Source organism: Equus quagga, chromosome 3, assembly GCF_021613505.1.
Source record: "Equus quagga isolate Etosha38 chromosome 3, UCLA_HA_Equagga_1.0, whole genome shotgun sequence".
In the NCBI taxonomy this organism is placed as follows: Eukaryota; Metazoa; Chordata; class Mammalia; order Perissodactyla; family Equidae; genus Equus; species Equus quagga.
The window spans coordinates 89,607,182-89,895,539 of record NC_060269.1 but is presented as its reverse complement, the minus strand read 5'-3'; the positions used below and the strand labels follow the sequence as shown (position 1 = coordinate 89,895,539).

Genomic DNA, 288,358 nt, shown 5'->3' with positions numbered 1-288,358 from the left:
AATGGCCACTTACAGGTAAAGGTTCAAAGTTGTCATCCACCAAGTGGTAGTTCCCGGCTCCGAAGAACACCTGCCTCATCACCACTTCTATGCCCATTCTGGCCGATAGGCCCAATTTATCCAGCCACCTGGAACAGAGTGAGGCCCAGCTTTCTTCAGGTTTGGAAAACAAAATAACTCAATTCTAATTATACACTATTCTGATTTATTCAACTATGTGGGAGGAATTGACAGGAAACCAGAAAAGCAATGTTAATTATAAATGTCATTCGAATGAGATGGCGACTCCCTTTCCCCTCACATTTCCCATACTGCAGCACCATAACAAATCCTAGAAGACCATTAACATGCTGTAGGAGTCCCTTCCAGGGTAAGACAACCTCTAGAAAGCAGAGCAGACAAATGCCCACTCTTATAAGCAATTCTTCTCCACCCGCTAGGATGCCCCACTGCCCCTCCCCCCCAGCCCCATGTGAGGTCGAAAGAAAAGTGTGCTTGTGGTCAGCAGTAGTAAAATATGAAATAAGCAGAATCACACCTAGACTTTTATGGACACCTCCCCTTCCCACCTTTAGTGAATTGCAAAACAAACATCTCCGTTCTTTTTCTACTCCTCATGCCCCTAGGAGCATACAGGATTTGTGCTTTCTTCTGAACTTATAAGGATGAGGGTAGGAGAGGAAAGAGAATAAGTCTCAACGTGAGGATAAAGAACTATAGATTGAAAGTGTTAATGGAGTTATGGAACATAAGTAAACTAGTAGTTTAAAGCAGTCAGGTTTGTGGTGGTTGAATAATGAGGTAATTTAGTAAATCTTCAAATTCATTGGAAGGCCCTCTGGTGTGACCTCATACTTCAGGCTCTAAACTTCCCGGGAATATAAATAGAGCTGTATATACTAAGCATCCTTCTCAGAGTCAAGGCTCTGGATGCGCTCGTTTACAGCATACTTCTTTAGAGGAAGCCATCGGTGGCATATTTATGGGCCATAATTAAGTAACAAAACTTCTAAAGCAATTCATTCACACAATGATTAATTTGGAACACACGTTAAAGATGTCCAACAAGCTCCAGTAAATCATTTTCTTGCAAAATCTGGCATGAATTTAGAGGGTCAGCCACAGAAACTATCTTTGCTCAAATTTTTGGCTGACGAGCTACTTCAACTGAATGGAAGGATAGGAGAATGCTGTCATCTGGGCCCTGAGGCGAGTGTACTTCACTCACATAAAGCCAGCCGCAAAGGAGTTGGACAGCAAGGGTGCGCCACCCCCGTACGCAGAGCTTGTTTCTCCTAACCAAACCTTCTTGTGGGGTCTGGTCTCCTCAACAACCTACGGAACAGGAAAGTCTCCATGGTAATTGCAAACGAGTTGACCAATTAGGGTGCTGAAGATTAACAACATTCAAAGCCTTGTATTCCCAGACTCATCCATCCAATATAGTTACAAATATGTTCACGGTCATTTAGGTCTTGGCCAATTTACTTTTATTGAAATACTAGGTATGGAAGGAATGTAAATAATCCCATTCTTATGGCCTATCAGAGTTAATGCTACCAAAAGGCTATTGAAAGTATTTTTAATCTTTGATCGATATGCATGATCTGATGCCAAGGGGGGATGACAGTGAATAAGACTTAGCGCCTGTTCTCTAAAAGTAGAAAAACACATCAGTTTATATATATATATATATATAAAATATATGTATATTTAAGATATAATTTATATCTAGATATAAATTTATATCTACAATATATATATTTTGGATACAATTTAGATATATAGATATAAAATTTAGAACTAGCTAGGCTACAAAATAAAGACTCTGGTTTTACATTAAACAGAAGAAAAGACTATTACCTGGAAAACTTTTTGCACAGATGAACTGAAAGTGTCCAACACATCAGGGTTTAGAAAATCTTCTTTGGTAGCAATTCGTCCATTCAAGTAGTAGCTAAATTATTCAGAAAATATTCAGGAAAAAATACCAACCTTTACTTTTAAGTTAATTGGCCAACCTTGCCCTCCTTTCTACCTCTTCCCACTCCCCTGTCATAAAAAAAAGGTGGAAGTTCTACTAAGGAGGGCCCAAGATGGAAGGGGATCAGCTGCTCTGTCTCGAGAGGACATGGTCACAAGTGCAGGCATTGTGGGTCACCCATTCTTTGGCAAGCTGGTCAGTTTTAGCTACTCGTCTCTTCCATGAGTTAAATGATAGCACGGCTTGATTTTGTAGAACCCACCATGTTATTTAAAATAAGCTTAAATCTTTGTTTTATTAATATTAAAACTCTAGCACAGTGCTGCTTGAGACCCTATCTGTTTCTTATTTGAACTACGAAATCAATCAGCAGTTAAATGGAAATAATTTTTCGAAAAGTAAGTATAAGTAAAGCTAGGATTATTCTCTTAATTTAAGAGCAGGCGACATACTCACTGATGCCATGTGACTGAGTCAATCACTCCTCCCCCAGCCTTCAGGAAACTAGAAAAAAAATCCACTATGTTATCATAATCCTCATATGCACGATACATTCCCCAGAAATCAGCTGGTCACTACTTTAGAATCAGGCAAACACAAAACTTCCTAATTCTGGCACAAATTTATCATAGGTGCCCTGTGTCCCCAAATCCTTGGTATTCTGAGCCAGTTAACGCTTCCTCTTTTGGTAAACCATCCGGTCACGCAGTAAATTGTTTTAATAACATGTGGACTATTGAGGATTCTCCCCCAGAGAGAAATTTATTTTTAAGAAAAGTGGTTCTGCTTCTCCCAGCTCTTACCTCTTCAGCATCTTAACAGTCTTTCCTCGAGGCTGGCCAACATCAGGACCATAGAGTTTTGCATTTTTGAAAGTGAATTTTCCTAGAAGTTTACGCAACTCAATAAAATCTTCTCCTAACTGCAATCCATCGATGAAAATACCGGCCTTCTTCCGGAAACTGTTAGGTTCTGGAAAACAGCAATTCTTGAAATAATCATTTGCCTAGAATTTTTTTATTTAAAAGCAAACATACTAGCAGCATATAAAAGCCACAAAACATTTCCAAATTATAAAAACCTAGAATCCAAAATCAATAAAAATAAAACCCCTAATTACAAAGAATATATTCTAGAGAAACAAAAATTTAAATTATATAATTGAGGTGTGAGGGGATATGAAAACAATGTAAAGTTAATAATGGAGATATTAAACCAATAGATATTTTGGAAATAGTCTGTAGTCTGTATCCAGTATTTAATAATCTGATTTACTTTAAAAAAAGAAAAAAATTGGGTGGAGGCAAGACTTTTAAAAATCAGTTTCTACACCAGCATGAAAAGCTTTATTTAGAATGTTTATTCCCAAATTATATGCAAGTGAGCCTGGAAGTAACAAAGCTGAAGAGATGGGAGGGAGGCCCATGAAGTGTCCACTCTGCTTCCCAAACACACCTTGTAAAGCTCTTCCCTGCTTCCTTCTCCTTCACCCTGGAAACCAGAGCTCTTTGCAAATTGGGGCCCAAGGAAGAGGGAAACATGGCGTCATCACTGTTTATCTTACTCTGAAGAGTGGAAGGAGCTGGGGATGGGTAGGGTAGAGAAGTAGGGAGGGAGGGATACATAAAGGTGGGTAAGAATGTGTTCAAATGACCTGTTATTCATATGGTCGCTGTAGGAAAGTTGAATGCGAGTGAGGATGTGCATGGGAATCTGGCTAATCACTAGCAATTTAGTTAGAATGTACAAATTCCTTGCAAAAAAAGAGTAAAGAAGGAGACAATCAGGAGCTTGACCCAAGTAGGATTCTGTACTGGGAACTTCTAGCTTGAGCAGATCACAGAGGTTGGGATGCGGGCTGGGGTGGGGGTGCTGAGATTAATTGACAAGTTGAGAAACAGAGAAAGGAACGGAAGGGTAAAAGCAAACTGCCTGCTTTACAGTTGTGCTGAGCCCAGCCTGCAAAGCATAATAGGTTTAAGTGACTCTAGAAATCTCAAGGGAACCTGCCTGGGAGCTGTGGAAATTGCTGGTTCCAACTAGCTGTTCTCAGCTCAAAGGTAACATAAACTAAGATTAGCAATAGCCTCTGGGACATATAAAGGAATTTTCCGCCATAAGCAATCCCAAAAGTTGCATTGTTGAACACTGGCACAAATGTGCCAAGACAGAAGTATATTTGCTAATATTAAAAAGAATGTCATAAATAGGAACAAACAATGCCAAAGGGGAATCTCCTTATTAATGAAATGTTCCCAGGGGCACTTACCGTTGCCCAGTTCCCAAGAAATGTTATAACTCCTGGAAGAGCAGTAGTCCAGGAGCAGCTGAGCGTTGGAACTGTTCCAGCGCAAATCTGCTGTTCGCAGCAATGCATTTAGACCGAAGATCAAGTCCAGGCCGGAGCAATTCGCAAAAGTATACAGCATATCCACTGAGCTTCCTAAAAGAAAAATGTCACAATTTAATGGTTAGGTTGGCACCACCGTGATGAAGGCCTCCGGATTTGCTCTTCATAATGAGTTACCATTTCTGTTGTTAAATCAAAGAATTCCAGGCCTAATGAGTGACTATAATTACGAATAAGACACAAAAAAGTGTACTGACAAATTAAACAAAAGTCAATGTGACTTCATTTGATTCAGCTGTTGAATCAAGTCCCATGGATGGTACCAGAAGCTTTGGTCCGGCGCTCAGATTTCGTTCAAGTGACCTCAGGTGATTGGGGAAACTATGTTGTATGGCTCAGTGCTCAACGAGCACAGGCCAGACTGTCTTGTCGTTGGTCACCATAAACCCCACGCTTCATAATCTAAATGTCTCTACTCACAAACTCAGGCACAAATATTATGCTAAGTTTAAAACAAACTTTTGAAAAATTCAAGTATATGATTTATCAATTTAAAATAAGTAGAATTTTACATTAAAAAATTGGCCTAAAGGGGCTGGCCCAGTGGTATAATGGTTAAGTTTGCATGTTCTGCTTTGGCTGCCCTGGGTTTATGGGTTCAGATCCCAGGTGCAGACCTAGATACGGCTCATGAAGCCACGAAGTGGCACGTCCCACATACAAAGGAAGATTGGCACGGATGTTAGCTCAGGGACAGTCTTCCTCATCAAAAAAAACAAACAGAATAACAACAACAACAAAAAACTTGGCCTAGGGCTATAGGGCTGTGGTTTTGAAATTATGGGCCAAGACACCCTAGGGAGACACAGTGAATTCACTGACACGGTTGTTAGATTCAGCAAATAAAAATACAGGATATCTAGTTAAATTTGAACTTCAGACAAATAATGAATAATTTCTAGTGTGCATTCTAGGCAATGTTTGAGAAATAATTTCAGTAAACAAAAAATTGTTTATCTGAAATTCAGACTTAACTGGGCAATCCTGCTCACAGCGCCATCGCAGGATCTTTTAAATTTGCAGGGGAAACGGGGAAACACATCAACATCCATCGACATGACCACAACTACTACTATTTGGTTGTTTGGACCTAATAACTAATAAGAACTTAATGATCAAGACTCAGATATTTCTTTTGGGCTAGGTATACTGTGAAAAAAATTACTGTATCACTGAAGTGCCATAAAAATTTGGGAACTTTTGAACTCAGCTTTTTAAACTCTTAGCTAGTCTATAATCACTTTTTGAGAGTGGCAACAATGTAATCTTGAGTGTCATCTTTAAATCAGTTACCATACACATAATAAGTCTTTGCGATTTTTGCATATATTTAGAGTCGTTTGTTAAACAGAAATTCCCCCTTGAACTCTCCTACCGTAAAACAAACTTACACCCTTTCGCCTTAAAAGTGGCTTTATTTTTGTTCTGTTTCTGAGTCTTCAGCCGGAATTACTGGGATCTCCAAAGCAGTGAAGCTCCAGATTCAATATTGCTACCCAAGGCTGGGGGAAGAAACAACTCTAGCAAGCTGTTGTAGGTGCTTCTGACGTTTGCTATGTCACCTGCTTCCACAAAACTCCTGCCTATCATCAAGGAGCCACAGACGTCAGAGTTTGAAAAGCTCGGAGTCCTGCAGCCCAGCACTCCACTGAATCTTGAGCCACAGTTGGGACAACAGAGATCCTTTGAGATTATTGAGTCCTCCCCAGACGTCCACCCTCGTTTTTCTATGAGGAAACTGACACCCAAAGAAATGAACCGTTCTGCCCAGTATCACATAGTAATTTGGTGGCAGTGCCATTACTGGAGCCTGCTATAAAGGGGTGACTTGACTGCCTTAGTTGTGGCTATATTTTAGGCGTATATATTATAAAATCATGTAGAAAGTGTCCTGGATCAGGAATCCTAGGACCTGAGCTCCAGACCCCACTCTCCCACTTACAGACCAGGGGTGACCCTTTTACCCTGCAGGAGCCTCAGCTGCAGATCTACGGTCCTGGAACTAGCACTGTCACATGCCTGTGAAAACCCTTTATAAACCATGACAAACCTTTACAGATATAAAGCCCTGTTACTGCCTGGCCCCTTTACAAAGGTATTTCAAAACACCTGGAATGTCTGCATTTTAGAGTATTTCTTCCACTCTACTTTACTCTTTCTCTATTTCTTCATTTTTCCAAATGTACTTGGAATTTATGTAGCTTTAAATTTTATTATACACCCACCTATAACATAAACAGTAAGAGCCCCCTGAATAAAGGCTATATATTACTGAGTTCAAATCCACTTTAAAAAAAAAACAAAACCCACCCAGCCTACTTGCTCCTCAAAACGAGAACAGGAAGAAAACTCACAGCTAATTATCCAATACCCAATGATTACCCAATCTCTTATATCATACTGTATGAAAGAGTGGGAAGATCCCTGGGATGAAGACAAATTAAATGACATTAAAAGCTGGCACTGACTCTCCCTGGCGTTATACCATGTACGTTTATGTAAGTGTGTCCAGCATCCAGCGTGGGAGTGGGTGTTGGCAGAGTGATGAGGAACAGAGTTGGGGAAGGACAGCAAAGAATTAGGTCATTGAATCTGATTATTTTAATAAAGGAGGCCATTCTGCAGTCACACCCAGAATTACATCTGTAACATTGCTTCCTTTTCCTGCCCAAACAGGTTTACCGTGTCAGCTTATATTCTTATGACAAATGGTTTTGTTATCTTCTACTGAAGTGAAACACACCAACCACTGGGTCCTGTCCTTTGAAAACATACCTCTATCTTCTAGGACATCTGTTTCAAGGGTACAGGCCACTAACTAAGCAATTAACGTGTCCTTGCTGTACAGATTTTTGCTATCTCTTCCATCATAGGATGCCACCCCAAGTTACTCCAGCATTCCCAGCCTCAGCCATGGATATGGAACAACGTGTGGAAACACCTCTCTGCGTCTGAGATGCTGGTCACTCTAATGAGGAGGTGCCCAGATGAAACACAGTAGATTCCGATCTATGTTTCCAAAGCATGGAGATGAAAATAGAAAATTTCAAACCAGAAGTCAAATATTCCCCAATACAAATAAAATATCTGTATTTCTCATACGTTTTAGCATTGCCAACAGGGTGGCTGGAGTTTACGGACCCAGCTAAATAGTTAGCAAAAGAACTTTCCCCAGGTGTAGGAACTTGGAAGATCCAAGCCCCAGAGGCAGGAAAAATGTTGGAAACCTACCATTTTGGGTTGCAGAAAGATCACGTGAGGTAGCAAACCTCTTTTTAGAAAAATTGAAGTTAAACTGGTATAATGTTTAACATGACAAAAAAAGTGGGAATCTATAGGTTACTTAATACCATGTGGTCTTCTCTTAGCAGGCCAGTATCATAAAGATTTATTACAAATGAGACCTTATTGCTGTGGGTGTCTTGTACTTCTGTCATTCCTTTAATGGGATCTGAGATGGCCCTGCATTATGCCAAACTCCATTCAACTATAGTCACATTATTAAAGTGTTGGAGTAGTTCTTCCTGCCCCCTGCTTAAAATGCAAAAAATAATTTAGAGGACCACAATATCTATTAGCATATAAGCTATTTTCCGATTTCTTATATGTCACATTTTTTCCGTATCTTATAAATTAAAAATCCATCAGCTACACTGAAATCCTGATATTGTAGAGTAAAATCTTGTAAAGATAAATAATTTACTTTAAATAATGTCCTTTAAAAATATTGACTAACCGGGGCTGGCCCCATGGCCGAGTGATTAAGTTCACGCACTCCGCTGCGGCGGCCCAGGGTTTCGTCAGTTCGAATCCTGGGTGTAGACATGGCACCACTCATCAGGCCATGCTGAGGTGGCGTCCCACATGCCACGACTAGAAGGACCCACAACTAAGAATATACAACTATGTACTGGGAGGCTTTGAGGAGAAAAAGGAAAAAAATAAAAAAATCTTTAAAAATATTGACTAACCCAAATGAACTTCCAGATAATTTATTTTTCAAAAGTCAAAAGACAGTTGTAGAGTATCTGAGCAGGTTATTTCCTTAACTGAGATCTGGAGCAACATCATCCCTTAATTGGGCATAAAACACTAACTTTCAGATAAAAATATATTTCGTAGTTAAATACAGATTAAATTCCTGGTTAGTTGAGCTAGTCCTCTGTTTGCAAAGCTACAGAGGAAAGAAAAGGAGAAAACTGCTTGATGGCCAAGACTGTATGGTATGACCCAAGATTCTCCTGCCTAATGATCCACCACCTCAGACCAGGGCTTATTTCTGGGAGGGGAGACTGAAGGGACAATGAAGTGAAAGCTTTTCACATTTCACTCTTTATACTTTTTGCATTTTACTTTTACACCAGGAATGTATCCACGTCTTCCTTGACTTCCTAGTTCTTCAGAGCAGTAAAGGTCATTATTAGCTCATGAATGATTTCTATATTTCACTCTGTGGCTAGTAGGCAAAGTCAGGTGAAGAAAAGAAAAAAACGTAAGTTTTGGGTTCAAGATTTCCCATTAACTCTCGATCACGCGCGAATGTTCTGCAGCTTCACACAACTGATGTAAGGTTTGCTAGATTCAAGCCCAAGTTCAAGCTATCCAAATATTTTGGGGCTGGGACACCTGCAAGGCGCCTTGCATTTCTTACTTGAATAGGTGCTGTTCTTGAACTTTTTCTGATATTGACTTCTGAGTAGCAATTGCTCCTGGAAGGGCCATTCCAACTGTAACCTCTTCTCCACATCAGAAGGGATGGATCCAGATTTGCAAATGTCTGCAAATTGAAGAAATAATTTAGAGAATCTGTTTTCACAGTGATAAGGTTGAAATCCCATATATTTATTTAGTTAGCTCTTTATGTGACTAAAGCAAGATAACTAAGTTTCCGGTTATGAGGTATGACATCAGAGAAAGATATATTCTGCTAGACATGTCAAATTTGCTGGCTAACCCTTCACCACAAAAAAACAACCAAAGGGCAGGTTTCCTAAGGAGCACTGAACATATACTGGATACAGATACACTGGACATAACTTCAAGTTATTTGACAATTTAGAAGTCTCCTCAGAAACTTGAAATTACTAGAAAACTCCACTGAAGAAAACAGAGCTCAATTCTCTTAAGGTTCACTTTCAAAATACATAGAAATTTGTTTTACTATATATATATATCTGCTTTGTGGTAATTTCCTCTTGCCATAACGGTAGGACAGGAAATGTTGACTTTTTTCCCTCCAAATTTGGTATCATCAAAGCTTCGGAGACCACAGCATGTGCACTTGGAAAAATCTGCCACTATCCTGTCAGGCAGACTGTGCTTCTTTATCACAAGGCAGCAGGGCCGCCGGGCGCTTGTTGCCAGGGCTGGCTGACCCGCCAGTGACTTCCTTTCTGGGAAGCTGCACATTCTGGCTTTCTGGCAGCCGGAGCCTCATCCATCTCTCTGCTCACAAAGGACGTTTCAGAGGCACTTGGCTAAGCCCAGTGGCCGGCCTCCCCCAACAGGAGGAAACAAATTGATGAGCAAAGGACAGTTTCCTGCCTAAACTTGTGAGAACTTTTGAAGGCATATGGCTGGCGAGAAAGGGCCAAGCCTATGCATAAACTATTCCAGCGTGTTCTTCCAAGGGAACGCTCCTGCTTTTCTTCGTTTTTTCTAATTACCGTTCTATCAGTTTTGGCCCAATTACTGATTAACTGTTCTAAACTTTTCCTAACTGAAGAAAATAAACAGAAGGGAAATAGGCAATGTTATTCATTAATATATACATTATACATACATGTTTATAATTCAATGATGTGTACGATATTTTTAATAATTGCTAAAATAACGATTTAACTTCCATTTGATGTCTGTATAGCACTTTTGAAAGACACAAGGCAAATCCTCGTAGCTCGCTAGGCCGGGTCTCTCAGGTGAAGCCACAGACTTCCAGTCTCAGAATCACCTGAGGAGCTGGCTAAACTCATAATCTAAGGTCGGAGCCCAGGAATCCAAATATTCAAACTCACCCCAGGTCTCTGTGCATGGTCAATGAAGTTTGAGACCCACTGCCCAATAAACCAAGTCTTAAATCCATTCTTAGAAGCAGAGCATATTTCCACATGCCCTTACACCTTTCATCCACAGTCTATTACCAGGATAAACGGGCTTCAGTCCATTGCTGCGTCTTCAGCTGGAAATACCCTCTTCAGTTTGATGCATTTCTACCCACATGCTCCCTCTAAGTTGCTCTGTTTTTCAGCTACAAGCATTGCTCCAGTTACAGCACAATTAACTCTCAGTTATGCCCAGCACACCTTTCGTTGTGAGGTCTCAGTTCATGAAAACATCAGGGGGAGGAAACCTGCCCTCTGGGTCCTCCTTTTGTGAAGGTGCCTCCACGAGTCATCGGGCCGTAAGCTCTCATTGACTGTTAGACCTGAGCAGCACCACTGCCCGGAGAAGGCTCGGGACTGACTTAAGTTAACTAAAATATATGGTTAATCTTTGAAAATTGTCACCCTGGTTGACTTGAGATTGCCAGTAACTTCTCTCTTCAAAGGTTGATTCCTTCTTGGGATCAAAAATTAGAAAGTCCGTCTTGGTGCCACCAAATCTCAGGTACGCAGGAGACAAGCCTCTAGCCAAAGTGCGAAGCTTTGGAGAACTGTTAGGAAGACAAGCAAGGCATTAAAACGATTTTTCCAAGACAATCCGATCAAACATGTTTATTCCCTTCTCTCTCGGCAGCGCCATTTCTTACTGTCTAGCCGTACAGGCCTCCGAAGGAGAAGTCATACTGCTATAATGGGGGAATCTCTGACTCTGAATCTTTCTGTAATTGCACCATTGCTCTTCTAGGCACCTGAAGGCAACTTGGAGCCCTAATTCCAGCAAGAGCTGAGAGTCTAACTTGACAAGTAGGATAGTATTCAAGGACTTCAAGAAACTCAAAACCTTTTATGCTCAATGGAGGAAAAGAGGCACAAGAGTAGAAACTATGGGAAAGATGACTCTGTTTCTTTGAAAAATAGATTGTCTTCAAAAATTTATGTTCCCAGAGAAGTTAAAAATGATTTAGGATTCCTCCTCCCCTCCCAATGAAAGCCATCCTTTTAAATTTAAATGACTTAGAATTACCTAAGATTCTCATTTCTATCACTGACACCTCCAGTTTGAGCAATTCTAAACGCATAGCTCATCAAGCCAGAAGTGCTCCTGATAAGGCTCATTATGTGCTCAGAATGGTAACAAAGGCTATAGGATGGAATTAGAATGATTTATAATCCTTTCCCGGAAAGATGCCATGATTATTTAAGTAAATAAAACTAAGAAAACAGAAGACCTAGGCAAAGGGACACCTGCCACACATTTCTGAAACCTCACACGTGTGATTCTGGCCACACAGCTCTCTGCAATGATCTTAAAACACATAAAACCAATGCTGTGCAGTTCTTGGAATGGCTCAATTAATCGGTTTCCATGTGGGTTTATTTCAAACAAGAAAATCATTCCAGGAGGACTACTTAATTGCCAATACTTCTTAACATCCTAGGAATTCAAGACCTGACCTACAATTTTAAGATGTGCTCCTGCTTAACTCTGTATAGTGCTAGTAAAATTTTTGAAAGATTTCTTTATTTGTGCTTAGGAAAGAGAAATTAAAATGTGGAACTTGGGGCTGGCCCGGTGGCACAGCAGTTCAGTTCACATGTTCTGCTTCTCCGTGGCCCAGGGTTCGCCGGTTCGGATCCCGGGTGTGGACATGGCACTGCTTGGCACGCCATGCTGTGGTGGGCGTCCCACGTATAAAGTAGAGGAAGATGGGCACGGATGTTAGCTCAGGGCCAGTCTTCCTCAGCAAAAAGAGGAGGATTAGCAGCAGTTAGTTCAGGGCTAATCTTCCTCAAAAAAAAAAAAAAAAAAAAGTGGAACTTGACCAAAAGATGTCTCCTGCATTAAAAATTTCAGCAATTCTTCCCCACCATTTTTTTTGTTTGTAACTTGAGAGCTTTTTACAGTAGTTCCTAGCCACTCTTGCCTTCATGAGCCTTTTACTCCATAAAAAAATTTAAAATTATATTCTATGGTAATATTTATATATAAAGACAAATATGTTAATGTCATACATTAAAACATTTTCTTTGACCTGAAAGTTCATCTTCTTTGGAACTTAAAAGAACTGAAAATATTTTTGTAGGGCCCTAAACGTATCGTGGGTCCTGGCATGAGGAAATACTGCACAAAGTGAGACTTCAGAAAAGTACCAACTGGAGCTCTCCCTGACTGAGATACTGGAGCACCAACGGACTCTGGGAAGCATGGCGTCTGCTGTCAATCCCCAAAACCACTGGAAAATGAACGGAAATGCTAACTTTGACTAAGTAAGGATTCAGAACAAAGCCATTTCCACTTTGCAACAAACCCAAACAAAAATAAACTGTAGGGAGCGGGGCTGGAGCATTATTGTTTAACGAGCACAGAGTTTCAGTTTGGGAAGATGAAAAAGTTCTAAGATGGACAGTGGTGATAGCTGAATGACAGTGTGAACGTCCTTAATGCCAGTGAACTACACACTTTAAAATGGTTAAAGGGTCAGCCCCGTGGCCGAGTGGTTAAGTTCATGTGCTCCACTTCGGTGGCCCAGGGTTTTGCCAGTTCGGATCCTGGGCACAGACATGGCACCACTCTTTAGGCCATGCTGAGGCGGCGTCCCACATGGCGCAACCAGAGGCACTCACAACTAAATATACAACTATGTACTGGGGAGCTTTGGGGAGAAGAATAAAAAAAAATGATTGGCAACAGTGGTTAGCTCAGGTGCCAATCTTTAAAATGGTTAAAATGGTAACTCTATGCTTGATATGTTTTGCCAGAATAGAATGAACAAATTGTAGACATAGTGTGATTTCGACAATGAAGAAATAATATATATAGGAGATAACAGCGGTCATTATTATGTGGTAAGATGCATGGTAGACTCTTTTCTATTGCTTTTCCATACTTTACAAGTTTTCCATAAATAAGCACATGATATTTTAATTTATACAAGGCAGTTTTGTATGTGTGTCTTTCTGTTTTTTAAGAATAAGTTAAGAAACCAAGGGGCTGGCCCTGTGGCCGAGTGGTTAAGTTCACGGGCTCCCTTTCAGCAGCCCAGGGTTTTGCTGGTTCAGATCCTGGGCGCCAACATGGCACCGCTCATCAGGCCACACTATGGCGGCATCCCACATGCCACAACTCGAAGGACCCACAACTAAACATACAACTATGTACCACGGGGAGTTGGGGAGAAAAAGCAGAAGAAAAAAAAAGAAACCAAGATTTACTTAAAGGAGACACAACCATCCACTAATTTATTCAATAAATATTCATTGCAGGCCCACTGTGTGCCAGGCAGTATGCTGGTTGCTGGGGATACAATGGCAAACAGACAGAGATAGCTACTGTTCTCATATAATTTATAGTTAGTGATATAAACGAACAAGAAAATAGGTAATTCCAAAACAGTGCTATAAGAACACACAAAGGGGGTCTTAACTCAGACTTTGGGCTGGGGGTAGGGGGTGGTTAGAGGTTTTCCAGGGGAGGTGGCTTCACTGTTAGACACTCAAAAGGAATAAATCTTTTCCAGACCAAAGATAGTGAGGTGGGATTGAAGGAGAAAAGTCCGTGCAAAGATCAGAGGTAGACAAGAACATGGCACCACTGAAGAGCTGACGGGCGTGGCTAGAGCCTAGAGACTGGGGGCAGGCAGTTGCTGGGAGAGAACAGACTGAGAGGCAAGCAGAACAACATCATGGAGGGCCTGTAAGCCGCTGTGTCCAGGAGTTCCAACTTTATGTGAGGGCAATGAGGAGACATGGACAGATTTAAAGCAGTGGAGTGTTCCCACCAGACTTTTATTCTAGAAAAGAATCTCAGGCTGTAGTATAAATAGCTGAATAGAAGGACCAAGACTGTGGTCACATTAATGTAGATAGAAAGTGATGGGCTGAGCTAAGGTAACAGCAGTGTGGACGAAGAGAGGTGGATAAATTCAAGACACATGTGGAGGTAGAAAGTCTAGATTTGGGGTTCAATTGGATGTTGGAGAAGAGTCAAGGATCTCTCCTGGGAGGCATCTTGGAAGATGGTAATATTTGCTGAGATGAAGAATAGGTGATAGATTGGAGATGGGGATGAAGGCAGGGGAGAGGCTCAGTTTTGTAGAATTTAAGATGCCAATGGAACATATTTCCATCAGGCCCTTGGCCATGTGTGTTTGAAGCTCAGGAGACACATCCAGGCGAGGTATGGAATGGAGAGCCCTCAGTCTCAAAGTCAGTGACTGGTAACCCCTGGCCCATGCTGTCGAGACACGGCCCTAACTGATACAAGGAGCTTCCTCCGAGTCACTCCTGTTCGGCTGGCCCTGTTCCACTGCCTTTGGCCAGGCGCTGAGTCTCATCCCTGGCATTTTGATTGTTTGATGATAGAAGAAGCCCATTTAGATTTGTGTAGCTGGTATTTTTGAGCAACTGAGATGGGTGAGAAGCAGCTGCTCTTGTTTCTGGGGAATGGAGGGAAAACTAGTATCAGGGAGACAGAGCTGTGTTATCAGAGATGTACATCTGCGCGAGGCCTGGGGCAGATGCCCCAGAACCAGAGCCTGGTTCCCACAGGTAGTAACTGTCCCACCTTGGGTCCCTCTCGCGCACATTACTCTGTCGGTCTTCTCTTCATAGCATTCACTGCTCTCTGAAATTAGTTTCTTCATTTGTTTCCTTGGTGCCCTGTCTATCTCAGCTTCGCCCCGGATGTAAGCTCTGTGAGAACGGGCACCTCCTCTGTGTGGCTCATCAGAATCTCCTCAGCACCTGGATGAGCATCTAGGTAAGCACCCGCACACAGCGGTGCTTAATAAATATCTGTTAAGTGAATGAACAGTCGAGTCCGGCCTGATGAAAGGGCAAGTGGGGCCAAAGACCGTTTTCTGAACAAAATTAAACCCCAATGTTATGGCTTCAGCTAAGGAAAGGAAATCACATGTTTTAAAGTATTGGTATTAAAGATCTTTTCGTTTGTCTCCTTTGCAATGGAATATTTTCTTGTTTTGAGAATACAATATTGATGCCCTGGGACAAAACCCAGATTTAAAGCAGCTGCAAAACATGTCATCAAAACAAAATTGATCAAAGGTACAGTATTTCTATCATATACACAAAAGAGAAAGGGAAAAACGTCTACCGCCACTACAGTGACATGGAAATAACAAAAGGCACGGAAGAGCAACTGCCGATATGCCATTTCGGAAGCAGTTTGTTAGGAGGAAGCAAAGCCTGCAGGTACTTTCATTCTACCTTACGTGTAAAAGTAAGTTGCTTATCTCTGACACAAAAGCAGAGGTGTGCCCAAGCCAGCATGTCCTCCTGGCTTGTACAAGCTTGTGAGAGTCAGTCGTTAAATTCTGAGAACCAGTCGTTAAACTTTGCCAGTCTGAAATCAGCCATGGGGGGGTGGTATTTATCCTACAGAAGTCAGAAAAAAAGCGTAAATCAGCTCCCCTTCTTCCCAAAGAGCCAGTTGTGAAACACGTCCCAGCACACCACTGCATGAGCCGTAATTCAAGCCGTGGAAGTGGGGGAGACCACTCAGAGTATGTGAAGTGAAAAGCAGGTCTGAGTCAGAAGTCAGAGGAACACCAACGTTTAAGACGAGCTATAGAAAGAGAGGGGGAAGAGGTGTCAGAGGCGGAGGAAACACCCGGAAACAGAGGTGATGCCAAACCGAAGGGACGAACAAGGGTTTCAATATCAACCTTGCCAAATGCTTCTGGAAGACTGTATTAGTTTCCCAGGGCTGCAGTCACAAAGTGCCGCCAACTGGACACTTAAACAACAGAATCTCTTGTCTCATAGTTCTGGAGGCCAGGCATCTGAAGTCAAGGTGTTGGCAAGGCCATGCTCCCTCTGAAGGTGCTGGGGAAGGATCTGTTCCAGGCTTCTCTCCTAGCTTCTGGTAGTTCCTCGTAGCAGCATAACTTTGCTTTTCACAAGGCATCCTCTCTGTGTCATGTCTGTCTCCAAATTTCCCCTTCTCACAAGAACATCAGTCATACACGATCAGGGCCCTCTCCATTCCAGGCTGACCTAATCTTCACTAATTACATCTGCAATGACCCTATTTCCAAACACGTCATATGCTGAGGTACTGGGATTAGGACTTCAACATATGGATTTTATAGGGACACTCAGAGATTCAACCCATAACAGAGACCAAATCAGGATTGAAATGTATTCATTGGATTTTGCAATAAAAGAAGGTCATTGATGATCCTGGAGAGATTGATTTTAGTGACACCATGACAGGGACATCCTGAGGGTGGAACAAGGAAGGAATGGGCAGTAAGGAAGGCTGCAGAGGGGAGGAGAGAAGCAGGGCAGTCGCTGCAGAGACATACGTGCCGGGAGGTGTTTGAGATGGGAAAGACTTGAGGACGTGTATAGGCCGATAGCAAGGAGCCAATAAAAAGGGAGAGTTAAAGATACAGGAAAGAGGGGCTGGCCCAGTGGAGCAGCGGTTAAGCTCACAAGTTCTGCTTCAGCAGGCCGGGGTTCGCTGGTTCAGATCCCAGGTGCAGACATGGCACCGCTTGGCAAGCCATGTGTGGTAGGCGTCCCACATATAAAGTAGAGGAAGATGGACATGGATGTTAGCTCAGGGCCAGTCTTCCTCAGCAAAAAGAGGAGGATTGGTGGCAGATGTTAGCTTAGGGCTAACCTTCCCCCCAAAAAAAGATACAGGAAAGAGAAGAGATGACCGCTAGAGCAAGTCCTTGGGGAGGCAGGAGGGGCAGGACCCAGAGCAGAGCTGGAAGAAATGGCCTGAGAAGAGAGAAAGGAAGAATGCTGGATATGGTCATGGTATGTCCGCAGGTTTGATGTAGGAAGAAAAGTAAGTTCCTGTCTAGTGACTTCATTTTCTTTGGAGAACAGAAGTGTGGTCATAGGCCAACAGTGATGAGGTGGAGGATCCGAGATTTGAAGGAAGTGCAGAAAGAGAGGCAGGGAAGTGAAGAGTTACGTGGTAGCACTAAGGTCCACGTAAGTCTGGAGGGCAAGAATTTATGGTGCGACACCAATCCATGTGGCTGAGAGATTCCTCTCCCCAAGAGCCTAATAGCCCAGTTCTACAGGGTGGCCACTGAGACTGGAAGCAGAGTCAGACACACAAAAGTGGTTTATTAATATGCATTACAATTCAGGATTAGATAATATTTTCAATTTCCAGATTTTATGGCCACTGTACAGATTCCAAGCAGGGAAAATATAGGACTAAGCTAGGTTTGGGTTTTAGCAGGAAGAACAATGGTGACATCACTGAATGTGGAGTTGGGAAGAGATGCACATTTCACAAGCTTGTGCAAGCTGGCTTCAGTACAACACTGAGTAAAGATTATTTAAAAATGTGGGTGTGAAGAAATTGAGAGGCAGTTTATTCAAGTGGACTTGAAGTCATCTGGGATGACGGTGGGACATGGGAGTGGAGAGGAAATGGGGAAATCAGTGCCAGTCTTCAGTCAATAAGGAGGAGTGTGGAAGAGGGGAGCAGAGCGCAGTGACGAGGAGCACAGGATGAGCATCAGGCATGGCGGCAATGGACTTCACACTAGAGTCATGATGATCATCTCTAACATGCATCAGGTTAGTCCAAACGCAGCGTTTTAGGCCCTTTGCATAGATCATTTCACTTAATCCCAAAACAACGCAATGAGGTAGGTGTCATCATTATCCTCATTTTAGAGACAAGGAACCTGAACAACAGGAGGCTAGGTGATCTCCCCAAGGTAACAAGCCAAAAGGGATTTGAACTACGGCAGGCAGTCGGGACTTCAAACTAGTGGGCAGTCGTCCAGAAGCTGCCCTGGGAACGCGAAAAGGCTGCAGTGCGGGAGGATGCGCAGCCTTTCCTCTCCCTGGGTCTTCAGAGAAGAGCCAGGTTTCAGCCGGGGCAAGGAGGGGTCGGGAACATTCTAAGAGGAAGACAGAGCAGGCGTTCCATCAAAGGGCTCCAGGGAGCACGGTGGAAGGTTTGGGAGGGACAAGGTCAGTGAGCTCTCAGGCAGGGGGAGAGCACTTCTCAGGGGTCAGAAAACGTGAGTCTATAGCTTGGGATCATTCTGTTCTCTGCTTGCCCTGGGCCGTGGGTACGGCTGTCTGCAACAGGCACACTGGGGGCCTGTGGCTCTTTCCAACATCGGTTATCAGAGGTGCACTTGACATTGACAATGAACACTTTTCCAAATCTGAAAGCAGCTTTGTCAATGAAGACGCAGGAATCTAACTATTCAAAGTTATTATTAATAAATATCTATTGAATTGGTAAAAAAGAGATGAACTTTGCTGAAGAAAAGCAAGCACAGCTGCATTATTTCTGCCATTGCTGTTTAGCACCACTCTTTTGCCCTGTAGTCCTTAGGATCTCTTCCCCTGACTCCACGCTCCACATGGTGAACCATGCTCGACTGCAGTGTGGACTACACCATCCAAAACAGTAACAAGTAGCCACACGTGGCTGTTGAGCACTTGAAATGTGGCTAATTCCAGTTGAGATGTGCTGTGAGCATAAAATATACACCAGATTTTGAAGACTTGTTTGAAAAGGAATGTAAAATATCTCGTTAATATTTTTCTATTGATTATATGTTGAAATGATAACATTTCGGATATTTTATGTTAAATAAAACATTAAAATTAATTTCACCTGTATCTTTTTGTCTTTTTTACCATGGCTACTAGAAAATTTGAAATTACAAATGTGGCTTGCCTGTGAGGCTCACCTTATGTTCCTGTCGAGCGGCGCTGGTCTCAACCCTTCCATCTCGGAGGGCCAGGGCCTCTTCCGGCTCCGCACAGGCGGGCTTAGGAAGTTTTTGACTGGGTTATTGATTAGTTCCCTCGGGGAAGAGGACAAACTGGAAAGATGCTCCTTTCCAATTCTAGATTGTTCTATCACTGGCATTTAAGTTCTGAGTATTTGGTGTTTTCTAACTGCAAATGTGAAACATACACGTGTTGGCCACCCTGGGAACTCAGCACCATGCCATCTGCCTGAATTCGCTCAGGCCTCTCTGGAAGCACCTGCAGTGGCTGATTCTCCCACCCTCGGGTCAGAGCTTCTTTCCTTAGTCTATCAATCTTCTCAATTTGTTTCTGGACAAGCTACTTCTACCACGTCCTTGCCCGGTTAAAAACATAAACCGCTTTGCTTCCTTTTTGTACACTGTTCTCTCTGCAATTAGCACCCGGGTTCAAGCTCTGCTCCTTCATGTAACAGCAGGCTGATCATGGGCAAGAGAGTGAATCTCCCTGAGCCTCAGTTTCTTCATTTTTTTTTTTTAAAGATTTTATTTTTTCCATTTTCTCCCCAAAGCCCCCTGGTACATAGTTGCATATTCTTCGTTGTGGGTCCTTCTAACTGTGGCATGTGGGACGCTGCCTCAGCGTGGCTTGATGAGCCGTGCCATGTCTGCGCCCAGGATTCGAACCAACAAAACACTGGGCCGCCTGCAGCGGAGCATGCGAACTTAACCACTCAGCCATGGGGCCAGCCCCTTGTTTCTTCATTTTTAAAATGAGGATAATAATAGTGCTCACCTCATTGTTTTGTAGCAAGGACTAAATGAATCAATACCTAGAAGGTGCTTACAACAGGGCCTGGCACATGACCTGGGCTCGATAGTGTCAGCTATTTTTATTGTCCTCCCCTCCTTATTACTTCGGCTCTCATGTGCTCAGCTCTTGCCATCTTGGCCAAGCATCTCCCCCTTTGAGGTGTAATAAAGCAATGCCCATCTCACCCTCCACTCCTGTGGACAGATACTAAGCTTAGTGTTGTCTTCTGAGACCGAAGCTAAATGTCGTGTCTTCTGAGATGGCCAGGCCACTCTGGGCTCTGTGCTAACCATGCTGGAGAGATGGACCCTCAGACCCTAATTCAGAAGCCAGGTCTTAGGTGAGAAGGAGAGGAAGCTCCTGCCTCTTTGAGCCGTAGTCTTTGAGGACATAGGTGGGGATAGGGTGGATGTGTTTGCAGATGCTTCTGGGGAGTGGGCATCAAAGACGGCCTCTGCTAGGGGAAGGGCCCTGGAGTGGTCAGGAGCCAGCCCTGGAGAGAAACCTGTGTGAACAGGAATACACTGTGTTTTGTAAACCAAAAAACCCCCAGTTTTATCTGTTGCATGCTATGCTCTTTTGTTTTCATAATCGTCCAGCCTTTGACACAAGTGTGGGGGCCGGAGGAAAGTAAGCGTGCTATGGGAAATTGAGATGTGTTTAAGAGGAGGCAAGGGATCACCCTCACTGAATTGCAGACTGGAAGTTCTGTGTGTGTTTGGGGAGTGGTGTTAGTCAATTAGTTAACTTGACTGGAGGGTGATCAGGCCTGGACCCCAAAAGTCATAGCGTAGGTTTTGTCCTTTGGACCTGTTTCTCCAGGAGGGGATCCCCAAATGCCGTTCCTGGGACCTATGCCGGCTGCCGCAGCAGCAAACTTGAGTCCTCACATTTCAGCAAGTGGTCATCTCCTTCATCCCTCTATTTTTTCGGTAAGTCACCTCACACCCTCTCATCTCCCCACTCCCCCTCCCAAGCTAGGCCTGGGGTCCTGAGATACGGAGCCCTGTAGTTCAGTGTTTCTCCGGAGTAATCTTTCTGTCTTCCAACCAGCTGCTGCCTGGTATCGACCTCCTATCCCAAAGGGGAAGGAGAAAAGTGGGGCCTCCTCCCCACCAGGAAAGTCTGCCTCTCCTGCCACAGCAGGAAAGAAGGAAGTTAACTATGATCAAAAGAAACACAGAGAACTGGTCAGTGGTTAGCAAATACTCACTATTTTCCGGAGGAAGCAATTAGCTTAAATTTTGAACACTCTGTGTCAAACACTGTGCTAAGAACTTACTTATTATCTCATCAGATCCTCATCACAATCATACAAGAAGGTTGTAGAAGTTCCATTCCACAGGTGAGGAAATTGAGGCTTGGAGTTGTCAAGCCACCTGTAAAAACCAAGCCACCCAACTTTGGCAGAGTTGGGGATCAAGCCAGGGAGGTCTGACTGCCAATCTCTTACCCATTAGGCTACCTGCTCTTATTTGCAACATAAAGGACTGAAATTAGCAATGGCAGCTGACAGCATGGGCAGAGGAAGGACAGCATGGTGCTGTCAGGCAATGGCGAGATTCCCAGCTGTCTGAGGTGGCTGGGGTGTGGCTGTCTCCGCAGGCTCTCATGACCTAGATGAGTGGCCCAGATGACCTGGGACTGTCTCTGCAGCTCCCTGTCTTGGGATCAGCCTGCACTCCTGGAGCAGGGGCGGCTGAGCCTGTGCGAGTTTCAGTCTGTCTCAGGTGAGAAAAAAATTACCACTGATAAAGCGGTGGCACGTTTTGCAGCCTCATCTTACAGAGAGCTCTTTTTAGTAAGGCTCTGTAAGTCACTGCAATAGTATTCCAGGTCTCATTTAGAAAATATTTTTAGATTTTTTTAATGAAAAGAATGTAATATGGGAAATCTCTGTACCTTGTGCTCAATTTTGCTGTGAATCTAAAACTGCTCTTTAAAAGTTTATTAAAATGTATCTATCAGTTTAAGAGACGGAAGCCTGGTTCACAATCTCACTTGTCCTAGACTACGCAGCAAATTCAAGTTTCTTTTCCAAATTTCCCCTTAAAACCCGGCCCTTAGTTGGCGCTCGGGCAACACTCCATGAATGAATGAAGGCGGTAAAGAGTGGTTTGTGGGTGGCTGCCTAGAGAGGCAAAAGGGAGGAGAGTGGTGGCAGCCGGTGGCAGTCAGGAGCACAGGGGAGGGACAGGGACCGGGAGGCCAGCGCTTACCCCAGGAAGGTGAGGAAGCGCGGGTCCGTGGCCAGGTTGGCGTCGATGGTGAAGGACAGGAAGGCGGGGCTCACCAGGTGCACCGGCCGCTCGGTGGAGAAGTCCAGCTCCACGGCGTCCTCAGCTTGCGCGGGGCCCGCCCGGGCGCCCGGGGAGAAGGGACCGAGCGGCCCCAGCAGCAGCAGCAGCGGCGGCGACAGCGGCAGCCCCCGCGTCCAGCGCAGCAGCATCTCGGGCTCACCTGGCTGCCCCACCGGCGGGCGGCGGCGCAGCAACCTCGCGCACTTCCTCCCGCCAGCCCACAGCGCCCTTTTCTCCTCTCCTCCACGCTGTCGCTCCTCCTCACCCCTCCCATTGCGCCCGGCATCCTCCCACTCCTGCCCTGCATCCCTCCCACTGCTCCCTCCCTCCCCGCCCCGCCTCCCCCGCTCACTCCCCCTTCCTTGCACGCTTTCCCTTCGGTGGCAGTCGCGGTTACAAAATCACCCACACCCATTGGAAGGGCGCGGACATGGCCGGGATCCAATCGCCCAGGAAGCCTGGGGAGGGAGCGCCCGGGGAGGAGCGCTGGGCATCTCGGACTTGGCTTCCCGAAGCACAATGTTTTGTGCGCTCTGGTGGGAACACCACCGTTTCCCTCTTCCAGGTCCCATCTGGGTGGCGCCGGGTCTTCTGACCCTCAACTAAAGCTTCTTGTTGCGCATTCATCGCTTCCCTCCGCTCCCCGCTCCTCCCCAATCTGGTTTATAAACACCTGCTTGTCACTTGCGCGTGGCAAAATTTGATCAATGGTGTGTCCTCTGGCCAGAGAACTGTTTCCCGGGAATCTTACTTTCGCCTGAAAAATCTGACCTGGGCATTGGCTAACCTACAGCTAGAAAGAAATCAACCTCCCAAAATTCCCTATTAACGTCGCAGGAGAACAGAGTTTAGCAGGGCCGTCAAGTATTAGGTGCTCCAACACCTGAAACTCAGGACATGAAGCCTCCACACAAGTGTGGGGTAGTGACAATCCCTTGAATTTGGAGCCTGTGCCAAATTTCCCCTCTACACATTGATCTTTAGCTGTTGACCAAACTTTTCTTCAGTTTCCTTTTGATGCCTACATCGATGTATAATTATAACAAGCACCGTGCACTTGGGGCTTCCTATATGCCTGGTACCATAAGAGGTGCTTATCTGTATTCTGTAAATCCCACAGCTCTGCCAAGTGCGTATTATCCTCATTTTGCACACGAGGACCCAAGCTCTTAGATATTAACATGTGCAAGCGTCAGAATCGGGATGTGAAGGCAGTTACACAACCCCAAGCAGATGGCAGCCTGTCTCAGCTGACATGTAACTTCCTCAAAGAAGTTTTGCCTGACCCTCCAGGCAGCTGAGGTCTCCCAAGACATTCTCTTTACAGCATCCCGAACTCGCTGGAGCTTACCACGTTTGTTAGTATAGTGAATGTTGCTCCACGTGGGCCTCTTCCGCTAGATTATAGACTCTGAGAAAGCAGAGATGGGGTTTGTCTTGCTCACCGAAGCTCGAGGCACTGTGCTTGGCGCTTTGTAGGCATCCAATAAATATTTGTTCAGTAAGCAAATAACACAAAAACTCTTAGAACTTTCCGCTTAGATCGCACCACCAATAAGGCAATAAATAAAAATGGATTGTTTTGAAATTTATATCTAATTTGCATAGATCTATCTATTCTTAAGCAACTTAAAAGTTAAATGTATAGTTAACTGAGTTATAGTTGAGAGATTTTGTGTGTATCAGTTACTATTTTGCAACCTGAATCAGGCTTATGTCCTACAATTATGCACCAGAAAAAATATTTATGTATAAACAGCAGGCCACCAGGAGGTCATATGGAGGCAGATGTGCAGGTGGAAAAGCAGAAGCCTCGGCTCTTTTTCTACTTTTGTCGTGACATTGATCCTACATCCCACTCTGTGCCCCAGTTGTCGTGGGGCAAAAGTCACACCAATTTCTTTGGAATATTTGGCTGATTTGAAAAGTGGACCATTGAGAGTTTTCTAAATAGTGTATCCTCATGACATCCCAAGATGTGGGCCAGTGCGGTCCAGATGTGAGTTACTAATATGGAAACTGGGAGAACACAAATGAGGAAGCGAAAAAGAGTGACTTGCACACATGATGATCTCTTGCTTGATCACATGAGTTTCTGGCTCCTGGATCTAAGTTGGTTTGATCCATTATGCCAGATATGGGCACGTAGGAGAGAGAAACAGGCGGTAATGTTAATAGAAATTATCATTTCAGAGACACTTTGTGGGATCTTGGGCCAGTTTTTCAACCTCCGGGAGCCTCAATTTTTTCATCTGTAAAGTGCAGGTAATAATGCCTATTTCATAGTGCTTTTTTTTTAGAAGTAATTGACTTAATATATATAACACATCCAGCTCCATATGCAATATGAAGGGGGTGTTCAACAGATGAGTTTTTATTCTTATTATTGCTTCGTTTAATATTCACGATACCCTTGTAAAGTAGATTTAGACCCAGCTTCTGATTCCAGGTCCAGAGATTTTCCACTCTATCACCCAGATTTGGCAACTCACAAATTATGTGATGAAAATGATTTAGAATTAAAAATCTTCAAATGCACCAGGACAGTTCATGTGAATCGTTTAATAATTATAAAGTGGCATCACTTCCATGTGGCCTTTGGGTTGATTTCAGTAGTGGTACTGGGTTTTTAGGGACTCACACAAGGTTCACCTGGTCAACAGCTACAAACAATTATAAGACAACAGGCTGATTTCAGGGCATCTTTATAAAATAATCATCTTTTCACTTGCCTGTCTAGAAAATTAAGATTTTCCTAATGTAGAGGGCAGTCTCTTAGGCATTTGGGGTTCCCTTGAGGCTGTATAAATAGTTTACATATGCTATGTTGCTTCGAGTTATTGGGTTGAAACTTACTAAAGTTAAGTTTTAGTTTTAATTTTTCAGTGATCAAACTATACTCTGAAACAGGGAGAAAGTAAAAGCGGAAATGTGGTAGGGGCTGGAAAGAAGGAAGTTCACATGTTTCGAGTGCATGCTGTTCTTCAAGGTGCTTTCCCATATTCGTTTATTCATCTAGTCGAGCAGATATTTATCGGGTGCCTACAATGTGCCAAGCAATGAGCCAGGCAGCTGTAAGCAGCAAGCAGGAATGGTCCCTGCACTCTGGAGCTTCCAGTCTTACTGGGGAGGCAGATAGTGTTTAAAAGGGGCAGGAGGGGGCCGGCCCATGGAGTAGTAGTTAAGTTCAGTGCGCTCCACTTCAGCAGCCCAGGTTCACAGGTTTGGATCCCGGGCACAGACCTACACCACTCATCAAGCCATGCTGTGGTGGCAACCCACATGCAAAATAGAGGAAGATAGGCACAGATGTTAGCTCAGGGCCAGTCTTCCTCACCAAAAAAGGGGGGAGTGCAAGGAGGAGTCATTCAAGGCTAAGAAGATGGCAGGTGCAAAGGTCCTGGGATGCAGCTGGATCAGAGAGAGAGAGAGGGGCAGCTGGGGACATAGAGACTGACGTTGAAAGGCCATGAAGTATCTTGGGAGCAATGGGAAGCCACTGAATGGTCTTCGAGCCTGGGGTGGGGGATGTGATATGATCAGATTTATATTTTTAAAAGGCAAACTGTAGATATTCTGTTTCCAGTTTTGTATAGATGTCTGTTTATAGAACATGGATGTGCATTTCTCTATAGATATAGATAGTTTCTAGTTTTCTTCTATTAAGCTTATGTCTACTATTCCCTATAAATATGTGTATCTCTCTGTGTCTGTAGGAAAGTGGGTACTTGAAGCCAGTAAGTGAGCCAGAAAGTGTCAGAGAAAGCAGGAAGTTTCCCAGGATAATGACTTATAAGTCCCAGCGGTCACACACAAGAACCAGGTAGGTTATTATGGTGTAGGCTGAACAATTATTCAGAAGTCCCCAGAGGAGATCTGACTGTCCAATTTTGGCCACCTGTCTCTAGGATGATGAAGGCCTTGGAAGACCTTGTTAATTATACTCATGCCAAAAAAGCACAATAATGTGAATTAAGTGGGATATTGTTTGCTGTTACCCCCAAGCTCTGTAAACAGTGTAAACAGCACAAACGCAGGGCAGATAAGGGAGTGTTTCCAGAAAATGCATTGGAAATAGGGACACGGTTGGGCTTGAGATATAGGAAGGAGGTGTCCTATCCTAATATTACATGTGTAATCTGTATACTATCCTATCTCTACTGTGTTCTTGGCTTTTGGCCAGGCGTCCAGTCTTGGCTCTCCCAAGAAATGAGTGCTATGAAGTGGGTTGAGAGTATTCCCTGCTTTGTTGACTCCAGATGAGGAGTTAATAAGGAAGGTGGCCTGTGTAGGAAACTGCCCTTGTGGTGGAACCCATTCAGCGCCAGTGACTAAGGCCTTGTAATGGCCACTGTTTGAAGTGTATCTTGGAGGGGCAGTTGCTTCTATAAAATTTATTGAATAGTTGGTTCAGTCATGACTGTGTAGTTATTTGAATATTGCATTAGACTTTGGCATTATTTCATAAAATAAGTATAAATGGAAAATACTATTGATGAGAAACATACATCTCACTAACTTACTTCATTTGCAACTAGGTTGGAAATCATTAGGTGTGCTGATGGGGACAAACCTTTATTCTCAATCTGATGCTCTTCAGAGGTAAGCAGGCCAAATGTGCATTCACTTCTGAAGGAAAAACTTGTATTGAAGAACTTATTGAGAAAGACTAGCAATAACCTTATTTTAATCCAAACTCAAACAAATAAACTTTATTAAAAAATGTTTGTGGGGCAGTTAGGGAAACATAGACTGGATATTTCATGATATTAAACAAGTTATTGTTAAGCTTTTAAGGTGGGATAATGGCATTGTGGCTTTTCTTTTCTTTTTTTTTTTTAGGAAGATTAACCCTGAGCTAAAGTCCACTGCCAATCCTCCACTTTTTGCTGAGGAAGATTGGCCCTGAGCTAACATCTGTGTGCAGCTATTTTTCAAGAATCCTCATCTTTTAGAGCCATGTTCTGATGTGTTTATCAGTACACTGATATATTTGGGATTTGCTTCAAAATGAACTCAGCGGGAGGAGCGCAGTGGGTATGGGGATGGGTTAAACAAGATGGACCGTGAGTGAACAATTATTGAAGCCAGGCGATGGGGTGCCATGGCTGCAGCAGATTTTATTTTCTGAATATGACCGTAACAATATTTCCCATCGCACATGTTCTTCTGTAATTTGACCTTTCCATCCTCCCACAGAAAGGTGGGGATCTATGTCCCTTCCCTTTGACTGTTAGGCAGGCTTTTAAGCCCTTTAATCAATATGGTACGACAGAAATGACACAGTGTGACTTCTGAGGCTGGGTCGGAAAAGACTCTGCAGCTCCCACCTCATCCTCTTGGTCTGCTTTCTCTCCCATACTTTCTCTTAGTGTGCTCCCTCTGGGAACCCAGCTGCCACATTAGGAGAAGCCCAAGGAGAGGCCATGAGTAGATGCTCCAGTTGACAGCCCCAGCACAGCTCAGGCTCCAAGCCAGCCCAGCCCAGGAACCATACACATGAGTGAGGAAATCGCCGGATGATTCCAGCGCTGGTGATTCAAGTCACACCAGCCAAAGTTGGTTACACAGCAAAAGGCGAATGAAATAGAGTTGCATTGTGCTATTGTATCTACTTTTGTGTTTATCTGAAAATTGTCCATAGTAAAAAGTTTTTAAAAGGTTTCTATGGCCATTAAAAGAGAATGCTAGAAATACACCATCAGATCATCTAAAAGGCAAGATGCGCTTTGATATTTTATAATGGTTTTAGCTCTCTGAGGACAGAATCCCCCTTACAGTATGGTAAACTTTCGGACTTCTTGCTCATACACATGCAGCATGCGTGAAATTCAGGGGCGGTCTAGATGAGTGTTCTTGGGTTAAATTGGAGAGCAGTAAGTATGGTGAGACAGTTGGTAGGAGAGATTCCAATATTCTGAGTGAAAGGGTCAAATTAGAATACAGATTTTATGTGAAAGGAAGCAGCTCAAACCCTTATTTCTTCTTCATGGGTGCTGGGATTAGGGACAATCTTTTCTTTTTCCATCATAGTTGATTAACTTCTGGACAGGAGGCTGATCAACTAAGTTAAAGATCTTTGTACCTCCCTTTCCCTCTCTTTGATGCCTGTGCTTTGTGAGGGAAATGGAAATAGCTTTATTTTATTTCTGTTTATAAAGTGAATTCATGTTCTTTTTAAAAAATATATCTAGAAGCAACTCAAATGTCCATTGACAGGTGAATATATAAAAATGTGTATATACATACAATGGAATATCATTGAGCCTTAAGACGAAGGAAATTCTATCACATGCTACAGCGTGGGTGAACCATGAGGATATTATGCTAAGAGAAATAAGACAGACACACACACAAAAACAAATACCGTATGATTCCACTTATATGAAGCTCCTAGATTAGTCAAATTTATAGAGACAGGAAGTGGAATGGTGCTTCCCAGGGACTGGGGGAGGGGAGAATGGGGACTTGTTCAACAGGTACAGAGTTTCAGATTTGCAAGATGAAAAAGCTCTGGAGATCTGGTTCACAACAAGGTGAATATGCTTAACATCACTGGACTGTGCAGTTGAAGATGGTTGAGATGATTTTATGTTTTGTGTTTTTTCCCACAATAATGTTTTTAAAAAATCAGTATATATAGAAAAGGAATAAAGAAGAAAATAAGTATCTCTATAATCTTACAGCCTAGAAATAATTAGCATTAATTGGTATGTATCCTTTTGTACATTTTTCCTATGGATAGACAAACATCCACACATTTATTTTAATTAAGTATAGCATCACACCATACCTACTTAACAAGAAAGAAAATATCTTTTCATTCAATAAATATGTTTTCATGCACCATTTCAATGACTGCAGAGTTTTCCTCTAATGAGGTGTGTGGCAGAATAAAACCTTGGTAGTAGTTGTCAAAGCTTTTGGTTTCAAGACTCATTTATGCTATTAAAAATTATTAGGATCCCAGAGAATTTTGGGGTTTTTTTTTTGAGGAAGATTAGCCCTGAGCTAACATCTGCTGCCAATCCTCCTCTTTTTGCTGACGAAGACTGGCCCTGAGCTAACATCCATGCCCATCTTCCTCTACTTTATATGTGGGACACCTGCCACAGCATGGCTGTCAAGTGGTGCCATGTCTGCACCCGGGATCTGAACCGGCGAACCCCGGGACGCCAAAGCAGAACATGTGAACTTAATTGCTGCATCACTGGGCCGGCCCCCCAAAGAATTTTTGATGTGAATGATATCTGTGATATTTGATGTGCCAGATATTAAAACTGAGAAATTTAAAAATATTTATTTATTAATTCATTTAAAAATAACTATAATAAACACATTTCATACTAATATAAATAACATTTTTATGAAAAATAACTATTTTCTAAAACAAGAAAATTAGTGAGAAAGGCATTGTTTTACATTTCTGCAAATCTCTCATGTCTGGCTTAATAGAAGATAAGATTTTTACAACTTCTGTAGTCAATCTGTTACGACTTTACATGTCATGTAGTTTCTGGAAAACTGTATTGTACTCTCATGGGAGAAGGAAAATAGCAAATAACATCTTAGTATTATTATGAAAAGAATTTTGACCTTGCATTTCCCATTATCTTATTGTAAAAGTTGCATAATACAGAAAAGTTGAAAGAATTATACTGTGAACACCCGTATAACCATCACCTAAATTCTACAGTTAACATTTTGCTGTGTTTGTTCTATCCTGTGTCTACCCATCTAACCATCCCACTATCCCATCCATGAATCTATCTTATTTTTTAATTGAGATATAATTCTCGTGTCATAAATTCATTCTTTTAAAGTGTACAATTCAGTGGTTTTTAGTATATTTGCAAGATTATGCAACTATCATCACTATCTAATTCCAGAACATTTTCAACACCCCAAAAAGAAATCCTATACTCATTAAGCAGTCACTCTCCACTGCCATCTACTCTCTGTCTCTATGGATTTGCCTGTTCTGGACATTTCACACAAAAGGAATCATACAGTATGTAGCATTCTGTGTCTGGCTTCCTTCACTTAGCAGAATGTTTTCAAGGACCATCCATGTTGTAGCGTGAATCAGTACTTTATTCCTTTCGATGGCTGAATAATATTCCATTGTATGGATATATCACATGTATTTGTCCACTTATCAGTTGACAGACATTTGTGTTGTTTCCCCATTGTGGCTATTATGTATAATGCGCCTGTGAACATTCATGCACAAGTTTTTGTGTGGACATATGTTTTCAATTCTCTTGGGTATATACCTTAGGAGTGGAATTGCTGAGTCGTATGATAACTCTATGTTGAACATTTTGAAGAACTGCCAAACTGTTTTCCATGGTACTGTACCATATTATGTTCCCACCAGCAATATATGAGGGTTCCACTTTTCCACATCCTTGCTAACACTTGTTATTGTTAGTCTTTTTGATTATAGCCATCCTAGTAGGTGTGAAGTGATATCTTATTGTGGTTTTGATTTGCACATCCCTAATGACAAATGATGCTAAACGTCTTTTCAAGTTCTTTTTGAGGACATATATTTTCACTTCTCTAGGGTAAATAGCCAGGAGTGGAACTGTGGGTCATAGGGTTGTTATGAAACTGCCAGAACTTTTCGCAAGTGATTGTCCCGTTTCACGCTCTCAGGAACAATGTATGAGACGTCTGGTGGTTTCACATCCTCACCAACATTTAGTGTTGTCAGTTTGAAAAACTGTACTCATTATACACCCATATATGGTGTTTAATCCTATCTCTTTGTGGTTTTAATTTTCATTTCTCTGATGACTAATGATGTTTTTTATGTGCATATTTACCATTCGAATAGCTTCCTTTATGAAATGACTGTCAGAATTTTTGCTAATCATATTGCATTCTAACATATGTAAAGGTTGTATGCCGGGCCAGCCACGTGGCGCAGCAGTTAAGTGCGCACGTTCCGCTTCTCTGAGGCCTGGGGCTCGCTGGTTCGGATCCCGGGTGCGGCCATGGCACCGCTTGGCATGCCGTGCTGTGGTAGGCGTCCCACATATAAAGCAGAGGAAGATGGGCACGGATGTTAGCTCAGGGCCAGGCTTCCTCAGCAAAAGAGGAGGACTGGCGGTACGTTAGCTCAGGGCTAATCTTCCTCGGGGAAAAAAAAAAAGGTATGCCCTTCAAGATAGTATAGGGGCCGGCCCCGTGGCCAAGTGGTTAAGTTCGAGCACTCTGCTTCAGTGGCCCAGGGTTTCGCTGGTTCGTATCCTGGGCGTGGACATGGCACCACTCATCAGGCCACGCTGACGCGGCATCCCACATGCCGCAATTAGAAAGACCCACAACTGAAAATACACAACTATGTACTGGGAGGCTTTGGGGAGAAAAAGGAACAATAAAATCTTTTTAAAAAAACAAGTATAAATAAAAAAAGAATGCAGAATTCTGTGAATTCAGATACTTAATATCTGAAGAGCCAAAGAAGTGCAAAATGTATTGGCGTGATGGGCCAGTCTAGGCCAGGTGTCAGAGTTCTGTAAATTGATCTCAGAATTGGGGCCTGATAGAACTGACACCCAGGGATGCAGGCTATGTGACCAGGGTTGCATTAGGACTTTCATAGGCCCTGGGCACTTTTGTCTTTGTGGGAGAAAATATTAAAAATTGTATTTTATTACTGATTATTATAAAGATGAATATAATCCAACCTTGATTTGGCATTATATATTCATTATTATTATATTAAAATTTTTCTTCTGATTTTAAAAGAAATTAAAATATATTTGCAGACACCTTGATACCTGCTCAAAACAAGGTTGACATAAGAGAAGCCATATTATAGAAAGGAAACCATATTGTAACTTTAAATGTCCTCTAACTAGCCCAGACGTGCTCTGCAGATTTTGTGGCCCCTCCCAGCTGCTTTCAGATGGTAACTTTGTTCTTTTGAGTTCTCTAGGACTGTGATGAGCCCTGGGCAGAGAGTCTGAGCTGATGGCCATAGTGACAACTGAAAGATCAGGGTATAGGGCATTAGTCCATTCTCTGATGCATATCCAGTAAGACAGAGGACTATCAGGCACTGGGACCAGATGTCTGCCCCACCCACAGACCAGCCACCTCCCCCACCTGGAGACAGCCCCATATATAAGTGGCCTGTAGTGTTTGTTCTGTGTGATGGTTCTTTTGGGCATGAGTCGGCCGTCTTCCCTCTTGCTAGCAAGCTGTAATAAAGTCCTTTCTCTCCTACCACCTTGCCTCCTGACTATTGGCATGTCTTGCAGCGAGCAGATGACCCACCTTGGGTGATAACAACTGAAAGTATCGGAGGTCCTAGATACTGTGCTGTTCTGTTTAATGGATAAGTCATTCCTGTTACCAACCACTCCCTCCTTAAGTTAAGGCATGAAAAACTATAGTAATTGTAAAAGAGAATGCAACCTAGGTCAGGGTTGTGAGAAAAGCTGGCCTGTATGTCTGCAGTCCAGGCCCAACATCGAGGCTGGCTGTTCTGTGATGTCTAAAGCATCTGAGAAGGTAATTCCTGGAGTGTGTGGAATGACATAATCTTCCTTGATGGGGAAGCATCTCTCAACCCTCGACGGCATTAAGTATAAGGGTGTTTAGGAAAATCACACCCACACATGAATATTTTTGGGTTAAAAAAACACACATATTTGATGCTTAAGTGTTTAAAAAGAATTTGGCCTGTTAGAGTACTATTTTAGCTTTCTAATTCCCAATTAGTTGTATAACTGAGCAATTGATTTAGCTCATGATTTTAAGCTGAGATGTTATAAGTTTAATAGACTTTAACTCATCTAAGAACATAGGAAGGTTTTGCTTGTTTTGGCAATACTTGAAAGGAAAATCAAACATGTTAAACGTACAGATATAGCTGGAAACATTTAAGTGAATCTCCTCATTTTAAAAATCTTTCTTTAAGGCGAGGGTTAAAATTGTCTGGATTTATAAAGGGAATGATATGTTTTTAAGACTGACTTACTTCCTCAAAGCTTAAGAAACAATTAGGTTTTGAATAATTTGAATACTAATTTTTAAGATGAAAATCACTTTCTCTCTCTGCACAAAAAGCACCCATGAGGACATAAAAACAGTTGTGTGGACAGTAGCTACTGCTGCGATGGAGGACACCTGCTTTAGACGGCGGTGAGGAGGATGTGCTGTGCAAAGCGGGGCTACCAGGAATCAGGTGAGGACAGGAACCCGCTTCTCTTCCCCGAAGCTCACATGTACACGCAGCCCCAAACACGCCGCTGTGAAGTCAGACGGCCTATGGCCTAATTACCGACCCCTCAGGGTCAAAGCCCCGTGTCAGTCCGTTTGCTCTGGTCACCTTCCTACAAAACGTTACTTTAGATCTTCCCATCAATGCCTGATCTCTCAAGAATGGCTTCTGTCTTGGCCCAGACTCCCTGCTTTTGCATTATTTATCGGGCTCTTTATCCACCCAAATTCTTCCTTGTACTCCCTGGGAGCAAATTAGAGCTTTTGAAAGCAGCCTCAAATTTTCAATCATTAGGGTCCTATTTACCCTCATTTGCCAGAATAATAATTCCTTAAATGGTACCCTGGTGGTCCAAATAAATGGATGCCCCATTCAAATTGCCTAATTTGCATCTTGAGCATGATTCAGCCACCCAGCAACATCTCGAATTCTATTTTTATTTATCTCATTAGTTAACTTTCTAGTTACTTTGATAACTATTCTCAGAGTAGTCATATCTGACTGCTTGGATAAAGGAAATACTAAAGCCAGTGACCTAATGTGCATTGTTTTAAGTCACTATATGAGAATACACACTCATATGCAAAGAGTATCGTTTTTTAAATGGAGGTAATTAGCTATGAAGGAATATCATGATATTCCTATATGTAGGTAGTTTAAGAATTATATTAATTTCACACTAAAGTTACAAAGCCTTTGTTCCCTGGGATATTGTCATGCACACACGATGGTGTGTTTGCCTACTCTTCATGCCTCCAGGAACTGCTCCTCCCACCCGTCCACAGGGCTGATTCTGTGTGGTTAATTTGTACTATGTGATGACCACTGTTTCCTGCCACAGTTGGTTGACCAAGGGCAGGAATGCCATCTAAACTTGGTCATTCCTTTTTGGGAAATTGAGACTTAGCGATCAGGGAGAGTGTCCGCTTGTATGCAAATGGGAGGCCCTGTGAACAGGGTTCTGAAACTACTGCTGTGGGGCAGCCATCCTGCACCACACTTCTGTAGAGCCCAAGGAGCCTGTTTGCAGAGAGAGAGAGAGAGAAGCAGATGTGCCGAGAAAGGCAAACGCAGACAAGGGCTAGGCCGCCCGGGAGAGACACAGAGCAGCTCATCTCTGAGAGCTTTCTGGTTCCTGGTACCAGCCCTTTGTGAACCTGAGTGCACATCTTGTCCCTGGAATTTGAAGTGACCCTGTGGTCCATGATAAATCCTCCCGTTCGTCCTCGGTTACTTTGCTTGGGTTTCTCTTACTTGTAAGCCGAAGAACTTTGACTAAGAAACAAAGGCCATTTACTAATGTAGTCACAGAATCCAAATCTTAAAAAAAATTTAGCTTAGTTAGGAGAAAAGTAATGCAATCTTAAGTGAAAGAAGGATCGTGGTCTGAACAGTTTCATTAGGTTCTGCTTTGTTAGGATTTCCATTCCCAGCTTCAAGCAGATAAAGTGCACAGTGAGTTCAACCTAAAATACCAACATGAACACGCATAGAAATAAACACATTGTCATTTTCCCTTGATTTCCTGGGAGACTTTTACTTTCCAGGGGAGGTTTGTGAATTCTGTAATATACCGTGTTCAGCATCTCAGTTCAGACCTTTTAACGGACATTTAATAAGCGTATAATAGATTGTGCCAGTATTGGGGATGTGAGATGTTACCTCCAGAGGAGTGGCCAACATGTCAAGAGAGAATGTCAGCAAATGTAAGTTCCCTTTCTCCCCTTTTTCTGCTCTCAGGGATCTATGGGGAGATGGGATGTGATCCAGGATCAGCCAGCTGTTCTAGACAGGCCACCTTCCTTGGGGTCTGATCTAGCAGAAAAGTACTGAATACTGAACATGGGTTCCAGGCTGGGCTTTGCCAATACTAACACAGCTCTGTGAAGCCCTTCACTAAGCCAGTTTTCCTGTTTAATTTCACAACTGTAAACGGGGTAAAGGAGATCTGAGACAGGGGCTCACATGGGGATATCAGTCAGGATTCAGTTGCACGAAACAGATGCCACTCCATGTATTATGCAGAAGGGGATTTTAAAAAAGTTATTAAGCATTTACAAAATTGCTGCAGGGGCTGGAAGAGAAGGCTCTAGGCTGGGCCTCTGGGATGATTCTCAAGAACATATTGCAGAACTGGCCCACCAGGGAATTGGGCTGAAGCAGGACCTGTTGACTTTGAAGACACACTTCTGTGGTCTTGATCCAGGACCGGTTGCCTCTGGACACCCATGAAGCTAATGATGGACACCAGAACCCTGCTGTAGAAAACTCCAGGACAGTATTTATCCAAAGAACATGAAATCAATAATTCAAAAAGATATATGTGCCCTTATGTTCATTGCAGCATTATTCACAATAGCCAAGCAACCCTAGTACCCATCAACAGATAAATGGATAAAGATGTGGTATAGATATACACAATGGAATACTACTCAGCCATGATAAAAGACAGTCATGCCATTTGTGACAACATGGATAGATTTGAGGTATTATGCTAAGTGATATAAGTCAGATGGAGAAAGACAAATATTGCATGATTTCACTCATGTGGAAGCTAAACAGACACTAGATAAAGAGAACAGATTACTGGCTACCAGAAAGGAAGGGGGTGGTGGGAGGATGAAAAGGGTGAGGGGGCACCTGTACATGGTGATGGATAGAAATTAGACTTGGTGGTGAACGTGATGCAGTCTATATAGAAACTGATAAATAATAATATACATTTGAAATTTACACAATGTTATAAAGCCAATAAAATAATATGACCTCAATAAAATAATTTAAGAAAGAAAGAAAGAAAAGAAAATCCCAGGACAATAATTGCCAGAGAAAGACAGCTGTGTAGCAGGAAGATGGCCTCTGCCTTACTGCCACCTTCAAAATAACGATTACAATAAAGCTGACACTGATACCAACTATGCTTATGCAACTATGCTTAGCCAGGCTAAGCAATTGATATGCTTTAACTCACTTAGTTCTTGTAACAACCCTATGAGGTGGGGGCTGTTCTCATCTCCATTTTACAGACAAGGAATCTGAAGTAAAGAGAGAGGAAGCGTACCCAGATCACATGAGCAGTAAGCAGCAGCAGAGATGTGCACGCGTTTATGGATGTAATCTATTTCATGGTCTGGAACCCTAGCCGCAAGGAAGTCTGGGAAGCAGAGCGTGGTTTTTGGTTTTTCCACCTCTGCAGCTTGCAAGGGCACATGAGAAGGGAGTCAGGATGGCAGCACATGGCTGTCCACCAGATGCATCCCCACGAGGCAGCTGCAGACCCAAGCTTACCGCAGAAAAAAGGCCGCAGCAACAATGATTCAACACACCTAATCTACTTGTCGTCCGTTACCCAAGATTAGCTCACCACAAACCCTGTCAAAGCAGAGAGACAGCTCCTAGGTTGTATCTGACACACGTTCCTGTTTGAACAAGGCTTACATTAGTTTGTTGCCTGTTTATTTCCTTGATATGAAATTACAAACTTAAGTTTGGTGTTTCAGATTTACTCATTCTTGGCAAAGCATGAGGTGTTTTTCTTTAAAAACAAGCGAATCAACTCCAAATAATGATTACAGGCTCATTGGATGTCAACAATTTCTCCTCCATTTCCCGGGACCAAACTCAAAAGTCATCTCTTTTGTGAGGATCTCCCTTCTGGCTTTGAGTATTTCTGTATATTAATTGTATTCTCTTCTGTAAAAGATCTGCGTATGTCTGTATTAGTGATCTCCAACCGCCGTAACAAAGTGCCACAGACCTGGTGGCTTAAACAATGGAGATTTATGCTCTGGCTCTTTTGGATGCTAGATGTCTGAAATCAAGATGAGGACAGTGTTGGTTTCTATTGAGGCCTCTCTCCTTGGCTTGTAGAAGCCCGTCTTCTCCCTGTGTCCTCACACGGTCTTCCCTCTCTGTGTGTCTGTGTCCTAATCCCCTCATTTTATAAGGATCCCAGTCGTGTTGGATGAGGGCCCACCCTATGACCCTATTCTAACTTCATCACCTCTTTCAATTCCCCATCTCCAAACACAGTCACATTCTAAGGCACTGGGGGTTAGGGCTTCTACATATGGATTTGGGGGGACACAATTCAGCCCATAACAACGTCCTTTTGCCAACTAAACTATTGTGCTCTCAGCATGTTTTACACCAAATACATTTCTTTTTACAAATCTAATTTTATTTTTACATACAGGAGTAAAATTTTTAATGTAGTGAAATATGCCCATCTTTCCTTCAACTCTTCAATTATAGTTTTTAATTTTTTTGTTCCATTCATTTATGTAACTTAAAGTATTGAGCTTATTTTGGTATTATTCAAGTGAGAACCTAAATAGTTTTTATTTCTCTAAAATTTTAAAAAATTATTCCAACATCCCCATCTGAATATGCCTTCCTTTTTTTGTTCTATATGTAATGGTGTCTCTTTTATTAAGTTGTATTTTTTTTTTTTTTGAGGAAGATTAGCCCTGAGCTAACTGCTCTTTTTGCTGAGGAAGACTGGCCCTGAGCTAAGATCCATGCCCATCTTCCTCTACTTTATAGGTGGGATGCCTACCACAACATGGCTTGCCAAGTGGTACCATGTCCACACTCGGGATCCAAACCAGCGAACTGCAGGCTGCCGAACTGGAACATGCGCACTTAACCACTGTACCACCGGGCCAGCCCCATAAAGTTGTATTGTTATGTAACTCCATTGCTTTGCACCCAAGACCTATATATGGGTTCAGACCATTACTAGAATGAGTGGAAAATATTTATTTATGTTTTCAGCTGTGTCATCCCTCAGTCTGTCTGGAGAGAGCCTAGCATGGTCATTTGCAAATCCACTTCTCTCCTCGCTCTGGTCTTCTCTGCTGTGCCCCGGGTTTCGCATTCCATTTTGCTCCACTCCTAGAAGTTGAGGCTTGTGAAAGTATTTGCCCTTTTGCCCTTTGTACCTGAGACAGACAAGATAGGTTTTTCTCTCTATCCTTATGTCCTTCAGAGATCCGATGGGTACGGGGGTTTGACATAGCCATTCTGTCAGGTGGAAGAGAGAGTTCATCAGAGAAAGGCAGCGTGATTTCCGGGCAGGCTGAGACTTGTTTGAGGTTGGTGATCACGAATTTCTGGTGAAACCCAGTAGCTCTGTTGTGTGAGTCTCTTCGGTAGGGACTGGAGAGATCTGAATTCCTTTGTACGGGGATCGAAAACAGATAGAGTGGAAAAGCTGAAATCAGAAGAGAGATGGAGAAAGTGGGACGATAGCTGCTGCAAAAAGAGATAAAGAGATTAGCCTTGGACAAGAGAGGAAACACTTCATCCTCTGAGGAGGGAGGAAAGCAAAGGGAGTGTGTGTGTGAGTGTGTGTGTGTTGAGAAGGGGGTGTGTGCAGAAACTAAAAACGTCCTGCCTGACATGTCACAGTGCCATCCTTCTTATTGTGGGAGAGGAAGTGGAAAGTCACCTCTTCCACTCCTTCAAAATCAGGTCATATATTCCAGGCTCGCTGAACCTGATGCTCACCTGGGACTTTGAATCTGGAACAAGTACTTGTTCTTGGCAACTGCAGGGATGTTCTGTTGAGATGTCACAGTGTCCCTCCCAACTGTCGTGGCTAAAAGATGACTTTATATACTTCCTTTTTTGTTTATATACTTGGACAAGAAGCTGCCTTGGTTCCAGCTAATTTTCTGAGTCTGGTCCTCAGGCCTCAGGCCAATATTGCAAACCTCCACTACACTTCTGTTAGAATTGTCAGTGTCTTGGGGCCGGCCCCATGGCCAAGTGGTTAAGTTTGCGCGCTCCACTTTGGCAGCCCGGGGTTTTGCCGGTTCAGATCCTGGGCGCAGACGTGTCACTGCTCATCAGGCCACGCTGAGGTGGCATCCCACATGCCACAACTAGAAGGACCCACAACTGAAAATATACACAACTATGTGCGGGGGGGGGGGGGGGGGGTGGGGGGGGAAAAAGGAAAAAAAAAATCTTAAAAAAAAAAAAAAAAGAATTGTCAGTGTCAGTTTTTGTCATCTGCAACCAAGAACCCTGACTGTTGCTTGGGAGCGAGCTTTGGAACTAAGCACAGGCTTTAAGCTTAGCCTTGGTACTAGCTTTGTGGCCTTGAGCAAGATACTTAAGACTTCTAAGTCCCAATTTCTCTCATTTTGTAAAATAAGAATAAGAATACATATATGTCTTATAGAGTCGTCGTTAGAATCAAACGGAACAACAATGTAAAATAGCCTCAATAATACCCGCATTTTTGTAAGATCTTGATAAAGAAGAGTTATTCTTGTACAAAGTGCGTTCATGTGTATAATCTCATATGACCTTCACACAAGGTGAGGCAGAGATTCCCCGGTTTACAGCTTTGGAAACTGAAGTTCACAGAGGCACGGTGACGCCTTCCAGCTCACACAGGGAGTGAGTGAATCTAGGGTTTAAGTCCGGGTTTTCCGATTCGTGGTCCAGCTCTCCTAGAGCCCGGGCTGTGATTTTGTGGATGGCTATGAGAATTTCATTGGCTCTTCATGGAAACCTATAAGGAAAGGTCATTTGGGGGCAGGAATTTGGAACTTATGACCTGCGAGATGCATTTTAATCCTGATTATAGTGAAGAGGAGGAGAGTGAGGACTGGCTGGCACACGCCGGCCCAGAGGGAAAGAGGCGCAAACAGAGGGAATTGAAGTAGTGCAAAGGGACGCGAATCAGTATCTTTACAACTCCCAAGAATAAACAAGAGCATGGGGCCGAGTGACGGAATTGGGCATCTGAAAGGGGCCAAACAGAATGACTGAGAACTGGCCACTGGAGGTGGCTACAGAGAAGTCACTAGGAGTCACAGACTCCACAATGTCCCCAATCTACTCTCCAGACTTATCTATATCAGCAAATTGACAAATATTTTAGAGCATTTGTTTCATTCACAAAAGTAGACATAAATAAATAGAATAATATCAATGACATCTTTCATTAAATATAGTGTATTATGGTTTTCGCTAATTACCGTTAATCCTCTAAATAGTAACGTTCACAGAAATGGAAGAACATAATAATAATAATTTCTAAAATCACCCCATAAAGATGGAGGAAGGTATTTGCTTATTTTTAGTACATTTTTCTATTGATTACTGGAAAAAATGAATAGCTTTTCTGATACATGTAAGGGCACAATTAAAACACTTAAAAAATTCCAGCAATGCAAGTACTGTAAAACTATTTCCTAATATATAGGAATAGGAAACGTGAATAGTGGCGAGCAGTTCAGATTTTTTGCAAGGTTGAGGAGTATAAATGAGATCTGTGCCTGACAGGTTCGCTCAGCTCTAAAGTCATAACAGAAGGATGAGCACAAAATTTGAAATTGACTTTGTAGGTCAATCAACATGGAGAAGAGAATGTGAAAAAAACCTTACATGGTGCTTGGCAGTCTTCTTTGTATCTTCTCGGGATAATAAAGACAATATGTTCTCTTTATGACATGAAAAAGTCATTATTTAGAAAATATAATGTCATTCTATTTTCTTTTATTTTTGAAAATTTGTTTTCAAATATATTTTAATATAAAATATAAATGTAAATATATTTTTAAGAAAATTATTTCTACCATGTTTGCACCATCAAAACTCACGAATTTCAGCCTTTGTTCAGCCTTTGAATTTCAGGCTACTCTGACAACCTGAAAGCAGACTCCAGGAATGTCCTCAACAGAATGACCTTTGAGACCAAGCCTACAACCAGAACTTCATTCTTTTCTACAGCGAATTCTGAGCAGCCATCCCTGAGCAGACGCATGGCAGAATCCGGCTGTTTGGCTTCAGCCCTACTTTTTCCAGCACCTCCAAAGGGCTTGGCGTTTTTCATGTCGCTTCTGGTCCCATTGGTGGCTCAGGGCTTCCTAGCAGGATGAAGACTGCCACACTTGCCCGTCCTGCCAGCCCTATAGGCCCCAGCAAAACAACGAGGTGGCACAGGCTCTTTTGCTAATTTTTTGGTGAATATTATAAACAGTCAAAAAGAATGGAGAGAAAAAAGAAAAGCAAAGGAATGGTTAATGTCTAAAGGTGATCTTAGCAGGTAAGCCACTTATCAATTTATTGCCCCACAGCTCAAAATCTACCCTTTATTCTCTGCTCCGTGAAGACGGGCCAGACCCTTCAAGCACTTCCCATCTGCAGCGAGCGCTTTGTTAGGCTGGGTCGCTAGAAGGAGCCAGAAGGCCGCTGCCAGAGGAAGGGGCTTTTCCTTCTGGTTCCGGTTCTTCCATTTTACTTCTCTGGATTAGACACATTTGCCAAGCTGGACCAGGCCACAGCAGGCTTCCCGTGGTGGAGGTGGTTGGTATGTTGTGGGGGAGGGGGGGCCTAGATCCCCTTTGCCAGCAGGTGCGCCCACCCTCTAGTTGCTGTGAGTGGGGCTGATAACATCCTACAGTTGCTGCCTTCCCTGGAGAATTGCCCTCAGCCACGCAGGTGCTGCCCTGGCCTGCCCGGGGGTCTCCGCCCCTTCTCGCCTGCCCCTCAGTCAGTGTTGTCCCATGACTGATGCAGGAGGGACAGCAGCCTCGGAGGGGACTAACTGCTCTGCAGGGTGCCTCCAGAGCTTCTCCGAGGGATTAGACGGAGCGAGGCTGCCGCTGTATTCCCCATCCTGCCGGCCTTCCCTCGTCGCGCTTCTCCTGAGAGCGCTCCCCCAACGAAGCACTGGACCATGAATTTGCTTCTCAGCTTCTGCTTCTGGGGAACCCAAGCAAAGGCCCACCCGCAAAGGGAGGTCAGCTCTGATAACGGCCATCGCATGGAAGAGCTGAAGGGAACAAGGCTCTCTGAGGGCTGGATCATTCTAAGGGAAGACAGACCTAGGATGCCAGCCCTGTTCCATATTATCCCAAACTCAGCAGTGCCAGTTTACTCTCCGTCTGCTGGGGAAGGCCAGCCCTGGTGGTCTAGAGGTCAAGATTTGGCACAGCTGCCCAGGTTCGTTTCCCATCAGGGAACCACACCACCTGTCTGTCTGTTGTCATACTGCTGTTGGCAGCTGCTGTTACTGAGATGCTGAAAGTTAGGCCACTGGTATTTCAAATGCCAGCAGGGTCATCCATGGTGGACAGGTTTCAGCGGAGCTTCCAGACTGAGACAGACCAGGAAGAAGGACCTGGCGGCCCGCTTCCATGAAAACTCTCTGAACAACATCAGAGCATTGACAGATTATGGCATGGGAAGGCGAGAAGATGGCGCAAAAGACCCGGCAGGCCTGTCCGCAGGGTTGCTAGGAGTTGAACTGACTCCAGGTGCTAACAACAAGAAGAGTGAGTGAAGGAGGATTCAGGAGTATTTGAATTGCTGAGCTCGCTCCGTGCACGTGGAAGAGGAGACCAGAAGCAGGAAAGAAGCATCACCACCACTGTCATCAAATTATTATTATTATTTTTTAAGATTTTATTTTATTTTCCTTCTCCCCAAAGCGTCCTGGTACATAGTTGTATATTCTTAGTTGTGGGTCCTTCTAGTTGTGGCATGTGGGACGCTGCCTCAGCGTGGTTTGATGAGCAGTGCCATGTCCGCGCCCAGGCTTCGAACCAACAAAACGCTGGGCAGCCCGCAGCGGAGCGCGCAAACTTAACCACTCGGCCACAGGGCCAGCCCCCAAATTATTATTTTTTAAATGTTACACTATTGTATTAGTAACAAAGCACCATGGACTCGGTGTCTTAAACCAACAGAAATTTATTCTCTCCCAATGCTGGAGGCTAGAAGTCTGAAATCAATGTGTCAGCAGGGCCATCCTTGGCTTACAGACACATCGCTCCAATCTCCGTGTCCGTCATGGCATTCTCCCCCTGTGTCTTCACATCATCTTATAAAAACATCAGTCACAGGGGCAGGCCCAGTGGCACAGCAGTTAAGTTGGCACGTTCCACTTCAGTGGCGGGGTTCGTCAGTTCGGATCCCAGGTGTGGACATGGCACCGCTTGGCAAGCCATGCTGTGGTGGGCGTCCCACATATAAAGTAGAGGAAGATGGGCACAGATGTTAGCTCAGGGCCAGTCTTCCTCAGCAAAAAGAGGAGGATTGGTGGCAGATGTTAGCTCAGGGCTAATCTTCCTCACAAAAAAACACAGCAAAACACATTAGTTCCATTGGACTTAGAACCACCCCCACTCCACTACGACCTCATCTTAACTAATTACTTCTGCAATGACCTATTTCCAAATAAGGTCCCATTCTGAGGAACTGGGGTTAGGACTTCAACACACCTTTTTGGAGGGCACAGTTCAACACATACCAACAGTAGAGGTCAAATAAGATACACGTGAGGGCCAGATTCGGCCAAAGGGCTGTCAGCTGGCTGCTGCAGGGGCTCCTCCTCTGTGTTTCTGCAGCACCTCTCCCCCCCCCCCCCCCCACCCCGCGTGCAGAGTCCCCGTCTCTATCACAGCACCTGCTATGTTGCGCAGTCATCCTCACTCTGCTTTGATTTCCCCTGGACTGCAAGGCCCCGAGGGCAGGAGCAGGTTATTATTTGGCATTCTCAGTGCCTGGTATAAAACCCGCTACACAAGATTCACTTACCGAATGTTCGTTGAATAAAGTAGAATGGTTCTAGACGCTCAAACGCAATTGGGCTCAGGTTTTTGGGTCCGCTACTTAACTTTTCTGAGCCTCTAGTTTGCTGTTTGTAAAATGGGATTAATCAAAACCAGCCCAGCGGAACTGCTGTGAGCAAAGGAGCCAGCCCCATGCCACGATTCAGAAAATCCATCCTTTTTGTTGCTTTTCCCTCTTTCAAGGTGTGGGGACCCACTCAGAACGCCCAGAGTTGGTATAAAGATTATTTTAAGCTGAAGACATTATCTGACTAAAAGCAGGAACTTCTGAGAAATGAGGCGGCCATAAATTTTCTTTGGGGTGGTTTCTATTCCCAAGAGCGAGACCAAGTGTAAATCTACCATATGTTCCCCCTCCGAGGGTGTTTCATGGCCATAAAGATGGAAAGATCACTTACACCTGCATAAACAAACATTATCACAAACTTTCTTATCTCCCATTTGTTTTCCTAAAAATCCATTTGTTTTTCCTAAGGACATCTATTTATTCTTCCCATAGAAGCTGTTAGATGTATAAGCATTTAACTTTAACCTGTATTGGCTCCTGTGTGTACTAATAAACTTTTTTCTCCTTTTAATCTATCTTTTGTCAGTTTATTTCACAGACCTTAGGTACTAAACCTAAGAGAGTAGAGGAAAAAGTTTTTCCTCCCCTACAAAGACTTTGGAAAAGAGTTATCTTTTCATTTGTAGCTGTGTGGCTTGACTATGTACAAACACAAACATCCTGGGATGTTATCTTAACAAGGATGGATGATTCTGCCAAGAAAAGTGTGATCATTATTGCTCTTATCAGCTTTTAGCAACTTCTGAACTGTCTGAATCACAGATGTCCACAGTGACCCCTCTGTGCCTCACACAGCGCTAACAGGCAGCACATCCAATTACAGTGTTAAAGTGTGTCTGTTTGCAAGGGAAGAAGGAGGGAATACATACCAAAGTGTCAGCATGAGTTATTTCTGGAGGGGGACATTTTCAAATTTCCTTTTTTGGGCTTTTGTTTATTTTCTAGATGTTCAGCAGTGACTATTAGTTTTATAATAACAGGCTCTTTCCTCCACAGTAAATATTGTTTAAAAAGCAAGAGCAAGTAATTAAAAATAAGAGACAGGCAATTCTCTAGATCACTCTTGTTTGCTGGGGGTTTTTTTTACCTTCAATCCAGAATCGACATTGCTTTGTAAGCATTTCCTGCACATTCAGCACTCCTAGCTCTTTGGATGGTTGCGGAGGCAGCAGAAGGTAACGTTATTTCCCCTGGGATCTTGCAGTCTATGCAAGGGTTCAACATTTGCCTCCAAACCTGAAACTGATAACGGCTCAACACAAGGTTGACATATGAGAAGCCATATTGTAGAAAAGAAACCATATTGTAACTTTAAATGTCCTCTAACTAGCCCGGATGTGCTCTGCAGATTTTGTGGCCCCTCCCAGCTGCTTTCAGACGGTAACTTTGTTCTTTTGAGTTCTCTAGGAATGTGATGAGCCCTGGGCAGAGAGTCTGAGCTGATGGCCATAGTGACAACTGAAAGATCAGGTTATAGGGCATTAGTCCATTCTCTGATGCATATCCAGTAAGACAGAGGACTATCAGGCACTGGGACCAGATGACCCATCTGGGGCAGTAACAAAACTAGAGCTCATTTTAGTTTTTTTGCAAAAAATATCCCAGCTAATCACTACTTCTTGCTAGAGCTCAGCCATGGGAATTATTTTTATTAAGCATAGCTTCTATTAATAAGGGAAAGAAGAAATTTTAAAAAGAAATGAATAGAATGATTTCTTGGAAAGGAATAGGAAACAGTGATTTTAAGATCCCCTACAAGTTATTTGATAACAATACTAATATTTATTATAATTTGGGTAAGGACAGGTTATAAGAAAATTTAGTGGCCAGCCCAGTGCTGCAGCGGTTAAGTTCGCACGTTCTGCTTCGGTGGGCTGGAGTTCACCGCTTCGGATCCCAGGTGTGGACATGGCACTACTTGGCAAGCCATGCTGTGGTAGGCATCCCATATATAAAGTAGAGGAAGATCGGCATAGATGTTAGCTCAGGGCCAGTCTTCCTCAGCAAAAAGAGGAGGATTGGCAGCAGTTAGCTCAGGGCTAGCCTTCCTCAAAAAAAAAAAAAGAAAATTTAAACAACGGAGAACTTAATCTTGAATCAAGATGAAAAGAAAATAAGAATAAATTGGTGTCAAACAGCCTTATTAGGAAAACACAGAGACATGTGTGTCCACATCTCTGACAGATTTTTCACTTTAACCACTCTAACAAACTGGCATTTGTTGGGGAAATGCAATTAAAAACAAAATACAATTAAAAACAAAATCTCTTCACAACCCAGAAAACCTCTACAAAGAAGAGAAAGAAAACAGTTTTATTATTGAATAAGCATTAAACTAGAATGCAATACACACCTCCTCAGGCAATCTGCTGAAGAGATGGCAAAGACAGAAGCTCACACACTCAGATGAGTGACATGACATTAGGGAGGATTTGCAGTCTGAAGTCAGGCGCTGGTGAATTTGGGCTCTTCTCCTGGGAAACTGGGAGACAGGGTGCCATCTTCCTTGATAATTACATTTCATAGAGATGGCTCCCAGGTCCTTGGGGAAACATTCCAGAGTCGTGAGATTGGTGTGAGACTTATTTGGCCATTAAAAAGATTGACATACTTTAGGGTCCAGCCCGGCCTTGTAGTGGTTAAGTTCCTGTGCTCCACTTCAGCAGCCCAGGGTTCGCAGGTTCGGAACCCCTGGTGCAGACCTACACACCGCTTATCAAACCATGCTGTGGCAGTGTTCCATATCCAAGATAGAGGAAGATTGGCAACAGATGTTAGCTCAGGGCCAGTCTTCCTCACACACACACACACAAAATTTACATACCTTGAAAAGGACAGAGAAGAACCCTGAAAGAAATGGAAGAGGGAAGGTCTTTCCCTTTTTCCGACAAGAAGAGTTAAGCCTCTTATTTGCCCTGATGCATACTGTGGGGAAACTTACCAACTCAATTTGTGTCAGATAATGACCAAAAAAAAAAAGTAATTCAGCAAAAGTCAAGCATACAGCTTTTCCATTTTGGTAAAACAGCAGAAACATACTCTTTTCTGATTGCCAGGGTTTTTAAACACTGCAATGTAGAGGAGAAAACATTTCCCTTCTTCCCTTCTAGGTTCTTAGGCTGCTCTAATAATTAAACTGATGTAAGACAGATTAACAGGAGAAAAAAACGTAATTTCATACGTACGGGAACCCCAAAGATATGAGGCTCCCGGACAGCTAGGCAATTAAGGCTTCTATACCATCCTGAGCTTGGGGGAAGTGGGTAGGTGTCTGAGTCTGTTAGGCCTTGATTGCCTTCAGCTCAACATAATCCACACGCCAGAGTGGCATCTATTGGGGTTGTGTGTTCTGCTCCCCTTCAGCACTATTAGCATTTTTTGTGCTGGATGGTTCTTTGTGGTGGGGGCTGTCCTGTGCACTGTAGGATATTTAGCAGCATCCCTGGCCTCTACCACTAGACATCAGTAGGACAACTCCCCCACTCCAATCTGTGACAACTAAAAATGTCTCCAGATATTAACAAAAGTCCCCAGTGGGGTGAGGGTGGAAATCGTCTTCCCCTGGAAAGCACTGGCTTGCACAAATTATCAAAACACACAGCACGAACAGATAGTTGAGCCTAGACTAGGCTGGGAGGCCAATAAGCCTTCCACTCTCACTCCCTGAGCCACGCCTGTCTGATGCGTGCTGCAGTGGTGTTTGGTGATGCATGGGCTGAACACTGCTATTCTCAGAGGAACTTACCGCCCTCTTAGAGGAAGACAACTCTGTTTGTACCCACAGCCAGTCTCCGTTTTTTTTTTTTTTTTTTTTGTGGTAACAACATCTTGATTATCTTTCTTTCTTTTTTTTTTTTTTTTGAGGAAGATTAGCCCTGAACTAACTACTGCCAATCCTCCTCTCTTTTTTGCTGAGGAAGACTGGCCCTGAGCTAACATCCATGCCTGTCTTCCTCTACTTTATATGTGGGACGCCTACCACAGCATGGCTTACCAAGCGGTGCCATGTCCACACCTGGGATCCGAACAGGCAAACCCCAGGCCACTGAAGCGGAATGTGTGAACTTAATCTCTGAGCCACTGGGCCAGGCCCTTGATTATCTTTCTAAGTCCTTGTGATGTGGGGAAGGGGATTATGACCCAAACCATTGCGGTTCTAGGGGTTGTCTTGTATCCAAGGGCTTGTCAATCATCATAGTACATCCTTCTAGCCATCACGAAAAGGATGAAAGAGTAATTCCTTTTTCAATGGTTTTGCTTAGCTGTGAGGATATGAGCCTTCTGACAGCCATCTGGCCACCACATGGGGGAGCCTGACTGAGAATGGAAGCAATTCAAGGGGAGGCAGAATTAAGATAAAAGGAGACGGTGCCCTGGGGACAAAATTTGAACCCTGGATCTAGCCATGCCTGAAGCCATTCCTTCTGAATTGTTTGTTAATGTGAGTCATCAAAGCCATGGTTGGGAGTTTAGCATACACAGGCACACAGCACTCGCAGACTCTCCGTGCTTTCTTTCCTCTCCAAATGAATCCAGGAGGTGAAGGCAGAAGCTCAAGCTCTTTCACACCATCTTCTAATCTCCCTCAGCACTGCGCTTCTACCTCTGCTCTGAAGTTCCTCTGCTTATCGTTCTTGTTATAGTTACTTATGAGGATGCCTCCTCTCTGCTGCTAAGCTACATGTTTCTTAAGAACAAGGTTCTATCAGATTTGCCTTTGTATCCTTTGCAGCACACAGCAGGCCCTCAATCGAAAGTGTGAGTTGCATGAAGAAACTTCAACAGGTTCCAAACTCTGTGATCTACATGTGTCTTAAACTGATGCCCTTCTGGTTCCTGCAATAAGAGAAGAGGAAGATTTTCAGCAGTGTTCAGATTCCGGAAGCTGGGCCCATTCATTGCCCCTTCGCTCTCTGGACTCCATCTTTCCTTTCTCTGTGTTAATCCTTGCTCGTAGTTATGGACACATGCCATGGCCAAACCACTCAGTTGTCCCTTCTTTTGCCAGCCAGTCAATGTTTCTTGAATTCCTACCATCCTCAAACACCAATAGATTGTCTTTCTGTAAAGACTTTAAGGAGGGCTGGCAATGGAAAGGCCCTGATGGTGCTGAGGAGGGCCAAGCCGTGGCAATCTATTTTATCAGAGAGGGTACAGTATGGAAAACAGAGGCCATTCCAGTTGAATACAATGTAGGGAACTAATTACAAAAGTGTTGAAACAGTCAAAAAGTCAAACAAAAGACACGGCAACAGCAGAAAGCTGTTATGACCCATAGAGCTAGACAGATCAAGGAAGAAGATGGTATTAGGAGTCCAGGAGCCAGGACTACCACCTTCCATGGGAACTGACCACACTGGAGGCTGCCAGAGGAGCTGAGACTGGTAGAGGGGCTGTCGCACAGAAGCTGGAAGCTTGGAGAAGGCACAGCAGAGATACTGCCCAATCTCCGGCCAGTGTCTCTCACTGGCCCTTTGGAGAAGAAAAACATTTCCTCTACCCTCTTAGGTTCAGTATCTGGGGGCCTGTGAATTTAACTGACAAAAGATAGATTAACAGAAGAAAAGACAGAGTTAGTTGATGTGTGCAACGTGCATACACATGAGAGTGCTCAGTGATGAGTAATGCAATGGGGTGGTTAGCACTTGGAGGCTTATACACTTAGTAAGAGAAAGGGAGAAGGGAGAAAAGGCTTCCAGTGGAAGAATAAATAGGTTTCTTTAAGAAAGACAAATGGGTTTTCAAGAGCACAAACAGGATGTGAGAAAGTTTGTGGTAATGTCTGTTTACAAAAGCAGCAAACAGTTAGCCATTGATGCTTAAGTAGCTAGGAACTAAAGTTTTTTTTCCTTTTTGCAATTACTGATTATAGCTTTTAGCTGTTTACCCACCCATTCTTAACTGTGCTATTTAGGCAATATGCTATCTGACTCCCACTAGGTTCCTATAGATAGCATCTCCCTGCAGCCTGGGTCACCATGATAATGGGTGTTTGAGCTGTTTTTCGGGAATTAGAAGCCCTTGTCCACTTCAGGCCAGTTGAGACCACCATCCATCAACTGGGCCCATGCAGATGTCTCATAAGTGACCTTTTGATATCAAGAGGCTAAAACTGGGGCCGGCCCAGTGGCACAGTGGTTAAGTTTGTACATTCCGCTTTGGTGGCCTGGGGTTTGCTGGTTCAGATCCTGGGTACAGACATGGCACCGCTTGGCATGCCATGATGTGGTAGGCATTCTATGTATAAAGTAGAAGAAGATGGGCATGGATGTTAGCTCAGGGCCAGGCTTCCTCAGCTAAAAGAGGAGGATTGGCAGCAGTTAGCTCAGGGCTAATCTTCCTCAAAAAAAAAAAAAAGGAGGCTAAAACTCTACTCTCAGATTGTGCTAACACCGTCATTTTGTGAACACGCGTCCTGTGAAGAGGCATGGAGTCTGACTACGCTTGTGCACATCATCAGTTACCTCACCTCCCCTCACCTCCAATCACCTACCTCCACATTTCAGACGACCTTGACCCCTATTCCATAAATATCCCTGAGTTCCTATTTTTTGGGGAAGTGGGTTTGAGACTCATTCTCCCCTTTCCTCAGTTGGCTGCCTTGTGAGTAAACCCTCTCCCTGCTGAAATCTTGTCATCTCGGTGTTTAGCTTTCCAGGCAGTGGGCAAAAATGAACCTGGGTTCGGTAACGTTTATACGGGTATGAGTGGTCTTTCCACCATGAAACTCTCCAGAGAGGGAATATGTGGTAGGTTAATTCTTGGTCTCTCTCCTGGGAGCAGACCCACCCCCAGCAGGGAATTTATGGCAGCCTCACTTCTCAGAAGTTTCTGTTTTAAGTCAGCTAAGAGAAGCTCTGACAAGGCTTCTTTCAGCATCTATTGAATCTCTTTTCAGATTAAGATAATCTTTATACCTACTCTGTGGTTCCAAGTGGATCCTGATGGAGTTCAGTACACATTACCCCAAAATATGGCACCTTGGTGTCATGTGAGAGGTCCCCTCTCTGTATCCAGAGGGAAGGAGCATCCTTATCTCAGAAGACAAAGGGACACCAAGAAGAATCCTAACAAACAGGCCTTACTGACCTCCCCCAGTTTGCTAGACTTACCTCATACTCTTTGACCTATCGTATTTCTACACAATCATCCATTCTTCACCAAACCTGGCTAAAAATACTCAGGTTTAACTGTTTCTTCAGATATCATGTAAAACTTATATTACATAAATTTGTAAGCTTTTCTCCTATTAATCTGAATTTGTCAGTTTAATTTTCAGCCTCAGCCAGGAACCCTAAGAGGGTCAAGGAAAACTTTTTCCTCCTCTACAGTCCCCAGAGGCCAAACCTAACTGAGGGCCAGTTGGGAAAGGGAGTCTGGGAAATGGAAGTATCCAGATGCCAGCCCCTGCCGTTCAGAGAAGAAAGGAGCAGGGAATGATTCTAAGAGCAAACAGGCAAAGGACCAGCCCATCTCTTTTCTGTGGTCGCCTGTGATACAGATTTACCATTGGCCTCTTCTAGAGTACTCCATCACGAAGGAACGATGCCCAGCCCAAAAATAGCGAGCCCAAGACAGTCATGTGGTGCTTAACAATGGGGACATGTTCTGAGAAATGTGTCCTGAGGCGATTTTGTCGTTGTGCGAACATCGTAAAGTACACTTACACAAACGTAGATGGTGTAGCCTACTACACACCTAGGCTCTGTGGTACTAATCTTCCAGGACCACCATCTATACGCGGTTGACTGAAACGTCGCATGCAGTGCATGACTATAGTTCACTTCTGGGTCTATTTAAATTGCTAATTAGATGGTACCTTCTAAATGGCAAGAAGAACTTTGTATTGGAGAGACCTCCATGCCCTCAACAGTCACAGATGAGGAAATTACTAATTTACGTTGGTTTATAAGCAATGCCAAACTGAAGTGCTTAAATAAAACACCTGAAGAATACTTGGAAGCTTCTTAATTCACAACATAGATGTGACAAGTGTTCCCAGAGAGATGGAGTGGAGCTCATCCTCTTCCAAGCCGTTTGAGTTACCTACAAAAGAATATCCCTACAATTCTAGTGGAGACCAGTCAGGACACTGTTACCAAGAGTGGGATTCAAGCTTCTCCTTCAACAGAGGTCCCTGAGGTTCACCACGGAAGAGTGGAAACTCCTATTCCAGGAGTCTTTGGTCTAGCCTGCTTAGCGGCCTGTATCAGATGTAGGAACCCAATCCATCACTATGAATGAAACCACTAGCCATTATGAACCAGTAACACACCAATTATGCATTTGGAATAAATAATGGGAAAGACTCTTTGTCTCTGCTGAACTGACAAAAAAGAAGTTTCGGCAACATCTGCTAGAATCTGCTCATTTTGCAGGAGAAGATAACCAAAAAGGTCATCTCCTAGGGCAGCCTCCACCTGAAGTAGGCGCTGCCCCAGTAACAGAAGGGCAGACGCGGCAACTCCGAGGTGCTTCTTCTGTGTGTGGTCCTTTTCAGTGAGGCTCCAGACCATCCTTACCTTTTCCAGTGTGTGGACTCCTGTCCTACTTTTGGGCTTTCAAGGACTGTCAGCTTCTCGTGCAAGAACACGTGTTCCTCCAGCCCAACGTCTTGGCAAAGGCGAGTCTTTTTGGCAGCAGGGCCATTAATGACAGTAGGTGCTGGCATAAATGTAGGAATCAGGACACAGGGGGAGGCAGTGACCCAATTACTGACAGCTGTGAGAGGCTCATTTCTCTATATTTTAGTTTCCCCAGCAGAGGGGCACAGACACCACCGTCATTAACATTTAATTTTGATTTAGCGTGTCTGCACAGGCTGGAACAACTAAAGTGCAGCCTGTCGCCTATAAACGTTCAAGGCCCCTTGAGGTCATTCTGAACTGCATCTGCTCAGGCCCAGGCGATGGGTAGTGGAAGCTTTTCAAGGTCGTGCCAGTTTCTAACGGCTTCTTCCTGCTACAGGAGTCTTGAATGATGAACTTAAGAGCTATGTGAAGAGCTGGAAATGCTGGAAAGTGATAAAGATTCTCTCTTTGACCAAACTTCACATAGGCTCCTCTGAGCCTTCTTGTTTTTGGTGAGGAAGATTGTCCCTGAGCTAACATCTGTTGCCAATCTTCCTCTTTTTGCTTGAGGAAGATTGTCCCTGAGCTAACATCCGTGCCAGTCTTCCTCTATTTTATATGTGGGATGCCACCACAGCATGGCTTGATGAGTGGTGCTCCAGGTTAGCGTCCAGGATCCAAACCTCTGAACTCCAGGCTGCTGAAGTGGAGCATGCCAGCTTAACCACTATGCCACCAGGCCAGCCATTGGGCCCTCTTTTTTGACCAGGCCTTAATTTTGGCCTATAAAAACTGCAGGCTTTCAGCATAAATTATGTCATGTGCCCGGCCTCCTCCCCAAGCCCCTACTAAAAGACTTGAACAAATACTAACATAGTTTCTAGTAGCTCAAGATCACACCCCAAGGATGACCCTAGCCCTCCCTTAAAGTGTCTGCCTGAGAAAATTGCCAGCAGAACTACTGTTTGTTCCAGCCAAAACCTGGCCATGGACAGAAGGGCCCCTGAGCGCCACCCCACCCACCTCCCCCCTGGATCCCCGCTTTGATCAGTTGCTTTAGAAAGCTTGCAATTGTAAATCCTTTCTCCCTCACTTTGAGATGTAGATCTTCCACCCACCAGAACTGTCTTCTCAGGAACCTGATAGCCCGCTCTTCGGGCGGCTTGCCCTAACTTGCACCACTACCTTCTGTCATAAAGATACTAGAAGTTTGCTTTTCCTCCAGATAAGCACTGATTAACAAACCCAGTCTCTGCGGAAGGCGCTGCTTGTTCCTTCCTTCCTCCCTCATTCTCCCTTTAAGACGCCCATCACATCTGCACTAAAGTTGAGCTCTGTTCACGCTGGACTCTCTTCCCCACTGCAATGTTATTACGGAATAAAGTCTGTCCTCACCACTTTAGCTAGTGTCCAGCTTAGCTTTGACAAAGGTCACATCTACATTTCATATTTGCCCTAGGTTGCAAGGGTTATTTTAGACCGAGAGATCACAGTGCTAACAAGGCCAAGGTCGTGAACTTGATTTCCATATGGCTCTGGTCATATTGTGGTCACATGGGTACACCTCTGTCAGCTGTTTCATAAGTGCCTTTCACTGATCACAGGGGACACCAGATGAGAGAGTAGAGATGGTTCAGCACAAACCATTTCCTGCCACTTTTTTGGTCTCTCATTACTGCTTTAAGAGCTCGTGTCTTCAGATGGCATGGCGTACGGCCTTTGCTTTGCAGACCTCAGCTAGAAGACCACCTTCACGTCTCTCCTCCCCCAGACGCCCTTCTCCCTCTTTGTCTCGGACGTTCCCAGTTCTCCTGTCCTTTTAGCGTCTGATTCGTCTCCCTCTTCGGAGTCCTTTCTCAAAGACTCCCCCTCCCACTTCTCTCTCTCGTGCCTATCAGCATTCATCTTTGGCACACGGGGTTTTGTTACCATCAGTGGCTCATGGGTCATGTATTTATGCTTTATTACTCCTAAAAGAAACAAGAACCAACTATTCCACTTCTTGTGTTCTATCTAGCATCAGCTACTCTATCGAGTATCTAGCATCAGGCTAAGTATAATGAAACTATTCAGTAAAATACATTTAAATATTTCCATTGAGCTTTGAAATGGCTTTGAGAAATATCAGCAAAATGATGTTGAATTCCTTCTTCATTTCTAGGAAGGGTAGTAGACTGTGTTATTATAACTCTTTAAGTGTTTACAAATTTATACGGAATCAAACTAGTGTCACCACACTTTGTACAGAGTGAAGAGTCTATTTCTTGTGGATTTTTTTCCAATTCTATGCATGATCATATCGTAATATATATTTTACCACAAAGGAAGATCATTTAGCAGATAGCATTATAATGGCTAGTTCTTTACACTCACATTGCTGTTAGCCTACATTTTCATAGCTTTATGCATATCTCTTCATTATGATAACACACTTTATGCCCATTTAAAGAGAGAAAAAAAGGTTTGGGAAAATGTCATAGACTAGATGGCTCTAGCTAGAATTGAACTTCTCTCTCTGCGGTAATTGGATCCTTTTTTTGTTGTTTTGTTTTAATGAACTAGGGATGGGACTTCCACAGTTTATTTAAACTGTAGTTAACAGAATAAGTAGAAAGAAATCTTTTCACTGGAGGCAAGTGCAATTAATAAAAATGGTAGGCATCCATCGCAGTTGACTACTACGCAGAGCGTTCTCAGGAATGCAAAATAATCCTTTCAGCAGGGACCGTGTGTTTAACTTAGACAGTTCACACGCTAAGATCCGGGGGAACTCTCCAGAACGGCGGTTTTCCAGTCCTGTTCCCCAGGATACCACGCTATTTTCAGATGTATTTGTTCCTATTGCTGCTGGAACACATTACCGCAAGCTTAGTGGCTTAAAACAACACAGATTTATTATCTTACAGTTCTGGAGGACATAAGTCTGAAAAGGGTCTCAGTGGGCTGACCACAGGAGTCAGCAGAGCCGAGCTCCCTTCTGGAGGCCAGAGGAGAAAATCTGCTTCCTTGCCTTCTGCTGCTTCTGGAGGCGGCCTGCATTCCTCGGCTCGAGGCCCCTGCCAACCTCAAAGCCAGCAAGGACGTCATATCATCCGACTCTGACCCTCCTGTCTCCCTCTTTCTCTTGTAAGGACCTTTGTGATGACACTGGGCCCACCCAGATAATTCAGGATAATCTCTCCGTCTCAAGGTCAGCGAATTAGCAAACAATTCCACCCACAACCCTAATTCCCACTTGCCACATAACGTGACATAGTTACAGTTTCTGGGGGTCAGGAGGTGGATCTGTTTGGGAGAGGGGCTAATTATTCTGCCTACCATGCCAGGTATCATGCATATTTGAGTTAAAATTCTTTTTTTCCAGATTTATTAAGATACTATTGACATATAATGTATGTAAGTTTAAGGTGTTCAACGTGATAATTTGGTACATGTACATATCGTGAAATAATTACCACAACAAGGTGAGTCAACGCCTCCATCCCCTCACATAATTACCCTTTTGTGTGTGTGTGTGTGGTAATAACATTTACGATCTGCTCTCCTGTCAACTTTGAAATATACAACACAGTGCTGTTAATTATAGTCACCATGCTGTGCATTAGGTCCCCAGAACTTATTCATCTTGTAACTGCAAGTTTGCACCCTTGGACCAACACCTCCCCACTTCCCCAGCCCCAGCGCCTGGCAAGCACCAGTCTACTCTCTGTTTCTTTGAGTTTGCTCTTCTGGATTCCACATATAAGTGAGAACATACGGTATTCGTCTTTGAGTTAAAATTCCTAAAACAACAAAAACAGGTTAATTATTTAAAATACTCGGAAGAAACAAAACACATACTCAAATGTATATTGTACCAAATTTTAAACACGAGATCCCACCAGCATATTAACTTGCGCTGCCAGGTTCATTTGTTTCAGTGCAGACCTTACACTAAAGCTCCTATCACGATCTCTGTGCATACTTCTCATTTTGGGGAGGTTTAATCATCTAATACATTTGGTTCAGCTAGAGCAAAACCACTCCTTTCCTCTGGAGTGACAGTTATAACTTAAATAGCAGAATTTTGGTATGTTGCACACTTATGTTCTCCGGAAAGACAATTAACACATCTTCAAGAAGTACTCCAAATGGCCACATATCACTGGGGTAACTATTTACTGAAGAAGAGGAGCAAAAGACCATTTTGAATGGGAAAATGAAGGAAATGAAGCATGCTAATTCATCACATCCAGTTTGTTTCAGAACATTCTTTTTTTTTTTTTTGGTGAGGAAGATTGGCTGAGCTAACATCTGTTACCAATCTTCCTCTTTTTGCTTGAAGAAGATTGGCCTTGAGCTAACATCTGTGCCAAGCTTCCTCTATTTTGTATGTGGGATGTTGCTACAGCATGGCTTGACGAGCAGTGTGTAGGTCCATACCTGGGATCCAACCCTGCAAACCCTGGGCTGCCACAGTGCAGCATACAAAGTTAACCACTATGCCACCAGGCCGGCCCCTGTTTCAGAACATTCTAAACACAATCCTAACGGACAAAAGAGAGTTCAGTGAACCCACTCAGTGGGCAAAGATCCCCACAGGTTGTGCCGGGTCCCTTGCTGCTGTGCAATGAATAGCAGAAAACAGTCACTCGATGTTTTGGGATGATTATTCCAGCAGTCTGGAGAAAACTAAGCACTCATTTTATTCAGTCTGGTACAACAGCTTCAACTCCGTCTTTTCGCATGTGTGTTAATGCCTTTCAGGAACTTCTGAGTGAATCTACCATTTAAAATCCTGATAGACCCTACATTTTTACGACAGGAAGGTTGAAAAGCCATTGTCTATTAATATCGGCACTTCCTGTGATCTTTATACCTAGGTACATATTTTAAACATAGAAGAGAAAAGTGATTTGGCTCTTGGCCTTGCTTCAATCTGTACATTTTCTACCCTATTTATATCACTAATAATAGTGGATACAAAGCTGACATCACAGCTGTTCCCAGCAATGGACATATTGCAAGTCCAGGTTAGGTGTGCAAGGTGACGTCATAAATTAGGTGTTTTCCTTTGAATCTAATCTTTCCGTATTGTGCTAAAATAGCTTGTATTGCTGGTGATCTCTGCAGTCAATGTACAACAAGCACGGGGTCCTCCTAGGTTGTATCCTTAGGGAAAAGGATAAACCGCCGTGCCAAAAAGGCCCCAAACACAACGGCTTGGAAGAGTGAGTTTCTTTTCTCTCACTTTCCAGGCTGGAGCCTCAGAGAGGATTTCTCAGTCTGTGCATGGTTCAAAGTGTTTCTTTCATCCCTACACTACTCTGAAGACACAGCTCTATCGTCTTTCAGCATAGCTGGCACATAGGTGTTAATGCAATTCTTACTTGGAATTGTAATCTGTTCTTATGTTTTCCCCTCTGGAAGCTTTGTGCCACGTGTTCTGGTTTTTCATGACTGTGTCTGGAGGTCGGTCAGGGGTCGGTGAGTCCTTTCTGTCAGTTTCCATCAGCTTCAGGGAAGTTGTGTCTAGTGTTTGTCTTCTCCAGGTCAGACCCTCAGGTCTCTCTCTGGGACGCCTTGTTAGACAGACGTTCCAGTGTCTGGACCTCTCCTCTACGCCTTTTGTTTTTTTCTTTCACAGTTTGCAATCTTTTGCTCTTTGGTCGTGCACCTCAGGAGAACGCTTCAGCTCACATTGGAAGTTTCTAGTTGGCTCTCTAGCTTTGACTCTTCCTGCTATTCCACCCATCTATTGAGTTTTTCATTTTGGTCAAAATATTCTCCTGTTTTTATCTTGGATGTAGCATCTGTCCCAAGATGTTAATGAGGCTTTTTCTAAAACCTTGACCTGTTGCTTCTTTCGTTGTTCCTTAGGTGTTGGTTCTTCTGTTCACTGGGTTGCTGTCTTGGTTTTGACTTTACTCCTAATTATGTTTGGTGACTCTTGGTTGTCTGTGTAACTCTCTGTCTGAGGATCCCTCTTCTGCTTTTTCTGTCACCAGATTGTGGTAATCTGCTGCGGCTTTGTGCCTATAGCTTGTCTTGTGGGCATGGAGTGGACATCTCCTGTCTTTCTTGGAGCACTGTTGTTCCTTTCTGGTTCCTGTGGGGCCATCACCATAACCCTATGTTATTGATAGACTGCATTATTTTTCTGCACTATATTTACACTATCTTCAAATCTTTATTTTTAATCATTTCATACGCTTTAGGCAGGAGGAAGAGCAAATTCATATGCTCAGTCTGCCATCTTGATCAGCTCCTTTCCAAACACATGTAGGATAGCTCATGATTCAAATGAACACAGTCAAGAGAAGAATTACGAGCGCGATCCAGGTGTGAGTCTAGGCTCTGTCACTTATTATTGGGTGATCCCGGACAAGCTACACTTTCTCCATTTGTAACATGGGGTAAAAAATAACACATACCTCAGATGGCTCTAAGGAATCATCTCGATAACAAATACAGGACTTTTAGCACATGCTGGCACATGGTAAGCCCTCAATTAATGGTAGTTTATTGTCATCCTTACTATTTATCCTTGAGAATAACAGAGAAAATCCTGATTATCAACATGATTATAAATGACTTGAAATTGTCAAAGAAAACAAAGTATAACCATGCTTATGTGTCCTTGGTGTTACTTTTTGTCATAATGGGATGGAGTTGAAAAGCTCTAGTGATTCTTGTGTGAGGATGTTCTTACAAATGCAAGCATAAGGCCAAGGAGGGCCTTACACCAGTCCTTCCTGAAAAAAAACAGTTTGGATATTTGTTGAGAGGGCAGCTTGGTTTGAAAAGGCTTACACTTGACCAAAACTTTGATGTGCCCAATAGAAAAGGCTTTTTTTTGCTGGTGGTTAAGCTCACAGTACAAATTAAAAGAAGCTGGGACATTAGAAAGGTCTCAGTGAAGTTAAGCATCCTAGAAATGGGCAAGCTGGCTCACAGCTTGAAAAAAATTTAAAAAGGAAAACCTGACACCACATTGGAACTGCTGAAACCTTAATGTCTTGAAGCCTGACACGAAGGAACTGCAGGTCTATTCCTGGATGCCTCCGTGCAGATGGATGACTCCATCGAAAATTCCACATTCAAATCTCTGACGTTCCTAAAATTTAGTTTGGTTTAAGGAGATAGGTAGAAATGCAGCCTTAGTATTTTTCTGAAAGATGAGGCAGCCATTTGTTCCCACTCTGTTCACTGGGTTTCTGTTCACTGGGTTATCTGTCTTTTCCACTGTGACTGAAGTGTCAGGCGTACTAGCTGCCTACCACTCCTTCTCCCCGACTTCTGAAAAAACTAAACAAAACCAAAACTCCACACCCTGGCCACAGGGGTGGGCAACGGACCAATTAGGACCCTTCCCAGGGCTTTCTGCACCCCGAGTTGGCAGCACAGGGCTGTCCTTGCTTTGGTCTTGAAGCTGTAAGGAAGAAAGTCTAGGGTTGCCTGACAAGGACACGGCAGGTCCTGAAGGTGCCGTCTCTGGTTCTAGTTGTCCTGAGGCCAGTTCTGTCGCTGCTGTGGTTTGAGAATGTGGCCACTAAATATTCCTTTCTGTTTAAGCTAGATATACTTGGGTTTCTAGCACTTGAAGCTGATAAACCATGTTTATGATATATTAAATTCTTAAATGTATTTGAGTCTATTTTTATTCTCCAATCTGTTCCCTCTAATCTACTTTTGCAGATCTTCTCTAGAGCTGAGCTGTTTCAATTTCTTTCATTTTAATATCTGTTAGGGCTAATCCCTAGGCATTACACTCGACACAGCCTTTCAGTGAGACTGACGTGGAGAGGCACTGATCGGGGGCGGGGGGACTGTCCTGGACTGCAGATACAGCTATTCTAGTTTCTGTAAATGTACCCCTCCAATACTGCCACCTCTAATCTTAATTAATTTGGGCTTCTAAATCAGTCTCTTATAAATTGGTTAGCAAGAATCAGGGCTCACTTACAGTCTTACTTACTCGGGCAAACTAATAAAACTGGAGTTTCTACGTTAGAAAAACTGAAGACCGGACTATGGACCACTGCGAGCACACCTCAGTGGTGGGCCCAAGCCACCAGTAGGCTAGCCAGCCGCTCTTCCCAATCCTTTTGGCTGCAATAAATGGAATATGTGCAATAAAGCCCGAGGTCCTACTAAGACATTAGGATGTCATACTTTAACTCATATAAAGAGTTGTAGGGATGGGGATTTGGGGGGGGGGGGCGGTGAATGATGGGATGTAATTCTGGGGATAAAGTCAAGACCAGGTGAAAGCAACACTTAGGAAGGGATAAAACGGACAAATTCTAGCAAGACAATATCGTATAATGGTTAAGTGCAGAGACTTTAGATTTGAACTGCCTGGGTCTGAATCCCTGTTCTGCAATAACTAAGACATGACCTTGGGCAAGTTACTTTAATTTATGTCTCAGTTTTCTCATCTGTAATATGGGGATGATAACAGTACCTGCCTTCCAGGGCTGCTGTAAGGATTACATGAGGCACATAAAGCACTTAGAACAGTGCCTGGCACATAGAAATTACTGGGGAAATGACGGCTATAGTATAATGGTCAAAAATGTTAAGGCACAAAGAACTCAGACTGTGGATCTGTTTGCAAAGTTTCCAAGGGCTGTCTTTTAAACAAGTAAGTAGAACTTTAACCAAACCGGTTCAGTAATCCTAAGTATTACTAGTTATTAGCTTTTTTCCTACAGATAACCAGTCATCTACATTTGAGCTACAAATCTGGAAAGGGAGGGGGGGGCGAGGCAATATTTAAGTTGTGTTTAAAGACAATCTTGAAATTGTTGATTTGGGTGGTATGCGTTCCTCAGAGGTCCCTACTTTGTGCAGTGAGCTGTGGTAGGTGCTGTGTGGCATATGAAGACGACAGAAAAGGTCTTGGCCTTCCAAGAGATTACAAAGTAGCAGCATTAAAAAAGATATGGACATAAATGAGGGGTTCACGGTACTCAGAGGAGGGAAAGAGCACCCCACGTACGGGGTGGGCATGAGGATGAACTTGGACCATTTCATAGAGGAGACAGTATTTGAGCATATTTTACTTGACACGTGAAGTACACAATACATTTCAAAGATAATTTTCTGTGCATTGGGAATAGCATAAAACCCAGAGAAAAGTATGGGGATTTCAAATAATGTAGTTTGAAGAAAGAAATGAGGAAGAGAATAATGAAAGATCTGGCCACAAAGGCAGGCTGGAGAGATGTTGAGGAAGTTGGATTTCCTTTTGTGGTGGATGCTACAGATTTCTGAGCAGAGAAACAATGTGCAAGCATCGAAGGAGATGGATTATTAGTGGGAAGGTTACTACAACTATGAGTGAGAGGTATATTCAAACACCATCCATAGTTTAATGCATAGTTAAAATGTATTTTTTTCATTTACAAATTATAGGTAATCTTTAATAAAACACATTTATAATAAATAATTCATATTTGAAAATGCTCATCAGATAGCTTCATGCCTTTTCAGTGGAAGAGGCCACGATACCAGGGAAATCAGAAGGCAATCTCAATAACTCTTCTACTTCTTCTCGCAAAGCCTCTGCTTTTTCATGCAACAGCATCTACAAAAAAAATATTAAGACATCAGGTCAAAATATGCATAGCTAGAGAATTGCTAACATTTTTACCACCGTCTATTAGATACCTGAATCCTCGTATGTCAGCAATCCAGACATTAAAATTAATAACGAAATTGAAAAATGGCCACTTAAGAACAAGTGATTATAGTGAAGGAAGCTGAGGCATTTAGTCAAAGCCATTTTAGCTGATCACTGCACTTAGCGCACCAAAATAAAGGAGCTTTAATACTCTCAAAGATTTGTTTTATTGAAGACTCAGCCACTTAAAAATTAACTTTCAATCTATAAAATCCAAGACAATTTTGCAAAAATTTAATTAGCTCTTGAAAATGTTATCCTTTATATATGCATTTTATTGTTCCTCACAATTTAGTATGCTATCTTTTAAAAACCCATCAGTGTTTCAAAGAAAAGTTTTATTCAAGTCCTAAAATTAACCATAGTTAATTAAGGCAGAAACAAAATGAGCAAAGAAAGTATTTCTAAACATGGCACACGGTAGATGTCAACAAATATTTGCTGAATAATGCCTTTTCCCCCTTCCTTCTAAAAATCAGAAATAAAATGTTGGTATTTGTTGTAGCTGGTTTTTGTGTATATTGGGGTGAAGTATTTGCATTAATTAATTCTGTTACAAAATTTTTATAATAAAAAGTTTAGTAAAATCACAGAGGCAAAAAATCACACAACACAAACAGTGAAAAAAACCCACTTTCTACTAATTTGATATAAAGTATAGCATTACACAACATTATATATAAAAGAGATTAAAATGTTAGTAGGTATGTTTTCCAGTAGCTGAGGTATGGTGACCATGTTAAGTGAATCTCCCAACACATCCTCTAAAAACTATACAGATCAACCAGAACAAGTAAACTACACAATACCTGTGTGTCAGCATTACCAGAACATAGAGAACATCATCAACCACAAATTACTTGTAGTTAAAAAAATCTACCACTTTCAGCAGAGCCATTTCTCAGGCTCCCACTCCAACTGTTTGCAGAGATGAAGGTGGGGTTGAGAAAAAACTACTTGGAAAAAAGAGGAGAACCGAGGGTCTAAGATTAAATAAAGTCACCTCCAGAGAGAGAAAGGCTACCCCAAGTACAAAAATACTGAGAAAGGAATCTAGGTAGATTAAACCATTGTTTACAGGAAGGGACTTAGAGGGTATGGAACTCTTCTAAGAAGGCAGTCTTGGAAAGGCAATGCTTCTGAGGGAGAGAATGGGCAAAAAGGGAGAGGCGCCCTTTGGAAGCTGAGCAGTGAAGGGAAAAAGAAAGAAGAGGGGAAAATTTAAGATGCTGTAGGACAAAAAGGAAATTAAAAAAAATCAAAGAACACAACCCCTCCTTGCTCTCCTCTCCCGCCCCAAGTGTCCATTAAAGAAGCTACGCTTTGCTACACTGACAGAGAGACTTTCAACTAGGACTCTCACACCCCGCTCCCAATGGCCATCCCTGTCCAAGAATCGCAGGGCGGTTCTCATCTGTACAAAACGACCACCTCTATGAAAAAGTGAGGCTCAAAGCACTTCAGTTCATAAAAACTGCCTACCCTGAAAGCAAATCATGAAGCAAAAACTGTAACACGGCACTCCAAACTGATTAAATATTCTCAAATAAACATTTGGAGATACGTGGGCAAAAACACACCCTGAATAAAAGTCCGAAAACTAAGAACAGAAATGGACCAAGACCAGAAAGAAATGAAACAAAAGTTGAGTAAGCTCAGGAAAGAAAGAGAGGAAAAAGGCAAAATCATATCAGAAATAAGAAACTTAATAACGAGGTACCCAAGGAAGAACGAGTTTGACTAAAAATCTAATTAAGGTGATTGGGGAAAAAAAAAAAGCAGGAAGACAATGGAGAGAATGAAAATGAGATAAAGACAGAAGTAAAAAAGGTCAGAGACATTGAAATGGGCAAAGACCACTCAACATACATACAATTGGAATTGCTAAAGAAGAAAAATTAAACAATGGATCAGAGCTAATATTTAAAACTGCAACCCAAGAAAATTCTAGAAATAAAAGAAAATGATATATCCTAGTAAAACTATTTCAATTTAAAGGTGAAGAAAATAGGTAAATGTTTTATACACTTTTGTTGTATGTTACAACATTTTATACAGCATTATATATAAGAGATTAAAATGTAATTAGGTAAGTTTTCCAGTAGCTGAGGTAACAGTGACCACGTTAAATGAATCATTTAACATTTGTTAAATGTTATATATACTTTTATATATATATAAATGTTTGTATATATATTTTTAAAAAATCTATAAGGACGAGGGAAAGGGACTAAAATGGGCTATAAACAGAATCTGTGTTTGAAATGAATAACACGACAATAACTGAAGCAAACAAAGTAACACTATTTGAACACATTATTTCAATTATATATTCTCAGACTAAAGGCAAAAAGAGTTGTAAATAAATTCTGAACTCTAGCTAGTAAGTTTGGTTTTTTGCAGTGGTATGCTTTAACAATTTTGAAATTACTTTCAGTGTATTCTAGGATTGAGCAAAACAGGTAAATATATTGATGAAGATGGGAGCCAGGATTTTTACTGTTGGAGAAAGGAACTAAAAATACGAGAGGAGGAAAGACTCCAATGAGTCTTGGAGTGTGGGATTAATGTGGTGGATTAAAGATGGCTGGAAATTCTTGGACACTTTCATTGAGAGACGGGATCCAATTCTCCTCTTGAACCTGTGCTGTGCTGGCCTTGGTGATTCGCTTGTCACTAACAGGATGCAGTAGAAATGATGCTGCATGATTTCCAGAGCTCAGTCAAAAGAAGCCTTGCATTTATTTTCTACCTGGGTTTCTTGGAATGAGACCACTCCAAGGTCTGTTGAATGCTCCCTCTCAGATCCCAGCGACCATGCTGTAAGAAACCCAAGCTACATGGAGATTATAAATAGATGAATAAGAAACCCACATGTTTTAAAGGAAATTAAACCACATCAAATAAAAAGGGATAGAGAAACAGTACAAAATAGAAAGAACCTCTGAACCCTAGAACTTGTACAGACAGGAAATGGACTGAGAAAGCTACCCGGCTGCAAACATGGGCCAGGAAGAATTATTCCCAGGGAGAAGAATTGGGTCCTAATCAAGGAAATGGCCACATTTGCCTGGCTGGACTTCAGAATTGCTGCTATGCACTACCCAATTTCCCTGTTTGAATGGGAGTGTACTGTGGTATCCTATCCCTGTTTCACCACTGCATGTGGTATCTCTTTACTTCACAGGTCTTCAGATTGAGAGAAATCATATTTGTGAAATTATACTCAAGGAGCATCACCTGCACCTGGATGTGATTTAGAATAAATAGTGGACCTTGAGCCTGAGTCTGATGCCATAAAGGAATAAATCTTTTGGGGATGAGTATATTTTGCATGTGGGAGAAATGTAAATAATTTGTGACCAGAGGGCAGACATTAAAGATGACTGAAAAGTATTTGACACTCCCCATGCAGAGGTGGATATCCAGTTCCCCTTCCTCACAATCTCAGCTGATCTTGCCCTCTAGCAACCAACAGTATGCGGCAGAAGCAACACTGCACAACTTCCGAGGTTAGTTCAGAAGGTTTCTTGCATTTCCCGCCTTGATCTCTTGCAATGTTCACTCTCTGGATGTTTCCTCTCAGAACCTAGTTGCCATGCCATGAGAGACCCAAGGCCCATGGAAAGGCCATATGTAGCTGCTCCAGTTGAAAGCCCCAGATGACAGCCAATTTTTAACTGCCGGCCATGTGAGTGGGATATCTTGGCTATCCAGCCCAGTCAAGCCCTTAGACGACCATAGCCCTAGTCAAAATCTGGCTGTAACTGCATGAGACTCCAAGTAAGAATCACCCAGCTGAACCCTTCCAGAATTCCTAATCCACAAAAACATGAGCAAAATAAAATAGCTGTTTTAAGCCACTAAGTTTTGAGGTAAATCTTTGTTATGCAGCAGTATGAACCTGGAAAAATTAGAAGTGGAGTTATCACTGTGAGCTCACAGCCTTTAATGACTTACAAGTAGAAAAATGTATAGACGTATGTGAGCTCTGTCTCCTGAGAGAACCTAGAAGCAATGACCTACCCCTCTGGTAATGAGCACCCTTAGCCCCTAAAACTTGGGTTTCTAAATACCACTCTTCACTAAAAAGAACTAGGGCTCTTTGGAAAAAATGGGTGATTCCATGGCTAAGGCAAGGGAAATACTGAATCTGGAACACCTTGTTGTGCCAGAGTGCTGGTTATTAATTTTATTGCTTCTCAGCTCCAAATCCATCCTTCACTGTCCTGCTGGAAATACTTGAGCTGGATCCTGTAAATGTTTCTCCTTTGCCAGCTGGTATAATGTTAAGCTTTGTCAATAGAGGGCACTGGAGAGACTATGAGAGGAAGGGGTTTCTCTTCCTGGTTCTGGTGTGTGTCTTTTTCTTATGGCTCCAGCCGTGCTTGTCTGGTATGCTGAACATCCAGAGGCTCATTACAGTGAGTTTCAACAGTATCGCTGCAGGCAGCTTTCCGGTGAGTTCCATGAGCACTCCAGTTAGCTTCCAAGCAGCTCAACAGCACACTCAGGGAGCTTCCTGGCAGTTTTGTTGGCATTTTAGTGGGTAGTTTCCTGCTTGCCAGACTTGGATGTAACAATGCAACAAACTAGTGGGCCACAGCCACACTTCCTCCACTGAAGGCTGAACCATCCATGGTGAGTGGTATTGGGTGGGGATGGCCCCTCTCTCAGTACTTCTTCCTATATTCTTCAAAGTTCTGTTTACTCCTTAGAAGCCAAATAATAACCTCTGTTACTAGTTACTAATTCTTTAAACTTTCTTGTTCACATTACTGCGTGGTTTTTGTTCCTAATGACTAGACCCTGACAGATACAGCCAGAAAGTACAAAAGTACTCCAGTAATGATGGGGACAGGTCAAAAAGACAAAGAAACCAGCTTGCAGGGGCTCCTGCTGGTCGAATCTGAGGCCATTTGAGCACCAAAATAGTTAATGGTAGTAATTGAATAAGTATGAACCCACGGTTCATTCTGATATAAATATATTAATGAATAAATAAAGAAGCAAAAGTTTTTCCTCATAGTAAAGTGCCAATAAATAAACATAGAAGGAATAATGGAGTTAGAAAGTCACCCTTGACAAATATCATAGAAACAACTGAGTCAGGCAAAAATCATGGATAGATGCTGAAACAAGTGTTTGAAAGTTCAATGAAGAATAGGATCTCTACCCAGTCTCAAAGTATCCACTCCCAAAATACTAATTGCAACAGGAAAAATAACTTTACAGTGGAGAAACCTTCCAGATGACGCTTCCTTAACCAAATGACCAAAGTTAGTATCAGTGATGGGACAAACTGACATCTGGTGGCTCCTGATATGATGTACTAAGAAGGACGCATGTCATTTTTGTGGCATTCCTGCAAAAAACTGTATAACCTCAATATAATCCTAACTGGTTTCCTTATTTCCATTCTTGCTCCCCTATTTGCAACCTCTAACCCACTCCTCTACTCAAAATCCTGTAAGAAATATGTATTTTATTCTTTCAAGCTAGCTGGGAAACAGAAGGGATGCTAGGAACCAGAGCATGTATCTTAGTCCATAAGATGGAAGCCATGTACTGAGAATGGCTGAGCAACGAGACAGAAGGAGTTTGGATCCCTGGATACACTACTTAGATCAGTTAAGGTAACGTAAACAATGTGAGCGCTATTCAAAAAAGTAAGATGAAAATTAACTTTTTAGCTCATTCTGATCTATATATGACAACAGTGTAACAATGAAGTTTTAAAAAAACCTAAGCAATTTCAGGTTACAAGAGTAGAACTATAGTTGAGATCAAGAAGGAAATAATCTGGGGCCGGCCCCCTGGAGGAGTGGTTAAGTTTGCATACTCCACTTTGGTGGCCCAGAGTTTCACCAGTTCAGATCCTGGGTGCGGACATGGCACTGCTCATCAGACCACGCTGAGGCATGCCACAACTAGAAGGACCCACAGCTAAAAATATACAACTATGTACCAGGGGGCTTTGGACAGAAGGAAAAAGAAAATCTTAAAAAAAAAAAAAAAAAAAAAAGAAGGAAATAATCTCAAACTGCTGTGTAATGGCTTTACCCACAGGAACGGAAGAGTAATGACAAACTGGACGGCACTGAGCAAAAGGGTAACTGGGATGGTGAACAGCCCACAACTAGACTATTTAATACAGATGAAAGAAACAGAAAAGGGAAACCCTGGGGCCAGCCCTGTGGCTGAGAGGTTGGGTTCACGAGCTCGCTTCGGTGGCCCAGGGTTTCAGCGGTTTGGATCCTGGGCGCGGACATGGCACTGCTCATCAGGCCATGCTGAGGCAGCGTCCCACATGCCACAACCAGAGGGACCCACAACTAGAATATACAACTATATACTGGGGGGCTTTGGGAAGGAAAAAAAAAAAAAAGAAGATTGGCAACAGTTAGTTAGCTCAGGCGCCAATCTTTAGGAAACCCTGGTGGCAATGACAACTGTTTTTAAATGTGTGAAAAACTACCCTATGAACAAAGGAATAGACTTGTTCCAGAGAGCAGTACTACGATGCAATGGTGGACATTTCAAGAAGGCAAAATTGAGTATTGTTATATTAGGATGCTTTTTGTAACACTAAGAGTGTCCAGAAATAGAACTAACTAATTGTTGAGGTTGTAAGCTCCTGGTCAATGAAGGTGTTCAGAGGTGGGAAGATCAGATGTCAGGGATGCTGAGGAAAGGACTTCCTGTGAAAAGGGTGGGGGAGGCAGAATTCAATGCGCTCCAGAGTTCCCTGAACTTCGATGAACTCCTGAAATTGTGTTTATTTTTCAGGAGGTCCTTTTTCTTTTCTTAGCAAGTCTTGTATCATAACAGAGGCACTATTTTTATCCACATATTGTAAATATACACTTCTGTGTCTATAGTTAAAAGTTTTTGTTTTTATGTCTAAAGTATAAGGAGATATTGCAAAATATCATAAAGGTTAAAAAATGGTTTCTTTCTTACCTTTGCTGATGAAACAATTTGTTTGGCCTGGCGTCTTGATAAATGATCAATTGTCCTTATCAGCACTTCAGGATTTGCATTAGCTAAGTGCATCAGACTTTTATAACCTGCACTGTATAATTGTTTTGCTCGAGCCTGAAAAGTATTACAAAAACCATTAGGATTAGAATTTGGGATTAGGAAAAAAAAATTAAGTGTCCTATTGAAGGGAAAAATTCACATGTGAGAGATAGGAATAAACTAAGATAAAGTAAATATGAAGAGATATATCAGAATCCTGAGGAATTTGAAAAGATGCATTCGGGTGGTTCCAATCTGACAGCAAGATAACTTTCCGTGCAGCTTAAGTCAACTGATGTGCGCTGCAATCCGGAATGAGAAACCCACTGAGGCACTTAGGCTATGGCACTATTTCAGATCCCCAAACAAAACGTACTGGTCCAATATTCTAAAAATGTTCTCATTTTCTGTTTGTGTGTGTGTGTGTATGTTTTCCCAAGCGGACAAACTCTTCTGATTCAAGAACTGAATAACACAGAATAGACTAAAATCAAGGGTTGGTCGAAAATAGAAAGCTGAAAAACCAGCTGAGGATACTTTCTTCTCACTCTCTCAGGAAATGGAGATACGCCTTGTCACCACCTGAGCACTCCTACCGTGGAGAAGCACTGAGTCTAAACTGACAGGGGTAGCTCTTCCTTGGAGCGGAGGAAGGAAGAGATGCTAAGGGTGAGCGGTAGCACACCTATTTGGGGAGAGTCACCCCTAAACCTACTGTTATTTTTTTTCACAAAAGTGATTTTTCATCAGGACTACTTCCAGATTAACAAGGCCATGGCAGCAATTTACTAAAAGAATATAATGTTTCTGTGAGTTGAAATCATCTCAATTGGGAAACTGGGAAGTTACTAACCTCTAAAACTCCAGTCACCTCCATGAGAGGGATCAGCTCTGCCTTTACACAGTAAGTCAGCTTCTTGGTAAGTTCTACCAAAAGGACTCTATAAACCCAAAACTCCTCAAGCTCCTGAAGAACACAAAGACAGACACAGAATTTAAATCTGGTAAGTTATTTCAAAGTTTAGTCTGTATGGCTCGGGTCTCAGAGAGGATGCTCCTTTATGTAAGTTTTGGAACTTGGGTTAAGCCAGAACAATGATTCCAAGCAAAATTATTATGAGGAAACATGGCAGAGACTCTGAGGAATTTGATGAACTGGTTTTGAGATGAGGAAAAAGATTGAAAATGGAAAAATAGGTCAGTAAGAGAGCTCTACTCATTTTTATCAAAATATCAGGAAGCGAATGAATAGTTTTTCTTTCCCAAACTACTGAAAACAATTCCCACTTTTGCAAATTTATCTTGAAGACAAAATATTAAATATGGAAGGATTCAGATGCAACATGATGCTCAGTGCAGCAATATTTAAAATAATAATTGGAAGCCGTAAGTCGATAATTATTAAAGCTTGTGGGTAAATGGGTATTCATCATATTACTTTGTCTTATTTTACATGTTTGAAATTTTCTATAATAGCAGCTTTTTTTTTTTTTAAGTTTCCTTTATAATGTTTGGGTATCATTGTGAGAGTATGTGATGCATGGAACAGCACTAGTTAGCCATTTTGTGACCACTAGGAAAATAGTCAATGCACTAAAGATGGGAGAGTAAAAAAAACAAAACAAAACCTTGAATAGAACTATTGAATCAATCAACCCTGGAACTATCTTAGCTCTGGCTTTCCTGTTGCATAAGACAATCATTTTTCTTTATTGTTTAAACTTCTAAGGGGTTTTTCTGTTACTTGTAGTTAAAACTATCTTGACTAATATGATTGGTGTACTAGTTTATACCACTTACATAATTTTTAAAAAGAAAAAAACACTTTAAATTATTGAAAACACATTGATGAGAACACAGGCTGTCATGTAGATTGATCCTAGCATCAACCATCAAATTATAGTTTGTTTTCAAGTTCAACCAATAGATTCTTTTACTTGAACAATTCGATAAGGCTTAAGTCCTTATAGTCCTAAGTAAAACAAAGGGCCAGAATATTAGGAAAAGCATCTATAAATATAAAGACCTACAAACATAGAAAACACATTTTCAAGGCTAGCTTCTCCTTATTATCTACAATTTTTGTCTACTGCTTAGCCAGTGTGTGATTAGGGAGTATAAGCTAATATTTAAAAATCAGCATAAATAAAAGATATTTAGAAAGGTAAATTTGCTAAACTAATTATCATTCACTCTGTAGTGAAATATTTTTGAATTAGTTACTCCATTAGTACGCATGATAATTAACTGCCATATACATATACAGAATATGGAGGTTTAAGATAGTGCAAATGAAGTAGATTTTAAGTTTAAAAGTAGAATTCATAGGGAAAAAAGTTAAAAAAATTTAAGTATAGAAACAAATATGGAAAGAATTATTATGCCACCCAAAAAAGAAGAAATTTAAATGTACCAAAAATGGCTCATATTATAAATTCATCAAAAAAATTATCTGGGTAGAAAAGTCTGGTAAGCTTTGTTGTGTCACTTAAGGAAAATGTGAAAGCTTCTTTTAGTAGTGTTTAACAAATCCATCCCAAAGGCATATGGCTAAAATAACGCTTTCTTCTTGAGTTATTTTATAAACAAAATATTTGATGTAGAAACCTAGCAGCTGCCTGACGTTAGAAGCAAAAATGGTAAAATACCGTTGCAATCGAGAGAACACGGTACTAAGCAGTCATGAGGTAGCTGTTGGATATTGGTCATCAATACTTTACATGGTTATCACTCACGAGAAAGACAATCACACAGAACACACATCAATGGAGAAATGTCATTTTTAACAGTTGATTCCAAATATTTGAAACTATTAACGGTGGTTCTAAAAGTAGGGATAACTAGATGGTTTCTACTTGTTCATTATATATTTTAGTTGATCCTGTCATTTTTTTGTTTTTTTTGAGGAAGATTAGCCCTGAGCTAACATCTGCTGCAAATCCTCTTTTCACTGAGGAAGACTGGCCCTGAGCTAACATCCATGCCCATCTTCCTCTACTTTATATGTGGGATGCCTGCCATAGCATGGCTTGCCAAGAGATGCCATGTCTACACTCGGGATCCAAACTGGTGAACCTCAGGCCACTGAAGCGGAACGTGTGCACTTAACCACTGAGCCACCGGGCCAGCCCCAATCCTGTCATTTTTGTATCTTTACCATAAGTATGTATATAGTATTTTTGTAAGCAGATAATAGCAAAGATATAGTTTAAATAAATTTTGAGTGCTTTGTATAACATAATAAGTCAACAGAAAACAGTAACTGGTTTATGAGTTTATTAACAGTTAAAACAAGAAGATGCAAAAAGTATGGAATTCAATGGAATTACCTCACAGAAATGTAGCACACAAGATGAGAATGAGGCAGCTGCAGTGAGAAGATTTTGTACATATCCTCGAGGCATATTAAATTTTTCAGACACACTCCAAATGTTGGTTTCTTTGAGCAAGGTAAAAAGAACAAAAGACAGGTATAGTCTATTGACAACGCCCTTGTCCACTTTCTAGAAAGACACAATCAAAGAAATTTATGTACTGGACCTGCTAAAAATGTACATTATATTCAAATTGGACAAATGGTAAAGTGAACGAAGTTGTACCACAGGAGAGTAAGGACAGAATGATTCCACAGAAATAAAACCGATTTCTAACATTTGTACTTTAGATTAATTCAAATTGGTTATCATTTTTCCAAGTATAAAAAGAGAGATATGCCAAACTGTTTCCAATTTAAATTAAACTTCTTTCTATAGGGCGTATAGAGGGTTGAACTGTGTGTTGCCCTGATATGTTCAAGTCCTTACCCGTTGTACCTGTGAGTGCAACCTTATTTGGAAATAGGATCTTTGCAGATCTAATTAGTTAAGTATCTCGAGATGAAATCATATTGGATGTACAGTGGGCCATTTGGGGCTCTTTATTGAATGACTGGTGCCCTTCAAAGAGAGGACAGAGTGACACAGAGAAGAAGGCAATGTGAAGATGGAGGCAGACATTGGCTGGAGGAGTCTGCAAGCCAAGGAACACCAAGGACTGCTGGCAACCACCAGAAACTAGGGGAGAGGCAAGACGGCTTCTCCCTCAGAGCCTCCAGAAGGAACTGACCTTGCCAGCCTCTTGATTTCAGACATCTGGCCTCCTGAACGATGAGAGAATAAATTTGTTGTTTTAAGACAGTCAGCTTGTGCTAATCTGTTACTGTTGCCCTAGAAAAAGAATACAGGAAGGGAAGGAGCTGGGGAGACCTTGACATTTACTATGGCATTTATGGACTGTACAGGTGTGTGATCGTGATTCTAAAGTAGACAACTGCATTTATTTATTTATTTAATTTATTTATTAAGATTGGCACCTGAGCTAACATCTGTTGCCAATCTTCTTCTTCTCCTCAAAGCCCCCCAGTACATAGTTGTATATTCTAGTTGTAGGTCCTTATGGTTGTGCTATGTGGTTGTGCTATGTGATGCTGCCTCAGCATGGCCTGATGAGTGGTGATGACTGCGCCCAGGATCGGAAACGGCAAAACCCTGGGACACCAAAGTGGAGTGCGTGAACTTAACCACTTGGCCACGGGGCAGGCCCTGCTGCATTTATTTAAATATATTAACAAGCTGTCTATATTGTGAACTATGAGGAAACATTAGGTTCCAGGATTTTCAAATGGTCATGATAAATAATTAACGTTTCCAAAGTTAAAACAGTGAAGAAGAAAAATGCTTCCTGTAGTTGACAGTTTGTTTTCTGTACCTACCTTTACCTCTGGCGTCTACTGACTATACTTTTGTGTAAAGTATTTCATAGCTAATATCAAGCTAACTTAGAAACTGAGTAACTCATACTTAAAATCAGAGGGAAACAAGGATGAATTTGAAAGAGAAAAGGTAAGTATAAGATATGAAATTACACCATCTACCATAGTAAAAGAATGTTTGCAATGAAAACTTAGGGTGACATATCAAAGGTGTACAAATTACAGATTCTGAATGTTGATACTAGATCACTCTATCTAAAAGCATTAAGCCAAAAAAGTGTAAGTTGAATAACAAGTAGGAAAAGATTGCTTTTAAATTTCCCAATTTTAGTGCACCTGCATTATTAACTATAAATTGAGTTAATGTAGATTTTGCTTGGAATGTATTTTCTAAGCCAAGAAAAATGATATGATTATACTACATGGCAAGATAAGATGCTTTATGCCAATTTCAAGATCTTTTATAAGAAATGTTTTTAAAAAGGGAGAGCCTTTTTCCATGTGGAGAAATCAGATTTTAAGTAAATAAAATTTAAGAAAAAGAAACATTTTTCTAGAATTAAGAAATTTAAGAATTTAAGAAAAAGAAACCTTCAAAACATTAAACTATTAGCTAAACCACTCTTAATTAAGATACTTTCATGCCCACACTATTTTAAATACTTAATTATCAATTGAACAAACATTTATTGATTGTGTTTCATAAAATGTAACAAAAATAAATTCTGATTCAAGTTTAAAAAGATGCAGTATTCTAATAAGATTCTGTAAATGCTTATTTGGTAATTAGTTCCAAATTAGTATGGTTTTGTTTTTATTTTATATTTTAGAGTTTGATATAACAGTTTTGTTTTAAGAAATATTTAATTCAATGTTTTTTTTAAAGATTTTATTTTTCCTTTTTCTCCCCAAAGCCCCCCGGTACATAGTTGTGTATTTTTAGTTGTGGGTCCTTCTAATTGTGGCATGTGGAACGCTGCCTCAGCATGGCTTGATGAGCAGTGCCATGTCTGCGCCCAGAATTTGAATCAGCAAAACCCTGGGCTGCTGAAGCGGAGTGAGACAACTTAACTATTTGGCCACGGGGTCGGCCTCTAATTCAACATTTTGAAGGGCAAACAATAGAGCCATTTCTGAGGTGATAGCCCCAATCTAAATGCTGTGATAACATGAATACTGAAGTACTAAACAGAGATCTATAATTCTATGATACAGCAATACATGGGACAGAAGCACCATTCAATTCAAAGGTAAGTAAACACCATCTTCCATTTTTCAAAATGAAATTACTACTATTTGTGAAAATTTAAAAGATATTGGAGGGAAATGGTAGGTAAAATAATTAGGTTTCAATGAATATTGGATTGCCAAAGAAAATTAAAAATGAAAAAAAGTATATCATGAGGGGAGAAATGATATTAACTTAAGGAATTTGAAGGCATATTTTCCAAAGAACTATTTCCACTTGTCTTAATGTCAGTGTATGCACTAGACACTTGGCTTCATGCTTGTTGACTGAATTTTAAAACACTAAAATATAAGATATCACACAAAAGAATATTAGCTTATCTGCTTGAAGCTTCTAAAATGCTTTATGTACTTCATGTACTAAACTGGGAGTTCTCTGAGGACAACGAAAAAACAGTAACAACAAAAACGACAAACCTGTCCTATCTTAGCATCTCTGATACCAAGCAGAATGCCTAATAAAACATTTTTAGAAAATATATTTTTCTCCTTTGAATTAAATTTTTTTCAGAATTATATAATATTGTAAAAACATTTTATAAATATTTTATAATTTTTATAACGTAAGCCATAAGAAACCTAAGAAAAATAGATTAATAAGGTTTACCTTTTCCTGTGATAAAAGCCTTCTATGTGCATGAAAGAATATTTCAGAAATACAAAGATGCAAAAAAAGGGCTACCACACCAACCCAAAATAAATACTGTTTTAAAAAAATGATTAAATTTCTGGTCCTCAGATGTTTCTTTTTTGAGGAAGATTAGCCCTGAGCTAACATCTGCCACCAATCCTCCTCTTTTTGCTGAAGAAGACTGGCCCTGAGCTAACATCCATGCTCATCTTCCTCCACTTTATATGTGGGACACCTACCACAGCATGGCTTGCCAAACAGTGCCATGTCTGCACCTGGGATCCAAACCGGCAAACCCTGGGCCGCTGAGAAGCAGAACATGTGCACTTAACTGCTGTGCCACTGGGCTGGCCCCAGCCTCAGATGTTTTAAATAGTAAAATGAGAAACAAAACTTAAAAAATGTGAAACAAAAAGATCAAGTCAACAAAGGAGATGATACCACAGCATTAATTTTTGTTAAATAAACTTAGTCATTAGGAAGGAGAAAAAGACTATGGTACCTTCTTGATAGCTTGGCCTGATGCTTTCTTCCCAAGAAAGTTTTCAGAGACTCCAACAAGAGCAGCTACATTTTGTTCTGCTGGACTGAGCTGGCTAAACTACATAGAAAAAGAATACAGATGTAGAAAAATCAAATGGTAACTTTTAAAAGTCTGCCATTTGAACCAAATCCAGAATTTCCTGTGATATTACATTTTCATGATTTAAAGGATATCAAAAAACAACACAAATTTTATTTATAAATATTGCAAGCTTAAAAAATATATTATTAAAATATAACATACTTTGGTAGAATTACTTAAAGACATGGTCGCAAGTACTGTGACTATGGATTATGGTTTCCATGGACTACTGGAGATGTCTAGGGGGAGGGAGAAGAGGGAAAGCTTTTGAAAGTAACTGTAATATATAGTACTGCTCAAAAAAACTTACAGTAACAATTCAAAAATATGATATTAAGAAGAAAGGTGAGCGTGAATGACATCAGCATCATGGTGGAGTGAGCTCTTCCCTTAGACTCTCTCCCTTAAGATACAATGAAAAGGACACTCATAAACGAACAGAGGACATTCACACAACACAAGAAATGTCTGAGAGATCCACACAGTCATACATCTGAGGGTGGAGGTGCTGGATGCTCCCCTGCCCCCTGCCAGGAGGCAGCGGAAGGAGGTAAGGAGATCTCCTTTCCCTTCCTGACATGCAGTGATCTAGGGCAAAGGACTGCATGCAGCTCTGAGAGGAGAGGGGAGAATGGGCAGCCTTCTGTGGGAACGCCTTCACTCTTGGAGCTGCCTCCTAGCCTGTGGGAATGCTCCACACTGAGGAGGCTAAGCAATGGCAAGGGCATCTTTATCAAGCAGAGCAGCCCAGGAGGGCAGACAGCGAGTACAGAGCAGGAGCACCCCTGGGATCATGCACGTGAAAGAAAGCACCCCTTCACCTTCCTGGCACACCAGCTCGGCTGGTTGGCCAGAGCCAGGGACCCCTGCCAGAGTGCCTGCATGCCTACATGTGTACAGCAGCAGAGGCCAGTGGGAAAACGCAGATGGACCCTGTCAGTACAGCTTCCAAAGGATGGGCACAGCTGCCAGGGATTGTGGCAGGCTCAGAATTCATAGCTCCTGTCCTCCCACTCAGTGGTGGCAGGTGACATCTGTGATGAGATGCTACTGCTATGCGATGGCACAAATCTGCCCCATCAAATAGCCTGAAGAGGTATATTATCACTCCAGACCAGAAGGAAAATGACAAGTACCCAGAAATCAATCCTGAAGTCACAGAAATTTACAGTCTAAATGACAGAGAATTCACAATAGCTATCAGAAAAAACTCAACAAGTTATAAGAAAACTCAGAGTTCAATGAAAGCAGGAATAAAATTAAAGAACAGAGGGAATTCTTCACAAAAAGAGATTGAAACTATTAAAAAAAATCAGAAATGTTGGAGATGAAAAGCGCAATGTATGAGATGAAGAAAAATCTGTAGTCCCTATATAGCAGAGCTGATATTGTGGAAGGCAGAATTAGCAATTTAGAGGACAGAAATATAGAAATGCTTCAGGTGGAGGAGGAGAGAGAACTAAGAATAAAAAAGAAATGAAGAAATTCTCTGAGAAATACCTGACTCCATCAGGAAATGCAACATAAGGATTATAGGTTTTCCAGGGGGAAAAGAGGGGGAGAAAGGAGCAGAGAGCTTGTTCAAAGAAATAATAGCTGAGAATTTCCCAAAGCTGGGGAAGGAGCTGGAATTACAAGTAAATGACGCTAAAAGAACTCCCAATTACATCAGTGTAAAAAGACCTTCTCCAAAGCATGTATTAGTAAAACTGGCAAAAGTCAATGATAAAGAAAAAATATTAAGGGCAGCAAGACAGAAGAAAATAATTTACAAAGGAGTCCCTATCAGACTTTCAGCGGATTTCTCAGCAGAAACCTTACAGGCTAGGAGAGGCTGGAATGATACATTCAAAATTCTGAAAGACAAAAACTTTCAGCCAAGAATACTCTATCCAACAAAAACATCCTTCAGATATGATAGAGAAATAAAAACTGTCCCAGATAAACAAAAGCTGAAGGAATTCATCACCACAAAACTCCCACTACAAGAAATGATCCAGTCCTTCATATCTGAAAAAAAAAAAAAGAAAGAAAGGATTTACAAAGCCTTGAGCAAGGAGATAGACTGACAAAAATCAGAAAACTGCAGCTCTCTACCAGAAGAGGCTAGCAAACACTTAATTATAACATTAAAGATAAAGGGAAGGAAAACATCAAAAATAACTACAATCACTTCAGTTTAACCACAAACTCAAACACAAAAAAGAATAATTTGTGAGAACAATAACTTAGAAGGGGAAGAGGAAGGGAAATAAGAGGCTGTCACAAAATGGACTATTGCACCTATGAAATCTATTATACAAACCTCATGGTAACCACTAAACAAGAAATCCGAACAGAGAAACAAAAGATAAATACAGAGAAAACTGAGGATACCATCATAGAGAACCACCACATTGAACTGGCAGTCAGAAATACATGGGATGAGAAACAAGGGAGATACAGAGCAACTGGAAGACAAGTGATAAAACGACAGTATTAAGCCCTGATATATCAATAATCACTCTAAATGTAAATGGACTGAATTCTCCAATCAAAAGACAAGAGTTGCTGGATGTATTCAAAAACAAGACCCAACAATATGTTGCTTCCAGGAAACACATCTCAGTTCTAAAGACAAAAACAGGCTCAGAGTAGGGATGGAAGACAATATTCCAAGCTAATAGCAAACAAAAGAAAGCAGGTGTTGCCATACTTACATCAGACAAAGTAGACTTCAAGATAAAAAATACAATGAAGGGGGCTGGCCCGAGGCATAGTTGTTAAGTTCATGTGCTCTGCTTTGGCAGCTCAGTGTTCACAAGTTTGGATCCCAGGCAGAGACCTATACACTGCTTATCAAGCCATGCTGAGGTGGCATCCCACATACAAAATAGAGGAAGACTGGCACAGATGTTAGCTCATGGCCAATCTTCCTCACCAAAAAAAAAAAAAAAAAAAAAGGACAATGAGAGACAAAGAGGAGAAGTATATAATGATAAAAGGGACATTCCACCAAGAGGACATAACACTTATAAATATACATATGCACCTAACACAGGAGCACCAAAGTATATAAAGCAACTAACTGATCTAAAAGGAGAAATTAAGAGCAACGCAGTAATAGTAGGGGACCTCAATATCCCACTTACATCAATGGATACATCATCCAGAGAGGAAGTAAACAAGGAAATAGTGGATTCAAACAAAAAACTAGATCAGATGGACTTAATATATATATATATATATATATATATACACATATAGAACAATCCATCCAAAAGAGCAGAAAACACATTCTTCTCAAGTGCACATGGAACATTCTTTTTTTTTTTTTTTAAAGATTGGCACCTGAGCTAACATCTGATGCCAATCTTCTTTTTTTTTCTTCTTCTTCTTCTCACCAAAGCACCCCAGTACCTAGTTGTATATTCCAGTTGTAGGCCTTCTGGTTGTGCTATGTGGGATGCCACCTCAACATGGCTCGAGGCGTGGTGCCATGTCTGCGCCCAGGATTTGAATCGGTGAAACCCTGAGCTGCTGAAGCAGAGCACGTGAACTTGACCACTCAGCCATGGGGCCAGCCCCAGAACATTTTCAAAGACAGACCACTGGTTGGGAAACAAGGCAAACCTCAATAAATTTAAGAAGATTGAAATCATATCAAGCATCTTTTCTGACCATAATGCTATGAAACTAGAAATCAACTACAAGAAAAAAGCTGGGAAAGTGACAAATATGTGGAGACTAAACAACATGCTACTGAACAACTAAGGGGTCACTGAAGAAATTAAAGGAGAAATCAAAAAATATCTGGAGACAAATGAAAATACAACATACCAACTCATATGGGATGCAGCAAAAGTAGCCCTAAGAGGGAAATTCACAGCAATACAGGCCCACCTTAACAAACAAGAAAAATCTCAAATAACCAATCTTAAACTACACCTAACAGAACTAGAAAAAGAACAAACACCACCTAAACTCAGCAGAAGGGGGAAATATTAAAAATTAGAGCAGAAATAAGTGAAATTGAAATTAAAAAAAAACAGTAGGAAGGATGAATGATACTAAGAGCTGGCTCTTTGAGAGGATAAACAAAATTGACAAACTCTTAGCCAGACTCACTAAGAAAAAAAGAGACAAGCACCCTTGCCTTGTTCCTGTTCTCAGAGGGATGGCTTTCAGTTTTTCCCCATTGAGTATGATGTTGGCTGTGGGTTTGTCATATATGGCCTTTATTATTTTGAGGTACTTTCTCAATCCATTTTATTGAGTTTTATCATAAATGGGACTACATCAGACTAAGTATCTTCCGCAAGGCAAAGGAAATCAGGAACAAAATGAAAAGACAACCCACCAACTGGAAGAAAATATTTGCAAATCAAATATCTAACAAGGAGTTAATCTCCAAAATATATAAAGAACTCACACAACTCAACAACAAAAAAACAAACAACCCAATCAAAACATGGGCAGAGGATATGAACAGACATTTTTCCAAAGAAAATATACAGATGGCCAACAGGTAACTGAAAAGATATTTGACATCACTAATCATTAGGGAAATGCAAATCAAAACTACAATGAGCCATCACCTTACACCCATTAGAATGGCTATAATTACCAAGACAAAAAACAACACATGTTGGAGAGGAAGTGGAGAGATGGGAACCCTCATATACTGCTTTGGGAATGCAAACTGGTGCAGCCACTATGGAAAAAAGTATGGAGATTTCTTGAAAAATTAAAAATAGAAATACCATATGACCCAGCTATGCTACTACTGGGTCTTTATCCAAAGAACTTGCAATCAACAATTCAAAGAGACTTATCACCCCTATGTTCATTGCAGCATTATTCCAATAGCCAAGACATGGAAGCAACCCAAGTGCCCATTGACTGATGAATGGATAAATAAGATGTGGTGTATATATACAATAGAGTACTATTCAGACATAAAAAAGACAAAATCGTCCTATTTGCAACAACATGGATGGACCTTGAGGGTACTATATTAAGTGAAATGAGCCAGAGAGAGAAAGACAAACTGTATGATTTCACTCCTATGTGGAAGATAAACTAACACATGGACAAAGAGAACAGTTTAGTGGTTACCAGCGGGGAAGGGGTTTGAGGGGTGGGCATAAGGGGTAAAGGGGCACGTATACATGTGACTAACAAATAATAACATACAACTGAAATCTCACAATGTTATAAACTATTATGACCTCAATAAAATAAAAAAAGAAAGTTAATTTCCTGTAACTGAAAGCCGCATACCACTTTTGCCTAGGATGTGCTCATCTGTCTACCCTGTTCACAGTAAAATCGTAATAGACTACTCTACCACTTGGTTTTGTAATAAGCAGGAGCTGTTCCATTTTGCTACTGGCAATAAAATTGATATTCCTTCTCAGGTATTAACATCATTGGGTTTGGTTTATCATCATGCTTGGCTCTGATAGAGATTTCATGGAATTAAACTCTCAATCATCAGAGACAGCATCACAGGTTTCTTTACATCTTACACATTATAAAATAAAGTGGTCACCAAATCATAACAGTAATTATCTTTGGGGGAATGGGACCAGGAATGATCCTTTTTTCTCTTCTGCATCTTTATTTTTTTTTGATAATCAACATGTTTATATTTAATAGAAAAGTAATATTTAAGTTAAACCAAAAATGCTATTGCCATATTACTCTTTTAAAAACTGAAAGACAAAAGGCCCAATTTCAAATACATTTTAATAGAGAAAAAAAGTGAATAATCACTTGATGAAAATCATATCATCTTAAAGAACAAAGCAGCCTATCTCAAAGAATCTTATATTCTCACCTGCCTGAAGTATACCATCCAATCAGGGTCACACTGAGAAGCCATATCATAGGGAGTTGTTAGGTAAATCAGATGCAGAAGGCTTTCAAGCACAAGTCCTTCTAGACCCTTCTTCAAGTCTCTGTAGAGAACGTCGCAATAAGCCAAATCTATAGTTCCTAAAAGGAAGATACAAATATTTAATCTTTTATAATCACCAAAGGGGGAAAGCAGTGATTTTAAAGAAAGTCTTGTTTATAAGTTACCTAAATATAGCAAAAAGTCTTCAAAGACTCTTATTATGTAATTTAGTACAACTATTTTGGAGTCATTTTGATAATATCCACCAACATTCAATAAGTATATACTTTCCAGCCCAACTACTCTATTTTTGGGAATCTAACCCAGGGAAATATTTACACAGATATCCAAAAATACACAAATAGCGATGTCATGCAGCCTTGTTTATAACTGAGAAAAATCAGAAACAGGGCAAATGTCCATCAGTAGCGGAATGGTTAAACAAATTATGGTATCCATAACATGGATTAGTATAGTATTAAAAGAAAAATGAGCTAGCTTTAAAGGGATCGACAAGTTAGGATGCTCATGAAATTTTACAAGTGAGAAAAGCAAGGTACCAAAAAATACTTACACTATGATTCCATTTAAAAAAATAAACTATGTGCATATGCACATATGTATGTGTATATATGTATACACACACACATATACATACAGATATAAATATATACATACACACAAAAATATTTGCAAGGAGATATATCAAATTGTTAACAGTGGTAGTCCCTAGGAGATTGGAAATGGGACAGGAATATGGGATTTTCGTTTACATAGTTTTGAGTGTTAAGGATTTTTTTTTAAGAATAGACAGGTATTATTTTTCATTAAGTAAATGTGAATTTATGACATAATATAATCATTATGATTTATGATATAAGCATTAACAAAGAAACTATGCACTGTCATGAAACAATCTCTAAACTATTAAGCAAAAAAGCAAGTTCTGGAATAATATAAATGATTGTTTATTTAAAAACAAAAGCTTAAAAAATCTTAAACCTGTATATATGTATGTATTAGGCATTGAAGTAAAATGAAATGTACCAAAAATGGAAAGATACACACCAAATTGTTATTCTTGGTAGAATATTAAGATTTGTGTGACTGCTGGGGGACGGAGTGTGAAGAAGGGATAACCATCTTTTTCTCTATATACTTCTGGAGTATTCTAAATTACTTATAATTCAAAACATTTTCCAACTTTTTAAAGTTAAAGTAGTTTGACAATTTATAAGAGTGATGTTATTAATATGAATTACAAATCCAATTTAAATTAACAGAATAATTTAATTTCTGTTTTTCCAATGTATTTCCTCAGATTAACAACGAGATTTAGGTAAACTCTTACCTTTAAAAGAAGCTCGTCCCAACTTTGTAATTTGAAAACTATATTGGAACTCTTCTTCAGACTTACAAATTGTGTCTTTTTGTAGAAGTCCTTTTTCAGTCAAAATAGTGTCTTTTTGTAGGAGTCCTTTTTCTGTCAGGTATCTAAGTGAATCAACAGTTATATCCCAGAGACTTTTTTCTTTCAACAAAATCTTTTGCTGAACACCAAAAAATGTACCACTCATAAAGTGATATATGTCATCAAGATTTGTTGCAATCTGAAACAATTTGGGACATCATTGGAGCATTTTCCTTAATTCAAGACATCATTTTGAATGCACATCAAGATGATAACTCTTTTCCATACTTCAAAGGTATTTAAATAAAAAATTAGCATAAAATCTACATAAGTTGCATAAATAAAAGTAATTTTATAATGGCATTTTTAAATTAACAAGAAGAAACAATTTAAGAGAGAAGATAGTTACCATATTCATACTTTTTATGAAAACACCTACATATTTTTCATCCAAAAACTGCCTAGGTTGCAGCTAGCCAGGTGGCATAGTGGTTAAGTTTGCATGCGCCGCTTTGGTGGCCCAGGGATGGCGGGCTCAGATCCTGGGCACAGACCTACACACTGCTCATCAAGCCATGCTGTGGTGGTGTACTATATACAAAGTAGAGGAAGGCTGGCATAAATGTTAGCTCAGCGACAATCTTCCTCAAGCAAAAACAGGAAGATTGGCAACAGATGTTAGCTCAGGGCCAATCTTCCTCACAAAAAAAAAAAAAAGAAGAAGAAGAAGAAGAAAAAGAAAACCAAACACAACCCTCCCTAGGTTTTTGTATGATTTTTCACAGTATCTCCAGAGCTGTGTTCTCTGTTTATTCACCCACCAATTATCACTAATTCTCACTTAGCCTCCTTCAGAAGCCCTCCCTTCATCCCTTTCCAGACACCTGTGAAAGCATTCTTTAGCTCTAAAAGTTATATTAAAAAAAAAAAAAAAACACATGGAAAATACAACTGAAAGTCTCCACTAAAACGAGATCAGGCAATACCTTCCCTGATATTACCTAAAAATAAATAGCAGTTTTCTACCTCTTTTTGTGTCTCTCATTCGCATCTCCTTTTCCTATTCTGTTGCTGCCTTTTCTCTCCCCCTTATTCACTATGTAAAACTTATAATGGCGATCATAAGTTATACTGAATCCTCCACTTGGTATTCAGATATCGAGTTGACTTTGAATTAGAATAATTTTATATTAGCCAATTTCAATGAAATCAGCATGTTATACTAAAATATAGTCAATCAATAAGCATATTTCTCTTACAATTCTGAAGACATTTTAACTGGAAAACTTAAATAGCTATTTCATATTAAACCAATATAAGGAGCAACAAAAAATATTATGGAGCATAGACATTTTCTATTGCTGCTGCTCCTTTTAATAAAAATAATTTTTAATATAGTATTCAATTAAGCTAAAATTGCACTTTTAAGATATTCAAGAACTGACACTCACTTTATAGATTAACAACGTATTCAGTTTCTGTATTGTTTTCTACTTGGTTGATTACAGTTAACACTGGGGGTAAAAAAAACCCCCAAAACCCTTGACTTGATCTTTCTTGCTACCAACACGTTATCTTTCTACCCCTGTGTGAAAAACTTTTAGACACATGATTTAAATCCGCCGGGCCAGCCTCTGCCTCTCAGTTTCTCAGAGCTGCACTCTCCACTGTGGCTCCAACCTGCACGCTCACCCACTCCCAACTCCAAAGTCAATTCATTCACTAATTTAAGTGTTTACCAGGTGCCAACCACATGCCAGGTCCTGGGATTCAGTGATAAACGAAAATAAACATGGGCCTTTGCTTTCGCAGGGCTTATTCCAGTGGGGTAAAATTATTAGCCACATAATTGTCCTAACAAGAATACAATTACACACTGTCAGGTGCTACTAAAGGAAAGGAACGTGGTTCTAGAAGGCACACAACAGACTGCCTGGACCAAGAGCCATAGGGAGGCTTCCCTGAGGGAGCGACGGTTAAAATCTGAAGGTTGAGTGGGCGTTAAGGGACAAAGGTGGGGGGGGTGGGAACGAAACTGGAGATGGGGAGGTGAGATGGGTGAGGAGGGAGCATAGTGTGTTTGAGAAAGGAAAAGAGAAGGCCAGTATGACTAAAGTGCAGGGTGTGAGAAGGCTGGGGAGAGATGAGGATGGAGAGATGGCCAGAGGCCAAACCCACAGTGGATTTTGGATCCACTTAGACCATGATAAGGAATTTGGGCTTAATCCTAAAAGCATAGGGAAACACCCACTGACAAATCTTAAGCAGAAGGGGGTTACACATTTGGATTTTATGTTTTGAGAAGATCAATCCATGTGAAGAATTATTTGGAGAGATGTGGGAAGGCAGGGCAGAGTGGATGCAGGGAGACCAGTCAGGGGACAATTACAGTGATCCAGGCAAGAGACTGTGGGAGCACGGCCCAGAGCGTGCGAGTGCAGGGATGTGGTTGAAAGCAGCCTACACAACCTGCCTCTCTTTGCCTCGGATTCCTTTTTTGCAAAAGGGGAGTTAAATTACTTAATTCAAAGGCATGTAAGAATCAGAGATAAAACATATAAAGTGTCTAGAGGGTGTCTGAAACATGAGTGTGATAAATAAACACCTGGAGGCTCCCTGAATCCTATGGCCCAAATGGTATGTTCTCTTACCAAGTCCTGGACTTTCTTTCTCTTCCCCCAAAGTACAGACCTAGTCTCTCCATCAGCAGAGGCTCACCTCTACCCTCCTGCCTCCTGACCTCACATTCTTGCCCTTCTTGCCTCTCACCCCATCCCCCCTGGCTGTTCCAGTCCAGAGGACTTGACTTCTGCTTCAACTCTAACTGTAAAGACTTTCCTGGTTCTGCACCCTGTCTGGAATTCCAGTCTCCTTCCACAACTAGAGCTGTGTTGTGAACTCCTACCTGAGGAGCAGGAGGAACCAGATGGCCTGTCCTCAGATCAGGGCCCAGCAGCTCAAGTCCTGCCTCCCGTGCGCAGGCTTAGAACACCAGCTGTTTACCTGCTAATCTGAACCCACTGTTGCCTGGACTTCTTGCTGCTGCACTCCAGCTGTTAAAACAGACTTGAAACGCAACAGCTATGCCCTGCGGATCCTGCATCAGCAGGCGGGTAGAACCACACCCTTGTGGCCAAGACAGTTCCCCCAGTCTCCCTGTTACCGGAGTGCCCTGGTCTCAAGGGAAGCTCCAACTCTCTCCCAATTCTATTGCCTTTTGCTGAGTCTTAACTCGTGACATGTACAAAATTTTCAGATGTATGTATTATGAATACTACCCCCTGCCTTTTCTTGTTTTTAGTAATGTCTTTTGAAGAGAAATTTTAATTCTGATGAAGTCAATTTAATTGATTTTTTTCTTTCATGATTTTTGTTTCCCACGTAAGAAACTTTTGCCTAGCCCAAAGAAAGGACAATTTTTCTCTTACATTTTCTTCTAGAAGTTTTATTTTATCTTTTAAGTTTAGGTCTATGATTCATTTTGAGTTAATTTTTCTGAACAGTGTGATGTAAGAGTAAAGGTTAATTTTTTTGCTGTCCCATGTGGATATCTAATTGTTCCAGCACCATTTATCAAAAAAATTATCCTTTCTCCATTTAAATATCTTGGCACCCTAGTTGATCATGTATGTGTGGGTCTAATTCTGGACTCACTCTTCTACTGGTCTATACATCTATCTTTGCACCAATATCACACTGTCTTGAATACTGAAGCTTTGCAGCAGGTCGTGAAGTCAAGTAGTATGAATCCTGTAACTTTGTTATTCTTTACAACATTATTTTTGGCTATTCTACTCCTCTGGATTTCCAAATAAATTCCGGTATCAGCCTGCGATTTCTCCAAAAAGCCTTCTGAGATTTTGATTGGGATTGCACTGAATTTATAGGTCAATTTAGGAAGAAGCAACATCTGAATAAAATTGAGTATTCCAGTTCATGAGCATGGTATCTCTCTCCATTTATTGAGGTCTTCTTTAATTTCTCCCAGCAGTGCTTTATAGTTTTCAGTGTATAAGTCTGATACATATTAGTTAAATTTATCCCTAAGTATTTCAGGTTTTTTGATCCTATTGTAAATGGAATTGTTTTTCCAACTATTTGTAGCGAGTATATAGAAACACAATTGAGTTTTGTACATTGACCCTGTATCCTGTGATACTGCTAATTACACTCTAGTTTTTTTGTACATTCCTTTGGCTTTTTCTTGAACTCAATGTCACCAAAATAAGACAGTTTTACTTCCTCCTTCCCAAGCTGTATGCCTTTATTTTTCTTCCTGTCTTATTGTACTGGCTACAACTTCTGATACATGTTGAACAGGAGTGTGAGAGCAGACATCTTTTCTTTCCCTGATCTTAGGAAGAAAAACATTTAGTCTTTCACCATTAAGTGTGATGTTACCTATAGTTTTTTTTAATAAACACTCTTTAGGAGGTTGAAGAAGTTCTTTTTCAATCCTAGGTTGTTGAATTTTTATCATGAATGGGTGTTGAATTCCGTCAAATGGATAATCACACTGATTGAATTGTTAAACCAATTTTGCATTACTGGAATAAACTGATTGCTCATGGCATATTGCTCTTAAAATGTGTTGCTGGATTACCAACGCTTTGGTAAGGATTTTTTTAATCTACGTCTACCAGAGATATTGGCCTGTAGTTTTCTCTTGTCTTATCTTTGCCTAGTTTTGGTATTAGAGTAATGCTGATCTCATAAGATGAGATGAGCACTGTTCCCTCTTCCTCTCCTTACTGGAAGGACATGTGAACGAATGGTATTATTTCTTCCTTAAATGTTTGATAGAATTCACCAGTGAAATTGGTTGGGCCTAGCTTTTTCTTTGTGGGAAGGTTTTAAAGTATAAATTTAATTTCTTTAATAGATACAGGTCTGTTTAGATTTTCTACTTCTTCCTCAGTTGATTTTGGGAGTTGCGTCTTTCAAGAATTTTCTCCATTTCATCTAAGTTATTGAATTCATTTTTCAGTGTTCAAGGATACAATTATTCAAGGATAAACCCTTACTATCCTTTTAGTATCTTCAGGATCTTTAGTGATGACCCTCCTTTCATTCCTGATATTGGTAATTTATATGTTCTCTCTTTTCCTCTTCATCAATTCAATCAATAATCTTACTGATCTTTTCAAAGAACTAGTTTGTGGGTTTCATTAATTTTTTCTCTTGTTTGTCTATTTTTTATTTCATTGATTCCTAATTTTAGCTGTATCACATCCTTCCTTCTACTTACTTTGTGGGGGGGTTTTGCATGTGTTTTTTTAGCTTCCTAAAGTGGAACTTAGGTCGCTGACTTTGGATCTTTCTTGTATTCTAATAAGCATTTCAAGCTTCTTCTTAAGCACTTCTTTAGCTGCATGCTACTAATTTTGATATGTTTGCTTTCATTTTCACTCCATTCAAAATATTTTCTCATTTTCCTTGTGATTTCTACTTTGACTACAGGTCAAAGTATGCTATTTATTTTCAAATATTTGGGTATTTCCCTAATATCTTCCTATTATTGATGTATACTATAAGTCTGTTGTCATTAGATACCATACTGTATATGATTTCAATCCTTTGAAATTGACTGAGACTTGTTTTATGGCCCAGAATATGGTCCACCTTGATGAATGCTTCATGTGCATTTGGTGAGTGTTCCACAGACACAATGGCACACTGGAAAGAGTACAAGCCAGCAAGGCAGGAACCTGATTATACTCCCATCTAAACCATAACTCATCGAATGACCTTAAACTAATCACTAATTCTCTGAGTCTGTTACCTAATCTAACATATAAATGTAATAAGACTTGATGATCTTCAAGATCTCTCTCCCTCCTTTATTAATTCCTTGGCAATCCTCCTACTGCAGGTCTTTATTACATTATACATGAATTACTACAACCGCTTCCAAACTAGTCTTGCAATACTTCTGCATACTATCATCCCCATTTCATAGATAAGGAAAGTGAGTGAGGTTCAAGAGAGAGTTAGTAACTTGCCCAGGGTAATAAGAGACAGAGCTGGGACCAGGACACAGGTCTGTGCAATATTTGAGCCCTGGCTCTAAACAACCAAAGAACACTTTTACTAATTCTCCACCGAAGAGTGACCGTGTCACAGCTCTTCAGTCTGGTATTTAAGCATATTCTCCCATTTTCCTCAATCTACAGCACACAGTCTGGCCCAAGCTTTCCCCCCAACTTCTACTCTTCAGGATCTTCAGCCCTCCTCTACAGCTATAACATCAGTCGACTGACTGTCACCTCACATCATTTTAAGCTTTCTCATCTTTGATTCTATTTTAAGTACCTGGAATGGCTTAGCCCTTCCCTCTGCTCATCTAAAACCTCTATCTCCTTCAACACCCAGCACTAACTCTTTTACTTCCTGTAGACTTTCACTCTTCCAAACCGCCAGGGGATATTATAATATTTCACCATGCATCTGAAGGGACTCAAAAGCTTGTCTCATGGTATCTTTTATTCATTAATTGCCTTTTGTGTTTTCACTTAAACTGTTCAGGTTAAGGAAGGTAAACTGCACAGTGGGTTAGGAGCACTGGTTTTGTAGCTAGACAAAGTTGAATTCAAACCTTGGCTTTGCCACTCTGTGGCCAAGTGACCAGGGCACAAAGTTAAAATTCACTTAAGAATAACCCTAAAAAAGAGGTTTAACTCAAGTCAAGAGTAACCCTAAAAAAGAGAGCTAATTTCTAATCTTAGGAAAAAGAGTATTCCTGTTGTACCTTTTTCTTTTTTTTAAATTTTCTGCCTGATAAGGGTTATACTGATGCCACAATGTTTATAATACCCTAGAATGGTCGCAGGACTACAGACGAACATTATTCTACACAAGGGCAGAGATGCTGGATTATCCCGCAGCAGGACACACGTCTTTACAGCTCCTTGTAGCCCTGATAGTATCTCTCACTTGTAATGGGTGCCCAGTTATGATTTGTTGATTGTTCATATTCCTTGCAACTCAAAGGATTAAAAATGCACAAATAAATCCACATTCATAATTATCATGTCAAAGATCGTTCTTTTCCACATTAGAAGTTAACATTTTTTTCATACTTTACAGTTTCCATACTTTTTTTTTTTTGAGGAAGATTAGCCTGAGCTAACATCTGCTGCCAATCCTCCTCTTTTTGCTGAGGAAGACTGGCCCTGAGCTAACAACCATGCCCATCTGCCTCCACTTTATACGTGGGACGCCTACCACAGCATGGCTTGCCATGTGGTGCCATGTCCACACCCAGGATCCGAACCTGGGAACCCTGGGTCGCTGAAGCAGAACGTGTGAACTTAACTGCTGTGCCACCAGGCCGGCCCCTTTTCATAACTTTTTAACTTCTATTAATTCAGGTAATAGTAATAAGATTTGAAAATATTAAAAATTACCTTCAAACCAATCAACGAGAGAAACAAAGTCTGGATTCCCTTGGTGAATTCTTGAACAAGATGGCTATAACAGTTTTCCAATGGTCTGCTTATTAACTCCAATACCTACAGAAGTTAAAGCAATATTATGTTTGGTGTTATTACAAGAAATAAATGGTGTTCCACATAAAATTTTATATTTTGCATAGATCTTGTGGAGGCAGGCAGGGATAAAAAACATAAAGACAAAAAAAATTAGAATTTAGCAGGTGTTCTTATAAAAATGGAAGAAAGATAAACATGGAAAAAACTTTTCATTATTTGCCTGAAATACAAAAGTATTCAAACTACTCTTCCTAAGCCTTAATCATAGAGATTAAGAAAACATTATTTAAAGGAATATTAACAATTAATTTTTAGAAGATGATCTTATAAAAGGGCCAGGACAAAGACGAAAAAAAGAAGACCAAACAACCAATCAACAAGCAGAGTGAGTATTACCTTTTGCTTGTCCTTTTCTTGCAATATAAGGATACTCTCCCCAGTAGAATCTATTCCAGCACGGCCGGCTCTGCCAATCATCTGTTTATACTGATTCCTCTTTAAAAATTCCTTAGCAACATAGGGCGCTCTTAAAATAACTCTGTGGAATTAATAAAATTAATTCAAAGTGATACTCCATCTACAGCATTACCACCTATTTTTAAACTCTTAATAATGTCATTATATCTATGTGATATTAAACATGATGACATAGTAACTCAAAATAATAAATAACTACTATTTACCAAGAATCTATGATGTCCTAGGTTCTTTATGTACCTTATCTATAATTCTTAAAAAATTCTTGGTAATAATATTCTTTTTATTTTTTTACAAATGGGCTAACCGAAGCACAGACAAGTTAAGTGGCTTACCTCAATTCACAAAACTAGTAATTACCGGAACCATGATCTGAACTCAAGGCTGCTTAGCTGCAAATCTTATGATCAATCCACTAGATCAACAGTCTCCAAAGATTTTTGATTTTATACTCCATCAATGAAAAGTCTGACCAGGTACCACCAACATATGCATGTTTATTTATGAATTTATATTGTTGTCAACTATAGAAAATTGCACATTTCAACTGTTTTTGACCTATATAAATGGTTATTTCAATCCTGCTCACATATATAGATGTCAGTAGCCAGCTTTCCTGTTCGAATGTGAGAGAAATCTGTCATTTACCTATACTAACCAACCTACTCTTTATTTATAAATCTCAATGGATAGCCAAGATTACCAAACACTTGAAGAAAAATAACAACATAAAAGAAAAATAATAAGAACATAAAGAATAAATGTCTGACAGAAGCAGATAATACAGGTATTATTGTTAGAAGCAGATAATACAGTGAACAGAAAAAACTTAAATTTTTTTTTTTTTTTTTATTGCTGAGGAAGATTAGCCCTGAGTTAACATCTGTTACCAATCTTCCTCCACTTTCTGTGTAGGTCACTGCCACAGTATGACTGATGAGTGGTGTAGGTTTGTGCCAGAGATTCAAACCTGTGAACCCGGGCCACTGAAGTGGAGTGCACTAAACCTAAGCTAGAGGGTATTGTATTTACAATATGAGAGCAGACTATTATAAAGAAAGAGCAATAAATGAAGATGGTTCTTGGAAATTAAGAAAAAATTTAAATTCATTTAAAAATTCAATAGAAGGACTGAATAATGAAAGAACCTAGTTAATGGTATACACTTAAAAACGGATTTTGGAGCCAGCCCTGGTGGCCTAGCAGTTAAAGTGTGGCGTGCTCTGCTTTGGCGGCTGGGTTCGGTTCCTGGGAAGAGAACCACACCATTCGTCAACAGCCATGCTGTGGCGATGGCAGTTCACATAGAAGAACCAGAAGAACTTACAACTATGCATAACTATGTACTGGAGCTTTGGGAGGGAAAAAGGAAGAAAAAAGGAGGAAGACTAGCAACAGATGTTAGCTTAGAGTGAATCTTCTCCTGCAGAAAAACAAACGAAACAAAAAAACAAAACACATTTTGTTATACAGAAGGCAAAGTTGAAGAAATCACATAGCTCATGTAGATTGAAAAATGTGTAAGAAAAGTTAAGAGATGTGAAAGTTCAACCCAAGAGGCTTCAATCCTATCTAACTGAAGTTACAAAAGGAGAGAACAGAGATAATGGAAGGAAAGAAACAATGAAAGAAATAACCGAAAAAATTACTCTAGATGAAAAGAGGCATCACACTTCAGTTTGTGAGCATGTACACATTGCTAAGCACGATGAATGAAAAGTGGCTAAGCTGGGATACTTGGGATTGTAGAACTAGATTTCTTGGGTTCAAACCTTGTTTTTGTTTTGTTTTTTTTTTTTTTTTTAAAGATTTTATTTTTTCCTTTTTCTCCCCAAAGCCCCCCGGTACATAGTTGTGTATTCTTCGTTGTGGGTTCCTCTAGTTGTGGCATGTGGGACGCTGCCTCAGCGTGGTCTGACGAGCAGTGCCATGTCCGCGCCCAGGATTCGAACCGACGAAACACTGGGCCGCCTGCAGCAGAGCGCGCGAGCTTAACCACTCGGCCACGGGGCCAGCCCCTTCAAACCTTGTTTTTGAAACTCATTCGTTGGGCATGAAGTTGGGTAAGTTATTGAACTGTTCAACGCCTTAGCTTTCCTTTCTACAAAAGATGGATAATAAAATACGACCTTCCCCACAGAGGTGTTGTGAGGAGCTGTTAAGTCAGTGCATGTAAGGCTGATATGACATGGGGGACGGAGCGTAAGAGCTGTAACTATTATTATACACTATGACAAAATTTTAAGGTTAAACAGAAGGGTCTAAAAGCTTCTGGAGAGCAGAAAACAGCAAACCAAAGCAAAAACAAAAATGAGCGATGCTGGCTTCTAAAAGACCTGGAAGAACGCTATCAAGTCCCCAAAGAAAAGAAATTGTACATAGAATTCTTTTCCTAGCAAGGGGTTAAAGTGTGAGGCTAAAATAAAGACACCTTCAGCTATGCAAAGACTCAAAAATTTTTACCTTCAATGCAGCATTTAGAAAATAATTCCTCAAGGACGGCAAAATAAAAAATGAATCACAGAAGGAAGATGTGGGATACAAGAGGCAGTGGCAAGCAAAAAAACAAGCATAATTTAAGGTACGTTTAATATTATTGATTACAAGATGAAAGAAAGTTAAAAATCTGGAACTAAAATTCTAGGTGATTGCAACATATATGAGGCAATGCAGGAGAATATTCAAATGCTAAGATTCTCGTTATGCTTAGGGGAGGATATAGTTATTGATCGATTCTAAAATGACAGAAAAACATGTTTGATTATAATTGTGAAATTGTAACAGTAACAATTGGAATGAGAAAAGTAGGATATATAACTTCCTTTTTTTCCCTTTAATTTTCTGAAAAATGGAAAACTTAATCAGTGACAGAAGTCGAAAATAAAAGAAAGGATGAAGCTATACTTGGCAAAAAGAAATGTAGTCTGAGTATTCAAAGTAAATTTACTAAATGAGAAACACAAGGACCTACCATATTGATAAAATGTATAATTCAGCAATAAGATATTTGGAGTAAACCTTTGTATACCCAAATAATTTTGAAATACAAAGCAAAAACTTCTAGAATTGCAAACAGGAGAAACTGACAACTCCATAATTAAAGTGGGAGACTAACACACCTCTCTGAAATTGACAGGTCAAGGAACTGCAAATAGTAAGAAAACAGAGGAGCTGATAACACAGTAACTGTGATCTCATTGAGATATATAAAACTGCCTACTCAACAGGAAATACATATTTTTTTTTTTAACACTCATGGACAAATGAGAAAAACTGACCACTTATTTAAAAAAAAGTCACAAATTTTAAAGTCACAATTTATAAAGAGCAGAAATCAATTATACAGGCTCATAACTTTGGTAATAACTGAAAAGGTAATCAAGGATCTACTCTAAAAAAAGACACTAGACTCAAAAGTCTTTATGGATGAGTTCTCTATGGTTTCAAGGAAATCCTCAGGTTAAATAAACTCTTTCAGATCATAAAATTGGTGGAGAGCTTGTCAACTGTTTCTATACAACTAGGATAATAAACCCTAACACCAAAACCAGAGATGGAGAGCACGCAAGAAAGAAGGAATTATACTACCAGGAAATCTATTAATGCTGTTTTTCATTAAAATATTAAAGGAAATAAACCAAACAATCAACTCAGCAAATGCTGGAAAAACATCTATAAATTCTCACCTAGTACTGAGAAAGAGTAAAACAACAACAAATCTCCTGGCGAGCTAGGAATTGGAAAGTTTGGGGCCTGGCCAACAGTTACTTACATCTTACCTTCGAGCTGGTAGGTTAACACCTGCTGCGAGGGTGGATGTGCAGGTGAAAAGGCAGAGCACGCCTGTGGAGTAGGCCTCCTCCAGGAGCTTCCTTTCCTCGCTCGTTAAACCACTGTGGTGATAGGCAACTCCAAACGGGATGGTGCGCTTTAACACAGGACACAGGCTGCCACCGCTGAGGTTCTTCAAGTTCTGAATCACCTCCTGCTTCTCTTTCTCCCTGTGTTTCAGATAGTCCCTAGGAAAAACATCTGTTAGAAATATGAACCCTTGATCTTACAGTGACAACGTGCCTATCATTTTAAATTTAGTACATGCCATGTAAACATTCTTTTTTAAAAAAATGTATTAGTTTTATTGCTATAAGTACAAAAAATGTTCTTAGAATTTTGACTCTCATTTCATTAACTATTTAGGCAGTCTCTCTCAACCTTTTTGTGGCTCACAGAGCTCTCTGAAAATCTGATTACAGCAAAGGAAAAAAACAAATGTTCACATAAACACAATACTTTGCATATAATCTCAGAGGGTTCATGGACTTCCTCAAGTTCATTCCTGTATTTTCTATGACTCTCTGAATGCCAGGTCTAGACTTTGCTCCAGATGTTTTCACTAGAATATTTTTTCACTAGAAAACATTATTTTTTCACTAGAACATACATCTTTATTGAAGATGATTTGTCTTATTTTAAGCCATAAATTTTCTTCTCCGAAGATGGAAACATATATATTATTAATTCATATGTACTATATGTAAAACACTGTCTATAAACATTAGCATTTTAGAAGCCTTAACAATATCCTAAAATGTCTCCATATCCAGAAGCACCTATTATTTTAAATTCTTGAAAGAAAGACTAAGAACAACTAACTACTACTTGACTGTAAAGCAACAATTTCTGAATACCAGCAGCAAACAAATATAGTCTAAGATGAAAATATAATACACACAGCCTGAGTTGTTTTAGTCTCCTTCAAGAATAGAGAGCTGTGTCGGGTGTTAACTGCATAGGCCAAGAGAACAAGCTGAGGAGTGCAAGGCAAGGAGACAAAAGAACAATGAAGAATTGGGAAGAAAGTGGTAAGGGTCATCAGCACAAGAATGAGAAGTGACGCTGAGTAGGCAGCAGCAGACTTTCTGTTACTGTTTTCCAGCCAGTGTGCCAGGTCCTGAAAGGGATGTACAGCGTGAACCCTTCTCAAGGAATTAAGTCTTATATAGGGCGAGAATATGGATAATCACCATCTAATTTTAGAGAAAGCAGACATTATTTATAACTGACCAGATAATACATGGTTACGTGGCGAAGGGCTCTGTGGGGAAATTGAGGTCTGAGCTGGGTGTTGAAGAACAGGTGGTAGAGAGCTGGCAATGAAGGCAGAGGAAACAGCATACTCGGCAGAGGGTAAAGCACAATCAGAGGCATGCAAATGGGAAGTGCAAGGCATAAGCGAAGAGGAGAAACAGTGCAGTTTGGACGAATCACAGGGTGAATGAAGAGCAGAAGAAATAAAGATGGAAAAGTAAGTTGACTGAGATCTCAGCCTGAATTCTAGGCTAAGCAGCAGTGAGGTATCACTTTTAGGGAGATTTCTAGGGAAACTTCTATGACTGGAGCTTTGGCAGTCGTCAGCAAATAATGTTTAAAAGACTTACTGACTTAGAAGTCAAAAGCAGTAACAGCTACAAAAAAGACAGTAATTTTCCTCAAGATTGAGACAATCCCTTGAGAAAAACCTGTTTTAGTCTTTGCACTTAAATAGACATATAGCCAGACTCTACTTCTCAGGTGATTTTGCTGCACCTGCTCCCCCCAAGATTTATGTAAGGAGGCAAATAATTACGATAAAAGCTGATAGCCCAGGACTCTCAAGAAATCAGGTTTTAAAGCCACCACTGAGATCACAACCTACTTAGCCCTAGATTTCACTTCATAAACATCTAAATTACAGAATATAAAAAATTTTGCTCCAAATATGACTCAACATTTTAGTCAACAGCCACCAAAAAAGGGGCTAAACTATACTAAGAACATTCTGCTTATGAAGCAGCAATATGGAAAACATATTTTAGAGGAAGTTTTCCTTCAGGAAGAAAGTGTTAACTCCTATCTCTTTAAGAAAGTATCAAGCACCTGTTACAATTCATTAACCAGCGTTCTGGAGAACCATATTTCTTAAGTGTTTCAGTATTGAACATAAATATTTATGACTCAAATCAACTATTATCATCAAAAGGCAAAATCAGTCAAGGATCTAACTAATAAACCTCATGTCTCCCAGTCAATTGTTAGGCTCTAAATTTCCACATCACTTAGCCAGTGCTACACTCCTTAAATTATTCTAAGAAAATGAGTGATTGGTGAGAAAACCTCAATGACAATTTAATTTCCTTGGGTTTTTATAATCAACATCATCATCGTAAAGGCAGACTATCAGTTACCGAAACGGGAAACTCCTTGACATTGTCTCAAACATCTGCACCTTTGTGCTATTCAACAAATTCACCTCTATTTTAGACCAATCCATGACAGCACGATGGGGAGGGAGGTGGAGGATGGCTAGATTAGAACCTGAGTACTGGTCTATGAGTAGTGATATAGCACTGGCTAAGGGCCAAAAAAAGTCTGAAAAAAATTAGATTAAACTAAACATGAGACAAACAGGTGCAGAAAAACCTGAACTGTTCATACTAAAAGTCACTTTATACTTATCTCTATGAGTATAACACAGCCAATATTAAAATACTATAAAATCACAAACCAATAAATTTCTTAATTACTTAGGAAATTCAGCTTAAATATTTACACAACTTAAGTGCAAAGTTTACTAAGAAAACAAAGGCAACAATATTTAATTAAAGAGAACATCAAGCTGAAGATATGATTTGTCCCCACAGGGATTACAGTGATCAGTCCTTTGACTACCTAAGCCAGTGGGTGACCTTGGCTGAATCCTGGACTTGCCTGGGGAGCTTTACAGAACAATGATGCCTGGGTCCCCCTGCCCCGAGACACTGAATCGTCTAGGATGTAGCTGGGCAGTAGGATTTTTAAAAGTCCTGGAGATGATTCACTGTGCAGCCAAGGTTGAGAATCACTGATGACTAAGCCATTATATTAGTTAGCATTCTCTTACATGCAGCCTTAGAATTCTTCTCTGGCTATTTCACATACGTGAATTTCACAGTTAAACTTTCTTCAAGGTCAAGGCCTTTAGAATCTAGTATATCAACTTAATATAATGTTCTGCAAGAAATAATTAGTGCTTATTAAATAAACTGAATACACAGCATGTAAATCATGAAAAAAATAAAACAGAACACAAAGACTAACATACTTGCTTAAAATTTTGCATATCATTTCTGCTACATTTTCACAGTTCTTCTTAGTGGGACAAAAAACTAAGCAGGAATAATTGGGAATAACTTCCGTCACCAATGCGACCAAGTGATCAGGATCTATCTTTTTCAGAGTATCAGAGTACTGCAGGACAAGAGGTAGGAACAAGGTAGTTAGCAACCATGAACATCTGTCATTTTACCAGTGTGCTCTGAAAGGAAACCAAACCATCCATAATTCTGAACTTCTCATTTAATAAATCTGATAATTTAAAAAGAAAGATGAAACCTATATAAAATATCAAAATTTTAAGTCCTACATTTCTGTTAGGTTATTAGGATTTTGTTAAGGTATATTTAGTTTTAAATTAAAGCAGTGAAAATAGTTAATGTTATTAATAACCCCACTGCATGCCCATCTTCACCAAAGCAGAACAAAAAAGTACTCAGTGAGAAACACAGACTGATCCTAATAACAGTCAAAGGACTGTGTAAGTAAGATATATCTTTACTATTACTAAGGGTTTTCAAAAACAGAGATTCAATCGTTCCATAGGACATATTTTCAGAAATAAAAAATATATTTATCAAGCAGATATAAGGAACTCAAAGAACATGAAGAAAGATGTAAAGTTATTTAAAATCTTCTTTTGACTTTACTGAAAACTGATACAGATTTAGAATATACCTTCAGAAAATTCTAAAACAGTTGTGAAATCCCTTTCTCCTCTTTTGAATATCCTTCATGTAAGTCACAGAACATTAACATGGCAGACATTAACATTCTCATACACCAATATCTGAACTGCATAGCCCACACGTTTCTTTTTGTTGTTGCTGCTAAATGAATAAACATTTAAGGGAGAGGTCTCCAAATTTTCTTAGTTCATGGAGCCACAAGGCCAAAAGAAATATCTATCCAACAGTTTTGTTTATTAGGTAGTTAGGTCCAAACAACTTACTAAGTATGTATTTCCTGACAATGTAGTAGCTGTTTGAATAAGTAGTACATATCAATTGAACGATAAAATACTTTTATTTCACTCAAATAACCACAACAGCCCACTAATGGGATGTGTGCACAACTGGGCACTGGACAGTCTTTCAAAATGTGGAATTAGATTGGACATCGCCACCATCAATTCTCGTCCCATACTGATTTTCACGTGGTATTTGCTTACAGTAACTGCAAAATAACCAACTTCACATAGACATGTGACATAGAAAGCAATGTCTTGGGCTCTAATGTTGAAATTGGAAACTAACTACCTTGAACCAGTAGTTTGAGTAGTGTTCAACAGATGTCAAGCATCAGCTGTTCCTCTCAAATACCCAACTATCCCGCAGTACCCATGTGAATCTTCTGTGGTGCCCTGGAGCATCCGGGCACAAAGTCTGGGAAACTTGGGTTCGAAGGTTATTAATGTTACCTTATAACCAAGGACACGTGAAAAAGTCATGCCATTCTCAGCTTTGCTGTCAACTTCATATATTGCATCGTTTATTTTCAGATATTCTTTTAATTCAACCTTGAATTAAAAGGACATTTGCAATTAATACCACATATAAATTCCTCTTTCCAGAGTTTTAAATTTGCAAAATATGTTGTAAAGACTTGTAAAGAAGGACAGCTATATACAGATTTTAGTTTTTCTAAGATATGTAAAACATGCTTTAAGTATTTCCTTTATCATATCTTGTTTTTAAAGTCTCTTTCTCTGCTTTCAAAATAGGTAATAATATCCTTGAAGAAATACTTTTGAAGTGAATTGCCACATCTTAAAAGGAAACCAGACACTTCTGTATTTGTCACAAGAAGTAAAAATGAGTTAAGTGATCACACTCTTTACCTTTTATTAAGGAGTTATTTGTGTCAGTCCTTAAGATTTAAAACTTTCTGTTTTACTAGTCATCACTTTTCATTCTAAATACCACCATTTTATTTTTAAGTATTTGTAGACAAAAAGTTTATAAACATAGCTCAATGCATTTTAAAAGAATAGCATCTAATTTGACAGTTAAGATCAGAAAATCTCTCTTGAAAATTTGCAGATGTGGTGCAAATGTAAAAACACCGAATTTCAAATTAAAATTATTTTCTGAAAACCTACTTAGAACATGCACACTAGTAGTGCAGACAGAGTATATGTACTACTACTTTCAACTAAGTACAAATTACAGTTATTTAATTTCTTCATGCCATTTGGGAATACTATTATTGGGCAGTTTAAATTTAAATCCATATGAAGTCTTTTTTTTTTCTGCTGGGAAAGGTTCACCCTGAGCTAACATCTGTTGCCAATCTTCCCCTCTCTCCCTTTTTCCCCTCCCAAAGCCCCAGTACCTACTTATATATTCCAGTTGTAAGTCCCTCTAGTTCTTCTATGTGAGCTGCCGCCACTGCATGGCTACCAACAGATGAGTGGTGTGGTTCCACACCTGGGAACTGAACTCAGGCTGCTGAAGCGGAGCGTGCCAAACTTTGAGCATTAGGCCAACAGGGCTGGCTCCATATGAAGTCTTAACTTATTAAAAAAGCATTATAACTACCAAAGCATAAATATTTGAAAACGTTTTAACTTTTAAGATAATTTTTTTATGTGCCAATAATTCAAAACATGAATCACTAAATTTTGACCAAATGTAAAAATTTACCTTAGAGAATAAGAAGTGGAAAAATGGAATGGGTCTGGAAAATTACATTCAATAAAGATTCACTGAAGGCCCACGGGCCGGGGCCGGCCCAGTGGCACAGTGGTTAAGTGCGCACGTTCTACTTTTTGGCGGCCCAGGGTTCGCTGGTTCGGATCTGAGGTGTGGACATGGTACTGCTTGGCAAAAGCCATGCTGTGGTAGGCGTCCCACGTATAAAGTTGAGGAAGATGGGCACAGATGTTAGCTCAGGGCCAGTCTTCCTCAGCAAAAAGAGGAGGATTGGTAGCAGATGTTAGCTCAGGGCTAATCTTCCTCAAAAGAAAAAAAAAAAAAGGCCCACGGGCCAGTCACTGTTCCAGGTGCTACAGATAGATTAGTGACTCAAGCCAAGATCCCCAACCCCAGAGTGTTTACATTCTCTAAACACAAACTCTTATTTGTATATAGCCATGGTGATTGGAATTCTGTCCCTTCACTATTCTATAGAATTTTTAGTTGTTGTTGTTGAGGAAGGTCACTGCCACAGCATGGCCGCCGACAACTGGTGTAGGTCCATGCCCAGAAACCAAACCCAGGCTGCCGAAGTGGAGCACGCTGAACTTAACCACTAGGCCACGGGGCCAGCTCTTCAATTTTTTTACATAGTACGTTTGCTACTTCTCTAAGTAAGATGCTACAGAACAAATCAATACAGTGTAAACCTGAGGTACATACTGGTCTAAACTGACTGGTGTAATACTCTGCTTGAAGGAACTCTTGCAGGTCTTCAACATTGCTCAACGTTGCACTCATACCAATAATTTGAGTTGTTTCTAAAAAAAAAAAAAATCCAAAGTATCGAGAAAAATTTGTTTTTTAGTACATCATAGTAATTTTAGCAACTTTTTTGGGTTCTGAATTCTTCCTGCGTGATTTGGGAAAGGTGGGGGTGGAGGGGTAGAGGAGGGAAAAGGTAAGAAAAATACAAATATATTTTGTTGTTAGTGACACAAAGTCGATTCTGATTCTGACCCCTAGTGATTCTGTGTACAGCAGAGCAGAACCCTGCGCAGTCTTTTTGCGCCATCCTCTCACCTTCTGGCACTATATAGGACAATGCTCACTGCTACTCACAGGGTTTTCATGGCCAATTTTTCATAGGTGGGTGGCCAAGTCCTTCTTCCTAACCTGTCTTAGTCTAGAAGCTCTGCTGAAACTTGTCCACCATGGGTGACCCTGCTGGTATGTGAAATACTGGTGGCATAGCTTTCAGCATCATAGGAACATGCAGCTGCCACACAGTATGGCAACCAACAGATGGGTGTGGTTCTCTGACAAGGAAGCAAACCCAGGCCACAGCAGTGAGAGCCCTGGTGGTCTAGTGGTTAAGATTCAGTGTTCTTATCGCTGCAGCCGGGGGTGAGGGAACCACGCCACCCTTCTGTCAGTTCTCATACTGTGGCGGCTGTGTGTTGCAGTGATGCTGAAAGCTATGCCACTGGTACTTGACAGCATTAACAACAATAAATCTATTACCAGAGTATTAATCCAGCAATATGCTTGTTGCTGACTAGCTGGACCATCATTATGAAGAGTTAAACATGTTCCACAGGTACGGCTATAGGCAGATGTACAGCATAGGACGCAGGGCTGAATGGGTCCCGAACTCTTGTCACATTAAAGTCCTTTATGGGATCTTGCTATCAGGCTGTTAACTTTTCTTTTTTTTTTTTTAAAATAAAGGTGGAGTGAAACTCATGAATCTGCATGACTTTCTGGGCAGTACAAAATGGCTGCTTTCCATAGACTTGGCTATTGAATGGAAAATCAAAGAAGCATTCTTAGCAAATACTTCTTCACAGCTGCTATCCTTTGTCTTGAAATTATTGTTCAAGACGTTATCCAAAAGAGGAATATGTGTTGTCTTTTCCCACTCCATGAGGGTGGACTATGAGGCTGATGAGGTGAGCATGCAGCCAAATCAAGAAAGGCTGTGCTAAGAAATTTGGGATTTATGCAGAAACAAAGAGAAGGTATTAAAGGATTGTAAGTAGCAAAATAAACTAATTGGATTTGCATCTGGGGAAGATCATTCTAACTGCACAGAGAAGATGGATTTGGTGGGGGAAAGGGCAGGGATCAAGACTGAAGCCACACAAACGAGCTTGATGATTTCTGTGGGAATTTGGTAAGAGAGGATGAGGTATTGAACTGAAGATTTAGTAGTAAAGAGCAACAGGACGGAGAGGATTTAAAAATATATTTATGAGGTAAATCAGGATTTGGCTGCTGACAGAATGTACAAGAGTAAATATTAAAAGATTCTGGCTTGGTTGGCTGGATGGCTGGCAAGTGGTGGCACGGAATTCAGTCTGAAGAATGGGTCTGAAGGAAATGAGTTAGACTTGCACACGGTGAATCTGAGCTATTCACAGGATATTCAAGTTGGAGTGCCCAGCTGGCAGATGATATTACTCAGAAGAGAGGTGAAAGCTGGAAATACAGATCAGGACCCATCAGCACACAGGAAGCACTTGAAGACATGAGTGTGGATGAGAATTAGTAGAAACCGCATGAAGCAGGAAACAAGAGAAGAGACTAAGATGCATCCACAGTAACACCAATGTACATAATACGCTTAGAAAGTGGTGTCACAGGGAGAACAAGAGGAAGAAACTAAAGAGACTCATTTCATCCAAATATCTATTAAGTGCAACGCACTGATAATAGAAAGACAAATAAGCATACAGCAATAGCAAACACACGTCCATTATGTGCAGGTACTATGCTAGATGCTTTACAAAGATTAACTCATGTCATCTTTACAGCAATTCAGTGATGAAGGTTCTACTACTGTCATCCATTTGTGACGCACGAGGAAACAGAGGTACAGTTACTGTAACTTGACAAGATCACAATGCAGTGAAAGTGAGCCAGGGTTTGAATGCAGCTCCAGAGTCTGTCCTCAGCCATCATGCTGCACTAGCTCTCAGTGCTAACACATGACCCCTCACACAGAGAGAGGAGGGAAACTAAGAGAGAATGAAGTCTCAGCACCCAAAGGAAAAAAATGATAAACAGTCAAACACTGAAGAAAAACCAAGACAAGGACATTCAGTACACGCTGGATTTGACAAGCAGGGGATCACGCTCCTCTTTTCCTCTGCTCTACATCGTTTCATAGAGCTGTCACCATCTGACACACCATGTTTACCTGTTTATCTGCTTATTGTCTGTTCACTTTCATTAAAATATATAGGTTTGATGAAGCCAAAGACTTTGTTTTATTCACTGCTGTATCCCTAACACTTAAAATAGCGCCTGGCATACAGTAGGTACTCAATAAATATTTTTTGAATGAATGATTATAAAGTGCTACAACCTGCCTAAATATCATTACTATCAAAATTTTTAAAATAATTTTAAGATTTGACCTTTATAATTAATAATTTTTCCATATACAAGGTATTGCAATACCTAACAATAAGTTATTGTAATAGCATATCAGTAAATAATAGAGAAGACATTTAGAATAAATGCTTCATATATATTTGAAGACTCTAGTGCTGCAAAATGGCTCCTTAAATTGAGTACTTAAATATGCTGCTTTGTTAGGATGATGATGATATTGACGGTGGTGGCAGCAGCAAACTCTTATTGATTGCTATGTGCTGGGCATTGCTGAATGCTTTACATGTGTTAACTCATATAATCCTCCCCAAATCCCACCAGGTCAGTACCATTATTATCCCCCTTTTACAGATGAAGAAACAGAGAGGTTAAGTCATCTGCCTAAGCACAAACAGCCACTAAGTAGAGGATGATCATGGGGGGGGAATGTCTTCAAATGTTAATTTCATTTATCCTCATCCATTCTTCCAACAAAAATTTATAAGCCTACTTTAGAAATTAAAAAACTAAGGCAGAAAGCTTAAATAACTTACTCCAGGTTACATAATCTAGCTAGTGCTAGAATTACATCTTTTATAGGTCTCCTGATTATAAATCAGTTGGTGACCACATTTGAAAACATACTTACTGCTAGTGTAGAGGATTTTTGCTAGGGTCATCTCCAGTATGGCCCCACGGCTTCCTTCACCAATCATATGCAACTTTGAGATTTTAAGAAAAGAGAGAAGAGAAAAGTAAATCTGCATATAGTGCCTCTATAAAATAGGCATATATTTGTATGAAATGAAGAAGGAACTTTGTTTTATAACTCTTAAGCATTTTTCATATAGCAACTAGAGTACAAATGCATCATTTCATTAGTATTTTAAGTTAATAAGGTCTGGGGCCAATGTCCTGACGCATCTGGAATTCATAAGTACTATTATAAAATTGAATACACACACGCATATATTTGCTCTTCAAGAAACACATGACACAAAACCGAATTTAAGATTACCAGGCATGAAATGTCTTCATCTATATTGTCTATATATTAAAAATAAGTTACTTATTCTCATAGAGGTACTAGGCAGATCCACAGAATAATAGATATGTTAGTAGAATAGAAGTCTTGATAAATTAAAAGTAGTAACCAACCTCATCTACAACAACCAGACCCAGACTGCCGATCCTTCCAGTTTCAATCAAGGAGTTCACCAGACTATGCCCTTTTTCAATAGTGGCAATGTAGAGCGATTTCTTTTCCCTTCTTTTAATTGGAGGAAATCTTCCTTTGCTTCCCGCATATTCTTCAACAAAGAAACCCAGTTCTACACCAAAGCTTGACAAACCTGAAATCTAGGATATTAGTTAAAACAAACAAACAAACCAGATAAATAAGAACTCTATTAATGCTCAAGGGATTTTAAAAAATCTAAAAATGGTGTTTAAAACCAATCAATGGGAACAAGATCTCAGATAAGACATACATATCTAAGAAATGTCATAATTAATGTGTTGTTCTTTGCAAAATGAATACAACTTTTAAACTACATAATGTGAAGATAAATTTGAACTGTCTCCCATTATGTAATAAAAATCACAATAATTCATTTATTTCAATAAAATAATTGGTTAGTTTCTGCTTGAAAAAGCAGGCGAAATATCAATAGAAGATTTAAAATTGAGTTTAATCCAGCAGTTTAGAAAAACAAAACTCTTTCTGCAACAGGTAATTAGTATTAGAAGAGATTTTCAGTCCTCCATACTGCTTTTGCACATCCTAAAAATACAGATAATTCTCTATTAATAGAGGCACCTCTTCTCAGTCAATAAAAAGTTGTTACATTTATGCTAGTTTTTATATTTTAATGTCTAAATAATATTAGTAGATATCACTTGTTAAAAAAAAATGATACCTTTTCTTGGACAATGGCCACATATGGTAGGATCATTAAAACATCTTTCCGCCGGCAAAGCAGTTCTTGTAGCATTAAAATCTCAGCCACGAGGGTTTTTCCACCACTCGTTGGCAAGGAATATATTAAATTTTTTCTTTCTTGCACAGAATTCAATGTTAAGCAAGTATGTTGCCATTCTGTGGAATTAAGAGAAAAAGCATTATTTTCCCTTTCTACAATCTCAATCTCAAGAAAGTTTCCTATGAAGGAAAGATCAAATCCCTCCATGTGTAGCAATCTTTTCATGATAAATGTAAATATACATCAATATTAAGTGTCAAAAACACCCTATGGAGGCCGGCCCGGTCGTGTAGCGGTTAAGTTCATGTGCTCTGCTTGGGTGGCCCAGGGCTCGCCAGTTTGGATCCTGCACGCAGACCTACACACCGCTCATCAAGCCAGGCTGTGGTGGCGTCCCACATGGAAGAACCAGAAGGACTTACAACTAGGATATACAACTATGCACTGGGGCTTTGGGGAGGAAAACAAAAGAGCAAGATTGGCAACAGATGTTAGCTCAGGGCCAAGAGAAAAAACAAAACAAAAACAAAACAACCCAATGTGTGATGTGCACAGCCAGTGAGAGTCTAATACCACTCAGGTCTGGTTAGCGGGGTGGGCAACTAGCCCACCCATTCACCAGCTGCAGACTTAAGTCTAAGATTCCAGCACAGCAGGCAGCAGCCTGCTGGACAAGAAGCACCATCTGGGGCATCAGAGAAACTAAAGGACAGTACAAGGAACTGTGTGAATTCTGAGGCCTCCCTCATACGTTCTGCAAGGAGATTGTGTAAGCTTCCCTTCCTCATTCATCCAAACACCACCTTAGAGGGAAACAGGGCGAGGAGGAAAAAAAGTCTATGAAGTCTTGTACAAACTAAGAAAGAATACTGAACCAGCTCTCATGGGGAGCTGAACTTTGAATGGCTTGAATACCATTTTAAAATGATAAGACTGTTTAAACCATAAAAGATTAGGATTATTAACTGGCCCATCTAGGGTTTTCACAACCTAGCAAGGTGGAACTCACAAACAGGATCACATCAGATCCAAAACATGGTGTGAAAACTAGTGTAACTACTCTGTAGGGCAATTTGACAATCTGGATCATCAAAAGTCTTCAAAATGTGTATCAGTATTTTATCACGAGAAAAATGGGCAAAAGATATGACAAGACATTTCACAGGAGGGAGAAATGCAAATGGCTAATAAATACATGAAAAGATGTTCAACTGTTACCTATTGGGTTGGCAAAATAAACAAACAAAAAACCCACAAATAACTACCAAATAAGAACCACCCCACACACGTAAAATCCAGAGCTGACTAGAGTGGGGACAAACAGGCATTCTTGTGTATGGCTGATGAGAGCAAACTGCTACACTCTTTTTGGACAGCAGTCTAGCAAAAATCACAATATCAAAAACAAAACCACACATAGTCTTCAAGCTAGCAGTATTACCCCCAGGACTCTACACCTATAGAAATAAAAGCAAGGGCATATAAACATTATGTGAATACGTTCATCATAGCATTATTTATAAGTAACAAACAACAAACATCGAGGGGGTAAAGGTTGAATGAATTGTCACACAATCATACAATGTAATTCTTTGCAGCTTGAAAATGCGGGGTAGATTGATTTATATATGCTCAATATACAGTTAGGAGAAAAAAGCAGATCATAAATGTGTGTTGGATACTATGGACCCAATTATGTACAGATATTAGAAAGAATATATGCATAGGGCTGGCCCCGTGGCTGAGTGGTTAAGTTCGCACGCTCCGCTGCAGGCGGCCCAGTATTTCGTTGGTTCAAATCCTGGGCACAGACATGGCACTGCTCATCAGACCACACTGAGGCAGCATCCCACATGCCACAACTAGAAGGACCCACAACAAAGAATATACAACTATGTACCGGGGGGGGGCCTTGGGGAAAAAAAGGAAAAAAATAAAATAAAAAAAAGAATATATGCATAGAAAACTTGGCCTTGAATATATTACATTTGTTTTCCAAAACAATTAAATTTTAAAAAGTACTCAGGGCTGGCCCTGTGGCCTAGTGATTAAGTTCAGTGTGCTCTGCTTTGGCAGTCCAAGTTCAGTTCCTGGGCACGGACCTACACCACTCATTGGCAGTCATGCTGAGGCAGCGACTCATACACAAAATAGAGGAAGACTGGCAAAGATGTTAGCTCAGGGCTGATCTTCCTTAAGCAAAAAGAGGAAGATTGGCAAGAGATGTTAGCTCAGTAATCTTCCTCAGCAAAAAAAGAACAAAAAAATAAAAATGACTCATAGAATATATTACAAAGGTATTAAAAATAGTGACATGTGAATGACACTCAAGTGACTTTAATTTATTGTGCTTATTGGTGACGCCCAAATATGTGCAAATGACTATGTATTTTTTTACTTTAAAAAAATTTAAAAATACTTAAATACTTAAGTTTAATACTTAATACTTAAATATTAAAAAGTACTTCAGACTGGTATTACCCATTAGTTACCAAACTGCAGATGTTTGTGCCAAAATACAAGTTGACCATATCTACATTTTATCCAACTCAGATTAAACTATAAAATGACGAAAATAATGAACATTTAAGAATATCATTTATCTTCACACGTTAAAAAAATTAATTATATTAACCTAGTTCTCAACATTTATATAAAACACGTTAATCATGTGATTTTATGATAAAAAGGCAAAAGTAACAGCATAAGGTTGAGATTCTCTAACTCAGTGACTCAAACTTTTGGCACATCAGAACCCCCGGCAGGGCTTGTTAAAGCGGATGGCCAGTTCCCACCCCTAGACGATCGGATTCGGTAGGTCTGGGGGTGGAGCCTGAGAATGTGCATTTCAACAGGGTTCCAGGTGATGCTGATCTTGTGGTCCACAAACTGCACTTTGAGAACCACTGCTTTAGCTCAATAAAACGTAGTACACATATTTATGCTTTAAATTGGTCATGTGATTAAGCCAGATTTACAAGTAAAAAGAGATTTAAAGAGTTGTTATTTACTTAAGTTCTTACAAGCTACCAATATAATTACTGACAGTCATTACCGAAGTCTAATTTGGCATGTCCTTGACACAGAACATAACTTGCAAAACAACTATTATTATTATTGTCGTTATCTCTTTTTAATAGATCAGGAACTAAGGCTCAGAGTGCAAAACTAGTTTTTAAGTGACAGGGACAGAACTCATAACTAGGCTGACAACACCCAGCAGTTGAGAACCTACCATAGTGAACCAGGCACAGTGCTAGCTACATAAGAAAAAGATGAGTTAGATAGAGCCCTGTCCTCACGGTACTCATTCTGACAGGCGAGGCAGATGGGAGAAAAGAGGGAAGAAAGTTAACATCTACTTCACGGGCAACAGACACCTTTAGCTCTGAATCTACAAATCTCACAATTTAGAATTTACTAGACTCTTGCACAGTCTTATATTAGACTTTGTTTCCTGTAGTCCTGTTACTCCAACCTGATTGTCTTCCAAGATGAGAACCCGTGTTTTCATATGGTTCATAGGATACTAACACAGGAGTTTCAGAAATACTTAGGAAGTGACTAGTTGGTAGGCTGATCTTCCAGGATGGTAGGAACTGTCCCTTCGTGGTTTAAGATGACAGATATTTGAAAGGACCCAGGACTTTTGAAAAACATTACAAGATACACTAATTGTTATTAATACTATCTCTTTGCACTTAAATCTTAACTTCAGCTGTCTTTAAAGATGTTTAGTTTTAATCACTAACTTCTTTCACTCAAGACATCTGAGTAGTCAGAATTTCAACAACTAATGTTGGTAGAGAAGTCAGAGCCAGCCAGGAAAGACCAGCTAAGAAAACTGATGAACAGCTAGACATTCAGAGAGAAAACCAGGAGTGCAACGTCAAGACGTCAAGAAATGACTGTTTCATGAAGGGTCGGGTAAGTTGTGTCATGTACGCTAATAAGAAGTCAGGTAAGGTAAGAACTAAAAGTATCACTGGGTTTAGACAGTGAAGTCATTACATCTTAAGTGAGAGCACAGAACGCAGAGTTGGAGTGGGCTGGGAGTTACTCAGGTGAGGAAAAGGAGACAGCAAGGATAACAGGTCTGAGAAGTATGACCACATAGGGAAGGAAAGAGGTTCAGTAGTAGCAAGACAGAGATGGAAAGCTGAGAGAACTGATAATTTTGATCTGCTTTTAAGATGAGAAATATGACCATGGAAGTATCTGATTTCTATTGATATGCACCAATATTATGGTAATGATGGTAATTTTTTTTTAATTCCAGCAAAAAACATTACCATATAATTTTTCAATTCCCTTGAATTGAACATAAAGGTCTCTCACTTTGCTGGGTAATGAATAAAAAGGACCAAGATCATCTGATAATGACTCAATTGTTTTCTTAGCAACATTAATTTCTTCAGACAGGAGAGTCTCTTTGAGCTGTTTAGTCCTAGAAAATATTGGTGTTTGGGCCTTGGCATTTCCAGTCATGGTACTTTTTAGATGATCTTTAAGACTTTTTTTCCTATTCACATCTGAACTAGTTTTGCCTGTAGAAGACGATTCATCAATTTGCTGGGGTTGCTCTATGCTACTACGGGGCAATTCCTCATTCACAGTCTTGTGAGAGGATGAGTTCCAATCCCTCTCTTTAGTAGACTGATCACCCAAATCATTTGAGGAGTTCCGCAAATTTTCAAAGTATAAAACCTGGGAAGAAGGTACATCACACAAAAGATCAGCTCCAGATTCAGTAGAGACATCTTCGTACTCGCTCTGGTTCTTTGTGTGCTCATCTGTTTTTAATTCTGTAAAGTTGTCTAAGGTAGTAACGCTGAGTTTATGTTTGATGCTGTCTGAACAAAGATCTTCAGTGGCAACGTGTGTAGCATGTTCCCTACGTTCAGGAAGTGGCATATATTTTTGTTCCAGGTCATCAAGTTGAGCTAAAAAAGAGTTTTCAGCAAAGCTATCATAGTCATCAAACATGTCCTCTTCACTGTCATAACTCTGGAAAGAAAACAAAAAGATTTATGGTCAAGCCTAACTTCATTAAAAATAAAAGTTCCAGCCTAGAGCTATACCAGGTATAAATATATGGTCACAAATGAATCATAGACCTAAATGTAAATCACCCTATGAATTAGCTATCATCCCCTTTTTATAGATGAAGAAATGGAGGCCCAGAGAGGGTAAGTGACTTGTCTAAACTGCACTCATAGTGTATAGTGATGCTGGGATCCTAATTCCTAAGCCAGTACTAAATCCTTAAAGCGGTAGCAGGACTGATAGACATCAATTGGGATGTCATCTCACTAGAAGTTTCTGATTACTGCAGTACCCTCACCTCTCCCACACTCCAATCTACAGAAGCTGGCCTGTAACTAAATCATGTTTGTACTACTGGGCACTCCAAGGAGATTCTGTTCCTAGGAATTTGGAATCGAGAGGGAGTCTGCACACTGACTCATGGTGCTGTAGTGAACGGAAGAGATGTAAATCTGGAGACAGCAATATAGTGCAGTGACTAAAAACACAGGATTTGGTGTCAGAAGCGTAGTTTCTTAACTTCTCAGGGCCTGACTCTTGTTGTAAAATCCAGATAACGTAAATAGTTTAACGAATTACCCGGCACATAACGGGCCTGCAATAAATGGTAGATTTTATTAGTACAGCAAGAGCAGCCTAAGTTCAACGTCTAGGTTTGCGTCTCAGTCATGCTTATTTGCTTCGTGCACAACTTCTATGTCTCTCGGTCTTCGTTTAATATCTACATAAAAATCGGGATAACGAGGCAACACCTAGCCAGTGAGGATTACCAGCGATAACAAAGGTGAGCAAATGAAGGCTATTTGGTCAAATGAAGGATAATTGGTCAATTACTGGCACCTGAGAAGGGAACGGCCAAAATTTTGGAGTTTCCTGTTCCAAGCCTGCTATGGCTGGTCTCCCACTCCCCGTTCAGTGGGTATGCGCGGTAGGCAACCTGGGTTTGCATCATCATCCCAAAGGCGGGGCATGGGACGAAGAAGTGGGGGAATCTGAGAGCTGAGGGGGCTGTACCTCGACTGGTTGCACGCCCACGGTTTTCCGCCGCTGCCTCCCAGCCCCCATCTCCTTCTCCTCTTGTTCTTCCTTTTCATCCCCCGGCTTGAGCTCGGCCGCGGTGGGGGCGGCTAAAATGCTGCCTAGGCTGGGACGGGTCCTTTTGCGGACAGACACCCGCCGGCGGATGCGAGAACCACCTTCGTCCATGGCAGGGGCCGAGGGCCCTGCCCAAATGTCGTCCCCCGGGACCCAGCCGCCAAACCCCAGTCGAGCAGCGAGTAGAACACAGGCCGCGGACAGCAACAGGGCGAAACTGCGCTCGCCCCTCCATCCACCTTTGGGAAAGACCACCAATTAATCTTCAGGGCTCTCCGACCGGAAGCGGAGACAAGCGTAGGAGCCCGCCTTCTTCTCGTCCAATCACAAGCCTCCGGGGCTTGTGGCGCGGTGAGGGTGAGAACCGCCAAGATGCTGCGCAGGCGCATTGAAAACCCCACCTACTCTTCCTGCTGTCCCGAGTTCGCCCGCGGAACCTTTGAATGGAGTCCTCGGGTCAACAGGGGAAGAGCACCGGAAGGGACTTGTCAGGATGCTTTAGAAAGAGAAAAGGAAGAGAGGGATGAGGAACCATGGCAGCTCTGGTTGCTGTTTGCAGCGGTCTGGGGAGGAAAAAGACCACCTTCGTCAGGGTTGCTGCCTGCCTCACAGATCCCGGGACTCACGCGGGTAAAGTCTGCATATCCTCCGCTCCTTTGGAGCATTGCAGCCGTTCCCTCCGCCCTAGTTAGGCCGGGGGAGTCGTCACTTAGCTAAACGACGCCGGTTCCAGGCGATTCAGTTTCTCCAGGATAGGCTGGAATCTGTAATGGCCCATGAAAAATACTAGTGTATTTTAAAGCTAGAGGGGACATGACATGTCCAGTACACTCTTTTTTTAAAAACACACGAGGAGAGAGAGATGATTATCCAAAAGAGGCAGACTTGCCTAAAGATCTCCGGGGAAACTTGGTGAGGAAGGGACGTTTCCAGAATCATCCAGCACAGATCCCAGATTGTCAGGTCTTGGATCAGGGCGCAATTGTAAGGTCGGCTCTTGAATCTTGTCATTTCCGCCCCTCTATCTTCTCTGCGCTTCTCTATCAATAACGACTCTTTGTAGGGGATCTGTTACTCTTTTTTTCCCTTTGGGATGACAGCGCCTTGCTGTTGCTTCTCCCGTGTTTGCAGTAAAATGTCTCTAACCATGGAGTGAAGGGAAAATAAATTTCAGTAAGAAAGCGGGTGAGAGGTTGTTATGGGTGGGGAAATATATGCCGTTTCCCCAAAGCCCTGGAAAGCAAGCATATCTATCTTAAGTCTTAATCTCTCTCAAATCTAAGGGTTTCTATCCAGTCATTGTGAGTCTAATGAATATAAAACCTTTCTCTTGTGTCCCTTGATTCATCTTGCTTCCATAAAAACAAAAATCTTCCTTTAGCTACTCAGATTAAAAAAAAAAAAAGAATTGGTTTGTTGTTCTTTCTTTTTAATTGCAGTGCTGTGGAGAAGTTGCTCACAATATAAACAGATAACCAGCAATGAGGACCTGGTAAGAATTTTTTTCTCTTCCTTTTTATAAGGCATTTGCTAATATGACCCAATTCTTATATTTTAGCTATTTGAATAGAGTTCAGCTGGAGGACAAAACAATAATCATTAGCCTAAATTTGAAAATTATAATTCATTGATGAATAGACACTTGAGTTTTGAAGCAAGAGAATTCCTAGAATCCAGCAAGAAGCACGGCTTCTGTAATACCATATTTTTCTTCCTAGATCTTAAATTTAAGGACGTGCTTTGGGAATTAAAAAATAAAGATAGTTTTGGTGGATGGAATAATTGCATATAATCCAACAAAGAGATTGTGCAAACCTTACCTATAGCTTGGCTTTCTTCCCCATTTCAAATTCAATTCTGTCTTTACCCCTTTCATCACTTTGGGGGTGGGGGCTGTCTTAGTAAATGAGGGATCAAAATTAATTTTATACCAGGACATTAAATACAGTTTCTTCCAACCTGTAGATGCATTTTTATGGGTTTCAAGTACTAGCATTGGACTTGGGCAGTATATTTTGTTGCTACATGCAAAGATAATTTAACACTAATCAGACCATACAAAGCACTTAGCAGTGTAGAGAAAGAATATAGTCAGTCATTATATGTGAGTGAGTATAAATTGGATTAAGGAAGTCTGAGGAGTTGGTAAAAACAAAAGAACTCCTCCAGTTCCTCGGAGCATCCATCCTGGTCATCTAATTCACACAATAGTTCAAGAGAGTAAAGGAAATCACTAGAGCTCTTCTTTAGGTTATAAATCCCACTGAGATTCTAATGAAAGCTATGGGCTCTCTCAGAAAGAGGCACACAGTCCCATTCATTTGAAATTTTACCTAGAACTACAGGGAGGGGTTCAAGGACTTCTTAGGCATTTCTAGATGAAGAATCTCTGGACGGGGGACACCTATACTGATTGTAGGAGGGAGGTATTGGTACAGAAGCTTTAGAGGCAGTAGTGAAGAAAGAAACAACAACCAGGCTGACACAAATTTATAAAGCAGTCTGGGGCCATAAAATTGGTCAAAGAACCTTATGTTACAGTAAACCATGTGGCACTGTGTTTTTATAACATAAAAATAGTGATAAAACATCTGATAGGGAAATATGGGGATGGATTAGGGATTGTACTAACTTAAGCCTAGGCAAAACACTTTGAGGAGAGACTCACTCATTGCAGATTTGAATTTTTTCCCCCCCATAAACCCTTTTTTCTCCAAAGATTGTATTTTATCCCAGAATCCTATGAGACTTAATTCCTCCTTAACCAAACTAAAAATAAAATACTTGTACGAATATGGACAAAGCACAGTGAACTCTTTAAAATGGCGAATCATTTTCAGAAGTACTTGATTGTTTTTACAAGCCAAGCTGTTGTATTTATTCTTTTTCACAATAAGAAAGGTACTAATCCTTTGGATAGATTTAAATGTGGTAATGTTAAGATTTAATTTTTTTAATTCAAAATTAACACATTAAACTATATTACCAGATTTTTTTTCCTTTATCCTAGCCCATTCCAATGGAAAATCCTTATAAGGAGCCTCTTAAAAAATGTATCTTGTGTGGAAAACGTGTAGATTATAAGAATGTACAGGTGAGATCTGGTTTTACTTCACTATGATACTTGATTTTAGGATTTTGCTTCTTTACTAGTCTCAACTAAAGAGAATCAAGTGTTTTATAATAGGCTTTGTGTAGAGGCAGCTGTTTTAGAAACTTCATAATTTCAAATCTGGTTATACTTCTATGTATAGGGTATCTATTTTATTCGAATAAGAGCCCCCTGGCTCTCCTTCATTTGCTATTATTTCAGCTCAACGTTTCTTCCTCTTTTCTCTGCCCCAAACATCTTAGCCAGAGCTCACCTTGGCAGTGCTTCTCAGTTGGTGGAGTTGAGTGGTTTGGAAAAAGCTCCTCTCGTGAAGCTGATCTCTACCTCACACCAGTATCACTGCTTCAAATATAGTTTTATCTGTTGTCCATCACTCAGCAAATTAAAAGTGGCAAATTTAGTGGATAGAGTAATGCTGGAGCTAAGTCTGCTGACAATAGTATAAAGTGATAGCTGCCTTGGAGAAAAACCAAGAAAGTTTAAAATGCAACGTATTAGGAGGATTATGCATAGTGCCAAGAAAAGTGCCTGGCACCTGGAAAGTGCTGAAGAATTTAAATTAATAAAACATAAATTACGGCAAATGGCCCGATGTACCTGTACCTTTTGAAGACCTCACTGTAGTCTGCTGTTATGTGATAGCTTATCATGAGAGGTGAAATGTTTAGTACCCTGTTGTAAGCAGCAGTATTTTAGAAAAGTCATCTGTGGAAAAGTCAAGAGAACAGCTTTAGCACTGAAAGAATATGCTCATTAATCTGTTATGTAGACTTTTTTGCACACTAGGTAAGAGTGTTTAGTAAATTAGTTATTTAAAAAGATGACTGATTAATGGGATAGTTCAATATTTTTATTCATATTTTATGACATTTTCTGAAATTTATTAATAAACCTTTACATAACTTGAAGGTAACATAAAATAGGTTTCTTTTTTGAAATTTACACAATCAAGGTTGAATAACAAATATATTAATATAAATTTTTTTTCCTCTCCCAATCAAACTCCAGCTTTTGTCCCAGTTTATTTCTCCATTTACTGGATGCATTTATGGGAGGCACATAACAGGTATTTTGTTTTCTATTATAGCAACTTAAATGTAGATATGAATTATATAGATCTACTTCTTTTATTTAAGAAAAACTGGCAAATTTTCAAAGTGTTATAAATCACTATTAGACTAGATACTACAGGTACTTTAAGAAAGGCTCTTCTTAGGCCAAAAGATTATTTTGCGTGTCTTCTTATGCTCAGAGTTAACTATAGAGGCTGACAAGATGTAGAAAACTTGGGCCTAAAAAAACGGCACTGATGTTCTGAAGTACGCTATCGTCCTTCCAAGACGATTATTTAAACCAGTAAACCAGGGACCTACTGCCCATAGGCCAAATTGGATCTGCCATCATTTGTAAATAGCTTAGTTTACTAGTGTCTCTGACTGCTTTATGAGCTACGACGGTGTGAGCTGAGAAGTTAGGACAGAGATTGTATGGCCTGCAAAGCCTAAGATGTTACTGTCTTACAGATTTTCCAACCCTTCCTTGACTTACACAATTGCTAGGCAGTTTGAGTACTGGCCTTTTTTATGAATAAGAAAGCATTTTCTTTTATAGGTCTTTGTGGGAAGAAACAAAAAGAAATCACAAAAGCGATTAAGAGAGCTCAAATAATGGGTAAGAGTACCTGAAAAAATGATTTGGGCTAATCAAAATTTTCCTCATTATCTTTTCTGAAGAACTTTAATTATCTCATTACAGGGTTTATGCCAGTTACATACAAGGATCCTGCATATCTCAAAGACCCTAAAGTCTGTAACATCAAATATCGGGAGTAAATTATATAAGGTTATCATCAATAAACTTATTTTACAAATGGTTGTGATGCTAATATTGACTCAAACTATAAGATTTAATAACTTGGGTAGAAAATTACTAGACTAAATCTTATCAAACTTACTAAGTTAAAAACTTAATAATATGAAGTCTTATGAGGAAAAAGTGCTTCAGAAGTGAGGCTTCCTCTCCAAATCAGTGAATGTTCATTAAAAAAAAAAAAGATTTGGGGTGCCGGCCCCATGGCTGAGTGGTTAAGTGTGCGTGCCCCACTTCGGTGGCCCAGGGTTTCTCGGGTTCGGATCCTGGGTGTGGACGTGGCACCATTCATCAGGCAGTTTTGAGGCGGCATCCCACATGCCACAACTAGAAGGAACCACAACTAAAAGTATACAACTATCTACTGGGGGGTATTTGGGGAGAAGAAGAAAAAAAAAAAGATTTAAAATGTTAATACTCATTACCTTTTACATACGTATGAATAAAAACGGTGCTGTGGGATTGTCACTTATATCTGGTCCACAAACAGGCTCATACAATAATATACCACTGATACTGGGATATTAAATATGGAAGGGATGACTTGTATTGGAATTTTACTTTAGGCTCAGATTCTGTCTTGTAAATGGGATTTTAGGGATATGGGTGCAGGAAAGTGAAATGCTTAATGTGCAAATCCCATGTGTAGGGTGTGGACTTGAAATTGCTCAGGAAGATTTTCTAACTGGCAAATATAAGTATGACTGGCTAAGACAGTGGGCCTTCTCTTTGTAGAGATGTAACATGGGGATGGCTAGTGGTGCTATCACGGGACCTAACATTTATTCCTGGACTAGTCTATCCTGAAACTGGTAGTATCCTTTAAATAAACTGATCCACAGGCAATCTATTACGTCATCTTAACTCCAATGATAAAAACTGCCAAAAGATGGAGAATAAACGGGAAAAAATATCCCATAAGGACTCTTGCTCCTCAATGATGGAAGATCAGCTGTGTACTAACGACTTCAGCAAGCTTCTCTAATTGAAAATTGAGCATTGCTTTCTTCAAAGGAGATGGATTGCTGTGCAAAAGTAGGAGCTAAATGCTTTTGTACCTCTCTAGAGTTTTAGCAAATTGAACTTTGTATGAAGGCCCATTTCAGACTTCAGTTTGAATAAGTGTGTAAGCAGTCTTTGAAAAATTTCAAGCTATTGTTTTCAGAAGACATTTGCATATGCTGCCTGCTGTTGTTTCTTTGTTCCTAGTCTAGCCTTTATATCCAGTTTTGTTCCTTTGTTGTTTACATTTAGTCATTATCTATGTTCTGTGTGATAAGTTCCATATGCTCTGGTGATGGCTATGGTTATTTTTAAATTAGGGTTCAGATTGACAGTTTGTTTCCCCTCCTTCTGCCCTGCGCAACACCACAATGCTTATGTAACCAGTAAAACAATCCCAGCAGAAACTCATTATCTGCATAAATCATCCCAGGTATTATGTGGGCCTCATAAGCACCCCATGGTAACCAGTGCATTTTAAAACACAGGTAAATGATAGTTTTTGATACTAGCTGTGAATTTGCTCTATCACCTAGGAAGTAACAGATGGAAGAGCAATGGGCAAAGTGTGTTCAGTATTTCATCCAGTGAGTGAAACATGAAGGCTTCATGTGATGTGTATGTTTCATGGAAAATTCTCACAATTGTGGAAAAGACAAATAGAAAAAACACAGGAAAAATTCTCTTTGCCAACCTCCACTTAACCAACTCACTAGATAAAACTAGGGATTTACAATCTTCCTTAAAAATTACTGAAGCCCGTGACTCTCCAAACCTGTTGAGTTGTGCATTACCAAGAGTCAGCTATTTTGTTCTCAGATCTGTGTCACTTGTATTTGTTTTTGCATTGATGAAGTATGAGCATTAAAAAGAAAGTTACTGTTGCAATGAAAACTAAGTAAATGCCCTGGAAAGAGCTGATAACTACATTTAAAAAAAATAGTTGTCAGATAAGGTCTATCACCTCATTAGGTTAGGACAATTGAGTAAGGTTGGGAGTGGGAGGGTGCTGTGAAATGAAAAAACCTATCAGCATTTTGTACTTAGGTTGCTTTGCAAGTTTCTTTAAATCTTTCACTTTAAAGAAACTAAAACTGGGAATTGTAAAGGGTAAGTAATGGGTGTCATTTACATAGGAACTCCAGTCACTGGACTTAACACTTGCAGAAACATTCCTGACCCTACAACTAGTTGACAGATGAATGTATACTTGTGCTTTACGTTAAAATGAAATCTCTGTGATAAACATCCTATGTATGTATATATGTATGTATCATTTCTGAGTCCCACTTAAACTGGCCTTTTCAGCTAACTGACCAATTGCTGATCTCAAACACACTGCATTACCAGGCTTGTTCTGTAGTCAAATTCTGAATTCACTCGATTTTGTGTAAAGGACTCTAGACTAGGGAAAGGTTACTATTTGTATTGTGTTATAGTTGTGCCATAATTAGGAGATTTAGCAAATAAAAGTATAGGACATGCAATTAAATTTGAATTTCAGATAAACAAATAATTTTTTAATGTTAAGTATGTCCCTAATATTGCATGGTGTCAAGCATTTTATCTGGCAACTCTAGCCATAATGTACTATTTATCATAACTTAAGGAGTAAGAATTTTAACGACTTAGATAAAAAGGAAGTAAATTTGCATATTAACTTTAGACTTCTTTATATTGTGAAAGTAAGGCTAGCTAATCTCTCTTTTCCAATTCTAAAGAATACAAGTTTAAAAGAGTATCTATTTAAACTTTTCCCTCAACAGTTTAGTAAAAGGGGCAAAAAGATTTTGGTTTTAAAATAAAAGTATCTGATATTTTTTTAAAGTACTTTATAAAATAAATGCACTAGAACTTATCTATGTATTCCTGCAAATAGTTGAACATAGTAAAAATAACAGAAATGTTTTGCTTTACCCTTCAGCCAACCAAAAATCTCCTTTGGCCTAAAAGGATCAGAATGTAGGAGACTGTGGATATTCGCCAGAACTCTTCATTTTCTCAATCTCTTCATCAGTTTCTGGGCTGGTCGTTGTGGATGCTTTTTCTTGGTTACTACTATCAGTATCTGTTTTAGATGGTTTGTTTTGTATCAGCCGTGACTTCTTGAATTGCCATCCTCCATCATCTGTATCTAAAGCTTTACGCTTAATCATTAGCAGTGTACTACCAGCTGGACTAGCTTCAGGAATGTCACTGTATTCTACCATTAAGGTCAGGTTGTCTACCACATTGAGATGGTGGTTGGTAGTACAGCTACTTTTAGAAATATGCCTATTTTTCAAGGAGATCACACATGAATGAAGAAATTCACGATCTGGAAAAAAAGTCCGTAAAGCTTCACAAAGAAAAATGTTCTCCTGAGGGTCTTTTTGGACATTCTTCTCTTCTAAACAAGAAAAAATACAGTTCAGCATACAGTATTTGTTCTACAAAGGTTTTATAATTATCTGTTAGTAAAGTCTGGTCAAAAAGACTAAACAATTTTATCAAAATATCTCAAGTAAGAAAAATGACAAGCATAATCCCAAACTCCAATTTATATGGCACAATATTCTAAAAGAAAATTAAAGTTATATTCTTTAATATCAACAATATAGTATAGCTACAACAGTACCATTTCTTTCTTCAGTGGGATTTAAGAATGTTAGTAAAACAATTACTTTTAATCCTACGGTGGACAAATTCATCAGTTAGTGCAGCCGGCTCATCCATAATTCAAATCGGTAAGAATTTTTTTTAAAAGCACAGAAAGTAGTAATGCATGAACTTTTTTTTGGGTGAAGATCAGCCCTGAGCTAACATCTGTTTCAGTCTTCCTCTGTTTTACATGGGATGCCACCACAGCGTGGCTTGACAAGTGGTGCTAGGTCAGTGCCCAGGATCTGAACCTGCGAACCCCACCGAAGCAGTGTGTGTGAACCTAACCACTATGCCACTGGGCCAGCCCATGTGAACTTTTTACTTACGTGTTGCTTGAATCTGTGCTTGTTTTCTTTTTTTAATTTCTTGTTTTAATCTGTTTACATCCTTTAGTAGTTTTTCTACTGCTCGCTCACTGTGTTCCACTTTTTTGCATATACTCTGCAAAAGAAAATAAGGGCATGACTAAAATTCCAAGTTGTGTACTACAGTCTAGGTTCACAAATAATATAAAATATCCTTCATGGTACATAATATCTAACATTATCTGCCTTTACAAAAATTTTATTTTATTTTGCTATTTTCTGGAGGAATTCAGCAAGCAGTTAGCTGGTGTTTTATAGTTATAAAATGCTTTCCAGATGTATTAACTTCCCATTTATACATAACTTTACCATACTAGTTATTTCCTTGATAATACACAGAAATAAAACAAAAAAACCGAGAAAATATGAACAATTTTGAAAGATGCAGTTACTGCCAATATTTAACATTAAAGAGACTATGTTTTACTCTTATGAAATAAAACTATCAAAGATTTTAATTCCTGTAAAAGAAATTACTTTTGAAAAGCAGAGTGGATTTATGTGTCATCAGTTTTAAGTACGAATACCCTTTGACTCAGTGGTTTCATTTTTGGAATGTATCTTACATAAATAACAAAAATTTATCTAAGATGATGTTTCCTAGTATAATATCAAATCAAAAGTAACTAATTTCCAATCATAGGGTAATAGGTTGTTACACCAGTTTTAAAGTAGATAGTTTCTAGGATGTCTGCCCAGCTTATTTCTCATCAACTTGTTCACCCTGCTGTAACAATTCACCAGTGACCCCTTTGACCAACTTTAATCCTGACCCAAGCAGAGAGAATATATAACCAACTGGCAAATTCTGATGTCTTGAATAGAACAGATCTAAACGCAGGAGCTGTGGGATGGCCATTCTCTGTTCGGCCAGTGGATGAATAAACAGATTTGTAGATACTATAGAGGAAACCAATGTGCAACCACAAAGGGACAGAAAGTTCTGATGGCATTCCAGCTCCTGGATCCAATTCCTTCCTGAAGCTCAGCTGCTGTCTGCCTACAGTTCCTGTAACTTACCTCTACGTTCCCTATTTAAGCCCCAGTTGGTACTTTTAACATTAAGAATTCTAAAGTACTGCTCTATGAAATACACTGCCATTAAAAAGATCTACAGAATAAGGAGCAACATGAAAAATGTTTAATGATCTATCAAATCAATAAAAATCATGACACAAATTTATAGGAACCCATTACTGTCAACTGTGTAAAAGCATGTATACATTAGGGAAAAACTGGAGAATATGGCAAAGGTAAAACAGTTATGTTACAATGTTGAGATTCTGGATGATTCTCTATTTTCTAAAATTCCTCTATTTATCATTCATATTAAAAAAGTGTGCTGGGCCAGCCGGTGGCGTATTGGTTAAGTTCACATGCTCCGCTTCTGTGGCCTGGGGTTCGTGGGTTCAGTCCTGGGTGTGGACCTACACATGACTCAACAAGCCATACTGTGGCAGTGTCCCACATAGAAAATGGAGGAGAACTGGCACAGATGTTAGCTCAGTGACAATCATCCTCAAGCAAAAAAAGGAAGATTGGCAACAGATGTTAGCTCAGAGCTGGTATTCCTCACCAAAGGAAAAAAAAAGTGTGCAACATTAGTAGTGTGTAAAATTTATTAACCCCACTTCTCTTAGTGTGCTATACTGATGAGTATGGTGGCCACGGAAATAGACTTCTCAGATCTCCATTTGGAGGAAGCATAGTTTACCGACAGCCCCAGCTGCCATCCTTTTGAGTCCACTGCTTTGTCTGCGCTTAGGCCATGCTTCCCCTAGGCTGCTCTTCACCAGTGACTGAGAACAGTGTGGGTATTAGTACAGGTGCATTCCTGTAGGACAGCTTTGTTCAAAGCCTCCCTATCAGCCTGGCTGAAACTTGTCTGCCCTGCAGTCTAAAAGCTCTTCCTACTCCACTCTCCTCACTCTCCCCCATCTCCTTTCTCAGGTGTCCTGCTTGCGTTCCAAGTCTCCCTGCCTGCTCTTGCTCCTTCCCTCTTATACTTTTCAGGCCCAATAAATCTGTTGCATGTAATCCCATCTTGATGTCTCAAAGGACATGAACTGACACGATGAGATACAACTTAGTATTGTGGTAGATTGTTGTTCCCAAATATTTGCTTCCCTTTTTATCCCTGCCTATTGTCTTGTGACACCCTCTGGCCAACAGAACGTGAGTAGAAGTGACATGCTGGCTCTGAGCAGAAGTTTTAAGAGCTGTTGTGAACTTCCACCAACTTTCTTGCTCTTTTCCCTTTGTCGTGAGAAGAGCATGTTCCACATAAGGGCTGCTCCTTCAGTCTGGATCCTAGGATCACGATGACATTTAGAACAGGAACAGAACTGTAGCCAAGATATAATGTGAGTGAGACTAAACTTCTGTTTTTGTAGGCCACTGAGATTGAGGTCTTTGTAACTGAAGCTAAACTAACAGCAAAATAGAAATCTAAAATGTCATGTTATCCCTAAAAAATTTCAGGGATCAATTTGATATGAACTCTAGAAGTGGTCTTTAAGTGTTTGATATTTAATGTTAACTTACCTTTAATTCCTCTTGTAAGGAAGCATACATTTCATTTATCTTATGTACCTCCTTTAAAGATCCATCTTCTTTAAAAAATTCAGAGCTGTAAAAAATCACCGTTTTCTCAGGCAAGTGTACAGAACTTATTTTAATGATACGATGAAAACTTATTTGTCATTAGGAACAATGGAAGATTCTTTTTACTGGCTTTGTAAGGACCATAATTTTGTCAACCTACTTGTATATAACAAAACCAACCAGAAAAGCTAGTTCATCTACCTTCACATTAGCAAACTTTTTAGCCTCCTAAATACTATTGCCAGGACTCAAAAAAGAGGTTCAGTAAAAACAGATAAAGATTGAAGGAGGGAGGGGGGGAAAAGGTTTCTTTCTTGGCAATGGGGACCAGTCAATTCAAAAAATATTTTACTGAGTTTAAGTCATTGATTCAAAGAGGCAACATTATTTTATATACCACAAAGAAAGAAAAACAATACTAAGGCACGGTTTGTAAGACATCCCAATTTGAGATAAATGTAATAAAACTGTGCATCTTATAATCAATGAAATGTGGTATTGCAGTCCCCCCTCATCTGTGGGGGATACATTCCAAGACACCCCGTGGATGCCTGAAACCACGGATAGTACCCGAACCCTATATATACTCTGTTTTTTCATATATATATATAATACACACACACACACATATATGAAATAAATTTTAATTTATAAATTAGGCACAGTGAGAGATTAACAAAATAGAACAATTATAACAATATACTGTAATAAAATCTGTTACTGTAGATCTTAGCAACCTCAGCATGTGATTTTTTTTCTTTCCTATTAAGTGGAGAACTTTCACCTTTTCACTTAAAGGAAGCACTTTATGATTTCTCTTGGGCGTATCCAAAGTGCCATCATCACTACTCTTGCACAGTGGGGCCATTATTAAGTAAAATAAGATCTACTTGAACACAAGCACTGTGATACCTTGACAGTCCATCTGACAACTAAGTTGGCTACTAACTGACTAAGGGGCAGGTAGCGTATCCAGGACGCAGGACAAAGGGATGACTCATGTCCTGGGCAGGATTGAGTGGGTTGGCATTAGATTTCATCACACTACTCAGAACAGCACACAATTCAAAACTTATGAATTGTTTATTTCTGGAATTTTCCATTTAATATTCTCAGACCACGGTTGACCAAGGGTAACTGAAACTGCAGAGAGCAAAAGTACAAGTATGGGGGACTACTATTCAATTTCTGTAAGCAACTGTTAAGCACTGTGGGAACACAAAAATAAATAAAATCTAGTCTCTTCATAAAGTTTACACTCTAGTAAGTATCATATAGAACCAGCGTTGTTATTTCTGACTTATTAATGACCAAAAAAAAGTTATACCTCAGCTACAGTCTGAGTGAGCCTCATTTTTTGTCTTTACTTAATATCTAGTCTAATGTCATGCCTTTAATCTGCACTGCTGCCTTAGGCTACTTAGTCTTAGAATAAATAGGTTAAAATATGCAGGATATGCAACAACCCTCTTTTATTTATTTATTTACTTACTTAGAGGAAGATTAGCCCTGAGCTAACATCTGGGGCCAATCCTCCTCTTTCTCCTGAGGAAGGCTAGCCCTGAGCTAACATCTGTGCCCATCTTCCTCTACTTTATATGTGGGACGCCTACCAAAGCATGGCTTGACAAGCGGTGCCATGTCAGTACCCAGGAGGCGAACTGGTGCACCCTGGGCCACCGGAGTGGAACGTGCCCACCCAACCGCTGTGCCATGGGGCTGGCCCCCAACCCTCCTCTTTTTTATATTTTATAAATGGACAAGTGATAGAAGGCAATATGGAGAAAGTACAAGCAGTTTGGTATACTTGAGTAACATGGTCATTAGTCAGTTTTCCTTTCATTTTCATTCTGCTGTTGTATAATAAAAGTAATTTCAAAAAATGAACAGGACTAAGTTTCGGGGGAAGCAATTGAGGAATCTCACCTGTGTGTTTTTACTGCTCGGCTAAAGCCAGCAGACGTACAGGAACCCGATACAGTTTTATAACCCAGTTGTTCAGACATGCCCAGATTGGCCACCACTAAAGGTATCCTATGAAAAAGTCTGAAGAAATAAAATTTTAAAATATAAACTTAGAATAAAGTGAAAGATTAGCATCTACCTATCAGTATAGACTACTTTTCCCCTACAAGATTAAAAAAACAAACAAAAAATTCCATTCCTTACTACCTATCCAATACAGAATTTACTGACTTGAGGTAAATGGCTTTTAAAAGTTGTGAAATGTGCGTAGCGTAAGATAATTGTGTGAAAAATACTTGAATGGCTATTTTAGCTGATTAGCACATCTAAGAATAGGGCAGTATTATTGAGATTTGTCCTATTTTCCATGAATAATAAAATTAATCTCAGTAATGTTTTAAACTAAATTCTCATATTCCATGAAAGTGTTGCTAGAACCCATGGGGGGTCCCTGTGAACACCTTTTGGTGGATCCCCAAGCACCACCTTGCTCCCTTGCCGAGTAATAAAAAGCTGCTCAAGTACCTGGGCTTCAGTTCTACACTGTATCTTTTAGCAACCAATTTCTAAAGCACACATATTTTTTCCACTTTATGATAAATAACAGCAAATTCTCAGTGCCAAAAACACAAGTTTTGTGTTTTTGAATGTTTCAGCATTCCATACTGGGCTTCTAATTTCCTTATGTGACCTTCATTTTCCCATTGGTAAAGAAAGATGGTAAGACCCACTTCAGAGGGTTATTGAAACAATCTAATGCAACAATATATGAAAATACTTGGTAAGCTACAAAAAGTAAAATAAAAATATTGGGCATATTTTTCTATTAGCTAACGATAGCCAGTGACTGGCCAACATTTACCCTTTCTGAGGTTTATATAAGGCATGCTCCAGCCGATGAGTAGAACAGCTTTCTGTTATTATACTTGGTGTTAACAGCAGAAAAACAAGTTCCTGGCTTGAAAGATGCTGCTGTAAGTTTCTGTGAAGCAGTCTCTCTCTAAACGTCATGATTTGGTCAGAATGACGTCGGAATTTGTACCAACCAACCACAACCTCCTGAAAGAAAATACAGAGAAAATATCAGGTGTATACCTTAATGGTTACAATTATTATGTGTCTTGCTGTCAAATTAAGCAATAAAACTGACAGCCTTTAAGAACGGCTTTCTTAATATTTAGCAAGATTTTGAGCACATATAAACAAAGCTTACACTTAAGTATATACTTTACTTTTGTAAAGTATGCAAACTGACTTGCAGTTAAATTACTTTCCATTCAGTTACAGGGCTACAATTTTATTCAATAAAGATTAGAGAAAAAAAATTCTTAACTTCCTCTAGTTTCTTTTATGGCATTTGCTATCTCAAAATCTTAATCTTTAATCAAAATTCAAATGAAGAAAATGTCAATGAAAACAAGTTAACTTCCTGCATGGATACTTGGTTTACTAAATAAATAAGCTGAACTCTGTAGCTTTTAAGTGAAATTTATAAGGGAATGCTATCACCTGCCCGACAGAGTTGGTTTCAAAATGGAATAAGATCATATGCAAGGGCTTTCTAAACTGTAACATGCCCAACAAATGTGTTGTTGGTATCATTAAACCTTTTTTTTAACTGGAAAAATAAATCTCATTTACTGAAAACTTAGTAATTATAGCAGAGAAAAACAACCACATTGCTTTGAGATCCGTCAGTGACAGTTTCAGCAACGAAGTTTTGTATTTGCACGTTTAAATCGAAGAAATTATTTCTCTTCTTTTTAAAACTCAAACATAACTGGTACATTTTTAAATATCCAATATAATTAGGGGAAAAGCCTAAGCATTTTCAACAAAGGATGTTTTTTTGAAAGAAACTTCTTTTACCGAATCTACTTTTATTCTCAACTCAGATCAAAAAGTTTTAAGAGGAAAAAGTATACAGAAAAAAACTTGTTTGTAAAAAAAAAAAAATCTATTTTGATCATTCAGCAAGTTTTAACTGAACACCAAGTATGCTGTGGAGGATTCACATTAGGTGCTGTATAGAAAATCGTTCCTGCACTACAAGAAACTAACTGCAGCGCCATAAAATAACAGTAATGGATGAAGTCCTTCAAGGAATGGTACTGGGAAGGGGCACGGTGGGAAACGCAGAAGAGGAAGAGATGAGCGTTAGTTAGAATAGTCAAGGGAAGGATGCGAACAAGATTAATACCGTTAATGACTAGCTTTGCTTTGAATTTCTGGAAAGAACAAGGCCTTCCTCACCTTTATACGACGCTGTGCAGACAAATGCTGCTTAAAAGTTCTGTCAAAGTGTTTTTATATGTTTTTAGGAGCCAAAAATAATACAAATAATACCAAAAAATAAAAGCTACATCAGGGAATACCTTTTTGACACCTGATAATATTTTCTTCAGTGCTTGCTCATTTACTTCTCCGGAAGAATTATAAAAGCTGTAAAAGCCAAAATTAAAGGCGTTTCAAATAAGCTAAAAATACGAAGGATTTTATCAGCACTTTTAATTTTAGTTATTCCTAACCCAAATACGCAACCAAAATCTATATACGTACTTGTCCATCAGATGTAGGTCTAAAATAAATAGGGAAAGTTCTCAAATTAACAGACTTAAAGTAGTAGAAATACGAGGTCCATAAACAGTGAAAAAGGAATAGGAGTGGAGAAACTTCAAAAGATAAATTCGGGCATTACATTTTTTTTAACCTAAAACACCAAACCATCCATTAAGTACAGGTATATCTAAGTTCACATAGCCAGTTCACAATTTGCTTATTAAAACTTTTTTTCCAGTATTGATACATACAAAAGAATGTGTAATATGAGTAGAGAAGCACAATCACAAGACAATTTATTAATTGCTAATCTCAAAAGCTATACTTACAGAAAATTAAGAGAAATGCGTTAGAAGTTGATTGGTTGTTTTCTTAGGGGTGGGAGAGAATAGGTGTTGGTTTAGTTTAGTGGTCTTTGTTCTGTAGGTGGAATGTCAAAGATGTAGGGAGAATTGAGACATAATTCTAAAACATTCTAAAGCATTTACTTCCAGCTTTCCTTCCCTTCTAATAATTGCAAATAATATTTTCCTCCTTTTAACATTCATTGAGATCAACAAAATTCTTTCTATGATGGTAAAATATCTGTTATGCAAAATCCTTTACAAATAATATTCACTATAATAGGCTTTTACTGGTAATACTAATCTGTACACTGAAAAAATTTAGCTACAGAAAACTGAAAAAAATATATCCTAATGGGCAATATATTTTTTCTTTTTAATTTACAAAGACTTACATTAAAAGTTTTCCATTAAAAAATTTTAATGGGAAAATAGACAAAATAAAGTGTTCCACCTACCAAAGGGGGATATTTAGCTGACCAAACAGATCCCTCCATTTTACCTATTTATTATTCCAACATGAAAACTCTCAATATGAGTTTATTCCCATATTTCTGTAGATGGTCCACTTCTGAGCTTCTCAAACTGGGGATAAGGCAATACACCCGGGTGTATAAGAAACAAGAGGGAACAGTGTACATCTTTTGCGCAAGCACTGACTTTATGTGAAGTTTCTGGGAAGGGGGTCATTTTTATACAGAAATAGATATATTGTGCAGTAGAATTATGTTAAAACTGCATTTTTGTTTTTTAAGTGACTTTAAGTTTTAGGCTTCAATGGGCTGTTTTCCAGGTACTTCCCCCAGATTCCTGAAGTAAGCTTATCAGTGTATTTCAGTGGAAAATTTTGAGAAGCAATGTATTACAGAGGGTTTGGCAAACTTTTTCTGTAAGGGGCTGGATAGTAAATATTTTAGGTTTTACTCAACACACAGTCTCTGCTGCATATTCCTCTGTTGTTCTTATTTTTTTTATTTTTATTTTTTAAAGATTTTCTTTTTCTCCAAAGCCCCCAGGTACATAGTTGTGTATTTTTAGTTGTGGGTCCTTCTAGTTGTGGCATGTGGGATGCTGCCTCAGCATGGCTTGACACGCAGTGCCATGTCCGCGCCCAGGATGTGAACTGTTGAAACCCTGGGCCGCTGAAGCAGAGTGTGCGAACTTAACCACTCGGCCACAGGGCCAGCCGCAGTTGTTCTTATTTTTTTACAACCCTTAAAAATACATTAACTATTCATAGATAGAGGGGCATATAAAAACAGGCCACGGGGCCATACTTTGCCAGCCTCTGCATTAGAACATAAAACTAGCCATTAAAGTTTATTCCAGTGGCCGGCCCCGTGGGCAAGTGGTTAAGTTCGCGCACTCCGGGCACCCAGGCTTTCACTGGTTTGAATCCTGGGTGTGGACGTGGCACCGCTCGTCAAGCCATGCTGAGGCAGCGTCCCACATGCTACAACTCGAAGGACTCACAACTAAGATATACACAACTATGTACTGGGGGGCTGTGGGAGAAAAAGGAAAAAAATAAAATCTTAAAAAAAAAAAGTTTATTCCATTCGGACTCCAAGAAGTGTGGTATCAGAAGACTTTGTTTTTAATGTGTTCACCTATATTATTTAAAACAGGGAAGAAACAGCCTGGTACGCTGTTGGATTAGAACTCAAGAAATACTGATTCTCCTAGTTTTGCCCTACGATTGACCAGGTCTGTGGCATTGGTTATATCATAAACTTTTTAGGCCTATTGTTAAGGAAACATGAAGAGTGTAATAAACTTCCAAATGAGAGCCATTTCAGGGGGTTCACCTAACCCCCTCCCCCACCTTAATCTTGTAAAGCTAAAAGGCTGAGGCATGGATTTCTCATCCCTCGATCAGATGGTTTCCTTAGCTCTAAGATTCTATTAAGTTGCTCTATTTAAGGCAGTTGCCAGAAGGAATCACTTTTTTTTTTCCCCTCACTCTCCCTTCTTAATCCTTTGCTGGTCGAGAGTCCCTCAGGGAAGAACTTACTATGAGTCTCCGCCAAGAATCCCTCAGTCATTCAACAAATATTTTTATATGTCCATTGTATAAAAGGCACTGTGGGAGGTGGCTTTCTGGTACAGCAGTTTAAGACCACACTAAGCCTTTATTTCTGTCACCCCCCCCACCAACCATATGCTCCACTGTAACTCTTACACAACCGCAGAGATGTGTACATACAGTGCGACTGTAAGATAGCCATGCTGACTTTGCATGTACTGTTTATGTAAATCATAAAGCTATTTCATTAAAACTGCACCATGCTGTGGTTATATGTGTTTGCTTTACGACAATTCATTTATTTGTGTACTTTTCTATATGTATGTTACACCACAATAAAGTTTTTAAAGATATCATAGCCTATTAGGGCCAACAGTACTACTACTATGTATAGGACTGAGTGCAAGTTTTCACCCTAGAAGAGCAACAGGAAGCAGGCTAACTGAAGAACCTTACCAGTTAATAGACAAAAGATAACATTAAAAAATATGATAGTGAGGAAACATGATAAAATAATTAGAAGAAAAGGGTAGAAAAAACGGGCTGCTGCTATGCATGAGAACGTGCCACTGGGATTATAACGTGCAATGAGGTGACTGGTGTGAGAAGGAAAAGCAATCCTCAGGTACACTGGTACCTAGGAGGCCATGGAGCCAGCTCAAGCAAGCACATCAGTACAGAGAAAAGCTATTAGACTGAACTGAAAGGAACAAGTGAATTTTCAGGCATTCAAGAAAACAGTCTTTTCATTTTAATCAGTACCACCATATATAACTGGTAACTAAGATACTTTGTTAGTTTTAAAAATTACTTCACTTGCAGAGAATAATTTTCACAATGGATCATTTACCCGATCTTACTACTCACCTAAAAAGCTGATAGCATGGAATATATTTTTGAATGTCTGGAAAAAAAGAATTTTTAGTTATGATTACATTAATTTTCATTTGAACAACATATATTGAACACCTCATGCCAGGAAGTACTTTACCATTTTCTCATTTAATCCTCACAACAAGCCTATGTTATCATTCCTTCCATGTTAAAGATGAAGTAACAGGCAGAGGTTTTAAGCAGTGAATTTTATTCTCTTGTCAGTAGAAATACATCTGTATAGAAAAAGTGATCATCCTTTTTACATATTTTTTTTTAGACATTTTCATAAATCCCTCTGAAAAAACAGTGAACAGAAACAGTCTTTGTAACTGCTCACTGGCCAAACACACTCTGGTGTAGATAAGGGAAAGTATAAAAGTGATGAAAATCTCATTAACCAAAGCAGAGCAGTAATTTGTAGATCTTGAATTGTACCTGTTAGCCATCTATTTTAAAGTAATCCAACATTTTAAAATAAGTTGAGCAAATACATTAAGCGTCCCTACAGCACTTGCCTGATACCTTAAAGCTTAGTGGTGCTCCAAGCACAATGGAGTTACTCAAAAAATGGTTGTGTAATTAAACTCCTCAAAATATATTACATACTTTGGGGAGCATGCCAATTATAATTAGGGAAAAAAATGCCCTAAGGGCTTCATTTTAAAGCTCCAGCTGACCAGGAAAAAAAAAAAAATTAACAAAGTAAAGTTACAAACTGATGAACATGTGTAACCCGTGACAAAAGGCCAGTTTCCTTACGTCAGTTACAATATGGTATTACAAATCAGTAAGAAAAAGCAAAGTAGCCCAGTAGAAATATAGTCAAAGCACAGAACAGGCCTGTTCTTTTCAAAGAAAAAGGGCCCCCCAAAAAGTCAAATATATAAACACTTAACCTCATTTGTAATTAAGAAATGCAAATTAAAACGATATTTTTTTCACTTATCAAATTGGCAAAGATTAAAAGATCTGATATGGGGCCCGCCCCATGGTCAAGTGGTCAAGTTTGTGCACTCCGCTTCGGCAGCCCAAGGTTTCGCCAGTTCGGATCCTGGGCACAGACATGGCACCATTCATCAGGCCACGCTGAGGCTGTGTCCCACATGCCACAACTAAAATACACAACTATGTACTGGGGGGCTTTGGGGAGAAGAAAGAAAAAATGATAAAATAAAAATAAATAAAATCTTAAAAAAAAAAATCTGATAATCCCTAGTGATGGCAAGAGTGTGGGGACTCAGGCACTTTTGTACATTGTGGAAGAGTCCAAGATGGCATGACTTCCAAAAGGCAATGGTCTACCTCCAGGAATCTGACTTCCAGATATACTCAAGGGCACAAAGATATATGCACTATAAAATGTTCATTGTTATATTGTTTTGTATTAACAAAAAACCAGAAAGTCATTCACAGCTGGTTAAATAAGTTATGGTATGTTCATACAATGGATATTTGAAGCCATTAGAAAGAATGAAAAACTGTAAGAATTGATACTATTCTGCAGTAATGCTATCTTAGAGATATTTACCTATGTATAGCATGATCCCTTTTGTGTAAATAAACATATACACACATTTATATGTGTGTATTCTGTGTATTGTTAATGAGTAAAAAAAATACTCATGAAACCAACAGTGGTTGCCACAGAGAAGATGATAATGAGAGTGAGTTTAAATCTACTTTATATATTTACTTTACACATATATACATTTATATTGTTTGCCACTTTAACAGGTTAAAAATGGAAGTGTATATATATATGTAAATTTATATATATGTATATAAGTTTATATACATATATATAAATGTATATATGTGTAAAGTAAATATATAAAGTAGATTTAAACTCACTCTCATTATCATCTTCTCTGTGGCAACCACTGTTGGTTTCATGAGTATTTTTTTTACTCATTATATGGCAAACAAAAAATGACATACAGTAGGAGTATGAACTGATGTAATCTTTCTAGAAAGCAATTTGCTAGTACAGTTCAAGAACCTTAAAAATGTTCATACCCTCTGACGTAACACCATTCCCAGGAATCTATCTATAAAAGATGTAGAAAAATATTTATACACAAGGATGTTCACTGTAGTATAATTTATGATAATGAAAAATTGGAAACAACTCTGATTATAATTTATTTATGTAAGAACTGTTGAAATCACATATAGCCATAGAGTAAGTCCATAGAAAACACAATGCAGTTATAAAAAATGATATTTAGAGGATTATTTAACATGGCAAAATGGTCATGATACAATATGCTGTTGTGATGCCAAATTTTTTATAAAGCACACCACCAATTTTGTTTAAAAAAAATGTGCTTAGAAAAAATTGTGTACGTTAGATAATCAGAAAACTCTCTCTGTATTTTAAAGCTCCCCTTTCCCCTTTTTCCTCAAAGAACAGCTGCCACCAGCTGCGGCTGCTTCACCACCCACTCCTCGAACCCTGTGCACTCTGGTCTTTTCCCCACTATACTCCAGAAATAACTTAAGGTTTTCAATTACCTCATCACTGAGTTTTCTCAGCTCTCATCTTCTGACTTTTCTGCAGCATTTAACACTTTTGTCTAAATTGTTTTATCTTTTTTCTTGGTCTTGCTTATTGGTTCCTCCTCCTTTTGCTGGTCCATGTTCCTGCCACTTAAATATATGCAGGAGCTATTTCATCCTTGTTTCCCCACAGTAATCTTACCCGCTTCCTATATGCCATACTGTTTCTTGCTCTAGACTTGGCCAGGGCCCTAATTTTAATTGAGAAATGAATGCAATATATTCTTTTAAAATCTGCTTTTAAAAATTAGTATCTATTTTTTAACAATTTAAAAAGCAATGTATGTTTATCTCTTTCAGCGTAAACTATCAAAAATAGGAGACATAGAAATAAGTCACTCACCAATTGTATAAATAACTTCAACATCATCCATTTGGGAATCAGTAATGCTATTCTTGGCTTCACCTTTCACCTCTCCAAGCAGAAGACCTTCCTATGAAGACAAAAATAAGAAATATATTGAATACACTGATAAAATTACCATTCAGTCACTTAACTAACCAATATTTCCCAAGTATTTTACAATGTATGAGTGTGTGCTACTAGCTGGGGGGCACACAAAAGAAAGACCAGGTGCACTTCCAGTTTAGTTGGGAAACATGAACAGTTAAATAAAACTGAGTGAGTAGAAGAGACTGTAAATACCACGGTGCCTGCTAGTACACTCGGAAGCACAAAAGGCTTAAAGCCAGAAAGGAGTACACTATGTTTGAGGAACGAGGAGCAGGGCAGTTGCCCTGGAGCAGAAGGCTCCAATTGTGAGTAAGGAAACCACAGACAGGAGTCACGCCAATAACAGAACATCCCAAATGATGGGCCAAGGACTCTGGATTAATGGCACATGCTTCTGGAAGCCAGTGGAGGCTTCTGAGCTACGAAATGACACAATGATCAGTACTTTTAGGCGAAAAATTGTGCAAAACATTAAAGATTTGGAATTCAGTATCAGAGTCTGCTTTCTCAAAGGGGAGCTGCGACTCTTGATTCTTTTAAAAATACATTTTGCCACCCCAGTAGTGATTTCTTTGAATTTCGGAGAATTCAATTATTTGTCTCGGCACATTTTAAGACCCAATGTGCCTGACAAACAATGAAGATTTTATGTTCTTTATAATTAGTTTTTTTTTTGTGTTTATAATGTGTTTTTTTTTCCCATTTCATTAAAAGAAGAGCACCAAAGGAATGTTTCCACAATGTGGGTCTTCTCTGGAATCAAGGGGGAACAACCCAGAACTCTACACTCAAGTGTTCCAGACAATTCCTGGGAAAGGCAGCAGGGACAAGGCCAAGTACAACTATTCAGAAAACCACCTTTCAAAGACTTTGGGAGAAAGATCCAAGAAACAAGGGCTAATCCTTTAAGCTACAGAGAAGTTACAGACCCATTCTGTTTATATTCACACTAAGACATTCCAAAGTAATTTCCATTTTGGATAAGACAGACCTTACATTATAAAACGAAGAAAACAAAATTTAGCTGAAATTACTAGGCTTTGTTCAGCACGGTATTCTCTAAACCGTATTAGCAAGTCACTAAACACTCTAAGACACTACAGTCCTTTCCGGGCTCGAAGCTTTATAGTGTTTTGTAATTTAACAAAAATAAAAGTTTTAAAAAGTAGGCACTGTATTCTAAAACTTCACTATTTAACTTCATCCAGAGGTTTTGAACCTAAGAAAAAGTATGAAATAAGCATTTAAATATCTAGTATTTGAGGATAAACTTAAATGTTTCAATTGTAACTGAAAGCAGAGAAAACGAACTAGCTGAGGCCTCACACTTTAAGAGATTTGATACCAATGCAAAACAAAAGTCAGACAGCCAACATCCCAAATTAAGCTTTTTTCATCCACCACCATTTCCCAAAAACAGCCTCAGGATGCAACATCTGCCATTTCCGCAAACACGCACAGCTGCTGCTCTGCAAGAACAAATGGAGTCGTCTCTGAAAACGACCGTCGCCGGCCGGGAGAAGGGAAAGTTAACGGGCCGCTTCCGAGAGGCGGCGGGAGCAGCTCTCCGACTACCCTTTCGCGGCCAAGTTCAACCAGGGAGGCGGAGCGCGGCGGGGGCGCGGCGAGGCGGGGGGCACACTCGCTCCGCGCGCCGAAACACACAGGGTTGTAGCGGGCGGGCGCGCGGGCCCGAGGGCAGCGCCCGGCGCGGCGGCGGAGGCAGAGAGGGCGCCCGCGCGCTGGGCCTCCTCCCAGGGGATTCCGCCCCGCCCCGCGGCTCACCGTATCCGAGTCGGTGTTGAGGTGCTGGAAGGCCAGCGCGCCGAGCACAAAGCCCGAGAGCACCGCCGACGTGCTCTCTCCCTCCATGCTGCCGCCACAACGCGCTCCGGGGGGCGGGGCAGAGGGGGGCGGGCGTGCCGGCCGGATCCTGAGGCGGCGAGGCGGGGCGGCGGCGAGGCGGGGCCAGCGAGGGGCGGGGCTGGCGCCGGCGCAGAGGCCGCAGCGCACTCCGCTTACGGGCCGCCGGGGGAGGCGCGGGCGCCCTCTGTTGGACAGGGCGGGGCGAGGCCCCTGCGCGGTGTCGTGCGCCTCTTTGGAGAAGCAGGGAATGCGTCTGGGTGGCCCCCTGCTGCCGACGGACCCTTGGCCAAATACCCAAAACTATCAAAAAGGAACGCTGCTGACAGAATAAAAGCATTGCTGGGTGACATTGTAGTAGCACAGTGGATGTGCAACGGTTAGGGTTTTCAAAGTGCACGACGCTGCCCATTGAAACTTCTAGAACACTAATACGCATTTCAGGGATTGTCTCTTATAGAACTTTCCTGCAGTGTTCCATCCGTGTGAGGGGCGGGGCAGGAGACGGGTTTGGTTTCTTTGCCTGCTTTTAGAAAATTAAGAACTCAGATCAATTTTAAAAATACATAGATTTTTAGCACTGTTCTGATAGTTTACTGATAGGTATAACCATACTGTGTTGGAGCCTTTGATGTAAATGGTAAAGGGGAACCTAAAGATCAGGGCTTGACAATCCCACCCCCCAAAACACATGCAAAATGTAAAGCTATAGTTTTTAAATGATTGAAATTTACGAAAATATCAGGCTACTGAATTGAGTTAGTAGTGTGCAATTCTGAGTTTTGTTGTGTGGCAGCCATGCTTGGCTGAAGACCTGTATAGAATTAATAATTGTGTTTATGCTCTAAAATTAAGTTTCTTGCTTTCATTTCACCACAATCACTGTTGATATGAAAAGATTTTCACATAATTTATTTTTTATGGATAGTAATGATCTAAAGGATTAAAAAATTAAATGTAACACTGTTCCAAGAGACTAGAAATAAATCCTTGCGTATAGGTCAAATGATCTTCAATGAGGTTGCCAAGGCTGTTCTTTGGGGAAAAGACAGTCTTTTCAACAAACTCAGAAAGAATGAAGTTAGACTGTTACATTATACCATGTACAACAGTAAGCTTAAAAGGGATCAAAGACCTAAACATAAGACCTGAAACTATAAAATTCTTCAAAGAAAAGATAGGGGAAAAGCTTCACAACATTGAATTTGGCAATGATTTCTTGGACATGACACCAAAGGCACAGACAACTGTAGGGGAGGAAGAAATTTTCCTCTACCCTTCTAGGCTGTTCTGGCTGGTCTAAAATTTAAATTGACATGAAATAGGATAACAGGAGAAAATCAAACAAAATTTAATAACACGTACATGGGAGAAACCCAGGAAAACTGAGTGACTTGCCAAAGTGGCCAAAGCCACTACCATAAATACCATCTTCAGCTAAAGACAAAGGAGGATGTTGGGGCTAGTGGTTTGGGATTTCAAGGGGATGAAGGCAATTCACACGGACATGGAAAAACAAATGTTTAGTAAACAAATGTTTGCCATACTGTGCAGAGACTGAGGGACATGGAGGGGACTTTGATCAAAGAGGCCTTGCTAGGTTCCCCCCTGTCTAGCACACCTAGTTCATAGTAAACTATAGTCACCAATGGTGACAGCTCCTTCTTGGAACAGACATTCTGTCTTAAATTCTTTTAGGCAGTTAGGAGGAAGATCAAAGTTTCTTCCTGAGTCTTTTGTTCTTAAAATTAATCAAGCCAAAGAGATATATTTTGGGGTGGCAAATTCTGCTCCCCTACACAACAAAGGAAAAAATAGACAAATTGTACTTCATCAAATTAAAAACTTTTGTCCCTCAAAGAACACTATCAAGAGAGTGAAAAGACAATCCACAGAAGAGAGAAATATTTGCAAACCATAAATCTGATAAGAGATTAATATCCAGAATATATATAAAGAACTACAACTCAACAACAAAAACAAACCAATTAAAAAATGTGCAAAGGACTTGAATAGATATTTCTCCGAAGAAGATATACAAATGGCCATTAAGCACATGTAAAGATATTTAACATCACTAATCATTAGGGAAAAGCAAATCAAAACCACAATGAAAAACCACTTCACACCTATTAGGACAGCAATAGTATAATAAAAAATATTTGGTCTTTGTCCCAGCATCTAGGAACAAAGCTCCTAAAATCCTTGGAGTCTCCTGAATGATAAAATGTCTTTTGTATTCTAATGGTGACTTGAGGGGGCACAGGGGTAGGGGTAGGGGGGTGGGAGTAGGCGGGGTGGAAGTAGGGGATGGGGGTGGGGGAGCCACATAATTTAAGGATGGGAGCTGGTTGCCAGAAAGACGAAGCCTTGATTACACTATTGGACCTTTCAGCCCCACTCCTGACGTCTTAGGTGAGAGGGGCTGGAGACTGAGTTCAATCACCAATGGCCAGTGATTTAATCAATCATGCCTAAGTAATGAAACCTCCATTAAAACCCCTAAAGGATGGGGTTCCTTGAGCAAAATCAAGCAACTGTCTGAGAAGCCTTATCAAATTTGCTGTCTCTGCTTCACCTCATGGGTCTTGTAGAGACTAATAAAAACATTAAATTAGTTAACAAGGAAATAGGGAAAGGCAGAGAGGAGAGTCGAGGGACTCTCCCAGTAAGGTGGAAATCTTTAGATGGTTATTTTAAAATGGGATGAATAAAATGGATATTGATGGGGTTGAAAAAATGTCTTAATATAGCACTATCAAAGCTTGGATGGACAAAATGGACACCCCCCCCCCAGCCTTCCAACATTAAAATGGCCCAAATAAATCCTGTTCTATTTATCCCAGTTTGTAGAAATTTTAAAAACTGGAAGGCAAGGCATACAATGAGAAACCTGACCTGGAATGGCCTGGGGCAATAGGCAGATTAATCAAGGCAAAGATTGACAAAAGGGCCAGGTCCCTGGGCTAGGGACCAAAATCCTAACACAGAGAGTGGGTCAAATGGTCAGGGGATGAAGAAGAGAAGTTTCTGAGATTCCTTGATGCAGGAGCCTTAGGCACTGTGGTGCCAACACCTGTTGGTGAAGCCCTAACATGGGCTGCAATTAGAATGAAAGAATATGGAAATGTAAGAGCTGATAACAAGGTTAAGGTGAAAGTTCGAATAAAAAGTGTTATGTTTAAACAGGCTTTATGTGAAGAGATTGTCTCCTTTACCTAAATGTTTTGTGGAAATAGATATTATATCTAGTGGGGAACACTTCCCTTACCTAGAACTATAAAATCAAAACTGGAGCCAGCCCTGTGGCTGAGTGGTTAAGTTTGCATGCTCTGCTTCGGTGGCCTGGGGTTCGCCAGTTTTGATCCTGGGTACAGGCCTACACACCACTCATCAAGCCTTGCTGTGGCGGCATCCCACATAGAAGAACTGGAATGGCCTACACCTAGGATATACAACAATGTACTGGGGCTTTGGGGAGAAAAAAAAAGAGGAAGATTGGCAACAGATGTTAGCTCAGGACCAATCTTCCTCACATAAAAAAAAAAAAGCATACCTAAAAAAAATAATAATAAAAAATAAAACCAAAACCTGCTAAGGCTTTTAATTTATATTATCAAATCATTCTATAGTAAAGCTGTTCTAATTTACAATTCCATAAGAAATGAATGTCTTGAAAAAATGAAATATCATTGAATGGAATCTTTGCCAGTATTATGGGTCAAAATTCTTCTCTTAGATAGTTAAAATTGTATAATTGGTACTTCTTTGCTTGCTGTTACCAAACCAAGCATGTTACCAACATGAAGCTGTTGCCAAACTGAAGTGGGTTTTGCTTCTTGGTGAGTTGAAACCAAAGCCTTCACCAGAAGTAGTTGTCACACAAAGTAAAATTTATTTGCAGCAAATAAAGGAGACCACGGGGAATCATTTCCAAAGCTGTGGCTCCTGGGCAAGGGAAAACAGGTACCTTTTATTTCAGATGGGGAATGAATATTCAAAAGGGAGCTTTCGTCATCACATGCAGAGGTGGGTATTCACTCATGCAGGTGCAGTTTGAAAACATGCCTCCACGTACATTTGCATGTTATGGTAACAAGGCCTAAGCTCCTCCTGGGGCAGGGATCTCAACATTAAAATGAAGCAAAGGTAACTCTTGGGCTCTTCTCAGCCCATCTGCACAGGTGTCACTTTTGCCGCGGGGCTTGGACTGGTTCAGGGTGGTTGGTGATTGATCTCTTAACATAACTAAAAAACACCTTTGAGAAACAATTAAGTGCTTCTGAAATCTCTTTCTCTCTTTTTTTTTAAATCTCTTTTGAGTTACTCAGGGCAGTTAGTCAGTGACAAAACTGAGACATGTGTTTTGGTCATTTGTGTTTGTTCTCTTATGAATTACATGAAGCTATATTTGCCCTTTTTCTATTGCTGTTTCTATCTTATTGATTTAAAAGAGTGTTTATATATTAAAGTATATATATATATACACTTTATATTATTATATTTATAAATATAATAATATAAATATATATTATATATAAATATAATAAATATAATATACAAATATAATATATAAATAAAAATATATAAATATATATATAATATATTTATATTGTCTGTCAAATATTGAAAGTGTTTTTTCTTCCCAGATGGTTTTTAACTTTTAATTGTGTTTCAGGTAGTTATTTTTAAATCAGAAGCTTTATAACTTTGTATTTAAAACTTTCACTCATATCCTTAATCTTTCTAAGGTATCATGTTTAGGAAGACTTCCTTGTCTTATGATTAATAACCATTGTTATTGAATAAGAGGCAATTACTACCTAAGACTAACAGACTATCATCATTAGCTGAATGGAACCATAGCAGAGATCATTTACCAAAGTCTAAATACTGGACCCATATAAACAATAGAATTGCTTTTAAAAGACTTTTAAAAAATGATTATTTGTTCCTCTCTTCACTAAAAGGAACTAGTGCTCCTTGGAGAAAGGCTGATTTCAAGGGCTGGGGCAGAGAAAATACAAGATGAACCTGAAACATTTTTCCTGGTGCCAGAAAGTAAAGATGGGCTCAAAGAAAGATGTAAAAATGTCAATCTGACATAGGAGTCAGGTGGAAAGGGCTGATAGTGGCCAAATCTGAGGCAATTTAAGAAGTAAAATAAATAATGATAGTAGCAGATTATGTCCCATTGAATAAAATAAGAATCTTTGAGTCCACACTGATATTAATGACAGACTGAATGAATGAATGAGGCAGAAGAAAGCTCTTCCTTACTGTAGAGTATCAACTAACAACTGTAGAAGGAACCATGAAATTAGAAAATCCTCTTTGGCAACTATCATTATCATCATCATCATCATAATTGATATAATCAACAGATACTAAAACTAGTGGATAAAGTTTGAGTTACAGGCTCTTTATGTAGTTTCCAAGTACCTCCCCCAAAGATATTTATGAATGACAGAAGGAAAAATAGTTTTACAAACACCATCTTAACCAAATAATGGAAGTTAACATCACCAGTAAAGAGGCAAATCAATGTCAGATCCCTCCTGAGACAATGCTATGAGACGACAACATTGGTTCTGCAATATTCTTGCTAAAAACACATAACTGGAATTTTCTTATGAGGAAACATCAGTCAAAGTCAGACTGAAGGACAGTTTATAAAATAACTGGCCTGTACTCTTCATAAATGTCAATGGCATGAAACACAAAGACTAAGAAACTGCTCTGAATTGGAAAGAAAGAAAATGAAAGAAACAAGACAACTAAACATTGCAAGGAATAACCCACAATGACAGGGACAAATTGGTTCAAACAACATTGAAGTATTAGTGCAAAGAATTTTACCTGATTTTACTTTGCCTTATCTATAATTAACATATGATAACTTAGAAAAACCTGAAAAATAGAGCAACTCTGGAATCTTCACTTCAAGACCTGTTTTAAAAATTTACAAATAGGGCTGGCCTGGTGGTGCAGTGGTTAAGCGCACATGTTCTGCTTCGGCGGCCCGGGGTTCGCTGGTTCGGATCCTGGGTGCAGACATGGCACCGCTTGGCATGTCATGTGATGGTAGGTGTCCCATGTATAAAGTAGAGGAAGACGGGCATGGATGTTAGCTCAGGGCTATTCTTCCTCAGCAAAAAGAGGATTGGCAGCAGTTAGCTCAGGGCTAATATTCCTCAAAAAAAAAAACACTTACAAATAGCTTTCCTCCAAATTGCAAAGCTTTAAGTGTATTTTAATAATAGTTTGTAAACTTTCTGGTCAGATTGAAACTGTCCCTGTCATTCTCTAAATTTTGCTAAGAAAAAAAAGGATGGATTTTATTTTTCCAACCTGGGGAATTCCTTTAAAATAGTCTATTAATAATAATTTAAAAACTCTCATTTCACAGGTGAAATACTTAAGGAACTATGTAAGACACTTTTATGATCAGAAATGTCATTGTCCATATCATTTCCCAAACTCTCAGAAGATAAAATGAGACAATCTAGTATAAAATCAGAACAAGCTAACATTTCTAAAAAGCATAACCTCTCTTCACCTAAAGTTTTACCCCGGCACAATAATACAACCTCTACCTCAAAATCCCCATAAACTCTCACCATGTGAAATTTTTATAGGACCCCTCATGAAACTTGTCTTGACTCCTACTGTGACAGATTCCTCCTTGGTACATTCCAATATTGCCAAGTATTTTCAAAATATCATTTTCCCAGTATATGTCCAACAGGTACAAGATACATTTCCAGAAGGAATATTACCAGACATACTCCTCTGTGATATACCACCAGGAGCTGAAGAAGAGACATCAACAGAAGTCAGCGTTAGAACATACTAGAAAGGAACATTTCAGATCCTAAATACGTTTTCTAAACTGTAACGCATACTCCTGTGGGAATGTGCTTCCCAGCTGTATTAGTTTGCTAGGGCTACCATAACAAAATACCTCAGACTGGGTGGCTTAAACAGTAGAAATTTATTTCTCACAGTTCTGGAGGCTAGATGTCCAAGATTAAGGGGCCAGCAGGACTGTTTTTTCTGAGGCCTCTCTCCTTGGCTTGCAGATGGCTGCCTTCTTGCTGTGTTTTCACGTGGTCTTTCCTCTGTGTGCAAACATTCTTGGTGTCTTTTTGCGTATCCAGATTTCCTCTTCTTATCAGGACATCAGTCATTTGGATTCGGTTCACCCTAAAGACCTCATCTTAACCTAATTACCTCTTAAAAGACCCTACCTGGAAATACAGTCACAGACTGAGGTTCTGTTGGTTAGGGCTTCAATATCAGCATTTTGCGGGGGACGCAATTCAGGCTACACCACCAGCCCCATGTGTTTAGGATCCCAGATGTGTGGTTCCACTAGAGATCTGATCCTGAGGCTTGCTAAATGGTCTCCAGAAGCAGATGGCTTCCAGAAGCAGAAAGCTTTCTCCAAACATTCTATGTGTCAAGAAGATGGCATCAGGTATTGTCAAAGATAAACAAAGTTGGACATTAGTTAAAATGATAAAAACAGATTTTATTTAGTAACTACTGCCATAGGGGAAAGAGCTGCGCTCCATTCCAGTCTGTGCAGAGGTGACTGGTCGTTTTAGAGGGAGAATGAAGGAGTAGGGAGGGAAAGCAAGCGGGGGCTTGAGCAGAGGCAAGGAAGTGAAAAATTTCCAAAAAAGGGTATGAGGGTTGATCAGTGTAAATGGGATTAGACCATCTTTGTCTGCTAACTAGCTTTTATTGAAATTAGACTTCTACCCTCCCAAAGAGACTGGGAGACAGAGACCCTATTCTTTCCAACGATTACATTTCAAAGGAATAGTTTTCAGATCCGTGAAAAAGACACTCTTGGGTTGTAGGAGATACAAATACATCTCAAAGGGACAGAGGAAGAATTTATAATTATAAGCCCTTTTTAATAACTGCTGTAAGAAAGGGAGGTCAGGAGCCTATCCTCAGGTGTTGCTAGAACAAACAGTACATTCCTTTGGCAGTCCTGAGCTTTTCTAGACAGTAACTCAGTTGGGTCTGGATTGCCCCACGGAAAGACCTTAGGCTGCTAGAAGCTATATTAAAGTTTGGTCAAGTTCCCTACTGCAGGGGTTTGAATGCAGTGTTCATGCTGAGAGTTTTTGCAGTTCTCAAAGGTGTTAGTCAGCTAAATCCTTATTTCCTAGAGAAGCCAAGTTGTAAATTGGAGTTCCATTCTGGAAACCCATTTCATACTACAAACATCAAAACTGATGAGTAAATGAAGAAAGAAGAAAACAAACACAAATCTTTGCTTTTATAAACATGAATTAAATGAATACAATATATAATTCATAAGTAGAGAAAATGTTGGAAGCATTTACCGTGTGAGGCATACTGCTAAGAGGTTGACACATCAGTGGTTCCCAAACCGCAATCTTAGGAATCACCTAACATTTATATTTATTCTATTTTATTTAGATTTTGTTTATTATTTTAAAATAATGTATACCATCATATGACACAAATTTTACCAGTTAGGTATGCAGTGGTATGTCTCCCTAGCATTTCTGTCCCCCAGACCCCCAGCACCTCTTGTGCACCTTTTAAAAATTGCTTCCTAGGCCCTAGGTTAGAGCTAATGAAACAGAATCACCGGAGATGAGGCCCACACCATGGCATTTTTTAAAAAAGTGGTTCTGATAGTCTTCAGGTTTGTAAACTACTGCTTTACAGGAGATTATAAGATAAGTGCTTTCACTATTCAAATTTTAGAGATGAGGAAACTGAAGTTACCTCATAGAGTGGGCCCCCACTCCAGTATGACTGATGTTCTTATGGAAAGAATGCCACATAAAGAGACAGATATGCACACAGGGAGAACCACGGGAACACGAAGGCAGAGACGGAGTGATGCAGCTACAAGCCAAACAATGCTGGGTTGCAGCAAGCTGTCAGAAGCTAGGAAAGAAGCTCGAAACAGACCCTCTCTCCTCATCCTCAGAAAGAACCAACCCTGCCCTGCTGAGTTCGAACTGCCAGGCTCCAGAACGGTGATACAATGAATCTCTGCTGTTTAAGCCACCCAATTTATTTATTTTATTTTATTTTTTTGAGGAAGATTAGCCCTGAGCTAACATCCACCACCAGTCCTCCTCTTTTTGCTGAGGAAGATTGGCCCTGAGCTAACGTCTGTACCCATCTTCCTCTACTTTGTATGTGGGATGCTGCCACAGCACAGCTTGATAAGCAGGGCGTAGTTCCACACCGGGGATCCGAACCTGTGAACCCCGGGCTGCTGAAGCGGAGCGTGCAAACCTAACCACTACACCACCAGGCCAGCCTCAAGCCACCCTTTTTATTGTACTTTGTTAAGATAGCCCTAGGAAATTAATACATTTTCCAAAATAGCAAATTACTTTGCTGCGTAAAAGCCTCACTATCTAATCCACCTAACCTACTGCCCTGAACCACAGTTTTTTCTCCACTCCCTGCCAAGATAATGCTCTTTCTCTACTGAACTTCATTTACTCATATCCCTGTGTTAGTCTGTTCAGGCTGCTATAACAGAACACCAGAGGGGGCTGGCCTGGTGGTGCAGCAGTTGAGTTCGCATGTTCTGCTTCGCTGGCCTGGTGGGGTTCACTGGTATGGATCCTGGGTGCGGATCTATGTACTGCTTGGCAAGCCATGCTGTGGCAGGCATCCCACATATAAAGTAGAGGAAGATGGGCATGGATGTTAGCTCAGGGCCAGACTTCCTCAGCAAAAAAGAGGAGGATTGGCAGCAGATGTTAGCTCAGGGCTAATCTTCCTCAAAAAAAAAAACAAAAACAAAAAAAAACACCATAAATGAGTGGGCTTATTAATAAAAAACATTTACTCCTCACAGTTCTGGAGGCTGGGAAGTCCAAGATGATGGCACCAGCAGATATGGTGTCTGATAAGGGCTTCTTTTCACCGTAACCTTATATGGCAGCAGGAGTGGGTTGGTTTTCTGAGGTCTCTTTTATAAGGGCACTGGTCCAGTCTTGAGGGCTCTGCTTTCATGACTCAGTCAGCTCCCAAAGGCCCCCACCTCTTAATACCATCTCCTGGGGGTTAGTATTTCAAAATATGAATTTTGGGGGGATACAAACATTCTACCATAGCAATTCCTTTCATGTCTCCTTTCTTTTCTACAAATCTACATCCCACCTATTGGAGTTCCAGTTTCTCTTGAATCCTTCTCCATTGTAGAAAGTTATTTTTACTCCTACAGAATTTTTTTTTGTCAATATAAACCATTTTGCTAGAATGTGAGCTTCCTATGTATAGAGATTACTTATCTGTCTCTCCAGCCTCACTTTATTTTCAATCCCTGGAATAGTGCCTAGATCAGAGTTGACATTCAATAAGTATCTGTGGAACGAATACATTTTGGTACTTAATTGCTGACTGCTAGGCATTGTTAGGCGTTTCTTGGATTTTTTTTTCTTTTCTCAATAAGATTCTAAGTTCTGGGAGGGCAGGAATCCTGACTTATACTTTCGTTGTATTCATGAATTCACAATTATTGAATATCTGCTTTAAATCAGGTACCATGCTAGCTTCTGAAAGTATGTTGAGTAACAAAATAGTTATAGCGTCTGCCCTAATGGAATTTATTATCTAGTTGGAGACAGAAACACTAAAGACATAATTTTGGCTGGCCCTGGGGCCAAGTGGTTAAGTTTGCGTGCTCCACTTTGGCCACCCAGGGTTTCGCTGGTTCGGATCCTGGGCGCAGACATGGCACTGCTCATCAGGCCATGCTGAGGCGGCATCCCATATGCCACAACTAGAAGGACCCACAACTAAAATATACAACTATGTACAGGGGGAATTTGGGGAGAAAAATCAGAAAGAAAAAAAGGCAATCTCTTATATGATGAAATAATTACAATTCTGATGAGCACTTTGTAGGAAAAATACAGGGAGCTAGACGCAAGGATAACTAAGGTAGCTACCCTCCCTAGTGTTGGGATCAGGAAAGCCTTCTCAAGGACCTGCGCGCTTCAGAGGAAGAGAGGTGAGGAAAGAACAAGTGCCAGGCAAAGGAACATCTTGTATGGAAGCGCTGATCAAAATGTGGGGAAAGGCTACCTGAGCTGAGAGAGAAAATTCAGGTATATTTTGGAATGTTATTTTGAGTCAACTGTGAACTGTTTCTTTGTTATGGGAAATCACCTGATTGGACCCTTTAATTACACAAACGTAGAGCAAGTACTTACCCTTTGTTTTTAGGAGAAAACTGAAAGAAAAACAAGAACATAGATGTTTTAGACATAAGTCTTAATCAGTGTTATGTTTGGACTCTAACTAGCTGTATATAGTTGACCATTACTACACACTGAGACTCATTTGCTTCTATGTTGAGAAATATTTCTTGACTTTATTTATACCCAGAGTTCATGGTGCAGCAAAGGAGGTTTACCTTTGAAGAGGTGAGTGAGGGCTGATTCAAGAATTACTTGCAGGAGAACCAGAGCTCTTGCCCCAGAGCCTCCATGTTCTGCTAGAAGAGACAATAATGAGGAATGGGACTGGGCTTGGCACAACCCAGTCTATACTGGATTGTTGATATCTTACACATGACTGTAAGACAGTAAGCCAAAATATGCTGATGCTTGCTTTCAAAATGACTGCTCCAGTAGCAGAGTGAAAAATGGATTGGAAGGGGCAAAAATGGATTCATTCTAGATTATTCTATATTTATGGACCTCCTTAGTTAATTTCCTTGCATGCACTGGACCATTTTATTTTTTTCTAAACCTTCAAGATTTATCATAAAATCTGGCATGTACATAGTATGCCGTCCATATTTGCTTATTGAATGAATGGACTTCTTCATTAGGAGATTACTAAAAAAGTCATTGTATAGAGTATGGAGTAAGACATCCCAGGGTCACCAGAATTTGGAAATAGAACATCCTTTGAGAATGAAAATAATGTGTATATTTATTTCTTTGCTCACCATTTCTTTTATTGATTACTTATCCTCATCTTTTTCCAAAGACGATTTAAGGGGATGAATGAAACTATGCATAATGAGTCATTTGTAGCAATAAACTAGATGAGAAAAAGCTGGTAAATATGTTGCTGAAGAGATGTGAGGAACACCCATGAAAGCGCCTAGAGTAGATTTCCCAGAAGGAGGACCAGAATATGACTAACATGCAAGGAACTTGTGACCTCATTGACTGTTAAGAAACCTGTTAAAGAAGGAAGACAGGAGTCCAGGTGGAATCAAGAAAAAGAGAGAAACCAGAGAGGCTGACTTGGGCAGTAATGTACCTTGACCAGGAGAGGCCAGGACAGTGGCCACTCATCCTTTAGCCACACAGCAGTGATCCTGCTACGGGTTTCCATGGCCTTGGATGAAAGAGCCCTCCACACTATACAGCTCTCTTGCCCTCTTTTCTTTTGATTGTGAATTTGGCCTTCCATCTGTAGGGGGTTCAGAATATGTCACCCCAAAATATGCCACTTTGGCATATCAATTATTTTGAATTAAAAGTATTTGGGAAACAGCTGGTACAGGAAGGACACTCTGAACTTTCTTTCTTCCCCTGAAAGAAGGAGATAAATCTCCATGGGAAAGGTACGCTCCCTGTACCAGGAAGGTAGAAGACATCCTTATCAACAGACATAGGGAATTTTAGGGCCAAGAAGCCTGTATAAATGAACCTTGTTACTTCACCATTTTACTAACCCAAGCCCAAACCTGTTTGTCTTGTCAGTTTTTCACAAATTTATTGCTTTCTTGTCTAACAGGTATACAAGCTTCCTGCTTTGGTCACCTCTTTGAGTCTCCTATCTTTGTGGGGTTCCCATACACATGTACAAAATTAAATTTGTTTTTCTCCTGTTAATCTGTTTTTTATTATGATGAGGGGGGTCTCAGCCAAGAACCTAAATGGGTATAGGGAAAATCATTTTTCTCCCTTACACATCCCTTTGACACAGTGAAGGAGGAGGCACTATATTTTGAAGATGTTCTGGTTACTAGAAAAATATATATAACACCATATATAGCACTTGGCATTCTGACTCGTAGCTCAGTCTCTTGTGAATTCGATTATTATGAACTGGCTACAAAAGCTTGACTAAATCAAGTTTTTCATCTTAAAACCAAGGGCCATTTTGGCCATCTCAGATGGAGGTAATCCCACTAAGATAGTGGTGCCCCCTGTTTCTGATACTCTGTCTCACCCTCTCTGACCCCATAGGAATTCTATAGAAGGAACCTGCCTCATAAGGGGGGCTCATTCCCAGACAGTCTTGCAGAATCTCTGCTGCAGAGTCATTTGCATGGCTTGTGGCTTTAGGAGTTCTGGGGAGACTGGACATTGTATTTTCCAGTTAGGAGTCGTGAAGAAAATGCTCCCTGGACGCACTTTTAGAAAGGTAGGTCGATAGGAAAATCTAAGAGGCTGAGACTTCAGTCAACAGCAAGCAAGCTGATTTCTCCTTAATTCATCTACAACACTTGTGTAAGTGAACCCTCTGCTTTGTAAGGTCTTTAATGACAGACTCGTAGGCTGGGCTTTCCCTGGTCCCAAAGAACACTTCCTCTGGCTTCAAATTCATCAGAACCATGTCACCATCTTCCTGGGATGCTCACACCAGAGAATTTTCAGATCTTTAAGATGTCTGCATACCCTAATTTAAGAAATATTGAATTACAGAGTGGATGGCCACTACTTACTCAAAGAGTACTTATGGACCCTCGAGAACATGTCTGTGTTCCCTCTGGGTCCCGGGGACTCCACTTTGAGGAGTACTGGGGAGAAAATTGTCTTCACCTGTTTCCTCACAGACAAGGTTGGGTTACCAGTTTTCTCTGCATATGTGTTGAGGTCCTGCCCAAAATGTTAGTCCTCTTGAGAACAATACCTGATGGCCTTAAATGTAAGTGGAACAGAAAAGTTTATGTTTGTTAGAATAACAATAGGAATAATGGAAATAATTGAAGCATAGAAATCAGCTGTAAGTGCTTGGCCCCTCTGTCTCTTTCAAGCTTTGCTCAACTAAACTCCGGTTGATGTGGCGAGTGTTTTTCTTCAGGACCCCAGGGAGAGGATACTAGGAGGAGACAAGTGAAGAGTATTGGCTGAAGCATTATAAATAACAGGAGTGTGTTCTAACAGTTGCCGTGGTAGTCGAAGAGATTTTATTTTTAACAGAGGCCAGAGTACAGTGAAGCTACTAATTAGCCAGCAGATTGTTTTCTTTTTAATTGTTGTTGTCAGCTAGTTGCTCTCGGCTCAAAATGCAGAAGTAAACTTTAGCACTGTATATTACAGGGCAGTGACAACAATCCATTAAATAAAAGCAACTCTCATGATTTGAAAAGGTTTTTCACTTATGAGCTTACAGAATGAAAGACTCCAAGACTAATTCTGGGATAAATTCAGCTGTTCTCTTTAACTATTAATCTACTTATTTTTATTCTGATTTAGTGAAGGGAAGATATGCCCCTAAATAATATTCAAAATACCCGTTTCTATTTGTTACTGCTTCTCTAAATATTTAATTCAGAGCTGCATTTGGTCTTTTAAAATTTTTATTTTTAAAAAGTTTTTTATTTTCCCTGAAATGTGAATACTTTAAGGACAGAAGACAGAAAATCAATCTCTATGACAAGTTTGCCAACCATGAATGAATTTCAGTGTGTGATTGATTACACCATTAGAGAATTACAAATCATGAAGTCATGCCTGGAATCACCAAACCACCAAGACCTGTGTACATGTATACATACGTGTGTGCATGCATGTAGACATGGGGCAATACTTTCAACAGAGAGAGAGGGACTTTACCCAGGCTCAGGTAAGGTCAGAAGGTTAGATGTAGTATCAGCATCTGAGCAAAACATGGCTTTTATCCAGGAAATTTAAATATAAGGTCACTCTTAAAAACCTGTTAAAGGTTTTAGTGGTTATTATAATAATGTAATGATTCTTCCAAAATTGGAGGAATATTTTGGGAAATTGCTAAGTGATGTAAAAGTGGATATTACTGGGGATAAAGTGATCACAACTACCCGAGGAAGAAGACCCTCCCTAAGTGAGTTGTTTCTTAATGGAAATTTTGCCAATGTTTTTATTATTCTCCAACCTTATTCTCCTTTGTCATCATCTCTCCTCCCTTCCCCAGCGGTGCCAAAGTCTATGGTGGGGTCTTCTGTCTTAGTATTGTCCTAGGGACAGAGGGCACTTGGCCATCAAATTCCTTCTCTAATCTTTCTAACAACAACAAAAAAAAGGCAGGAAGAAAGAAAATAAAAAACAGAAGAGAAAAGAAAACTTATTTCTTCATAAGATCCAGCTCCTAGGAACACTGAAATTCTAAAGCTTTGGTAGTGATGGGGTAATAGAATTCCCCGTGGAAGAAATTCAAATACCTACTGAAAGGGGCCGACCCATGGAGTAGTGGTTAAGTCCAGCACACTTTGCTTCAGTGGTCCAGGTTTGGATCCTGGGAGCCCACCTACACCACAAGTCACGCCATGTTGTGGTGGTGACCCACATACAATATAGAAGAAGACTGGCACAAATGTTAGCTCAGGGCTAATTTTCCTCAAGTGAAAAAAGAGGAAGATTGGCAACAGATGTTAGCTCAGGGCAAATCTTCCTCACACACATACAAAATACCCTATTGAAAGAGGCTAAGCAGGTAGTGAAAATGAGAAAGTAGCTGGGGTTAAGAAACACTTTGATAAGTATTTAGGTGCAAAGTACATTTCATTTTCCTCTTAACTATTCTATAGGAAATGCATCAATGCCATGGTGATGATAAAAGACCACAAGACAGATAGAGACAGAGTACCCTGGAAAGGTTATGTCCTGTGGGAATGAGAGCTCAGTGTTGCCTGATTATAACAGAATCCAGAAATTTTAATTTTAATGTAAATATTTTAATGTGTGGGCGATCAATTCAAATTTTCTAAAATGCATTGCATGGGTCCTTGTGAAGGCCCTGCAGTTTCCGACTGCTGATTTACAAATAATAAGTGGATAAATGGAATGGGAAGAGGACAGCCTGGGCTTTCTGGTCAGAGGCTTCCCTTTCCTCTGTGTGCACCTTCCTTGAAGCTGTATTCTTGCCCTTCGGGGACATTCTGTTCAATTCAGCAAGTGTGCAATGAGTCTATCACTGTATTGTAACAGTTTGTTCTGGGATGAAAAATTTTCACCACTAGTTCTCACTACTGCTTTAGAGACTTGATATAGCAGATTTCAATATCAGGTCCTATGACAGTGGCCCAAATCAGACTGTATATTAGAATCTGTGGGACCACATCCTAGATCTAAAAGTACGGTTCTAAGCCCATCCATAAAGAAAAAGTTGGGGGTGTCAAAATCATCCTTGAAAAATTCCCTAGGAATGCTCCATCATGGAGACCAATAGACTACCTCTCACCATGTCAGTTTTCCCTCTGATAATGGAATAGATTCATTGCTTCCTGGACTGAGCACAGATGAAGTGCTTGGCTTTTAGGGCTGAGCAGTTAGAAAATATGCACTCTAGCTTTAAACACTAGAATCACACTCAGTGGGGGAAATGGTCATACTTTGAGAGACCCCAGGAACTGAGACCTCTTGAAGAAAAAGCAGATTTATGTTTCCCATCTCAAAATGCTCCCGGAGTGGAATAGCCACTATTTCATTTTCACTCTTTTCATTTTTTCAATCATATAATTTAATTCACATAAGTTAAATGAGGAATGAAGAATGAGGCATGAGGTATTAGGCAACTCCACTGTAAATAATGTGCCTCCATGCGTCATTATTTTTAGGTTGGAGAAATACTTTCATGTAGATCAGTAGTTCTCAAAGAACAGCCCAGGAACTCCTGGAGGTCCCTAAACCCTTTCAGGGGTTGCACGAAGTCACAACTATTTTTGTAGTAATGCTTAGATGTTATTTTCTCTTTTTGCCCTCGCTCTCTCACATGTGGGATTGAGGGTCTTTTTGATGTGTGCACCTGGAAATTCTACAGTCTTCAGTTACTTAACCAAACACTAATCTAGTTGTTGCTGTGAAATTACTTTGTAGATGTGATGAAAGTGCATAGTCAGTTAACGTGAATAAGGGAGATTATCCTAGATAATCTGGGTGAGTCTGAGTCAGTGAGTCCAAAAGCCTTCCAAGCAGAGCTGAGGCTTCTGTGAAGAGGAAGAAATTCCACCTTTGGACTGGAGCTTCTTGTGCCTGAGGGTTTTCACTTGCCCTTCCTGATGGCCTGTCCTATGGATTTCAGACTTGCCTAGTCAGCCCCTACAATAGCATAAGCAATTCCTTGTGGTAAATCTCTTAGGATATATGTTCCACTGTTCTGCTTCTCTGGTTTAACCCTGTCAGAGATTTTGGTAGCAGAAGTGGTTGTAGAGGAATAAAATCTTAAGGATGAGTTTTCTGGAGTTGTTTTTCTAATCTGATTAGATTTAAAGGCACTAAGGCCTCTTTTTTCAGTGGTTAAGAGGGCCCTGGTAGTCCATGTCGTGATATGGTATGAGATATGCAGAGTATGGCCATTGGATACTCCTAATCAATCTCAATAGAAGGCTATGCTCTGGGTCACCATGTCTTTGCTATTTTACAACATTTGTGTCAAACTAAGGAATATAATGAGATTGTCTGGTTACTCCTAACTGCACTCCAGTAGTAGGGAAAGAAAAGGGTGAGCTCGGGGTTTCAAATTTTCAGATTGAACTCCACATAATTGACCTGAAACCTTCTATTTCAGCCCTGAAAGAAACTCTTATCTCCTATAGTCATGGGTGAAGATTTCTGAAAACCAAACCTAGAGTCTCCTCCTGCGAGTGGCTGAATGACAACACAAAAGTAAGAACATTGATTGGTAAGGAACAGGATCCTGAAAACTGGCATGGGGACGTATGGACAGATATTGATGAAGCTGGGGCCATTGAACCTCTAACTTCTGCTGAGTCATCTTTGCCAGTAGAAGCAGCTCTCCACCTCTGCCTGAAGAAGTTAGCCCTCCTTTGCCTGAAGAACCTGTAATGGCCTCCCCTGAGGTACTTGCCTGGCAAGACACTGCTAATTCTCCTGAGGACCTGCCTCCACCGTCTTTGCTTCTAGACCTGTAACCTAACTCAAGTCCCAGCAGGCTCTGAAAGGGGAGGGACAAAGTGTGACCCATGAGGAGGTGCACTATGCTCCATAAGAACTGGGCATGCTTTTTCCAATTTATACAGGCAGAAATCTGGGGAATATGTGTGGGAGTGGATATTAAGAGTGTGGGATACTTGGTATACTGCAGAGGAAAGTATCCAAAGGCTTAGGAAGATTGGAATGTTAGAGTGGATTTGTCATGTAAGACCTGATCACTCGCCTTGGGAAAGTCCAAAGATACAAGTTTTACCTCAACTGTGAGAAATAAATTGTGAGGGGAGTCCCAGAATCCTTGAAGAGCTCTAGGGTTGTTCTTCTCGGTAGGTCGGAATTTACAGTGAGAACCGCTACCACCGAACTGGGATCTCTAAATGCTGTGGGGATAATGGGACTCCAGGAAGCCAGGGCCAAGTGGCTGCACTTAATTGCCAAAGACAAGGAAAGTATGATGACTGAAGTGGACAGCAGAGTCAAAGTAGTAATCAGAATAGTCTGACTCGAAGAAACCTGTGGTGTTGACTAACTGATCAAAAGAAATAGATGGGCAGTCTACTAAATTCTCAGTTGTAGTCTGTGCAAGGGGAAGAGACGTAGGTTTCGTCAACAGAAGTCCAACTTGAATCACGACATATAGTCAGTCTCTCAGTTAATTCCCAAACTTGAGCCAGTTTACAGACCCAGAACCACTTAAAGATGGGGAGGCTGGGTCCCCTTGAGGACTGCCCAAGTTCTGTACTGTTAAGCTGCTTCCCAGTCTTCCACAAAGGGAACTATAGCCATTTACCGGAGTGTGCATTGAAGAAAGGGAAATAATCAGACTTTTCAGGGACTACTGGACACTGTTTCTGAATTGGCACTAACACCCAGAGACACAAAATGTCACTCTGGTCTGTCAGTGAAAATAGGAACTTATGGATGTTAGGCGAAAAATGGAGTTTTAGCTCAGGTCCATCTAACAGTGGGCCCAATGAGTCCCTGAGTCCATCCTGCAGTTATTTCCTCCATTCTGGAAAGTATAATTGGAATAGACATACTCAGCAACTGGAGGGATCCCCCTGTTGGATCCATAACCTGTGGAGTGAGGCATTTGGATGAGAGATCAGGATAGGTGTGCAGGGGCAAGGCGGGTGGGGTGGGATAGGGGCATTGTGATGTGATCAAAGACCCAGAGAAGAGGAAATCCTGCAGAAACCAGGTGATGGTGAGAAAGATTTTGTTGGAATGTTATGGAAGTTCAAGTTGGAGTGCTTCGAGATCTAGCCTAAGATGTCAGATATTTGGACTTTGTGATCATTAGGGAGTCATTGCTGGCTTTGGACAATAGTGTGGCATGAAGTAAAATTTTGCACAGGTGGACAAGGCGTAGAATAATGGGAAGGCAGTTACAGATGAGTGATGGGGTTCCTGATATTAAGCGGTTTATAGTGGTATGATGATGAAGCAAATACACAAATCAAGGTGGGATATGATGGCCCAAGAAAGGTGCGAAATTTGAGAAAAGAGAGGTCTCACAGAAGGACTGCAGACAGGAAATGCAAAACATATCTGTTTAACAAAATGCTTCAGCAGTCTGCTTCACCCCAAGGTTTCTCAGTTCTACCCTACCTCTTAAATTAAATCAATATTTGTCATTTGGCTCCAACTATGGCATCTTTTTGCCATAGTCATCTATTCATCAGAGTATTGACATTTGCTCAAAGCTTTTTAGCCTGAACTCCTCTCTTCACATTACCCACAATTGCTGTCAAAGCAGGGGTATGAAGAGATGCAAATAGTACAATGAGTCCTTAGGTAGGGCTAGCTCTTCAGAATCAATTCTTTTTGTGTTGGCTCTGAAACTTACCTGGACTCTCACGGCCTTTTCTTATCAGTTAAATGTAAAACTCCCTTCTTTGTCTATACTCTAAGGGCTTGCTATTCAAGGTGTAGTCTGTAGACCAACGACATCAGCATCACCTGGGACCTCCTTGAAATGCAGAATCTCAGGCCCCATCCCACCCTACTGACTAAGAATCTGCATTGTAACAAGAGCCCCAAGGATTCCTATCCACATTAAAGTCTGAGGAGCTTTGGACTAGATGCTGATCCCTTGTCTTCATTCTCCAGTACAACTTCATTTGGCCTCAGATGTTGACAAGGAGTCATGCATGCACTTGACAGTGAATTTTGTCAAAGAATCCAATATTCTAGGACATTATGTAAGCATGAGGAAACCATTTGATTTATCACTCAAACCAGGACATTTTCAAGAGTGAAAGGGTGTGTTAAAATACATGCCAAGTGAACAGCTGAAAAACAAAATTGTCTTGAACAACATCATTCTTGAGCATTCACTATCACCTAAATTTTAAACTGTGAAACTGAATAAAGGAAACCTTGTTTAAAACGGAGTCAGGAGGCCAGAAGGGGGAGCTCTCACCCACTACCACTCCAGGTCAATTACAGGAGAACTCATCAATTACAGACCCCAACAGTAAAGAAGTCCTCAACAGGAAAAATCTCAATTACAGACCCCAACAGGAAGAGATGTATGTTGCATCCCCAAGAGATCCACTATCCCAGCAACTCAGCCAATGAGAAACCGTCACCAACCTGAACTTACTTTCCGCCCGCTGACTTTTGTTCTAAACAAGTTCTCTCAATTTCCTCCTTTTTCTCTATAAAATAACATTCTGCCCCTTTGCTCGCTGGACTTGCTTATGGCTTTTTGCTATAGATTGCTTGTCCTGAATTGCAATTCCCCTGCTATTCTCAAATAAACCCATTTTGCTGGTGAAATAGCTGGCTGTTTTATTTCTCTACGTCAACAAAATATATAATCTCAAATCCCAAAAACAACCTCTCCAGGTAGGTGTTATTATCCCCAGTTTACAGAGATGAGAAGCTAGCGGGTTGAATTGTAGCCACCCAAAAGATATGCCCAAATCCCAACCTGTGAATGTGACCTTGTTTGGAAAAAAGTTCTTTGCAGATTAAGTATAATTAAGTGGAGGATCTTGAGATGAGATTATCCTGGATCAGGGTGGGTCCTTACTCCACGATGGTAAGTGTCTTGATAAGAGAAGAGAGATAGGAAGAAAGTCATGTGAAGACTGAGGCAGTGAGTGGAGTTATGCTGCTACAAGCTGAGAAACGCAGGGGGCCACCAGAAGCTGCAACAAGGAAGGAAAGATTCTGCCCTAGAGCCTTTGGAAGGAGCTTGGCCCTGCTGACACCTTGATTTCAGACTTCTGGCCTCCAGAACCAAGACAATAAATTTCTGTGTTTGTGTTGTTGTTTTTTTTTTAATTTAATCAACTCCCTTCTTGAGCATTTAGGCTATTGACCATTTTTCACTATTTTTTTTTCAAAGATTGGCATCTGAGCTAACAAGTGTTGCCAATCTTTTTTTTTTTCCTGCTTTTTCTCCCCCCTCCTCCGCCCCCCCACCCCCCGAGTATATAGTTGCATATTTTAGTTATGAGTCCTTCTAGTTGTGGCATGTGGGATGCTGCCTCAACATGGCCTGTTGAGCAGTGGGTGTCTGTGCCCAGGATCTGAACCTGCCAAACTCTGGGCTGCCGAAGTGAATCGCAGAACTTATCCACTCGGCCACTGGGCCAGCACCAAATTTCTGTTTAAGTCATTAAGTTTGTGGTAATTTGTTAGGGCAGCCCTAGGAAACTAACACAGTAAGTGAAGGGAGTCCTAACTACAGGAAGGGAGAGAGGATCCTGCCTCGGTTTAACTGAAAGAGCCTCAAGGGGTAGGGTGAAGTGAGTGAAAGGGAGCACTGGGACCATGGCTGTTTTTTCTTTTCCTTCTCCCTCTGTCATCATGCAAATGTGGGCCTATCTTGGCTCTCTTGTGTTTTAGGCGAGAAAAAGATGGAGAGCTTCCATACTTGTGCCAGGCTCCTTCTGATCTCTGCACAGAGCTTTGTTTACAAAGCAGACTTATGCTCATAATCACATCTGACTCTAAAAAGAATCCATTTTACTGATGAGAAAGCTGAAGCACAGAAGGACTAAATAAATTGCTCAAGCTTCTAAGTGTCTGAGTTGGAGTGAATCTAAGACTCCAAATACCATGTTATTACCATTCCACCATTCTGTTGTGGGACAAGAATTCTTCCAGGATAGTGAAAAAAACAAAAAACCCAAAACCAGCCCATGGAGTTTGGTGATGAGCAACGGAAATCACTGGAGATTGTGGGCACTCAGCACCTGTGTCTGGATGGGCAGAAAGAGGCTGTCTTTACACAAAGTTGCCTGCACTGGGACTGTGTGGGGTAAACTTTGGGACCATCATTCAGCACTCCTTAGTCATCTTCCTTTGAGGAAATAAAAGGAGGGTAAGGCTTTTGCCTGAATGTATAGTGTTAAATGAGTGAATATAATCTTTGAAGTTTTGTGCTAAATATGTGTTTGTTCTGAGCAAAGACTTAAGACAGATTTTGGCAATGGTGTTTTCCTTGTTTTTGTAAACTGGCAGACCATACATAGGTTAAATTTTGAGAAGCCAAGTGTCTGAAACTGCTTCATGCATAACTTGGTTTTTATGACCAAGTTGTAATTATTTTCCCTTCTTGGTGGGGGAGGGGGTTTGTGATACTCACCTGGCAGGACGTGCAGAGGACAATATTTACATTCTTTGAGGAGGGCTTCTCTCCTCCCGTCCCCTCTCCACTTCCTCACACCCTGGGCAAGGGCAGTTTCTTCGCAGTATTTGCTATCCACACTGTTTCAATTCGGTTTGCTGGCCCTCCCAGTCTTTCCAGATTGAAATAACACCTGAAAGAGGCCCGTACGAGATTTTGGTCCCATTCAATGATCTGGAAACCCTGGGCAGCCTGATTTTCTTATCTACTACATCAACATCCTTTCTCATGCTCATTCTAAAAAACAGATCAAGTCTCTAAGAGACATGAACTGCAGTGAAGTAAATACCCGTACAGGGTTTTGCCCTTCCTTGTTCTAATAAGGGCGGGCAAGGCAGCAGCGCGGGGACTGAATACCCAGGCGGCGCGCGTCCGCTCCGTGAAGGCTTGAGCGGGCCCGGCGTTTTCTGCAGCTTCTGCATGCTGAGTGGTAAGGGATGCTGTGGTGAGAAACTTCACCCAGGAAGACCGCATCCTCAGCCGAAGGATTTCTGTGTCAGGGAGATGGCGGCTGAGTACAGTGGGCGACCCGCGGAGAAAGCTTGCTACCCGCGGGATAAGCAAGATAAAGGCCCCAGGCTCCGTGTGGGAGGGAAAGGAGGGAGGCGCGTGAGACCTGGAAGCGGCGTAACCGGCAGCTCAGCAGCGCTCCGAGTGTGTCCTCCTCCTTGAAAGCCCTTCCAAGAGGCCGTTTTACACTCACGCAAACAAGACCTTCTCAAGCGTCGCGGACACGTCAATAGTTCTCTTTGGGGGTAGAGAAAATGTTAGCGTTTTACAGATGAAAACTCAGCTCCCTACAGGACCTTTGCTGAGCGTGCTGGGGGAGGCGGGGCGCGGGGAAGACGGCGGCCGCCCAGGAGGCTGCGGCGCCCTGGGCGCAGATCCCGCCTGGAAGCTCCCCGTTGGGTGGCGGAGGAGGTGGGGCGAGGGCAGGGCGCAGAAAAAGGGCGCCGGGCGGCCGAGGGCAGCCGTCAGCATCGTCCTCGGCCTGGGGCCAGCGCCGCCGGCGGCCTGTGTGCGGTGGTGCGGTGCGCCGCAGGGATCCTCGCTCCGGGAGGGCCTCTGTGACTCACCCGCTGAGTTGTCGCAGTAGCCGCCTAGAGGAAGTCAGGGAGAGGGTGAGGCGCGTTCCCGGCTGCGCCAGTGCGCCCCGCCCGCGTCGCCGTGTCCCTTCGCTCGCCCGCAGCTCCGGTCCTCCGGCCGGGCTCGCAGGTCTGCTCGCAGCGCGGCTTCAGCGCCGGCCTGGGCTTCCAGCGGAGGAAGAGTTAACCCGGTCGGGACGGAGGAGGAGCCCGAAGGGGAAGGAAGGAAATTACTATCGCTCCGAAAGTTTTTCCCTTCCTCTTTTCTTTTCTCTGCAGAGGTGAGTGCCGAGAGGCGGCGGCGCTGACACTCGCGAGCCTGGCTCCGCGCCTCTGCTCCCGGAGCTGCCGCCCGACTGCCTGGGGACAGGGACAACTCTCCCGCTCGGACCTCCTCCGTGGACCCCTTCAGAGAGGGTGCCCCGAACCATGGAGGGCACAGAGCTGGCCGGGAAGATCCTTTCCACCTGGCTGACGCTGGTGCTCGGACTCATCCTCCTGCCTTCGGCCTTCGGGGTGTCTTTGGGCATCTCCGAGATCTACATGAAGATCCTGGTGAAAACTTTAGAGGTGAGTGCCTGGAGGGATACGGCGGCCCCGCACCTCGGAGGGCTTTAGGGAGAACCGAGGGTGGTAGGGGCCGAGGGTAGAGTTGTGAGAGCCGAGTTGATGGGAGGGGACCAGTTCGGATGGTCAGTGGTCCTCAGGGGTGAGCTATCCTCCGCAGTAGCGCGAAGACAGCATCCCGGCTTCTGCCGCAGGGCTGGAGGGATCCGGACTGAGACCACTGAACCACCCTTTTGTTCCTCTGATTGAAGACAGAACCACCCTAACCCCTGTTCTGTTACTATTATTATTTTTCTTACTGATTAGAACAACAGTGAGACCACCTTTTATATGCGTTTCCTTATATCCATTATGCAGGGCAGCCATCACATCACCCTCTTTAATCAGCCCCAGGTGTCAGAGGTCCTTTCCTGTGCTAAGTCATCCTGTCCAGAAAGGCATCACGTTCAAGTTTATGCTCAAGATAAGAAACCAATTGCTGGATGGTAGAAAGAAATCTGATTATATTTAATGGAGTCATGGAAATTTTATCTAATCAAGGGTTCTTGAAATGGCATTGAAAATGTATATTCTTTGACCTCAGCTCTCCCTACACTCTTCTCTCCAAATTCTGCGAAGTGTTAGATGGAAGTGAGTCAGTTGGGGAGCAACTGCAGCTTAGCCCTAGACAGGGCTTGATGAAATTGCAGAGGGCTTTCCTGCTTACTCTCTCATCAGGTGCTCCCCAAAGCCTTGGAAGATAGGGAGGGCAAGTGTATCCCCCTTTTACAGGTGAGAAAACAGACTCAGAGAGGTGCAGTGGATGCTTGAATTAAGTGGTGGAGACAGAAGTCTTAACTGAGGAGAGGGCTTATAGCCTAGTGGTTGGGAGGACATACTCTGGGTACAGATTGGTGTAGATTTGGTACCAAAATCCCAGTTCTGCTTCTCAATATGTGACCTTAGGAAAGTCACCCACTTCTTGTGCATTTTCTTCATCTATAAAATAGGAGTAATGTTAACACCTATTTTCATAGGGTTGTTCAAGTGAGTTAAAATATGTCAAGCATTTTAGAAGGGAGCCTAGACATGTTAGGTGTGACATGTTTCCTGATATTAAAAGAGTAATAATATTATTTAGATTCTAGCATCCTGTTTCTCTAACTTCTATGGTACCTTCTAATATGAGTTCTCATTTTTTCCGCCCTTATTTTCTGTCTGCCCCCAGGACTTGGCTTTATCATTTTTTCTCCCTCATCTAGTAGGGAACCTCTAACTGGCTAATCTCCCACCTGCTCATCTCCTGCAAATCTCTTCTCCCGGCTAATCTCCCGTTTTACCCCTGATTTTTGTTGTACTTTCTCTTGGTGGCTATTTTTCTGTCTCGTCTTTGAAGTTACATTTGATTCTTCCTCCTCAGCCCTCGTGTTTTAAAAGTTCTGTTGTTTCTTCTTGGGAGATATTTCACAGTTTTGAACCTTTCTTATTGGCTTCACCCTCTGAACTTGGTCACACTCTGCTGTGAATTTCACGCTATGCTGTGATTGTCTTATTGTTAACTCTTTTTCAGAATACTGTCTCCATAGCAGATGACCCTCTTCCGCTGGTGTTCACCTTTTCTCAGAGTTCTGAAATGATTAAATTGTTCTCCCATCCAGCAATGTCTTTTGGAATTTATATTCTGGGTGAGACCGGAGTGAAGGTAGATGGCACACACTGGCTTCCACATGCTCACTTCCATATGTCTGCTTTAGTAATTCAAGATTCAGCTAAAGAAATGTCAAGGAGAGAGGGCAGCTAGTTGCTGTCAGCCGGGCAAGTAATTACTATGATTTGATGGGTCCAGGATCTGGCCTTCAGTTTGGCAGAGCCTCATGTTTTAATTTTTGTCTGTCTAGATTTGAAGAGACTTTCAGAGATACACTCCTTGTTAATCAAACTCTCAAGAATGCCAATTTTCTAATTGTAGTGGGAGATACACCACTTAGCTTGGAAACCAGGTAGTGGCAGCATAAGGAACCAGCCTCTTTGCTAAGACTGGTTAGGTTAGAGAGATGCTTGGCATGTATGGAATTAGAATGGGGATTCGTGTGGTGAGCCAACTCTGACTTGGTGGTGGTAGCTGCCTGGAGCACCTGTGTTTGGGAGCAGCTGGGCTCATCAGGAAGGAGCTGTGATCCCATAGTGATAGCTGCTTCAGGCACTGGAGAGGGAAATGCAATCCAGGGCTTTTCATCTTTCAACTAGAACAGTGTCAGATGTTTCAAAGACATTTCTGTTGGGGGAGGGGTTAGTACGACGGTGGATTGTTTTTCCTAACTATGGGGCTAATTCCCTTAAAACTTGTGCTGCTTGTTCAGTATTAGAACATCTTTAGTTCTGGACAAATACCCTGCCTTTTTGGAGATTCCATTCAAGGCCCAGCCCTTCTGTTACTCATTTTTCCTTAGTACGTTTTCAACTGATTTGGTTGTTTCTTTCTTTTGCATTCCAGTCCCAAGAATATTCTTTGGGCTCTTTGATTGGGAATTGGATATTTCTCAGGTTTCCTTGGTCATAATTTACATGCCCTTTTAAAAGGTCGTTTAGTTTTGTACGTTATGTATTTACTTTGATAAGTTTTGTTGACAATGGGTGGCTTTTTCATGACCCCAAACTCAAATTCTGAAAGTTGAAATGTGTATGGGGTACCTTCTGAATAGCTGACCGTGGTTATTGCTGATTGTCAAGTAACTCACCCAGCTCTATGCTCTTCTCTTGCTCCTTCTCTAGCTCACCAGGTCAGGTAATAGTTATTTATTGAGTTATTTATTATGCACCTACTGCATGCTGCCCTCTGCATTGCTGAATACCTCTGAATGTATTCATAAGTCCCCCATATGGCAAGCTACTTGAGGACAAGGCTTGAATTCTTAGCTTGGAGTAAGTTTAGTGATTCTCTAAACCAGTGATTTTCAAGGAATATGTAATAATTTTTTAGGAGTATATATGTCAATATTATAACTTTACTGGGGAAAATTGTTTTAGGAATACAGACTATGAAAAGTAAAACTTTTGGCTGAGGGGATGTATGGGGGAATCCATCTGGATGGTAAGGTGTGTGTATCTGAATCTCTGGGAAGGTGTGTGTGAAGTTTTATGTTTATCCAACAGGAATATGGATTAAAGACTGAATTATGGTATTCTCAACCATGCAGGTTAATTGTGAGGTTAATGATGGGGATGAGGATGGTGGAAGGGTTGCTGTTTGTTGGCCTAAGGTTCATGATTAGAGGGAAATAAAGAATGGGAGGAGAATAGGATTGATGGAGGAAAAGGTAGGGGAATGCTATGTAAATTATCTAATCTAACCAGATAATACAGGCAATGGACAGATAATAAATGTTGATGGATTAATTTTTCCCTCAACTTTTGAGGAAAAGCAGGAAGCATGAACAGGTTCCTCCAAATTTCTGGCCTTGTAACATTGGGCAGGTCACTTCTTACATCTCAGCCTAAGTTTCTGCATGTGTATCTATATAGCAATATGCCTCATAGAGTTATTGTGTGTATTAAATGAGAAGAGGTAAATAAAAGTACTGGAGACATAGTAGGTGCTCAGATCTTTGTGGAGTTTGAATTGGAACATGCTTCGTCTTGTTTTCTGTTTTTCTGCTCATATGTGGCTAAGACTTAACCTCCCTTCAGATCTTTTTTATTTATTTATTTATTTATTTTTTGAGGAAGACTAGCCCTGAGCTAACATCTGCCAATCCTCCTCTTTTTTCTGAGGAAGACTGGCTCTGAGCTAACATCCATGCCAATCTTCCTCAACTTTATATGTGGGACGCCTACCACAGTGTGGCTTGCCAACAGTGTCATGTCTGCACCTGGGATTCGAACTGGCGAACCCCAGGCCGCCAAAGCAGAATGTGCTCACTTAACAGCTGCGCCACTGGGCCGGCACCTCCCTTCAGATCTTTGATGGGTCAGCACACACACCCAGAGCAGACTTCTCCTGCCTTTTATTTTATTTTATTGCCAATCTTTTTTTTTTCTTCTTCTCCCCAAAGTCCCCCAGTACATAGTTGTATATTTTAGTTGTGGGTCCTTCTAGTTGTGGCATGTGGGACGCCCCCTCAACATGGCCCCATGAATGGTGCCATGTCCGTGCCCAGGATCCGAACCAGTGAAACCCTGGGTTGTATCTCCAAATACAGTTACGTTCTGATGTACTGGGGTTAAGGCTTCGACATAGGAATTTTGGGGAGACACAATTCAGCTCATAACAGCCATAAAACATCAATCTTTGCTATCATATGAGCATTGAATGATTGTCCTAGTCTAAGCTAATTACTATTTATATACCATATAAAATCACACACCTACAGTAAAGAAACTGAGCTCCAAGATTAACAACGATCGATTGTGTACAAAATTTTATTTTAATCATATCTTCTGTCTACTTACAAATCATAATAGGTACCAAAGCTTTCAAGTGAAAAACCATGGAAATAAACCTTTCCCTCTATTGAGAAAACGTGGGAGGTGTTAAGTCTAGAACTTGAGAACTCCTGCACTAAATCAGCAAGGAAGAGAAAAGGACGCAACCAGATTAAGACGAGTCTTAGTATTAATCCTTTGTGACTTGCCACTTGAAGCCTGGAAGGTTAGGCCTCCTTTTATAGGCTGTTCTCTAAGTGCAGATGGCATGTTTCTGCTTGGCTCTTTGGGATGTTGTGCGAGGGTCCTGATGTAGTCAGACCGTGCCTCACTCCTTGACCTTCATGTCTATGTTTTACGTTATTTATCCCCTATCAGTTATTTTCTTATTTATTTGAAATTGTTTTCTTTACCTCTCTGTTTAATCCCTCCGAGCCTAGCAGTAACTGAGGTTTTTGCCTTGACATATTTACCCCTCCAAGGGTGGTTAAGTTCTAATTATAATTATTACAGTGCCTTTTACCTCTTATTCTGCCCCCATCAGTCAATTTAGACATCGTTAGTTTCTTGAATTGTGAGCATCTAAATAATATTTTAATTGCTCCTTTTCTAAACTAGAAGAATAGCCATTGGGACGTTCTGGAATGCTGTCAACAAAGTTCACTTAGAACTTTTGATATTATGGTAGATAATTTTGGCAATACATAAAAGAAGTGTAAAAAAGAGAATAACAGATCACATCTTGGTGTATTTCTTTACACTCCTACGTACATTCAAATCAAAATGGGAGTTGATTTTCCTGTTCTTAAATTCTCTCAAAGCTGTGGTTCCTTGTAATCATAACATTTTCCCTCTGCATCTTCAAGAGTAAGTGACCAGGTGGGCACGTGACCTCTTTAGTTAGCGATTTCGCTGATTCTGTTCCACCGTTCCGAGTCTCACGCTGCCTCCTTCTGCAAGCATCTCTCTGATGCAGGCAATTAGGCCTCTGAGTGTGTCTTACTCTTGAATGCCTGATTTGTTATGAAAATAAAAGTGATTCTTTGGGCCCTGTGTTTAGGTTTTTACACGTGTTAATCTCGTTTAATTCTCCTGGCAACCCTATGGGATAGGAACTTTTATCCTCATTTTATCGATGAGGAAACGAGGCCCAGAGGGATTAAGTAACTTTAAACCCAGATAGACTTGATGTCATAACCTGTGCTCTTGCCTAGCATGCTGTGCGACCTTTTCAATGTGGAATTTTTGGGGTGCCAGATGTGCGTGAGGGGTTTAAATAGGGTGAACACGATCTTTTCCTCATTTGATTCGGGCGTCATCAGTAACTAATGTGCGAGGTGTAGTGTAAGTATGTGTGGGACTTGGGTTATTGCTACGTCAGAGACTCACTGGGGTATTTCTTTAATTCAAATAGTTCCGGGGCTTAATGTTTAATTTCACTTCCGTATAAGCATGGTTTGTGTCCTACATGTGTCTATGGAACAGTTTAACTTAATACTTCTTGTTTTTGAACAGTGGGCCACAATACGGATTGAAAAAGGAGTCCCAAAGGAGTCTGTTAAAAACTCCGCTTCTGTTGGTAAGTCTTCCTTTTCGTTATGATGGTTCAAATTTCCAAATTGGGTAGATTTATATTTATTTATATCTACCCAATTTGAACTTGATATATGCAGAGTAGAGCATTCTGTGGGCCTCGGATTATTCATAATTCTGTCCTATATGCAAAATAGTAGCTGCCTGAGTTTTGAATGGGCTTTACTGCGGAGGAAGTAACATGTGTGTCTCCTCTATGTGTTCTTACTGGGTATTTCTAAAGACATGCATTTAAAGGTGATTGACTCTGGTTTGAAAGATGTAGATGACTGGGGAAAAAAGGGACCAACTGGACTTACCTGGGAGTTAAACCTATTTTTGAGGTTTCGTTAGCATTTTATTCTAATTTGTGGTTCTCAAATTATGTTCCTTTGAATACTCTTTCCTGCTAAATGCTAATTGGTAGTCTATGAAATAAAAAATAACTTCCTTGTGAAACAAACTTGGGAATCACCATATACTACACTTTCCTTTCGGAGAGTAATATTCCCTTGTAACAAAGGCTCAGAACAGTCCTGCAGTAAAGCTTGTTTAATTTTTGTTAGAAGGGAGTTAACAAATCAACGGGGCTAACCAGTCCACGCTTCTGTTTGTGTGCTTTGCCTTCGTCTCAATAAACCCTTTCACTTGGGGTAAGAATTTTAAGAATTGTTTAAGACACTGGGTCCACAGGGCATAGAATTCTATGACAGCAATGGCTGTGAAAATAGGAAGAAACAAATCACTAGATTTATTGAAAAGACTAAGGCTTTGTGTGTTTTTCAAAAATAGTTGTTGAAGCAATTTTGTGCCCGTCTAATTTGGGATTACACTTCACTAGAAGGAGTTTATCTTCTGGGGGCTTGTCTAAGAGGAGCTGTAGGAATTGTAAACTGTAGCGTGTTTTGGCAATAACAATATATTGGAGTGAAAACGTCTGTGTGTTTTTGTGTAATTGGATTGTTATGTTCAAATGATTGAAGCAACTGGTAGAGCTTCTCAGTGTCTACTTAAACACCAAAGTATTATCACTGATAACATTTTTGCAGATTGGATATTTCTGGTATACTTGATCTTCTTGTTATTGCCAGATATCTTTCTCTCAGATATAGCTGATCTACTAATTTTTATTTTTCTGGGTGCTTTTCATTTTTTTTTGGTGAGGAAGATTGGCCCTGAGCTAACATCTGTTGCCAGTCTTCCACTTTTTGCTTGAGGAAGATTGTCACTGAGCTAACATCTGTTGACAATCTTCCCCTTCTTGCTTGAGGAAGATTGTCAGTGAGCTAACATCTGTGCCAATCTTCCTCTATTTTATATGTGGGTTGCTTCCACAGCATGGCTTGATGAGCAGTCTGCAGGTCTGTGCCCAGGATCTGAACCAGCAAACCATGAGCTGCTGAAGCAGGGTGCGTGAACTTAGCCCCTATGCCACCAGGCCGGCCCCTGGGTACATTTTTAAATGTGTGTCCTTATGATTTAAGGAAAGAACAAATATAATTGCTGCTTTTCTGTTGTACTTGCTGAGACTTTGGACTGTCATTGATCTTCAGTGAAAGTCTACAGGGCCCTACAGATTGAGGGGATGGTGGTACCTGTCTTGGGCCAGAAATTTAAAAGGGCACAAGGTGTTTCAATTTTGTAGGTTAAAGGATTAAAAGATCACTAGATGAGGGTGTTCAGTAGCATTGGTTTAGTTTTTTTAGCCTATTTAGAAGTGAATATTTTCACTTGTTGGATTTTTTTTTTGTCATGTATAGTCTTCTATTTTTTGGTGTTTGTCTTCCACGGTACATCCAGGAAGAGTAGAAGTGAACAGGAGGAGAAAATATAAATCATAATGGTTTAGAGTAAGGCTGATGCCTGACATTTGTCCTATTTCATTCAGAGTGGCAGCCCGTCTTTTAGCCTGTGAAACTGGGAATTGACTATTGCAGTTTTGAATATTTGCTACCTGTAGTATGGTTGACGAGGGATCCAAAGATGGTTAAGACCTGGTTCCTGTGGGGAGACAGGTCTCTGACAGGCCACTGTGACAAATACTAAAATAGACGCATGAGCAAAGGACAATGAGATCTGAGTTAGGCTCTGGTATTTGCTTCTTTCATCTCTGTTAATCCCACAGCTGTGCGTGGTGTGCACCTCCACGCCCATCTTGGTTTGCGTCACTTGGGTAGCCCTGTTCTAGGATGTGTGCCCTGTTGACACATCCTGCTGTTTGGAGTCAGCAGAGAGAGTATCTCCATCCTAGACAGACTGGCAGAGGGTGATGAAACACAGTGAGCACTTGTGCGCTTGGCTGGTGCAATCTCCTGCCTTTGGAGCATAATGTCTCTGTGCTGCTGCCACGGATATAGGACAAGACAGTGTTGAACTGGTCCAAGTGTAGGCAAGGGTCACAGGCACGCGGAGGACCCCAGGAGTGCAGGTGCAATTTTGAGATGTCTGAATGATGTGGTGCTTCTGGTAGGTTTGGGGAACTCAGAGGGAGAGATTAGCTAAAAAGAGAAAATAATTATGTTTATTTTCTGCACTAAAAAATTCGTTCTGCCACTCTTTTAGATTTTTTGAAACACTTTTTTTGCAACACTTTTCAAGTCTCCCTCTCCAGTTAAACCCCTCTTATATTTCTTCCATGCTTTTATGGAGTAAGCCAACTGAAAGCTGAACCCAGGGAAATATGATCTTTGTGGTTAAATAATTCTTGTCTGCCTTTAGCCATATTCTACTGTGTCTTCTATTGAAATGTCTAATTTATTGAGTTTCAGAAGTGACCATGAGTAAGATCTCTTTAAGAAGCTCGATAATTGCACTTTCCTCTTCTAGGTTTAAGGACTTTTCCTCATTGTTAATACGGTGATGGAGATAAATCTTTTTCCTCCACTGAAATAGCTGTCTTATACTGAACATTCACCTTCAGTGGAGACTACAGTTACCCTTTGCCTTGGTTTTTGTTCCAAGCGCTGATGAGCTAGGAGGCTAAAACAAGAAGGAACAAGGGGACTGGCTCCTTTGCCTCTTTGCATCTGCTCTGCTTTCACATCTGCAGCCACGGGACAAATGCCTCTCTTCGGACCCTAGGATGTGGTCTAGTTGCGAATTTAGCAACTTCTATTTTACTCAGTTTTAAATAGTGCAAGGTCCATTTGACTATTGAGAGCCACCAGCCTCATTCTGGGTACCTGTCCAGGACTTCCTACGCTATCAGACTTGAATCAGTTAGTAATTTTGATTGTAACTGTAATGAATGTAATTAATTATGTCATTTTCATGACTCGAGATGAGTGCCACGATAATTGCATTATGATACCAGGACATTTTGAATGAATAACAACCAAAGGTCAACAGGCAGGATTAAAGGCCGCATTTGCCCTTGAGTAAGTCACAAACAATACAAATAAACAGAGGCTATGGCTCAATCATTTTGGCGGTGTTCCCTGGAGTGTGTTGCTGGCCTGATTCGGTACTGTCGGCAGTGGGAAATTCCTGCGCCTCCTCAGGTCCCCCTGTCACTCTACGCCAGCAGCACCACACAGAAAGATTTTGGGTCATGTGGCCTACTGTTAATTAAGCCCCTGTGCTAAATTTCCCTTCTGCCCTGTATCTCTTGCCCCCCAGCCTCTCGCCCCAACCAAACACACACAAAGGCCAAAATGCTTTGGTGAAGCTACTGATGTTATATCTATTCGGAGAAAATTCAGGCTGCCAAACATTTCTCTCTAATTTTACTTCTGGAATTCTTCCTGTGAGACTTGACTAACTATGTTGATATCTGTACAGCGCTGGTTACATCAATGTTAATCAAATCTCTTGTGTTCACGGAAAATGTGGAATAATACTTTGTAACAGAAATTTGAGGAATATCATTTTTCTATATTTCCTATGTCCCGGGCAGGCTGTTTTTGATGATCTGTTTAAATCAGCTAAGTTGATTTAGTGCTATTGTTTTGCTGTAAACTCTGCGTACAAATCAGTATCTGCTGCCCTCAAGGGTGTGGAGTATAAGGCATTCAATGGGCTTGTCTTACTGATAAACACTGGAACTTGTCTACCTACTTGTAGAGAGAAAAGTAGTCCAGTTACGCATATGGGAGGATTATAGGTTGAGATTTTCTTTATCATGCCAATGTCTACCTGCTTTTATTTGTCTGTTCCTCTTCGTGAGTATTGTGCCTGATAGTGACAATTTTCAAACGTACACAAAAGTAGAGAAATAAAGTAGTGAGCCCCATATAGCCAGGTTCAACATTTGTCAAGATTTTGCCACCAAAATGCCACTTGATTCATGCGTCACTCCTCATATTTTGCTGAAGTATTTAATACAGATACAAGATTTTGTGTCTTGTCAATTGTATCTCAATTAAAAAACAAGATTTTGTGTCTTTTCATGCATTTAAAAAACCCCCCACAATTCTATTATCCCTTTAACAAACTTAATGACTTCTTAATATCATCTAATACACAGTCCTTGTTTAAGTTTTCCTAATAGTTTCAAAATATTTTTACAGTTGATTTGTTTGAATTGAGATTCAGTTATGGTCCACAAATATGTTTGTTTGTTTGTTTATTTATGGACACTGCTTAATTGGACATATGGACATTTTTGTGGGGGCAGGAGTACACATTTTTTGTTCTTGGGACAAAAATTACTTCATCGCAGTTGATTCTGAAAAAATTCACTAGCGTACCATACTTTTTTATCCTCACATCTTAATATAGCTCTGTAGAAGGCAAAGGTTTGATTCTTTTGCTTATTTATTTGTTTGAAAACCATCAGATGAGTCATCTGTGTTGCCAGGTACAATAGAATGGAACATAGTTCAGCCACTTTGGAGAGCGTTTTGGCAATTTGTAGCAAAGTTGAAGACCTATTACACTATAATCCCACAATTCCACTTCTCCTAAGATAGTGAACCTACCCAAACTCTCAGCGTGTGTGTATTAGGAGACATGTTACAGGTGTATACAAATAGTGAAAATGTGAAGACAACCCAGTCACTCATGAGGAGGAAAATTAATATGTAACCTGGTTTATTTATACTATATAGCAGTCAAAATGAATCAACTGGATTTATATGGAGAGAACAAAGTAGACAAAATCTCAAACAATGGGAGAAAAGAAAATGTATGCTATGATAATATTTATTTACTATTTAGTACCATAAACAGATACTGTATATTTATATGTAGGTAAGTACAAAATGTTTATGTGGAAATGATGTATACTACAGGATAGTGGTTATCTTTTGGGAGGGAGGAGAGAAGGTAGGTAGGGAGGGTTTAACTCTGTGTAATTTTTTTCTTTAAAAAATGTCTGAAGTAAATATGACAGTGGGTATCTTTTTTTTCCTCTGTTAAACTCATATTTTCTGTTAAATTTATATTTTAACCATAAAAATTAAAAAAAAACCCAACCAAATAAAATATCAGTAATCATTCAACAAGAGTCTTTAGTCTGACAGATGAAAGTAATTTTATAAGAATAGAAAATAGGTGGCTTTCTCCAGGTGTGACTGATGGTTACCTGCTCCAAAACCCATCTCCATTCAGCCTGACACTGCCTGGAATTTAAACTTAAATCTATGAAACAAAGGAGTTGTTAATCAAAATATATTCTCTCTTAGGGCTGGGTTTCTCACCCTCAGTGCTACTGATGTTTGGGGCTGAATAATTCTTTGCCATGGGGAGCAGTCCAATGCATTGTAAGATGTTTAGCAGTATACTTAGCCTCTACTCACTAGATGACAGTAGCACACTCCTAATGTGACAACCAACAGAGTCTCTAGACATTGCCGGATGTCCCCTGTGGGGCAAAATCCTCCTCTCTTCTCTCCCATCCCTCCTTCCACTCCTTTGTGTACCACTGCTCTTATAGAATAATGCAGGAATCTATTAGTATCCACTGTCATAGCATAGTTTATTTTAGTGTTCTAACAATAGGCCCTTGGAGGAGCAGAACCTGATTTCTGAAGTTTTCGTTGGCTGGTCTGGGGAAGGTTGGAATGCAACGAAAGGCAACAGGGTTAGCAGAGAACACTGGATGGTGGGAGAGGACGCATGTTCCTTAAGGAAAGGTAGAGGTGAGACAATGGAATGTTCCTTCAAACTTCGCCTCATAATCCAAGGAAAATGTAATCTGTTTTGGAGGGACTTTTACTTTAGAATGGATTAGAGACGTGTGTATAACTATGAGCTCTAACCTCTGAAAGTAGATGACTTAGCGTTGAATTCTGGCCAACAATGAGTAAGCAGGATAGAGTGGTTCTGGTAGGGCAGGAGAAGGTGGAGTTCAGATCAGATTAATGGTCTTAACTGCATTGTGAAGTGATGGGTGGAAAGAGAGAGACTTAAGCCCTAAATCACAGAAAGGAAGGATCTCATCCTAAGAAATCAGTTAGGAAGTGCATAAAATATACTCTCTATTTTTTTCAGATTGCTTTTCTTTTCATATAGCAGTAACAAAGTGGATGACATGCCCTGTGACCTATCCCTATTTTCTGTGAAATTAGTTTTTTTAAAAAACATAACTAATATAAGCTGCTTCTAAATCTTTCTATACTCAGCATTAACTAGCTGTTGGAGGTCTTGTTGGTGATTTAGCGCTCTCAGTCCCAAACCCCTCAGCAGTTTAGAATGGGGTTCCCACATCTCAGAATTGTGGAGGTTTGAAAAAGCTGGATGAGAATGGAGACTCAAGGGTTCTTTGAGAGTGAAAGATAATAGGATCAGATGGCAGGATGGTCAACTCAAGAATACATCCCCTATTTATTTAGAGAAGTTCTCTTTAATGTTGGGAGGAGCAGACCTCTCATCAGGTACCCATCAAATTCAAAATCTACTTTGTTATTTTAGAAGTATACCCCAAACCAACCTTCCCACCCCAACACCTCTTCTGGCCACCCTACCCCATAGAGAAAATGCCAATCAAAACTGCAGTGCTTCTCCATTTTGTTTCTACCTTATAGACAAGAATCTACCAATAATAATAATAATAATAATAACAACAACAATAACCACCACTATTTGTTAAACACTGACTCCACTGTGCAAAATTATTTATATGAGGAAGGCCTTGTTAATTCTCGTTTTACTGATGAGGAAATTACAGGTGAAGAAGGTCACGTAACTTGCTTCAGATCGCATTACTAGTCAGAGGCAGCCTGAAAAGGAATCCCAATTTGTCTTTCCTACTCAAAATCTCTTGCCACCTTCCTTATCAGCTCCTCTGGTCAGTGCCTTCTAATTCTATCTTTGAAGACTGAGGTAACTCTTCCACAAATGGAAACTCCTCTGCTGAATGTTGGCTTTGTCAGATACTAGGAAACTCATAGCATTTCAATTTCAGATCATCAACAAAATGTTTAAAGAAATGTGTCTATTAAGAATATTTAGCATTATAATCAAACGTAACGTTCGTAAATGCCAAGCCAGAAGGTTGACATTTTAATTGAATTAATGGCACATTTGATGATGAAGTTTTATGGACGCTTTTGTATTGTGGGATTTCTTTAATCAAATTAGTTATGTCCAAATCAACAAAGTTAATGTGGGCTGTCAGCCAAGATAAGGGTCAACAGTATTTTTTTTTTTTTTGAAGATTAGCCCTGAGCTAACATCTGCCACCAATCCTCCTCCTTCTTTGCTGAGGAAGACTAGCCCTGAGCTAACATACATGCCCATCTTCCTGTACTCTATATGTGGGACGCCTGCCACAGCATGGCTTGACAAGCACTGTGCAGGTCTGCACCTGGGATCTGAACCGGTGAACCCCAGGCTGCTGAAGCAGAACGTGCGAACTTTAAACACTGTGCCACTGGGCTGGCCCCAGTGGTATATTGAATGGGATGTTAAAATGTTAGTTGTTAAAATGAAACTCTCCCTGTTGTTCTAAATGCCTGTTGGTTTCTCTGCAGTGTTGACTGACAACCGATTACAATGGCCATACTTCCATCCCATTTATGCTTCAAATAGGTATAAACACATGGTTAATTCTATGATTAGTATTTATATCTGGGGTTAAAATCTTCCCATTTTATAATCAGCACTGATTATTTTGTAAGTGTCTGGAGAACTACTGGGGTATATAATGATGAAAAAGGGAGTAGATTTTCTCATCCACCTTTCTCAACAAAGTAAAAGTACATCTCCAGTACTTCTAGCTTGGTACTTTTAGTCTTGATAACTGAGAGACACCAGCAGAAAATTATTCAAAACAAAAGGGGCAAATTATTCCTTTAGAGATATATAAAGCACATAGAAAATAAGAAAATAGAAGTTACCTTTATTTCAGTAAGACTTTTGATTCTATCCTAATCTGAAATAACAGGGTCAACAAATCCATTCTCCCTGTTTCCCTCCCACCCACCATGACCCTGGCAGACATCACTAGTTGATGAAGTCTTTGTCACTGAACTGAGATGTAATCTCAAAAGTCCTCCTTAAACACAGACCTGCAGACGGCTTCTCACTATCAACTGATCTGGGCTTGGCCTTCCTGATGAAACCTTGTCACCATCCCTCATCTGGAGACTAGGTAGGGGCTTCCCACTGTGTACCAGAATTGCTAACTGAAAGGAGGGGAACCTGTTGAGTAACTGGGTTTTGGCATAGATTTGGTTTTATTGTTTGAAGTTGTATTGATGACTTTGATGTAACTGAAAGTGCAATATACTTGATTGAATCCTCTTAAATTAGTCAGAGTTTTAAACAACCTAGGAAACAGGAATAGAATTTAAAGTAATCTTGATGGTTTTGATGAATGAGCTATCAGAGAGAGGGATTATATTCAAGGTCCTTTACCCAAGAAGGATGCTCCAAAATGGGATAGGAAAACCAGACTTCGGTATGTGGTAGGAAAAACCTTGCCCAGCAGGCCAGAGGCAGAGCTTTAGACAACGACGCAGTGGAAACTAAGGCAAAACACAGAACCTAAAACGATGCTGCAGTGTATAATGAAGCAGCATGTTCAACTACACGGTGACGAGCTGCTTTGACACCCCAACCCTGGTCTCTGCCATGGGTTACTTACTGGTGTCTTCTCTGTGCCTCGGTTATATGCTGAACTATGTCCTCACGCGATTCCTAGCCTAGTTAAGGAGACCTCACCAATATCCATATATCCATGTGGCAGTTGAGAACCAGCCAGTGTTGATGTTATTGAATTCCACAAACACATAAGCATAATTAATCTGAGGAAGAAAATCAGAAGTGCAGCATGAAAGGAGATTGTTTTGGACAGGGATCATCAGAGAGGGTTTTTTCTGGACGTGTTAGTGTTGACTTGGCCACGTGGAGGTGGATTGGGATTAACCAAGGTGACAGGGTTCTCTAAACTGGGGGGAGGAGGGAAAGCCAAAATAACAAGGGGAGTGATCGTAGTTTATAGAAGGCACAAAACACAGAAATAAGGTTGGCTAAAAGGGTAGATTAGGTTATAAGGGCTTCAAAAGCAAAGCAGTTTGGATGTGATATAAAGGCATAGAGAAGCCCGGGTTTACTGTTTATGTTGAGGGTGGTAAAGAAGACATTCTGAAGCCTGGAAAAAGGGTTAATATAGTGGTAAATGAGATCTGTGAAGGTTGATTATTGAATTTGGAAAAAAAACAAGGGATGCCTCCTATTACAGTTAGTTATTAGAAGGAGGAAGCCATTCCACTTTTCCTTCATATCCATGAAAGATAGAACAAAAAGATTGGCTTAAATTGAAGTAAAAGAATTGTTACATGTATGAAGGAACTTTTTGCTAGCAAAAAATGATCAGAAAACTGGACTAGGCCAATTGGTAGATTATATAGAGACTTTTTGCAATAGGATAGACAGTTGGGAATTTTGGGAGGGGAATGAATTATATAACAAAGCTCGTTTCATTTTTTTAGCTGTGCCTTGCCTCTTGGTTGTAATAAATTCCCTATAAAAATAAAGTATTTCAGCTTTTCATCCGTCTTTATGTCGTGTTTGTCTCTCTAACATTGGTATCTGTTTGTGGGTCACTGGCTGTATAGGCAGAGAAAGTAAGAAAGCTCTTCATCACTTCTTTTATTCTGCCAGCAAGTAGCAACCACCCTTCAAGCGCTCTTCACCTTTTCTCCTTTCTCTAAAAGGTTTTGTAATGGCATTTCCCAATTTTCTCTGTTTTCTTGCTGAAGCTCTTGGGGCAGCATGAGTTCTCAAACAAACAAGAAGGTGAGGAGCCAGGGCGCCAAAGCATGCTTTGTACACAGAGGGCTGGTGGGATGGGGAGCAGACAGTGGTGGTTCTATGTTTGATGAGCACAGGCTCCTGGGGCTCAGGGAAAAGAGGGAGCCCTTTGGACTTGTGATTCGACAGAGTCCCTTTCTTGGGTTGGGGTGGGAAGAAGCCAGTGATGTCTGGATGCCCTGGGGGTGGGCAACACTCAGACAGGGACAATCCTTCTGTGTGCCAACCCCAGAACGGTGTGATAAAAGCTCTACGCGGCTCCCCTTCACTAACTTTTCCAGGTCAGGTGCCTGGTTTCCCTGCTTCTCTTCCTCAAAGCTCTGTTTCTTCCAAAGCTTGGACTGGCCAGGGAAGGGCTTAAATTCCCTCGAGGGGCTGGCCCGGTGGCGCAGTGGTTAAGTTCGCATGTTCTGCTTCGGTGGCCCGAGGTCCGCTGGTTCGAATCCTGGGTGCGGACATGGCACAGCTTGGTACACCATGCTGTGGTAGGCGTCCCACATATAAAGTAGAGGAAGATGGGCACGGATGTTAGCTCAGGGCTAGTCTTCCTCAGCTAAAAAAAAGAGGAGGATTGGCAGCAGATGTTAGCTCAGGGCTAATCTTCCTAAAAAAAAAAAAAAATCCCTTGAGCCCTGTTCTGTTTTCTGAAGGTTCCTCATGGGGAGCAGACTAGTCAACCCCTTAGTCTCCTGTACCTTCTGAGGACACCTGGTGAACTACAGGAAAGAATGGGACATGGCCTGCTTTTCTCTTAGGGCCTTAGAGTCTTCACCCTGTCTGGCCTTGATGTTTCTCTCTGGAATTGATCAGCCTGGTCTCCGTGCTCCTCTGGTGTTAAGTGCTGGGCAGATGGCACCTGCTCATTTCACCTGGGAAATAGGAGTGGACCCCGAAGCCCGAGGATGCAGGGGACACCACAGACAAACTTTGTGGATGAAATAATTTGGCCCTTTTACCTTTGAATATCTGGAAAAATTCACTGTCTGCAGAAGACAGCAAATTGGAGGAACGTTGGCCTCAGGGCTTTACAAGAAGTTAAAGTGCTTTGATGACAGACAGTGCAAATATACAGCAAACGCCATCCTTCTTCAAGTTAAAGAGGAAACAGCATTATGGGCAATGATTTCTGGTATCCCTTTGCAACTAGTGGCATTCTCTTGGTTTAAGCATGGGGGAAATTGATAATGAATTCCAGAGACCATCCCGTTAAAAGCACACACACACACACCCCCGCCAAGACTAAGACCAGACAGAGAGTACAGACTTTGACTGTGTGTCATTAGTAGCATTCACCTGCTTGGTAGACTACATATAGAACTTAAAGACTTTGCAAAGGGTACGGGTGTGTGCCTGTTTTTCCAAGTTGGTGAGCTCTCTGTCGGAGATGGTGTCTGTTAGTGTATCACGCACGTCCCTTCCTCTTCCTGCCTCTGCAATGGTGTTGGCGCAAATCTGCTCAAATAAATGAACACCCTTGTTTTCAATGACTCATGTGTTCAAAACAGTGCGTTTACTTCCCAGTCAGTGGCTAACTCGCATGACCCTTCCACCACAGATACCAAGTGTGTGATGACAGCCGGCATTGTGAAATCCCGGCGTGTGACGGGGTGTTCAGCCTCGGATGCTCCTCTGGCATCTATACAATGAGCACGTCCCCACGATTGCTAATCGGTAGAGAAGCGTGCGTATCATGTGTCATCAGGATGTGTGTGCGAGAAGGAGAGAAAAACGAGCATTTTGTAACCAACAAAAAGAACTGACATCCTTTTTTTTTTAAGGGAGGACATTGCCCTGTCATTTCACCCTTACTCTCAAGGCGCCCCTCGTGTCCTCTAGTACAAGCCTGACTTAATTTTAGAAACTTAGGAAGGATATTTCATAAGTTTGATGTAACTTTGTCTTTTTTTGGCCTTTGCCTATAATCAGTTACGACAACCCCTGCATCAAATAATGAATGGAGTTGGTAGTTCACGGGCTTAAGGAAAATGAACAAGTGGAAAATGGGGTTCTGCTGATGTGAAAAATTTTGAATGATTTTAGGTAAAGGGGTATCAGGTGGAAGAAATTATAAGGAAAAACAGGAGGGTAAGAGAACCTAGGAGATATTAAGGGCCCAAGAACTGATTTAGTTTGGTTGGAGGTAGGACGAGTAAAGATGGGTGGAGGTGGAAGGAGTTGAGATTGCATGTTCAGGTTTAAGTCAAATCCTAAAAGGACTTGAATGCCAGGCTAAGAAATTACTTCCTTAGATGAGGGGGTCTCAAAGTTTTGGGAAGGCGAATCTAGGAGCTTTGGGATTAGACAGGAAGAGGGTTGGGGAAGTAGAAAAAGAAGAGATGGTAGACAGGAAGCTATTCTGGAAGTAATGGGGCCTTGAACCAGAGCAGTGGGGTTGGTGGAGAGGTGAAGTGTCTAGGCAGCCATAAAGAAATGTGAACCTTGGCGAGGAAGTCGGGACTATAGATCCACGTTGGGGAGTTATTTGCAGGGGGTGAAAGTTGAAATGATGGATTTAATGAGCTTACAGAGAGTGAAAGATATTTACAAGGGCTAGAGAAAAAAAATCATAGAAAAGGGCCAGGAAGAGATAAATAAACCAGACAAGGATCAACAAGAAAAGAGAGTAAGAGCAGAGGGAATAGAAACTAAGAGAAGAGAGATTTCTAACTTTTTATTTTCTTCCTCTCCTCATTTCTCTCTGCCCACTGATACTCTTTTTTTTTTTTTTTGGTGAGGAATATTGGCCCTGGGCTAACATCTTGGTAGTCTTCCTCTTTTTGCTTGAGGAAGATTGTCCCTGAACTAACATCTGTGCCAGTCTTCCTTTATTTTGTATATGGGACGCCACCACAGCATGGCTTGACGAGCAGTGTGTAGATGCGTGCTTGGGATCTGAACCTGTGAACCCTGGGCCGCTGAAGTGAAGCACACAAACCTAACCCCTACGCCACTACGCCAGCCCTCACTGATAGTCTTTTGTGCTACATTTTTCTCCCAAGGTCACTAGATGTTGTCAACTCCTTTTTAGAAGTAAAAGCATTGAATGCCTTATCTGTAAACTGTGCTTTTCTGTGAGTGTATACACTGTGAGGTCGGGGACTATTGGGGACTTCTAAAGCTAAATCAGAAATTAAGTATTTTTGGGTAATACTTGAAATGCAAGCATGACACTGGTTATGTGGAAAATGATCTAAAACAGTTTCACTTTGTTCCGTCTTTACGATTCTGCAAACGTGCTGAGTCATCAGACTGATGTGATTCTGGGAGAGCTGGCAGATGAACACACAAAAGGATGATGTGTGTGCAAGTCCTTGTGTAACTACTTGAAATTTGAGTTTACACATCTTTTAAAAAATATATTTATTTTTTGTATAAGTAAAACGTTCACATGGTTCCAAAATCATAGCAATTTAAAAACATGTTTTGATAAGTGTGGCTTCCACCCCCGTTAACGTCTGCCTCTACAGTATGTTAGTTTCTTATGGCTCATTCCAGTGTTTATTTATGCTACTATAAACATGGCTCTTATAATGCAAGTGTTTATTATTTTCTTGACTTGCTAACACCAAGGATGACATACGATAAATACTATTCTGACTCTTGTGTTTTTCATTTGCATCCTATAGTCCTTTTCATATTATTACTTAGAAATTTTCTCCTTTTTTTCTTTTTTGAGCGAGGAAGATTGGCCTTGAGCTAACATCTTGTTGCCAATCTTCCTCTTTTTGCTTGAGGAAGATTGTCCCTGAACTAACATCCGTGCCAGTCTTCCTCCATTTTATATGTGGGACTCTGCCACAGCATGGCTTGATGAGTGGTGTGTGGATCCATGCCTGGGATCCGAACCTGCGAACCCTGGGCCACTAAAGCAGAGTGCACGAACTCAACTATTATGCCACTGGGCTAGCCCCGAAAGTTTCTTCTTTTTTAATAGCTACAAGAAATTTCATTGTATGAATGCAAATGGTTCTTTTTACCTGTAGTTCTCAACCTTTTGCTGTTAAGAAAAATTGCTGCAACACGTATCTGTAACATGAATTCCGTGTAACATGAATCTGTGACATGAATGGCATTGCTCTGTCAAAGAGCACTTGTAATTTTGATTGATATTGCCAAATTGCCCTTCGTTAATGGTTGTACTATTTATACTTCCCCTAGGAGTGTATGTATGCAAGAGCCTGTTTCCCCACAGCTTCACTAGGAGTGTAAATAGATGTCAAAATTTTGGATTTGTGCCAAACTGATAAGTGAGAAGTGGAAACTCAGTTTAGTCTTAATTTCCGTTCTCTTATAAAAAGTGTGATTTTGGGGCGAGCCCTGTGGCTGAGTGGTTAGGTTTGCACGCTCCACTTTGGCAGCCCAGGGTTTTGCTGGTTTGGATCCTGGGCTCAGACATAGCACCGCTCATCGGGCCAGGCTGAGGCAGCATCACACATGCCAGAAATAGAAGGGCCTACAACTAGAATATACAACTATATACTGGGGGGATTTGGGGAGAAAAAGCAAAAAAAAAAAAAAAAGAAAAGATTGGCAACAGTTGTTAGCTCAGGTGCCAATCTTTAAAAAAAAAAAAGAGTGTGATTCTGTACACGTTACATGTTTAAGGGCCGCTTGTATTTCTTTTTCTTGTAACTATCTGCACACGTCTTTTGGTCATTGTTCTATTTATTTTTGATGTCTCTTTTGCTTTGATGTCTAGGACCTTCTCATATATTATGGTGATTAGTTTTGTCTCTGCTGAGATACAAATATTTCTTTCAGTTTGCGATTTGTATTTTTTCCTTTGCTTATCATGCTTCTTACTATGCAGATACTTTTCATTTTTATGTAGTCAAATTTATCAATATTTTCCTTTTATAGCATCTGGATTTTGAGTGTTTTAGTAGAGAGATTTTCTCTCTGCCAAGTTTTAAGGAAAGTCTCCAGTATTTTCTTTGATTACTTGTATGGTTTTTTAAATATTTAAAACTTTCTTTCATTTATTGTGGGGGATTTGTCCAGATGGCTATCCAGTTGTTGCAACACTCTCTCTTAAAAAGTCCATCTCTGCCCAGCTGATTTACGAGCATCCTTAATAATTTCCTGAATTCCAGGATATGTTTGGATCTCTTTCTGAACTTTTTATTCCATTCCATTTTTACTTGTCTACTCATGCACTGGTATCATATTGTTTTGATCGTTGACATTAATAGATTGTTTTAATATCTGGTAGGTGTCCTGTTCTCATTGCTTTTCCTTCACAGAATTTTCCTGTTCCTTCTTGCTCACTTATTTTTCCATATGATCTTGAGATTCAGCTTGTCTGTGATCCAGAGGAAATATAACTGTCTATTTTTATTGGAGTTGCATTAAGTCTGTAAATTTACTGAGGGCGGCTTGACATTACCTGTGTTGAGTCTTACTCTCCAAGGACATTGTATCTCTCTGTTTGTTTAGGTGTTCTTTTGTGTCCTCCAGAGATGTTTTAAAGTTTTCCTCAGATAGGTTTCGTACATTTCCTCTTAAGTCTGTGTCTCTGCTTTGCTATTAAACATGGGGTGTCTTCTTCCATCATATCTTCTAGCTGATTGTTGTTTGTATGTTGGAAAGCTTTGATTTTTGTAAGGTAGAAGGTTATAAGATATAAAGGATATAAAAGTAGGAATTCTCATACTGTATGTAGGTTTTCAGATTTCCTTTTTTTTCAGGTATGTAATTATTTTATCTTCAAATAGTGATAGTTTTAGCACTTCTTATTCAGCCAGCTTTTGTATTTTATTTCTTTTCCAGTTCGTACTTCATTTCTTTCACTTGTCTCCTGGTGCTGGCTGCTGCTCCAGTACAGTGTGGAATAGCAGGGATGCGTGTTGCCATTCCTGTGTGTGTGTGTGTCGGGGGTGGGGGGGGGCACTGTAGTGCCTTCAAGGTCTTCCCAGTAAGCATCCTGTTGGCTTTGATCCAGCTTTCCATCTTAGGTTAAGTACTTGTTGATTCTTGTTTTGTTATTTTAATTCAAGAACGAATGTTGAATTTTTCATGCTTTTTCAGCATCTTTGGTGATGAATATGTGTGCCCCCCCTTAGATATATTATGGTAAATTACATTAATAGCTTAATATTTGAGTCATGTTTGCATTAATGGACTAAACATTGCCTGGTCATAATACAGTACTGGAAACTGTCTGCCAAAATTGGAGTTACGATTTTTTGCAATTGATCCTTATACTTGAGATTAGTGTATTACCTACCTACTTACTTTCTTCTCACTTTCCCCCCTTGTCTTTCTCCCTTTCTTCTCAGATTTAAGGGTTTGGTAGAATTCCTTGTAAAACAGTCTGGATCTGGTGCTTACTGGGGTCAGGCAAAGTTTTTTTAATTCCCCACAACATTTCTTTTGTGCAAATAGTTCTCTTTAGAGCGTTCATCTCTTGGTGTCAGTTAAAGTTGTTTTTAGTAGAAAACTATCCCTGTTGCCCAGATTTTTATTGACTTCATTTGCATAGGACTTTGTGCAAAGTTGTTCTTATGATTTTTTTTAAATCAAGGCTTTTTTTTTAAGATCAGCACCTGAGCTAACATCTGTTGCCAATCTTCTTCTTTTTCTTCTTCTTCTCCCTCAAAGCCCCCCAGTACATAGTTGTATACTCTAGTTGTAGGTCCTTCTGGCTCTGGTATGTGGGACGCCACCTCAGCATGGCCTGATGGGTGGTACCATGTCCGTGCCCAGGATCCAAATGGGCCAAACCCTGGGCGTCTGAAGCAGAGCAGGTGAACTTAACTACTCAGCCACGGGGCCAGCCCATCTTTCATAAATTCTTATTTTGTATTATATGTGGACTTTCTCCCCGCCCTTATTTTATTTTTCTTAATTGGATTAAGTTGTGGGATATATAAGTGTTTAAAGTAAACTTTACCCTTTTCTTGTAAAAAAGTAAAATTAAAAAGTTGAATGTAACTCTTAAATGTGCCAACTGGGGAAATATTACCGGAGGGAGCATGAGTAGTTTCATAACTCTAATGCTTTTTAAAATTAGGCAATCATGATTAAGTAGCTCTTAGGAAACCAAAGGAGTTGCTAAATCAGCATTTATTTTTTGCACATTTTATGTATATGACAGGTCGTGACAGTTGTGCTGATTTTGCCCCCTTTTCTTTTTATGAACCTGTTATATGGTATATAACCGTCTAGTCTTCTAAAGCAGTTTTGCTGCTATAGGGACACTTGTGAAACTTTTACATGGTGAGTTTTTTTCATTTTGCATTGTATCCACATTTTTTGTCTTTCATGCTTTCCAATTCCTTCACTTCTAAGTATAGAGAAACTTCACATCCTAAAACAACAACAGAACAACCTAACCATCAGCGACCCCTCTTATGAGTACATTGCTAATTGGACCATCAAATAGATAAAACATTATTAATAATAGGTGAAATTAAGCAGAAAGATGTTAATGGTGTCTGTGAACTCCCAGTGTTCTTGTACTTCTTGCTAATAACTTGGTTCTCTCATCCTAAGTATATCCCCTTCTAAATCATTTTAATGTGTAAGGTGGATGGTTTACCTAGATCTGTTGCTAGTAGCAACAAAATGTTAATGTGATTCAGACGTCGGGGTAAATCTAGGTTTTGTGGGAGCCTGAAGTTTATACAATTTGAGGCCCTCTTTAAGAAAAAAGAGTACACTAAATTAGGTGCGGGACCTTGAAAGAGGCCATGCAGGGGAGGAACCTGAAGCTTAATCTTACTAGCTTCACAGTCAGTCTGTCTTTGGCTCAGAGACCTTGAACTCAAACTGAGTCATGTCTGAGGTTCTAACAGGGTTACTCGGCTGTTGGGTCCAGAGGCTGTTTTATAGAGACTGTTTGCCTACGAACCTTGGCTGGGTGATGGTCCAGGTTAATAAAGAAGGAAAAGAGGTAGAAGGTTTTTGAATATATCTTAACAGCAGCAACAACAAAAAATCAAAGGTGATTATCCTTTCTAAACCTTGGCTAATCTGCAAGATCCATGGCGAAGCTGCTTCTGCCTCAGAGAGGTCTTGAAGAGTAAGGATACTGGCAGGTCATCTCGATGCTGACGTTATAGTGTCATAAATTGGACGGAACATGCTCCAAGGAGTTGTCCTGGGACAGCTCAGATTTGGATGAATTACAGAACTGGGGGAGCATTGAGTGGACCATTGCCCAGGGGCTGTATTTTGTTGGGCTTATCATGAGAAGGCGCAGAGACATAACCAAATGGAAATCAGATGTGTTCCAGGCTAAAAAGGTTCCTATCCTACTTTACGCTAAGTGAATAAATCAGAGAAAGACAAATATCATATGATCTCACTTATACATGGAATCTAAAAAAAGCCAAACTCGTAGAAACAGAGAAGAGATTGGTGGTTGCCAGAGGCAGAGGATGGGGGTGGGAGAAATGGTTAGAGGTCAAAAGGTACAAACTTGCAGTTATGGAATTAATAAGCCCTGGGATGTAATGTACTGCATGGTGACTGTAGTTAACAATATTGTATTGTATATTTGGTTGCTAAGAGAGTAGATCTTATAAGTTCTTACCACAAGAAAAAAAGATAGTAACTATGTGAAGCGATGGATGTTAACTAAAGTTACTGTGGTAATCATTTAGCAATATATATACATACCAAATCATTGCGTTGTATACCTAAAACTAATGGAGTGTTATATGTCAATTATATCTCAATAAAACTGGGGGAAGAAAAGATTCCTTCCCCAGTAAAAAAAAAAAAAAAAAATAGTGACTTGAGTTACAATTTTCTGGGAAGGATGATCAAGTGTAAGTGAATTAGTGACAAGTGCATATTCAGATTGATGATAGATGAAGGCCATATAAAGGTTTTCCTGTATCAGAATTCCATTTCTTCCCTTCAAGCTTGGAGAAATACTAGAAAGAGCTGCTATGCAGGCTTTCTACTTAGCAAGGAAGAACTGGGGCTCACGTGGAGTTGATGGGAAAGATCTTATGTATTTGGGGCTTGTCAAAGAGCGAGTGTTGGACAGAGTGACGTGGACTTTGGGGCTATAGGATGTGAGGAAGCATTTAGTTTTGGAGTCACAGACTTGACTCTGTTGTTTATTCTCTTTGTGGCCCCAGGCAAGTTACTCAACCCCTTCAATCTTAGTTTCCTCATCTGTAAAATGGGAATGATAGATAATACCTCATAGGATTATGGCGATTATGTAAATGTATAGTTAAGCGCTCAGCACCCAGGCTGGCATCAGGAAGCATTCAGTACATGTCAGTTGCCTTCCAGTTTAGGAAGGAAGATTTTAAAATATTCATGAGAAGGAGAGGTTATGATTGACGACAGCCTCTAATTGGGATAGTAGCTGGAAACTGGGGAGACTCTTAAAAGCAACATTTTTCTGATTTCTAAACAATTGAGGTGTAATTTACATACATTAAAATGCACAAATATCAAGTGTTCAGCTAGATGAATTTTTTATTTATAGACCTGTGTGACTACCACCCGGATCCAGCTAAAGAACAGATCCATGATCCCAACAGTTCCCTCAGCCCCTGCCTCGTGAATATCACACATCTCTTGGTCCCTGTTGTAACCTGTCTTTTAATTTCTGTCATCATCAGTTTTTCCTATTTTTGAAGTTCACATAAATGGAATCATATAGTATGTACTCTTTTGTGTCTATTTTTTTCACTCAATATAATGTTTATGAGATTTCTCCATGTCATTGCATGAATCAGTGGATTCTTTAAAATTACTATGGAGTATTCCTTTTACAAATATGTCACAGTTTGTTTATCCATTATTATGTTGATTGACATTTTTGTTATTTTCAATTTTTTAGCCATTAGGAATAAAGCTGCTTTGACCATTGTTAAACAGATTTTTGTGAACCTATGTACTTGTTTTTCTGGGGTACATACCTTTTAGTGGAATGGCCAGGTCCTAGGGTAAGCCAATATTTGTTTAACTTTATTAGAAACGGCTAAATGGTATTCTAACATGGCTGGACACTCCCAGGGCAACGTATGCGAGTTCCATCCACTTGCTCCAAGCCTTTTCAACACTTGGTATTTTTGGCCTTTTTAATTTTAGTCATTCTCATGGGTATATAGTAGTATTTCATTTTGATGTTAAAAATAGCACTTAAGTACTTTTTTCTTACTATATAAAATAATACATATACCTTATTGAAAAATTAGATATTGTAGAAGTATAAATAAGAAAATTAAAAACCACTCATATGAAATCCTATTACCCAGAAGAACCTAATATTTTGATGTATTTCCGTATAGTTTTTTTCCCCATTCATATGTATTTTAAAAAATGTAGTTGTTATTTTAATTTAGTAGATCTGGGGTTGAGCTCTGACATCTGTACTTTTACAGATTCCATAGATATTCTGATATGGAGCCATGCTTGAGGACTGCTGAGTTGGTTCAACTCCTTTTTCTCCCTCTCCCTTATGTTTTACTGCCTGGGGCCTGAATGAATGAATGACTATAGTGACTGACTGACTGACTGACTGACTGAATTCTTTTGATTTACATGAGGAAATGGATTCCCAGCTAAATTAACTTTTCAAGTGAATCTTTTTTTTTTCCTGAGGAAGCTTCACCCTGAGCTAACATCCACTGCCAGTCCTCATGTATTTTTTTGTAAGTGGGATACCTCCACAGTGTGGCTGGTGAGTGGAGTAGGTCTGTGTCTGGGATCCTAACCTGCAAACCTGGGCCACCGAAGTGGAGCACGCAAAACATTAACAACTTGGCCACTGTGCCAGGCTCTCAAATGAATTTGTTAAGTGGGGTTTTAAAAACAGCATTCAGGGGCTGTCCCTGTGGCTGAGTGGCTAAGTTTGTGTGCTCTGCTTCAGTGGCCCAGGGTTTGGCCGGTTCGGATCCTGGGCACGGGCATGGCACCGCTCATCAAGCCATGCTGAGGCAGCATCCCACATGCCACAACTAGAAGGACCCACAACTAAAAATACACAACTATGTACCAGGGGGCTTTGGGAGAAAAAGGAAAAATAAAATCTTTAAAAAAAAGCAAAAACATAGCATACAGTTGTAAAAAGTAAAGAGAATAGTACCATTAACCCCTTTGTCCCTATCATCCAAATTCAACAAGAATTTGCTTCGTGTTCCTTTTTTCAGTTTTTCCTTTGTCTAAGTAGTTTTTTAAATTAAAATTTTAATTACAACATGTGAGCAAAGTAGAAAACTACAGAATACAGATAAGCAATTAGAAATGGCATATTCTCACCTTATTGTATGTCCTTTTATGAAAGTATCTTAAAGGTAATCCTAGATTTTGTGTCATTTTAAGTACTTGAGTGTGCATCTCAAAAAATTGAATTTTTTAAAAACTTGACCCTGATAACCATTATTACACTTAACTAAGCTAATAGTAATAAAGCAGATTTTTAAAAAGTACTTAGGAAGGAAAGCAGTGGTAATCAGAAACACGAAGGATTCACTGTGATGGAAGCATATTCAATATTTAATAAGGCTATTCTTGCTTGACTATCATTAAGGGCTTCTTGAGTACATTTAGTCAGATCTTCCGTATGTAATAATGACATCTTTTAGCCCCAAAGAAGAAGCACATATAGTTGCAAATATACCCATACCAGTGGAGCACTGAACAAGCCCATCTGGCCTTAAAGAGAGGGAGATTGGCAAGAGGTTTTAACTTAGCCTAATTTATGTGCTGGAAATTGTAACTTGACTATTGGCCAAGGGCGTTTTTGGGACGTGGTATGTTTAGAGCTTAGCCTTGCAGTCTTACAGCAGTGTTGTGGGAAAACAGTGGACTGGGAACCTATGCAGTAGGTAACTATATAGTTGATGCACTGATTAGTGTATTCATGTGTGTAGTGATTAGTGTGTTGACGAAAATAATCCATAACCAATCTATAAATGAAAATTTGAGTGAGTTTATTCTGAGCTTAAATCTTAGAATTATAACCCGGGAGAGTCTTTCCACAAAGGAACAGAGCACTCCAAAGAAGTGGGGGTACACAGGGTGGTTATATACCCTCAAAGAGGGTGTTTCACATATGATTGAAATGTCTCTCCCACAATAGTCACAAGATTACCCTGTCGAACAGCACTTGATGGATGCAGCAGGTAGTGGGTCTGCTATCTTGGTGGGCGTAGCAGGAAGCAAGTCTATTGTCTCAAGCTGAGCGGTCACAGGTGAGCACGGCAATCAGTTTCTAGCCTAAGGAAAGATACTTAATCCTTAAGGAGACGCCAATGTTGGGAGGGGGAGGGAAGTTTCGCCTTTATCTCAAGGGCCTTTTGCTCTTGCCATAGGGAATCTCTAAAGCAGATATACAATGCATGCTCAACGGCCTCAGTCAGGCCCTTTTGGAAAGACAAGATCAGGCCGAATTAGGTTTACACCAAATGGCTTCCTCATATATTCCAATATATCCTATTACTTGCCATTTTTATTTGTCAAATGGATTGGAGAATAAGGACAGAGATCAGTGGTATGTTTCAGAGATCCATCCTTGGCCCTGGCTTCTTAGAATTGTGTCAAGACCTTTTGATCTTTAACCACATCTAAGTGATTGCTTGAGTATGGGTCTTGTCTCTTTGGAGTTGGGCACTGACTATTTCTGTTCTACCTTAATCCCAGCAGCACTGGTCCGCCCCACTCCCCAACCCCAACCACATACGATTGATCTTTACAACTACTCTCCCTTGGTCTCTTCTTTAATCAGGCCAATCACGTTTATGGATCAGGAAAGAAATTGGGGCATGAGAGGGAAGAATGTAGGCCTGGCTGCCTTGCCAAGGACCTCAGCCCCTCAGAGGTGCTCCTCATGCTGGGAGAAGGACCTCACTGCCAATGAGGTCTGGGACAGGCAGACTCCTCCATGGCCAATTGCTGAATAATTGGGTAGGGGGATATAAAGGGAAGTAGTATTTTTTTTTTAAAGGGAAGTGGTATTTATTGAATCCTGTAATGGATAAATCACTGAAACAGGAGATTCACAGATAATATCTGCTTCAATTCTTTTTTAAAAAAATTGTGGTAAAAACACTTAACATGAAATCTACCCTCTTAACAAATGTTTAAATGTACGATACAATATTGTTAACTATAGGCAATGTTGTACAGCAGATCTCAGGTAAAATTTTTAAAAAATTCAAGCATAGCATACATAGACAAGAGTGTAAAATTATAAATGTACAACTTGATGAATTTCCCATAGTGAACTTACTCATGTACCTCTCATCTACATGAAGAAATAGAACATTGCAGGCCCCCTCTAAGTCACTGCAGGATGAGGACATATATTTTTGTTAATTCCACACTAGATTTAATTTTAAAATTCCCCGTAGAAACAGCACTAAAGGAGATTTCTATTTCATGATACTGCTGCTACCTGATGACTTATGTTTTGGAGTTAGTTAGGCTTATGACTGGATGAGATTCTAACTCAAACAGACTAATTCAAACAAAATTTCCATAAGACAGGGTGTTTTCAATTCTGAGCTTCTGACTTTTGGACTATAGCCCATTGGTAGGTTAAGGGTCAAGTTCTTTCTATAAGCCTATTATATCTACTTTTGGTCTGGAGAGGACCGTGATTTTCTCTAATTGCTGACCTAGAACGCATGCTTTACAACTGGAGGATGGAAAAACTAGTGTGATTTATAAATGGACAGTTATTCCAAGAGAGTCCACTCAGCTAATTTAGAGTTAATTATATTTGAGATGGTTTTAACTTCGGCCTCCATTTCTTTTAACAGGCCTTTCATAGTTGGTATTATTTATGTACCAGTGGCTTGCTAAAGGCACAGGGGCACAGGACAGCTTGTGTAATAAATCTCTTGCATTAGAAAGAGATGGTTGTTCTAATTTTATTTTCATCCAAGCATAGACCTTGTCAGGTTGGCCAAGCATTTAGTATAAGGACGAAGTTCAAATATTTATGGCTTTACTTTTTTAAAGCTGACTTGTGAAACCTAAGGCAATACTTCCTAGAATCAGGGTTTTCCACTTTAAGCACTGTGGTCGCTCCGAAGGCTCAGGATTGCTTTATTAATAATAATTGAGTTGCCTTAAGACAATAAAAACCAGTGTAAAAATTGTGTCTGTGCTAGTTAAATCTAATATGTATTTATATCTATATTTTGAAGACTTTCGGTCTACTTATGAACGTTTCTTGGTGCCAAAAGAAGTATTTCCTCTCTTTCTAACCTGTACTTTGATGGCTAATACACAGTGAGTGTCCCCTTTATATTGATTGAATTGAGTATTGTTTTTTCTATTAGAAGTTTATACTTAAGGTGAATTGAATCAGGAATCTGACCTTCAATAATCAATATATTTCAGGAAGGAAGTAGCATTATATGTTCAGTAGTGCTTCTTTTGACAGCTGATTTACAGTACCCATTTTCAGACTTTGTGTGCCTTATTAAAGAGCTCTTAAGCTGGTACCGGCTCTCTCACAATAGAGATCTTCATCTTAGGAACAACTGTCAGTTCCCTGTCACTTTTTTTGGGGGTTATAGCACATGTGTTGCCACCACCTAGTTTAATAAATCAAACTTCATGGAAATGATGAAATTCTCCTGTGTATCCCTCCCAGATTCCATCCCTCTGCCAACACCTGAAACTACTGCTCTGATTTTGATGTTTATTATTTTTATGTGTATTTTCATACTTCCCCTTTACGTGTGTGTATCCTGAAACAATATGTAGCATTTATTGGTTTTGCATTATTCAACTCTATAAAAACATCACCTTCCACATATCATTCCAAGTTGTTTGTTTTGATGTTTGTGAATTATCAAAGTTGGTAAGTGTTCTACTTAATTTCTTTTAACTCCTGTGTAGTATACACTGTATATATCCATCTTTTAAAAAAAAAATGAGCTGCCTTTTATTATTAATTAATTAACTTTTTATTGAGGTATAATTGACATATAACATAACAAAATATACCTATACAGTTTCAGATATACAACATAATGATTTGATATTTGTATATAGTGCTGTTTATCCATGTACTTAATGAACCTTTAGATTGATTCCACTATTGCAAACAACTTTTTTGCTGTTGCAAACAATGTGGCAAAATGTTCTTATGTGTGTCTACTTGTGCACAATTTTATAAGAATTTCTCTAGAGTACAAGGGAAAAGCTCTTACTTAAGGTGAAATGCCAAATAATAAATGTGGAAGGCATCAATGAGTGAGAAAATACTATTTTAAAAGACACAGAGTACCAATTTATTCAGGCAAGAATCATCAGTGGATGCTAATACCATTGGCTGAAAGTTTGAGAAACAGGTTATTTCCGTGGTCTCAAAGAATCTCTCCTTTATAGATACTTATAGGCAATAAGTATCTACTTATTAATCAAAAAGAGAAAAACCATAACTTTATAGTTGAGAAACTGGTAAACACTAACTACCTTAAACCAAATGATCAAAGTTAAACATTATCAATCATGGGACTGATTGATATCACGTGCCTCCTGATATGATGCACTGAGAAGGATACAACGTCACTTACATAGAATTCTTGCCAAAAGTGTACAGCCTCCTCTGATTGTGAAGAGACAGCAGACTAACCCAAATCAAAAGACATTCTACAAAATAAATGGCTTGTGCTCTTAAAAAAAGTCAATATCTTGTTTTCTTGAAAAACAAAGCAAGGCTGAGGAACCTTTCCATATTAAGGGAGACTAAAGAGACTTGACCTGTAAATGTAGTGAATCATCCTGGTTTGATCCAGGGACCAGAAATAAATGCTGTGAAGGATATTATTGAGATAATTGTCAAAATTTGAATAAGTTCTGTAGATTATATACTGCTGTTGCAGTAATGTCAATTACTGACATATTCCTGATTTTGGTAATTGTTCTGTAGTTAATTAAGTGAAGCTCCATGTTCTAAGGAAATCAATGCTGAAATATTGGAGGGTAAAGGGTATGATATCTGTAACTTATTCTCAACTGGCTCAAAAAAATATCTTTTTATACATATAAAGATAAAACAATAAAGCAAATTTGTCAAAATGTTGGCAGTTAGTAAATCTGGGTGAAGTGAACTACGGTTGCATCTTTTCTGTATATTTGAAATTATTAAACAAAAATCTTCCTAAAGTATACCTGGGAGTGGGATCGCTGGGTCTTGGGCTATGAATATATTTAAATTTACCAGACAGTGCCAAGTTTTTTCCAGTGTGGTTGTACTGGTTACATTCCTATTGTCCCACATCTTCACCAACAATTGAAATTATTCGATTTAATATTTTTATCAGTCTTCGTGGGTATGAAATAGTATCTTGTGGTTTTAGTTTGCATTCCTCTGATTATTGTGAAGCTGAACATCTTTTAAATGTTTAGTCGTTAAGTCTTACTCTTTTTATGAATTGCTTGCCATATTCTTATCCAAATATTTTACTGGCTTCTTTGACTCTTTCCTATTCATTTTTTGTGTGTCTTAATGTATTCTTGAAATTGACCCTTTATCAATTAAATGCATTGCACTTACCCACGTACTTTTGAAAGAGGCTTAAGAAAAATATAAAATTGAGTTATATATTACTTGAGTTACACAGAATAAAATAGGTCAGGGGGCAGAGAAACTTGCACATCAAGTGTGTAGGGGCTGGGGGGCTGGCTTCTGTTCACAGATCTCTTCTCTCCTGGCTTACTTAAATAATATGAGGCAGCTTGAACTTGCTTTCTTATCTTTGGGATCTCTGCAAAAGGTTACTTTTAGAAGGGCTGTCCACTGTCTCCACGGTGTTTCATTCAAAGATTTGCTGAATAACTTGTTCTTTCCTCCTCTTCCAGACTTAAAAAAGCCCTGCGTCTTGCTAAATAATGAAACTCTTGCCCTGCTAGATATTGCCCAGGGCCTGGGTTGAGTAATCTGCTCTGAGTGGCATTGCAGTGCCTACAGAGCCGGAGGGTAATGCAGTGGGGACCCCATCTTGGTGCATCCTCTGATGCTAATTAAACCCTCCACAGAGATGGTGAAGAAAGGTGAAACCACTTAGACATGACTACTGAAAAAGATAATCTAACGCTCCTTCAAGAATTTACTTTATTGCTCTAATTCTCAAGGTGATTAGGTAGTAACTTCGCATGTGAAAAAAAACAAACACCACCAAAAAACCCCCCAAAACTGAAATCAGAAAACTTTAGCCTTAGGAAACTAACTCTGCCCCCCAACCCCCTACCTCCACCCCCATTTCATAAAGGAGGACACCAAGTTAGATGACTTCTCTATTACCCACAGTCATAGAGCTGAGGTTGTCTTAAACAGAACTTGGCCTTGGACTCCAGGTCCTCTTCACTTTCTACTTTAGTGTATTACGCTGACATTCCTGCAAAAAACTGGTATGTTCCAGATCCTTCTGTGGGTGTACACACAAGTTCTCCAGAGGATAGATAATATAGCACTCTCCGCTTTCCTCATTGATTTCCTAGTAAACTGGAAAGTGAGAAAATCAAAGAGCTTCTTTCGGGGGAATTTAACATCTTAATCTCCACCTCAAAAGAAAAGCCTTCTCTAATGTAGGCAGTAAATTCCTTTGTGATGCACCCCAGAAGGACAGGAGAATAGTCATATCACTGTGTATATAGCTACTCTTTATTCTTGGAAGATCTTCTCATTTATTATTCTTTTTTAGTAGTTAGAGCTGGGTGACAGTAGTCATTTTTCAATTTATAAAAATTTATTCTACTTTAAAGATCTTTGAATTATTTTCTTTGTGGAAAATACAATAACAGTATAAAGAGGAAAATCGAATCCTTTTGCCCAGAGATAACCAGTAAATGTTTCTTCTTGACGTTTGTCCTATGTGTATATATATAGATATATATATATATCTATATCATAGAGTTGGATTAAACTATAGTTTTAGATCCTGCGTTTTTTTCCCTTAACATTAGAATATTTAGGGGCTGGCCCCGTGGCCGAGTGGTTAAGTTCACATGCTCCGCTGCAGGTGGCCCAGTGTTTCGTTGGTTCGAATCCTGGGCGCGGAGATGGCACTGCTCATCAAACCACGCTGAGGCAGCGTCCCACATGCCACAACTAGAAGGACCCACAACGAAGAATATACAACTATGTACCGGGGGGCTTTGGGGAGAAAAAGGAAAAAAAATAAAATCTTAAAAAAAAAAGAATATTTATTAATGAGTGCCTTGTATCTCATTACCTGGATCGATTATAATGGAAAATGTTATAGTGAACACTTTCCTACATTTCTGATTATTTTCTTATGACAGATTCCTAGAACTGGAATTATTGAATCATCAGCAAAACTATTTTTAGTCTCTGCATGCCAAACCTGTTTTGACAGAGTTTCTGCCTGTTCCACACTCATACAAATTGAGCGTGAGAGTCCCTGTGTTATTTCTATCACTGAACTTTATCATTAAACAAAACAGTCGCTGATTTGATCACGTAAACAGGCCAATCTTTGTCTAATTCACATTTCCTTGATTACTAGTAAAAAGGTTTTGATATATTTATTAACTATGTTGCTTCTATGAATTCAGTTCATGAACTTTGCTTACTTTTCTGCAGGAGCCTGTGTTTTTTATTAGTTAATTTTTACATATTAAAAAATCAACCTTTTGCCATTTGTGGTAAATACCTTCTGCCATTTTGCTTGCTTTTTGACTTCATGGTTTTTATAAGGGTAGAACAGAAATCTTTATTTGTGCAGAGTCTACATCTGTACTTAAGGAGAGTTTGTTTCTGTGTGTTCCTTTGCTAATGGTGTGTTGTGAGGCAATGCAAGCAAGAGGGTTACTGAGGAGCTAAATTCCTCCGAAATGAATTAAAATCATTGGGTGGAGGCCATTTCATGCAAACTCAGTGGTGTCACGTCTTTTCCCACTGCAATTGCTTATCTTTTATTTCTGAAATCTGCTCCATGTTGCCCATGAAATTTATTTGCTTGTCTTCTTCACAAAGTTGCCCCTTTGCTCAGTTGTTCTTCTGTCCTATGGCGTTTTCTCATGTCCTGATGCTTTCTTTTAAGGTATTATCCAAAGAGATGAGTCACCCATGGAGAAAGGGCTCTCTGGTCTGCGAGGAAGGGACTTTGAGCTGTCTGACGTGTTTTATTTCTCCAAGAAGGGATTGGAAGCCATTGTGGAAGATGAAGTGACCCAGAGGTTCTCCTCAGAGGAGCTAGTGTCATGGAATCTCCTCACAAGGACCAATATAAATTTCCAGTACATCAGTCTGCGGCTCACCATGGTGTGGGTGCTGGGCGTCATAGTACGCTACTGTGTCCTCCTACCTCTGAGGTACGTCTCCTGCCTGGTAATTTGATGGTGTAATTGGTTCAGCTTCCTTTTTTAGTCATGTATGTAATGGCCACATGAGAGTGCTATGGTACTAATCCTATCCCTTCCCACTTGGATAACACCACCAAATGTGACCTCCACAGGAACATAGTAAGTATCTGTTCTCACATTTTTTTCCCAAATGAAGGTATGTATTCAGAATCCAATAGATATCCATCTGGATCCACGTTGCTCTTTCAGTCATAGATAATTTGAGGATGGATACAAAAGGGAAGTTAGGAAAAAGGAGGAGAGAGAGAATTTACAGTTTCGCTTTCACCTGTGTGTCAGTCAAGCTATAACTGCCTGTCCTTGCTGGTCAGTAGCAGTTCAGAGCTGCTGCACAGGATATATTACACGGGAAGAGATTGCTCAAGTGTACGCAAAGGCAGATTTCTGTTTTCTTTCTGTTTTCTTGAGCTCATGTTGCCAGCGTCTAGATGTTGGGGCATGGTATGTCTTTTGGAATCATTTCAGCTGTGACAACAAAGTGAAATTCAGGGTTTCACATACACTTTTGTCTGAATCTTAAGCCAGTGTTCCCAAAGTGGGGTTCGTATACTCTGAGGATGCACAAGACTATCCATCCATTGATGTGCAGGAAGAAAGTATTTAAACTTCTATTTATAAAAGTTTCTAGTCAATTTATAATTACAGCTTCCATTTATTCTGTTTTTATTCTTAAAAAGAAATGAAACTTTCCTAAAGTTGAGTGTACAGATTAGCTCTCACATCTTCACTCGGTCCATGGGTCAGCCACTGAATCCAAGGCAACCTGCTGGAGAGTGAGGATTTTACGACACGGAATACTTGCAACGCCCTCATTTGTTGGTTAGCTTTCACCTGCTGTGGGTGCCCAGCAAATGGTGTTATGACTGTATTATCTAGTTTAAACTAAAGTTCACGAAATAGGTAAGTGACATAAAAGATTCTTGCAAAGAAACAACAGATTTAAGATCCTCCAGTAGTGAAAGTGCCCAAGAATGAGAAGAAAAGGCAGAATTGAGACTCCTTCTCTTAGTTCATACCCTTCCGTGTGAAAAGCTTGCTTTGTAAATGCTTTTTAAAGGAAGCAGTTGCTACAAAATGAACATTTAAAAAACAGATTGTGCTAAAATTGACTGTGTTGGTGGTTGCACAACTCTGTGTATATCCCCAGAGCCAGTGAATTGTATACTTCAAATGGGTGAATTGTGTGATATGTGAATTATATCTCAGTAAAGCTCTTAAAAAAAAGTTTGTGGCTGAAAACTTGTATCATCCATGCGAACTCTTATCTTGGCTCACTTAATCTGGGAAACAGAATTTTTTGGCCTATCAAATAAGAATTTTCCATAGTTTTAAACCCAAATGTTAAACATGTTAAAATGTAACCTTTTCTGATTTAATGTGTAAGAACAAGTGATTCTCACAAGGGCAAGAGGGCAAAACGTTATTTTAAGCTTTTGCATAATTGATGGATGAAATTACACAATGATTTAGTTATTGCATCAGAGACTGACGTGAAAATATGGCATCTAAAGAAAACTGAATGTGATCTTCAAATTGCTGTGTCAAAAGTGTTAAACCAAAACGTTAACAAGGTTTAATACCTTACCGAGGTGTTTATAAGGAAGCCCTGTTTATTTTGAAAGATTTTATTTTTAATTTTTTTTTCCTTTTTTCTCCCCAAAGCCCCCAGTACATAGTTGTATATTCGTTGTAGGTCCTTCTAGTTGTGGCATGTGGGATGCCGCCTCAGTGTGGCCTGACGAGCAGTGCCGTGTCTGTGCCCAGGATACGAACCAACGAAACACTGGGCCGCCTGCAGCGAAGCATGCGAACTTAACCACTCGGCCACGGGGCCAGCCCCTGAAAGATTTTAAATCTCAGCTTTTTCTTTTTGAGTAATTCTTTTTACATTTCTGAAAATGACTATTTTCTTTTTGGAGTGATTGGAATGTATATGAAAAGTACTTTTCAAAAATGAGAAAGCATGTATATGGAGATTAGAGGTGTTGGCAGTCACCGTGTTTGCTAACTTCTGAGTTATCTTGAACATACAAAGGGACACCAGTTAGATTTGCATTAGAGGATTCCTACCTGGAAATATGATGTGGTGTTCTTATTATGAAAGAGTCTTTAACTTTCTTGCCATTTGCTATAAATTTTAAATTCCTTTGAGAAAAATTTGAACTATACCCTTTTGTACCTCCATGATTAAAAAACACAGAAAAACAGGTTATTTTCAGACCTTTGCAAGATATGTCCTTTTACAACCATACCATGCCACACCAAAGCATCTTGAACAAAATAAGTACTTTCAACCTGAAATGACTCCTTTATACAATATAAAGCTTTTTTCATATATTATGCAAGAAGCTAATATGTATGCATTTAAAAAAAATTAAAATAATTCAGAAAAGCAGAAGGGCAAGACTTTTTTTTCTTTTTGAGGAAGGTTAGCCCTGAGTTAACATCTGCTGCCAATCCTCCTCTTTTTGCTGAGGAAGCCTGACCCTGAGCTAACACCCATGCCCATCTTCCTCTACTTTATATGTGGGATGCCTACCACAGCATGGCTTGCCAAGCGGTGCCATGTCCACACCCAGGATCTGAACCAGCGAACCCTGGGCCACTGAGAAGCGGAACGTGCGAACTTAACCACTGTGCCACCGGGCGGCCCCAGGGCAAAAGTTTTAATTTATTCCTTTCACTCACTAGCCCACTTAACCCTTTGATAATTTCATAGATTGAACTTGGCAGTTTTGTGAACAGATTTCCAGGCCTTCTCTGTGCGTCTATAGACTAGTTATGTGCTTGCTGTTATTGTGAACATGGTATCATACTTATATAGTATTTTGAAACATACTTGCTTTTTTCCCCTCTCAAAATGTACCAAGGACTATTCTTCCATGTCAGAATCTATAGATTTACCCATTCTTTTAAATGGCCGCATCATATTCCATGGCATGGATGCTCCATACCTTATTTATAATTTCATTATTTATGAACTTTTAGATTCTTTCCCTTTTCCCCTATTATTTAACTGACTTTTGCATTACCTTTTCTTTTCTTTGTCAGGGTTACTTTGGCTTTCATTGGCATCAGTTTGTTGGTTATGGGAACTACACTGGTCGGGCAGCTGCCGGACAGCAGGTGAGCAGTTTCCTTCCACCCAGATGTAAATAACATGGTCCCTCTCCTTAGCTGTGTCCACAGAGAGAATGTTTGTTTGATTCCTGTGTATTGCACCAATTTATGGCCTCAACACACTTACTAAGGTCCTGCTTATTTCATATTCATGTTTGATTTTCTATCATACTTTCATATAAATTGTAAGAAGTTGTTTTTTTCAAGGAGGAAATGAAGAGGAGAAAGAAAATGGATGGAGGAACTCAAGGAAGGCAGGAGTCCTATAGTTGTCAAGCTCATAAGGCTGAGACCAAAGAAGCTTCAGCTTATTTTGGTCAGAAATTTATCGTGATGATCTAATAGGATGGGAGCTATTTTCCACTAGAGTTTTGTCCTAAATGCCTCAGTGAGACTATAAGAATTGAGCTGGGCTTGTGTTTCGGAACACAGTATGCTGCTGTGAAGGGGCACATTGAAGCTTTCATTGTCATTTTTCTTAGGAGTGCCCAGAACTGCACAATAAAGTGATTTCTCTTTTCTTCAGCCTCAAAAGCTGGCTGAGTGAACTGGTCCACCTGACTTGCTGCCGGATCTGTGTGCGATCCCTCTCCGGTACCATTCATTATCATAACAAGTGAGTGTCTGCTGGCTTGTGCCTGCCTTTCTCTAGGTAAATCCAGCATGTGATTGACAGGAGAGCCTTGCAGGTGGGTGGGAGGAAGCAGGTGAGGTAAGAGTACTTCTAGTGCGTTCATCCCTGCCGGTTAGAGTGTCACAGACGTAACAATGCACAAAAACGCTTTCAAAAAGCAATCTGTTCGCAGTAACAAATCTGTAACGATGCTTCAGCATTGGCATCGATGGTGTTGCACGCCAGGCCTGTGCTTCTCCTGGTCATCCCTATGAGGCGGGTGCTGTTATCCCATTTTATGGGTGAAGCGATGGAAGCTCTGGGATTGGTTATCTGGGGTCACATAGCTAGGAAGTGGTAGGGTCAGGGTTTGAGCTGGGTCTGGCTGATTGAGAAGATGGTGAAGCTGACAGGCCTGTAGTGTGGTGGAAGGAGGACTAGCCTGGGAGCCCGGAGGCCTGGTTTCTAGTCTCAATCCTGCCACTTCTAAAATTCCATAGCTGAACCTTTAAACAGAGCACTGCTTTTGGCTTCCCTCAACACTGATCGTAGAGCATAAAGGTAGCCCAGTGAAGGTATTAGCTGAGTGAGAGTAATTTTGGTTGTTTTGAATTATTTTTCTTTTAACCCAATTTTTTTTTTTTTTTTTTAACATTTAACACATTGTTTTAAAACTTCTAGGACAAGCTTCTCTTTTTTACTGACTGGATCTTTCTGTCTCATTTCTAGAAGGGAAACATTTTGTCATATGGCTTTACCATATGTTACCAACATAAAAGGCCTCTTACATTTCTAAAATTATATGATTTTGTGATTGGGCTGTGAGTTTTGGGGTGAGGGGTAGAAGAAAATGCTTTGCTGGAAGTGTGATCAGAGGAGATACCTTCTATAGAAAAGGTGCTTCATGACATAGAGAGGAGTTAATGACTTCGTATAGAATTTTTCCAGTTTTAAGGAAAATGCACTAAAGTTGTTATGCATTTGATTCTCTCTCTGCTCTGGATAGGCCCAAACAGAACTACTTTGCTTCCATAGTGTCAAATACTGGTTGAACCTCTAGGTCAGAGGTCAGCAAACTAAACTATGGGCCTAGAGGCCAATGGTATCCTGCCATCTGTTTATTGTAAATAGAGTTTTATTGGAACAAAGCCACTTTCATTCATTTACATATTGTTTGTGGCTGCCTTTGTACCCAAATAGCAGAGTACAGCAGAGTCCAATAGTTTTGATAAGGGTTGGCTGGCTTGTAAAGCCTAGTATTTACTATCTGGTCTATGACTGGAAAAATTTGCCAACCTCTGCTTTAGGGGGATAGGAGGGAAGAAACTATAGTACATTTACTCTGTGGATCACCATGAAGCCCTTAAAAGTGACGCTTATGAAGATTGAAATAATATGAAAATACTTATGATAAAATAGGTGAAACTTACATATCACAAAATTTATTAATTAAAGTTAGGGATCTTTGTAATTCAGTATAGTATTTTAAAATTGTCTTTTCATCATAAAAGGAAAATATGATCATTACAAAAAAACAACATAAATATATGTAAAGGGAAAGTCCTCGTTCCTTCTCCTGTACCCTTCTCCTACTTCCATCATACTGCCTAGAGATAACCTTTTTAAGATGGGCCTGCATACTTTGAAACTTTATTTTATCTTATTTTTTTTTGAGGAAGATTAGCCCTGAGCTAACGTCCCCCACCAATCCTCCTCTTTTTGCTGAGGAAGATTGGCTGTAAGCTAACATCTGTGCCCATCTTCCTCTACTTTTTATACGTGGGACGCCTGCCCCAGCACGGCTTGACGAGCGGTGCATAGGTCTGCACCTGGGAATCAAATCGGCAAAACCCTGGCCACTGAAGTGGAGCATGTGAACCTAACTGCTACGCCACCAGGCGAGCCCCTCAAAACTTACAGGATGAATGTCTACATGCTATTCTGCAAATTAGTGGCCGGTTTTCAAGGTTTGGCATTTACCATTCTTTGTAATTGCAGGCAGTACAGACCCCAGAAGGGAGGCATTTGTGTTGCCAATCACACCTCCCCGATAGATGTTTTTATCTTGACAACGGATGGATGCTATGCCATGGTAAGAGCAACTCACTGAGATTTCAAGTAGTTGCATGTTTTGTGGATCGCACAGACTTTTAATTTATTTTGGCACAAATTATAAAGTGAGTTTTGTATTAGAAAGTGACTGGGTTATCCTACTGTAGCTGTGTGAGTTATGTAATATATTTACATGAGGAATAGATAGTGCAAGAAAAAGAAAGGCCATAGCCATTCTATTTAGAGTGGTAAAAATACTAGCTTACGAGATGTAGACGTATGGAACTTGACAGGACTTTATAAAGTTGCTTCCACCTTGCTTCTAAAATCCCTTTTAGAGCGCAACGTTTAACAACACTTTGAGACATTAAAGTCTTCCTCCTTCGAGCTGCACAAATCCTTTCCCAGGCAGTTAGTTCTGTCTTCCTTCAGCAAGTTGTATGCAATTAAAAAAAATCTGGCTCTTTGATGAAGATCAACCAAGAAAGGCAAATATTTATACCACATCAGCTGTCTCAGTTTTTGCCTACAGCCCCAAAAGAAAAGTGAAGAAAGGAAAGGAAAACCCAACAACAAACCACAAAGCCCACTGTAAAATCAAACACCTCAAAAGACCTTATGGTGGGATGAACCCCATTCTGACATATTTTCAGATCTCTGTTTTCTATCGCCCCTAAGAACTGGGCAAGATTTCTTGCATCTCCTTTATGTATGTCAAGTAAATTTTGGAGGATAATCAAAGATGTCCTTTCCTACATGGTGGTAAATAGGACCTAAGGTGGTGTGTGGAATAGAATGAGGGAAAGGAGTCCTGGGGGATCTTCTTTTCATATCTTATGGTGGTGGCTGGGGTTTCAGAGAGAGAAGATGGATTTTATTTCACTGTCAGCTGCCGTGACTGACAGTCAGGGTCAGGTGTGCTTTTCTGGGCAGGCCTTTGAAGGGAGCCATTATTGATGAAGTGTAGGAGAGTGGGGGGTGCGGACACATGTACCAGTATGGGACTCTTCCTGGGTTTTACCATCATTGAGGGGGTTTTGAAGGCCTTTGTAAAGACTCCTAACTCATTGCCAGAGATCTAATCTGTCTAAAATATAAGTTCAGATATATAACTCCTGGGCAACCACATCTTAACATATTGTTAAGTTTTCTCTAAGCTGTGGAGCTCTTTCTGAATCTAAGGAAGCTTTAACCACCTCTCCGAAAAGACTTATGGGAATTGGTAGTTCTTAACCTTTTTTAGGTTAGGAATCAGTTTATAGTTGTGTACCCTTTTTTTTTTTTTGGAAACAACAACAAACGTGCATCATACAAACACAATTTTGTGTATAATTTCAAGATGCTTATGGATCCCTGGAAAGCCCATCCAAGGATCCTGACATTAACAATTCTTGATAGATCCCCAGCACAGTTCTGGGTGTATATGATAATTTCCTGCTTTTATGTGGACAAGCACTTTCACATCCGTTATATTTGACCTTCCCTGTGATCCAATGAGTTCAGGGCTGAAATTTTGTTGTAGATGAGAAAGCAGAGGTTCAGGCATGCTAACCAACTTGCCTAATCATGATTTTGTGTTTCTAAGACCATATTCCTTCTGTGTCCTGATCAACAAAGAGTTGAGTATAACTCATTTGTGACTGAGGGCCTCAGAATTTTGTTGGCATTTTCCATGCTTTAGGATCATCTATAACTGCAATTACAGTATTAGCCAAGGTTTAGAAAAGCACAGTACCTGCCTACTTTCCAGTGGGTGGAGTGAAGAAAGCTAAAGCCACTTGGATTTAAGCATCTCCTTTTTTCACAGTAAAAACCTCATTTCCCAACAATATCAACATATTTACTCATTTTCTCAATTCTATACTATACTTAAAATTGTTTTAGAATTCCTTCACCTGTTTCACTACAAAAAAACAGATGTTGTAAAAAGAATTCAGTGTATTTTGCAGTCCTTCTTGGTACCCCACCCAAGATGGCGGGTGTGTAGTCAAATACTGTCTTTGTAAATTTCTTGGATTTTTTTCCCCACTTCCTTTAGTGTTTTTCTTTTATTCATTTGAAATACAGATGGGTTCATTTGTTTCAGTTTGCTGGTCCCGTCTTTGTTGATTTATTTTTTAAATATGTAGGATATTAATATGCTTCCAAATGTCAAAACTAAACAAAAAAAGTATACTTGTAGAAGTGTCAGTCCCTCCCATGTCCATTCTACCCTATTCCCTTGTACCCTTGTAGCTTTCCAACTTCATTGGTTTTGGTTATCCTTTCTTTTTGTAGCAATAAACAAATATATGTGTATACTTCCCCTTCTGTCTTACACAAAAGGTGGCATATTATATTTGTTCTTTTGCAACTCACTTTTTTCATTTAACAGTATCTCCTGGAAATCACTCCTTATCAGTGATAGAGATCAACCTTATTCTTTTCCCAGCTGCATAGTACTCCCATTGTGTTTATGTATCATAGTTTATTTGTCTAATTTCTTGTGTTTGGACATTTAGGTAGTTTCCAATATCTCACAACTACAAGTAATGCCACAATTAAAACCTTGTGCATATGTATTTTCATTTCATTGGAGGTATATCTTCAGGGTAAATTCCTAGAAGTGGAATTACTGAGTTGAAGGATAAATGTGTGTGTAGTTTTGATAGATATTGCCTGATTTCCTTCCTCAGCTGTTATAGTCTCCCCCATCCCAAGCAATGTATGAGAATGCCTGTTTCCTGTAGCCTTGGCTCAGAGTGCATTGTGAAGCTTTTGAATCTTTGTCAGTCTGATGGGTGAGTAATGGTATTTCAGTGTAGTTTTAATGCGCATTTCTCTTCTCTTGACTGAGTTGAAAGACCTCTACCTTTTAAGGGTAGAGAATAGCTAGTGTAGCAACATAGCTTAAAATTCAAAGGTGCCAGAGGACACTTTTTGCTTATGTTTGGCTATTCATGTCCTTTAAATAGACTGAGAACTTCAGTCAGTAGAAAAATGCCAGTCTTTTCTCTGAGCGGGGAAGAGGAACTTACTAGCACTTAAAAAAAAAGGCTTTCTTTGGCCAGCTGTGCCTTTACATTTCTTTCTTTTGCTCATGGTCCTTCCAGGTCGGCCAGGTTCAAGGTGGATTGATGGGAATTATTCAGAGAGCTATAGTCAAGGCATGTCCACATGTGTGGTTTGAACGCTCAGAAATGAAAGATCGGCACCTGGTTACTAAGAGGTAAGCAGTGACATTACTCAGTGTTCATTGGGGTGGCGTCAGATCTGATACATCTTGGCCTTCCTGCCAAAGAAGGCGGAGCAGTACCGAGGACTAAAACTAAAACGAATAGAACTCTATTTGTGGTTGGCTTTTTCTGGTGAATCACGTCTTGGCTAGATTTTTAAAAATTTTAATTCTGTAGTCATAGTAGGATATATGATGAGGTTAGAAGGCCCGTAAGGTTATATTGCTGTGACTTAGGTATAGTCCAGCCACTGAATTTTCAAAGTTAACAATTACTGCCTTGCAAGTTGAATAATTGGTAACTGCTGAATAAATAGATGGTTGACTAAGTGTTTGCTGAATGACTGTTATCACGTAAATCTACCTAGAGACAGACAGAGCTGGTGTTCTTTACCGAACGGGAGAAGGAACCTCTGGCTTGGGGTAGAGATAAGCTACAAGTAACCTTTGCTGCGAAACAGCCTTTTGCCTGAGGCCGTTATTGGTCATTGATTCTCTAAACCTGAAGTGGGCCGTGCTCTTAAGAGTTAAATGAAAAGTACTTGTTGAAATCTTTTTAAGGTTAGGAAAATTATTCCCCATTTTGAGACTATTTAGCCATGGGACACTGGCGGCTGTTATCTCCCCATCTCAGCCATACCACCTTCTGCTGAGCAGTTGCAGTTGGGAATCTAAGGCTGGCTGCAGCGAGGACAGGACCTGAGCCTGGAAGAATTTCTGTCATTCTCAGCTTTAGGATGCGTCTTTCCCAGGAACGTTCAGCCTGACTCATTTAAAGAGTCTTTTTATACCTACTGGCCATAAGACAGACAGGTCCAGCAATCAATATTCCCATTTTTCAGATGAGGAAATATAAGTACACAGAGAAGGGCACAGAGCTCATGATACAGGGGCTCCAGAGCTCGGGTCACATGACGGCCTAGCATTCTTTTTTCAGAGCAGGCAGAAGGCACTGAAAATCACTCACTTTGAGATGAGAGAAGTTGAAATAGTGCAGATATCTTTAGAGTTTTTTAGAAAGGGACCGACTTGAGCTTATTTCCTTTACTTATATCTTATGTCTGTTCTCTTTCTTGCTTTGCAATATATTCGTTCTAGTTAAGCGTAAAGAATACCAAAGAGGATACCCACCTCTCTCTTTTTAAAGGTAGAATTTTGAGCCTTTGTTTTTCTTCACAGACTAAAAGAACACATTGCTGATAGGAAAAAATTACCCATATTAATCTTCCCTGAAGGTAAGAAGGGAGACTGCCTGCTAAGCTGTGGTTGGGAACAACAAGCACCCACTGTGGATGAGGAATTGGGTGGTTCTAGGACAGGCATTTGTAGTCCAGTCCTTTAGGAATGGAACGGCCTTCTCTGAGCCGGTAATTCCCTGCTTTCTTTTGAGATTTGATGGAAGTCATGGGACCTTTTTGATCTTGATTTAGATATGATTTGAATATTTAAAATTATTTTATATAAGAATAATTCCTTTTAAAAATTTGTTTCAAAACTGACTGCTTTTAAAAATATTTGCGACCACTCCCCCTGCTCCCGTTCCCCTGCAGGAACTTGCATCAACAACACTTCAGTCATGATGTTTAAAAAGGGAAGCTTTGAAATTGGAGGAACCATACATCCAGTTGCAATTAAGGTAAAACAGGTATCCCCCCTCCTCCCCCAAAAAGGGCATGACTTGGCAACTTTATTTTGATATAACATCAAACTTAAAATTTGCAAGAATCAGGAGCATTTGCATACTCTTTACTCAATTCACCAGTTGTTTACATTTGCCCGACTTACTTGATCATTTTTCTCTCTCTCTGTTGATATACGTATAGACGTGTCCTAGGTGCCTTTGTGCCAGGCCAGTGCCTGAGTACTGAGGACAGTCACAAGCAAAACAGATACTGTTGCTACTTCCACCTGCCTTGCAGTTAAGAGGGAGACTTATTTAAGAGTCCTGTAAATAGCCCTCTGTCGTAGCACTCTGGGGCTCTCGTCAGAGGAGTTAGCTGTCCCCATTTACTTTTTTATTATTTCCGTGAAGTGAAGTAGCTTCTCTTTTTTTTGGAATCCGATAGAGTTGTTTGGCCTGCCGCTTTGAAAACATTGGCATGGACAAGAGAAGCCACCACTTAGTTCATAACTGGGATGTGCTTTTTTCTTTTTTCTCAGTATAACCCTCAGTTTGGTGATGCATTTTGGAACAGTAGTAAATACAACATGGTGAGCTACCTGCTTCGAGTGATGACCAGCTGGGCCATCGTCTGTGATGTGTGGTACCTGCCCCCCATGACCAGAGAGGTATTCCTTCCATAACAGCTGGTCTCTGCTGCTTTATCTAATCAGATGAAGGCGAGACAACCTTCTCCTGAAAACCTGGGTGTCTCCCTCCCTCTTGTCAGCTAGAGCTAGACTGACTTTCTATTTTCCCAGCAAATGAGTCATTTAAAAAAAAATGTATTTAGCTTTCTTCAATTAGACCATTTTATATTCAGAGACTCTTTTCCATAATATTTTTTACAATTGCTATTGGTTTTTTGAACCTACAGATATTATGGAGTGTTGTAACTTGGATGAGACTGGGGAGGAAGACATTTCCTCTACTCACTCTAGGCCCTTCTGGCCAGGCTATGAATTAAATTGACATGAGACAGAATAACAGGAAAATCAAACAAAGCTTTACAACATGTATACATGGGAATGACTCAGGAAAACTGAGCAACTTGCCAAAATGGCAGAAGCTCTCACCTTAAATACCATCCTCAGCTAAAGACAAAGGAGGATGTTGGGGGTGGGAGGAGTCAGTTATGGAGATTACCAGAAAAGTATAGTAAACAAGAGTTAGGTTATTATGCAGATTTAAGTTCTTGCCTTTCGCATTGATAAGAGTTTTTAGAGAGAAGGTCATCCCCTTCTTCTTGGTACAGAGAGGGAGACACCTTTACAGATGGAGCTTTCCCTTGCAAATGCAAATGTCTCTTGCAAAGGGTAAAATTCCACTTTTCAGAGCTTATCCACTGTCTGCAGTTTTTAAAAGTAACCAGCCCAAAACAATCCTCACGCCAAAGAGGCCCATTTTGGGGTGGCCAATTCCAATCCCCTATAAGACTAAAAAAGAGCACAGTAAATATATACACTTGATAAAAAAAATTAAACAATACGGTACTGCATTTTCTTGATAGAACAAATGATATTTACCATGACTGACTGAAACTAGAACATATTTGAGCTAAAATGTGAATCTTATATTTTAAAACAAATCTAAATGATTATGAGATGTTTTAAGACATTATTTGAAAACTCTGTCACCAGGGTGTGCTTGTAATTATTTTCCCCCCAGGAGGGAGAAGATGCAGCCCAGTTTGCTAATAGGGTTAAGTCTGCTATTGCTGTCCAAGGAGGACTGACTGAGCTTCCCTGGTAAGAAATTTTTCAGGAGTACTATCACTTCTTTTAATTAAAAAAAAAAATCACTTTTAATAATGTCATTTATTCTGCTAGTTACCTGGAGGTTTAGCTGAAAGTGACAGTGGTTTATTCCAAATAACAATGGCTTCAATAAGATAGCAGTTTATCCCTCTCACTTAAACATAGGCAGTCCAGCTGCTGTAACAGCTCATTCTGTATTGTTCTCCCATCCTTGATGTGCTTCTGCTTCATGGTCCAAGCTGGCTGCTCCAGCTCCACCCATTGTGTTCGGCAAATGACTAGCAGGGAAGAATTAAAACACACCCATCTCTTTAAGAACACAGACTAGAATTTGGACCTGCCATTTCTGCTTGCATCCATTGGCTAGAACTCAAGTCATATGATAACACCTAGCTGCAAAGGAGGCTGGGGAATGTAGGGTTTGTTCTGAGAGGCCATGTGTCTAGCTAAAATTTAGGGTTCTTTTGCTGAGGAAGAACGTGAGAATGGATTTGGGGGTAGGGAATGGACCCTGGGAGGCAAGGGGCAACTTATAGGCTCGTTTGTATTTAGCTCTAGCTCTAACTATATTAAAGAAAACTTAAAAACTTGAAAGGAAGTAAGTAAAATATTTTAGTTATAGATAACTATGGTTTTAGTTTTTTGGTTATTTGTGTAAGGAAGATTGAATGTAGGTGTGTGTGTTAGTCTGCTTAGGCTTCTGTAAGAAACTACCATAGACTGGGGCGCTGAAACAGCAGAAATGTAATTTCTCACAGTTCTGAAGGCTGGAAGTCCAACATCAGGGTGCCGGCATGGTGCGTTTCTGGTGAGAGCTCTTTCTCCCTTTTGGCTTGCAAATAGCCTTTGTCTTCTTGCTGTGTGATCTCTTTTGAATACAAGCTCTCTGGTATGTTTTCTTATAAAGGCATTAATCCCATCTTGAGGGCCCCACCCTCATGACCTCAAGTGAAGCTAATTCCCTCCCAAAGGCCTCATCTCCAAATACCGTCATATTGGGGGACAGGGCTTCAGTATATGAATTTTGTGGGGGACCCCAACATTTAGTCTGTATCAGTGAGGGTTAACTATACCTGCATTATAATGGGAGACTCAATTCTTACACACGTAGACATTCTATTAGCAAGGTGGCATAAAACAGTCCATACTTCAAGTCCTATAAAGTCCCTGCTGTGCGCCATTTTTGGTGTTTTGAAAACACTTTACATGAAAAGTTCATGGGAGGCAGTTGTAGCAGTGTGCTAGGAGCAGGACTTGGCTCACTGAGTCAGGCTGTCAGCCAGGCTGCCAAGAACATCTGTACCTTCAGAGGGACCTGGGACTGATCAGGCATTAAGCCTCTGGAAGAAGGGCTCACTAGATTCTTGGATGCTTTAATGCAAGGGTAGGGAATGTCTCTAAAATATTTTATCTGTTTGCCTATCTTGGATACAACTAATTTCACCAGAAAAGCCTGTTTCTGGCATCCATTATGCTAATTAATGAGCCACTGATTTCTATAATGAGACCCCATTTCTAAAATTCATTATGCTAATTAACAAAGCTTGGGAAGTTGATGGGCGATAAAGACAGCTGAAGCCTGAAGTGGCACCTTCGGAGGATGGCCTTCAGATTAAATGCTTGGCTGACCACCCCTGGAGCATGAGTTCTTGTTTTAGGACAACTGACTGGCCCTAAGGTCACGACTAGGGTTCTGATAGGTTATGACTAACATTTGTATTTCACTATCTAAGCTGGAATATGTGAAACTAAATGACAGATATCGTAATACCATGAAATGATGGGCTTACCAATGTTCTGGTTAAGAATGCCTTAGTTTGGAAATGCCCTGGAGATGATGTTCATTTGTGTAACTGGCTTCCTCTCCTTGTTCGTTGTTTTCTATTCCTTACCCACCCTCTTCCCTGACATCCCAGCCCTGCTCCTGACCTGGACCGTCATGAAAAGCTGGGAACTTGGGATCCGTAGCCTCAGACACCAAGGAAAGGAAGAAAGCCTTTTGAGAGATAAAAACAGACTAGGAGAGTCAGCCACAGGGCAGCCTCCCACAGACTGACTTAAACAAAATCTGTCAGAAATGATCCCCAGAGTTTTTCAATTTCCTTTTATCAAGGCCAGATGCAATTTTATAGTAAATCATTGCTTTTAATTACCTAACCTCTACTTTAAAAAGAAAATAGACTCACTGTCTTTCCAGATGTATTTGTCATTCATCCGTTGGGTGTAAATTAACGTCTAGATTGGTTTTTTCCCTAGATTAAATGAGAACTTAATTGTATCACCTTAAACTGGCTTTTATATGTGACTGCTGCCGTCCTAAGCAGTAAGATCTGCTGCTGTTGCAAAGGGGAATTGGGTAAAACTTTGAAATCTCTCGGGATGGCAAGTCACAGCTGGGGTGCTTAGAGCAGTGTGAGGTTTACTAGGGGCTTGGGAAGGAGAGTTGTGTAAAAATAATGTCAGGGTGCTCAAGGGCAAACATTACTAACTTTTAATTTTGGCCAGTATCTCAGGAAAGGAGGAATGGCCTTTCCTCTGTCTCTCCCTCCCTCCCTTCGTTCTTACTCTTCAGAATTCGTGTAAATGCTGTGAATAGTTACACGCAGCTCATTTGGATAAAGGAGGCTTTTGTGGACAATTCTGGAGACCTAACAATAATTTATAACCTTGTTTCATGGAAATTTCTGTCGTTGACCCCCTGGAAGATTTGTGGATCAAGGTCTGTTTTAAGGTTGAGGACTTACCAGAGGGCCGTGTCTTAGATTTGACTCCAGAGGCCAGAACATTGCAGTGGGCTCAGGTTGGCATGTTTGTAGGTCAAGTTCTGTCTTCATGGCCTTGAGTTCACTGGCTAAACTATGATCCATTCATCATCATCAGAGAGCACTTGGTAAACATTTGTACTTAACTGGGTTAAAATTAAACAGGCACTGTATAGTAAGCAAGTTCTCAGTCCGTGCTCTCCCAGGAGTTAAAATCGAAAACATTAGATTAGGAGAGAAGTAGTGGCCCCTGTTAGTCCAGGCTCCTCCCAGCTGTTCCACTTTGTTATTTCTTTGTGTTGCCCAAAGAAGGAAAGGCATGCGGAGTACTTATAACCCAGGCAGGTCTGTGTTTTCACCACCCCAGAGAGAGTTCAAAGATTCACAAGCTCTGAATGAAGGAATGCTGCTTACATAGCACAACTACTGGTTGAATGGAATTTTTGATTTTGTTGTTTGTTTTATTCTCAGTCTGTTTTGGAATACAGAGGCTTATCAGTACTTGAAATATATAGTGCTTTGAATAAAAATACAATTTGTTAGACATAGGATTAGATTTGAATCATGGTTAACCCATTTATCTTTAAAGAATTTACCCACCTATATACAGTACCCTCACCATTTCTTGTATGTGTATTTTAAATTTTCCATATGGCTTTCTAGTAAGACGTAGGTCAATTGGATGAAAAAACTAGTATTTTGCTTTCCTTGGGGAAAAAGATAGGTAAACAATCCTAGTTTAATATAGAGTTAAAATTCTGAATACAGCAGCCCTAACTTCTAAAAAGAAATTGAGTGGAGATGTTATTTTTTGTTTTAACCAACCATGAGAGAGATTATTCCTTCTTCAAAGTAGCACACATCTGATGAGTGGTAGAGCAGAGACTGAAATCTGGGTCTTTCTGCTTCCAAATCCAGTGTCTTTGTCCCACTGCTGACCAGCCACTTATGTGTCGTGGCACCACACACCACGTATTGATAGGTAACCCTTTTAAACCATTGCTGGGAGTATCTTTTATTTGTTCGCCTTTCTATTCCCAGGGACGGAGGGCTGAAGAGAGGAAAGGTGAAGGACGCCTTTCGGGAAGAGCAGCAGAAGAATTACAGCAACATGATCGTGGGCAACGGGTCTCTCAACTCCGAATCAAACTGAATGCCACCCTGCAGACAAAACTTGGCTTCCCAGAACTAGCCTTTAGAAATGGATTATGGTTTTTTTCGAGGTTGGGTGGGAGAGGGTAGGGGGTGCTGTTTTGTTTTATTGTTTTTTTTTTTTTAATTGTTAATCTTTTCTACAGGATGATTGTCTCTACCTCTTTACGCCAGAGGCAGAACCCACCAGTGCCCCTTTTGGCTTTTGTTGTTGTTCTCATAGCATTAGCCTCATGAATTGTGAGGGAGTTCACTGAGTTTAAACGGATTCTGCCTTTGGTAAAATGATTATGTCATCATTGATTGAATGAAATATTTGTTCAGGAGAAAGTACTTCTAAAACACATTTAGGACTCATCGCGTTTGGAACTCGGTGACATGGCAATTCTCAAAAAATACCCCAGACTCTTCTGCTATGATTAGCTTTCTCACTCCCTTCCCTCCCACTCCCTTCAATCACTTGAACAGGGGGCTCACACATCTGTGCAAGGTTACTGTCATGGTTATGTTCTCCCAACACAAATGGAAGGTTGTCTTGAAAAGAAAAATGGAGGACGGTATTTAGGAGAAAGGACAAATTTGTGACCACCTGATCTGAAAGTCTACAGCAAATGTAATTATTTTTTACTAGTGTGTTAGAAGGGAAATACTATTTGGTGAACTTTACCAAAGAAAAGTGAGTCCAGGTTACTGTGTGTGTACATTTATATGTAGGCAAGTTTTAAATAAACACTTTTTGGCCAGCAAATGGTGATAAAGTTTTTAGTTTTCTTTGATGTATGCTGTAAAGATCTGTACCTAGTGCCTCTCCCATCTAGTGATTTGATTTTGTAAGAAAACACATTTTCAAATAGGAGGAGCCTTTAACAACAGCAACAAAAATCACACCGAGTATCTCCCACCCAAGTGTGAATGAGAGAAGTGTGTGTATAGCCCATCCCCCTCTACCCATTTGTGATTTATGTCAGAACCTTCCCAGTTCTTCAGCAGAAAAATAAGTGGTAAAATTTCCTTTTGGGAACTGAGCCTTAAATGTTTTAAAGGGGAAAATGAGTGTTTCCCGACTCACGCAGCATAAGCAATGTTTGAGTGTTATATCTCTTCTGGTACCCATGTACAGAATGTGAAACTGTCTTACGGTGAATATAAATAAATTCTATATTTCTAAATGTGTGCTGTCTTATTTTCCCTTACCTCTGCCCTCCTCTGGTTTTGAGTAAGTTAAATTCTTTCTTATTATGAACAGGGATTCTTTGTTTTTCATTTCAATGACATGGTTAGATTTTATTGGACTGGAACATCTAGGGAGTGAGAATGTGAACCACTGGTTTGGGTTTGTTTTTTCTTCTTTTTAGCCTAGTTATCTGGACTCTGACCCTGTGGACTCTGCCTTGAGCAAAGTCACAGGCTTCCATTACTTTGCAGGTGAACTCTGGTAACTCTCTCTTAATTATAGACACGCGGGGCATAGCATCGTCAGTATATATTCTTCTTATCGATGAATTTGATCCCAAAGGAAAATTTGCAAACAGCCTACCCTCATGGTCAGCTGCTCTTCTGTTCTCACCCTCATCCTTTCCCCCTTTGTGCTTGCTTTAAGTTTTGCCCCCAAAACTCTACTGGGGGTGATCTTGACTGAAAATCAGCAAATCCAAATATGTATGTTGGGGTGACTCTTCGTCTTATTTATTTTTTTCTCAGAAAGAAGAATTCCTTTTTTACTTTTCACATTCGATATAGCTTGAAGTAGTAAATCCATTTTCTTAATTAGCGGAGTCCTCAGGAAACTGAAAGACAGCTCAACAACTGTTTTGTTTGGACACTGATAAAATGTATCTTTCCAAGAGCACTGTGAAAGCAGTAACGCGCTATCACTCATTCACTAGAAAATCTAACGCTGTCTCAATCAAAACTTTTGTAGGTCCTTGACTTACACAACTAGTTTTCCAGTTGTTTGAAGAAGCGCCATGTTCCTGAAAACATGTTTTTAGAAAGCAAATGCTGCTCAGATTTAGCTTAGATTCCCTAGAACTCCTTTTGTTTTTTTTGGTATTTGCCTTCCCTAATATTATTTTATACCCACTTTAGAAATGTTGTGCCCAGAGTTTGGTCTTTTCAACTTCTGAGTCTTCTGTAACTGTAATGGGATATTGCAGGGTGTCCTGTAGAGGGCAGGCAGGATTTGATAGATAAGACCTTTCATCTAACTCTTGCACAGAATCATTCACTGAGCCTTGACATTGCCCTTTTTTATTCCAGCTCTTTCCTGTCATATTTACAGACACTGGGTTTTAGGAATGCCAAGGGTTTCTGAAATATCCTGGCACATCTTGAGATTGTATGAGGAGCCATGTACGAAACAGTAAATGTACTCAGAGCATAGAGGAAATAGTCCTGGATCACAGCCTGGTGCAAAGAACAGTCTTGAGGAAAGTTTTCCTGGATAAGCAGACTTCCCAAGGCGTATCCAACTTCGTCTTGGTGATGTGACATCATCCTCCAGTTGCATGTGTTGCACTTTGGGCCTTCGGTTAATACCTTAAAATATATGATACGGGATGTTGGTTTCTCGTGACTATAGGTAATGTACTGTGGGTCGTGATGACGGCCTATTGGCCAGAATTGCTCTCAGTCTGTTTCTGAAATGTGGCTTCCTGCTAGGTCTGAGTAGGTTGTGATGGGAGGTGGGGTGAAGCTGGGATCTGGGAGTGGTACTGAAAACGAGGGGCCCCAGTAAGGATCTCGACAAAAGCTATGTGCTTGCTTTTGTCTTTTTAACACTGGTTTCTAATGGGTTGATGCTAGTAGTATTCCATGTTATTTTTTGGAATAATTGTTAAGATGATGAGATAAAGAGTCATAAAGACATTTTCTAATTGTGGCTCTAGCACTGACTGGCTTTGCAGCCTTTGATAATTTACTTCTCTGATTCTCACTTGCCTTCTTTTTAGTTACTGTGAAATTGTAAAATACACGCATGTGTATCTGAAAGTGTGCAGGTACATTTTAACGGCAATGATAAAAACAAATATCGGCATACTTGTTACCCAGGCCAATAAGTAGAACATGGCTATATCCTGGAAGTTATGAAAAATCAGTTTGTTATTGCATTTACTGCTGATGGGCATAGGGTTAGTTTTAGCTTCATTGTAAACATGCTTGTATATGTCCCCTGGCATACATGCACAAGGGTGTCTCTAGTTTGTATGTTTAGTAGGAATTAGGCTTGCGCCGTGGTAGGATGTTGGCAGCCAGCCCTGGTGGTCTAGTGGTGGAGGTTCAGCACTCACTGTAGCGGCCTGGTTCGTTTCTGGTCAGGGAACTACACCACTCGTCTATCAGTTGTCATACTGTGGCTGTGATGCTGAAAGCCATGTCACTGGTCAAATACCGGCAGGGTCACCCTTGGTGGACGGGTTTCAGTGGAGCTTCTGGACTAAGACTGACTAGGAAGAAGGACCTGGCCACCCACTTCTGAAAGAACTGGCCATGAAAACCCTATGAATAGCAGTGGAGCATTGTCTGATATAGCGCCAGAAGGTGAGAGAATGGTGCAAAAGACGGGGCAGGGTTCTGCTCTGCCATCCACAGGGGTGCTAGGAGTTGGAATCCACTTGATGGCACTAACAACAGCATCAGGATATTCAACTTTAGTGTAGAAACAGCCAAATTATTTCCAAAAAGTTGTGCTATTTTACATGACCCATCAGCAGTGTACAAGAGCAACATTTCTAGTTAGTGTAATAACATATTTGGATTTATTTTTTGTCATCTTTTGTGCTTTCTTCTGCTTTTCCCCCTCTTTTTTCTTGCCTTCTTTTGGATTATTTACTTTTTCTTTTTCCATTTTCTCTACTTAAATTGGAGGTTAATAGTTTTATTTCTATTTGTTCTGTGATTATCTTATACATTTCAACTTACATACTTATCAAAGTCTAAAACTGATGACTGTTTAGACTTCCAAATAATACAAGGTTGCTAGAACTTGAATTCCAGTCATTCATTCCCCCTGCCAATTTATATGATATTAGGCATTTTAATTACTTACATAATCCCACAAATTGTTGTAGTCACCATCATGATCATCATTCTTATTATTTTGTGCTGTCAATGTTTACACACATTTTTACTACTTTCTTTATTATTCCTCACCTCTTTTATCTCAATCCTTGCATCTGGGATCACTTTCCTTATTGAGAGTCTGCTGGTGGCAACTTCCAGTTTTATTTTTCTGAAAGTACATTTATTTTGTATTCATTATTGAAAGTTTTTGCCAGATGCAGAAGTTTATGTTCAGATCAACAGTTGTTTTTCTCTAAGCACATTAAAGTTCATTCCATAGTTGGTATTGAGAAGTCAGCTACAGCCTAATTATTACTTCTTTGAAGCTAGTATTTCTTTGAGTGTATTTAAGACCGTTTCTCTGTGTTTCTATTATTTTATCACTTAACTATGATGTATCTAGGTGTGCATTTCTCGTTATTTATCTTGCTTGTGACTTGTTGGCTTCTTATCTGTGGATTGGTATTTTTCATTAATTCTCGAAAGTTTTCATTATCCCTTTAGCTAATGTCTTTGTCCCATTTTCCCTCTCTTGTCTTTTTTAGAAATCTGATTAAACAAATATGAGGCTTTCTCACTGGATCCTACATGTCTCTTAATGTCTTTTTTATATTTTCCATTTCTTTGCCTCTCTAGACTTCTTTCTGGACAATCTTCAGTTGTACCATTTCACTAACTCTCTCTTCAGCTCTATCTAATCTACTCTTATGTCCCTTCATTGAGTTTTTAATTTCAATTTTTATATTTCTCATGTCTATAAGTTATATTTGACTCTTTTTCAAAATAAGTTTTGAAGCATCTTATGCTTATTGATTTTGTATTTTTTCCAACACTTCCAAATGCAGGTCTGAGGTTTTTTTTTTTCGTATGGCTTCTCATTAATGAGTCTTATTTTTTTATCTGTTTAAAAAATTTGCATGGTGATCTGTCGTCTTGTTTGGAATTTTATCTTTCTTCAGGCCTTTAGAGCAGGGATCAGCAAACTACAGCCCAGGGCTAAATCCTGCCCTCTGCCTGTTTTTGTAAATAAAATTTTATTGGAAGATGGCCACACCTGTTCATTTATGCATTGTCTATCTTTGCTTCTGTCCTACAACAGAAGAGTTGAGTAGTTGCAACAATGACTGGATGGCCCATAAAGTCTGAAATATTTACTTTCTGGCCCTTCACCCAAAGTAGTTGACCTACTCCTTCTCTAGGGCCCTATCAATCTGGGACCACTTGCAACAAAATTATTGGCTTGAGATTTATTGAACCATGTAAATAGGGAGAATTTAGCCTGTAAACCCAAATGAGGGCCATCTTGTGGTTTTGAATCATCTGCATAATGATTTTGAGATTCATCCATGTTGTTTTGTTTATAAGTAGTTCATTGCTTTTAATTGCCAAATGGTTTTAAATCCTTAGGGGAAAATTATTTTTACCCTTCGCTTAGCGCTAAGGTTTGACGTGGACAACTTACCTGGCAGGAATGGGGGATGGGTGATTTCCACAATCTTCTTACTTAAAGGAAGTAGCCCTTTGAGATCCCACCTTCAAGGGACAGATCTCTAGTTAGACTTACCCCCTTGACAGGCCTTCAGCTTTTTTCATTTTTTTTGAGGAAGATTAGCCCTGAGCTAACTACTGCCAATCCTCCTCTTTTTGCTGAGGAAGACTGGCCCTGAGCTAACATGCATGCCCATCTTCCTCTACTTTATACGTGGGACGCCTACCACAGCATGGTTTTGCCAAGTGGTGCCATGTCCAGACCCGGGATCTGAACCAGCGAATCCCTGAAGCAGAACGTGTGCACTTAACTGCTGGCCACCAGGCTGGCCCCGGGGCCTTCAGCTTTGTCTATTGTCCTTTAGGCCCTTGAGGCTCTGGAAACACTCAAGTTAGCTTGGTTCAGCCAGTGGCCTCAAGGTGGAAGCTGACAGCTTATCTTTCTGGGATAACCTATCTTCCCTCAGTCTTTGGCCTGAGTTATAACCTTCTTGCTAGTTTATGGAAGCATTTAAAATAATTCTTTTATCATATAGAAAGAGGGTGGGTATGTGTTGGTAGAAATAAAAGTTCTAGAAAGCGACAACTCTACATTAAAAAAAAAGTTTTTCTGAGACATTGTTTTAATATAAAGAGAAAAAACACTCCATTAGAATCATTAACTGTTAATTTGCAAATTAAATACTCTGCAGAAAGTTTTTTATAAGGTGAAGTGATATACAGGAAGATACGGACCGGCACAGGGAAAGCTGTGAGATTTCTAGAGTCCCTAGAGACCATGATAATCTAAGAGCATGGAGGGCGCTGAAGGCAGCTGCAGATTCGGCGTTGTTCTCCGCACTGTGGGTGGGTGGCAAGTTCTCTGACTGCCTGTGTTGCAGCCTGGGCTGAGGTGCCATCAGGGCCTTTGAGGGCACCTCATGGGGGTGAGAAATCCCTGTGATGGGTACTCTCTGCTGCTGTAGGAAGCTCATCGCAATTCTGGCTACTTGCTGGCCTCTTGGCTCTGTGTCTGGAAAAGATGCCCAGGATAGCTTTGAAAATAGAATATGTATGCTCTACGTGATGAACCAAAATATCTGGAGTCCTTTTGAACTCCAAGCTATGCCCAGGGAGTGGCATGCCCGGAACGGCAAGACCAAAGAGTCAGTCTCCCCTCAAGGTGAAATACAATATGTATTTCTTTTAAAAATAGGTGACTTTAATTTTTTTTGAAAATGTACCCCTTGACTTAATTAAGATACATTCATGCCAATAATTAAGATACATTCATGCCAATTATAAAAACCCATTGGGAATCACAGGTTGGAGCTGGGAAAGTTTTCAAATTACTGTTTCTCTAGCTTTATAAAGTAAAACATGTATATTTGGTGCTTGCTGTGTGTCCATCACTGTTCTGGGTCTGGGGACTGCAATGACGAAGAAAGCCATAGTCACTGGGCTTACAGAAATTCACTGAAGCAGGTGGAAAATAAAAAAATTGAGAAATATGTTTAGACAAAACCATCACAAGGGGTTCAGAGTGGCCTTATTTTTTCATGTAAGCCTGGCATAGTAAATGCTTAAGCACTCTTTAGAAATAGGTTACAGAAAAATACACTCCTCTTACAGCTAGAGCATAGCAGCAGTGAGATCAAGCTCTGGGACTGGGAGAAAGTAAGGAACCTGATCTCGATGGAATGCACAGCTGACAATGCCCCTGGCTGAGCCGATGGAGGGTTTGACCTTGGCTAAGGCCTGTTTATTACAAAAACTGTCTTTTGACACGGGCAGCCCTGATGTCTGGTTGTTGCTGAATCAGGCACAAGAGAAAGAGTTCCACATTTCCTAACTGGAAGGAATTTTCAGTGCTGGTTGTTTGTAAGGCAGGTTCTGAAATTGTTCCTGAAGAGCCAGAATTTTGTTCAGGATGGGGCAGAGGAATGACTTTGAGGCCCTGTCCTATCCAGTAGGTTCTGCAGTAATTTGGTTAACCAATGAAGTGAAAGCCTGCCCCAATAAATCCCTTGGTTTAATATCTCTCTTTCAAAGATTTTTCTATTAAACGGTGACTTTGTTTAGACATTTAACACATATTTTGTGAAATGCATGGATGATTCAGGCTCTGTTGGTCCTGAGGCTCTGTGCTGCCTGAGACAGGAATCTGCCCTGCAGGAGCTTAGCATCTGGAAGCAGAGACAAACACCACCAATCACAAGAGGAGGTGGCGGGGCCTTTTTTTTTTTTGGCCCAGGAGCAGAGTGCTGTGGGAGGCTGGGGAGGGAAGGACATTTGAGCGAGCTGTGGAGGACAAGTGCTCTCCGGTGAAATTAGGGAAAATGCAGGTGAATGGATTCCTTGTTCTGTACACGCACCACACACTTCTCCGCTCCCTCCGCCCAAACAAAACAAAACCCTGAATAAGAGAGGCTTGTTTATAGTCCCTGAACTGTTCGCCTGTGAAATGTTCCCTGTTCTTATTTTTGGAGCCATTTACTCCTTCTCCACCATTACTCCCTGAGCCCAAGGAGTCATCCTGGGCTGCTTGCTACTTGGATGCAGCCTGGGCTGCGGTAAGCGTCTTCCCACTGGTCTGCCGGCCTCCGCGCTAGTCTCTAAAACAGCCGATTTGGTAAAGAGCAGTGAGTGTCATCTTTTTAAATCATAACTGATTCATGTCTCTTCCACCTTCAGAACTGTCCAGTGGCTTCCCATCCCACTGAGAATAAAATTCAAAATCCTTACCTCGATCTCCACAGCCTGCTGCGACCCGGCCACTTGTCACTCCTTCAGCCTGTTTCTATCATTCCTTCCCTCCGTCAGCCTCGTCCAACACTCTGGCCTTTTTGTTCTTTTTTTGAAACCAACCAGAATATTCCTCCCTCAGAGTCTTGAGTCTTGTTACTTCAGCTTACAATGATCTTCTCCTAGGTATTTGCCAGGCTCCTTTCTCGTTTCATTTGTCTGCCCCAATACCCGCTCCTCAGAGGCCTTCCCTGGCATCCTACCAACAGAGCAGCCCCTGTCACTCCTCTTCCTTAACCTGCCTTTTTTTTTCCATTAGCACTTATTTCCAAAGCTTATGTATTTGTTTGTTTCACTCATTCCCCACCACACTGTAAGCTTGATTGGTATTTGCCAAATGAATGGGTAAATTTGTGACCATTTCTCAATTCTTCATTGACATTCATGACCTTGAAAATTCTGAAAATTACAGGCCAGTTATTTTTCAATATGGCCTTTACTTTGGCTGGGTCTGATATGTGGGGGATCAGAATTGGAAACCACAAAATGTGTCTCTTTGGTTTGATTATTTTTAAGAACAAAGGACTCTGAAAGAAACTTTGACCTTCCCCCTAAGGGCCTAAAAGAATTTAAGATAGAAGGCCAGTCCCCAGGACAGGCCATCACTGTAGATGACTGGCTATCCACAGACTGTGAGGGTCCTTGCCAAACCCATTCTTATCTGCCAAACCTTTGCTTTTCCATCTCCATGTGAATTGCCTTCCTCCCCTTTGAAGCCCCAAACCAGTACCCCCAACATGCTCCTTTGTCTTTAGCTGAAGATGATATTTACGCTGGCAGCTTGGCCATTTTGGTGAGTCACCCAGTTTACCTGGGTTTCTCCCATGTACACATGTTATGAAGCTTGTCGCATTTTCTCCTGTTATTCTGTCTCATGTCAATCTAATTCTTCGGCCAGCTGGAAGGCCCTAGAGAGGGCAGGGGAATTCTCTTCCTCCTCCACAGATATTTTTTCGTGATTAGATCCAGGGTGTGCATCTTTGGCAGGAACAACGAGAAGGGACATGCTGTGTTCTTTTCATGGCATACTATCAGGCAGCACATTCTTTTGATTTGTCCCCTTGCTGAGGATCTTCACTTCGGGTACTTAAGGTGCTGTATTAGTTGCTGTATTAGGGCTGCCATAACAAAGTACCACAGCCGGTGGGGCTTAAACTCCGGAAATCTATTTTCTCACAGTTCTGGAGGCTGGAAGTCCAAGATCAATGTGTTGGCAGGGTTGCTGTCTTCTGAGGCCTCTCCTTGGCTCACAGATGGCTGCCTTCCCTCTGTGTTGGCCGTGTCATCCCTCTGTCCTAATCTCCTCTTATTATAAGGACACCAGTCATATTGGGTTAGGGTCCACCCATATTACCTCATTTTACCTTAATCACCTCTTTAAAAGTCCTGTCTCCAAATAAGTCACATTCTGAGGTAATGGAGGTTAGGACTTCAACATACAAATTGTGACGGGGATGACACTGGCAAACAGCCATCGATGATTAAGCAGTTAGGAACTAAAGATTTTCTTCCTTTTTATTTATTTATTTGAGGAACATTAGCCCTGAGGTAACTACTCCCAATCCTCCTCTTTTTGCTGAGGAAGACTGGCCCTGAGCTAACATCTGTGCCCATTTTCCTCTATTTTATTCATGGGACGCCTACCACAGCATGGCTTTTGCCAAGTAGTGCCATGTCCACACCGGGGATCTGAACCGGCAAACCCCAGGCCACTGAGAGGCAGAGGCAGAATGCGTGCACTTAACTGCTGTGCCACTGGGCCAGCCCCTAAAGATTTTTTTCCTTTTTCCAGTTACTGATTATAGCTTTTAGCTGTTTAACCCACCCATTGTTAATTGTGCTGTTTCGGCAACATGCTATCTGACTCCCACTAGCCTCCTGTAGATAACATCTCCCTGGAGCCTGGGTCACCATGGTAACGGGTGTGTGAGCTGTTTTTCAGGAATTAGAGCTCCTGTCCCCTCCAGGCTGGTTGAGACCACCAACTCATCATCTGGGTCTGTGCAGATGTCCGATAGGCAACCTTTTGACATCAAGAGGCTAAAAACTCCACCCTCAGATCATGCTAATGCCGCCATTTTGTGAACATGGGTCCTGTGAAGAGGCATGGAGTCTGACTACGCTTGTGCAGATCATCAGTTACCTCACCCCTCCTCACCTCCAATCACCTCTCTCCACAGTTCAGACCACCTTGCCCCCATCCCATAAATATCCCTGAGTCCCTATTTTTGGGGAAGCAAATTTGAGGCTCATGCTCTCGCTTCTTCGCATGGCTGCCTTGTGAGTAAACCCTCTCTCTGCTGCAATCTCGTCATCTTGGTGTTTTGGTTTCCAGATGGTGGACAAAAACGAACCGGGCACAGTGACGGTCACAATTCAGCCCGTAATAGATGGTGTCTGCCAGGCTTTTCCACTGTAAACTTGCTTTTTTTGTTGTTGGTTAATGAGTCATTTGGAGGGAGATACTTTTGAAATTATGTAAGTATCCCATTCCTCCTCAAACTTTCAATTTATTCATAACAGTATAGACTCATGATTTCCTATTTCATTTAATGGATTAAAATCTATTACCATCGTTATTTATTTTGATGGTGAATTTGTCCCAGATTTGGTCCATGGAAACCCTCGGGCTGGCTTCTATGTCCTTTTGACATATCCTCATAATTTTAGGTTCTTGCTTATGCTTACAGGCACAAGACGTTCCTGACTCATCTTTTATTCTGTGCCCCAGCCCTAAAATTAATTATTTCTCCAGGAAACCCTGATTTCTTTCAGTGGAGAATGGTATTTTGAAGCCAAGATCTGGGTGCTGGGTGAGCGATTATTCCTGGGATGTTGCTGCTCCTAGGCCTTCCCAGCTGTGCAAGCTAGGGAATACATATATGTATACATCCCCCCACACATACACCTATATCTATATTTATTTTTTTTCTTTTTTTAATTTAATTTAATTTTTTTTGAGGAAGATTAGCCCTGGGCTAACTGCTGCCAATCCTCCTCTTTTTGCTGAGGAAGCCTGGCCCTGAGCTAACATCCATGCCCATCTTCCTCTCCTTTATATGTGGGACACCTACCACAGCATGGCTTGCCAAGCAGTGCCATGTCCGCACTCGGGATCCAAACTGACGAACCCCGGGCTACCGAAGCAGAATGTGCGCACTTAACTGCTGTGCCACCAGGTCGGCTCCATATATTTATTTTTGTTTGTTATCTATCTATCATCTATCTATCTATCATCATCATCTATATCTGTTTATCTATCTTAAAAACTGCGAGTTCTCTCCCTCCATTTGCAATCCAGTGCCACAGGGTTCATTTTAGTTTTCTTCCTTTCTGTATTGGCAAGTCCTTTCTCAGACAGTGAGGAATCTGGCTCCCTAGTTCTGATATATTTACTTATTTGTAACCCCTCCCTCACACAGATGCCTTCCTCTTCCCACTCAGCCTCTGTCTGCCCATGCTGTCTGCTCATGCTGGACCACCCCTTCCATGAATGTCTTTCTTACCTTGCTCGGGTGGGGCCACTCCCTCCTGTGGATGCCCCTTTACCCTCTAGGCTTGACTGCCCATGCCAGGCTGTCCTCTTCCAAAATGGATGTCCTCATCACCCTGCACAAGCTCTGTCACCTCACCCTGCTTGGGCTGTGACATCCTGGGCCGGGCATCTTCCTTCATGGATGTTCTCCTCACTCTGCACAGGCTCTGACACCTGCTCTGGCTCCCCGTGGCCTTCCCACAACCAGTCTGGAGGCCACCTTACTCTGTCCCACCTCTTTATTTAGGACTGAATTGTTCAGGAGAGGGAGAAGGAGAAGAGAGAGGGGAAATGGAAGAGTTATTCCTAGTTTTTTATTTTCTCTGATTGGTTGTTGCAGAGTGTATCTTTTTTCAAGCTTTACCTTCAATCTTACGTGTTTCTGTAAAGTACACATAGATAAGTATATTTAAGACAGTCTCTTTTAATAACCATGCCATTTTCCTGGATGAATTCTAATTTGCTTTAATAAACAAAGAATATTAAAATGTTTTAGGCCTATGCTTTCAAGTATCACTTTGAAAACTGAGTTTTGATATTACTCTGATGCAGTAGGTAAATGTTATCTTTCTCTTTCCCGTATCCTTTCCTTTTATTGCCATGTTATTATATTGGGCAAATGACTTCCCTGCCACACAGGTTGGCACATGCCCGAAAGCTGGCCATTAGAGGACTTCTTCTGGTCCAAGGGTGGACACATGACCTCAGAATGTCAAGCAGAGTCTTTGAAAGAACAATAGGGACACAGAGAGAGAAGTCTTTATTTCTCCTGAGATTGCACATGGAAAGGACTATGCAGATCTAGAGATCCTGGGGGTCATCTTTGCTGCCACATGGAAAGTACCTTCTGAGAATGAAGCCAACACAGAGGAAAGCAGAGAGGAAAAGAAAAACCTATCCTGCGGACACAGTTTGATACCTTTCATTCACCTGGGCCTGAAGCCAGAAAACCCTTTGGCTCTCCAGATGTAGTAGTCCCTAAAATCTCCCCCTACTGAAGCCAGAGGGGGCGCATTTAGGGGGAATTCAGTTTACAGCAATAGTGTGTTGCAAATGAAACAGTCTTAAACAAAAGGCTTATAAATATGTGTATATAATTTATATGCAAACATATGTATGTACACATGCACACTTTTTTTTTAGCTATGGAATTCTTTTTCTTCCCCAAATGAAATTTTCCTTAGAACTCTAAAACATAACACATAAAACATAATATTGAGGGGGGCCAGCCTAGCGGTGGCGTGGTGGTTAAGTTTGCGTGCTCTGCTTCTGCAGCCTGCTGCTTGCCTGTTCAGATCCCGGGTGCGGACCTACACATTGCTCAATAAGCCATGCTGTGGCAGGCGTCCCACATATAAAATAGAGGAAGATGGGCACGGATGTTAGCTCAGGGCCAGTCTTCCTCAGCAAAGGGAGGAGGATTGGCAGCAGATGTTAGCTCAGGGCTAATCTTCCTCAAAAACAAAACAAAACAAAACAAAACATAATACTGAGTCAGGGATGGGGTTCCAAAGGCCGGAGCCTGATTCCCCTGGTCTCCCTTTGCCTTCGTCATACTCTCTCTGGCCTCCTAGGAGCCTAGGGCACTGCAAAGCAGAAGTGAAAGCACAGCCTTAGAGCAATGAATATGGAACTTTAAAGGATTTCCCTTCCTCAATGGTAGGACCTAATTTTAATGGTTTAAATACAAAATATCTACAGCAAAACTTCTTGAACATTTATAGAATCTAAATGTCTCCCTCAGAGCAGTTTTTTGGACAGCATCAACTATTAAGCTAAGTTAAATCTTAATGTAATTAAACCTGCGTCTAGCTGAGACACATACGTGTGCCCAGGAGCCTCCTGAAGCTTCCTGCCTGGTTCCACTGTGGGGTGTGGCCCCCAATGCTGGCAGCGATTCTTTCCGCAGCTGGAGAGCAAAAAAATCTCTGATCTGTGCCGGAGCTGACAGCCAGGCCGGCTGAGGCAGCGCTGAGTTCTTGCAAACTCATAGGAACTGGAGGAAGACTTTCTAGAAGTCTCCATCCTCCGTTTTGCAGTAAGATGGAGAAAAAAACCATGAGAGGCCCTGAATATGTCTCATCGTTAATGTCTATCTGATTCTACCCTCTGTACTCCGAGGGAAGTCCTATACGTGACATGAAACACACAAATTTGGCTGAAGCTCAGAGCAATGAAGCTCCGAGCACACCACTCTGACAGCGGAACATAGAAGGGATAATTTAACAAAGGGGTTTATTAAAACTGGGAATTAGAGGTTCCATAAGGCCATAGCCCCCCTCTTGGGGGAGCTTGAGAACGCAGTAGCAGTGCGTTCTTTTCTGTAAACACACCCCTATTGTTGAGCGAGGAGGCTGCTCTTCAGAGAAACAGCTTTCCGAATCTCAGACTGTGCAAAACACTGCAGCCTTCGGGAAAACGTGTAGAAGGAACCCGTTTGCTCCTTGTGTCCTGACCTGGCACTCTTAGTCTGTACTAAAGAAAGGCATTTTGGTTGTTTCTTTGACCTTGTTTTCTCTTGATCTTCTCCTTTCTTCCAGTTATAGTGCGACTCCTTTGGCGCTCTTCTGGCTTTGTTACCCATTCTCAGTTCATTTTTGGCTTGCTATTTTTAACACCTTGTTGAGGAAGTTTTGGATCAAAATTACGTGTCTTGGCAGCACAAGTCCTTCAGCTAAGGGAGGCATAGTAATCACTGAGGTGCTGACCAAATCAGAATTTTTTGAAGTGTTCAGTTTTTTTAAAGCATTTCCACATGTACATGTGAATTCTTATGAGATTTGCTTTGGAGCAAGAAGCATTTATTTCCTAGTACTGATCTCATTTCCTTGTAAAGAGGTCTCATCAAATAATTGCTTACGTCGTCAGAAGAAAATTCACAGACATAAGCCAAAGTCTGAGGCCAAAAGTTCAACTTCATCCTCTACTAAGAAAGTAAATAATGTCATCTTAGCAGCTTTTTTTTTTATAATGGGAAATTGCTACGTGGCCATTGCTTTTAAATTTCTTTCTTCTCTCTACTCTTCCTAATAAATGCTAATTCAGGAAATTTTGTTCTGCTATTGTTGTGTCATATTTATGGATGAAATTAAAAAAGTGGATCTTCTGGCAATAGTTCAAAATACTTTGTGGATTCCTCACCTGTTCTATGGCCTAATCTTCTGAACAAAAACTTCAGTGGCTTTCGTTCATTCATTCGTTCGGTGGTCACTGAAGTAGAAGCTTTCCTGACAACCACCTGATTGAGCAGGAGCAAATTATTTTTCCACGCTGGGTGCCTCACCTGTCTGCACCCATCTTGGACAAGCTCAGGTTGTCTGTTGGTGTGAGGTTGGGGCAGGAGCTAGGGTTGCCTGCAGATCCTTCTCTGGTCGTGGGCTCGATGCCCCTAACCTCTGGAGGTGGGAGGTTTTTGAGCCCTGGCTCCTGGTGCCTCTCGTGGAGGAGCTGCCTGTGACCCGTCTGTGTTGGCAGATTTGTAGCTGGCCAGTAATGGTGGTTGGCATTTCAAGAAGCTTGGTTTCAATCGGGAGTGAGAGCGACTGCGGTTCTCTGCTTATTTCCCAGTGTTGGGCTTTCTACACATAATTGGATTCTTCCTTTAAAGTCTCTCTCTTATTTCCTTCTTCTCTGTCATCACCATTCAAGCAGCATTCAGACTTTTCATTTCTTGCCAGATTACAACAGTCTTAAAACTAAAATGCTTCAAGTCTGAAGCCACCGTTAGATTGAGCTTTCTAAACCACCCCTTTCATCCCGTCATAGTTCCTTATTAGATGCCAAATGAAGCCCAATTCCTCGGCCTGGAATTCTAGGCTCTCCACAGTCTGGTTCCAAACTACTGAAATCCCTATTTATTCCATTTCCTCTAGGTATATGGGCACACTTGATGTGTCTGAAATATCCCAGGGCAGGGACTATTTATTGGTCCCAAATTCATTTGCTTCCTCCTTCTTAGTAACAGAGCCCCACTTTTAGTCAAGATATCATCATACTCAGCTGAAAACTATATCCCCAGGCTCTGTTGCAAGCAGGTATAACTTGGGACTGGGTTCTTGTCAAAAGGACATGAATCCAAGTGTTGTGTGGGACTTTTGGGAAGTATACACAAAAAATATTTTTTCTTTCTACCTGCTTGGTTTTGGGATGTGATGGCTGGAGCTCCAGTAGCCATCTTGGACCGTGAGGACAAGGATGACACTCTAGGCAAGGCAGACCAGAGATATGGAAGGAGTTTGGGTCCCAATGACTTTGTGGGTCTATCTTATCAGCTCTACCTTCAACGTTATTTGAGTCATCATTTTGTGTTCTTATTATATGAAACTGAACATAATCCAAACTAATACACGTGCTTCATGGAGGAGGAAACATTAATATGGTCCTTAAGGGAGGAGTAGGATTTAGACAGCAGGAAGAGTAAAGAAACATCACAGGAAGGGGATAAAATAATAACAAATGCCTATTAAATTCACATTGTACCTCACAGCTTATAGAGTGCATTCACATCTACTATTTCATTTGTTCCTCACAACAGCTGAGTATGTTACATGCAAATATTATTCACATTTTACAGATAAGAATTAGGGAGTTCAAAACTGGACAAATGATTGAATGAAAGGAACAATGGATTTGTAGTCAGGAAATCTGGGTTTGAGTTTCTTATGGTAATGGACAAACTTTAAGGTGGTCCCGTGATCCTTCTGCTGATAATCATGTTTCTGTGTAATCCCCTCCCCTTGAGGGTGTGTGGTCCTGTGACTTGCTTCCAACCAGTAGAACATAGCAAAGGTGATGAGATGTTACTGCCACGATTACATTATGTTTTGTATCACTCTGTCTTGCTGGCTTACTCACTCTAGAGTCTTTCTCTATCCATTGCTGGCTTTGAAGAAGGAAGCTGCCATGAATCCTACAGCTGCATGGGGCCAAATGCTGCCAAAAACCATGTGAGTGAGAAAGTGAGTCCCTCTCTAGTCGAGCCTCCAGATGAGACCTCAGCCCAGGCTGACACCTTAACTGCAGTCTTGAGACTCTGAAATGGAGATCAGCTAACCTGTGTTCAGACTCCAGACCCAGAGTAGATATGAGAAAACTGACATTTGCCGCTTTAACCAGCTGGGTTTGTGATAGTGTGTTATGCAGAAATAGATGTCTACACTTATCAACTAATTGTGTAGCCTTGAGGTAATTACATAACCACTTCATTGTGGCTGGGGTAATTAACTGTTCACCATGAAGTTGTGTTCCCTGTTCCACAGAATAACACTGCCGCTGAGAAGTGGCTGGCCAGCCAGGGGCTACACATCCCAATGCCGCCTTGCATCTAGGTGGAGCCATTAACTGGTTTTCACTGATGAGATGTGCATGCAAGTCATCTGGGTCATGGCCAGGATGAGGTTGATAAGAAGTGGGTGTGCTCTCTCCACTCTCTCTTTGCCTGTCTGCCTGCTGGAGACTGAGGACTCTAAAGTCCTAAGGCCTGGTGAAGCCACAGGCAGAAGGAGCCTGGGCTCTTCACTCATGCAAGAAGGCTGCTCAGTGACCAGGAGCACCTACACTACATTGATATGTGAACATGAAAGAAACCTTATCGTGTTAAACCACTGACTTTTTGGGATTTATTGTAGTATTCCTTTTTCTTAATACAGTATCAATTTTCTCATCTATAAACTGGGGATAAATTTGTTGTAACTGAATGAAACTGTCTATTTGAAACACTTACTAAATTATAAGATATTATGCTAACATGAGGTGTTAATAGTATCTTCACAAAAACCCTCAGATGTAGATAGAAAAAAGAATTATTTCTTCCTTTTATAGGAGATAAAACTAAAACAGAGTGGTGACAGGACTTGTTTGAGGTCACTCTGTGAATTAGTGCCCGGGGCAGGACGAGAACTGTTGATTTCCTGTCTGATACTCTTCCATGACATCATGTCAACTGTTCAGAGGAGTGGAAGGTGTGCAAAGCTGGGGAGGTTTCAGGAAGATATATTTCTTTAAACATGAGCCGCTGAATGCAATGATTTCGAGCCTGTCCCTATGGAGTTGAACCCAACGCATCTCTGCAGAGGCTGTATATTTGGTTGTCAGTACATTGAAAAGAAACATAGCTACACCTTACATATGTTTTAGTTAAATTAAAAGATTTATGTGTATTTATTTTGAGGTGATTGTTGAAATACCTTCCTTGTGTGTAATGGAATTTTCTCCTTTTGGCAATGCTGAAGGCAGTTCATTTAGCTACATATGTTGTCGGTGAAATTTCCCACATGTTTACACGAAACATTTGTCTTCTCCAGATGGCCTGCATAAAACCCAGTTGTTCTTCCAAATAAATTTCTAGTTATGACAAATGTGCTGTATCTCTTGACTAGATGAGAGCTCTTTCTTGGAAGAGGAAATGGTCTCCTACATTCAAAAGAGTAAAGTGGGCACTAACCTGTTCAAAGGCTGAAACCTGGTAGGATCTGAGTTCAAAAAAATCAATAGGTTAGATTTGCTGCTTTTATCTTCCCTCCACCAATAAAGTCTGTGTGACCCTAAGTTTCCTCCATAAAAGAACCCCAAACACAAAGTTCCCCTTAAGAGAGTACACATATTTCTAACCTCTTGCTTTATAGCTTTTTCCCAGTAATCCCTTACTTTCCTTGTTAAAAAATTCAAACATTTATTATTCAATATTTAATATGTAAAAAAGAATGTCTGTACCCCATATATGAGTTAGGAAGCATCCTAATAAATTGAACAGCCAGGGAACCCCTGATCGACTTAACAGCCAGAACATAACCAATGCTGTTGTGTCATTCTGTGGTTCCTTTCTTTCCCTATCCTTCCCTATGAACCCCTATTGTGCCTTACTTGCTTAAATTTTCACGAACTGATTATAATTATTTATAAAATGGTTTGAAAACCTTTGTGGGAAAATATACAATATGACTTCAGATGAGTATTTACAACAATTCTTGACCTTTAGCTGAGGGCTTTCAAGTTTACGATCTTTGAAATTTGTAATAGTCCTGTGAGCTAGCCACGATGGACGTTTCACATTTGTGCAGCTAGAGAACAGAGGCGAACACAGGACTCATAGATGGTAAGTAGGTAGCAGAGTTGAGGTTAGACCCAGAGTCTGCAGACCCTAAGTCCTGCGATCTTTGCACTAAATGATATGGCCTCTGAGTTATCAGCTGCTATTGAGTAGATTTCAAGGGAGAAGTCCTTGTTCTTAACCTGACAGAAACATCACTGTGGGCCCCAAGAGCAGATTAACAGTAGCTTGTATCGTTAGTAAATCCAGCAACTCAGGGCCACTATTGCTTCTTATTTTTCTTTGTATTCTCAGCCCTCAGCATGGTGTCTAACACACAGTAGGTCCAGGTTAGGATCCTGGGCTCTGGCATCAAACATCATGGGATTGAAAACTGACCCTCCATTTAGTAGCTATATGACAAGAAATTAACCTCTTAAGTCCCAGTTACTCCTTTGTAAAATGGGCCTAATAGCACCAATTCTCAGGGGGTGCTGGGAGGAGTAAATGAGACAATGACTAGGTAGTGATGGCAGATTGCTGGGCATGGAGCAAGCACTGAATGGTCATTAAAAATAAAAAGGGAGTGTTGGTTTCTGTGTCCTTGGGTGAGTCATTTAATTCCATCTGTTTCTCCCCTCCCAAAGCTTCAGTGCCTCATCTCTGTAGAAGGTGTTAGACAAAGACGGATTCTCCAGATCTTTTGGGCTCTGACTTTTGGTAATGCTAGATTTAGTTCCAAAAACTTCCACTGGCTTAGTTTAACTCATTATTTGACTTTAGGAAACCAAATGCTGTTCTCGTTCATTTCCAAGTCTCCACACAATACGCACACTAGCATGGCAGATAAAATTGCAAATGCTTTCCTTTCCTGCTATTTTCTTGCTGATCCTTAGACTTCTGCCTATCAGCAATGTTCATTGCTGTGGCCCTGAAAAATGTAAAAATTGAGTTTCTGAATTGATTTAAAAAAACACATTGCAGCATTTGTTATTATAGTGAAAACTAGGATGCTTACTGGAAGAGTCAAATTTTTGAGAGAGCAAAGGAGTCCTTAAGCATTGAGTTTACTTTCTAACTGTAGTCGGGAGAAAGATGCACAATGGTGTGAGAGCAGTTCTCCATCCGACAGGCATTCAAGTTTAAGTGACTAGTGGGAAGTCAAGATTCAGAGGGAACGTGACTGAGGCTTTGATGCTGGTGAGTGCCTGAGAGGGACTCCTACACTGAGCCATGTGGTGAAGGTGAAGGATGAGAAAGAAGAGACACTTTCAATAGGTTTAGGAGGATGTCAGGGCAGAGAGGACATACCCTTCACTTCCCAGGTGAAGCCTGAAGGCAGAAAGCCTTGGAAAGAAGTCCTCTGTCCCAACCCCCATGCTAATATGGTGCAGCTGAAGAAGAGCAGAAATGGTGGTACGGTGTGTGTAGATAGAATCTCTCTGCTGACTCACATGCACACATGAAGTTGCACAGAACAGTTACCCTCAGGGGCATGGAATTGTCTGGGAGTCAACCAGGAACTTGGAGAGGCCTTGGAGTGAGAATGAGGGGGACCTAGGATGACTTGCAGGGGGATGGTGGCCAAAGAGAAGAGGGGAGGCACAAGACACTTCTGCATGCAATGGGGACAGAGGCCTTTGAAGCAAAGAGAGATAGAATGAATTATGTAAGCAATAAAATGAGCACGAGAGGAGACTAATCAAGCAGGGCTGGCACACTGTATTCCTGTGGGTAGTAGGACAATAGATGCTACAGCTTAGTTTGGGAGACAGATTGACATGATTACTAGGAATGCCACGTGCTGTGTGTTGTGCTAGATTATGTCCAAGGTGCTATGGCTACAGGAATAGGACAAAAGGTAGCTCCAAAGACAGAAGGATGTGAACTGGGCTGTGAAGAATGTGTAGCTGCTCATGGTGTGGGAAAGAGGATGGCAGTCATTCCGAGGAGAGAGAACAACGTTTTTAGAGTCCTAGAGAAGTAACGAGCATGAAATGTAGGGAGACAGTGAGAAGGCCGGGTGCCTAGAAGGTCAGATAGATGTGGGAGAAAGGCAAGACACGAGGCAGAGCAGGGGCATGAAGGCCAGACTGCAAAGGACTTTGTAGGACCCATTAATTTACCCTGACTCTAGATCCTTCTGTAAAGGTTTCCAGAGTTTTCTTTATGAAAGACAAATCTAATCATGTCATTCTACTTAAAATCTTATATTGACTCCCCTTGGAACAAGGATTCTTTTATTGTGCCGTGTAATCATATGCTGGTCTGAGAAAGCTCAGAAAAATATGTTTCATTGCATAAAATAAAATAGAATCACAGAGGAAACCAATTATATTGAAGTATAGTTATTAAAATAGTTTAAAAATTTGTAATATATGTACATCTTCAGTAGGTCAGTGGGTAGTCTCATTACTGTGATTTGAAAGTAGTGACACATTTATATATTATTTCATGAGATTTGCAACAACTGCAAAGTGTTGTGAAAATACTTGTGATATGGATTGGTTGACTAGGTCACAGATACTGCTAATACTATGTGGTTTGTTGGCGACATTCTGAATTGAAGGAAATACTAAATTCAGTCATAGGTTAGTGAAAATAAAGATGCCGAGTGTTTGATAGACATGCTTGTGGATGGGTGGGAACTAACCCACTAAGAGTGCTGAGAATGGGGGTTGGTCACTTTGCCCTTCCCTGACCTCAGTGCGCGAGCCTGCCCACTGCGGGACTCAACTTTCCCTCCGACGAGCTTCTGAGATCAAGACTTTGGGCTTAGGAAGACTGTTCGACTTTCACAGTAGGTCTTGTTCTCCAGCACAGACTTTATGAATAAAGGTGGTATTTTGGTTTTCTGTCTGCTGACTCATTTGTCTTACTTCTGGCTTGGTTCAGGAGTCAGGCAGAGAAGAGGGGTGCTATTTATTGGACCCCCTCAAAGATTCAACAATGGCAAGGAGACTTGTTGAGAGGTTAGTCTCCCAACGGCTGAGAAAAGTTTAGCATATTAAACCATTTCCAGTCTTAACTTCTTCTCAGGATTTGGGTTATCTGGCTCTTTGTTCTATCATCAAAGAACTCCTCTAAAACCCGTTAGTCACCAGGCTGCTGGACTTGACGGAGGGGGAGTGGTGAGGGGGGAAGAGCCCTGAAAGGGGAGAAACAGTTCTGAAATAATACTTTATTAGCAATAAACGTACTACCTTATTTTTCTATGTGTGTAGCAACTTACTAAGCACCTTCATATATATGTCTTCATAGATCCATGTGAGTTAGGCTGTTACAGACGAAAAAGAAGAGACTCAGATTTCTAGATTGAAGCTCTTTCCACTACTATTTTAATCAGGAAAAGACAGTGCCTAGAGACGTGTGCGTGTGTGTGTGTGTATTGGAGTGAGGGGAGAGAGAAATAGCAACTAAGAACAGAACAAAAACAAACAAACAAAAAAAGCAGAGCACAGTCTCTTAATAAAGACATGATGAACGAAGGAATGGAGTGACTTGCTTCGGAGTTTGCCTGGCTCTGGCTTTGGATGTTTGGATAATAGCCATTTTAATTCCCATTTTCCTTTTGACATCATCACTTACCAATTATTGGTCAAAATGTCCTAGGAGGAAAGCTTCTACGGGCAGAGCTCAAGCCCTTCTCTATGGAGGCTCTTTTGGAAGAATACTCTATTATGCTTCACTTTTCTCAGGGGAACATGGCACACTCTAGGACTCAAAGGCATCTGTACCAGGTTTAGAGGCTCTAATGGACATCTAGGCATCATCTATTTCCTTTTCTTTGAGTAACTGAAACATCCCCCATGAATGGGTTCTTGATGGGCCTGTCAATCAAGGTGACCCATTGCTGGTCAAGGGTTGGTCACATGATCCAGTCTAGGACAATCAGATGTTGGATTCTGGAGTGAAGTGTCCACAAGGACTGAACATGCACTGAGCTGGTTTGCTTTAAGGGAGGCATCTTGAAGAGAATCTATTATTTCCTGCTACCCAGATCCTTAAAGCTGCCTTGTTTCCTCCTTAACGCCTGATTCTACACTTTTTCTTTTGATTCTATGAGTTACCACACCCCTTTCTAATACATCACTTTCTAGTGTAAGTCTGCCGTGGTTAATTTTTGTTGCTTAAAACTAACTATTCATAACAGGTACAGTGGCAGTACAGCCTTGCTCAGTATTCCTTTGCTGTGGGCAGTCTCCATATTCTACATACATACTTCTGTACATATGCTAATATGTGAAGAAAAAGCCCTTTTTAGCCAGGAGACTAACTGGAGTCAGGTTAAATAATTAATAAAAGTTGGGAAATCTGACTGAGATCACCAGGAGACAGCAAGTATAAGGAGAGAAAAAGCAGGAAAGAGAGGTTGGTTAGAAAGGTGTTGATTGGCCAAGAGCCCTGTGTAGAGTTGGGGACCGGATTAAGTGTGATCCACCTATGGCCAAGAGAGTTTAGGGAGAGCTCTAGTTGGGATGGGAATAGATCTGTATCCTCTTGGTCAGCCTCTTCCCATGGTAGAGGAAAGTGTGTGCTGGAAACGGGCTGGACAGCAGTGACTGGTTTAGATCCTGGGCTCTCTGAGGAAGGCTTTCCTCCCAACCTGGATTGGATTGGACTCTGGAACTGTTCTGCGTCCCTGCCATCATTTGTCAGGACATAGACCATATCCTGATGAATGACTGCGCCTGTTTTATAGTAACTCTCTGTATTCAGGAAATTGACTTAGAATTGTGATACTCTAGTTTGTTTATTTATTAAATAAATATTTATTGAACATCAGTGTTATAGGTGCTACGTACATAGTGGTACAAAAACAGATACAGTTCCTTCCCTTGTGGAGATAGTAACTGTCGCTAGAGGGAGAAAAATATGAAGCATATAATTAAATAAAAATGGATAATTATAAATTGTGCCAAGTGCTGGAAAGGAAAATTACAGACTGTGATCAGGATACAACACGTGGTGGTGTTTTACTATCAAAGGAGGGGCAATGGAGAAGGACTTTCCCAATGAAGAGGGGTCACAAACTTCTATTTTGGTGGTAGAGCTTCGTATGTTTTCCAGGAGGCTTTGTCCTTCCATTTTCATAAACTCATATTAAAACATAATTCAAAGACAGAATCTGTAAGATGCAGTATATTTTTGTATTGACCTTCCGTGTAGCAGATTGTAACTGAAAACTGAAGGCAAGCTTTAAGACTCCTTGGGCCAATTGGTGGACAGTAAATCTGGTTTAGGGACAGGGACTCTAAGTTGTCAACAGGGAAAACAATTTAAAAATAACATGAAGTTGTGTTTGGCCATGAAGAAAGGATAGATAGGCTAATTTCATGGGTGCATAATGGGGGTTTGGTGATCTCTGCTGTCATACAGCCTGTTGATATGACTAAATTTCTGAGCACAGCAGGCAAATCTGTTATCCTGAAAGAAATGACCAAACCTCACCTTTTCACATTTGTTCAACATTTTGGTGATTTGACCATCTGCTGAATACCATTAAGTGCAAGGTGCTCTGCGAGGCACACTGTAACTACCAGAATGTATATGGAATCACCTAAAACAGAACAATTTTGCAACCACAATGGGATCTATGTGGGGGGCATACGTAAGATATTAGAATTTGGCAATCATCCTGTGTCTGGTTGAGAAGTCTTTGACAAATGCTTTAGGTGCCATCTTGTGGTCAGCATTATGAATGTATTGGATTCAACTCACTCTCAACTTGCCAGAAAGATTGTGTTTAAAAAGTTTACGAGGGCTTTTGGGCTCTTTGGACTTGAAAACATCTCCCCACAGAACCAATGTCATGAAAGGAGGTTACATTATCCAGCTATGGCAGGGCCCTGGTGTATGAATCTGGTCTCTTTCAGCTTCAGGTGACAGAAACCTATTTCAAACTAGCTTAAGCAAGAAAAGGGGTTAGCTCCCAGATCTGGAGTTGCTCTGGGAACAAAGGCCATGGAGGCTAAATCTAGACCCCACTGTCATCAGGACCTGCTCCCTCTGTTTCTCATTTCTGTATGGTTTTATTCCCTCATGCTTCAGGAAAGATTGTTGCCAGAAGTCCAGATTTCATATCGTTTCTGCATCATGACTCAGATACAAATAGAAGGATCTCGAGGAAGGACACTGGCCTGATTTGGGTCACTTGCCAAGCCTCGCACCAGTCACGTGATAAGGAGATTGGGGTATCCAGAACAGCCAGCTGGAATCTGCTGATCATCCTGCGGTTGGGAGTGGAGGAGAAGGGACCATAACAACATGAATATGTTACCTTAGTGTCAGAACATGAGGGAATGCCTCCTGGGCAAATGAGCAAACCAGAACAACCACACCCCACTCCACTGCACTGCTGGGACACCAGCACATGTCCACACCCTTTCCCCACGAGTGAAATTCTGAAAGTGCCAAATACTTTAACTTTCCTGAGTACAATATGACAACACAAATGCACCCCTCCTCAAGAGCAGACAACTCGAAGATACATTGAGGTGATGACTTCAACCCCAAGCTTAAGATTTCTGGATAATGTGCATTCTTCTTAGGTCCGGATATAGCGGCTACTCTTGGTCCAAGAATCTATTTCCATTAAGAAAAAAACTGGAATGAAAGTCAGTTCACTTAAATTGCCCTATTGTGGGTTCACTTAGCAAACTTGTGAAAATTTCCAAAAGAGAAAAATCCTGTAAGGCAAACACTTTGAAGACATTCATTCGTTTATTCAAATAAACAGTTGAACCGCTAATACATGTCACTTATCATTTTAGGTGCTAGGAATATGTCCTTGACTTCATATCTTTAAAGATATGAAAAATAATTACAATACTAAGTATTAAGGGGCTGTAATTGCAGTATGAATTACATGTATGTTCTATTTGTAGCATTTTTCAAAACTGTATATATTTCACAAGTGGTGCTCGTGAAAAATTGAAACTACTGAAATAAGAGAGTCCTGTAGAGAATAGGGAAAAATAGAGCCTCAAAGAGTTAGAGATATTACTGAGATTAATTTCAGATTGGAAGATACTTGGCAATGGTTTGTCTAAAAAGATGGAAGCATTTTCTTCCTCTTTCTAGTTTTTCTAGTCTTCTTTCCAAGCAGAGTTTGGTTTTGCACTTGAGGGCTAATTAATCATGAAACAATATTGGAATCAATTTACATTATTCATTAATTAGTTTTAGAGCTCATTGTCCTGTTGGCATTTCTAGTTTAAAGCAAATTGAATGACTGATTTTAAGGCATACGCTTAGTTTAATGATTACAGGGGAAGGATAGAGTAGTGCTTAAGACTATGAGTTTTGGCATAAGACTGACCAAGGTTTGAATCCTGGCTCCTCTCATTAGCTATGTGACCTGCGGCAAGTCTTCCAACCTGTCTAAATCTCAGTTTCCTGATCTGACTAGTGGCGATAACACCAGTACTCACTTCATAGGCTAATATGAGGGTTAAATAAGTAATAGTATTAGCATCTAGTAAGGGTACAAAAAGTGCTGAAAGAAAAATCAGAAAAAAAGCAAAGCTTTTCTTAAGTGCCTTTTATAGGCAGACACTACATGGCTAAAATCCATTTATTAATGTCTTAGAGACCATTGATTTAATGATCATTGTCTATTCATATAATTGATTACTGTGGTCTTAATTGGAGGCCAATATCACTTGGAAAGAGTAATGAGAGTGTGGAAATTAAAAGATTTTGTTTTTCTTTATTATATTGAGTGGTGTTCTGGTGGAATCATCAGACAAGCAAAACCCTGGTCAAGTGTTGCTGACAGGGGAGGGAGCATTGGTTGGTAGTGTTGGGGACACTTCTTCCTACAGTTGATATTTTTACTCTCTGTGAAGGGAGCTCTGCTAGTATAATACTTTTGGTCTTTTCTGCTGCTCCTTTTGCTTTTCTGGAGGAGGAGTCACTTCTCTGACTGGTGAATGTGGAAGGAGTAACTATGACTGTTTGGCCCAGCCTGTCCTCTTTTTCTCTGGGGGCGAGGCTGTCTGTGGGAAGCTTGTGTTCTACTCTGATCCTCCTTGCCATAAATATACCAGGGGCAGGCCCTGTCCCTCGGAGGCTTGGCCCATTCTAGGGGTGCATGTGACTCAGAAGATTAGTTGAATTCTTAGGTTGAGTATAATGGAGTCTACTTGCCTAATCATATAAGTCACATTCTCCAATATTATCAATGTGATATCCAGTCCCCCGCCTGCCTTATTCTTTTGTCTTCTTTCCTTTTTTTTTTTTCTTTTTCTGCTTTATCTCCCCCAAATCCACCCTGGTGCATCGTTGTATATCTTAGTTGCAGGACCTTCTAGTTGTGGTATTGGTCTTATTTCTTAATTGCCTCACAACATTTGTAGGAAAGACAGATGTTATTTACTGAGTGTATTGAAATGCCAACAGTTCTGTCAACATACTAATTGCATACGTTCCACTGGGGGCCTCTTAAGAGCCAGAGTAGAATACACTTCAGAATTTTCTATTGAGGGGTAAGGAAGCTGGGGTATTTATCCACCAACTTCCTTCCCTGGCTGGTTGAGGGATGCTTTGGGGGTGTTAATTCCTGGCACCTTTAGCTGGCCCATTAGGGAAAAGGTCTGCCACTAGGGAAATGCATGTGCTTGATGTAGGAAACCGTCAGTGTGATCAGAACTATCTATTGAAGCTACAAGTGAAGCTACAGTTACAAGTGGGCTGAAGGGATATTGGGGGGACGTTAACAGTGCCTGCTGGAAGGCTGCCCTTGAATTCCCCTTATCTATGTTAGATGCCCTTGCTCCGTGGTTGCACAGCCCCCTATTTTCCTGGTAAAGCTTACGACATTGTCTGGGTTGTCTGTTTGTTCTCCTGGGCTATAAGCTCTATATGGGCAGAGACGAGATCCATGTTGTTCACTGATATTCCCAAGGCTAGAGATCAGTAAATATCTGTTGAATGAATGTTCTGATGAGGAAGAAACAAACATTCACAGTGAAAAAATCAACTATACGATTATTATTAAAGCTAGTTTTAGTGTTCTGTGAGAAAAAAATTTACTCTATGTAGAATAGTACTGCTGAACTCATTTGGCACAAAGACATGAAATGACGGGTTTGAATCCATCTGATACTGGTGTCAGACTTGAAGAAAGACTTGTTACCTTTTACAACTTTATAGTCCAAGGAAAACGGTAGAGATCAGATTTTTTTTTTTTTTTTTTTTTTAACGAATACTGTGAGCAGGGAGAAGTTTCCATGAAGGTAAAATAGAGTAAGAAATTCATTATATTTGAAGTCTTTCTAATCGGTTCTGTTTGTGAATTTACTTGTCAAAATTTCCCAATGGGAGAGAGTTCAGCAGCTTTAAGTGGATTTCAGGGCTGAGAATATGAGAGTGCAATAGGACAGTATTGACAGTAGGTGGTGGTGTTTCATGTAGCAATTGAGGCTTTTTGGGTTTGGACTGAGCAAATGGTGTTCACAGCATTAATCTCAAAATGAATTAGATTAATTTCTGAATGTTTTTAGCATCAGATGAGCAATAAGGGGGAAAAATATCCACCCTCTCCATAAGCAAAAAAGTCATAGGGAGCCACAGTCTTTGCAATTCATACAACTGCAGCCCTTACTATGGGAAATAAGAAATAGACAAAAATGGCTAATTCCAAGTTGGTTCTATGCTCTGGTGTGGCCTGAATAATTCCAGTTTTGAAAGAATATTCTGGATGGGCATGTATGCCAGGAAAAATTCAAATATAATGAATAGCTTTTGCTACAGGGTCAGAGTTGCCTGAATATATAGCTTTACAACAAAGTGGGAAGTGCTGGGTTTAGCTTTGTGAAATACCACATATGAAATACATTTATGCTTGCAAATCACTACATTTAAAAACAACTCACAATGTAATTTTTAATATTCTGATACAGATAACTTGACAAACTGCTGAGCTGTCTTAATATTTCAGTGGAATTTAATAAACACTTATTGGGGGTCTACTATGCACCAGGCAGTCTGCCAAGCACTGGGAGTCCACAGATTAATAAAAAACAGAGCCCTCCCTTTCATGTTAGCCTGTGGCCCAGCTGTTTTCAGGCCTTATGGAGACCCTGCTTCTTCTCCATCACAGCCAAGGGTCTCGGTCCAAGGCCTGTGGCGCAAGGAGAGGAGTTGATAGTCCTAAATCCGTGCTCCTTTCTGTAGCAAGGTCCCTGCTTCTCTCACACAGAGACCTTGTGTAGTCAGAGGCCACAGAGGGGTAAGAATTGCTGACCCTCTGATTATGCCTCTTGTACGCCACCCTTTAAATAGAGGGAAGAACTAGGGTCATTTTAGATGTTTATTAAAATCTAGAGAGAGATTTAAAAAACATGATCACTCATCATACCTAAATTTTATAATCACACCCTTTTCCAGGATGCCTACAGAAGATTCAAAGACACAGTGAAATAGTCAAAGTCATCTTCTAGGAGAAGGCTCTAAAATGACACCTCTGGCGCCAAGACACTAGCAAGATCACCCCCAGAATTCTCCTTTCTTCATCATCCAGAAAGATTCAAGATGGTGAAAGTTGCCCCCATGCAGCAGCTGAAAGATGCCCAATTACCTTCTGTGAGAGTCAAAGCTTTTGGAAGAAATGAGCAGCAAATATTTTGACCTGGGGTCAAAGAACCAGGACATCCTTGGAAACACACAGTGCTGCTTCGGATCTCAACTTAACGATGTGTCAGCTCTGAGTTTTGGGGCAATTTATTTAACTACTCTAAGCTTTGGTTTTCTCACTTAAAAACAGGAATTATAATTCCTAGTTCATAAGGTTGTTGCAATGCTTGAAACAGGATATCATATCGGAAAGCATCTATAATATTTCCTGGCATATTAGGCATCCTAGAAATTTCTAGGATTGTCCCTTCCCTCTTTGGAAGTGGGTATTGGTGCTCAGTCACGTGGTCATCAAACAACATATAAGGATATTTCGTATCAAAATTGTCATCCACATTGACCCCTCATCTCCTCTTGGTCTGCTACTACTTCTCCTCATCTTGATAGCGATGTCAACAGGCAATTTCATGGTAAAGTTAATGAGAAGCTATGATCTCGAGGGCTAATTCTGAAAGCATTCATAGGCAAATCCGGAGTAGAAAGAAGCCATTTATATTTCTCACATGTTTTCTTATAACTGGTGCACCGGAAACCCGTCAATCTAAAAGAACCAAGTAAGTGACAGACTATGTTGGTGCATCCCACAGCCTTCTCTTGTTTACCGTGTGCTTCTCAGCCTGCTGGCTTACGTGAAGTGAGGAACGGTTTCTCTTCATATGCCATGGACAATATGGGAGCACGACTGCTTTTGTTGCTGATGAAAATATTATGGCCTCGGTTCCCTGTAATCAATTTACTACTTTATGGACCCAAAGTCCTCCAGAGAATTTAATAAATTCACATAATGTTTCTAAGTGCTGCATTGTGCATTTGGAGCGCTGATTTAGCTGACAAATGTGAAAAATTCGTGTAGCTAGACAACTCCCTAGTGATTAGACATGTGTAGAAGCTAAAAAGAGCACGCTGTTCCAGAGAAGGTCAGCATTAACATATAGCAGAGACTCTTTTCTTGTGGTTGGCTTCATGTCCCTCCAGCTTCATAGATAATACCATCTGGCCAAACACTTGGTGGGGGGGGGTTTACCCATTTTCAGTGGGGCTGTACTTGTGGTTCTCTGATAACTTGCAGCTTCTAATCTGGGCAGAGTGCAGAACAATAAAAATGAAGGTGGTGGTGGAGCGTGTGACTAAGATGGCATCCACCGGATTTAAATAATGAAATGGCCACTGAATGACGGACTTTTGACCCTGAGGATGTCAGAGGTTTCTAAGGGAGCTCTTTATGGGCTAGTATCACAGGGTCACTTGTTTAAAACTGGTTCCACTTACGTTGTATTGAATCTTTCTGCACGTCTCTTTCTTCCATTCTAATTTCCTTCCAGACTTAAATCTACCAGAAATAATAAATATTAAGCCATTTTTTTGTTCAAAATAATCTGTCTTTACTGATGTACATATAAGCATTCTGCATAGTTATAATCAATCAATCTATTACTTTGTCTTAAACATACCATTTTATATTCCATTTTTCCTCTTTAATGTTATTTCATACAAACAATAATGTTGTTTTATATCCATCAAGATGGGCCACAGAGCAGTGGTTTCAAATAGGCTCCTCTTATTGAATTTCTGAAACTTATCTTTAAAGTGGACAAGTGCTATGTTGCTTCAGAGACCACTATTTTTCAGAATTACTGCAGGTTTTACTGTTGATTTTAGCTTAAATTTTGATTTTCAGCTTGAGCTAAGATTTAGAGTTTAGTCCGAGTTCTCAAATTAGGGGAAATCAGCAATGGGTATAGGAAACTGGAGATTTTATGACAGCTGGTGTGGTAAACAAGCTCATACCTGACCCACCTCCCCACCCCAGCGACATCCGGCCCAGCTTTCTCCTCTGCTCTGGCAGGCTGTGGGTACTGAATGACTGTTGACCCTCCTCATGGACCGGTAAGTTTCAGGGCTGCCTCCATGGCTCTGGATCTGGGTGGTACAGACACCTGGATGATTCATTGATTAGAGAATATGGCTTCATGTATTTGGATGCTGTAAGCAACGCCTTTTGATAGGTAAGCTTTTTACCACTCAGAAAGCAGCTGAAGAGTTAGGGAACCACAGTGTGGTCAAGTGTTGACAACCAGGGAGAGGAGTGGAGCAATAACCCCAATCAGTGAATTTTTGGATTCATAACTATGGTTCCACGTGGATTTGGTATTTACTTGAGAAACGAATATTGCTAATTTGGTATCAGGGGTCATAGTTATTAGCAATGGGGCAGGAAGCTGGATAAGTCATAACTGTTTCCTTTGAAAGGTATTTTTAAACTTCTCATTGAGCTTCCTTCACCTGTCCTCATTTATCTGGTACAGAGACTGAGGCATAGAGAAGACAAGTGACTTGCTCAAGCTCCAAAAACTAGTTAGTGTCTGAGATAGGATAAAAATCTAACTTTGTTTCCCATCTGTACTTTTCCCACCAGACTGGTGGTTCCCAACCTTTTTGAATATAAGGGCTCTCTTTTTGTGTTAAAAAGTTTAAGAACCCTTATATGAGAGTAGCTATATGTATGTTTTTCCAAATTTTTAATGGTGGTGAAATACACATAACATAAAATTTACCATCTTAACCATTTTTAAATGTGCAGGTCAGTAGTATTAAATACATTCATAATGTTGTGCAACTGTCATGAACATCCATCTCCATAACTCTCTTCATCTTATAAGACTGAAACTTTATACCCATTAAACACTACCTCCCCATTCCCCCATCATCCCAGCCCCTGGCAGTCACCATTCTACTTTTTGTCTCTATGAATTTGACTACTCTCTGTACCTCATGTAAGTGGAATCATACACTATATGTCTTTTTGTAACTGCCTTATTTCACTCAGCATGATGTCTTCAAGTTTCAGCCATGTTGTAGCGTATGTCAGAATTTCCTTCCTTTTAAGACTGAATATTCCATGGTATGCATATACCACATTTTGCTTACCCATTCATCCGTTGATGGACACTTGGGTTGCTTCCAGTAGTGGCTATAGTTTTAGATCTATTGGTTGGGAAAATCCAAAGTAGATTCATAGACCCTTTGCATCTCCTTGGGATTCACAGGTTGAAAAATCATTGCATAAGAGATTTCGATTTTTAAAGACTTTTTAGTCAACTCTGGCCTGATGGCAGCATGCTGTTATGATATTATACGCAAGGTATTTAATTGTGACACTCCCTAACCCCCCAGGAATTAACAGTGGATGATGAGAAATGAAAAGGTTGGGGGTTTAGTGAAGGTCCCTTTTTTCTTTTTAGATTTTATTTTTCCTTCTTCTCTCCAAAGCCCCCCAGTACACAGCTGTATATTTTAGTTGTGGGTCCTTACATTTGTGGCATGTGGGATGCCACCTCAGCATGGCCCGATGAGCGGTGCTAGGGCTGCGCCCAGGATCTGAACGGGAGAAACCCTGGGCTGCTGAAACAGAGCGTGCGAACTTAACCACTTGGCCACAGGGCCAGCCCCTGAAGGTCCCTTTCAAGAGGAGGGTACTTGCTAACATACTGTGCAGGGGTTCAACTTTCTGCACAAAGAATGGCACCAGGTGCCAACTCTAACTGTATATATTCTCAATACCCATCCTGAAATGGCAGAATGTAACGCCTGTACCAGGCAGACAAGATTCTACATTATTACTCAAATGATAAACCAATGAGACCAATCTGCTTGTGAGGTTGTGATTTTATTTTTGCCACTATTTTATTGCTGTCATTCCTGATAGGTATGTCTCCATACTTGTCAGGTTGAATTTGCTGTCAGTTGGAATACATAAAATGCATACCTCCATATGTATACATTTTTTCATTTTCTAAAATGAACATCATAAAAAAGACAGAAATGTGACCTCAAAAGGCAGGATACAGACTCAAAATGTTGTACAGCAGCTTCATCTTTTTATTAGATTTTCTGCGTTTTTTTTTTTCTCCCTAGTTGCTGGATAAAATCCATACAAATGAAATACTGGCTCACTCAGTAAATAATAATGAAAAGGTAAATTCATTTTACAGAGAAGCCAGTACATGTAAGACATCATCTTGAATGACTGTGATTTTCTTGAACTGATCACCAGGCTATTATAGTCTCTCAAAAATAATATCTGGCTTTTAGGCTCTCCAATTGTGCCTGCGACCTCTCCTTAACCCTTTGGCTCTTAAGAAAAATTGATTCTTTTTAAACATGTGCACAGTATGCTGCTAAAATTATACAGGTGCAGCTTAGTTCACATTACATGGTGTTCTAAGAGATGACAGTACATGCGGAGGGTCTAGCTTCTTTCCACCATCATTTCACCTCTCCCATTGTTTCTTTCAACAATTATGATGTAAAGAAAAGAAAACAGAAAAGAGAAAAGAAATATCTTTAGGGCTAAAATCTTGTTTTCTTTTCAAGTTTATCTTGTAGCTAATTATGTTTCTACACCTATCATGTTATATTCCATTTTGGTTTTTGGAAAAGTCCAAATATGTGTGTACGATAATTTTCTTTTTTCCTCGGAGTATTCCCTGAGACTATTGAGGAGGACTATTTAAGTAGACGCACATACACCAGAGAGCACGAGAGGGTGACCAACCAGCCCAGTTTGCCCCAAACTGAAGGAGCTCCCAGGACACCCGAGCTTCAGTGCCCAAACTGGGAAAGTCTCGGGCAAATCAGGATGAATTGGTGATGACAGAGGATGGGTTTTCTCTAGACTTTGTTTCTGTGTGAAAGAAGGGTAAAATTCAACTTAACAACTGTCTTTTGAGAACTTCCTATGTAAAAAGGGCCTTCGAGGACAGAAGATTAGCAAAAAAAATCTTCTCTCAGTCAGCTTTCCACATGGAGTAAGTGGCGAGTCAAGTCTCCATCCAGTTAGATGCCAGTCAAGATGGCTCCAGCCAAGCGCTGAAGGAGCACTAACACAGGCCTTGAGAGTACAGGAGGGGATGGTGGCTTCAGAGTGGAAGTGATCTGTGCTCAAAAATTCCTCTTCCAATTAAAAAGAAAATGCCTGTAGTTCAGAAATGCCATGTAAATAAGTCAGTGTTTACTGAGTATCTAAGAACGTAAAAATATTTAAGAAAGCCCTAGAGTCAGAAAGGCTTTGTCCTTACTTTCAAGATGGGTCTTGGGCTTTATCGAAAGCTTGATTGGGCCTTACTGAAAACTATGAGATGGAAATAAGTTGGAACCTCTTATGTATTTGTCTCCAATATCAAGAGTGAGGAGCGGCCGGAGGACACATGTCCATGACATCTGAGAAGTGTGTCCTGGTGGAAGTGGCTTTGAGTGCAAGGGAAGGGAACTTGGCCAGGTAGGCGTCTTGCCTGCAGAGAAGCCAGGCTAGGGGTGGGGGTCTTCAGACAGGAGGTCCCAGGGATCCAGCTGTGTAGTGCACGGTGGACTCTCGGATGGGCAGCCCCTCGCAGAGATGATAGTTACTAACGGGAGAAGGAGAAAGCCTGGCTGAGTGCAGATGTCTATCCTGGTTTTAGTCACGAGTGCGGAAAGCAGCCAATGGCCAGTGAGTAGAGGTTAAGGGAAGAGTCAGACAGCCCTTTAGTGGAATCCCCTTTCCACTACCTTCTAGCTGTGTAACTTGGGGCAACGTACTTGATCTCTGCAAACCTCTGTTTCCAGCAAACGGGCACAATTCCTTCACTATAGTTTAGTCATTAGGATTAAATGGGATAATGTAAGAAATTTAGCACAATTTCTGGACATGGTTAGTACCCAATAAACAGTAGCTAAGAACATGATTGTTGTTAACACTAGAGTAGACATTTTTTTCGTTTGCTATGATGAATTAGTACATGGTAGTTCTTTCTCTTTTCAGTTCATGCAATCTTGTTTTCCTCTTGAACTAAACCCATCTTTTTATTGATATGTACTGTAATTATGAGAACCATTTTCCAGCTGATATATGGATTGAAAGCATAAAGCATCCACTCAATAAATTCTTTAGGATTAAAATTGGAGCTGTGTTGAAAAAGGCCGATCCAGGATTTCTTCAGAAGTGATGTTTCTTCCTGGGAGAGGGCCTGGGTCTCCTCTGGGATATAGTGTATCTCCTCCTTCATGTGCCGTCCTCTCCTCGGCTGAGAACCAGGATGGAAAGAAGGGCCTGCTCACTGTGCTCAGGACGAGGCACTGTGTGTAGCTGTCAGCACAGCAGACAAGTGTGACCCATGGTGGGAACTGCTGAGACGTGAACCAGCCTTGTCCACACAGACCACACGGCACGATGTGTTGTCCCCTTCTCCTCTCCATGCATCTGTCCCACTGACTTTCTGCACTGAGGAAAGTCATCCTGGTGTTGAGGATTAATCATTCTCAAGGGCTCTGGCAGAGATGAGAGCAGGAAGCAGACACAGCTAAGGCCAGGTTTGAGCTCAAGGAGAAGAGAGACGCGTTTGAAGTACCTGCCCTGGGCAGCCAAGCAAATTTATGTCATGTCCTCCTTACTGGGCAGCTGGAAACTGCACACAGGCCAGACAGGAAATGTGCTGGATTCACCCTCACACGGGCGAATCCTGCTGCTAAGATGAATCCTTTGGTTTCAAAGGAAACTACGAATTGTTCAGTCTTTTAAAATTATGGTTACAAACTGAGCTGAATTGAACTATTCTCTGCTTAGAAGGCAAATATTTATGCTCACCTCCTATTGTAAAACAACATTAAGCAGTTAATGGTAAATCCTGTGGATTGGGCAAGCCACATGAGCATTAGCTGTGTTGGTAGCTGGGGTTCAGTGGGCCTGACGGAAGTCTATTTGCATAAAGTGCTGAGAAGCCTCATGGGAGAGGACTTACCATAAGTGAGGTAGGAACCAGGCTTCATGAGCCCAATCCCTGACGGAGCCCAGAGTTTTAGGAGGAGTGTTATCTAAACATGTTTTCCCTCAGGCCCATGGATGAGTAATGGGAAAAAAAGCTATAAGGAAGAAGCTGACAGAGTCACGCTGCTAAATTCTTACACCAGGTTTGCAAGCAGGCTGCTTTGGAAGTCCTTCAATGACAAAACACATAAAAGAGGGGTGGAACTTCTGAGGTATAGGACCCGATAAGACCGTACTGCTGGTGGGGAGGCACAGAAGCTGGGTGGTGCCCACCCTGTTGCGTAAAGATTGGTATTTGTGAAGAGGGCAGTTTTGCCCAGTAGCAAACTTGGAGTTTACGTCTGCAGAATGGATGTTGCAGGTTGAATTCCTGGGAAGTGGACTCTAAATCAGAGATTAGCATGCGAAGAGTGTATTAGAGTATGCTCTTGAGATTAACACTTACTGGGGAGGGATTGGGCAGAAGGCGGAGTTGGGCTGCCACGTGGCTGAACCCATGGGGAGCTCTGCGACTGCAATAGCCCTTTGGAATTGTCCCCACTTGAGGCTCAGAGGCTGGACTTTCACGTCCCTGAATCAACCGGTCATTGAATGCAGGCTGACCCCCGCGAAGAGGGCAAGACTATCCTTGAGGCAGTTCCATTCAGCCAGCTGGGGGCAATTCCCGAGGGCAGCATGACCAGCAATTGGGGGAATAAATCCCTCAGTCCTGAAGCTGGGATTTGGGTGGTACAGCACAGTCTATTACAAAGGGACTCTTTTTTTTGAGAGACCAGTGGAGTGTACTGATGTCTTTCTGATTTGGGGAGATGGAAATCAGTGTGGACTATTCAAAGCAAACTATAGTAACCCTCAGATTTGTGAATCAGAACTGATTTATGTCTTTAAACTAGGCTATAAACCAAGTCAGATTAAAATGAGTGAGCTCCAATCTGTTCCTGTGACCTTCTCATTCTGAGAAGAGCATATCCCACGATTTTCTCGTAATCTAGTAAATCATAAATACTGTGCGCACTTCTAATGCTGTGTGGTGCTATGGTAACAGGAGCAGTGATGAGAACAACCTTAACTAACATGTACTGAGTGTTACCACGTGCCAGCACTCTTCTAAGCGCACTGTTCACAATCTTATATGGAGTCCTTACAACAAGCCCTGTAAGGGAGGCAGTTTTATTATGCTCCACTTTAAAGATGAGGAAACTGAGGCTCAGAGAGTTTAAATAACTTGCTCAAGGTTACGTAGCTAATAAGTCACAGGGCTGGGTTGAAACTCAGGCATGAAAAATAAAAGTGAAAAGGTCAAAACCAAAGGGAGGTGGTCTTTAAGAGAGATGGTCCCTGGTGCCCTGGGAGCTGGTCACGTGAGGTTTCCCAAGCAGTGGCAGTGGGAGGGACTGGCCATCTTCTGTTTCCAGAAGTGAGTGTGCTCTAGAACTGTGTCTAACCTCTTCGCAGCTCTACCTCCTGTGTTAGCCCAGGGAAAGCGTGGCCCTCGGAGAAGTACATTCTTTCAAGGTGCTCGGAAAAGATTTATTCAATGATGGATTGAATGAATGCACTGGAAGGATTATTGTGTTTAGAGCTAAACAGAGTAAAACCCTGGACAATTTACTTACTCTCTCTGTGCCTCAATTTTTTCATCTATAGAAGGGAAATGTTGTCTCAGGGGTGATGAGAGGTTGGAAATAATCATTGAACTAGCATATAGTCTTGCACAGCATAAGCTCTTAACAGGTAGGATTAAAATTGTTATTATTAATTATTAAATATGCTATTATTATTATTATTATTTTGCTCCATATGCTGGAAGGTGGTGGTCGATTTAAAAATTGCAAAGAACTAAATGCCTCATTCTCTCAGTCAGCTTCAGAAGGCTTAACTGCATTATCTCTACTGTTCTGTCTTAAACTTAAGTATGGAATCTTAGGTTTTGATGTTTCTCAGGAGCAAAGGTTTTTAACAAAACAATTTTTAATAAAACAAAAATAGAGTTTCTCGATTCCAACCTGTGCCACCCAGCCCGCTTGCAATGTTTTCAAGGCACGTCGTGTTTTTATTACCCTTGCATTAACAGATCTACTCCAGGCAGCTTACCATGACCCAGGAAATGGAGCTGACTAAAAATGGAGGAGGAGACAGGAGAAGGAGATATAAAAGGAATTTTATGTTCTTTTTTAGGAGTCATTAAAGTAGTGTAAAATAAAAGAAAAACCTTCAAATACCACACAAAGTAGTGTTTAGACAAGACTCAGAGAACATTTTCTGTAGACAGATGGAAAGCAGAGGCTATCCGGTTTTGACCGAGTTAATTCCTGGGCAGGGTTATGGTTAGGGGTTCGATCGGTCAGGAGAAACCAGTTCAGCTATTTTAAGCAGAAGGAGATTTAACACATAGAATAAGTGTGCTTACCAAATGTTGGAAGAATTGGAGGAGCAGGCCCTGGCTGGCCAACCAAAGGACAGCCAAAACCGGCCTGGCAAAGGAAGTATGGTTTCAGCTCCATCAGAAAGTGGGGGAATCAGGAGGCCACTGGCCCTGCTGTTGGTTCCAGGGTCATGTTGCCTTAGCTGTGCGTCTGGGGTCGGGAAGCCACCGCCTCCACTGTTGGTTCAGGAACACACCACCTGGGCCACAATCTAGGGATCAGGAAGCCGCCTCCAACATAGGCTCTGGGGCCACGATCTGCTGGGAAAATCTGCAGCAGCAGAATGAGTATCTCCTTCCGCACTTACCTGGGGTTGGAATGTGGTTCTGGCCCAAGGCACCTGCAAACAGGTCAGGGAAATAGAGTTTTTTTTTTTTTTTAAAGATGGGCACCTGAGCTAACATCTGTTGCCAATCTTCTTTTTTTTTCCTACTTTTTCTCCCCAAATCCCCCCCAGTACATAGTTGTATATTTTTAGTTGTGGGTCCTTCTAGTTGTGGCATGTGGGACGCCGCCTCAGCGTGGCCTGACGAGCAGTGCCACGTCCGAGCCCAGGATCTGAACCAGCGAAACCCTGGGCCTCTGAAGCGCAGCACGTAAACTTAACCTCTCGGCCAGAGGGCAGAGGGAAATGAGTTTTTTTTATCTCCCAGCTTCCGCAGGGCAGGAAGGCAGTCGATAGAGATTGGAGCAAATGTGGAGCAAGCCCATCTACTATTTCCTCCTCGGTAATTTCTGCAGTGGGAAATTGGGAAGCCTTCGGCTTTCTTTTCTCTCTGAAGCTTGCTTTTGTATGCACATGGAAAGAAGGCGTGTGTGTGTTTGTTGGCGTAAGCCACACATTCACCTTGTCTTGATCATATTACTCATTTCAGGGAATTCTAACACAGAACCTGAACTACTTGGAATTCAGCACTTTGCTAACACCAGGTACACTTAGAGAGAAAAGACAATTTAAATATCACTGGGAAAAGCAGTTCCTGTCCTTTAAAACTATTTAAAAAACCCACACCCATTAAAGTCTCATTAAGAAATAAATAACAACTCAAATTCTCACACACAGACAAGCGTATTTAATAAGTAGAGTTCCACAACAGACATTTCCAAGCTACATTATCATTATGAAGTCAAATCCTTTTCTTTTGTATGGGCCTTCTGATAGGAGCAAAGACATAAATTGCAAGCCATCTGTACTCATCGTGGGGTTTAATTTGTGTGCCTGAAGGAATGTGATAAATTGCTAGGAAAATTTAGGGATTTTTTTCATCCTTTATCAATCAATCAATACTAAGGATTATTTCATCAATGACCATTCCAAAATTATTTTTGAGTACTTGCTGTATGGTTGAGAAGCATTGTTTCAGTTGCTGGTAATACGGCAGAGAACAAAACAGACTAAATCCCTGCCTTCACAGAACTTACGTTCTAGGAAGGAGACATTAAACACGTGCACATGTGTGTAACAAATAGGATGTCAGTTTGTGGTCACTGAAAGGAAGACAATTAAAGCAGGTGTGGGGACCTGGAATTGGCCACCCCAAGATATGTCTCTTTGGCATGAGGATTATTTTGGGCTGGTTACTTTTAAAAACTGCAGACAGGAAAGAAACTCTGAAAAGCAGAATTTACTTACCTTTTGTTAAGAGACATTTACATTGGTAAAGGAAATCTCCATCTGTAAAGGTGTCTCCCTCTCTGTACCAGGAAGGGGGGGGGGAGATGACCTTATTTCTAGAAACTCTTATCAATGCAGAAAGCAAGGACTTAAATCTGCATAATAACCTTACCCTTGTTTACTGTGCTTTGCTGGTAATCTCTCATGATTGGCTCCCCCCACCCCCAACACCCTCCTTTGTCTTTAGCTGAGGGTGGTATTTAAGATGAGAACCTCTGCCATTTTGGTGAGTTGCTCAGTTTGCATGAGCCTCTCCTGTGTATACATGCTATAAAGCTTTGTTTAATTTTCTCCTGTTATTCTGTCTCATGTGAATTTAATTCTTTTTCTGGCCAGAAGGACCCAGAGCAGGTAGAAGAAATGTCTTCCTCCCCTACACAAGTCAAGATGAATGTAATGAGGACTGACATGTAAGCAGCTAATGCTGTGAAGGGAAAGTGTGTTCCAGGCAGAGGACAGCAGGTACAAGGTCCTGGTGCCAAAATGCACAGGAAGGAGAGTGGTCAGGGGTTGGATGATGGAAGGCTTGGTAAGATATGATGAGGAGTTTGGGTTTTACTTTGGGTGTGAAAGGAAGCCAATGGAGCACTAAGAGCAAAAGATCAACATAATGTAACTGATATTTTAAAAGATCGCTGTACTACTGTGTGGACAATAGATTGTATGTGGGTGAGGGTGGCAGCAGGCCAACAACTGGGGGCAATCGCAGTTACCCATGTGGTTTGGGCTATCGTACTGGCAGTGTGGGTGCTTAGAAGTGGTTACAGAACTGTATTAAATAAAATGTGGGGTTATATTAAGAATAGGAACAATCCAGTTATCATTCCTCCTGTGTTGAGGACATTATAGGAGGAAATGGGCCCACATGGCAAGTAGAGAAATTTAGTTTAAGAGCAGAAAACAGAGTGGCAAAGACAAAGTTTGGATTGGGTAGATGGAGATCATGTGGAACATCTTTCTCAGAGATACTGAAGAAAAGGGAAGTATTGAGGATTTAAAGGAATAAAATATTTCAAATAAAAATGATCACATATTCTTCATTGTTGAAGAATATCCTATCAATAGCATATGTTTTCTTAAGAAACTGTCTGCTTACCTGGGCTCTTTCTTTCATCTCTTTTTCAACTAATTACTTAAACATGAGATTGGATTTCTTAAAGTGCATTATCAGAACTTTGTCAAGGGCAAGAGGGAGAACAGGTTCATATCCATGTCTAAAAAAGTTTGGAAGACAGAAAAAAAATCTAATTGATTTAACAAAGAATTATATATGCTTCTGATATAGAAAAAATTCTAGAGAAAGCTGAAGCTTCAAGGACGAACACCTGTTGAAAGGTTCATAGAAGTAAGGTCAGAATTACTAAGGCAGGAAATGAGATGCAACTTCCAAAGGCGAAATAGAACATTCTTTTTTTGTACTCTATCAGAAGCAAGAAAAGACTAAAGCAGAGTGTTGTCCTTTAATTAGAGAGGAAAGAAAAAGACTCAATGATGACATCAAAGGGCCACAGGGTGTTCAATGTCTTTTTAAAAAAACCTTTCTGCATGATCGAGTGAATGTGGCTCTGGAAATAGGTAATGCATACTTTAAGAGAATGCAACGGGAAAAAGAAGACAGAGGAAGATAATTTAAATAAGTGAGATCTGTATCTAAGTGGGCAGGCCCTGGTGATTTGCATCCAAGGTACTAAAAGAATTGGCTGAAGTATCGTGGACCATAAATTGAGTATGAGTCAGCAATTTGTCATGCTATTATTTAAAAAAGGGAACACGATTGAGAGATGTATTAACAGGATTATGACATGAAAAGGGCAAGGATACACTTGGCATTGATCAACCACTATTTAGAATATAATCACCATTTTGGTTGCTGTATATTAAAAGAGATCAGTGGTTCAAGGAAAGAAGCACAAAATGATGAATGGAATAAAAATAAGTGGGAAAGACCAATGGTGGGAGTAAAAGGTTAAATTCTCCACTCCTATGTCATTTTGGGTAAGAATACCAACTTCCAGATCACACTGACTTGGAACACCCAGGCTCCGTGTCTTAAGTGATGGGTATCTCAGTAGCCATATCTCAGGTTAAAGGAAGCGGGTTGTTTTGTTTAGAAAGGAGACAGCTAATGTCTAGGAAGGATTGTTGTGGAAACCACTCTGGCTATTTGTTCCTCATATTTTCCAGAGGAAAGCAAGAGGGGATTGGTATATATTGGTATTACAGGAGTTAGACCAAAAAAGAACTAAATTAACAGTGATTAAATACCAGAACGGAGCCCTCATTTCCCCACAAATCCTTAGCTCAGTAACCCAGGGTCCTTAAGTACATAGTGCTTTCCTGTGCTGTCGTAGAACCCTCTGCTCCTTCATTCAGTGGAGGAGCAACTTCTGACAAGAATCAATGATAAACAGGTGCCTTTTTCAATGGGGATTCTGGTATGATGCTAAAGTTGCTAAACAGGCAAGATTTGTTTCTTATTCCTCCTAATTGCTCTTTAATTGTCTCCTTTTTTCATGGACACAACCCAGAACATCTCTTTCCCAGATGCCCAGGGCATTTGTGTTGCCTCTCCCCAGCTCACTTCGGTATTTTCCCTTGAACTCTTTTCTCTGTGGTGATGGCCCTTCGTGTCTTGGGCTTCTCATTCCCCACACACGTGTTAAAACTTCCTTTTCCTCTGTCCCGTCATCCGGGATCCTTTACCTGGCTCCAAATTGACAATTGATTAATTCTGATAACTCTTTCTAAAGGGATTAATGGTGATTTTTCAGTGTGTCTTAACAAGTGGCTCTGTGGGACTAATGGTATGGGGAAGAACATTTTAGGTGGTGTATGAAGGTGACATTACATAACACTGAATCACGTAGAGTGAAAATTACTCCCTTTTCAATTTCTTCTCAAATCTAATTAAGATGAAAGGAAAGTTTCATTTTGGTGCTGGAGTGGCTTTAATCCTTTAACAATTACTAATCTCCCTTTTTAACAAAGCAAGCGTAGGCTTCAGGCTCAAAGCCTGGGGAGGTAGAAGTATTTCTTAGACTTTTTTTTGTATTGAAGTATAATATATACACTAGAAAGGGGCATAAACAAAAAATGTACACCTTGATTAATTATATTAGCTAGAAGTTAAAATTATTTTTAAAATTCTCATTGCATTTATCTATACGCTTCCCTTTTTATCTATATCAGTGATATTGGTTTTCTAAGGCAGTGATAAAGTTTTCTTTTAAAAAGAAATTTATTAAATTAAAAAAGTGAATTGATTTAAAGAAAAAAATACTACTCTATTTCATAAATTCTAAAGATTCACATTTTCCCCCAATATTTTAACCTCTCTGAAGTCATAGTGCATCATGCAATTGGTGTTATCTTCTGATGCCCACGATACTGGCTCAATAGAAAGTTGACATAAAGGAAGCCATATTGTAGAAAAGAAAGCATATTATAACTTTGAATGACCTCTGACTAAGTAACCCAGCTGGATACGCACCCTCCAGGAAATCTAACTGCTTTATAGATTTTATGATCCCTGCTTGCACGGGTACCTCCCAGCTGTGATAAGATGATAACTTTGTTCTTTTGGGATCCTTGGGAATGTGATGATCCCTGGATAGACAGTCTATCTGGTGTGGCCATTCCCAGTGTGTAACACCAGAGGGTCAACATTCCTAACCCCCTCCTCTGTAACCCACTGGCCTATATAACTGCTTCAAGATTCTGTGCCCCCCTAAAGATGGTTCTTTTGGACATTGTCAGCCATCTTCCTCCTTCCTAGCGAGCTGTACTAAAATGCCTTTTCTCTGCCACCATCTTGCCTCTTGACGATTGGCTTTTGTCTCATAGTGAGCAGATCATGCCCTTTGTTTGGTAACGCCCATGGACTGTGTCAGGCAGCACAAACTTTCAGTTGACACCTGTGGTCAAATCATGAAGGATCAACGTCAGAGCATTTTAGATTTAATGAAATATTGTTACCGAACCTAAAGTGAGTTCGCTCACCCGTTGCACAACAAGCCAATCTCTGACACCGGGTGTGGTGGAAGAAAGTAGGAATTTTATTTTTTGCACAGCGCTGAGCAAGGAGAGAGGGCAGCTAACGCTCAAATCCCAAACTCCCTGAAAAGCTAAAAGGAAGGGTTTTTATTTGGGGCTTTATGTAGGGGAGGGGGCGCATATGGCCTTGCTGGTCGGAGCTTTCCCACCAGCCTGTCTTTGGTCTTGAGACACTTGCAGAGAGGAGGAAGCCTTTGACCTTGCTGGTCAGCAGCTTTCCCACCAGCCCGTATCTCTTTGTGGAAGGAGATAGTCCAGGTGCTTGTCCTTGGCGGTGTCTGTCTCCATGGAGGACTGTGGATTCTGGAGCCAGGAAGCCAGAGAGTAAGCAGGGAATGAGTGTTTTGGTTTTAACCCCATATATGCTGGGTTTAGTGTGGGGAAACTGATATCAGGGTCGATATGAATATGAAAAATAAATATGAATGTCAAAAATGGAGATTTGGTGTGCAAACACCCAAAGTTTAGGAAACAGTAGATTAGTGACCTGCTCTTTCAGTCTGATGCCTTTGGATTTTAATAGGCTTAGCCCCAAAGAGTGATAGAGGTAGTAGACATTAGACATGTGGTGAGTGTCAGGGAATCCTGGGAAGCAGGTGAGCTTTATTTTACATCCCTTCAGTATTCTGTGTGTATCAACCCTGTGTCTGTCCCTGAGGTTTGCCTGGCCCTTTGTGACATATATGTTCTCTTTGCTGGAAAATTTGGGGCACTACATAATCAGGCAGCAAGCTTATGAATTATAAGGAAACCAGTTTTCAGATGCAGAATGTTGTTACACTAGAATACAGATAAATACTCTTGAACATTAGGTAGCTGCTGAGACTTGCTGCCTGTACCCTGGTGACCCATCATGATACCTTCTGCGTAGTAGCCTTGGAACATATATTCATTAAAGGAATGAAGGAAGGAAGCTTACTTTTGGCCTCCCACTTACAGACCCCGGGTATGGCCGTGCTGTGTGGCCTGAACAGCTAGGGGCCAGCAGCAGCCCACAGTTGGCTCCTCCAGCCTCCTCTGAGGCTCCAGAGGCAACGGCTGAGCATTTGTATGGCACACCATTTGCATACTCTAACGAGATGGGCTGTAATTGGCCTTCATTGATTTTGTTTTCATTGAGCTAAAATAGAGTCAGAGCTTCTTAGGCTAGAAGAACTGATTGATTTGTGGTAGAATTCAGGACTATTCAGTTGAAGAAATAATTAATTATGTTCTTATTTAGTAATCATCAGGGTTCAGCCTGTTTCTTAGCAGGAGGATCTGCTCAGCAGAATCAGGCTTTGCTAAGGCAGGGTTGCTTTAAAATAGGTACTTTAGCTGGGCAAATAGATACCATGCATAATACTTATTACTTTTCAAGAAATCTCTGTGCAGATTGGAGACAACAGTGTGTATACATATATGTAGAGAACAAGGGACATGTATCACATCCTCTGTTCTTCAGCTTCCTCCTCACATAAGCATATTATCCATCTATTTGCCTCTCTCTCCATCTATCCATCCATTCATCTATTCTTTATCCATGCATCCTTGAATCCACCCACCCATCTTTCAATGTTTTGTGAGTTCTCTGTGACTTAATTGATTCTGGGTGAATGACACCTTCACTTGTCTTCTACTTCTCAGACCTGGGGGTTGGTCCAGATTGGCCACAACCCTAGAGGAATAGAAAAGGGAATTTCATCCTGATTTTGTTGCCCCAAATCTTAGGACACTTAAGCAAGTAGAGGTGTTTGACAGGCCATTCTGTGTGGATAGAGTAACTTGGAATTTTGAACTGATCATGATTAAAATCTTTCTAAATGGTTTAGTCCCATATAAATTTCTCCCTTTTAAACATTTTTTTTGAAATATTGAATACAATTTTTGGATATTATTAGTCCTTATTAGAATGAGTTCTATTCTCTAAATTGAGATCCTATATCCTTTGAAGAACAAGGTGTAAACGTAAATAAATAACCACATTCTCATTTCAATCCACATTTATTGAGAAGCTCATTGTGTAAGGTATTATGGTAAGTATTGTAAGGGATACAAAGATGAATAAAATACTATAGCTGGTCTGAAGCATCTTACCAGTTAGTATAGAAATATTTGTCAGAAATTCTTTTGTTAGTCAGTTATTTGGAACTATATAGACCATATTATATCTGTTTCATAGACTAGACCATTAAAGTATTAGGCTGAATCATATGAAATTGCCAATGTTTCACCATTTTTGCCCCACAAAAATGGCAACTTCATATGGTTCAAACTAATACACATGTAAAGCAACGTACCTTACTAAAGAATAAAACCGAGAGTAACTATTGACCACGAATTGTGATGACCATGTGTGGAAAATACATCCTGAAACCTACCTCCTTCTATTGAAAGCCTCGAAATGAACCAAGGGACCCTTCATGGATGTTTCCATTTGGGGGATAGTAGAAATAGGGGTTTGCCTTGCTGCTCGCCTAGGGCAAGAATCCTAATGAGGCTGATAAAATTGTGGGAATAAGAAGGGAGTCAGGGAAGAGGCGAGGAAAGCAGTTCAATGAGGGAGGCTGGGATCTCCTGTAAGCGTAACTGGTGATGAAGCACCTTGATTGGGTTGTCACTGCTACTATCTCTAGTTCTAGAATTGTGTTGTGCCTGCTCTGATTCACACTGGCAAAATGGATGTCCATGCCCTACCTCTTAAGTCCCACAAAGCTAGAGACAGGGCCTCTGCTAATGCAGCCATGGAAAAATCAAATCCAATAACATCAATGATGATGCAACACATGCTAATGCAAATATGCATGTAATGTGATTGGCTGTCATCCTCCACTCAGCCCTGTTTGAGAATGGGAGTGGGCTAAAGCCTTCATTCTCTCTTGGGGCAGGTGGGGAAAGGGGAGGGTAAGGTCAGACAAGGAAATCCAGGCAAGCCTATCTTGAGAAGGTGGGAAGTGCAAGGGTGGTCCCTGCGTCTTCAGTTTTCTTTCAAACCCAATCTCTTTGGATGGGGCTGATAAAGATGAGTACTAATTGGGAAATTCCTGGAATTGCTGGCACTGTCTTAGGATTATCATTGATATTAAAGCTAAAGAAACAATTGTCACTGTTGACGCTAAGTCTGAGTTGGGACAGAACACATTTTAATTGTGCAGCTAGAGCCTCAGTACTTTTCAGTTGTCCAGCTGCCTGGGCTTGTTCCAGTCATTACGTTAATCTCATAATAACACCAGCCTGCACTTTCTGGATTGAAAATTTTGGACCCAATTTTCACAGTATGGGGGATTTTGCTGAACCCCCATGATGTGCTTATCTTCAGAAAGAGTGGAAATGGCAGAATAGAGCAGTAGCATGGCCTCCACCTACTTCCACCATCCAGATACTGCACAAGTTCACTGGATAGGTTAGACCAAAATTGCACCTAAAACTCCAGATGTTTGTCAACTATATATATATATATATATATATATATATATATATATATATATATATTTTCAGCTTTTCAGGCTTTGCAGGCTTTGCAGTGCAGAAAGACATAGCAGGAAGAGGGTGGAATAAATGTTAACTGCCTATCCATTGTAGCTACCACAGAGTTATTTCAGTTTTCTAAGGACTTTTAATCTCAGCAACGAGAAGAAATAGATGGAGGGTACAAAACCGCGTACCCATGACCGTGACCCTATCAGTTCATTCACTGCTCATTTCCAGTAAGAAAAGACAGCAAATAAAGGAGCTGACAATGAGTTTTCAGGTACATGAAAAACTGAAGATTCATTTGCACCTCAGAGGAAAATCCAGACTCAGCAAGTTTCTTAAGCACTTTGTCCCTCCAAGCAGGACAAGATGGTGACTCTGGGGAGTGGTGTGGGGAAGGAACAGGGACTCGGTGTGCAGCCTGTGACTCTGGCGCTGGTCAAAGTTGGGGGGAGAAGTCTTGGGGTTTAGGTTTTCCTTTTCTCTCCCCTTCCTCTCGCCACATCAGTCTGTAGTTGGCCTTGAGATGAGGATGTGAAGAGTAGGATTCAGGCTGGTATGGGCCTGGGCTTGTTTCCTATTTGTTAGGTAGCACTGGAAAATTTAATTTTTCATGAGGCTAAAAACTATAAACAGAATAACTGTTACTGGTGAGGATGACACTTCGGTCATCCATCTCAGCTGGGCTGGGTTCTCTTTGCTTCTTTCCCCATGACTTGTTCATGCTGTGCATCACTTGGTAGACAAAAATCTTAGTCTTCTTCAGTTTCTGACTTTGGTAACTGATTATTTTAGGAGAATGAAAAAGAAAAAAGGCTCCTTCATTTTCTCATAGCAATTTCTTGGTAACTCTGCCTCCTCTTGTCTACCTCCCCCTAGCTTCTTTGGGTTATGGTGAAGAACCCAGAACACAATCATCAGCCAAATGTTCTTTCTTCAATTTGGAATCATACTGATTTGGAACCTTAACTGATTCTCAGGTTGAAGTTATTCTATAGATCCTTCAGAAGAAATTTAGCCTGTTCACAGAATTGATACATTTATAAAAATTGGGAGCATTCAGAGGGTGGACAGGTGTAGGCTTTGTCCTGTGATGAAAGGTCATGTCTTCTGGCATCCTTCTTTTCCAAGTAGACTGACTCTCTATCTTCTGGACCCTTCTTCCACTGAGCCCCGTACATTTTTCTCTTGGGCACCTATAACATAATATTGACCTTGTTGTCTTATAGGTCTGTCTCCCCTCTGCTATCCTATAAGCATCTTAAGATCAAGGGCCTTGCCTTATTCATCTTTGTTAGATATGGAGTGTCTATCAAAATTCCTTGCATATAGTAAGTGCTTAAGGAATGGTATTTGAATGATTGACGAAATGATAGTCCTAATTGGGTGATATTAAAAATAATGCATTTATTGTTTTTATAAAAATGTTCATCATAAAATTCCAGCAAAATGGAAAAATACCAAATAAAAGCAATAGATAATCATGAAATAACCATTGTTAAAACTGGTGATATCTATGTTTCTAGATGTCAGAAAAAAGATATTATTGACTTATATAATAACAATGTCTAGATTAGGTAGGAGTAAATGAAATTGTAGATTTACTTCAGACTCAAGAATACATAGAATATTTAGGCATAATACTATACAAAACTCTTCGAATTTCTGTAACATGGCCTCTTGCTGAGAAAATCAATGCATGGACCAAAAATAAAGAGAATATATTTTTCTTAGGTATTGGAATTGTTCATATATTTACAGTAATTTTGCACCGATAACCATGTGTTTGAGCTCATCTAGATGTTAAATATCCTAATGTCAAAGAATTTAAAAGTTAAAAAAAAATCAGTCCACCCTTAAAGAAAAACCCTAGTCATTTTCCATATAAAGAGGAATATCAGTAGAGAGTTATAAAGGATGGCAATTTTGTCTGTATCATTCATTCATCTCAACTCGTACTGAGTATGTTCTATATTCCAGACACTGTTGTAGGTGACACGTTCACAAATAAATTTTAGACTCCTAAAATATTTTTTCTTTCATCCTAAAATCCATAGGAAGCCCCGATTATTTTGCTTTGAAGTCTTTTATTGAGAAGCGAAATTATAAAGCTAATAAAGCTAATCACCTCTTAACCCTCAGTTGAGCAGATGTCCTGGATCGACAGAAATAGGACCAGGTAACATCATTTTTCTCTAAGAATTTGACTTCCACTCATTATATGTTTGCGAATATGCGCTAGATCACATAGCTCTTATGCCCTACAGTTTTGGCTGGGTTTGGCCTAAGATATCCTTAGACATTCTCACTACATTCTAATCTAGTGATTTTCCTACCACACTGGTAAATATTTCTTGGAATCTTAGAGCTCTATCTACGCCTTAAGATGAGATACAACATGATGACAGGAAAAGAGTTTGGTCAGAAATCAGATCTGGCTCTGCAAGAACAGATTCACTAACATTTCTCAGTGTCCGTTCTGTGTCAGATGTGGCAGTCAGCACTTCTGCTTTAAAATCTTTACGATAACCTTGCAAGATGGATATCATCATTCCCATTTAACTGATGGGGTTAGTGGTGGGTAAGCAAGTAACTTCTGGGTTTGAATCCCAGTTCTATCATTTATTAGCTGTGTGACTGTGAAGAAGTTTCCCACCTCTCTCTTTCTCACGTTTCTTAATTAGGAGACAGTATTATCTTATGGAATGTGAGGAACATTAGACAAACTAAGTGTGTGAAATGCATGGAGTGGTGTCTGACTCATAGTAAGCACTCAGTAAATATGAGATATTTTTGTCTATGGTCAGCTATTTTCAGGTTGTACTTGCTAGCTCAGTGACCTTAGGCAAATTATTAGCATTTCTGGATCTACAGCATCATGTTTAAAAAGACTCATGGCATGGTTAGAAGGCTGAAAAGAGATTAATAAGTGTGAAATTTGACCGTGATGCCTTATATCAGTATACAAGGTTAATATTTAATTGTTCATTATTTAGTATATCCTTGTAATTAATCCCATTTCCACTTTAAAATATTCTAGCAAAGGAGACAAGTGCTCAAGGACTCATTCGATTGTTTCTATCTTAAATCTTCCAAGTTTCTTTTGCTAAGATCTTAAAAGAAAAAAAATGCTATTCCAGTCTTACCTGTTGACCTTTAATACATGTTATATATTTTGATCAGGGAGTAGGGAAGTCTTTGTGAGTGGATAAGAAATGCAATAAGTATTTTTTATAACAAACTCAAGTTCAATAGCTCCTTGGGATGTATTATAATAACAACCCACATCTGACAGTAAGCGTACTTTTCAAATAGCTTCCACTTCCTTTACAACATCTTTTAAGGCGTGTGGGGCATGGGTTGTCATCCCCATTTTACGGACAAGAAAAGTGGAGCTGCTAAAGCTTAAGAAACTGCCTAAAGTTTCACCTAGGAAATTAACATCAGAAGTGTTCTCTTATCTCAGAATCTATCACACTGTATATATCATTGTTTAAGATAAGAATGTCAATTTCTGGGCATGATGTATTGAACTGATATCACTGTCAGATATAATTTTATGAGAGCAATTTCGTCTTTTCTACTTAGAAGAGGGTATTTAAAAATTTTAGGGGGGAGAAATACTTCAGTTAGAACTGAAAAAAACCCTCAGTTTCCGGGGAATTTCCCCTAGCATTCCAACGACAGTTCTTCTGCAGGAGATTATATATATAATTATATCTTGTAAGATACAAATATATGTATACACATACACACACCACGCACACAAAGGAATGCTGGAGCTACAACGCTCAGCCAAATCATGGGTTCCTGGTCTTTGGGGGAACTTGGAGTGGCTTCCCAGTGCCCCTGTCCCCTATTGCCATGGTGGTGCTGGAGGGAAAAGCATGCTTCAACCAAAGTCTTCCTACTTTGAAATACAACTAGTCAATCACCAAGATCTATCTCTGGTTTTTACTGGTGATAAAGGGAGAGTAACTTCAGCTCTTTAAGTCTGAGTTGGGTTCCAGGTTAGGGGTTAAGGGAGGGATTACCTAACAAAGCTGCACTCACTTCAGATGGCAGCCACAAGTTTGGGGGTTCCCAGGCCACCTGTACTTCTGACCATCTGGCTATAAATTCAGGGGTTCTCATGACCCCCTCAGGTTTGATAATTCACTAGAATGACTCACAGAACTCAGGAAAGTGCTATACTTATGATTACAGTCTTATTATAAAGGATACACATAGAGTGAGGTCTGGGAGGGTTCCAAACACAGATGTTCTATGTCCTTGACACATGGAATCAGGACACATGACTCTCCTAGCATACTGATGTGTTTGCCAACCAGGAAGCTCATGAAAGCTACAGTGTCCAGAGTTTTTATTGGAGTTTCATTGATTGATTTATTGGCCATGTGGTTGAACTCAATCCCCAACCCGCCTTTTCTCTGTGGAGGTTGGGATGATATCATCTAGCTCAAAGCTCCAACCCTTCAATCCCATGGTTGGTCTTTCTGGCATAACTAACCCCTATCCTGAGTTATTTTCTTAGCATAAACCCAGATGTAGTCCAAGGACCCACCATGAATAACAAAGACACTCCTATCATTCAGGAAATTCCAGGGGTCTTGGTGTTCTCTCCCAGGAACCTGGGACAAAGACAAATTTTTTACTAAACAACACTTCATACTGGTCAAGAATCAGTAAATGCTTATTAAATGAACGCATGGAGGAATGAAAGGGGAACTGAATGAATTTGATGGGCTTTCTGAGGGATTTGAACCAGGCCCTCTAAGGTCTTTTCTAAGGTAATGGACTTGGGAGCCTCTGAACGTACTCCATCCTTGAAGTGTCCTGAATCTACCAGTCCAAATTCACATGCCTACAGTGGTCACACCTCTTGGATTCAGGATCTTAGTTGGTCCTTCAACTGGGTGTGGTAGTGGTGGTGGGGATGGCGTTCCCCCAGAGTGCAGTGTAAGTTGCACAGGCCACACACTGCAAGGTATTCATGGATTTAACGAATATTTAATGACTGCCTACCATATCCTAGGCACTGTTTTACATGCTGGAGATACAATGATGAGCTTAGGAGATAAAAATCCCTGCCTTTTTGGAGCTTTCATTCTAGTGGGGAGAGATGGACAAGAAGCACAGAGAGATATGCTAATCAGGGTGATAAAATGCTTTGGAAAAAAAATAAATTGAGTGCCCTGCCCAGATCCTGTCGCTGCTCCTCTGCAGGCTGGGCAGGTGAGGGCTGGACAAGCATCCAACTATAGGGCAAAGTTTGTAATTTGTTGTTGCTGCTGCATGCCCTCTGGGTTAGAAGAAAACCTGTCCCTGAATGTTTAGCGAGTCTGCTTGGCCTTTTGGTTCTGCAGTGATTAAATGCCAGGCTATTGGGAATTAGTTTTATTCTAATTCAAGGTTAAAAGTAGAAAGGACCTCCCTCTTCTCCATCTATCAAAATTCAGCTGTGGATCTTTTAAGGGTGTCAGTCCCTCTTTGAAGCTTCCTGACCTCCTGCCACCCAATCGCATTTAATCCCTCCTTTCTCTTCTTTCCTGGCATTTAATTTATAGCTCAGTTGTATCGCATTTCATTCCGTCTTATACAGAATTACACGCTTATAGGCTCTGTTTTTCCAATAAAACGTGTAATTTCCTTGGAGGCAGGGAGGTTCTTCTTCACTCTGTTCTTCACTATATTCATCACCTCCCTCCACCCTAAGGAACTTTAGAAGGCTTGGTACACAGTAGCTGTTCAATTAACTATTGATGGAAAGAAAGATGCCTTGAAGCATGCTTATCGGTGCTGGTATCCGATCTGCAAGTATGTAAGCTTCTGATCTAATTTCCATTGACTTCCCCGATGAATGGAATTTTCACTAGTTTCCTTAAGACATCTGTTGTGGCTGTTTCTCAGGAAGGCATTCTAAAGTTAAGACTTTTGAAGGGAATAACAAGGGACATTGGAAACAATAAAAATGCATTTCTTATTTGTTTTCTCATTGTACAGGAGTACATCCTCACTGTAGAAAATTGAGAAAATATAAATGAGCATAAACAGGAAAATAAAAATCACTTTCATTGATTCAAAAAATATCTATTGAGCTGTTTCAACTCTCTAGGAGCTTGCAAAGCCCTGGGAAAATAATGGTAAACAAAGTAGGACAAGTCCTGCTTTCAACAGAGGAGCAGAATTAAACAGATCATTATAACTTAGTTAATCAATGAATTATAATTTCCATAATTCTTTTACATGAAGATAACTAATGCTAACATTTTAGTGTATATTTATCCAATCTGTACAAGTAATATATTCATAAAAATTTTAAAAAAGAGATAATCCTGCAATACTGTTTTCTAATCTGACTTTTTTACCTTATGTATTTTTTTAACATAACTTTTTAAAAATTTTTTTGCTGAGGAAGATTTGCCCTGAGCTAACATCCATTGGCCAATCATCCTCTTTTTGTATGTGAGCATGGCCACTGACAGACAAGTGGTGTAGGTCCGCACCTGGGAACTGAACCTGGGCTGCTGAAGCAGAGTGCACTGAATTTAACCTCTAGGACACTGGGGCTGGCCCTACCTTACATATTTTGTGAATATTTCTTTAAGTTTTTTAACATTACTCTACAATATCATTTTAAATAGCTGTTAATTTTTTTTAAACAATATTCCAAACTTTCAAGCTGTGATATATTGATTATTTACTTAGAAGAAATTACTGGAATTTGAATTTTTCTATCAAAGGGTCTGCAAAAATTTAAAGCTTTTGGCGAGCATGACTTTTGCTTCCTCGTTCCGCCTGACAATTGCCCGTTTACTCTTTCGCTAGCAGTGTATGAGAGGACTGGTATGAGCAATTTTTTTTTCATTTAAAAAGAAATTAACCTTGTCCGTGTGTTTCTTTTGTGCGTGTGTGTTCATTTCTTGTGCATTGATCACTGAGATGGGCTCCAGAGCAGATAATGAATGAACTTTGTAATCAGTGTGAGGGCAGAGAAGCATTTTGCCAAGGTGGATGTGAGGACTATTGGATGGTTTCAGCCGTTAAACCGTAAAGCGAGGGAATGACTAACAGGCACTCTTCTTTATATTTATGTTAATTGATTCTTCAGTTTGGCCATCATCTTGCCGTCACATGGAGAAAGGACATTTAAGAAATATCCTGGGCTAGAATGTCAGGAACACGAGGAGAGAGCTAGGGCAAATGGTGCCAGTGTCACTAACGAGATTGCGGAGGAGAAGCCGACCACGGACCCATGAGAAGCACTGTAAAGAGCGGCTAGTCAATCAAGGAAAGCTTTCCCCAGGCAGGAAATCAAAGTGCAGTGGCTGGAGGCAACTCTCCGACGTGAAGCAAGGCGCTCCCATCCTCTGCAAGAGGACAAGAGAGATACAACGGAAGGGGTTTGGCCCCTCTCTGATAGTATCATTGTGGCATTTGGCTTATAAAGTGCTATGAGATTGCTATTTTATATTAATATTATGGCTTAGGCTCTAAAGAGATTTTATTTTTCTCAAATGTTCCACATTTTTTTCATACAAAATAGAAAGTAACTGGTATCAAATAGGGATGGGGCTTGTGAGCTTTCTGTGCCATGGAGGCGAATGCAAGCTCAGCTGGGAAGTGATGCTTATATTGTAGTCTTCGTTCTACTGCCACCTACTTCCGTGACCTTGGGCAAGTCCTTTAACCTCTTTGGTTTCAGTCTCTTCATTTTTAAAGCAAAGGATTCAAGTAAAATGGCTTTAATGTGTCTTCTGGCTTTCAGTGTTCTCTGATACTTTGTCACCCAAACCAAAGCTTGTGCAGGTTCCGATGGAGGCTCATCCAGTTCCTTTGCTCAGATAGGGGGAATAATACGGGATCACAGCAGTTTGCAGCCTATCATCTCTCCTACGAGAGTCTCTTTGGAGTTATACCAGAAAGAGAGGATTCGGGGATTTGTAGCATAATTTACTGCCCACAAATGACAATTTCTTCTGTGTATTTCTGTCTTGGCTTTGTAGTTACCATCTAGTTCTGACTTCATATTCATAATAAAAACGGAAGAGAAGCCCTTTCCAATCCTCGTTACTTTTTTTCCCATTCTGTGATTAATTTTCTTAACTTCCTATCTCACCTCATAAAACGATGAACACTTTCCAATTTACTGAAACAGTTGTTCTGTAGAAGACCAGCATGCTCCAATAACTCTCAGGATTGTTATATCTTCATTAACCCTAGGGAGAAGCGTGTGCCTGTGTGTGTGTGTTTGTGTGTGCGTGCGCACGCATCCACGCAGAGTTGAGAAACATGAGTTAGGCCGAGGAATGATTAGGTGGTTGGGCTTCAAAGAGAACATTTGTAGATTCTATCTGGAGCACATTTTATTAAAATTGCAACAAACTTTATAAAATCAGATGTATGGTTCATTAAGGGAACATTACCTTACAATTATGATTAATTAGATTAAACTTATGAAAGTGTGTTATTTGTTCAAATCAAAAGGGTGGGGGCAAGATGATGGATGATGAAAGAGTGTGATAAATGAAGAAAGCAGCTGAACTAAATTGAATGTGTATTCATCCGTTTTCACTTCATAACTAATGATAAATTGAGCATGTCACATTTAACAATACATGTCTGGGCTTAAGCACACAGTTTCAGCTCCTGTTCGCTAATGCTTTGTGATAGGTAGTTGAGCCCAAAGAATTGAAATTTTAGCTCCTGGACTTTTGGCTGCTTACAGTTTTCCTTGGAAAACACAATGGCTACTTACTAGCTGAATTAAAAGAATTTATCTTTTACATAATAAAAAATTGTACTTCCTCAGGTCATATAGTAATGCTATTTAAAACTAGAGGAGATTTATCTTATTTTCCTCTAAAGGGATGTTTTTTCCCCATTGGGGGCCTAATCAGGTGGCAGAGGTGGAAAACACCCCAAAGTGGAGAAGCATCTTCCTCCTCTTTCCCTCCCACTCCTGTAGCCATGTTTACCTTGGCCATCGATTGGAAGAACACTCTGAAAAGCTCGTTAGACAGTCTGGGAAATTTGAAAGTGAGGGGTAAACATTAAACAGTTTACATCAGTTTCCTGAAATCTCAAGTTTTCCAAGATTTTAAATCACATTGTAGTCTCTCAAGGACCATCTGAGATTTGTGAAGCTGGTGTGGGGGTCAGGGAGAAAGTACGTGGAAAATATTTCCAGTCAGACTGAAATTAGACAAGTTTGCCATTCAGAGTCAGGAATGGTTTATGAAAAGAATCCACTTTGGCTAGAAAAGTTCAAGAGGGTTATGATATAGGATCTGACACACAAGCAGCATTTTCCTGCTCTTCATTCTCCCTGAAATCAGATAAAGACAATATGAAGTGAGCGATGGTTTCTGAAAAGGTTACAAAACTTTTTTTTTTTCTTTTAGCTTTCTAAAAGGATTTTGGTAAGATCCATTTTGAGTCGTGGTGAAGGTTTCTAGTCAGTTTTGATTTTATCTATACCTCATCAATAAGCCCTACTTCAAAATCTATTTGAGCCTTCCTAGTTTAATATTTTCAGGAACGATGAGCCTTTTAAGGGACCGAGTCTCTTTGAGATATTCTTCAGAATATCTCATGCTTGGGCTATACACACAGACGAGACTTCTGGACAAGAATTACCTTATTTCTCTGAGCAGGGGAGGTGTTCTGAAAGGCAGAAGGTGAGACAACCTGGGGCATGTAGGAGTTCTGAAGGGAATGAATGATGGCGTTGTCAGAAATAGTTATTCAGTGTTAGTTATGGGGCTAGAAAACAAAGTTTAGGCCTGTGGTTCTCAATCGGGGGTGCTGGTGGCAATTTTGTCCCCAGGGGACATTTGGTAATGTCTGGAGACATTTTTGGTTGTCCCAGCTTTGGGGAGTATTACTAACATCTAGTGGGTAAGGACAGGGATGCTGCTAAACATCCTGCGGTGCATAGGACAGCCCCTCACAATAAAGAATTACCGAGTTCAAAATGTCGCCAGAGATAAGGTTGAACAACTCTGGTCTAGGGTGAGGCCTGAATTTAAAGAACAGCAAATCAGTGAACTTGGTGAGTAAGTGAAGACAAAATTTAAGGTGAATTACAAGGCTGACATAGAAAAATAAGTCTAACTTATAGTCTTCAAGCGACACAGCAAACACGTCAGCCAATACCATGCCAAATGAACCCTGAATTCAACAACATGACCATAAAACTAATAACTTTAAGTAGAATATAGTATAAACTGGGTTAGTCTTGGATCCCAACCAAAGCAATTTAATTCCTGAAGTACCAAAATAATTTTGCTCTGTTTAAATCTTTTTCATAACATTTTCCTTTAGGAGTTGATTCGTTAAATCACAGTGAAGTTTTTAGGAGGTGTTATAATCTCTCCTCTTCCACAGAGAGGAATTGGAGGGATAGGTTTTGGTCTTATGGTTAAATTAGGAAAAGAACTAGAACCCAAATTCAGCTTTCCTGAGTGTCTTGCTTGATTCTCCAAGTTAAATGACCTCCCTTTTCCAGGCCAGGACGCTGCTCCCTCTCCTGTGAGGAGATGGTCTCCATTAATGGCAAAGTTCTTGGAAAAGAATTTCCTGAAGGTGAGGGAAGGTGGTAAGGCCTTGAGTCATGCTAAACTATTCAAAAGAGAAGCTTAGAGGAAGAAACTGTCACACTTATCTGAGTTCTGACATGAAGATACATTTCGGGGCCAAGACAACTCATCTGTCAGGCTTCCTGTTGGAAGAAGATTTACTCAGCTGTGAGAAGAGAGCTTCAGTGAACATGCAAGATAATGAAAGTTTGATAATACTCAATATTCTGGAAATAACCCCCAATCCAGTGGGTTCTTAGTGTCAGAATGCAAGATGATAAAGACTCTTGAGAAAATTTCCTGGGGAACAGAAAGCAACAGGGTCCACATCAGCAGTTTTAAGACTGGGAGGAAAGAGTCCTGTCTTTGTCAGGAGAAAGAAAGAAGATGTTCAGTTCACTTCTTTTTTTGTTTGTTTCAACTCCTTTTTTTTTCAATTGTGATAAAATACATCTAATACGGAGTTTGCCATTTTAACTATTTTTAAGGGTACAATTTAGTGGCATTAAGTACATTCACAACATGTGTAACCATCACCACTATCCATTTCCAAAACTTTTCATCCCCCAAGACGGAAACTCTGTAATTGTTAAGCAATAACTCCCCATTCTCTCTCCCTGTAACCCCTTGTAACCTCAATTCTACTTTCTGTTGCTATGACGTTTCCTATTCTAGATACCTTCTATAAGTGGAATCATACAATATTTGTCCCTTTGTGTCTGGCTACAGTTCACTTTTGCGTGCTTAGTGCCTAGTTAATGCCAGGCACAAGAAATGTACTGATAGATAAATATGAAACAAATGAAAGCCTTAGTTGGAGGATGGGAGAAGCGTGCATGTTCAGGATTTAACAGATTATTTTTTTTTGATTAGTAATAATAATGACATAGCCTTGTATTTGAATAGTGTTTAATGTTTCTTCAAACAGCTTTGACCTTTTCTTTCATTTGATGCTTGATTATTTTGGGAAAAAAAATGCCACTCTTTTAAGATTAGATTTAAGTAGAAAACATATCTACCATCATGTTCATATTTTGTTTCTTTTAGCTTAATTTTACTTAGAAACATTTTATTTGCTACTCTTGGGAATAACCCTATGTGGTAGGCTGCTCTGAGAGTGTGAATAAAATGCATGCTTGATCATCATTTATTGATAAGGTTCAGGCACATCTCTCTGGGGGAGAAAATTGAAGCTCTAAGATATTAAGTGCATACTTTCAAGGTCCCACGGGAAATTAGCAGCAGAGCCAGAATTAGAATTCACAGCTCTCGGGTCCCCAAGGGTCCCCTGCCCTGAGCTGCCCACCAACCACGGCTTTCCTCCTCCTGTGTGTGGATTCCCGGTGAGCTCTAATGCTGCCTACAAAGCGTGAAGCAAAAGTAACCGTTCTTCCGTGAATTCTCCCACCAGCGCAAACAGTGCAAATTGTTTTCTTTGGGGGTCAAAGCTTTGCCACCTGCCATTTCGGACTTGGTGGAAGGCTGAAATACATCATTTGAGGGGTTATACACTTTCTGTCACCCGTTACTGACTACTCCTGGCTCCTCTCTGGGACATCCGCTCCCTCTCCCGCCTGATGCTGCCTCCAGGGTCCTTGTTCTCCGTCAAGCACCAGGTGCCTGCAGGAGACTGGAGGGGACATTTCCTCCACTTACGGATGCAGTTGAAAGGAAAGGTTAAGCAATTAAACTAATGCCCTCTTCATTGCCAACTTTATTTGTCCCTGTTTCTACGATCCCATATTTTTTTTCTTTTTGTGCAGCCTGTGGTTTGACATAGCCTCGTTGCACTTCCCCTCTGATATTGTCTCATAAAACTCTCTGTCAGTAATATAATTGCCGACCAGCTTTTCAGGTTATGTGTTTTTTCCCCTACAGCACACCGGTAGAGAAAGCATTTAAGCCTGACACTGTGACTTTCCTGGGCGAAGTTCCGTCCTTTTATCGCAGAAAGCCTTTCAAGTATGCACTATGGTACACTTACTTTTTTCTTAATATAACTTCCATCCCATCTTCCTCATCTGCTTGCCAAGGAGGAGAACAGACTTGTCTGCTTGGAATAATCAAATGAGACTAGGATAGGGAAAATAGGTCAGCGAATAGAAAGCAGCTAACATGCTGGGGACAATACTTTCATTCCAACTTGGATTTTTTTAATTGACAGGCTTGAAAAAAACAAGTTTTAACAGCCATGGTGATATTTCAGGGACAACATTTGTGCCTTAGTAGGGACGCTGGTGTGGAGTTGGAGCGGAGAAGCAGGAGAAAGGATGGAAGCATGAAGGAAGCAGTGTTAGCCGGGGCACGGCAATGCTGTTTCTAATATACGAATGTAGAACTTTACTAGGAGCCTTTAGAGGTCAGGTGACAATTTACAGATGTCATGTTGATTGCCTGGCCCCTCTGGTCTTACTTCGGGTCCCCCGAGGCAGCTCCCCTATATCTCCTGGGACTCACACAGGAGGATCCTGCATCAACTATACTCCTACAAAGCCCTGACAATTCTACTTTAGAATTGTGTCTTTACCCAGCCTCTTTTTGTCCTCCCTGCTACAATTTTGATTGGACTCTTTCTGGGTCTCTTTGAAGATCAGTGGTTCCCAAATTAGGCTTGTCTTGAGAATTAGCTGGGAGAGTAACACCCTCCACTGCTCCCCACACCACACACACACACACACACACCACACACCACACCACATCTGTATACACAGACATATACACAGATTCCCCAAATCCACCCTTTTTGATTTTGACCCATTTGATCTTGAGTCGGTCTTAAGACTGCATATTTAAAAACACTTCTCAGGTCGTTTTAATGATAACCACTTTTGGAAAGGTATTCTTTAGACCATTTCAACCATTTGTTAATTGGACGTCCTGCCAATCACGTGTCCGTAGCCTAGTCTATCATCTTCCAGGGTTAGTGTCTTAAAAATGATTGAATCACAAGACTCCACGCAGCTGTTTAAAAATCTGTTTCCCCTCTCCTGTTCCAAGGATAAGATTCGGACTTCTTGGTTTAGTATATTGGGACTTCTCCAACGCCATTTCTGCCCATCTCTCCAGCTTTCTCTCCTATTACTCTCCTTCATGCACTTTGTAATCTGTCGGCTCTGAAATTCTCACTGCCTCCAGTCGGTCTGCACATTTGAATCCCAAGCCTTTACAAATGGCCTTTCTTTTGCCTGGAATGTCCTGCCTGCTCCTTCTTCACCTTGAGGCAAGACTTCCCTCAAAGGGCACCTCCTGCGTCAAGCTTTCCTTGAGTGGGGCAGACACCATTAGTTATGATTCTGAAGCACCTTATTCATGCCACTAAAACAACATTAGTCACATTGTATGGTAAGTTGTCTTTACTAGATTGCAGGCTACTGGGTGTCAAAGACTCTTATACATTCTGTTGTTTCTAAACCTAGCACAGTGTCTGGAAAATAACAGTTCTAAGAAATCTGTATGGAATGAATGAATGAAATGGCAACTTTTTATAATGTGATAATGAAGAGCCTAGACTCCAGTCCCAGATTAAAGAGGCTTGGTTATTTTTTTTTTTTAAAGGTTGGCACCTGAGCTAGCAACGGTTGCCAATCTTTTTTTTTCTTTCTGCTTTTTCTCCCCAAATCCCCCCAGTATATAGTTGTATATTTTAGTTGTGGGTTCTTCTAGTTGTAGTACGTGGGAGGCCACCTCAACGTGGCCTGATGAGTGGTGCCATGTCCGCGCCCAGGATCTGAACTGCCCAAACACTGGGCCGCCATAATGGAGCGTGCAAACTTAACCATTCGGCCACGGGGCTGGCCCCTGGGCTTGGTTCTTGACTACACTGCTTATTAGCTGGGTGACTTTGGCCAAATCACTTACCTCTGTGTCTCAATTTCATCATACAGCATAATGTTAGCTATCATTACTATTACTCTCTTTATTATTATTTTAAGTGTTGGAGGGGGATTAAAGGGATATAGTCAGAGGGTTTTGGTAGGAATAATAGGATACAAGTTCTCCTTTGTGATCTTGGGCAAGTCACATGACTGAGATTTAAAATGGTAACTTAAAACCCTGTTTGCATCATAGGTATGTAGTAAGAGTCAGAAATAACAGGAGTTACCACTTACCGGGCACTTCTCCTGTGCCAGGCACTCTTCTAAGCACTTATACATATTAGCTCACTTAATTCTCCTAATACCCATGTGAGGCACATATCCTTACATCTCCCTTTTACCACTGAGGAAGTTGAGTGACTTGACCATGGTCACAAAGCTAGCAGATGATAGGGCCAGAACTTGGACCCAGACCTGTCTAACTCCAAAATTGCACACAGCGCTATTATGCAAAACTACATCCCAAATAAGACAACAGTGCACATGAGAGAGTGTGCCATTTACATGGTATGAAATAATTGATCATATTGCTTTTACCAAATTCTTGGCTTGGATGTCACACCTGGAGAGAGGGAGAGCTTTGATTTGGACGTGCTTTGGGAGAGGACGGAGAAGATGAGAGTATCACAGGGAAGCATCGGAGTAGGGGCTCTAAAGTAGGGCAGCTGATGTGATGGGGAATGGAAGTATGTGTGAAGGGCTAGGGCTAAATCTTGTACCCCATATTTTTTCTTTTCTTCTTTTTTGGCTAGCACTAACCCTTTGCCTAGAAATTAGATAGGAAATAGAAGCTTTCATGCAATATGCCTTGTCTGTAGGGCCTAAGATGGAGGAACACCTCTTGTCCTCCTATTGATCTGTCCTGGAAAATCTGAAATAAAGAGGAAGAGGCATGAGCTGGCTTCAGTGACTTAGATCATGGGCATCTCCATGACGAGCTCTTGCCTCTCCAGGCTTGGGAAGGAAGCCCCCCTGGATCTGGGAGTAACCTTCCACCCTTTCACTTTCCAGACTTCTTGCTTGATCTCACTTGAGAGCTCACTTCCTTCTTCTCTCTCCTTCTTTATCTAGTGATCCCAAAATTGGATTTGGGGAGACAAATGATATCTCTGCTTTAATTTTTAGGGACTGTGTAGGAGTCACTGGTGGCCGGCACTTGGGCTGGGTCTGCCTGGTACCAAAACCAACCACTGATTCAGCACATTCCTTGGGCTGGGCAACTGGCGGATTGACTAAACTGGAACCTCTCTAAGGTTGCTTTGGTGTTGTGTAGCAGAACAGAAGCATGGAAGGGAGATGATTTCTTGAAGTAGCTAATGGAGAAAAGAAAAAGTATAGTGTAATAGAGAGCATCCCAGACTGGAAGTCAGGAGACAGCGTGTGTGTTCACGCTCTGCCCAGGGTTGTGTGGCCCCAGGCAGAGGGAGCCTCTCTCTGGATCGCAACCAGGAAGTGAGATGCCTTCTAGGTATCACATTTTATAGTTCTGTTTAATGATATTTAGGTCAGATGATTTATTAGTGATTTCTTTCTTTAAAAGAAGTGACAGGATGTATGGAGGTTTTTTTTCTGAATTCCTCATTATGTACGCAATGGAACAGAAGCCCTGAAAGTATTTTTGTTTCTGTTTTTTAAAAATGCTTAATTTTTTTAGAGCAGTTTTATGTTCACTGCAAGATTAAGAGGAGGGCGCAGAGATTTCCCACATACCCTCTGCCCCCACACATGTACAGCCTCCCCCATTAACAACATCCCCTGCCAGAGAGGTACATTGTTTACAATCAGTGAACCTGCATTGACACATTGTAATCACCCAAAGTCCATGGTTTACCTTCTGGCTCATTCTTGCTGTTGTACGTTCCGAGTCCGGTCAAATGTATAATGACATGTTTCCCATCGTTATGGTATCACACAGAGGAGTTTCACTGCCCTAAAAATCCTCTGTTCTCCACCTATTCATCCTTTCCCCCCAACCCCTGGCCACCACTGATCTTTTTCCTGTCTCCATAGTTTTGTTTTTTCCACAACTCATATAATTGGAATCATACAGTATGTAGCCTTTTCAAATAGGCTTCCTGAAGTGTTTTTAAGAACAACCTGTTACAGGTGCAAACAGCACCCAAGTTCCCCTTGCTTTTCGCGGGGCACAGAAAAGGAGAGGCCGGCTCATCTCAGTGATGCCTGGTCTCCAACCCCAGCTGTGTTCTCTGCCGCTGGGAAATCCTTGTTTGTTCCTCCAGGCCGTTCTCTCCCTACCCTCACCCAGGCCCTCTGAGACCTCCTACCTCTCTCTCCTGAGGCCGATCCCTCCATGTTCTCTGCATCTTACCCTTACCTCTGCTTTGGGGAACTTAGTCTGTTGGTTTTCCCCTTTCACTCGTGAGTTTGTAACCTGTCTCTCTCCACTGGCTCCTTCCTATGAATGTTTCAGCATGTTTTTATTTTTAAAAAGTGGGAGTCTCTCTAGTTAAAAAATACTACAACTGGATGTCTTGCGGTTAACCCCCTAACTTGTACCTGGTTTCAGCATAGCTATCCCTGCTTTCAGAAAGCGGGGTCCTCTGATCCCACAGGCCAAGGTGAGGATCTTCTCAGTGCTTCTTTATCATCCTCCAGCTCCCCTTGTGGAGGGTCTCACACACGGTGCAATTTTGTGTTGTCTGTCTTCCCCACTAGGCTGTGAGCTCTGCGAGCACGGGGACCTTATCATTTTCCTGACTCTCCTGTTGTATTCTCAGCACCCAGGAGAGTGTCTGACATATAGAGGAACTTTTAAAAGATTTGTGAATGAATTTATAAGTGGATTAAGGAAAGGGGAAGAGATATAGACTTTTCCTCTATAATGCTAACCTGTTTTACCCTGTGGTGCTCTCTGATCCCACCCTCCTTCCACCCCCAAAGGAATTACATTTGCATGCTCACCTGATCGCTTTGACTAGGCAAACACAGTGGCGAGTGCTTGAATCAAGTGACATCAGGTGGGAGAGGAAGGTGCTGAAACTTCTTTTCAGAAGGGAAATATCCACCCAGGTTGCAACCATCCTTTTATAAAAATCAGTCATTTTTAAAAAATAAAAATCTGAAGAGCTGAGATTTAGATCCAATAAGTGTCCGGAAATCTGGTACCTCATCCAAAACCTTTTGAAGCAGAAATCAGACCAATTTCACAGGTGATTTTCTTCATTAAGATTTTTCTGGTGTTTCCCACTTCTGGTTCAGCTGGGAATCTTGACAGTGATTATTTACCAGGAGACGTTTTATGTTCCTCAGTAGAACCATGTAGAGAAACACTATACGGAGGGTGAGGGATGTTCATGGTGAAAATCGTATGAGAGATTTTATCCATGGGCTTCGAAATTCTGGTGGCCCATTATTTTGCACTTGCCATCTGATAAAGGATATTGAGAGAGAAAGCAAATTCTCATTATGGCAACATTCATAAGGACATAAATAATAGAGTTAACTTCTCTTGAATACTTGCATTGTGCCAGGCACTGTTCAAAGCTTTTTCTTTGCATTTACTCGTTTCATCATACCACATTTTGAGGTAGATACCACTATAACACCAGTTTTACAGATCCGGAATAGAGGCAGAAGTGAAGGGGAATGACTTTCTCTATACCACACAGGTAGTAAGTGGTGTGGTCCAGATTTGGGCCCTGATTGTACAGGTCCAGAGGCTTGCTTATAACACTACATTCTGCTTGCTTTCAGTGTGGATAGTGGCTAAAGACAGATGACAAATTTATCGTGTAAAATGCCTCTATCACGCATTTAGATTTTTTAATTTGATGCTAGAGTTAAATAAACTCTAAGGAAAACAGTAAGTTTAAGTGATAAGTAGCAAACATAGCTGTCTAATAAGATGTGTCACATTAAGTTTCTGTTTTTCCACACCTGATACATCTTGAATATTTGCTGTATTGCTATATTCTAGACAACTGAGCAGCATCTTTGGGTAGGTTTTTTTTTTAACTTTTCATTCTGAAATCATTGTATATCCATAGGAAGCTGCAAAGAAATGTGTGAGGAGGTCCTGTGCCCCCTTCATCAAGCATCGCCCGTGTTAACATCTTACATAAGACAATACAGTACAACATCAAAACTAGGAGCTTGACCTTGGTGCATTCCACAGAACTTATTGGATTTCACCGGTTACACATGTGCTCATTTGTGTGTTTGTGTGCGTGTGTAACTGTATGCAATGTCATCACAGGTGTAGCTTCATGTAGCTACCGCCATAATCAGGTACTTAACTTTGCCATCACCCAAGGGTCCCTTCTGCTGTTCCTTTATAGCCAACCCCTCATCCTTAATCCTTGGCAGCCACTAATCTGTTCTTCATTTTAAAATTACGTTATTTCACAGATGCTATAAGAGTGGAATAATACAGTATGCAGCATTTGGCTTTTTTCCCTCAGCACATTTCCCTGGAGATTTGTCCAAGTTGTTGTGTGTATCAATCGTCTGTTCCTTTTTGTCGCTGGGTGTATACTCCATGGTATGTATGTACCTCAGTTTGTTTAACCACTCACCTGTGGAAGGACACCTGGGTGGTTTCCAGTTTTTGACTATTACAACTAAAGCTGCTATGAACATTTGTGTATAGGATTTTGTGTAAATATGTTTTCTTTTCTTTGGGATAAATGCCAGTGGGTGTAATTGCTGGACTGTATGGTAATTGCATGTTTAGTTTTTTTGAGAAATTGTCAAACTGTCTTCCAAAGTGGCCCTACCATTTTACATTCCCTCCAGTAACGTATGAGAGATCCAGTTTCTCTGCATCCATGCCAGCATTTGGTCTTATCACTATTTTTAGTTTTAGCCATTCTGATAGATGTGCAGTGATATCTCATTGTGGTTTTAATTTGCGTTTCCCTGATTACCAATGATGTTAAACATCTTTTCATGCGCTTGTCTGCCATCTGTACATTCTCTTCGTTGAAATGTATCTTCATGTCTTTTGCCCATTTTCTAGACGGATTATTTGAATTTTTTACTGTTCAATTCGGTGAGTTCTTTACTATGTTTTAGATACCAGTCCTTTGTCAGCTATGTGGTTTGCAAACATTTTCTCCTAGTCTGTAGCTTGGTTTTTCATGCTCTTCACATAGATTTTAGCAAAGCAAAAGTTTAAAATTTTGATGAGGTCAAATTCACGAATTGTTTCCTTTAATGGATCATGATTTTCACGTCAAGTCTAAGAACTCTTTGCCTTGTGCTAGCTCCCGAAGATTTTCTGTGTTTTTTTTTCCTGTAAGTTTTATAGTTTTATGTTTTGCAGTCTATTGAGTTAATTTTTGTATAAGGTGTGAGGGTTAGGTTGAGATTGCTGTAGCTCCTTTGTCAAAAAAAATAATGGGGCATATTTGTGTGGGTCTATTCCTGGGTTCATGATTCTGTTCCAATTCTCTATGTGTCTAGCCCTCCAACAGTACTCTATGGTCTTTATTATAGCAATAAGTAAGCCTTAATATTGGGAAAATGAGTCATCTCACTTCATTCTTTTTTTCAAAATTGTTTTGGCTATTCTGGAACCTTTCTCTTTCTGTGTAAATTTTAGCATAAGCTTGTTGATGTCTACAAAATATTTTGCTGAGATTTTTGTAGGAATTGCCTTATATCTATAGATCAATTTAAAGAGAATTGACATCTTTAGTAAAGAGAATTGACATCTTTAGTATGTTGAGTCTTCTAATCCATGAACACAATTCATTTTCCCAAGTATTTAGGTCTTTTATTTCTTTCATCAGCATTTTATGATTTTCATCATACAGATCCTGTCATGTTCTGTTAAATTTATACCTAAGTATTTCATTTTCTTGGGAGTAATTATAAATGGTATTGAGTTTTGGATTTCAGTTTCCATGTATTCATTGTCAGTATATACAAATGCAATTAATTTCTATGCATTGATCCTATGTCCTGTGACCTTACTGAGCTCACTTATTAGTTCTAGGAGTTATTTTTGTAGGTTTTTTGAGATTTTTCTAATAGACAGTTATGTCATTTGTAAACAGAGTTTTATTTCTTCCTTTCCAATATTTCCTTGCCTTTTATTTCTTTTTCTCGTCTTATTGCAGTGACTAGAACATCCAGCACTATCTTGAATATGAATATTTTGAATTGAGTATTTTGGTGAGAGGGGACATCCTTGTCCTAGTCCCAGTCTTAGAGGGAAAGAATTTAGTTTTTCACTATTAAGTATGATGTCAGCTGTGGGCTTTTAGGAGATGCCCTTTGTGAACAATAGTCGCAGGGTGAAAATTGGCTCCTGAAGCCTGGCACCAGGCATGGCTTATGCTGGAGGCAAGACAATGATTCAATCTAAGTGGACTAGAAAAGTTTCTCTCCATTCTTAGTGTGCCATTTTTTTTAAAAAAAATCATGAATGAGTGTGGAATTTTGCTAAATGCTTTTTTCTCTGTCAATGGATATGGTCATAAGAGTTTTCCTCTCTAGTCTGTGCATATGGTGGATTATACTGATTGACTTTTGGATGTTGAGCTAGCCCACATACCTGGAATAAATCCTACTTGGTCATAGTGTGTTATTCTTTTCATATAGTGTTGGATTTAATTTACTTATATTTTGTTAGGATTTTTGTGTCCAAGTTCATGAGAGATATTTAGTCCATAGTTTTCTTTTTTTGTACTATTTTTGTCTGGTTTTGGCATCAGGGTAATACTGGCCGCATAAAATGAGTTGGAAAGTGTTCTCTCTCCTTCAATTTTCTGGAAGAGATGGTGTTAATTCTTTAAATGTTTGATAAAATTCTAAGAGAAACCATTGTGACCTGGAGATTTAGTTTTCAGGAGTTTTAAAATTTTGAATCCTGTTCTTTTTAGTGATTATAGGACTATTTTGGTTGCCTGTTTCATACTGGCTGACTGTTGGTAGTTTGCAGTTTTTGAAGAATTAGTCCATTTCTTCCAATTTGTCAAATTTATGAGAATAAACTTGTTCAGAGTACTTTTAATGTTTTTAAAGTGCTTTTAATGGAAGATTTTTAGTGGCTGTAAGATTCACGGTGATATCCTCTGTTTCATTTCTATGTTTTCTCTCCCTGTTGAATATTCTTCACAACTGGACAATATCTTTGGGCAGTTAAAATTTTTTTTTTCCTCCTCACATAGGCCTTAATTCAAAGTGGACACTTGATTTTTTTAATTGGTAAAAGGCAGCTGCCGCGATTAAAATAAGAGAGGAAGGTTGGGAATATTAGTTGCTGACTCCTCTATCCCGCTTCTACCTGCCCTTATGGAGTGAAATCTGACAACCACTGCACAGGATGAGCATTGCATCTTCTTTGGACTGTAGATTCAGACCAAGAGAACAGTCATTATCACCAAAACTATACTGAACAAGATTAGATTACTTTCTTAAAACACTGTCAGACTTCAGGGTTGTGCTGTATCCCAGGATTATTGCTATGAACAATTATCATTGTATTTTATAAAGAGAAGGAGAAAGTGTAAGAGATTCAACAGAATCTATACTGACTTTACCATATAGTTACTGTATTACCTGGATGCCATCTGTAGCGATCCTGCTACTTGCAAGCATGATTGGATTATGGCCCCAGTCAATTCCATTGTCTATGAAAGTTCAAAGCTCTTCCCTGATTTCTGCTAATTTCTAGGTTTTGTACTCTTAGCAGTCTGGATCTTGATTCAAAGTTATGATTTACTCCACTAAAATTTTCCTGTTAAGAAAAATTCTTCAGATTTGAAACAAGGTAAAGAGTGGGTGGGTATGTCCTTTCAATGTCCTATTGGAGTAATTTTTGTAGGCTATCTCCATAATTTATTTAATCATTTAGGGTAGGGCAAACTTTTCCTTAAAGGGTCAGATAGTAAAGATTTTTAGACTTACATGCCGTTCAATCTCTGTCACAACTACTCAACTCTGCTGTTGTAACTTGAAAGTTGCCACAGACAATGTTTAAACAAATGGGTGTGGCTGTGTTCTAAAAAAGCTTTATGTATAAAACCAAGCGGCTAGCCTGCAGGCCATCGTTTTGTCACCCCCTAAAAGGAGAATATACCTGTTGCGACTTACTATGTGCTATGATTCAGAGCCCCAACTGTGAAATTAATGGTAGCTCCTGATTTTTTTTCTAGTTGAAATGCAAATGCTTTGTATCCTAAGGTTACGCTTTTATTACCCGGTAAGATACTAACTAGTTTTGTATCTAACCTGGCAATCTTATTCTAACATTCTCTTTCACATTGGTATAGATAATCAATTCCCCCAGCGCTCCTGGAACCAGCTTTCCATCCTGCTGGTCCCCTCATGAATAAGTCGAATAAGTCACTCACATGTGTTTTATGAGAATTTTAAAAAACTTTTTGAAAATAATACTTTCGTATTCCAAATACAAAGTTCACCCTATTTCAGTGACTGCCCCTCTACTCCATAAGGTGACATTCAACAGAGATCTAATAAATTTTATCATCATTAACTAAATATTTGAGGAGATGTTACGAGATGGGGAGTCACTGCAGAGTGCATGGCCTCCTACCATTTGCCCCTTTCTCCCTCCATCCCACCCTCTTCCTTCTCCATCTCTCTCTCTCATGTCCTCCTTCTTGGAATACTGGTCTTTTCTCTCCACTCCCTGACATAAATTCTCTCTTTTCTACAGAGTAACTCAGTTGAACAAAGTCCTTAAAACTAACTAGCAATCTTTCCTTTTTATACAGCTGTGAGGTTATATATTTTTTTCTCCTGCTACATAAGGAAATTGCTTTTTGAAATAAACTTTTGATTAGTTTGTATATGTTTCATTTGTCTCTTTCATAATAGAAGTGTCTCAATGAACAGGTATTGAGAGCAGAACACAGCTTTATCTGCAAATGTTGTTATTCTAGCAGTAGCTGAAATAACCTTTTTCTAAGTTATTTTTTCTTTTCTAAAATTTTCTTCAGTATTTTTTCTTGTTCTTATATCAGTTATACAGTGACCCACTCAACCTCCTTTCCTTTTCAATCATCTCATCTATACGATTTACACTCAATATGTTAATTTAGTGGGAGAAGGTGTATCTACCAGTTCTAGAATTCTACTCACTATGCACAGGTGTGAGCCTCAAACTCTACTTCAGTGAGTACATTTCTTCAGATACTATACTAGATCTTTTTTTTTCAAGCTTTCAATGACAATTCTTTAAAAAAAATATTATTCCCGGAACAAGCAATTTCTAAAATGGTATTTTTATGCCCTAAGAAGGTTGAAAATCCTTAGCTGTGCCTGCTTGCATGAATACCAACTGTCTAATGAACACTCTGCATAATGTAATATTCCATATTAAAGAAAAGACCTTAAAAAGAACAAGCTCATAGTCTAAAGATTTATTTAGTTCAACAATGGTTTCTTGGGCACCTGCTATGTGCTAAGCATAGTGTTAGGGCTTGGAGTCAAAGCTGAATCAAGTAGCTAATGTTGATAGCTGGAAAATGTTTATTAAAGGTTCTGGATATTGATTTGCTTCATGAGAGTACTCATTTCTACATTAGGATAGCTTTGTTGTCTTCAATTAAGACTCTGTTTCTCAAATATTCTTTCCAGTGCTTTTGGTGGTAAGAGATGTAACGTATATATATATATATACAAGTATATGTAACACACACATATATATGCACACACAAAGACATGTGATCCAGATGTTAACTATAGTCACCTCATCTATAAGATTTAAATAAAATATAGACTTCCCAATATTCTTTGAGAAGCTCAGCACTTAGTCACAATTTCAGCAAATTTTTATAAGTTTACATTTCCATACTTACTTTTGACTAAGTTGCTGTTCTCTCTAAACTTTCAATTTCATAACATTCCATCTTCTACAGCTTTTTTCTACTAATTACAAATGTGGAACCTGGCCCCTTTTCCTGAATTTCTCTTCGAATAACTCTCACAGGGAGTTTGTGTTTATAGCAGAATTTGCTAAAGGTTTTAGAATGATGGAGGGGGATTATAGCTCAGAGGCATATACAGCATAAAACTAGATATTAAGTATCCTGTTCTTTAAAGGCCTTTAGCTATCCTGGCTAGTCAGCTTCCTGTGTAAGCTCCAGCTGGTTTGCCCAGCCTTTCCTAATTTCTCCCTTTCTCCTTTGCTCTCCTCTCCTCTCTTTTCTACAGCCCTCCCAAATGGGCCTGTTCCCTCCTGCAGAGGATTGCTTCACTGTCCTTAGCTGATCCTTAATCTCAGAGTTTTATTTTTCGTATGTTAATAGGCTTTCACAGTATTTCCTATATAAAGTCAACTTTTCTTCCTAAAAAGCATTCTGGTGACAACTGTTAAAATAACAGTCTTGGGAGGTGACATCAGCATCATAGCAGAGTGAGTTGTTCTCTTTGTCTCTCCCCTCTAAGTTACAACCAGTAGGAGATCCATAGACCAAAAGAGGACTATGCACAGCACACTAGAAAGGCTGCGAGATCCATACATCTATACATCTGAAGGTGGGTGGACTGGATCTCCTGGAGGCAGGGGAGAAGTGGTGGCAGCTCCCAAGATAAGAGGCTCTAGGATCTGTGGCTGTGCCTGAGACCAGAGGCTCCAGGAATGGAGGTAATACCCATGAACAGAAGCCCCAGGTATCTAGGCAGCCCACACTCCCAGAGGTTCCAGGAATCACTATAGGCCTGTGACTAGAGACTCTGGGAACTGAGATAATAGCTATAACACAGCCACCTCCCCTGGCAGCAGTGCCTCCAACACTGGCCCTTCTAGCAACTGGAACTGCATCCAAGATGCAATACCCTGGGAGCAGCAGTGGCACCCATGACCCAAGATTCCAAAAAGCACACCAGTGCCAGAGACCAGAGGCTGCAGGAGCTACAGCAACACTCACAGCTCAGCCCATCCCCCTTCCCCAGCAGTGGCAGATGGCACATGTGACCTGAGAATTAGGGGCCACAGCATGCCTGTGACCCAGCCCCCAGTGGTGGCACCCCTGACATGGGCTCTGCCAACAGTGGGAGCTGCATACAAGACCCTGGGCACCTGGCAGCAGCAGTAACACCCATGAACCCAGCACCACTGGTATAATGCCCTAGCATTGCCAGCATTCCAAGATAACCTGGGAGCAGCAGTACAGGCAGTGCATGTGACAGCAGCTCCCAAGCCCATGGAGAGCCCATGGAGGGCCAGGTAACAGTGACCATGAAGCACACGACCCCAGTCTCCCCCAGCTGCAGAGGCACCCACAACTTTGGCTCCCTAACTGTAGCAATGGCACCTGCAGCCCCAACAAACTCAGATGTGGCAGAGGTACCCATGACCTCAGCTCCCACCCCGAAAACCCACTCCCCCCTGCTGCAGTGAGGGAACACACAACCCAGGTGACCCCAGAAACAGCAGAGGTGCTTGCAGCCCGGTGACCCCACTGTGACACCTGTTACTGCAGCGACATTTTAAGCACCAAGACACCAGCAATCTTGGAGGCACAAGCAGCACAAGGAGGGCACTGACAACATCTCTGGCAAAGGCAGTGGAGGGTGGAAAGTGCAGGCTGTCAAACAATCAGAAGCAGCTCAGAATCAAAGTAAACAAAGACTTACCCAAATAAGAAAGACATTTGCTACCACAAATGCATTGGTAGAGGAACAATTCATTAAACACCATGAAGGACTACAGTAATGCAGTAGCACAAAAAGAAAATGACAACTCTCCAGAAACCAAAATTGAAGTCATAGAAGATTGCAATCGAACTGATAGAGAATTCAAAAGTAGCTGTAATGAAGAAACTCAACAAGTTACAAGAAAACTCAGAAAGACAGTTCAATGAGCTCAGGAATAAAACTAACGAACAGAAGGAGTATTTCACCAAAGAGATTGAAACTCAACAAACAACCAAATAGAAATTCTGGAACTGAAGAAAACAATAAATGAGATGAAGAATAAAGTAGAAAGCACTGGAAATAGAGCAGACGATATGGAAGAGAAAATTAGTGAGTTCGAAGGTAGAAATCTAGAAATGATTCAGGTGGAAGAGAAGAGAGAACTAAGGTTAAAAAAAATGGAGAAATTCTATGAGAAATATCCAACTCAGTTAGGAAAAGCAACATAAGGATAATGGGTATCCCAGAAGGAGGAGAGAGAAAGGAATAGAGAGCAGATTCAAAGAAATAATAACTAAGAACTTCCCAAACCTGAGGAAAGAACTGGATATACAAGTCCATTA

General features: G+C 40.5%; 5 protein-coding genes across 13 annotated transcripts in view; 2 read left to right on the top strand and 3 right to left on the bottom strand.

Moving 5' to 3' along the window:
* The window catches only part of HPSE (heparanase), a 32,041-nt gene extending 9,486 nt beyond the window's left edge, over positions 1 to 22,555 (bottom strand). Inside the window, exons 1-9 of the mRNA XM_046655611.1 lie at positions 22,255 to 22,555; positions 10,901 to 11,046; positions 9,046 to 9,171; positions 4,254 to 4,427; positions 2,788 to 2,956; positions 2,441 to 2,488; positions 1,864 to 1,957; positions 1,229 to 1,335; positions 14 to 128 (exon numbers count right to left, since the gene is read on the bottom strand). Of these exons, the coding sequence (XP_046511567.1) occupies positions 14 to 128; positions 1,229 to 1,335; positions 1,864 to 1,957; positions 2,441 to 2,488; positions 2,788 to 2,956; positions 4,254 to 4,427; positions 9,046 to 9,171; positions 10,901 to 11,046; positions 22,255 to 22,484 (1,209 nt within the window). The 5' untranslated portion in view covers positions 22,485 to 22,555. The remainder of the gene's footprint in view (positions 1 to 13; positions 129 to 1,228; positions 1,336 to 1,863; positions 1,958 to 2,440; positions 2,489 to 2,787; positions 2,957 to 4,253; positions 4,428 to 9,045; positions 9,172 to 10,900; positions 11,047 to 22,254) is intronic.
* A 39,550-nt stretch (positions 22,556 to 62,105) lies between these two features.
* HELQ (helicase, POLQ like) lies at positions 62,106 to 113,666 on the bottom strand. Of its 3 annotated transcripts, XM_046656867.1 has the most exons (18): positions 113,197 to 113,666; positions 111,429 to 112,143; positions 107,074 to 107,252; positions 106,313 to 106,513; positions 105,804 to 105,876; positions 102,500 to 102,597; positions 100,561 to 100,659; positions 99,130 to 99,275; positions 95,789 to 96,028; positions 91,929 to 92,070; positions 91,449 to 91,553; positions 83,983 to 84,241; positions 82,572 to 82,729; positions 76,628 to 76,726; positions 72,826 to 72,999; positions 70,350 to 70,463; positions 69,437 to 69,571; positions 62,107 to 62,377 (listed from the first exon to the last, which is right to left on the bottom strand). In XM_046656867.1, exons 1-18 carry the CDS (start codon positions 113,386 to 113,388, stop codon positions 62,270 to 62,272), a joined length of 3,237 nt encoding a protein of 1,078 aa, XP_046512823.1. In that variant the 5' UTR covers positions 113,389 to 113,666; the 3' UTR covers positions 62,107 to 62,269. The 3 variants fall into 3 exon arrangements, 2 of the variants coding, with proteins under 2 accessions (XP_046512824.1, XP_046512823.1); XM_046656868.1 differs by lacking the exon at positions 76,628 to 76,726 and having other exon boundaries at positions 62,106 to 62,377; XR_006887982.1 differs by lacking the exon at positions 62,107 to 62,377 and having other exon boundaries at positions 72,826 to 72,935.
* An 89-nt stretch (positions 113,667 to 113,755) lies between these two features.
* Positions 113,756 to 118,261, top strand: MRPS18C (mitochondrial ribosomal protein S18C). Its single transcript, XM_046656878.1, has 6 exons — positions 113,756 to 113,907; positions 114,717 to 114,769; positions 116,288 to 116,371; positions 117,398 to 117,455; positions 118,001 to 118,060; positions 118,145 to 118,261. Exons 1-6 carry the CDS (start codon positions 113,811 to 113,813, stop codon positions 118,219 to 118,221), a joined length of 429 nt encoding a protein of 142 aa, XP_046512834.1. The 5' UTR covers positions 113,756 to 113,810; the 3' UTR covers positions 118,222 to 118,261.
* A 292-nt stretch (positions 118,262 to 118,553) lies between these two features.
* Positions 118,554 to 213,648, bottom strand: ABRAXAS1 (abraxas 1, BRCA1 A complex subunit). Of its 5 annotated transcripts, none has more exons than XM_046656876.1 (10): positions 212,597 to 213,648; positions 160,256 to 160,430; positions 135,545 to 135,635; positions 132,634 to 132,670; positions 129,213 to 129,279; positions 127,700 to 127,896; positions 126,799 to 126,918; positions 124,813 to 124,897; positions 122,230 to 122,344; positions 118,554 to 121,649 (listed from the first exon to the last, which is right to left on the bottom strand). In XM_046656876.1, the coding sequence occupies exons 3-10, from the start codon at positions 135,573 to 135,575 to the stop codon at positions 121,216 to 121,218; spliced, it is 1,086 nt and encodes a 361-aa protein (XP_046512832.1). In that variant the 5' UTR covers positions 135,576 to 135,635; positions 160,256 to 160,430; positions 212,597 to 213,648; the 3' UTR covers positions 118,554 to 121,215. The 5 variants fall into 5 exon arrangements, with proteins under 5 accessions (XP_046512832.1, XP_046512830.1, XP_046512831.1 ...); XM_046656874.1 differs by lacking the exon at positions 212,597 to 213,648 and adding an exon at positions 160,914 to 161,045; XM_046656875.1 differs by lacking the exon at positions 212,597 to 213,648 and adding an exon at positions 160,593 to 161,033.
* On the top strand, positions 161,268 to 214,935 carry GPAT3 (glycerol-3-phosphate acyltransferase 3). Of its 3 annotated transcripts, XM_046656872.1 has the most exons (13): positions 161,299 to 161,512; positions 161,662 to 161,952; positions 167,866 to 167,929; positions 197,115 to 197,385; positions 200,488 to 200,562; positions 201,083 to 201,172; positions 203,168 to 203,261; positions 206,314 to 206,429; positions 207,615 to 207,670; positions 207,986 to 208,071; positions 208,596 to 208,724; positions 209,764 to 209,843; positions 213,656 to 214,935. In XM_046656872.1, exons 2-13 carry the CDS (start codon positions 161,812 to 161,814, stop codon positions 213,765 to 213,767), a joined length of 1,314 nt encoding a protein of 437 aa, XP_046512828.1. In that variant the 5' UTR covers positions 161,299 to 161,512; positions 161,662 to 161,811; the 3' UTR covers positions 213,768 to 214,935. The 3 variants fall into 3 exon arrangements, with proteins under 3 accessions (XP_046512827.1, XP_046512825.1, XP_046512828.1); XM_046656871.1 differs by lacking the exon at positions 209,764 to 209,843 and having other exon boundaries at positions 161,268 to 161,418; XM_046656869.1 differs by lacking the exon at positions 209,764 to 209,843 and having other exon boundaries at positions 161,292 to 161,512.
* The last annotated feature ends 73,423 nt before the right edge of the window (positions 214,936 to 288,358 follow it).

What these genes read in the sequence shown, in the direction of transcription:
- MRPS18C (XM_046656878.1), top strand. Translation starts at nt 113,811, where the DNA reads ATGGCAGCTCTGGTTGCTGTTTGCAGCGGTCTGGGGAGGAAAAAGACC. An exon ending in TAGATTATAAGAATGTACAG is followed by an intron (nt 116,372 to 117,397) that starts GTGAGATCTGGT and finishes ATCAAACTCCAG; the next exon opens with CTTTTGTCCCAGTTTATTTC. An exon ending in TTATGGGAGGCACATAACAG is followed by an intron (nt 117,456 to 118,000) that starts GTATTTTGTTTT and finishes TTTCTTTTATAG; the next exon opens with GTCTTTGTGGGAAGAAACAA.
- ABRAXAS1 (XM_046656873.1), bottom strand. Translation starts at nt 137,527, where the DNA reads ATGGAGGGAGAGAGCACGTCGGCGGTGCTCTCGGGCTTTGTGCTCGGC. An exon ending in CCATGCTATCAGCTTTTTAG is followed by an intron (nt 129,280 to 132,633) that starts GTGAGTAGTAAG and finishes TGGCTTTTACAG; the next exon opens with CTTTTATAATTCTTCCGGAG. An exon ending in TATTATCAGGTGTCAAAAAG is followed by an intron (nt 127,897 to 129,212) that starts GTATTCCCTGAT and finishes ATTTTCTTTCAG; the next exon opens with GAGGTTGTGGTTGGTTGGTA.
- GPAT3 (XM_046656871.1), top strand. Translation starts at nt 161,812, where the DNA reads ATGGAGGGCACAGAGCTGGCCGGGAAGATCCTTTCCACCTGGCTGACG. An exon ending in TCCTGGTGAAAACTTTAGAG is followed by an intron (nt 161,953 to 167,865) that starts GTGAGTGCCTGG and finishes GTTTTTGAACAG; the next exon opens with TGGGCCACAATACGGATTGA. An exon ending in ACCATTCATTATCATAACAA is followed by an intron (nt 201,173 to 203,167) that starts GTGAGTGTCTGC and finishes TTGTAATTGCAG; the next exon opens with GCAGTACAGACCCCAGAAGG.
- HELQ (XM_046656867.1), bottom strand. Translation starts at nt 113,388, where the DNA reads ATGGACGAAGGTGGTTCTCGCATCCGCCGGCGGGTGTCTGTCCGCAAA. An exon ending in AAGAAAAGGACAAGCAAAAG is followed by an intron (nt 91,554 to 91,928) that starts GTAATACTCACT and finishes TAACTTCTGTAG; the next exon opens with GTATTGGAGTTAATAAGCAG. An exon ending in AAATTGTTTCATCAGCAAAG is followed by an intron (nt 62,378 to 69,436) that starts GTAAGAAAGAAA and finishes TTTTTTTTGTAG; the next exon opens with ATGCTGTTGCATGAAAAAGC.